Source organism: Sus scrofa, chromosome 1 (assembly GCF_000003025.6).
Source record: "Sus scrofa isolate TJ Tabasco breed Duroc chromosome 1, Sscrofa11.1, whole genome shotgun sequence".
Lineage (NCBI taxonomy): Eukaryota > Metazoa > Chordata > Mammalia > Artiodactyla > Suidae > Sus > Sus scrofa.
In genome coordinates this window covers 177,751,695-178,040,052 of record NC_010443.5, presented here as the reverse complement: position 1 = coordinate 178,040,052, position 288,358 = coordinate 177,751,695, and the positions used below count along the sequence as shown (strand labels likewise).

Below are 288,358 nucleotides of genomic sequence, written 5' to 3'. Positions count from 1 at the left end.
AAATCATGGCAAATTTTTAATTTAGCACTATCTTTTCATTTTTAAATTATAGAATCCTGTAACTGCCTTCATTGCTTATGAAGAAAATATCTATGTCTATCATTTAAAACAACATATTGGTAGTTAAGTCTATTCCCCAGGACTTGTGATTGGAATTTGATGTAGTCCTTGAGAAATGACAGTCCATCGACTAAAACAATAAATCAAAGAATAAAAATCAAAAATCTCCAAAACCTCCAACAGAATTATCTAAGGTATGGGGATTAATATAAAATATGCAAAAATATAAAATAACTTAAAAATTCTTGAAAGGGAAAATAGTATTCATTTAATCATCATTAATGTTTTATGTAATTTCATATAACTAATGTTTATAGAATTCCAGACCAGACTATGTGTCTAGAGACTGCTCTTGGGTCTTTTAGGGAACTGGATAGCCCATTGTACTCCTTTTTATTCATATCCATGCTTTCACTTGATCTGCAGTTCTCAAAATGAACCCTTTGTTCTCCCATAGCAAACTACATAACTCATTGCCACAATCTCTTAAATGACTTTACTACATTCTGAGTATCTTTGTAGGACACAAACAGGATCATGCCATTTCCTGGCTTGAACCATTCAAAACCTTACTCTTGCCTCTCAAGAAATGTTCAAAATCTTAATATGAATTATAGACCCTTTTCTGTTTCAGTCCTGTCTTAGCCATCAAGCCATGTATTATGATAGCTGGCTCTTCAGTCTCTCTGTTCTAAAGTTAATCACTTCCAGTTTCCTGAATATGTAAAGTTATCCCCAGAACAGCTCCAGAATCTTACTGAGTAGAGTGAAGGAAGAGGGGATTGGACTGAGATGGTGCAGCTCTGGGTACAGCTCATTAAGGAGAATATAGCTACTCACTCTCTATATATCATCCAATACCAATTCCAATTCTTTGGAAGAAATAGAATAATTTCGCAAAGCAGTGATGTTAAAAGGATACGTTTGTGGAAGTGATCATTGACTACCCAAAGAAAGCATAGCTTTTCTCTACAAAAATACAAATTATTTCTTATTCTTCAGGCCACAACATATATTCTGGCAAACCCTCAAGGCTGGAGTGGTTGCTCTTGTTTTTGCTTTTTTCATGATACCTTTTATTTTTGCCCACTTGAAAATATTTATCACATTGTATGATAATTAATTTTTCAAAATTTATTTTTAAACAAAATAATATGTGAATATTTTTTGTTCCAATAAATTGAAGTGATGTCTTTACTACAGTAAGATTTTTATGTTTTAAAAGTCATCTATTTCCACTCACTTTAGACAACACTACTAATAGGACATATATATACACAAGGGTAAAGTTTTACTTTTCAACTCAATCTGTTTTTATGTATTTTAAGTATGTTCTCAATAATAATTTTTTTAAAAATAATGATCTATTAAAAGTTTAAAGACTAATAAATAAAGTATAGGATTATATTTCATTACATATCTGATGTTCTAGTAAAGAACGAATAAGTGGCATAGTGATCTAGAATAGAGAACAGGTTTTAAGAAATGAACTATAGTAACTTCTGTTGAAATGAATGTTCTTCTATCCTACATATTTTAAATACTTTAAAATATTTTATCCTTATGTTTTTAGGCCAATAATCATTAATTTTACCTTTTATAGCTGTGGAATTTTGTGGATCCTGGGATTGTTCAATTATCCTTCTCTATACGGATATCTTAATTTCACACTCTCACTTTATTTGACCCAGCTATCTCAGTGAGTCTGTCAGCTCTCTATTCTTGCCACTATGGTATTGGAAATGAACTTGGGAGACTTTCTTTACAAGCAGTCCAGGGCCTTATATCTCTCAAGGAATGCCTTATATCTTGCAGAAGAGGCTTCCTGGTTTCCACCAGGTCTTAGGATATAAGGATCCTGATTTACTTACTAGTTCATTTAAGTAAGATGAACTGAGCCAAGAGTAGCTATTTTTATTCTGCTTATGTGCTAGAAGAAATTATACAATTGAGATCAAAGCCCCTTTGAGGAAGGACCAGGACTGATGAAAATCTGGTTCTACTTTTTCCTTACCCTCTATTTGTAAATAATTTTAGATTTTTAGAAGAGTTGCAAAGATGGTGTTCTGGGTTACTCTTCCCTAGCTTCCTCTAATGTTGCTATCTTACAGTCATGACCTTTTACCTGAGAGTTTTATTTTGATGGACAAATGTTAGTAGAGAATTTAGAGTTTCTAAAATAAGCATCCATTCTTTCATTCAATGACTAATTATTCAATGCTTTGGTAATCCCATTCACTAGATTAAAATAGAGAGTAGCCCAAAGAGATTGCCAGGCCCTCTCCTAGGTGCTGGAAATAGCACAATAAACACAACAGACAAAAATCCCTGCACTCGTGGAGATAACCCTTTAGACTGGAAGACAAACAATAGATAAGACAAATTATACAGTATAATGGATTGTGCTGAGTAGTGTTGGCAAAATTAAACCAGGGAAGAGAAATGGGTCATGCTGGGGAGAAGAGATACAATTTTAAATAATGTGGTGAAAGAAGGCCTCTCTGATGTTAAATTTGAGCTAAGATATGGAAAAATTTCATACTTGAGTCTTGCAAATATCCTGCATTCAAGGATGAAGGAATAACAGGGATGAAGACCCTGAAACAAGAGCCTGGGTAGAAAACTCAAGTAAGGAGTAGTGTTACTGGGGCAAAATGAGGGCATGTCAGCTAGACTCCTGCCTTTGGACTTTGATTCCTGTTATTCCCTCTGCCTGGAACACTCTTCCTCTATATATGCACTTGGATTAAGCCCTGGGCACTCCAACATCCAGAATTAGGGGGAAGAGAAGGGACCAACAGAGATTAAGTAGAGGTAACAATTCAGGTGAGAAGAAATCTAGTAATGTCCTGGAAATTCACTGTGGGAGTGATCAGTTTTGTTGATTGTTATTGTTAGATTAAATAATATGAGGTATTCAATGAATTTAATATTTACAGAGCAATACAGAGTTACTGGTAAGTTTGACAAAGCATGAGACACCTTAGTTCACTTATACACAAACATACACATCTCTTCCAACACATATCATTCAATTTCTCTCCTGGCACACAACAATCACTGCTGATAGTGGTTTTGTAAACATTTACTTCCCTCCCTATTAAAAGGCATTGGATTGATCATTTTTAACTTTCATTCATTTGAGCTCTGGCTTATGAATTTCCAGAATATGGGAAAATGGCTTACTTTTGATTTTAAACAAAAGCAACAGCACAAATACACTAGCAATGTCAATTAGAAAGGCCCATTTCCTTGCCTATTTCTGCAACACCTGGGCTTTAGTGTCTCTTTACACCCAAAAAAGGGGGATAGATTAAATTATTTAGAAATTTCCACTCCTTCTAAACCTGAAAAGAAATCCCTGGACATCAAGTGTCCTGTGGCTCAAGTACTAATGTGAGAGTGGATTGTGCAAAAATTGGAACAGAGAATCCAGAAAGAGCACATGAAAATGCATCAGATAAATTTTGCCTTTAGTCAGCCATGGGCACCAATCCCCATTTACGTGAGCTGTCACAGGAAGTTTACAACTCAATATAAGCATTGGAGCTTAATTTCACCATGAGAGCTCACAAATTTTATGATAGTGCATATTGTTACTACTAAAAATCTCATTAAGAGCTGCAGTTTCCTAATTGAAGTATAGAATAGTGTGCAATGTTAATGAAATGGCAATGACATTCAAATATCATTGTGAAGATTTAGAGCAATAACACATTTGTAAAGAGTCTAAATTTTATGTCACTATGTATGATGGGCCACCCATTTTATCAATATATATTTATTATCTCAATAAAATCAACTTAAATTATTTTGAGAAATAGAAAAATGTATTAGAATATGGATAACCAATGATAATTTACCTTCATGTATGATATAGCTTTAAATGGTTATATCAATTAAATTAATATTTTATATTTATACAGTTTTGTTGAAAACATTGATTTAAAATTATTTAAGTATCTGCCTCAGTTTTTATTAATTTTAGAGACATTAAAAGAGTTATTTCTGGGTATTGACTCTTTATAAGGGAGAGGAGAAATCATACAAAATGTTTTAAAAATCACCAAATTCAGGATTATTCGAATAATCTTTACTACATATTTTATGGCTTCCCTTGGCTTCTGTGATCCTTTTCTAACATTAAATGAATGGGCCCTCAATGTGCAGAAACTTGAAAAAGAAATGAACTACTTGTTCAGCTGATAGCTCATAGTGTGATATCTCTGTCTCCACGAGGTCTCAAATATCTGGTTTTGTGTTTTTTTGGGGGGTGGGGGTGAAGTGGAAAAAAAAATAGTTTTTATTACCTTGCCAGGCAAAGGAGGTCACAGCAGGCTAATGCCATAAAGGCTGCACCCTCCTTTGGGGAAGATTTGCAGGGAGTTTTATAATCTAAAAGGAGAAAAACAGAACTTCAGATAAGAATCAGGGTTGGGGCAAATGTGCACTTTTCTATCTTTTGGGAATCTTATTCTTGGAAGCTGATGTCAGGAGATCTCAGAGCTATCCTGATGGTGGTCTTGTGGGTTATGGCACCTTGACTTTTCCTGGAATAACAATACAGCCACCGGTTAAGCACAGCCTCTGAGCCTCTTATTCTGACTCCACAAAGGTGAGCATGTCACTGTCATGTATGGGGACTCTCACATTTCAGATGATGGAGCAGCTGTTGTCATCTATGAATTCTACAAACACCTGTGTGCACTGTCTTTGCAAATCAGTCCTGTCTAGCACCTTGGTGTCCCAGGCAATCTTGATGGGTGGCACACTGCTTGTGTCCATGATGGCAGTACATTGGAAGTCAGGCAGAGAGCAAATATTGATTGATTGATGTGTGAAACTACACCATTCAATCCTCAGGTCAAAAAATTCTGGACATTTAAACTAATTTCTCCTATTAAAATATCTTAATTGATGACATCGAAGATAAGAGGTGACCCAGGAGCCTATTGTGAAAAACCTGTCATTGCACACAGATCAATAGACATAGTGATCTAGTACTTGTAGAACATAATGATTAATCTAGTATGTACATGATATCAATTTACAATGTATTCTTTAAAATTAATTTTTAGGAAAAACCCATATATTTTAACCTAACATATATTATTGAATATCATCTTAGCTGATATTTTTAAAAATTATTTACTGCATAGTAATTGACAGAAACTCATGATGGTCTTCATAAAAATCACTTCTGTTTCCCAAAGTCATGCCAATGATGGTATGAATATCCCATGCTGCCCTGCACCATACTTCAGAGAGGAGTGTCCACTGCTTAAAGAGACAGCAGGAAATAAGATGCTTTTTTTTTTTTTTTTTTTTTTTTTTTTTTAAGGCTGCACTTGCAGCATATGGAGGTTCCCAGGCTAGGGGTCAAGTTGAAGCTACAGATGCTGGCCTACCACAACCACAGCAACTTGCAGGATCCAAGCCACATTTGCAATCTACACCACAGCTCATGGCAACTCCAGATCCTTAACCCACTGAGCGGGGCCAGGGATCAAACCCACATCCTCATGGATGATAGTTGGGTTCCTTAACCACTGAGTCAAACAGAGAACTCCTAAGATTCCCTTCTTATGACAGTCCAGTTGATAGACATTAACAGTCACAGACCTTTCAAATTTTTGTTTTTCTCACCAATAAACTGCTAGTTATTAGCTTATTCAACAAATAGTACTTTTGCAACTATTACATGCCAGTTATTAATCTACACCGTAAAATGGTTGCAAAGTGACAGTTTTAAACAGGACAGTCTTCCCTAGAGGATGGACATCTTATTTTCCAACTGCAGCAATCATTATTTTCTCCTTTGTGCTTTTACATAATTATATAAATGCACTGTGTTTGTACAAGATTATTATTAGTGTGACAAATTTCTTTCCCAGTTTAAGTTTATGAAGAACTATCTATTAAAATCTATTGTATTTCTTTTTAATTTTCAATCTCTTAAAAAATGTTAATCAATACTGTGACAAGATTCTACACAGAATGTCATTTTTTTAACATTTGGAAAATTACCAGAAATAATTTAATTCTGGTTTGACAAGAAACCAACATATTTTGATATACGTTGTAAGAAATTAATGAATGTAATATCAAAGGCAAAATATTACCCACCATTCTTGCCACTGTCATTCTGAGAAGGAGGTTAAGGTGCATATGCTGCTATCTTTACAATATGTCTTTAGTCTTTAGTCATGTCTTCTAACTATCCTAGGTCATAATGTGTTAGTAGAATAAAGGCATAGTCATTAAGATTAGAATAAAGTTTCTAAAAATGTTAATTTTAATTTTCCTTTTATTTTGGAAACATAAATACCATAATCTTTGGAAGCTTATTAGTCAGATACATGTTGCTATTATCCACATAGCTGACAATAGGGGTTCATACATAAAGTATGGAGAATAATCCTACCTTGATGGTAGTATGGCTTCCCCATACCTTAGTTGCCCTGAGGGAAGAGAAATGGGTCATGCTGGGGAGAAGAGATACAATTTTAAATAATGTGGTGAAAGAAGGCCTCTCTGATGTTAAATTTGAGCTAAGATATGGAAAAATTTCATACTTGAGTCTTGCAAATATCCTGCATTCAAGGATGAAGGAATAACAGGGATGAAGACCCTGAAACAAGAGCCTGGGTAGAAAACTCAAGTAAGGAGTAGTGTTACTGGGGCAAAATGAGGGCATGTCAGCTAGACTCCTGCCTTTGGACTTTGATTCCTGTTATTCCCTCTGCCTGGAACACTCTTCCTCTATATATGCCCTGAGTTGCAAAAGGATTCTTCCATTTAGGCACCACAAAGCCTATTGGAGTTACTATTGTGAAAATTTAGGAAAGAAAAGGTTCTATTTGAAACAGTTTCACAGAAGTAAGGCACTGAGGCAATAATATACTAAAATAAACCCAAGTGGCCAGAAAATGAATGCAGCCTCCTAAATTGAATGTTAATCCAAGAGAATAGATGAGTATTTGGAAGATTTGGGGGCTATTGATAGTTAAGTCCTCAAGTGTTTTAAAATGTATCTAGATATGATATTCAAAATGTATTTTAAGATGGTTCAACATTTCTTTATACATAAATGGAAAATCAAAATATACATTTTTAATCTCCATGAATGACCTATACTTTGGAACTGCTTAGTTAAATATAGAAGGAAGAATTACTTTTAGGTTGTAAGCATAAGAGAATGGCTCAAAGAACATAGCTTTAATTGTTTTTTTTTTTTCATTTTATTATTATTTTTAAAAGTTATTTCCCCAATACAATTTTTTTTTCTACTGTATAGCATGGTGACCCAGTTACATATACATGTACACATTCTATTTTTGCACATTATCATGCTCCATCATAAGTGAGTAGACGTAGTTCCCAGGGCTACACAGTAGGCTATCATTGCTAATCCATTCCAAAGGCAATAGTTTGTATCTATTAACCCCAAGCTCCCCAACCACCCCACTCTCTACCCCTCCCCCTTGCCAAACACAAGTCTATTTTCCAAGTCTCTGATTTTCTTTTCTGTGGAAAGTTCATTTGTGCCATATATTAGATTCCAGATATAAGGTATATCATATGGTATTCGTCTTTCTCTTTTAACTTCACTCAGGATGAGAGTCTCTAGTTCCACTCATGTTGCTGGAAATAGCATTATTTGTTCTTTTCTATGGCTAAGTAGTATTCCATTGTTTTTATATACCACATCTTCCTAATCAAATCATCTGTCGATGGACATTTCTGTTGTTTCTATGTCTTGGCTATTGTGAATAGAGCTGCAATGAACATGCGGGTGCACCTGTCTTTTTAAAGGAAAATTTTGTCCGGATATATGCCCAAGAGTTGGATTGCTGAGTCATATGGTAGTTCTATATATAGATTTCTAAGGTATCTCTATACTGATCTCCATAGTGGTTGTACCAGCTTATATTCCAACTAACAGCTCAGGAGGGTTCCCTTTTCTCCATACCCCTCCAGCATTTGCTCTTTGAGGACTTATTAATGACGGCCATACTGACTGGTGTGAGGTGGTATCTCATGGTAGTTTTGATTTGCGTTGCTCTAATAATCAGGGATGTTGAGCATGTTTTCATGTGCTTGTTGGCCATCTGTACACCTTCCTTGGAAAAATGTCTATTCAGGTCTTTTGCCCATTTTTCCATTGGGTTGTTGGCTTTTCTGCTGTTGTATAAGTTGTTTGCATATTCTAAAGATTAAGCCCTTGTCAGTTGTATCATTGGAAACTATTTTCTCTCATTCTGTAAATTGTCTTTTTGTTTTTTTTATGGTTTCCTTTGCTGTGCAAAAGCTTGTCAGTTGCATTAGGTCCCATTGGCTTTCATTGTTACGGTCATCTTTTTGCAGAGAAAAAAAGTGTATTTTGGAATAAGTTATCCCATTTATTCATACAGCTTCCCTACAGGTTTTTTTTTTTTTCCATTTTAGACATTATGGCATCTAAATTCAGTTTCATACTCACTCTCTTTCTTTCTCTCTCTCTCTCACACACACATATATATATATAAATGTGCATGTATTTCCAGCCTCTTTCATCTTCCAGAGGAGAGTGCCTTTCTCACAGTCTAAGAATTACAATTTATAATTCAAAAACAAATAGTGAAAGTCAAGACCATAGAGGTGGTAGGAGGTTCACAAGGAAATGTCAAGTGAAATTACATAAATCTATATAATGAAGGGTAAGAAGGGAGACATACTCTGGACAGGTCAAAGAGAATTTGGACGAAAATAAAATGGCATATTAGAAGTACTTATTGGAGTTATAACAAGAGTTCCAACAATGCTTTTGGAAAATGGGAATAAAGATTGAAGTTCTTTTTAAATTAACTTTATGGCTCTTGCACTCTCTCTAAAGATGATGAGCTTAAAACTGAATCCTGGCTTCAAAGGGATGACAGAAGTCAAAAACAGGTTTTTGTGAATGTGTGAATGTGTGTGTGGAGAACTTATTGAAACAGCACTCTTAGAATTATTTTACTCATTAATTCTATTTTATGATACCACACATCTGGTATCTGTGGAAGGAGACTGTCTGTCTTTAAAGTCAGATAGTACTCAAATGATATCTAAGTTCATTAACTCTGACATTGGGCATGTTTTACTCATTTTCCTCACCTTGCAATGGATTAATGAGAGAAACCCTCAGACCTCCTGTCAATTTTAAATAAAATAATGGATATGAAATGCTTATTACATTTATGTAATATAAAAAGTAATAATAGCTATTTTTTTATGGCCATTGATGGTATTTTAGGAAAGAAAACAGGAGCACCAAAAAGATAAGGCTAACAGAGAAAAAGCAGAGAAGTATTAGTGAGCAAAAATATCCTAAAAAATATACCAAAAAATGTCTTGTGAATGTCTAAAAAATGCAAGTTGAAACAGGTGCATGATTGGTTGAATAAATTCATAGAAAAAAATTTACAACTCTATTTTTATTGTGTGTTTAAAGTCTATGATGATAATATTTCAAAGGTAACTATGTTCATTGTTTCTCTCTTTCACATCCCAGTTCTTTTCCATTTAAACATCTTTCTCATTCTCTGGCAATAATAATGCTCTACAATTTAATAAATGATTAACGTGGATCAAGTATTCTTTAAAGTATACAGTTAAGAGATATCTAAATAAAAATCAGGGTATCTTTTGTTTCAGATCTGTTGCCAAGTTAATATATTAATTATATTAATCTTCCTTACAACTTTTCGGTAGTTTAATGTAAATTGTTTATTATAAAGTAGTATAACTCATTAAAATATATGGTCTAGCCATGACCTTGTTATGTTTAGTGTTTTGAATGATAAGTTAAAGCTAAATGAATAAATATGTCTCATGTAGATGACTTTATGCCTTGGTATATATGCATTTTCTTCTTTATTTCAGATGAACTTATTAGTTATCTAATAAAAATAAATAAATAAGAATTATATTTAGTAATAAGACTGGAACAATATTTGACTAAGCCTTCTGAAAACAGGGAAAAACAAAGAATGACATATATCTTAAGAGCTTCTTAAAGCATCTAAGGATAGGTAAGACAGCAAAAATTAATTGTGCCAATATCTGAGGTAAACTAGGATTTTAGGAGAGGGAATTCCCATTGTGGCTCAGGTTAAGAACCTGACTAGTATCCATGAGAATGTAGGTTCAATCCCTGGTCATACTCAGTGGGTTAAGGATCCAGGGTTGCCCCGACCTGCAATGTTGGTTGCAGATGCAGCTTCAATCTGGCATTGCTGTGGCTGTGCCATAGGCCTGCAGCTAAGCTTTGATTTGACCCCTAGCCTGGGAACTTCCATGTGCCACAGACAAGGCCCTTAAAAAAAAAAAAAAAAAAAAAAAAAAAAAGAAGAAGAAGGAGAAAAGAAAAGAAAGAAAGAAAGAAGAGTACTGAATTCCTTTAACCTGAGACCGTTTTCAGAACCTAAAAACCATGTGGCTATATTAAAATAGGCAACCCAAAGATGCTTATGCAAGGAGCACAAAAGGCTGCATATTCAGATTAAGAGTGATCTGGCAGCAAACATGCCATATACCCACAACCCAAGTGGTTGTCAGGAAAGTTACCTAGGTGCTAAAAAAATCAGAAGGAAAATGGTGTGCAGTAGTGACCCTTGTCACCCCTCGCAAGGATTTGCTACTAAATTACATTTACCTAAGCTTTCTAAAACCTTAAGCATAAATTTAAATTTTTATAGAGAGGTGATCTTGTTGCTCTGCCCTGAAGGAGTCCATGTCTAAGCTAAAGGAATTTTTTCTTGTATACCTAAATTCTTTTCAACATATACTGCTACAAGGGAAATGAGTTCAAAATAAAAATTATTGTTTTTTAAAATAATTATGGGCGAAATCTGGCCAAACAAGAGATATGACAAATAGCTTAGTAAAATTTTTAGGTGTTTTTGGAAATAAATATCATAACTATAACATAACCATGTCTACCATATTAAAAAAATAAAATGCACATTTATAAAAATTTAAAGTAAGATGGAAGTAGTGAAAATAATCAGATTTTTTTTTTATTTGGCTTTTAGCCCACAATATATGGATGTTCCCAGGCTAGGGATCGAATTGGAGCAGTTGTCACCAGCCTATGCCACAGCCACAGCAATGCCAGAGCTGGACCCGGCATCTGCAACCTACACCACAGCTCACAGCAAAGTCAGATCCTTAACCCACTGGGTGAGGCCAGGGATCAAACATGCAGTCCTCATGGATATTAGTCAGATTCATTCCTCCTGAGCCATGACAGGAACTCAAAAAATAATCAGATTTTAAAGAGAATCTAATCTAACTTCTAGAAATGAAAATGTAGCAAAAGTATGAAATTATGAACTGAAATTAAAATTAAATACCTCTATTTTATATATGAAGACCAGAAAATGCTGAAGAGAGAATTAAGAAACTGGAGGGTTGATCAAAATAATCAAAAATGCAGCACAAAGGGACAAAGAAATGGGAAATATTTTGAGAAGTGAAAAATACAGAGAAAGAGTTGGAGATTTGACATATACCTAATAGGAATTCCAGAAAAGAGGCAAGAACAGAAGAGAATCTGTGGAAAGACACCTAATCACATGTTCATGAAACCCCACTGAATCTCAGGCAAGAAAAAGAAATTCTACCACTAAAAGCACAGAATGAAATTGCAAAAAGATAAGATAAAAAGAAAAATCTTTAAAAGTATATGGAAGGGAAAAAAGACTGTCTTTCAAAAGAGCAGCAGTTGAGTTGTCAGAAGGGAAGCCAGAGGCCAGAAGCCAGTTGAAATACATTTTAACCATAGCATAGTGCATCTCAACTAGATGAAGTATTAGATTTTTAAAAACTACAAAACACATCCAAGAAACCTATTTTGGCAACTATTAAGAATTTGGTTATGAATTTGTGTCTCACTTATAAAAGATAGGCTAACATCCTAAAACAGAGTTGTTGCAGACGTAGTTAGTTAAGATGAGGTCATACTTAAGTAGAGCAGACACCAATGTGACTGGTGTTCTTATAAAATGACTATGTGTAAATACAAAGATAGGAGAACACCACGTTACAACAAAGAGAGATTAGAGCTAAAACAGCTGCAAGCCAGGAAATGCCAAAGATTGGCAGCAAACCACCAGAAACCAGGAAAAGTAAAGAAGGATTTTCCTATAGGTTTCTGAGTGAGCATATCCATGCTGACCCCATGACTTTGGAATACTAGTTTCAGGAACTGAGACAATACATTTCTGTTGTTTTAAGGCAACCTTTTGACAATACTTTATTACAGCTGCCCTAGAAAACTAATGCCGTAAATTAGTCAATTATAGAGATATGCAATAGCTCTGTTATGAGATTTTGTTGTTATTGAATTACTCTTACTTGATTAATGATAGGAAAAACAGTATGGAGGTTGCAAACAATCTAATGAATATCAGTTTAATGGGGAGCATAATTTAGGAAAAGTGACATTATGTAAAAGATTGCACAAAAATTTCCAAAAAATCAACAAATTGAATATATTAGCTAGACTTAAGGAATAATTTATACTACAACTTATATGAATTATATAAGCAGTTCCATATAAGTTGCTTTATAGTACTAAATTTTAGGGCTAATATACTAATTTATGGTAATGTAAAACTGAATATTCATTGTGCCATTTATTTTAAATATATTTACATTATGTTTTCATACTCAAAATATTTTAAATATCATTCCTCTATATTATAAAAACATATAGGCTACAACTTTTACATTTAGAAGAAATATTATTTATAAAAATGACAGTAAGAAATAGGAAACATGAGTAACACTATAATTATTTGAAAAGTTAGATAATCAAAAGTTTTCTCCAAAGAAAGCTTTAGTATAAGGTGGATTTGGAGGGCAAGTTTAGCAGAATATTAAAATACAAAATAATTCAAAACTTATAGAAATTTTCCAGGGGAAATCTCTCAAGTAAATACAAACTTGATACTGACAAAATCAACGAAGACATCATAAGGAAAATTACAGATTCGTTTCAATCTTTTAGATGCAATGAATGTAGGTATAAAAATAAGATGAAGTATTAGCATGCCAAAATTCAGTAATATGTAAAAATGATAATGTATCTGGTTTTTTTCCCACGAAATTTACGTTAGTTCTATAAAATACACTCCTCTTTTACTAGGTGTATCTTTATTAGATTTTGTCAAAAAAATTCACCAGAAAGTGATTGGAAGGAAAGAGGAATAGATGTGTTCCTTCCTGATCCCATAAACACAGAACTTAGTACATGCCTACCCATTCAGTTCTATTGATCCACTTATTTATGATTATACCAATTCCCTGCCATATTGATTAACATTGCTTTAAGTCTCCATATAAATTTGTAAAGGTTTTCCAGCTTTGTTCTTTTTTTGAAGATTGATTCTATATTACACAATGCTTGTATTTCCATGTAAATTTTATTATTTTATTTTATTTATCTATTTATTTATTTTTAGGGCTGTGCCTGCAGCATGTGGAACTTCACAGGCTATGGGTTGAATCAGAGCTGGAGCTGCTGGCCACCACCACAGCAACACAGAATTCAAGTTGCATCTGTGACCTACACCCAGCTTCCAGCAACATTGGATCCCTAACCCACTGAGTGAGGCCAGGGATCGAACCTGGATCCTCATGGACACTATGCCAGGTTCTTAACCTGCTGAGCTACAACAGGAACTCCTTCATATAAGCTTTAGAATCAACTTAATCTCTATTTTAAAAAAAAACTGTTGAAATTTTAATAGAGATGTCCTGATTTCATTGATCGATAGAGCAGAGCTAACAACAATATTAAAAATTTAGATCTATAAACATGGTTATTCCTTCTCTATGTAGGTCTTTGTTTTCTCTCAATAGCATTTTATAGTTTTTACCATAAAGGTTTTCTGTATGTTTAGTTATTCCTATTTATATAATGCTTTTTGATTATGCAAATAAATTTTCATTGCATATTCTAGTTATTTGTTACTACTATACAGAAATGAAATTTATTTCTGTATATTAATTTTGTATTCTACATTCTTACTAATGCCCCTTATGTGAAATGTAGTAGTAGTTTTGTAAATGTGTTAAAGCTTTTCAATGCAAAAAATAACATATCCTCTGATAAAAGTGGTTTTAATTCTTCCATTTTAATTTCTGTGCTTTTTATCCTTGCCTTAGTCCACTAGCTAATATACCTCACAGCAATATTTAATAGAACTGACAACATTAGGCATCCCACCCCTTAAGCATAAAGGGAAAGTATTCAGTAATCTATGATCAAATAAAATATTAGCTGCTTTTTGTTGGTTTTTAGAGATATGCTTTTTTAGCTTGTGGAAATTCAACTCCTCCTTTGCTGAAATTGTTTATGAATAAATATTGAATTTTACTATGATTTTTGTTTATTATTTTAAATGATTTTTGTTCAATTGTTGAGATGATCAATTGGTTTTTCTCCTTCATTTTGTTAATGTGAAAAGTACATTGGGAGTTCCCATTGTGGCACAGGGAAAATCAATCCAACTAGTATCCATGAGGATGTGGGTTCGATCCCAGGCTTTGTTCAGTGAGTCAGGGATTCAGCATTGCCATGAGCCACAGTGTAGGTTGCAGATGCAGCTTGGATCCCACATTGCTGTGCTTGTGGCCTAGGCCAGCAGCTGTATCCCTGATTTGACCCTTAACCTGAGAAATTTCATATGCCATGGATACGGCCACAAAGAGCAAAAATAAGTAAATAAATAGAAAAGCACATTGATTGAGTTTTGATGTTAAAACAATCTTGATCTCTTGGGGTAAACTCCAGTGGTTTTACATATTTTCCTTTATATATTTTGCTGGATTTTACTTGCCAATATTTCGCAAAGGATTTTTTTGAGACCTATACTTCTGAAGGAAATTGGTCTTTAATTTTCTTGTAATGTCTTAGGCTTTACTATCATATGATTCTATGATATATGTAAATATTATGAAGGAGTGCCTCTTTCCCTTCAAAAGACACCTTGCAGGCCACATATTGCAGATTTCATAACAACATGGAAGTGCTCAGTTTGATGCAAAAAGCAGTTAGCTGAAAAAAATGTGGCATACTAGAAAAGAAAGAACATAGATATTCCTGTCAGATAATTCTAAAAACTAGTTGCAGAATCTATTAGCTCTCTGATCTTGGTTGTTGATTCTGAGACACTAACCAATAGATTTCCTGCATGCAAGTACCTTTGTCAGTGCTTGCTTTTTGGAGAACATAATCTGCAATAGGAAATGAACCTAAGTTTTTTTGTTTTTTGTTTTCAGTTTTGGTTTTTTTAAAATTTTTTTTCATTGTTATTTCCCCAACACATTTTTTTTTCTACTGTACAGCATGGTGACCCAGTTATACATACATGTATACATTCTTTTTTCTCTCATTATCATGCTCCATCATAAGTGACTAGACATAGTTCTCAGTGCTACACAGCAGGATCTCTTTGCTAATCCATTCCAAAAGCAACATACCTTAGAGGTAGTGGAAGAAAAGTCTAATAGCTTCCATGATCTATGTGACAGAACACAAAAGTTACTGAAGTACAAGAGTCAGAGACATCTCCAAGTCAATAGGACACTCCAGTCCAGGAGAGAGGTTGGGATAGTTACTACTGGCAGAGCCGAACAGTTTTCAGGGGTGGAGTTAAAACTGAACATTTCTCTGAGAAAGCCCATCTAACATCAATGAGGAAATAATTACTTCAGCTGAGGTTACTACCCAAGCAGACAGAACCGTGAGTCCTGGAATACTTCCCCACCACTGACCTGTGGCTGGTCATCATGGGAGCCCTCTGTCTCTCTAATCCCACTTCAGAGCCCCACCAGTGCAGATCCTAGCTCTTAGTTAGGGGTGCGACGCATCTCAAGGCCAGACCACAACACCTTCTTACTCTAAGCAAAGATGACCTGTGCTACAGTAGAGAATAAAGGATAACCTATGAATCAAGTTCAAGATTGGAAATTTTTAATGAAAACAGAAAATTATTTGCTTGAATCAGAACTCAAAGGTAGTAAGCAGTGCCTCTCACCTCAAGGTGGCTAATGGCCACGGAGGTTGACCGTCCAATGTGGCGCATCTGGTCCTCAGCCTGGATCAGCTTACCTGGGTTCCACGACAGCCTGGGGAACACTGCCAGTTCAGCTGTAGGCAGAAATGATGGACAGCAAGTCCACAATAAGCCTTTCAGGAAGCTGGAACTGAAAGCACAGAACTGTCAGGTTCATCCTGGTTTCTTTATTGTGATGATTATTTTCTTTTTAGGACCTGCCTTTTTGAACTATATGTTGCCCAAACACGTTGATTATAAAAAATTATAATTTAAACTATTTATTTAAATAAACAGTTGAATCTTAGAAAACAACATTTAAATATCATTGAAGGAAATAAACCATATACTAGTTATTTTAGATCAAATGTATTGATGTATTTGAATTTTTATTTTTATTCAAGAAAGAAATGGGTCATCATACATGGCTACATGACTTGATTTCGGATTAGTGTTTTTTATCTGTGATGATTCATACTTTTCCCAGCAGTCCATTTCAACCTGCGATTCCAGGAAAAATTATTAACAAAGATGTTAATTGGCATTTTGTTTAATGAATGAATGAATGTGTAGCATTATGTAGCTAAATAAGGATGAGGCATTCCTGTACTATAGGGTCTATTTGGAGTCATATACATTATTTTGTTTATTAAAGCCTCTGAAAAAAATCCTCAAGTAAAGATTATGAACTTGCTTTAAACTCAAAAGTTACTACACTCATGTGATCATGAAAGTCTTCGGACTTTCTAAAGTCAGTTATACCTAAAAAAACAGATTAGGAAACACAGATCTACTGTTTTTTATTATCTATATTTCACAGCCTTTTACTTTTTAAAAAAGCTGCTATTTCTTTTATCTATTAAATTTATTTTCCATCTCTACTATTCTTTAACCTATAAATTATTTCTTTTCATACAGTATTATTTTGTAAAACACTTTTTATTATATACTTTTCAAAACTACATATGGTTTTTGAGATTATATAGAATAAGTTACAGTTGCTTTTAATTTTTGTGTTCAACAAATTTTACTGCACTATGCCATTGTTCTCTAGCTAGTTGCAGATGCATTATATAAATAATTGTGTTTTGGTGAGGCAAATGGTAATTTATTGGCCTAAATCTAATTTTTTTATGTTACTTAAATAAAAATATGGATAAGATTATGTTTTAATGAAGAAACTTAGAAATATATGTAACATAGCATTTGACCAATAAAGCTGAGGTAGATGATAAACTAGTCCATATGTATAGACTTCCTTCATCAACATCAAAATAATGAATTATTTTCTTTTCTGTTTACATTTGTGTCATCTTGACCAAGCAAATTAGATTAAAGTGATGACTTTAATCTAATTTAACCTGGGGAATTTTCACATGACTCCCCTCTGTTTGCTGCCTGCTTCTCTATTTTCCATAATCCTCTAGTAGGCCAGAAGCTGATGAATAGCTACAGGTCTGGGACCAAAGCCAAATTCCTACCACCTCCTTTGTGTCTTTTCTTGAGTTTGGCTCTCAGGAGCTGTTTTCCTTTCAGAGCCAGTTTCCTTTTCTCTTAACCTATTACTTTCTGCCCTCTCAGAGGCCTACCTATGCTATTCTCTGATGAGTATCTAACTCCAAAGACTAGTGTCTGCTTAACAAGACTTACTTACTTGCTTCTGTTTTTTTCTGCTCCCCATGACTCCTTCCTATGTCCCTGTCATGTCTCCTCCTACCTTGTCCACCCTCTTCTTTCTTTCTTCCTGTAGTCTGAGTGGCAAGATCCACTTACGGAGAGCCGCAGAAATACAAACATGTCTTCACCTCTGAGTTACTTCTCTTAAGGCAAGAGTCAGATATGTGGAATTTACTTTGTGTCACCTCTGCCATTAGGTTTTCCATATCTGATTGGGTTTTCAAAATGTTTAGACAATAGCAATGAAGGTAAAGAAAACTGACCAAAGACAGAGGAATTTTAATGATTTTCAATTTCTGTGATGGTGGAAGTGTTTTGAAAAGGCATACTGGAATGCATTTAAAGTTAATTTTAAAGAAAATTTTGGCCTTTAGAAAATTTTTCAAAAGGTATTTTTTTATTGTGCTGATACGTTTACATCTATGTAATCCCATATGGCCAGTATAGATTTTTAGGAGAAATTTACCTCTTTAGAGGAAAGACGTGGTTTAGTCCTTAAGGTTCTTCACTTTATGTCTGGTAAAGTTCACTTATGGCAACAATATGTACTGGTCCAATTCTTCTTATGTGTGTTTATTTTTCTTTTATAATTAGCAAAATGAGGTACACTGTTATTTCATAGATTGTTTTTCTCTCTGTTGGTTGTTTCTTTTGCTGTGCAGAACCTTGTTAGTTGAATGGAGTCTTTGTTGTTTATTCATGTTTTCATTGACTGTAACTTTGGAATAATATCTATGAAATTGTTGTGAATATCAATGTCATGAAGTTTTTCCTAATGTTTTCTTCATTAATATTTATTTTTTTCAATTTTTTTATTACCCAAATGAATTTATCACATCTGTAGTTGTATAATGATCATAACAATCTGATTTCACAGGATTTCCATCCCACAGCCCAGGCACATCCCCCACCCCCCAAAACTTTCTCCTCCGGAGACCATAAGTTTTTCAATGTCTGTGAGTCAGCATCTGTTCTGCAAAGAAGTTTAGTCTGTCCTTTTTTCAGATTCCACATGTCAGTGAAAGCATTTGATGTTGGTGTCTCGTTGTATGGCTGACTTCACTGAGCATGATAGTTTCTAGGTCCATCCATGTTGCTAAAAATGCTGATATTTCATTCTTTTTGATGGCTGAGTAATATTCCATTGTGTATATGTACCACTTCTTCTGGATCCACTCCTCTGTTGATGGACATTTAGGTTGTTTCCATGTCTTGGCTATTGTGAATAGTGCTGCAGTGAACATTGGAGTACATGTGTCTTTGTGAGTCATGGTTTTCTCTGGATCGATGCCCAGGAGTGGGATTGCTGGATCAAATGGTAGTTCTATGTTTAGTTTTCTGAGGAATCTCCATACTTCTTTCCACAGTGGTTGTACCAATTGACAATCCCACCAACAGTGTACTAGGGTTCCTTTTTGTCCACACCCTCTCCAGCATTTATTGTTTGTAGACTTTTGGATGATGGCCATTCTGGCTGGTGTAAGGTGGTACCTCAGAGTGGTTTTGATTTGCATTTCTCTAATAATGAGCGATGTTGAACATCTTTTCATGTGTTTCTTGGCCATCTGTATGTCTTCTTTGATAAAGGCCATATACGACAAACCCACAGCGAATATCATTCTCAATGGTGAAAAGCTGAAAGAATTCCCACTGAGATCAGGGAAAGACAAGGATGTCCGCTCTCACCACTACTCCTCAACATAGTTCTGGAGGTCCTAGCCACAACAATCAGAGAAGTAAAAGAAATAAAAGGAATCTAAATTGGAAAGGAAGAAGTAAAACTATCGCTATTTGCAGATGACATGATAATATACCTAGAGAATCCTAAAGACTGTACCAGAAAACTGTTAGAGCTCATCCACAAATTTGGCAAAGTCGCAGGATACAAAATTAATGCACAGAAATCGACAGCATTTCTATATACTAACAATGAAAAAGCAGAAAAGGAAATTAGGGAAGCAATCCCGTTTACCATCACATCCAAAAGAATAAAATACCTAGGAGTAAACCTACCTAAAGAAACAACAGACCTATACTCTGAAAACTACAAGCCACTGATGAAAGAAATCAAAGATGACACAAATAGATGGAAAGATATACCATGCTCTTGGATTGGAAGAGTTAATATTTTCAAAATGACTATACTACCTAAGGCCATAAACAGAGTCAATGCAATCCCTATCAAATGACCAAGGACATTCTTCACAGAACTTGAACAAAATATTTTAAAATTTGTTTAGAAGCACAAAAGACCCAGAATACCCAAAGACATCCTGAAAAAGAACAATGGAGCTGGAGGAATCAGGCTCCCGGACTTAAGACTATACTACAAAGCAACAGTCATCAAAACTACATGGTACTGGCACAAAGACAGAAATATTGATCAGTGGAACAGGATAGAATGCCCAGAATTCAACCCACGCACCTACAGCCAACTCATCTATGACAAAGGAGGCAAGACTATACAATGGAGAAAGGACAGCGTGTTCAATAAGTGGTGCTGGGAAAACTGGACAGCCACATGGAAAAGAATGAAATTAGAACACTTCCTAACACCATACACAAAAATAAACTCCAAATGGATTAAAGACCTAAACATAAGGCCAGACACTATAAAACTCCTAGAGGAAAACATAGGCCAAACACTCTCTGACATAAGTGACAGCAACATCTTCTCAGATCCACCTCTCAGAGTATTGACAATGAAAAGAAAAATAAACAAATGGGATCTAATCAAACTTAAAAGTTTCTTCACAGCAAAGGAAACCCTAAACAACACAAAAAGACAAACCACAGAATGGGAGAAAGTCTTTGCAAGTGAATCAATTGACAAGGGATTAATCTCCAAAATTTATAAACACCTTCTGCAGCTCCATACCAAAAAAACAAACAAGCCTATCAAAAAATGGGCAGAATATCTAAACATATAATATATAGAGATTTAGATTTAAGTTTAAATTGTTAATGCATTTTGAGTCAATTTTTATATGTGTAGATATAGGTTGGATTTCATTCTTTTGTGTGTGGATATCCAGTTTTCCCAATACCATTTGTTGAAGAGACTGTATTTTCCATATTTTGTATTCTCAGCACCTTTTTCAAAAATAAGTTGACCATACAGGTTGGATAGATTTCTGGGTTCTCAATTCTGTTCAATTGTTCTATATTTCTATATTTATACCAGTGTCATACTGTTTTTCTTATTATAGCTTTGTAATGTATTTTGAAATCAGGAAGTATGATATCTCCAGCTTTGTTATTATTTCTCAAGATTGTTTTGGCTAGTTGAAGTCTTCTGTTGCTCTATATAAATTTTAGGTTTTTTTTTACATTTCTGTACAATATATCCCTTGGGTTTAGATAGTATTTGCATTGAATCTATAGATTGTTTTAGATAGTAAGAACATCTAACAATATTAATCTTCTAATCCATAAACATGGAATGACTTTTCACTTGTTTGTGTTTTCTAAAATTTCTTTCATCAGTGATTTTTAGTGTTTAGTTCATAGGTTTTCATCTCCTTGGTAAAAAATATCTGTATACCATATATCTGATAAGGGGTTAATATGCAAACAATATAAGGAAATGCTATAACTCAATAGCAAAATAAATAAGTAACAAAATAATTCAACAAATAACCCAATTTAAAATTGGACAAAGAATTGAATAGACATTTCTGCAAAGAAGACCTACACTTGACCAATGGTTACATGAAGAAATGCTCAACATCACTCATCAATGGGGAACAGCAAATCAAAACCACTGTGAGGTATCACCTCACACCTAGTAGGGTAACTAATTATTGAAGAAAAAAAATGCTGGCTAGGATGTTGAGAATTGCAATTCTTGGGGGTGGGGGGATGTGCTTGGGTTATGGGATGGAAATCATGTGAATTATCATTATACAACTACAGATGTGATAAATTAATTTGAGTAATAAAAAAAAAAAAGAGAGAATTGGAACCCTCACATTCTTGGTGGGGATGCAAAATGGTGCAATACCTCTGAAAAGCTGAATGAAGGGTCCTCAAAAAAGTAAAAATAAAATGGCCATTTGATCTAGAAATTCTACTTCTGGACATATATTGAAAGAGTTAAAACCAAGACCTCAAAGAGATACCTTTACTTTCATGTTCATTGCAACATGATTCACAATAACTATGATCTGGAAAAAACTTAAATTTCCATCAAAGGATGAACAAATAAAGAAATGTGGTATATAAACACAATGTGATACTATTCAGCCTTAACAAAGTGGAAATCTTGCCATTTGTGACAACATGGGTGATCTTAAAGGACATTATGTTACATGAAATAAGGCAGTCATAGAAGGACAAATACTGCAAGATCCCACTTTTAAGATTCTACTTATATAAAATATTTAGACACTACAAAATATGTTAAGAGGGTTGATGAATGCAAACATCAATCGAAATTGTATACACCAGTAGTAAAAATTGGAAAATAAAAGTTGAAATAATTTCATTTATAATAGTATCAAAAACCAAAATATTCAGAAATAAAGTCCTGCGTATTAAAACCATCAAAATATTACTGAAAAAATGTGAAGACCCAAATTGAACTAGAACTCTCATACATTGGTATGGGGGGACAGATATAAAATGATACAACCTCTATGGAGAAATATTTAAGTGTTTCATATGCTTTTTTTTTTTAGGGCCGCACCCATGGTATAAGGAAGTTCCCAGGTTAGGGATCCAACTGGAGCTACAGCTGCCGGCTATGCCATAGCCAAAGCAATGCCACATCTGAGCCACAGCTGTGACCTACATCACAGCTCACAGCAATGCCGGATCCTCAATCCACTGAGCGAGGCCAGGGATTGAACCTGCAACCTCATGGTTCCTAGCTGCATTCATTTCTATTGTGTCATGATGAGAACTCCTTAAGTGTCTCATATGAAACTAAAAATTCAGCTACTTTGAAGCACAGAAATTCTACACCTGGATATCTACTCAAAGGAAATAAAATGTTTTCTGCAAAAAGACTCATATAAGAATGTTTTTAGGAGGTCAAATCACAATATTGAAAAACTGGAATCAGCCCACCACAGACATTAATAAGTTAATGGATAAACAAACTGTGATGTAGTCATACAATGAAATTTTATTCACAATAAAAAATGGAATATTGATTTATGCAACATGATGAGCTTCACTAGTCCTGTGTTGAATGAAAAAAAGCTAGATATAAAAGACTTCATATTGTATGATTCCATTTATGTCAACTTAGAGAATAGAAAATACTAATATATAGTAGAAAAAAATCATAGTGGTGGTTGTTTCTGGGTATTGGGAGTGAAGATAGACAAGGCGAAGATAAAAGGGAATTTTGGGGACCGATGTTAACATTGCATATCTTAAAAGTATTTATTATATGGGAATATGCATTTGTCAAACCTCATCAGATTATTTACTATATTAATATATCCCTAATATACTAATTTTATTGTATGCCAATTTTAATTCAAAAGAAAAAGTCTGAAGTAATTTAAGGAAAAATGTACTGACACCTGAAATATATTTAAGTGTATTAAAAAATAAGATGGTTTGATGGATGAATAAATAAATATTTAGTGGACAGATAAATGATAATGCAAAGAAAACAATGATGATAGTATTTATGTGAATTTTAAAAAAATTCTTGTTAAAAAATTTTCATAATAAAATGTTGCCAAAAATGCATCCTGGTTTGAACCAAAATCATATGATTAAACTTAAAACTCTTAAGAGGAAACTCTAAGATATATTTCTATAATAATGAGAAATTTTCTCAACAGTCCATAATAGTGGAAATCATAGAAGGAAATATTGATAAATTCAATTTCATTTAAAAATCTTCTTTGGTGAGAAAATATTGGTAAGGAAAGTAAAACCTCAAGTCAAAAACAAGAAAATATTTTAAGATAATAGTTATCTAGAATTTATAAATAACTCAAACATCAATATGAAGAAAATACCCAAAAAGAAAAACAGATAAAATATGATTGATTATTTAACAGGAGAGAGAAGAAATAGAGTATAAATCTGCAAAAATAAGTTCAAACTCATTATAATGCAGATTAAAATCATAAATAAAAACACTTTATATGAACTAAATTAGTAGGAAGAGAGAAGTCAGTGTGAAGATTAGAAACTTTTGTAAAGAGACCAAGCAAATAGTTTTCTTACGCAGAATATAAGATGCGACCACTATAGAAAAAATTTGATATTATCTTGTGAAATGAACAGGTTATACCTTCAACTTGTATCTAACTTCTAGGAAGTTAGAGATATTCCTGAATATGTGAACAAGAAAATATATTCTAAACAGCATTTTTATAATAGCAAAAACTGAAAACAACCCAAATATACAATGATGGGAAAATGCGCACATAAATTGTGGTTTATAACAATGAAATATGTTAAATGGTTAAAAAATAGAGTTATATCTAACAACTTGGATGAAATTGAAGCAGTTCAATTTAAAAAGGAAGTTGCAATAAAATACATACTGTATTTTAAAATTTTGATAAAGTTCAATCACAAAAGGAACTAAAGAAGTGCCGGAGGCCTGCTCCGGCGGCCAGGGAGCGTATGCTTTTTCCCGATCGGAGAGGGATACAGCGTTGGCGAATGTACAATTACGGAGACAGCCTCTTTGTCCCTTTTTTCAGGGCGTTGGACTGCTCAAACTTTATTGGCAACAGTGGTTGATTACATAGACAGTTTTTTGCTATAGATTACATTACAGTGTTAAAAGTACATTGGTTAACTATTACATGGTATAGCAGCTATGCATCCTGTTTTAAGATCTCTATCTTAACTAAACTTAGTGAGTACTTTGAAGAGGCCATAAAACACAAGAATTTAGCATTTACACACTTTGTAGACTGGTGTTTATTTTCAAAGTGTTATGGCAGGGAGACTGTGAGTAAATATAAACCAACTTAATTAAACTAGCTATCACTAAAAAGTATTTAAAATCAAAGACAAAAATCACAGCTAGGTTTTTAGGCTAGATATAAGACAGATAAGACACAAACACTCTAGTGCTCATCCACTTTAGTTTTTTTTCTAAAACTGAGAAATTGATCATTTTAAACCTTAAATAATTCAGTGTAACACTGATTTTGACAGGAAGTCAAAGTAAGTTTCCTGTTATTAAATATGTTTTCTAGAAATTTAATTTTTGGAGTCAAATACACTTGGGTTTGAATACTTAAATTAAGACTCCCTAACTGTGGGATAAGTGCAAAATACTTAAAACTATTTGGTCCTCATTTTCCTGATTTCCTCATCTACCTCCAAAAGATGTCTGGAGAGATAAGTGAATAACGCCATATAAAGCATTCAACACATAATAGGCACTGAATAATAAGCATCCTTTATGATCAGTATCGCAGGCATTGTCATTACTACCCTGAACGACCACAAAATTGGGACTTTACAGTATGAATACAAACTATAGAAGCGAGTTAAATTTGGGAACTCTGAAGAACACTCATGTACTTTGACTTTGGCTTAAGTATGCAACAATGATCAGATAAGTAACCTGTCCTCAGGGAATGTACATTCTAGTGAGTTAACACTACATGGAAAAACCATCATTTCGTAAAGTTAGTGTTTGAAATAAAAAGTAAACCTTCCTAGTTTCCAAGTATAACACCAGATAATGGAATAATGGAAGGACATTTTTGTAATGGTGGTGGTTGTTATTCACAGATTGCAGAGATGGAGAATCAACTGGGCCAATCAGACTTTTTTAATACTTATTACATTGATGAGAGGAATATAAAAAGATACAGATACTTGGGAAAACAGCTTGGCACTTCCTTATTAAACTGAATATCAATTTAATATATCATCTAGCAAATCTACTCTTTGGTATCTACCTACCCTAGAGGAATGAAAACTTATATATCTAAACAAAGACTTTCAAAGGAATGTTCATAGTAATATTATTCATAATACCCTCAAATTGGAAACAATCCAAATGCCAATCATTTGGAGAATGAAACAATAAAATATGCAATATTCATACAATGATACACATATAACAATAAGAAGGAAGAAGTTACTGATAATTGTTACAACAAGGATGAACCTCAAGGCGTTATGTTAAGTGAAAGAAGTTTATGATATTTTCCAGGTGTGCAAAATTATGAGAACAAATCTGATATCATTTTAACATCCTTTGCATAAATTAAGGCAGGAACCTATCTTCAACTATAATATAAGTCAATGTGTTGTAAGCATGAACTTGGCATTTGGTACTTCTTGGCATTTATTCTTGTTTAGTATTATTAACTTTTTATAGCTAAGCATATATCAGAGCTAGGAAGTAGAGAAAATCAAGTGCTGTAATGAATCTGTGCCTGGCTCCCATTTCTTTTAAAACAGTATTAAATCCTATAAATTAAATGCAATATATAGTATTTAATGTTCAGATAAATATTTAAACAATTATCATCAAATAACATGGCCATCAGAATTTTCCATTTGCTACTTGCTGTATTATTTGTATTTTATATCAATGATACAGTCAGTTAAAAGATTGTTTTTATACTTGAAAACACCTGAAAATATAGTATGCTAATTACATTCTATAGTTAAAAAGTAGACTTATTTTTTCAGCTTTTTTAAAACATATTAAGATGCAAAATATAATCTTTATACCATAAAATTCACCTATTTTAAGTGGGAAAATCAATGACTTTTTAGTAAATGTAAAGAGTTATGACAGCTTCATGATACAGTCTAAAATCTTTCTATCACCCTAAAATATCCCTCATGACCTTTTGCAATCAATGTCCATTCCCACTCTCAATACTGGTACTCCTTAATCTACTTTTCTTTATAGATTCTTTAATAGATTTACGCTTTTTTGACATTTCAAATAAATACAATCATATAATATGAAGTCTTTTTTTTTTTTTTTTTGTCTTTCATCTTTTGTCTTTTTAGGGCTGCACCCACAGCACATGGAGGTTCCCAGGCTAGGGGTCTAATTGGAGCTGTTGCTACCAGCCTACGCCAGAGTCACAGCAATACCAGATCTGAGCAGCATCTGGGAACTACACCACAGCTAATGGTAACGCCAGATCCTTAACCCACTGAGCGAGGCCAGGGATCGAACCCACAACCTCATAGTTCCTAGTCAGATTTGTTTCTGCTGCCCATGATGGGAACTCCCTTTTTTAAATTTTTTTTAGTAATATGAAGTTTTTGTGCCTGACTTCTTTCACTTAACATAACGCCTTGAGGTTCATCCTTGTTGTAACAATTATCAGTAACTTCTTCCTTCTTATTGTTATATGTGTATCATTGTATGAATATTGCATATTTTATTGTTTCATTCTCCAAATGATTGGCATTTGGATTGTTTCCAATTTGAGGGTATTATGAATAATATTACTATGAACATTCCTTTGAAAGTCTTTGTTTAGATATATAAGTTTTCATTCCTCTAGGGTAGGTAGATACCAAAGAGTAGATTTGCTAGATGATATATTAAATTGATATTCAGTTTAATAAGGAAGTGCCAAGCTGTTTTCCCAAGTATCTGTATCTTTTTATATTCCTCTCATCAATGTAATAAGTATTAAAAAAGTCTGATTGGCCCAGTTGATTCTCCATCTCTGCAATCTGTGAATAACAACCACCACCATTACAAAAATGTCCTTCCATTATTCCATTATCTGGTGTTATACTTGGAAACTAGGAAGGTTTACTTTTTATTTCAAACACTAACTTTACGAAATGATGGTTTTTCCATGTAGTGTTAACTCACTAGAATGTACATTCCCTGAGGACAGGTCACTTATCTGATCATTGTTGCATACTTAAGCCAAAGTCAAAGTACATGAAGTACTCAAGAGACAGTTGTGGACTAAAAATGACAGAACTTATTTTATTTAAGCATTTTATTCCTCTTCACATTAGCTTAGTACTGGAGTTTACCTGCAGCATATATTTCCTCTGCACTCGTCAGTTAAACGCATAGTTTTATGGAGTGAGAGATGAACTTAAGTATGAGCCACCAGTGTTCCCAGCTTACCACCATTTGACAATACATGTAAAATAGCATGTTAACTTTTCTCTACAATTTCCATTCTAATGGTCACTTTTCAGAAAAGTGTTGGTAAAGTTTGTTTCATTCTTATAATAATATGTTTTGATGTGCTTTTGCATGCATGCTTTTTCATGGAGTAGTACAATTTTCCCTATTTAACTGTACATTGTATCATATGTTACCAATTTACCATCAGTTTTAAATGTCCCTCCATGTCAACATGTCTTTAGGCATTTTAACATTTCCTTGGCTATGACAATCACTTTATTGTACAGTGAAAATAAAAGAAAACAATCATGCAAAACTTCAATAAAAGGTTTTCATATAGCAAAATTTTAAAAATAATACTTAAGGTGTTAATAAATAGAAATCTCAATCAGCACAGACTAACTTAACTTGTTAAACTCATTTAAAACTTTTTCAGCTACAAAACCAGTTTCCTAGCAATTGTTTTTATTATGCCTACAGTGCTCCTTAATATTACGGCAGCTGTATGATAGAAAAATTCGGAGGCTTTTTTATGCCTCACTGCTTAATAAGTACTAGGATAGGTTATAAAATGACCCTTGGAAACACTGAAGCATTACATTTCAAAACTCACCATGTTGTATAATATATTAAAAGGAATAAAAATTATCCATGAAGGAGATATGTTAAATGAGGGAATAATATCGAAATTATCCATGATTTGCATATGCTTTACTCAAGGTAAGAATATACCTCTTGATTTGCCCACATTGCACAATATTCAGAACAGGATTAAGAGTGATAGATCTGCTCCCACCATATTCTGACTTTAGCTGAACTAAAGGTATATTCTGATATAACAATGGTTATAATTTAGGATTAAGTAAATATTTTAACCAATATCAAAATATCATAGTGTTAAAACAGACACTTCTTAAATGGTCAAATGAACTGTAGGCAAATGGAAATTTGTAGATATTTATGGTAAACTTATAGTGTGGAAATATATACTATTGTAAACATATGCAATGTCTAAATTAAATAACACATGCAATGTCAATTCAATCTCTCTGAACCCATCTAATCAATCAGTAAATCTTGTTTTTCACTCATTAGAAACCAAGTATCAGACTGGTGGGAGCTAAACTGCATAATATATGTTTGCTGCTTTGGAGGAGCAGAGATTTAATTTGAGAGAAGGAGGAAACTATATAGAATGAAAAGGGACCAGGTCCAAGTCCATTCCCACAGGTCCTACCCCAGAGGGACAATTATTCATCCTGCTTTAACTCCTGTGGAAAAATAGCGTGCTTTAACTAATGAAATATGAACAAAAGTGTGTGTGTCACTCTTTGTCTGAAGTTTTAAGAGCCAAATGTAGTTTGCTATTATTCTCTTTCTCTCTGCTTAGAAAACTGTGTATTCTTCAGCTTCAAGCTATTCTATTATTCTGGGCAATGTAGAGCAGACAAATGACATTCTTTTGGTTTTGAAGGCCACTGCAACTTTAGGACCCTTTGTTAATACAGAATAAAACCAGAATAGCATGACAAATATAATAAATGTGAAATGAATAAATAATCATGAAGAGTGCTTTCTAACATTTTTATTGAAGTATAGTTCATTTACAGCATATCTTTATTTTTTTTAAATTCAAAAGAAACATGTTTATGACAATAGGTTTAAGCAACACAGATACACCTGTGTTTCACCCTAAGATAATTATGATTGATTTCTATTTTGTATCTCAAGTTTACTCAAAAGGATTCAGCATTCATCTTTCCAAATATATGTATATTTATACAAATATATATGTAGGTATTTATTTACCTAATGTTATATCATATTTTTATATTGATTTGCAATTTTTCCCTATTCATATGTTTTAAAGGATGTGTCTGAGTTTCCATATGAGCTATTCACTGTTATGGGTCATAGTTTTTGGTCTTCTTATCAAATAAATAAGCCATTTCCTATAGAATGTGGATATGAATTCATATTTACCTAGGCAATTATATATACTAGATCTGTGTTTAAATATATAGGAATAGCAGTTGACTTTGCAGTAAAATGGCACATATTTTATAATCTCCAATGATTAGAATGTCATCATATATTTAATAAAATGACAGGATGGTTTTCTTACAATCTTTGAATGGCACTTTCTTCTTGAATTTTAACTTGATTCTTTCTAAGAAATTTTAAGTGAGACCTGAAAAGAATTTGAAGCATGAAAAATTTCTTACCACTGTTTAGCAAAAGGTATATGGAAGTATTTGAAATTTGAAATAGGTTGGGTTTTAAGAGAAGAATAGAGGGTGGAATAGAAAACAAAAGATAGTTTTTTATACTGACTGTGAATTATACTCTTCTTGTAGCACACATTCAATCAAGACTTTCGGGTAGAGAAAAATCTACCATCAATGCAATGAAAGGTAGAAAAATATGGATTAAAAATAACTTCTCTCCATTTATTTTAGGAAAGTAAGAGTGTTGAAAGAATGGCTGAGTTATTGACACCACTGATTAAGAAATCTGAGTCAAAGTCCAGAAACTGTATTGCACATTGAGTTGGCATGAAAGATAAAGGCCTTTCAAAATGAGCAGGAAACATGAAAATAAAGGGGAAAGCCTAAAATAGCATGAATAAAACACTTTAAAATAGGATGTAATAAGGCATGTTACACTGTTTGCAAGTGGAATGTACAAATGCCAGAATCAATAAAACAATAAAACCAATGTATAGGTCAATATGTGAGTTATTCTAAAAAAAGTTACTGAAAGAGGAGGGGCGGAGACCTAATTAGAAGATGAATTTTCATATATATTTACTTAATTCCTATTAATTTTGTTTTGAAGCAAAATCCTTTACTCATTTTAGCAGTAAGATGATTATTTCAGGGAAAGAAATGTATTTATTCTTATATCTGAGGGATACCATTATTTATTTGTAAAAGTTCAAAATTAATGTCCATAAGGGAGGTAACAACCAAACTGTATTTTTTCCTCTGAGCAAATATTGAGATTAATTTTGTGAAATCTTCTGGAATTACTCTGAATAATAAAAATTCTGGCTTAGAAGTAATTTCCAGAGTTCTCTTGGTGGCTCAGTGGTTAACGAACCCAACTAGTATCCATGAGGATGTGGGTTTGATCCCTGGCCTTGCTCAGTGGGTTAAGGATCCAGTGTTACCCTCTGAGCTGTGGTGTAGGTCATAGATGCATCTTGGATCCTGCGTGGCCATGACTCTGGTGTAGGCTGGTGGCTACTGCTCTGATTCAACCCCTAGACTAGGAACCTCCATATGCCATGGGCATGCCCCTAAAAATACAAAAAAAAAAAAAAAAAAAAAAAAAGAAAAGAAAAGAAATAATTTCCAATTCCAAGGACATGAGCAAACACAAGTAAATTAGCCAATCACATAGCATATACAAAATTAATGGTATTTCTTTTTACAACTACTCCAATTACCAAATAGTTTAAAATCATGCACAGGTGTAAAAAATAAAGAATGCTGGAAAAAGAAGAGCAAATAACTTTTCCCAGGGTTTGCAAACCAAAAGTTCGCTTTTCCCTAGTTCTGTAACAGACTCATTTGTTCAAAACCTGACCCTATCAACCATCTTCAGTGTGTCTTTGGCAAGAAATAGTATGGTTCCAAGACCACTCAAGGAACTAATGCACTATTGACGGCCAAGATACCACCATAGCATTATAAAAAATTGGTGATTTCTGACAAGTGAATATAGTTGAGTAGTCCAGAACAGAAGCTAATGAAGTTGAAGACGTTGAAGGTCAGGCAGGGTTCAAACATGGGTGGGAAAGTTAAAGCTTTTACCGGATGAAAGAAATCTCATTGTTTCAATATCTGGCAAAAATCAAATAAGCATCTCAAAAGCAGATATCTTTAGAATATAATTAGTTCACTCTACAGAAATGGAACATATATGTTATATCTAGTTTTATATTTTCACTCTCAAAGCCTCAATTCTCTTTTATCTGCTGCTTGATATTAGAATTTATATAGGACACAAGCACTCTGGGTCTGCACTGAAGCGTTCCAAGTTCTCCCTTCTTGGCTAGTGGTGTGGATTCCTTAGGACCCATTAGGTTGTCATCACAAATATTTCTCCTCTAAGTCCAGTACGAGTTCTGAGTTTGCAGTGACTTTGAAAGCAAATTGGATTCCAAATGGACTCTGTACAGATATAAACAAAACTTGTGAAATAAACTTTTGCCTCACATGCTTAAAATTTGACAGTAGTCTCTCAACTCTTGCCAAATATACACTACATTTTATCTCTGATGTACTATTTCATCCCTTTTTTTGGATAGTTCTTTTCCAAAACAACCCTTATTAGATGTCTATTTATCCTATAAAATTGTGATTATCCTGATTTCACTAATTTTTTTTATTTTGTAGTTTTTTCTAAGTCTAAAATTTTTGCCTTCTATCAAGTTTGATTTTGATTAATTATTTTGGATTCTGTGTATATCAGTTAACTGAAACCTTTAATGCAAAGGTTATATCACAATTTTTATATTTTTTACATACAATTCTTTATTGCTAGAAAATCACATGGCCTCTGAGCAGCTACTTAGTAAAATTTTCCTAAAGGGGGAGGAAAAACCACCTTATTTCTTGTAGAATAAAGATTCTGAATAATTTAGAGGATCTTTTATTTTAGATAACTCTTTTTTTTTTTTTTTGGCTTTTTAGGGCTGCACCCACAACATATGGAGGTTCCCAGGCTAGGGGTATAATCAGAGATACGGCTGCCAGCCTACACCACAGCCACAGCAACACCAGATCTGAACCTTGTCTGTGGCCTACACCACAGCTCACAGGAACGCCAGATCCTAACCCACTGAGCAGGGCCAGGGATGGAACCTACAACCTCACGGTTTCTAATTGGATTTGTTTCCACTGTGCCACAATGGGAACTCCTTAGTTAGCTCTTTAATTATGTGCCTTGCTTGACTACCACGCTTTGACTACCTTGAAATCTGACCTCTGGCCTTTGTGGCATGACATGAACCACCTTCTCAGATTCCAGTCTGACCTTGACTAACACCAAAACCAGCTGTCTACATGGATTATGTCTGGCCTGCTCTAGCTACTTATCACGCATCACAGTATCTCCTTCCTACAGCCCTCATCCTCCTTGTCTGTGCCAAGAAATTCGCAACACAATTCTTCAATAAGTTTTCAAAATCTGTGATAAGTTTTTGATTACATTGCCTCAACTCCTTTAATATCCTAATACTCTTCAGAGTTCGCAATTTCTACTTGTGGACAAAATTTTCTATCAATTCTCTTTGTCTGTTCCTAACAGATCTGATATACTGATGGCTTTATATGATCCAAGTAGTCAATTTAAATTAAGTATGATCAGAAATCATATAATGTTCAGCAACCAGAACGCTTCATTTAACATTCTTATATTTTCCAAATCATTAATCTGGTCTAAAATTAGGCCCCCGATTCTTCCCACCTGCCTCATAAAGCTTAAATATCCAATCACACTCTGCCAAATATATATAGCACTTCCTACATTAGAGTGTATTGAATCAACTGAATTGATTTATTTATCTTTTTGTAGAATTATACACAGTAATGATTAAGAGTTCAGACTCTGCATTTAAACTACTTGATTTGCTTTTAAATTCTCTGTGTTTCAATTTATCACATGCTAACTTGGAATAACCCTAATAATACTATTTACCAGGTAGGGTTGTTAAACATACTAGAACAAATTTATGTATATATGTATTTATGTGTGTATATATATATATATATATATATATATATATCTCCATCCTCTGAGGAAATAAGAGGTAAAAATTATAAGTTTAGAGACTAGTTAGAATAGATTACTGTAATTAGATTAGATAGGTAATGATTATAAGTGGGAATATTAATGATAGTTGTGAACACAGGCTATATTTTGAAGGTAGACCCAAGATTTTCTAAAGGATCAAATGAGGGGATATGATACAAATGTAAGAATAAAGATGACACCTAGGTTTTGGCCAGAGCATCTGGAAAACAGAATTTTCATTTACTGAAGTGAAAAAGACTGTAACAGTATAGGTGGGGGGGGACATATGGATGTGTTGGCAGAGTATTAGGGGTTTAGTGTTAGCATGTTATATTTAAGATATATTTTTGCCATTCATCTTGTTACCTAGCAGTACAGGAATATCTCTAGGACCAGAATTTTTTTTAGGGGAGAGGGTAAACCATAAAGAATAGTATTGTTAAATTTAGACTTTCTGTGGTTTAATGTTAGCATTATGAGTCCATAGAGATATTCTAAGGGAAATGTTGTACAGAATTATAAACAGAATTTCAATGAAGTCCAGAAGGATTGATTTTTCTTGCCTTGTCTCTATAATATATATTTTTATGAAGTATAGTTAATTTACAATAGTATTTTCAGGTGTATAGCATAGTAGTTTAATATTTTTATAGATTATACTCCATTTAAAATTATAAAATAATGGCTATATTTCCCTGTGCTGTACAACACATCCTTGTTTATTTATTTTATACAGAAGTTTGTATCTCTTAGTCTCATACCCCTATATTTCCCCACTTCCTTTCCCCTCCCCACTGGTAACCATTAGTTTGTTTTCTATTCCTGTGATTCTGTTTCTGTTGTTATGTACATTCATTTATCATATATTTTAGATTCCACATGCAAGTAATAACATACAATATTTGTCCTTCTCTGTCTGACTTATTTCACAGAGCATAAAACACTCTAGGTCTGCCCTCATTATTGCAAGCGGCAGAATTTCATTCTTTGGAAAGCAACCCATGGTCAGTTGGGTGGCTTCCATACCTTGGCTATTGTAAATAACGTTTCTATGAACATTTGGAGGCATGTATCTTTTTTTTTAAATTACTGTTTTCAGGGTTTTCTTTTTTTCCAATATATACCCAGAGGCAGGATTGCTGGATCATATGGCAGCTCTATTTTTAATTTTTTGATAAAACTCAATATTATTTTCCCAGGGGCTGCATCAATTTAAATTTCCACAAATAATCTAAAAGGGTTTCCTTTTCTCCACATCCTTGCCATCAGTGATTATTTGTGGGTTTTTTCGACGAAATGAAAAGACAAAATACTGAATGGGAGAAAATACTCGCAAATGATATGACCAATAAGGGATTAATATCTAAAATATATAAATAGCTCATATAACTCAATATTAAATAAATAACAACTAGCAATATTAAAATTAACAGATTAAAAAAATGTGCAGAGGACCTGAATAGACATTTTCCAAAGAAGACATACAGATGTCTTTTCATTAATCGCTAGAGAAATGCAAATCACAACCATAATGAGATATCATAATGAGATATATAAGATTTCAGGTCTTATATTTAGGTATTTAAAATACTTTGAGTTTAGTTTTGTATATAATGTGAGAAAATGTTCTAATTTAACTCTTTTATATGTAGCAGTTAAAGCTTTCTGAAAAATATTTAAACAGTAGATACCTAAATCAAAATCTCTCTAGAACATTGGCAAGCCCGCTGATTACAAAATCCAGTGAAGGGCCCTGGTGATATCATCTGGAAAACACGTAGACATCACTAACCCTAGACTGCGGCCTTAAACTTAAAACACCCTCTTTCATTACTTTCCTTAGGCCCGAATTTAATCTCAATCTTTAATGTTATATATTCATATGTATCTATTTCCTCTTTCTAATAAGTAGTTGATCCCTTTGAATCATCTTTTTTTTCACATAGATTTTATTTTTAATTATTGAAAAGGGAATGCAAAAACTTTGGATATTTCCTGCACAAGTTAATTCTATGTAGCCAATAAACTGCATGTAATTAATTTTAAATTGACTTTAAACAAGCCGAATATGATTCATTTTTCATGGTAAAATATAATTGAACAATGATTAACAAACATAATGCAAGGGCAAATATCTTTGTACTAGAAGAAAATTTTTTTACTAATGATGAATTTTAAAAGTGGAATCAGTATCTCGAGAGGACGTATATATAGATAGAAATGATGGGAAGATCTTATCTTTATTTAGATTTCATGGACCTTAAATCTAAGTGGTAGACAAAAAAAAAATCAAAACATAGAAAATGATAAAGTCATAATTTAAGTAATGAGAAAACCTAAAATTTATAGTGACAATTTTCTTCAAAATATTTTGTGTTGTCTTTGATCTGATTTAGGAGTTCACTCTGCTAGAAATCAGCAAGCATATGAATTCTGCAGCCAACCTCAAACACCTCAGTAGGCCAAATGATGCAAAAATAATGGAGCACATACAGAGAAGAGCAATTTGAATGGTTAAGGAGACAGATATATTCTCATGAAGAAACAGCATAATAAAGCAAAAACAAACAAACTGAGTGTAACCTGGTGAAAAGTGAGAAGGGAACAGAACAAATTAATTCTAAAACTGGAAGGAATTCCATCTCTCTTATCCAATTTCACCATTTGACAAAAAATGTTAAGCAACCTACCCAAAGACAACTAGCAAGTGAAGGGTACAAGAAGATACTTTAATGTTTTGTTAAGATCCGTAACTAGGCATTATAAGCAATAAACTAAGTTAACATGCATAACTAAAACTAAGAAAGAGGAGGCAGGGTATGGTGGAACAAGTTTATTTTAAATGTATTACAGGTTTAAATTTTATTTGATTAATAGGCCCAAATTTCTTTTTGAAAAAAGTATTTTTAGATTATAAAATTTAAACCATGTAGTTTCAGGGCAGAGGAGAAGCCTGTTATACATAGATATAATAATCACATACTTTTCTATGGAAACAGTAAGATAATCAGCAAAATAAATGATTTCAGATATTGTTTGTACAATTTGTATCACAGTGTACATGCAGATTTTCAGATAAGCTGAAAAATTTGAGGATTGAATTTATAGTTTATATTAAAGCATTTATTTTTTAATCTAGATCATTGTAAGTATTAATTAATTATCTGTGTATGTCATATTTAGAAATAGCCAACAATTACCAAGGACTTCTGTGCCAGGCACTGTATTCATTGTTTATTACTTCTTCTAATCCTGAATGATAACTCAACTCTTAGGTAACATTCCATCTGCTTCTATAGATTAAGAAGCTAAAATAATTTAAGAAGGTAAATTATATAATTTACCAAAGGGTACATAATTAGAAAGGCCATATAATTTTCTATCTACCTATTTATCCATCTATCTATATAGACACAATTATACATATAAAATTCACGTATATACTTATCTTGCATCTACTTCTTATGATAGAATCTGATCAGACAAAACTAACACTGAAAATCTGATGTATAGATTTTAATTACAATTCTTATGTGTGATGAAAGACTAAAAGATGTTACATTTATCCAGGAATGATTCCTGCAAAAAATATTCAGTGAATTCAGTTTACCAACAAGTCCTCATGAAGTAACTGAAAAATTAAGAAAGTATATTCAACTATCAGATTACATACTAATGAGCTGCCTCTACATAGGAACATTTTATGTTTTAAGTTTATCAAAAATAAGAAGGAAGAAAATAGCTATCATAGGGGCATCACATATATAATTTTAAGTTTATCTGGAATCATAACTAATCTTCAAAACTTCATCTTTCAAATAAATCACCAGGAGATATGTTAAAATATAATTAGATAAATATGCATCTTATATAACTTTCAGATTTTTACCAAACAAAAGTTTCACAAGCAGTTCATTTAGAAAGTTTTGGGGAGTTGAATATGAGATGATTGAAAATTATCAACTGGTTCTAAAGGAAGTCCATGACATTTTAAGTTTTGAAACTTATCCTTGGTATTGATATTATAAATAGAAATATGCTCAGAGTTCCCACTGTGGCTTAGCAGGTTAAAGACCCAATGTCTCCATGAGGATGCAGGTTAAGGATCTGGCATTGCTGTAAATAAGATGCGACATAGATCAGAGGTGAGGCTCAGATCCTGTGTTTCTGTGGCTGTGGCATAGGCCTTAGTTGAAGACCTGAAGCTCCAATTTGACCCCTAGCACATGGGAACTGCCGTATGCCACAGGTGCAGCTGTAAAAAAAGAAGGGAAGGAAGGGACGAATGGTGGGAGGGAGGGAGGAAGGAAGCAAGGGAGAAAGAAAAGAAAAAAATATAAATATGCTCAAATGATCTGTACTTAATTTTCAGAAGTTCAGAATCTGACATAACTTCATTGGTCATTTGGAATTTTGGAAATTGTTTACAAATATGCTACTCACTATACATATTTTGAATAGAAATGTAATATATTCCTATACCAATCTGTATATATGGTTAAAGCCAAACTTACTATCAACTTAAAAGTCTAAGGGTAAGAAATAGGAACAAATGAAAATACCATATTATTGTCAATCAGTTTCAAAAGTGATCATTGTGGTTATAACTAATAGCTTTATTTCTGGCTCTTTATTCATCATTTTTTAATAATATAAAAAAATGTGTTCCAATGATTGACCTGAAGCTTCTAGATGTAACACATTCCTTTCTGCAACTCTTTCATTCTTCAGCAGATTGATATATTCTGGGTCTATTTCCCATCTCTTGGCCTAGTTCTGCTCAAGACATAAAACTTGCATCTCTGGGATTCAGATAATCCTTTATTTCTTGAAATGTGGACAGAAACCAAAGTGCCTAGTAATTTGAATATTGGACTCATTCATCCATTCAAAAATATTTATCGAACCTTTTACTCAATGCTATGCACTAAGAAATCAATTGTGAATATAGAGGTAAACAAAGTATGCATGGGAGTTCTCATCATAGCTCAGTAGAAATGAATCTGACTAGCATTCAAGAGGATACAGATTCAATCCCTGGCCTCACTCCATGGGTTAAGGATCCAGTGTTGCTCTGAGCTGTGGTATAGGTCTCAGACATGACTCAGATCCTGCTTTGCTGTGGTTGTGCTGGAGGCCAGCAGCTACAGCTTTGATTTGACTACTAGCCTGGGAACATCCATATGCATGTTTAGTGTGGCCCTAAAAAGAAAAAAAAGAAAGAAATAGTAGTATACATGATTCTTAAATTCTGCTTGCGAGGGACACAAGTGGAAAGGTGGTTAGCCCACTCCAATTTAACAATGTAGACTCGAGTGTGTGGAGAATGTTGATAATAACTATTCTCATTTTTTTAAATATAAATTATTGAGGTAGTTTTCTTTATATCCTACACTTATTGGGCATACCATTATTTTAAAATAACCTAAGCTCTGGCTAGTTTTAATGTAGTATATTCAGTACTCATCCTATTGACAGCACAAATATAAAGGTAAGCTTCACAGCTTAAAGAGATTGATAGCAAAAGTCAGCATGTAATACTTAGGGAAAGAATTCAACTAAATTTATGTAAATATTTGTTTCAGGTGAACCACTATAGGAACAATCTTGAGTCCCTGCCCTGTACTTAAATATTTACCTTTTTCCCCCTGATTATATGTTTATTTCCTTATAATTTCATAAGGCAATATGGAATTATAGTATGTGACTAATTAGTACTATTCAACGTACTATTCAAAGAATTCAACTATTTTTCCTCATAACTTTTATGCAAATTTATAGGTAAATGAAGCAGAATTCTATAATAAAGCTGGAGAGAAATTTATACTAATCATGCACACACAGCTAATGACAATTTAGGTGACTGTAGACAGATTAGAACTAATACTACATGGTAGTCTTGCACTAACTTGGGTGACCTGATGATTGTAAATAGCTAGGTTTTTCCGGCTTAAAAATATCTCCACTTCAGCTTACCAAGTAGTAATGCTCAATTATTGTTATTCTATTATACTTACTACTAGACTTATACAAATTTTAAGGGAAAAATTGTTCTAGTAAGTCATAAAATAAAACATTATCGGCTCTGCATATAAATGCAATAATGTTGATGTCAGGAAATCAGGAAACATAGAAAAGCATGAAGAAGTATATGTGTGTGTGTATGTATAAAAGATATACAGATATATATAATCAATTGGAAAACTATCAACAAAGTATGGCTTATTTAAGGATATGTATATTTGTGTTTTAAGCATATATTGTCTTCATGCATAATGACATATCTAAATATATATTTATTTTTATGTTTAAAAATATCTTTTTAAAATTAAATTAAAGTTGATTTAAAACATTTCTTCAATTTATGTCATACAGCAAATTGACCCAGTCATATATATATATACATACACATCCTTTTTTTTTTTCATGCTATCTTCCATCATGCTCCAACCCAAGAGATTGGACATAGTTCCCTGTGCTGTACAGTAGTACCCTATTGCTCATTCATTCTAAATGTAGCAGTTGGCATCTACAAATCCCAAACTCCCCATACATCCCACTTCCTCCTCTCTGCCCCCCAGCAACCACAAGTATGCTCTTCATTGCTATGATCTGTTTCTTTTGAGGATAGGATCGTATGTGCCATATTTTAGATACTAGATTTATATTTAGTGATATCAAGTGGTATTTGTCTTTCTCTTTCTGACTTCACTTAGTATGAGAATCTCTAGTTGCATTCATGTTGCTGAAAATGGCATTATTTTGTCCTTTTTTAGGGTTGAGTAGAATTTTTTTGTCTTTTTAGGGCTGCACTTACAGCATATGGAGGTTCCCAGGCAAGTCCAATCAGAGCTGTAGCTGCCAGCCTATGCCACAGCCAAAACAACACCAGATCTAAGCCGTGTCTGCACCATAGCTCATAGCAATGCCAGATCCTTAACCCACTGAGCGAGGCCAGGAATCGAACCCACAACCTCATGGTTCCTAGTCAGATTCATTTTTGCTGTGCCACGACGGGAACTCCCCTACACCTTCTTGATTCATTTATCTGTCAATGGCCAGGTATCGAACCTGCAACCTCATGGATGCTAGTCAGGCTCGTTAACAGTTGAGCCACAACGGGAACTACATGATTTTTTTTTTTTTTTTTTTTTTTTTTTTTTGGTCTTTTTGCTTTTTCTTTGGGCTGCTCCCACGGCATATGGAGGTTCCCAGGCTAGGGGTCGAATCGGAGCTGCAGCCACTGGCCTATGCCAGAGCCACAGCAACACGGGATCCAAGCCGCGTCTGCAACCTACACCACAGCTCACGGCAACGCCGGATCCTAAATCCACTGAGCAAGGGCAGGGACCGAACCCGCAACCTCATGGTTCCTAGGCGGATTCGTTAACCACTGCGCCACGATGGAAACTCCTACATGATCTTTTTTTGAGTCTCAAATTTAGTTATATTCTTGTATGAATGTTGTTCTGGCAATACGTAATTTCCTCAATATCACTTTCATCATATGGAGGCAGTTTCAGACCTAATTCAGGTAGATCTAATTTAGTTCTACATAAGGAGCATGTGATCCTTTCTTGAAGGGTTTGACACTTCTGAGATATCCACTACAATCTAGAATAATTACCAAACCTCCGCCTAAGTCAGAACTCTAATGTTTCCTCAACACTGTGTGATCTTGAAAATCTCCATTTCATTCTTAGCTTTCCAGAAGCTGTTCTTGCCCTATATATGTACAGCTTAGGAATTTTCCAAGGAGCCAAAGAATATTTTAATGCAATCTTTGTGCATCTTCTCCGTAATCCTGTTCCTCAAATTCTAGTTGCTTTAGGAATTCCTAACTCTACTCTGTTTACATTCTTCAACAAAATTATCATTCTCTTTTTGGGCTTTATTTTCCTTCCGGTATGTTTGAAAAAATACCTGAAGAGAAACCCAGGATAAATATACTGGTCATGCCCCAAAACACTTGTTTCATGTATTTTGTTTAGATCTTAAGGTTATTTACCACAGCAAACTAAGTATAATAACAGTTATTCTGTCATGTCCAGGAGTTTTCATAAAATGAAACTTAATAAAAGTAACTCTTTTGCATGTTATTTTAAGGAATTTTTTACATTTAATTTTTTTAATTATTAATTTTAAAAAAAGGCCAATTTGGATGACTTTTTCTGACATTTTACATCAGCTGATTCTCAACTTTAGCTGTACATTCGCATGGCCTTGTCTTAATTCATTCGTGAAGCTCTATCAGTGTACCATAGATTGGCTTATAAAGAACAGAAATTTATTTCCCATGTTTTTGGAGGCTGAGAAGACCAGGATCAAAGAATCGGCAGATTCAGTGTCTGGCGATGGTCTATTTTCTGTTTCATAGATGGCTGTCTTCTTGCTGTGTCCTCACATGGCAGAAAAGGTGAGGGAACTTTAAACGGGATCTCTTTATAAGATCAAAAATCCATTCATGAGGGCTCTAGCCTCATGATCTAAGTACCTCCCAAATGTTCCCATCTCCAAATACCATCACATTGTGGATTGGATTTCAACATATGAATGAGCGGGAGCACACAAATATTCTGTCCATAGCACACCAGATTAGTTTTTAAAAACCGGATGCCTAGAGAATAACTTAGACTAATTAAAATCTACTTATAAAGTAGGACTTAAATATAATTAATTTTTAAATCTCTCCAGTTAATTTTAATGTTTACATAATGTTGAGAACCACTCTTATAGATGAAGTGTGTAAATTAGTTTAGCAATCCAAAAAATAACTTTTGAAGCACTGCCTTAGAGTGTCTTTAAGGGGAAGGTGGAAAAAAAGGACATGTAATTGTAAATAATTAGTGTATTGATGAAAAAAAAAAAAAAAAAACTTTTTGTGTGGTTCCCCATTTTGGCAAATACTCTATCAAAAGACCTGAGTCCTGAGGTAGCAAAATGGGTGCCTGACCCAACAGCTGTCATTTTATGAAGAGATATGAAAAGAGAAGGAAGAAGGATAAATCTGAAGCTTAGCAAAGAAGGAAATGTGCAAATAGATATATGAGGTATCCAGTGGAGATTGGGTTTGGGATTAAAAGTGGGTATAGTGGTGGACATAATACACTGCCTTACTGGTGGTGATTTTATAAAAAATAAAAGACTGCTATCTACTAATTATGTGATAAGATATAAAATCTAGTAATATATCAACTATACAGATGTATTTTTTAAATTACTCCTGGTTGTAAGTGAACTTAAACCATCTGTGAAATGACAGTACATGCAGCCTCCCAAAAATGGGCATTCTTTACAGCAATGACAGTGAGGTCATTGCTTCCATCATTCCAATAAAATAGCTAAACTATTCCATGACCCGTATCCAAAACATTTCGAATAAATGTATGAGGGACTTTTCTTCATACATAATTTATTACAGACCTTGGGAGAATAAATGGCCTATAAGAGTATATGTTGATACATAGTCAATGGAAAGTAATTGTGTTCAATTTGATTCAACACAATTTCCAGCTGACTCAGTAATTCAAATGCAAAAATCCCAATTTAGGAAAAGCTGGGGCTTTCACTATACTCCCTGAAGGACTTCAAGTTAAATACCATGGAATAAACAACATGGATTACAGGAGACCGTGTAGAGTCATTTGTTCTACTTTGATAGATAAGATATGAGTAATCTTTCCATAATAAATAATACAAATATGTACATAGGAAATTATTTTCTGAAATGACTTTAAAATCAACGTATAAAAGGATAATTAGGAAAAGTAATGAGAAAAGTATAAACAAGTTTCTTTGAGTTTAAAGACCTATTTTGCAAGTCCTGCAAAACCAGGGTATGAAAAAAATTATATAAATATCTTCACTAAGTTTGATGTGTCAAGATGGAAGTCTGAAATTTTCATTCATTTTTCAAATTGAAACATACTTTCTCAAGTAGAATCAAAGAATATTTTTATGTAAGTCAATGTATATTTTTGGATAAAGGGCCAGTTATGTACTTTACATTTTTCTGGATTTAGGAATGAAAGCCAAAATCTCTGTTCTTTACTTACTCATTCCCCCCAATTCCATAACCAAATTAAATGTAGTTCTTCATTTGACTCATTCAAAATAGATTCTTGAATAAACTTGTTGTTATTCAGGCACTGCTCTGGTAGAGAGGTTAAAAGTTGAGTGCCTCTCCTCAAGATTCTTATTTTGACACTGAGAAAAGAAAAAAAAAAATCACTAATCAATTGCAATAGCAAAATAAATGCTCTAATACAAATACACATACATTACTCTGGGAATAAATAATAGAAAAAAACCCTAAAGGTCAAGGAAATTTAGAGGCTCTGAAATATGTTGGAGTTGAAAGATGCATAAAAAGCAGACAAACGGAAAGATTATGGGAAGAAAAACCAACAGTATATATTCCAGTTATATAGGCACAAGATAGTATGGCCCATTCAAGAAACTGCAAATTGTATATTAGATTAGGGTTTGAGGATCTGTAAAGGGTGAAAACGTTAGCTGAAGAGGTAAACAAGGCTCAAATCTCAAAGAGGTTTATATTCTATATAAGGGAATTTTGTATGTATATGATATAATAGGGAGTCATTGCATAATTTTAAATGGATGCATTAAAATCATGGAATTTGTATTTAGACATATTTACTACAATTCTAGTTTCAACTCTGGCATATAAAAAGCTGAGAAGTCTTCACTTTTATCTTTAAAACACCAAAACTAAACTCAGCAAACTGAAAATCAATGACTTTCTTGTGCATATCAGAGAATCAAGATTGCAAAGTGGCACCCTAAAAACTGGAGAGACAGGAGAAAACAAAACATATCATTGAAATATCCTTACCAGAAGCAAAAGCCACTGGGGCCCATAAACTGCCCAAAAACTTACATGGTAATTTTGAGAATTTCTGGAATCTGAATTCATACTATTGCAGATTTGAGAAACTCCTAAGTGCCACAGTCTTAATGTGCTCGAAAACTTACTTAGGTTTCACCTTCAGTAATTCCACCAGAATTTCACAGAGATCTGCCAAGAAAAATTCTCTCACCCTTATAAGGAAAATGGAAGCAAAGGAATAGTTTTGAAATAGGCAAAAGCTTTCTCCATGATAAAGGACTACTCTTTAGGATAAAGGACTTTGTCAAAGCTGTAAGCTGACCTCCACATAGTTGATAATTCACATAAAACTTTTGACTCCCCCAAAACTTAACTACTAAATAACTTACTATAGACTGGAAGCCTTATCGATAACATAAACAGTCAATTAACACCAATTTCATATGTTATATGTATTTTATGCTGAATTCTTATGATAAAGTACACTAGAGAGAATGTTATTAAGAAAATCATAAGAAAAGAAAATACGTTTATAGACCTGCACTGTATTTATTGATACAGTAAGTTCACATCATCTGCAAGATGAATCATTTGTCAGATACATCAACATTGTCTTATGCAAAAAAACTGTAGATGCTATATGTATGACTAACACTAGATGCCAAAGATTAAAAGATAATGTAAAAACTTCATATTTATTCACAGGTATAACAATCAATGCACTGATAACGAAGGAATAGAATTATTGAAATGGAGGGCAATCATCAGATCTATTAAAATGTAACTTGCTTAATAAATAATGAACTGTAACATGCCTTCACTGATCAAGCTCATTTTTAATTGTTTTTATGAAACATGAATAACCTCTAGGCATCCTTGTAGCCTAAACAATAAAATGTCTGCCTGAGTTGTTTTTTAGGAACCTGAAGTCAGCTGTGTCCAGTTCAAGCTCTGGCTGGTTAAGATTGATTGGGACTACCAATCCTCCAATTAAGCGTGAATGAATTTCTGACTGCTGTCCTTTTGATGTCAGAATGCCAAAAACTCCACCCTCAGAACATCATGCTAACACTGTCATTTTCTGAACATGCCTTTTCTGCTTTATCCCATAAATAGCTTGTGTTCCTCACCTTTGGGGAGGTGATTTGAGCTTTGTTCTTCATTCTCCCCTTTTGGCTATCTTACTATTAAACTCTTTCTCCGCTGCAAACTTCAGTGTGTCAGCATTTAGCATTAGCAGGGCAAATGAACCTTTTTGAGTAACATTATGATGGCTTTTGGAAGCCTAGTATAGTCCATACAATTGATTCAAGGTAGCCTAGCCCATACACTAAATGAATGAATTGTTATAAAATTTTTTGGCTTGCAGTATTATAGTCATATTCAAACTACAATATTGAAATATTTGTTTTATATTCTTTAAAAGAAAACCACTTTCGTATAATGACATGTTGATATACAATTTCTCTAACAAGATAGACAGGCTGTATAGAAATGTAATTTTTAAGTCATTAAATAACAATAAAACTGATGCCTTATTAATTTTATGTTAAATATCACTCACCATGTGACTGATCGCCTCTCCACTTCAATACAACCCTTGCACACAATTTTCTACCCAATGAATACTTAGGTGCTGATGATGACACAAAAGCATCTCATACTATTCTTGTTATAGTAATTAGATTTTCACATGAAGATGCTCACAAAGATACACAACACAGAAGTTTATTAACTCTATGGCATCATGATTACTTACTAGTGACCAAGTAGAAGTGGGTTATCATAAAGTCTTTATCCTTGTCATGTTCACATTGTATAGACTGAGGAGGAGGAAAATGAAGAGGGGCTGACTGCTCTTACTTTCAGGGGTGTCAGAGGTAGAAGATGTAGAGGGGGTGGAAGGGGAGGCAGGAGAGGCAGGAATACTCAGTCTAACTTCATGGAAACATCATAATTTCTGTCTGATCTTTTTTTTGCATTTTAAGTTCCCTAAAAATGAATTCTTTGTCTATGGTCATACCACCCTGAATGTGCCCAATCTCATCTAAGAAATGAATCCTTCCTCTACCATTTACTTCACTCTCAGTGTTACTATTACAGAAGGATTCAGGTTGTAAAAGAAATCAAAAGCAATCTTGAACAACTAGAATCCTTCTGCCAGATTGTTTGATGTCAGTATGTTTTCTGGCACTATTTCTACATCTTCTTCTGTAACATCTGACACTAGTTTGGAAGCACTCAATCCATAAAATTATCTTCTGTTAATTCCACTGGTGTGGTATCGATTTGCTATGAATTTCTCTAGGATACATTTCTCGAAGCCTTTCACTCACCTACCTTTTCTACTTTTTTTTTTTTTTTTTTTTTGCCATACCTCCAAACTCTTTCATAATTCATTTGATTGACTCTGTTGTAAATCCTGTTAAGTCATGCACCACATCTAGACAGTTTTCTTCAGCTGGAATTTATGTTTTGGTCTTGACAGCTTTCATTTTTTTATATAAAACAATGATGACAATTTTAGTGATATAATCCTTCCAGACATTCATGGTGTTCCCTCTGTCAGGGTTCTCTTCCACAGCCTTGACAATCTTTTCCATGGTGTATCCTAAAGAGCCTTAAAGATCCTTATGCTCCCCTGATCCAGAGACTGAATTATAGATGTTGCATTTGGGGGCAAGTAGATCACTTCAATGTCTTTAGTGTACATTCATGGGGTTCTTTGTGGCCAGGGGCATGGTCCAATATCAAAGGAATTTTTAAAGGCAGTCCCCTACCGGCAAGATATTTCCTGACTTTAGGGACAAAGCATCAGTGGAACGAATGCAGGAAAAGTGTTTCTTGTTTCCAGGCCTTCTTGCTGAACATCCAAAAGACTGGCAGCTGGTTTTTATTTTTTCCCTTTAAAGCTTAGGAGTCAGAAGTCTTATAGATAGTGCAATCCTGATCATAAACCCAACTACATTTGCACAAAAGAGTAGATTTAGCTTATCCCTTCCTGCCTTAAATCCTGGAGCTTGCTTCTCTTCCTTACTAATATATATCCTTTGTGCTATTTTTTTCCAGAATAGGTAATTTTTGTCTGCACTAAAAGTTGTTCATGCAGATATTCTTTCTCCTTAAAGATTTTTTTTAATGGCATTTGGGAATTTGTTTTCTGCCTCTTGGTTAGTAGAAGCTACTTCTCCTGTTATCCTGACATTTTTACACCAAACCTCTTTCTAAAACTATCAAACCATCCTTTGCTGGCATTAAATTGTCCAGCTTTATCCTTCCCCTTACATTTCTTTTAACTCATTATATATAGTGAATTTGCTGTTTTCCTGAATCATATTAGAGTCTACAGTTATGCCTTTCTTAAAAGCAATCCTGCACCCACACAAAAGTTGTATTTGCAATCCCAGATAAAAAGGTAACTTTTAAAAAGTACAAGGTAATTCTTTAAAAGTACAAGGTTTTCCAAAACAAAAATAATACATGGTTTTCATGCCTGCTGACATAGCTGTAGTAATGGCTCCATGAATTTCCTTTTGCTTTGCTACATGGTCCTTATGCCAGATTCATTTATCTTGAAATCGTGGGTAAGTGCAACTGAAGCTCTCAGTCAATGGTAGATATCAAGCAATTCAACTTTTTCTTATATGTGTAAGACTTCATGACTTTGCTTCTTGGGAGCACCTCCAGCACTACTAGTGGCACTTTGTATAGGTCCCCTGGTGTTCTGTAAAGTTTACAGTAGTTATTGTACTAAATGCAATGAAAAATATGCAGGAATCATGAGAGAGCACTCTTTACTACTATATACAATTTTCTGGTGAGATGAACTTCTCATGTGGAAAAGATTAATTTTGCATGGTACTTTAAGTGGATACATGCAATATCTGAGTTTGCAGCAAAAGAAGAAGATGACTACAAAATTATTACAGTAGAATAGTATAAATTACAGTTATCCTTAGGCAGTTATGATTTAAAACTGCATCTTTACATTTGTTTATGTTTCTGTCAACTGCAGATAGTGCCAAGTGTGGTGTTAGTGTGCAAATTGTTTAAAAATTTAACTTTTTATAATATTTGGGTATATTTTATGGTATTAAATGGTAAACTAGTAACTATATATACTTCATGTATTCATAACATGACTTTTTCTTAATTTTTTCATTTTTCTAGGCTATATGGTTCAAAGAGTTTTACAAATTGTCATAAATCTCAAAATAATTTTCCAATATATTCATTGAAAAAAACCCATATATAGTGGTACAGCACAATTCAAGCCCATATTATTCAAGGTTAAAATGTATTTCTTCTAGGTATGAGGGAAATTTTCCAACTCTAGTACTATCTGGTCTTTCTTTCTCACCTTCAGGGGCGGGGGAACCTTGAGCTACTTGAGATGTTACAGCCCCAGAACATATGACCACAAAAAGACTGTAATTTAATCAGAAGATAACAGAGTGCTGCCACCCCTTAGCACATTACCACCACAACATTGATGATTCAATACAATAAGGGGATTATAGATGAATGAGCTGCAAAAAGGAAAAAAAGAGGGAAACAAAGGAGGGATGCTAGAGGAAATTGAAGCCACTGATACCTACAGTTATAGCAAAGACTGAATGCAGCCCAACTCTGACAAGATTAATATTAAACTTCATGCTAAATTCCTTTTACCTCAGTTTCTGTCACCCAATGCATCATTTCTGAGTTTCAACAACAACAACAGCAACAGCAAAAATCACAAAGCATATTAAAGGAAAAGAAAAAAATATTGTCTTAAGAGACAAATTAAGCATCAGAACCAACTCAGAAATGAATGATATTTTAGAATTATTGTACAGAGAATTTTAAATAACTATGGTTAATATGTTAATATTCTAATAGAAAAAGTAGAAAGCATTCAAAATAATGAATAATGTCAGATAAGAGATAATAAATAATAAATAATCAAAAGATAATGCTATACTACACATTTTTTTAAAAAAAAACTATAATAGAAAAGAATCATTTGATGGGTATATTAGTAGACTAGACATAAGGGAGGAAAGAATCAATGAGCTCCAAGATAAGTAAATAGAAACTTACTGAACTGATATGCAAAGAGAAAAAAAAAAAAAGAACTGTGGGAAATTTCAATAGGTGAAACATATGCATAATTGCAATGTCAGAAGGAAAAGAAAAAGCAAATGGAAGAGAAGAAATATGTGAATTAGTAATAGTGAGAATATTCTAAAATTAGTTGCAGATCCCAAGCCCCAGTTTCAATAAGCTTAGAGGAAACTTAACAGGATAAATACCCAGAAATCTATATCTAGGAATATCAGAGTTAAATTGCAGTAAACAAAACACAAAAAGAAAATCTAGATGGTAGTCAGAAGACAAAACAGAAACATTTTACCTATAATAGTAATAATTGGATAACAATCACAGTGGAATTCTTGTCCTAACTATGTTAGTAAAAAGAGAGCATAAAATATTTAATATTGAAAGAAAAAATTATCAAACTAGAATTTTATATTCAGTGAAATTATACTTTGAGAGAGAGATAAAAATTTCTTCCAACAAACAAAAACTGAATTTATCACCAGCAAATCTGCCTTAAAATTTTTTTGAAGTATTTTTTTTTTTTTTGTCTTTTTGTTTTTTCTAGGGCCGTTTCCTGTGGCATGTGGAGGTTCCCAGGCTAGGGGTCTAATCAGAGCTGTAGCCACTGGCGTAAATCACAGCCACAGCAACGGGGGATCTGAGCAGTGTCTGAGACCTACACCACAGCTCATGGTAATGCCGGATCCTTAACCCACTGAGCGAGGCCAGGGGTGGAACCCGCAACCTCATGGTTCCTAGTCAGATTCGTTAACCACTGCGCCATGACAGGAACTCCGAAGTATTTTGAACAAAGGAAAATAATATGATTCAGAAATCTGGATGTGCACAAAGAAAAGAAGATTACCAGAGATGAAACTGATAAAGTTAGGCTAAAATATTTTTCTTATTATTACTTGATCTAAAATAAAGGCATTTTCAGTTAATAGCATACCACTTCAAACAAACACACATATATATATATATACACACACACATATACATACACACACACATATATATACACACACACATACACACATATATAATTCAAATATATGTACATAATCTAAATTTTAAAATACATATCAAAAGATATTAATGTATCATAGATATAATCAAAATCTTTGACAATCACTAAAAAGGAGGAAAAAAGATAACAATTCCAAAGATTAGGAAGACATGAAAACAAAGTTAAAATTGCCCTGATTGGCAAAAATATTTTGTTTCTCTTACTTTTCCAGATTCCCACATCCCTGAAATTTTAAACTGGGAATTTTTTTTTTTTTGACCTGGCATTTCTTTATTATTTGGTCAGCTCTTCAATACTTTTAAGATTTTTTTAAATTATTTTGTCCCTCATTTTTAGTTTTCTTCCTTGTGGAGGTTGATCCAGATAATTTAGCTCATCATTTCTGGAGATGATTGTTTCACTACATGTCTATTCTCTGACTGATCTCCTGATTAGGAATTCATTGTCTTTGACTTTACATGCCACCTGAAACTCAAAATGGAATGAAGCCATATCAAAAAATAAGCAAAAGTCTTTTGTCATTTTGTTTTAACGAAACAGTCATCTCTGGCTATAGAAATGTGTATTGGTACCAGAGATGTGCTCAGATAAGGACTCAATTCCCATCTACAGGGATGACTCACTCTTGCCCTTGCTGAGATAACCATAATTTCCTGTCCCTAGACAGAGGTTTCCCATTGTCTACAACTCCATGAAGTTTCCTAAGAAAGTTGTGGAAGATCCCAGGTCACAATCTCTGGGTTTTTCCTTCAACCATGGATCTTATCCTGTTCTCATACAGCTGTTGAACACAGTAATTCTCAAACTGTCTCTAAGAAAGTCTTATCTTTCTTTCCCTAAACTTATAAATTGGTACTTTTATAAAAATATAATAAAAGTTGATTGCAAGAAAAAAACAGATTAAAAGAGACAGGTTCCAATATTTTATTAGATTAAACAAATATAATACCATATGCTAATACTATAAAAAAATTTAAATAGATCATAGATCTAAATATGAAACACAAATGTGGTAAACTCCTAGAAGATAACAAAGAAGAAAATCTTGTGACCTTGAGTTTGATAGTGAGTTTGCAAATGCAATGCCAAAAACACAATCCATGATAGAAATTTGTGGTAAATTAGACTTTATTATAATTAAAATGTGTTTTGCAAAAATCAATGTTAAGAGAATCAAGGCTAAACTATAGACTGGGAGAATATATTTGCAATATGTCTGATAATTGACTTGTAGTTGAAATATACAAAGACCTTTTAAACTAAACAGTAAGCAACAACTGGGTGAAAGGTGAAGCACACAGTATTGATAAGTTAGTAAAACATCACTACATATTTCTATAATAGTGAATGAAAGGCATGTGGCTTTTGTCAAAATCCATAGAAATTTATAGCACAAAGAATAAACCTTAATATATGAAATTTTCATAAAATCATTTAAGAGGCTGGGAGAAAACCTGGAAGTAATGCTCACTTGACAAAACAATCTAACAGTATTTTAAATATATAAAATAACTTCACTGAAAGGGGTGGTACAGAGAAGTACTACACATAAGTACTGCGATCTAGTTATCAAAACAATTTCTCACAAGTTTACTGGACAACATACATGATAAACTATACATATATACTGGAACCGAACAATTATACAGATGGTTGGTGGGTGGTAGAAGCCAGGTTTCTCACAGCTGAGCTGTGTTACCAACCAGGGTAAGGTAGCTGGAGTGATCCATGGATTTGAGTTGGAAATATCGGTATGAACATATGTTTATTTTAAAGTAAATACAAATGGTTACATATAGAAATATTTCTAGATATAATATATCCACGATTTAGTATAAATACATATATATTTTATTTTCTGTCATTGAAAGGACCTACAAAGAAAATCACTTTCTTAGCAATGAACACATGCAGCTCTAAGATTTTTGTATCCAAAACTATTCCCTAGGAAAAGGAAGGGCTCCTTGGAGCAAAGGATAATTCTAAGACTGGGACAGGAAATACGTAAGATGAGCCTGAAGCATCTTGTAGGAAGTACTCGAAAAAAAAAAAATCTAGTAAAAAACCCTGCCTTGACGAGGAATGGGAATGGAGTATGTCAAAGAATAACAGAAGCCAGCTAAAAACTGAAAACAATTTGAAAGCTGAAAGCCAAAGCTGAGACGATTTGACAACAAAATAAAGTAGTATTTCAAACTGAAATTATAATATAGATACCAATGATTTAAATAGTAATTGTGATGGCCAACGATCACTGTGTTAGTAAAAAACAAGAGAAAAATCTCCCACTCAGAGAATGCTGAATAATTTGTATAGATATTCTACACTCAAGGAAGGACAAAAACCCTGACTCCTTATGTATGGGCTAAAAATAGTGACTTCCCTCCAAAGAGTACGATATAGAAAGTGCTGGAGTGGAGAGTAAATTACATTAGAGAAAGCTCACAAAAACCATCTCGACCATTGGAAAAGCATATTAGCTGTCAAATTTATGTTGATTGAATATACCCTTGATTTGATGTGATGAAAATAGCACTTTTCTTCTGTGGTCTTCCTTCCAATGACCTATAGGTCTAGTTTTATCATAAGAAAAATATCAGACAAATTCCAATAATAGAGTCTCCTACAAAATACATTTGATCTGCATAGGTCAATCAACTTGATCTAACTGATGTTACAGGATACTCCAGCTAACAACAGGAGAATAAACATTATTCTCACGTTCACAAAGAATATCCATCAGGACAGAATACATTTTGCATCATAAAAAATGCCTTCACATATTTAAAAAAAATAGAAATCATAAAAGTTGTGTTCTCAGGCCACAATTAAAGTAACACAGGAACCTATCACAGGAAGATATTTGAAAATCCCCAAATATTTGAAGATTAAGCAACACACTTTATATAACACATATGTAAAAGAAAAGTCTCAAAATAGGTTTTAAAATACTTTGATCTAAATAAAAATAAAAATATAGTTAACTATAATTTCTGGGATACAGTGAAAGTAGTGCTTAGAGACATTTATAAATGCATATATTAGAAAAGAAGATCTAAAATCAATAACCTAAGTTTCTAATGCAGAAACTGGAGAAAGGAAAGTAAATTAAACCTAAAGAAAGCAGAAGAAAATGAATAAAATTTTTGCACAAAGTATGGGATTGAAAACATGAAATGATAGCCAAAATCAGTGAAGGAAAAAAATTAGTTTTTGAAAAATCAATAAAATTGATAAATCTCTAGCTAGGCTCTGGTATTGTGATTAAGAGTAAGAAATATATATTTGGTCTTCATCCCTATTTCTGGCACATAGTTCCCCAAACCCTTGGAATTTCCTAAGTATTGAGGGTGATAAAGTTCTCTTTTGTTATGTTAATGGAGTACTTTTGAATACTGAGGATGGGGTTTGGCTGCCAGAAGAACAAACCACAGGGGTAGAAGGCTATAACTTTCAGCCCCACTCTTAACTTCTGGGGAGGGGAGAGGAGGGAGGGGCTAGAAGTCTGGCCAAAAGCACTGCCAGCTGCCACTGAATTAATCAATTCTGCCTGTGTAACAAAGCCTCCAAGAAACTCCAAAAGGATGGGTTTGGAGAGCATCAGGGTGGTGTGAACATGAGGAGATTTGGGGAGAGTGGTACTAGTAGAGAGCTTGGGATTCCAGTACCCTCTCTCCACACCTTGCCCTATGCATCTCTTCCATCTGGCTGTTCCTAGTTATACCTTTCTATAATAAGCTAGTAATCCAATAAGTAAAATGTTCTTGAGTTCTCTGAGCTCTAACAAATGAATCAAGCCTGAAGAGGAGATCATGGGAACCTCTAACTTATATCCAGTTTGTCAGAAGCACAGGTCAAAACTCATTTGTGCCACTAGCATCTGATATCCTCTAACCTTAGCCAGTTGACAAACAAGGTGACATGACAGCAAAAGACGTTTCTTCCCCTCATATCCAACTGGATGAATTTTCTTGCTGAATATGGTCACTTGAACAATACCCTTGGAGTCATTTCTGCCATTTTTACCATGGTGAGTGCACACTGTGGAGAAGTACCTTACATAGTTACCATTGCATCTCCTTTAGAAACCACTCTTACTGAATTAAAAAATGATACTAAAGAACTTCCTAGATAAAGGCCAAGTATTGAAACTGGAAGTTAAGATTGATCCATCATGGGGGAAGGATAAAGATGGTGGAGGAGTAAGACATGGCACTCAACTTCTACAAACACATCAAACAAAAACACATCTACATGTAAAACAACTCACAGAGAACATCTACTGAACACTGGCAGAAGAACTTAAACCTCCAAAAAGGGCAAGAAACTCTTGACGTAACTGAGTAGAACAAAAGAAAAAGAGAGAGAAGGAATAAGGACTGGACTAGCATTCCTGAGAGGGAGCTGTAAAAAAGAAAAGAAACCCAGGAGTTCCTGGCATGGCTCAGTGGTTAATGAATCTAACTAGGAACCATGAGGTTGCGGGTTTGATCCCTGGCCTTTCAGTGGCTTAAGGGTCCAGCGTGGCCATGAGCTATGGTGTAGGCTGGGATCCCACACTGCTGTTGCTCTGGAGTAGGCTGGTGGCTACAGCTACGATTCGACTCCTAGCCTGTGAACCTCCATATGCCACAGGAGCAGCCCAAGAAATGGCAAAAAGACAAAAAAAAAAAGAGAAAACCATATCCTGGGAAGCCACCTAACTGAAGGGGAGATCAGCTGAGATGGACGGACCTCAAAGTCTACAAGAAAAGCACAACAGCTGACCTGAGCAGGGCAAAGCTGAGTGAGAGCCACACAGACCATCTGTACCACTGCCCCAGACACTATAGCCAGAGACACTAAGGTGGTAGCTGGGTACTGAGACTCAGACTCTGGAGGTCAGTCCTGGGGAGAGGCCTAGATTCTGCTGTGTGGGGACAGCCTGAGAGGCTGAGGAGTGGTGTGCCACAGGTGGGGGAGTAGAATGCCACAGCAGAGGGAACCTGGAAGAAGGTCTGGGCCCACAGGAGAAACAAGGTACCATTGTTGGGGAGGGCAAGAGGAGGAGGGGCGGACAACAATAGGAATTTCCTGCATACAAGTGCACATAGTCTCAGAGGATGGAGCACCTTTGATGCAGGCTAAGGGTGGCAAGAAGCCATTGCTCAGGCTACGGGAGACTAGGCACCTCTTGTGCAGACTAATGGCAGTGGGAGGCTACATGGTGCTTCTTGCATGATATACAGGCAGTAGGGATGGATCACTGTGGCCATCTAGGAGGATAGAGGGAGGTGTGCCCTGCCACAACTGGGGGCCTGTGAGTGGGCGCCACCTGCAGCCCAAGTCACCTCAGGGGTCAGCAAAAAAAAAAAAAAAGAGCGCACTGCAACTGAGCACCACACATTGTTGCTCTCAATCCCATGGAAACACACCCATCCTGTTGCTGCCACTGCCAAATGCTCTGGGCAGCACTCAGACACTTTACCACTGTCTCTTCCAAAACCGTGCAACTAGGAACAGCTGGTGAAGCACCTCCTGTATGGGCTAAGTGGGACAGGGTGCTTCTTGCATGGTCTAGAGGTGGCAGGGGCAAACCACGCCAGTTATCTCTGACTCTAGAAGTGGGCATGGCCCACCACCACTAGGGGTCTGTGAACAGGCACCACTTACAGCCCCAAAAACCTCAAGACCACCACAGAGGCCACATTGTGATTGAACACCACCTGGGAGCACACCCACTCTGCTGCTGGGAGCACACCCACTCTGCTGCTACCACTGCCAAATGCTCTGAGCAGCACACCCAAGCTTGATCACTGTCACTTCCCAGGACAGTTTCCCTTGTGTGGGCTAAATGGAACATGGTGCTTCATGTGTGGTCTGCAGGTGGCAGGGGCAAACTGCTGCAGTTATCACTGACTCCAGTGGTGGGCATCACCTGCTACCACTAGGGCTCCCTGAACAGGCACCACTTGTGACTCCAATCACCTCAGAGGTTGGCAATGCAATCAAACACTAACTATTGTTGCTCTCACTAGCCTGGGAACTCACACATCATGTTGCCACTCCCAAATGCCATGGGCACCTTGTAAATCTACCTAAGGCTCATTACTACTTCCCAGGGCCCTGCAACTAAGAGTAGCCTATGCCATCTTCCTTCAGGCCCTTGCTGCTGTTAAGAGCCCATCAACCAGGCACTGACTACTAGCCCTACCCATTGCCTCCTTTTCTCTGGATACACACATGATACCCTGGAGATAACAGCCTGCTCACCCTAAAGAAAGAGATAGCAAATATCCAAACTCACATGCCAAAAATAAATAGTAACACTCCACAAAATACAAAAGAGTGCTCTTACATAGAAGTAGCCCTCCAAGACTACATTTTAGCTTCCCTAAACTCATAGAAAAAGAAAAATATAAGCAAGACAAAGAAGCTCAGAAAACACTCCCAGTTAAAGGAATAGGAGAATTCACCTGAAGCAGAAAACAATGCAACAGACCTCTGCATTCTGATAGACACTATGTTCAAAAGGGAAAATACTGAAGTAATTAAGGCTGAATATCAAGGAATTAAGAGTGGATATGAAGAGTTATGCAGATTCCTTTAGAAAGGAACCAGGAAACATAAGGAGGAACATAGAAAAATCAGAAAATTACATTTGCAGAGATACAAACTGAGCTAAAGTCATTAAAGAGCAGAATGAATAGTGCAGAGGAAAAACTTAGTGACTTGGAAGATAGAATAATGGAAATCACCCAATCAGGACAGCACACAGAAAACCAAATAAAAAAAAAAAACAAGATAAGAGATCTATGGGATAATATAAAGCTGGCCAATCTATGCATAATAGGAATTCTAGAAGGAAAAGAAAAAGAAAAGAGGATTGAAAATATATTTGAAGAAATTATGGCTGAAAACATCCAAATCTAAAGGAAACTGATATCAAGATACAGGAAGAAGAGAGAGCCCCAAAAATGTTGAACCCAATAGGCCCACACCAAGCATGTTATAATAAAAATGGCAAAAGTTAAAGATTTAGAGAGGATTCTAAAGGCAGCAAGAGAAAAACAAAGCTTTCATTATAAGGGAACCCCCATAAGGATATCAGTTGATTTCTCTACAGAAACACTACAGGCCAGAAAAGAGTGGCAAGATATATTCAAAATTCTTAAAGGAAAAAATTTGTAACCTAGAATACTCTATCCAGCAAGAATATTATTTGAAATAGAAGGGGAAATAAAAGGTTTCTCCAACAAACAAAAGCTAAAAGAGTACAGAAATACTAAACTCATTCTAAAAGAAATACTGAAAGGGCTTCTCTAAATAAAAAAAAGGTAAGAAGAAATAGGGTGGAGGAAACCACAACTGGACAGCAATCACTTAAAAAAGCAAGTATACAGATCTAAAAGAGAGAAAACAAAACAAAACAAACAGACAAAAAAACTACTGTAAAAGCAATGATAAACACAAGGGACAGCAAAAGTAAAAACATGGAGATGTTTAAAAAAGACTTCAAAATCATAGAATGTGGGAAAGGAAAGTAAGAAAATATAGATTCTTTTTTTTTAAATTATGTGTTTGGGCCTATATGCCTATCAGCTAAAGCAAGCAGATACATGAAGTTGTTAAAATATTTAAAAAACAGGGCAACCACAAATCAAAACCAAACATTACATTCATAAAACTAAAAAGAAAAGTACTCAAGCATAAAATAAATGGAAACCATCCAACCAAAAGAAGAAAGGAAGAAAGGAGAAACATAGTATCAACTGAAGAACAAGGTTTAAAATGGCAATAAATACATATCTATAAACAATCACCTTGAATGTCATTGGACTGAATGCTCCAATCAAAAGACACAGAGTGGCAGATTGGATTAAAAAAAGCAAAAATCTACAATCTGCTGTTGACTAGGGACTCACCTTAGGGCAAAGGACATGTACAGATTGAAAGTGAGGGGATGGGAAAAGCTATTTCATTCCAATGGACAGGACAGGAAAGCAGGAGTTGCAATACTCATATCAGACAAAATAGACTTGAAATTTAAGGCCATAAAAAAGACAGCAAAGGACACTGTTTAATGGTAAAAGGATCCATTCAAGAAGAGGATATTATAAACAGCAATATATATGGCCCTAATATAGGAGCACACAGATACCTACAATAAATATTCACAGTTGTAAAAGGTGAAATTGATGAGAATACAATAATAATAGCAGGAGATTTTTAACACCCCACTCACATCAATGGACAGGTCCTCTAGACAGAAAATCAATAAGGCAACAGAGATCCTTAATGACACAAAAGAAAAGTTAGACTTCATTTACATTTTCAGGATATTACATCCAAAAAAATCAGAATATACATATTTCTCAAGTGCACATGGAACATTCTCAAGGATTGAGCACATATTGGGGCACAAAGCTAACCTTAACAAATTTAGGAGTATAGAAATTATTTCAAGTATCTTCTTTGACCACAATGGCATGAAACTAGAAATCAGCCACAGGAAAAGAAATGAGAAAAAACTGATTACATGGAGACTAAACAACATGCTGCTAAAAAACCAATGGGTCAATGAGGAAATCAAGAAGGAAATTAAAAAATACCTCTAGACAAATGATAATGAAGACACAACCACTCAAAATCTGTGGGATGTCACAAAAGCAGTGCTTAAAGGGAAATTCAGTGATATAGGCCCTCCTCAAAAAAAAGAAAAATCTCAAATTGACAACTTAACCCACCAACTAAATGAATTAGAAAAAGAAGAACAAACAAAATCTAAGGTCAGCAGAAGGAAGGAAATCATAAAGATCAGAGAGGAAATCAATAAAAGAGAGATTCAAAAAATAGAAAAAAAATGATGAAACCAAGAGCTGGTTCTTTGAAAAGGTAAACAAAATTGTCAAATGTCTGGCCAAGAAAAGGAGAGGAAAAAACCAAATAAACAAAATCATAAATGAAAAAGGAGAAATCACAATGAAACTGTAGAAATTAAAAAAAAAAAAAAGAGAATACTATGAACAACTGTATACCAACAAATCTGACAACCTAGAAGAAATGGACAACTTCCAGAGACTTACAGCCTGCCAAAACAGTATGAGAAAGAAATAGATCAACTGAACAGATCAATCACTAGTAATGAAATTGAATATGTCATAAAAACACTCCCTACAAATAGAAGTCCAGGACCATATATCTTCATAGGCAAATTCAACCAAACATACAAAGAAGAACTTATACTCTTCCTGCTTAAACTTTTTCAAAAAGTTGAAGAAGGAATACTGCCACAGACATTCTGTGATGCCACCATCATCCTAACATCCTAAAATCAAAACCTGACAAAGATACCACCAAAAAAGAAAACTATAGGCCAATATCTTTGATGAATATAGATGTAAAAATTCTCATCAAAATTTTAGCCAACTGAATCCAACAACATATAAAAAATATCATACACAACGACCAGGTGGGATTCGCCCCAGGTTCATAAGATTGGTTCAACATACACGAACCAATCAACGTTATACACCACATTAACCAAAGAAAAGTCAAAAACTACATGATCATCTCAACAGATGCAGGAAAAGCATTTGACAAAGTCCAACATTCATTTGTGATAAAAACCCTTATCAAAGTGGATATAGAAGGAACAGAACATAACAAAAGCCATTTACAACAATCCACAGCAAGTATAATAATCAATGGAGACAAGCTGAAAACCTTCCCACTAAAATCTGGAATAAGACAAGGATGAGCACTCTCACCACTTTCATTCAACATAGCATTGGAAGTCCTGTCCACAGCAATCAGATGAAGAAATGGTACCCAAACTGGAAGAGAAGAGGTAAAATTGTCACTGTATGTAGATGACACGATACTATATATAGAAAACCCTAAGGACTCAACCCAAAACCAACTTGAACTGATCAACAAATTCAGCATATTAGCAGGATATAAGATTAATATTCAGAAATTAGTCACACTTCTGTACACTACCTAGAAATATTAGTAAAGGAATACAAAAATGCAATTCCTTGTAAAATTGCACCCAAAAAATCAAATCCCAAGGAATAAACATGACAAAGAAGATGAAAGACTTATATGCTGAGAACTATAAAATATTAATCAAGCAAGCTACAGATTCAATACTATCCCTGTCAAATTACCCATGACATTTTTCACAGAACTAGAAAAAACAACCCAAAAATTTATATGGAATCACAAAAGCAATCCTATGGAACAAAAACCAAGCAGGAGGCAAAACTCTCCCAGACTTCAGGCAATATTACAAAGCCACAGTCATCCAGACAGTGTGGTACTGGTACTAAAACAGAGGTACAAACCAATGGAACAGAATATAGAGCCCAGAAATAAACTCAGACACCTACTGTCAATTAATCTTTGCCAAAGAGGCAAGAATATAAAATGGGAAAAAGACAGTTTTTTCAGCAAGAGGTGCTGGGAAACCTGGACAGCTGCATATAAATCAATGAAACTGGAACACACCCTCACACCATGCACAAAAATAAACTCAAAATAGCTTAAAACCTTAAATGTAAAATAAACACCATCCAACTCCTGGAAGAGAACATAGGCAAAACATTCTATGACATTAACCTTACAAATGTTCGCTCAGGTTAGTATCCCAAGGCAACAGAAATAAAAGCAAAAATAAACCAATGGGAATTAATCAAATTTACAAGATTTTGCATAGCAAAGGAACCATAAAAAAAAAAAACTTACAGAATGGGAGAAAATTGTTTCCAGTGACGCAAATGACAAGGGCTTAATCTCTAGAATATACAAACAACTTATACAATTCAACAGCAAAAAAGCCAACAACCCAGTGTAAAAATGGGCAAAAGACCTGAATAGACTGTTCTCCAAGGAAGATATACAGATGGCCAACAAGCACATGAAAAAATGCTCAACATCACTGATTATTAGAGAAATGCAAATCAAAACTACTATGAGGTACCACCTTACACCAGTTAGAATGGCCATCATTAATATGTCCACAAATAACAATTGCTAGAGAGGGTGTGGAGAAAAGGGAACCCTCCTGCACTGTTGGTAGGAATATAAATTGGTACAACCACTATGGAGAACAGTATGGAGGTACCTCAGATAACTAAATATAGAACAACCATATGACTCAGCAATCCCACTCTTGGGTGTATACATGGACAAAAGGTTCCTTGAAAAAACGCATGTTCCCACATGTTCATTGCAGCACCATTCACAATAGCTAAGATAACAACCTAAATAAAACAACTTAAATGTCCATCAACAGATGATTGGATTAGGAAGAGGTGGTATATATACACAATGGGATACTACTCAGCCATAAAAAAAAAAAAAAAATACCATTTGCAGCAACATGGGTGGAACTAGAAACTCTCATACTAAGTGAAATAAATCAGAAAAAGAAAGACAAATACCATGTAATATCACTTATATCTGAAATCTAATATAAAGCACCAATGAACCTTTGAACAGAAAAGAAAATCATGGACATGGACAACAGACTTTACCAGGAGGGAGAGGGAGTGGGGTAGACTAGAAATTTGGGGTTAATAGATGCAAACTTTTGCCTTTAGCATGGATAAGCAATGAGTTCCTGCTGTATAGCACTGGGATCTATATCTAGTTATTTATGATGGAACATGATAAAGTAGAAAAAAATGTATCTATGTATGTGTGACTGGGTCACTTTTCTTTACAGGAGAATATTGACAGAACACTGTAAACCATGTATAATGGAAAAAATAAAAATCATTAGCTAAAAAAAAGATTGATCCATCAATCCTAGGTGGAATGATTGTATTGGAGGGAAAAATGTTAATCTTGGCTTGCAACTGGCATTTAAAGTTGTGTGTCTGTGTGTAGAGGGGAGCGGGGATTGGGGGTTGTGATTTAAGCATCCTTGTAGGAAAGTGTGAATCTGGTTCCATCTCTGAGTAGATAGTAACAGAATTTAGCTGAATTGTAGGACAGTCAGCTGGTGTCGCAAGTGTTGCTTGTTGGTGTGGGGAAGCATTCCCAAACCATACATGTTGGAATTTGGGTGTAGAACCCAAACTAGAAGCCAACACAGAAATGTAGAGAGAAGACAAAAATACCAATATAAAAAAATGAAAGAATGGCCATTACTACTGATCCCCTGAACATTAAAAGGATATTAAAGATATGCTATGAATAATTCTGTCCCTACAAATGTGAAAACAGAAATTAAATGGAACAATTCCTTGAAGTATACATATCGCTATGGAAGAAATATGGATGATGAATAAAAGTTTTGAGACTGAACCAGGAAAGATAGAAGTGGATATTTTTGCTTAATTTGTGAGAAATGATGATGTATTTCTGGTAGGATAAGTAGAAATTAACAAGAGAAAGGGTTGAGGAGTTTGGAAGAAGAGAGAACCATCTATTCAATATTTTATACGTTAGCCTTTCTCATCTGCTCACTGCCTTGGTCAGATCACTGACTTTATAATTTCAATTTTAATCAAACTTTACTCTAACTAAATTATCTGTCTTCTTAGATAATTAGCTCTTTACAGTGACTTTACAGTTCTTTGACTTTTTTTACTCTTGGGTAAAAATTTTAATAATACTCATTCCATAGTTTTGATACCCAGAATTTTGTTATTGTTATAGTTGACATATTTTCCTTAGTGTCCCTCTAAAATTATTGCTGTAATACCTAAAGTGTTCCATTTTTACCAACAGGTATCTGTGCATCACTCTCTTTGCTCTGCTAATTTTACATGCCAATGGAAATATGCTACAAATATTTCATTGTACTATGTATTCTTACCCATGCTGCAATTTTTAATTTTCAAACTCAACACAAGTACATTAATCCTCTTGTTCTTGAATTATTAGTGACTAAACGGTAAGTTGAAAAAGACTTATTTATTCCCTATAAGTAAAAATGAAGAGAAGCTGGTCAATATGCTTACATTCAATTCAAGTAAATTTTACCTCCAGTTAATAAAAATTGGGAGTAAAAATGAAAACTTTTTTTCCAGGAAATCATTTTCAACTCACAAATCATTAGCATTTTTAAATGATGCCTTAATTAAATTAAAAGTACATAATTCAATACTAATTTCAAGTTGATATTAATATCCCTTAGAGGTAATGAATTTCAGAAAGGAATACTTTAAGTAGGAAATGCAATTATACTGTCACATATAACACATGATTTGAAAAATAGGACTGAGAGAAGGGGTGTACCAAATTGTAATTCAAAACTAATCATTCTATTTGCTCTACTGTTTCCCTTACAATCCCTCATTCCCTACCTCTTCATCCCCACTGTATAAAGATTAGAATATAAAGTTTTCCTGTACTCTCACTCCTATTTTGTGGACTCAGATTATGATCTTTGGGAAAATGGAAAATTATCTCATAAATGTGATGACAGAAGATACAAAGAATTTAAGACAAATATTGAAAATTAACCTGACCTCATATATATTTCAAGGATCCTTTCGAAAACAAATAAACTTATTTTTAATATACTTTTAATATTTCTGAGGATTACCTTCAGGAGATTGGATACACAAATAAAGGCATTTATAAGATTTGTTCCACTTTCCCAATCTTATGATTTAATAGAGTAAATGGCAAGAGGACTTTCTGAGGTTTCGTTTTTTTTTTTTTTTTTTGTCTTTTCAGGGCTGTACCCACAGCATATGGAGGTTCCCAGGCTAGGAGTCCAGTCAGAGCTGTAGCTGCTGGCTTACTCCACAGCAACACCAGATCTAAGCCGCTTATACCACCACAGCTCACCGCAATGCCAGATCCTTAACCTGCTGAGCAAGGCCAGGGGTTGAACCCTGTATCCTCATAGAAATTAATTGGGTTCGTTACCTCTGAGCCATGATGGGAACTCCAGATCTTCTGTTCGTTTAAAGCAATACATTTCATCACTATTTTATATAATAAGAACCTAACTTTGTGCCATAGAACATGTCTAGATTCAGGGCTTATACATTTACTAACACAGTAATATTTTAATATTAATATTTTGGTAAAACTAGTAACAGAATTATCTTGTTATTGTAATTATACTTGTATTAAAAAATTAGGAAAAATTCTTTAGGTTTTTATATTTCTAAATTGATACAGTTTTAACTCTTCGTATCAAGAACAGTTTGTTGAGATCAAATTCAAAATATTTTTGATTTGTGTTTATCATATTTAATTTAAAGCAGATTTACATATGTTTGTCAACTTGTTGATGCTTCCATCCACTATAGTAATCTTTTGGCCATTCAATATTCAACATGTGTAATATGATACATTCTGAAGAAATATGACTAACTCGTGGATAGCCTTGCAGTTTCTAATTCAAAAACATCCTAACATTCTAGTGTTGGTTAATATAAGATGACTTTTGTGTCATGATATTAATATGAGGATTCTCATTTTTTGATGTATTCCCTTTACATATTAAAATGTACTATCTGTCCAAATGCCTGCTGGGTGATTTGCTATCATCTTAAAATGAAGAAACACACTTATCTCATTTCAAATTTATTATTATTTAGGATCCTTTTTTTGTTTGTTTGTTTTTGTTTTTGTTTTTAGGGCTGTACCTGCAGCATTTGGAAGTTCTTAGGCTAGGGGTCAAATTAGAGCTGCAGCTGCTAGCCATAGCAGTGCACATTCTGAACTGCATCTGCAACTTACACTATAGCTCGGGGCACTGCCAGATCTTTAACCCACTGAGTGAGGCCAGGGATAGAACCCACAACCCCATGGATACTAGTCAGGTTCTTATCCCCTGGAGCCAAAATGGAAACTCCTTTATGATCTTATTTATTTTATAGGTAACATGAATTTCCTAAATTGCAGTTTTACTCATTCCTCTCTTTCACATTATATTAAATCAATCACTAAGTCCTATAGAGTTTTGCTCCAAAATGTCATATTACCCCTTCCTGAAATTTTCTGTAACTTAATTTTCTTATCCCACGTTTTATTTGTACTGTTAACTAAAAATCTCTTTCTGGATGTATTGATTTTCTAACTATGGTGTAAGTCACTGCATCCTGAACTATATTTAATGCTGATGGTAATATAAAGGAAAGATCCATATGTCAGGAAAGTGGTGGCCTGTAGAAGATGGAAGAGGCAAGACACTGATTCTCCCTTAGAATTTCCAAAAAGGAACACAGTCTTTCTAAAACCTTGAATTTTGCCCCAATATATGCCTGTCAGACTTCTGACCTACAGAATTATAAGGTGACAAATTTGTATTGTCAGAGTATTTATTTCCATAAGGTCTTCTTTGAAGATATGAAACATGTGACACACAGATCCCCTCAGTTCAACCAGAGAGCATCTCAGAAACCTTAGGATGTTGTCCCTTAACAGGCAAAACATAGATGAGCTTATCTAAGAAATATCTGTGGAGGAGCTTCTTGTAAAAGGAGCAGTGTAGACAAGTCTAGAAAGATATGTATATTTTAAAACATCTATTTCTTCTCATGGTAAATCCTTTCATGTTTATTTTTCGGATTTCAGGGATAAGCCTATGACAGGGTTTATTAATGTTTGGTCCAAGCATCCCCAGTATCATCTGTCTAAATTTATATATAAAATTAATATTTATTGTGAAAGTGAATATACATTCACTATATTGCACATAAAATTGTGAATATATGTTGACATGTTGTAAGTTCTGAGATCATTTGCACTCCACAGATAAATACTTAGGTTCTGCTGATTCAAATGACAGAATAAGGCAAAAACAGCTCTGTGATGGATATAAACGGTGGAAACCGATTCACTCTAAAATCACAGTCCTCCTGAAGACAGGTGACTTTGAACAATTTAATAAAACTGTTTAGGTCAATGACATTTTGTTTTCATCTGTCCTCCTTGAAAATAAAGGTATATAACCACAAAAACAAACCACCAGAGAGTCAGTTTGTTTGCCAACCCTCTGGTTCTCCAAGAGAAAATGTAGTCAGCAATAAGGATGTCACCATTTTGACCTGGTGCAAGAGACAATCTTCAACCACCTATGTCAGCCTGAAGCACAACCTGGCTATCTGGAAGATTTTCCCCATGAAAGCAGCTTTAAAATGGCTCCACAGAATGGTACACACCCTGGAAAAAATTTTCTTTGGGCTAAATAGTGTTTTAATCTGTTGATAGCATTTTAATTTTCTCTTTCTGAAGAATCTCTGAAGGAGGCCCTGTGGAGAGAGAAACAGGGTCAAAAGGAAATTAAAAGTGAAGATCTTGCTTTCTCACAAGTAGGATAAATCTGTTAATTAAGCCAACCCAGAAAAATGTAAGCAATTTTAATTTACAAACTCCTGAAAGCTTAGTATCAAATAAATTGATTAGCAGTACTCATAATCAAAAGCTCTGGATTAGTAGTTAATTTGTGGCATCAATTAATAGGAACATTTGTCAAATAATTTTTGCCTCCAGAGAATAACAGATTCATTGCCCTGTGTTCCTGCAGATAAGACACTTTGAACTCTGGGATATGCGGCTGATTACCAGGGATATGGCTCTTGATGTGAGTTAGTTTTTTCTTGATTTTTTATTTCAAAAAATATATTTTTGAATATCCAGATTTATTTCTTTTTATAAGCATAATATTAACACTTGATGTGTGAAATTATTTACCAGCTAGAATTTTTTTGTATAATTTATTAAAGTGTTCTGCCAAACTGTTTGTCCTGGATATTTCACTTAACTAATTCACTTAAGGCTGGATAAATATGCTTCCAAATTAATAAAATTACAAATGGCCCAAGGCTTGATTATCTGTGGTTAAACCTCAAATGAACTAGATCCCTCTAATATAGAATTTAGTGTTTGCCTGAAGGTTTTTTCCTCATGGGAATGTAAAAGTTTCATATAAATGCTTAAATTATGTGATACGCTATCCTAATTTATAGAACTTTTAAAATAAATACTGGGTGTGTTACTGAAGGATTGCCTTTCAATATATTCATTAAAGGACATTCCTTAAGGCAAAATTTAAAAGTATTTTTAAAATAAGTTGTAAATAGGTCATTTTCTTAAGTAATTGGACAAACTAACTTTATATTGTGGCATTCAATTATACATTAAGAGAGAAGATGGAGAAAGCCATATTACTTGATCTATAAGGAAAATATAATCAAGTAAATATTTAACTTTTATTTTAAAATTTCAGAATAAAGTTATTCTCTCTTCTCTTTTTTTTTTTTTTTTTTTCTTTTCAAGGCTGCATATGAAGCGAATAGAAATGCTCAGGCTAGGGATCAAATTGGAGCTGCAGCTGCTGGCCTACACCACAGCCATGGCAATACTGGATCCAAGCTGCATCTGAACACTGCATTTTTTTTTTGGGGGGCTTTTTGCTATTTCTAGGGCACTCCTGCAGCATATGGAGGTTCCCAGGCTAGGGGTCGAATCAGAGCTGTAGCCACCAGCCTACGCCAGAGTCACAGCAACGCAGGATCCGAGCCGCTTCTGCAACCTACACCACAGCTCATGGCAATGCCGGATCATTAACCCACTGAGCAAGGCCAGGGACCAAACCCGCAACCTCATGGTTCCTAGTTGGATTCGTTAACCACTGCGCCACAATGGGAACTCCTGAACACTGCATATTGCAGCAATGCCAAATTCTTAACTCTCTGAGAGAGGCCAGGGATTGAACCTGCATCCTCACAGTATACTAGGTTTGGTTCTTAACTCACTGAGCCACAACAGGAACTCTTATGTTTTCTTTTCCAAAAAGAAAATATATCACCTAATATATTTCCAATTATCCAGTTCTTTTCAACAAAGATAATTTGAAGTGGGCCTGGGAGAAGGGTTAGTTATACTTGATTATACTTGGGCCATGAGTTTTCAAAAATTATCCTTATGTATTTACTATAAAGCAACATGAAGAATGATATTTCTATTTAATGCCAATATTTTCCTTTCATTTGGAATAATATTTTAAAATATCATGTCTGAAAATTCTTACTATAGTTTTAGCTTTCTTTATTTCATACATAAAATATCTCATAGTATTGCAAAAATACAATTGCTTTTAAAGGCAGAAGAGAGAAGTTAAAAAAAAATTGAAATATTGTTCAATCATCATCAGTTCATTCTGCCTAAATAGTCTTTGGTCTCATATTCGAAAATGGTGATGGCTCCAAAGGACCAATCAGAAAGTTACAACAGAAAAGGATTGGAAGGCATTGATCATCTAAAGTCATGCTCTGCTAATTTTAAGGAAAATGTATATTAACAGAGACCTCTATATTCTATTCCCACATGTCATACACCATACATGAAATTTCTTAAGTTATATGAAAATGTTTATTAAAATTGGGCTTTGATTTTTAACTCCTGGTCAAACTGGAGTAACAGAGACTGACTTTACACTCATACTTGATATGACTAAAATTAAAAATAAGAAACAGACAAAATATATGAGAGAAGAATATAGTTTTAAAGCCTATGGACATCAAGGAATTAAGGATAGTGATCCCTGAGAGATTGGAAGTAAATGAGGCAAACCTCACAATGCTGCTTGTCTACTTTTTAATGAAAGTGCCCACTAGGGGCAGATAGAAGACCCAGGAAGAGAAAAGAGTTGAGGAACTGAAGCTGAGGGTCCTAAAAAGCCAAAAAAATCTAGGGTTCACAGGGCAGAGTACAGAAGAATGAGCTGCACAGATGGAGGACTGAAGATCTGTAGAGCAGCCTCCAGAGTCTTCAGCTAATATGCATATAAATTTAGGAAAAATATCCAAATAAAGAACCACTCAAAATCATGAAAGAGAAAAATCTCCAGAACACACACAGAGCCAGAAATAAAACTAGTTACCAACAGTCAGATTGGAGAGACTTAAAGGGTGCTGGATAGAGTACTTAGAAGGTAGTACCTCAGTGATAAGGAAAATTGGTCTTTGACTACATGCTGCTCTTATTCTATCTGACAGTGCTGAAAAACAAGATCTGAAAGGATTAAACTGTTTACAAGTAAATAAACTGCATGCCAGAATGAAGCCTAGGAATATTTATTAGAGTAAAAATATAAATAAATAAACAAACAAACAAACAAACAAACAAACAAACCTAGCATCCAACACTTTCATATTGTACAGCATTCAGAAAACATCCAAAATAAGAAAACGCAGCTGATAGTGAGGAGAATAATCAATCAATGGAAACAGACCCACAAATGATGCAAATGATGGAATTAATAGACAAGGACATACTAGAGGCATTATAAATGTATACTAAATGTTTAAGAAGCAAAAGGATTGTTTCCATGTCTTGGCTATTGTGAATAGTGTGGCAATGAACATGTGGGTACATGTGTTTTTTTAAGGAAATTTTTTGTCCAGATATATTCAAGAGTAGGGTTGCTGGGTCATATGGTAGTTCTATGCATAGTTTTCTAAGATACCTCCATACTGTTCTCCATAGTGGTTGTACCAGCTTACATTCTCACCACCAGTGCAGGAGTGTTCCCTTTTCAAATGAGAGAAAAAAGAATGTATACATGTATATGTAACTGGGTCACCATGCTGTACAGTAGAAAAGAAAATTATTAGGGAAATAACAATAACAAAAAATAAAAAAAAAAAAGAAGCAAGAAGAAAGATTAACAAACTAAAAAGAGAAGGAGGGTACAAAAGAGGACCCAAATCCAACTCCAGTGATGAAAACTAGTTATCTGAGAGAAAAAAAAAAAATGTCTTTTGATGGGTTGACAGCAAATAAGATACTGCAGAAAAAAAATAAAAAATGGTTAGTGAATCTCAACACATATGAATAGATACTATCCACAATAAAACAAAGAGAAAAAAACAGAATGAGAAAAAAAAAGTGAACCCAGCTTCTGTGAGCTGTGTGACAATAGCAAGCAATCTAATGCATATGTAATTGGAGTCTCTTAAGAGGGGGGTGAGGCAAAAAAGGTGAGAAGATGAAAAAAGAAAAAATTATGAAAAAAAATTATGGCAGATTTCTCCCCCAAATTTGATAAAAACTGTAAAGTCACTGATAAAGAAGCTAAACAAACCCCAAGTAAAAGAAAGATAAAGGAAACTACATTAAGGTATGCAAAATGCTTACAACTAGAGAAAAAAGATATTTAAATAGAAATTCAAGATAAAATGATATATGCAGAGAAAACAGATAAGAGTGAGAGCAGTGTTTTGGCTGGAAAAAATGCTAGATAGATGATATTAAAACAACATCTTTAAATGATGAAAGAAATCCATCAATTTATAATTTTATAACATGAGGAAATATTTTTTGAAAATGCAGATGAAATAATTACTTTCATATGAATGCTGAAGAAATTCAACACCATCAGACTTGCACTATAAAAAAAGTTAATGGAAGAGCATTAGGTAGAAAAAAATTATATCATGCCAATGGCATAATCAGTAATTTCAGACTTGAAAGTTCCAGTTGTGAATCAGTGGTAAGAAACCTCACTAATATCCATAAGGATGAGGGTTTGATCCCTGGCCTCACTCAGTGGGTTAAGGATCCAGCACTGCAGTGAGCTGTGGTGTAGGTCACAGATGCAGCTTCGATCCCACATTGCTATGCCTGTGGCCTAGGCTGGCAACTGTAGCTCCAGTTCGATGCCTAGCCTGGGAACTTCTATATGCTGCAGGTGCAGCTTTAAAAAGCAAAGGAAAAAATAATAATAGTAATTTCAGACTAGATGAAAAAGCAAGGCCCAAACGTATGTTGCATATAGGAAAGTCATATTAAACAGAGAAATAAATAGATTAGTGTAAAATCAGAAATTGTGAAGGAACTGCAATGCTACTCTGCTTACTAGATTATATACTAGATAGGTGATTGTTAGATAGATAGATAGATAGATAATTAGCAGAAGCTACAGATATCTGAGTCAGAGATGAGAGCTTTATCAAGTCGATCCTTCTTGCCTAGTATTATGAAAGTGACAGCAAAAGAGCCAGGTGAATAACCTTATATGTATGGTGGATTCAAACTACAGGAAGTAGATAATGCAAATATTAATCCAGCAGTTTATACAGGAGAAGGGTTACTATTTTCCCCTTCCCTCCTGATAAAAGAAAGATTTGCTCCCTAATATACACAAAAATTCTCTTCTGGAAGAGAAAAGGGACGATCCTGGGTTCTTACCCTTTGTAATGGAAATAAAAGTCTCTAAATCATCTAAATTTCCAATCCAATTTTATCCCCTTTGAAATAGTAGCACATAGAGAGACATGTCTCTACATCCCTATGGAAGTTACTTTCAATTTGTCCCTTAACCCAGAACTCTGAAATGTAAATATTTGGCTACAGGGGAGTTAAGAGAAAGTGTGAGAGTGTGAGTGTGTGTGTGTGTGTGTGTGTGTGTGTGTGTTTATGTTTTGTAGGTGGATGAGTTTCTTGGTATGTTTTTTAATCTTCATACGTCCATTGTAAAGAATCAAATGGTTGCAGGTTTAATACAAATACCCTGTGAGGAGCAAATATCTCTGGCCAAATGAAAGAAAATATGTTCTATTAGAGTATATCAATTCCCACGGCTCAGAATTTTCTAGGAACACTGAGATATGCAAGGAAATTTTGACTTCCCAAAGCTAAAAGTAAAATAATGGGGAAAAAATATATACCATCTTAACACTAATCAGTGATCAAAACATAGCTACAGTAGCTATTTTAGTATCATGGAAGATAACTTTAGAGCAAAAAATATTATCAAGAATATAGAGTTATTTAATAATGATAAAGGGATGATTTTGTCTAGAGGACATAATATCCTAAATATTTAAACATATTCTTCAAAATGTACAAAGCAAAAACTGAGAGAGCCACAGGGAGAAATAGATGGAATTACAGTTACAGTCAGAGAGTTTAACACCATTTCTTAAGATCCAATTAAAAAAAAAAACCAAAACAGAAAATAAATAATAATATCTGAGACTTGAACCACAATTTTAATGAACCTGGCTTAATTGACATTTATATATTCTTAAGTTTAAAAGAGAAAAGCATTTTGGGGGACTATTGGGAAAGACAATAATTTTGAAGGATTCAATCACACAAAATACAAAATCATACTCTAAACAAAATGTAACTAACAATAAAATCAGTTAATGGAAAGATCTCTGAAAATACTCAACTATTTGGAGACAACACATCTCTAGTCATGAGTCAGAAAGGAACAAATTTAAATTAATATCTATTTTTATTTATTGCTTTTTAGGGCCACATTTGTGGCATATGGACGTTCCCAGGCTAGGGGTTGAATTGGAGCTACAGCTGCCAGCCTACGCTACAGCCACAGCAACGCCAGATCCGAACCACATCTGCAACCCCACATCACAGCTCATGGCAATGCCAGATACTTAACCCACTGACAGAGGCCAGGGATCAAACCTATATCCTCATGGATACTACTTGGGTTCATAGTCCACAGAGCCACAATGGGAACTCCCTAAATTAATCTTAGAAAATATTTTTTACTGAATGAAAATGAAAACAACATAGCACAATTTGCAAGACACAAGAGCAGCAATCTCTAGAGGATAACTCATAGCACTAAATGCTTGTATTAGGGGACACATTCCTTTAAAGAGGTAAATTAGTAAGGTTTGCTCAAGAGGAAACAGATTTTGAATAACCCTAAATTTACTAAAATTGAATCTGTAGTTAAAAGTCTTCACAAAAAGAAAAAGGAAAGCCCAAGTAGCTTGTGTGAAGAATTTTCTTTCGTTGTTAAAGGTGAATTGTCTATGCTCCTAGCAGAGACAAAACCTCTGTTGCTATACTGGATCCCATCATTTTAATATATCAAGGAAATCTTTCCACCAAGATTCCTCTATTTTACCTATATCATAAGTTCTCCTATTTTACTAGATCATTCATAAAAGCACACGGACATACTATCTTATCTCTACTTTAAATGAAAAACCTTTACATCCTTTTCTCCTTGCTACCCCATTGTTTTACTTCCTTTCATGGAAAACTTCCTCGAAAATATTGTCTGTTCTAGTGATGCCCAGTAGAACTTTATGCAATGATGGCAGTCACAGAATTAGATAGCATTTTACTTCTACAGATTGAACACAGGAAAAAAAATGTCTGATAATATCGAGTGTTGGTGACAATGTGGTACAATCTGAATATTTTCAACATGTGGTAGCTATGGAAATCCATAAAATGCTTTGGAGAAATAGAAAATTAATATTTAGCAAATGTGCTATCTTCCTTGGCCTTACTATCACAGTGTAGGTAAGCCCGGCTTTCACCTACAAGTACCTGCATGTTTTTACCAAAGAGTGTTTTCTCTGCTCACACTCACCCCAGGCACACTTGCAGGGCAAGCCAGAAGTCCTAGAGAGTCAATGGCTCCAGGAACAGCCCTCAATCAGTAACAGGGGAGTTAATGTATTATTATTTCAGCTCCCTCACACTTAAGGCAGGGTATCTCTGAGGTTCAACTATATTTTATACTGGTTGTCATAGTTTCTCAGAAGAATTGAGCACCAGTTGCCCACATTCCCACAATGGTAACTTGCTTGAAAATGCACCCTTTATTGACTGTCTTCCCTTCCTTATCTTACTTCCTTCTGGGAACACTCCCCATTCACTTCCTTCTAGCGTCACCTTCCAGATAAATTACTCATAATTTATTCTTTGTCTCAGGGTCTGCTTCTCAGAAACAGAAATTATGGCAGACATTTCCAAGTAAATTTGAAGATGGGCATTTTCAGTAAAACAGCAATTCCACCCCTAGGTATTTACTTTAGAAGATTTATTGCATATGTATATCAGAAGACATCTATAAAAATGTTAGTAGTATTCCTCTTTTTATTAGCAAGTAACTGGAAACAGGGAAATGATAATAAATGAATTATTTCATACAATGGAACACTACCCAGTAGTAAAAATAAATGGATTTTAGCTTTAAGTTGCACCGTGCAAAAATCTCAGAATAAGTGGTCTGCATGAAAAAAAAAGGGGGAGATATTTTGAAGAATGCATGATGTTTTGCTTTTTATAAAGTGAGAAGTATGTAAAATAAAAAAAATTTCAGGGCTAGTAATATATGTAGTAATACTATAAACATTACAAAGCAAAAGAATAAAAAATGCAAAATTTAGTATAATCTGTACCTCTTAAGAAGGGAAGTAAATTGGAATAGTGCATAAAAAGCCTTAAAATTACATAATAGTCTTTCAAATTAAACTGCGTGGTAAGCATATTTCATTAGTCTTTATAAATTACACACATTTTATAAATAGCATTTTGTGTCAATTTAATATTGAGATTAGAAAACTTTAAAAAATGAAACTTTATGATCATGTAAATCAAAATCAATGCAAAATCAATTACATATCTATTTGAAAGCTAAATTTGTATTTGGTTCTTTATTATGCAGAATTAATGAAAATTTAATTTTCTATGGACAATGGTGATTGTTTCTTTTAAGGTATAGAAGGTTCTTACTTTATGTAGTTCCACGTATTCATTTTCCCTTTTGTGGTTTGTGCATATGGTGTCAAATTTTAAAATGCATTTGGATGCTCCGATGTTAGGTGCATATATATTTATGATTTTTTTTTTTTTTTTAGGGCTGCACATGTGGCATATGGAAGTCCCCAGACTAGGGGTCAAATCAGAACTGCAGCTGTGAGCCTACGCCACAGCCACAGCAACTCAAGTTCTAGCTGTGTCTGTGACTCACACCACAGCTCAGGACAACTCCAGATCCTTAACCCTCTGAGCAAGGCCAAGCATTCTTCCTCTTTCTTTGCTTTCTCCCTTCCCGCAAAGCCTGTGGGGGACTGGTTTCAGATTATAACCTGGAAGTTCCCAAAGTTGTAAACCAGCACCCTGAGGTGAAAAGGGTAATTTTAAGTTATTAACATAACAATAATTATAAATTGGAGCAATGAGAGAATAGATTGTTTTAAGATAATTAAAACAAACCAAACCCTCTTTGGAGACAGAGCAAAGCAAACTAAACCTTCTGGACTGATAATGGTTTTGAATGATGCAGTGTCCTCCCTTTTGATGTTCCCTTTAAAAGTTCACAGAGGGCAATGTAAAATACTTGACTTGATATTTTAATGCGGTATACACACAATTTTCAGGTGGTTTCTGCATAATTTTTTTCCTCTGGGGAAATTTATCTAAAAAATATCTTTTCATCCAGAATACTTAAGACATATTGAAGTGCACACTGATGGAGTTCCCATCATGCTTCAGTGGAAACAAATCTGACTGGCATCCATGAGGATGCAGTCTCAATCCCTTGCCTTGCTCAGTGGGTTAAGGATCCAATGTTGCCCTGTGGTGTAGTTCTCAGACGTGGCTGCCTTGGATCTGGTGTTGCTGCAGCAAAGGCCGGCAGCTGCAGGTCCAATTCAACCGCTAGCCTGGGAACTCCAATATGCCACGGATGTGGCCCTAAAAATACAAAAAAATTAAGTAAACAAAGTGCACACTGGCATAACTAATAAGCCACTCGCTACTCATACAAATCTACTGCTTGTGTAGTCAGGATATCAGGTAGTATAAAACTGCTTTATGGGGATTTATCTTACTAAAGATGAAAGTTTATGCAGCATTTCTAAAATTATTTATGAAAAATGAATTTATATGTCACTTTATGTCTGCCAACATTTTCTAGCTCTTACAGCCAAAGTGCAATCCAAATGACCCAGAAATGCCCAGAAAATGTTCATTAAAATTGATTTTTCTGTCCAGCATCATTGCCAGTGAAAATGTATGATATATATATATTTCATCTAGAGGGCCGGTTTTCTTCTCCTCTAATAGAATGTACTTAATAATAAGGTTTTTTTTAATACAAGAATGTCTCTAAAATGGGACGAGCCAAAATAATTCTAATTTTTCACAGAAATCAGGCAGAAAGCTTTTGTACAGATGGAGAGAAATGTTTGGAGTTTCTGCTTGTGAGTTCTAATCTTTCAAAAGCTGTGGAACATATTCCAATGCCCAATAATTACCTGATTTTTCTTGATTTTAAAGACAGTCAAAAGTGAGGATAGTCAGAAATTATCTAATAGCTACATGGAAAACTATGGTACTGGAAGAAAAGAGAATGACTAAATGGCATTCCTCTTATCCTTTTGGAGCTTAAAAATCACAGAGAAGGAAGAACAAAAGAGAAAATGACATAGAGATTAACTCTAATCCATGTAAGTTAATAGTAATAACTGTATTTTTAAAGCTTTGTGCACTGAGAGAAAGGTAAGTTTTACATTCTCACTTTATTTGTAAAGCATTCAGTCAGAAAGGTAAGGATATCATACAATTACTAATTGCAAAATGCACTCAGCAATTTGTTTTTATACATGTGTGAATTCTTAGTAGTTATCCTAGATTTATCTTTCTTTTGATTTCCATTGCTATTGACTTACCCTACACCAAATACAAACGTTACATCATTACTATTCTGAATAATATTTTGCTATATGTAGAGAAAAATGCATATAAAATTAATCCTATTATTGGATTCAACTATTTCTATATTTCATACAAATTCATTCTCCTTAAACATAGAGGAACTTACTGACCAAAAACGTCTGTAGGTGAGGGGATAATCTATTATGGCAGAAAGCTGAGCGGGTACATAAGAATAGGAAGTGTTCATTTAACAAGAGAATTTGACTTATCTGATAATCAGTTTAAAGGAAAATTACTCCTTGAAGCAAGTAGCCACAGAATTATAAAAGAGTAATTCTAACTGATCTATTATGAGATTCAGTTACAGAATCTAATGCAGGATCCTTGGGGGTTTTGTTTGTTTTTACTTACAAACACAATAGTATTTTTCTATTGTGTTTGCTCTAGGACAGCCTGTTTCAAAATTGAAAATAGTAATGTGATGCTATAGTTCCCCAGCATCTTCAGCTTCATTCCACAGGCTGCTTGTTTAGAGTTTTATCCCCTGGCAGTTTGCTTTGGCAAAAATCTTTCAAGATTGTGTGTCAGCTACAGAGCACAATAGGAAAGGCCAACATGGTAGTTTACAGAATTAACAAGAGCAGCTATCTTCCTTGACATATTGCTCTGTTTAATTATAGCTGTTGGGGATTGAGTCAGCTGCTTGAACAACAGGGAAAATCATAGGGTCATTAAGAAGGTCTGTTAATTTTCTGTCATGAGTAGCAGCATATCCATGATCTGTGCAGGCAGTATGGCAGAACACTTTCCAAATTACTGGCCTTACAACCCCTAAGGTACTTTTTAAAAAATCCCTGTGGTGACTAAGAGGATAAGAAAACTGTGGTGATTTGGGATACAAATTTACAGCAAAGATTCATCAGGCAGAAAATTTTTTGTTCCAAAATTGATATGAAAATATTTTTTGAAAGTATTTTTTAAAGAAGAGGAAAAAGATTATTAATCCACTTATCACTTTCTGTTAAAACTATTACTTGTTCCCACATGTAACAAATAAAGGGCACATTATATTCATTCCTTTTCCTTGGAAGACAAAAGTCTTTTCTACATATTAAAATAAATGTTGTCTGCAAAAAATAAAGAGCAAACAACAAAAACAAAAACAAAAACTCTATTCTCTGTCAGGTGGGACCAGAAAACAATAAACAAAGCAGCCATTCTACATCAGGAAAAACACCATAGCTAAAATGATATTTATTTGGTATATTTGTAGACTCCTAAAGAATGGCATAAAAGAGCAACCACTTAATGCAATCTTTAAGAACATCCTGTAGTGTCATCTCACAATTTCAGAACGCTCTAAATACTTCCAAGTTCTAGGTACAAACATGGAAAAGGAACTGGAACTGCAGTTGAAAATTCACAGATAACACATATTGTTCTGAAAGTTCTCAGGTCTTGAAATCCTTGGAATACACAATTCTTAGTATCTTTACATCAGCAAAGATCACTTTTATATAGATTGCCTTTGGAACGCAGAGCTCTCTTCACAGATGCTAAGATTGGATAAATTAACTTTATTAGAATGGAGAATGAAGAAGGGAGGTTTATAAATCAATATGAGAACTTTTTAATCTATGTGTCTTCCAATAGATAAGAAAACACAATCCCTTTAATTAAGCCCTATATTCTTAGGAATGGGTCAAGATTTAAAAAACTGATAGGAGAAAAAGAGAAAATTAAGAACAACATAGCACAACTCTGATGGTCTCATTACATATGAAAGAAAAATCAGAACTGAAAATTGATCTAGGTTCCTCAAGTTTAATTCGCAAATTAAGCAATACAACATTCTCTAATAAATACAATCATACCCAATATGTTAAGTCTTCTTAAAGGATAATATATATTTCATTGAAATACACTGAAACTGAACTGATCATGCATTAAAACAATCTCCAGGAAAACTTCTACATTTCTCTTTTCAAAATGTGTCTAATTTGTTATTTACACCCAATAGTTAAATAATGAATTCCTTCTTACTGAAAAATTCTCCAAATTGAATTTTAATAACATTGTTTCCTTTTTGTTTTTTGTTTTTTTTTATGTAGTCACAATAAAAACTATATACCTTCACAAATGGATTAACCCTCCACAAACTGAAAGTAACAAATAAGTCAAACACATTCATTCTAAACACCAAAAAAGGTGTGGATATTGTGCACAATTATTTGCACATGTGCTGATTTACTTGCTGCAACTCCATGCTGTGAAATTATTAAAACTGCAATTTAGAATACTTTTTAATGAAATCCAGGGTTAAATCAAGATTAGAATGAGGAGAGATGAACTCAGGTGCCCTAAAGGGTTATTGCTTTCGTCTTTCAGGAGATCAGCAAGGAACTGGCTCAAGAAACCTGAGTTACCTCAGTAAAAAATAAGCTGGTACAAATACCAAATTCCAGAAATATCTCTTCTCTAATAAGTCCATTTTCTCAACGACTATGTTCCCAGTCTCCCAGATAGTTCCTTCACTGACATTCCAATAAATATGCAAAGTTTTTGTGGATTCATCCCTTCTTCTGGAGACTTCTCAATGGTTGTCCAGTTCAGCAATGCCTGGTTTAAGTTCACCTCTCTGCATACTTAAGAGGAAATAATCTGTGATTTTACTTTTAAAATTTCCTCTAGCAAACCTTAATTCACCTTTACATTGCATGACTCCAGTTGATCTTTTGTGTGTGACACAGAAATATTGAATATATGCCTCTGATGTACCTGCCCTAAATTATTTAATGTAATGAAATATTAAGGACATACACTTTCTAGTATATTTTCTGAAATTAGCTCCTTTTGCCTGGAAATTTTCATTTCTCAGAATCTTAACCCACAGAACTCACTTTATTAATAACAGAGACATTTATATACATGTATGATATTTAAAACTGCCATTTATTACTGTGGTAGTAAATGATCTGATCCTTAAATTAGTATGTAAAAACTTTTGCAAATAAGTTCCAGAAATCAAAGTGATAATCCATATATTAGTTAAAGATAAATTGTTTTTGCCTGAGAAGCTAGTATTCAGTACAACTTTCATCTCAGTAGAAGCATCTATTTTAGAATATGGATACAAATAAACATTTTATATAAATATGTTAAGAAAACAAAACATAATTTTTAACATCTTTGGCAATTATTAATGCTTTTCCAAGTGTGACTCAAATTCCTTTATATCAAGGGCATAATAGGTTTAACTAATACTTGCTAAAAATAAGATGTCTAGAATTCCTGCTATGGCTTAGTGGGTTAAGGATCCAGTGTTGCTGCAGCTGTGGTGTTATGTTGCAGCTGTGGCTTGTGGCTTGGATTCAATCCCTAGCCTGGGAACTTCCATATGGCATGGGCATGGCCATAAAAAAAATAAGATCTCCATTCACTCCTTCAGAGAATCTATTCTAATTATTGTATGGAATTTGATGCAAATTACAAACTACTATATATATACACATATAATATTATTAGAGATAGTCACTTAAGATTTTCAGACTAAATAGCCTTAAATTTTTGTGATGTCAAATATCTTTTTGTAAGACGGTATAGCATACAGAGTGATTAAAAGAAAGAAGAGATGTAATTTAGAGCTGTGTTCATTGAGACAAAGACCCTGCAACTGAGCAGAATCTTTATGAAAAACAAGTGCTACAAACAAGTGGGGAAAGATATTTTATATATAAAAGGAAGTAAGGAAAATATAAACTCAGTACCTTTGGAAAACAAATACATACATTTTGGTCAGTCACAGTATGTTGAGGAATGAGGAGTAGTCATGGTGTAAGTAACGTTGATTGTGGTGAGATATTAAATAGCCATACAGTATGTTTATGGACATAGAATACAGAGACTGTTCTTCACTCATATTTATACCTTTTCAAGGCACTGAAGTCAATGCCTGGAAAAGTCATCATTGTTAAACAATATATTTGAACTATGCATTTTTTTAAAAAAAATTGTATAACTATAAAAATAATAACTATATATTTAATTTTAAAGAATTTTATATAAGGGAAATAAATTTAAAAAGTAAGACCAGAATATATTGGATGTTAGAAGACCTAGATCAGAGTTGGTCCACAGGCTCTGCCAGAGGTCCCAAATGATGGTATATATTCATTAAAAATAATACCAACAGGGAGTTCCCGTCGTGGTGCAGTGGTTAACGAATCCGACTAGGAACCATGAGGTTGTGGGTTCGGTCCCTGCCCTTGCTCAGTGGGTTAAGAATCCGGCGTTGCCATGAGCTGTGGTGTAGTTTGCAGACTTGGCTCAGATCCCACGTTGCTGTGGCTCTGGCGTAGAATGGCAGCTACAGCTCCGATTAGACCCCTAGCCTGGGAACCTCCATATGCCGTGGGAGCGGCCCAAGAAATGGCAAAAAGCCAAAAAAAAAAAAAAAAGATATCTAAAAATAATACCAACAGATTTTTATTTCCTGATTGAAAGTCAGTATTCAGCAAACACATAAGAAAAAGCCAATTTACCTTTGTTTTTAAAATGTCTGTTTAAAGACAGCCAAGATTTTTGAAGTAATGAGGAATAAAATGGACTAAAATTCCTAATTAGTGAGAATCACAGATCAGTAGCTGCTTTTTCCTTGGAAGTATTTCCTAGTTCTGATGAAGGCAAGTAAATGAAAATCCATGCTTTATTTGGACATAGGAACCACAGACAGGAACCCTCAGAACTGGAGGAATGTTAAATGGCCTTTTAGAGTTGGGGTGACAAAATAGACATGATAAAATAATAGGCTTCAAACTACCATTAGTTTACACCTTAAGACATTTACCAAATTCTTAAACTACAGACCATAGGTCAAAGAGCTAATCTCAAAGCTCTGAAAATTAGAGCAGAGTTTTCTAGTACAGAGATGGCAAAGATTTGAGTTTAGGCTCTATATAATAAAGAGGCACACTGGTGCACATACAATGAGATCAGATGAATGCCCTGATGCTCTATACCATAGGCAATGGGGAATTGAATTTAGTGGGAGACTAGTTCTTAACAAAATTGAACCTAAGTCTCGTTTCAACTCCATACCTGATTGAGTTAATCTGATAAGCTTTCTATCAGCCTCAAAAAAGAGAGAATGAATACTCGCCAGAGAAAAATAACATCATCAATATAATGATTTCCAGTGTTGAATCATAAATTACTAGGCATACCAAAAGACAGTATCATATGATGGAAAACCAAGAGATAAACTGATGGGAACTACACATATGTAAGCTACATATTACAGTCATCATACAGGATTTTTGAAGAAAATAGAAAAGGATCCAGAGAGAAAAGATGGAAAATATTAATTTTATCAAAAAAATTATTTCTAAACAAAAGAATTAAACACTGTATAGTATGAAAAATGCAATTTTGATAGAAAACTCAATAATTGGATTTAGAAACAAATAAGAGTACAAAGCACAATTAATGAACTAAAAATTAAAACAGAAGATCACATATAAACTTACCCACAGAAAGGATCAAAATGGAAAAATGTGAAAAGGATGTAAATACATGTGTGATGTAGATTAAAAATGTTTAGACATATGTGGGCTGGGGAGTCCCAGAAAGAAGGAGGAGGGGAAAGAATTGGATAGAAGTAGTATTTGAAGAGATAATGAAAAAAATTTTCCACAATGGGTAAAATACACTAATCATCAATTTAAAAATCTACATGTACTCAAGGAATAATAAATGCAAAGATGATGACTCAAATAGAAAAAACAGTATAATATAAATATAATAAACACTTCAAAGAAGAGGTTAAGACTATAAGAATTGATTAAAACAAATTAATAAATAAAAACAAAATCTAATACAATCAACTAATATTTGATAAGGGATCCTAGAATACTCAATAGGGAAAATAGTCTCTACAACAAATAATGCTGGAAAAACTGGATATTTACTTACAAAAGAATGAAATTGGACCACTATATGGCACTACTCAAAAAAAATTAAATAAGTGGAATTATATAAAATAAAAAGTTTATGTGCAGCAAAATAAATAATCAGCAAAATGTAGGAGCAGTCTTAGGAATGGGAGAAGATACTTTTAAACCATGTATCTGATAAGGTTTAATATTCAAAATATATAAGGAATGCATAAAACTCAACAGCAAAAAACCCCAAAGAAACCCAATTAAAAAATGGGCAGAGGGCTCGAATAGACATTATTCCAAAGAAGATATACAGATGGCCAATACGTATATGAAAATACAATCAGCATCACTAATCTGCAGGTAAATGCAAATCAAAAATACAACGAGATGTCACTTCCACACCAATTTGAATGGCTATCATCAAAAAGACAAGAGATAACAGATGTCGGTGAGGATGTGGAAATTTTGGTCAACAGGCACAATCTTCTAATAATAAGATGATTAATTTCTGGGTAATTTAATATAGTCAACAGTACTGTATTACCTACTTAAAAGTACAGTACTATAGTCAACAGTACTGTATTACCTACTTAAAAGTTGCTAAGAGAGTGGATCTTAAAGTTTCTTACCACTCCTTCCAAAGTGTAATTATGCCAGGTGATAAATGTTAACTAACCTTTTTGTGGTAATCATTTCACAATATATATGTGTATCAAATCATCACATTATGTACACTAAACTTACAGAGTGTTATTTTTCTATTATATCTCAATAAAGCTAGAGAAAATCCAACTGCATTTTGCTTATATGTAGAAAGACAAACAAGACTGAAAGTAAAAAGATGAAAAAATCTATACCTTGTCAACAACAACCAGAAGAATGTGTGAGCAGCTGCAAAAATATCAGACAAAGGAGATTTTAAATCAAAAATCTTTATAGAGGTAAATGGTCATTTCATAAGGATGAGAGGTTGGTGTAACAGGAATACATAATAATTGCAAATCTGTATACAAAACAAAATGTCTTAAATGTAGATAGCAAAATAGATTATCAGTTTCATAAACTTTGTGTGAGATTTATCACTTTCCTTTCAGTAATGATAAACTAAGTATACAGAGCTCTTGTAAAGACAAGAAATTTGAACAATGCAATTGGCAATTTGATCTAATTTGCACTGAGCCCCCAAATGTAGGATGTAAAGTATACATTCTTTCCAAATAACTAAAATGAGCAAAAGCTGATTTGAAAGTACAAAAAAAAAATACAAAATAAAAAATTGGTTCTGGTTGCTGTAGTTTTCCATTGACTAATCACAGAGAATAATAATTCTTAATAATGCCCTCATGGGTCTTTTATATTCTAGCATACTCTTTCTTACCTCCATTGTGGAAGAACAGTCCAATTTTTTCTTGATCAGGAGCAATCAACCCAGGAAGCAAATAGGAAAGAGCATTTGAGGACAAAGCAAGAAGGCAGTCATCTGCAAGCCAAAGGGAGAGGTCTCAGAAGAAGAAATTAAACCTGCCAATATCTTGAACTTAGACTTCTGGCCTCCAGAATTGCGAGAAAACAAATCTCTAAGTCTCTCAGGCTCTGGAATTTTGTTAAAGTATCCTGGAGAACAAATACAGATTTTGGCATACGCTCCAATGGAAAAAGTAAACAACATTCAAGAATTGATGAGTAATGTAAGCAAAGGGATGTAACTTCTAAGAAAAAAATGTAAAGACATGTTTGAATTATTTTTTAAAAAGGTATCCAAAATGAAGAATAATTTAATTGGCTTATCAACAGACTGGACACATAATTGGTGAGCTTTAAGAATTATCATTAGAAATTTCCAAAAGCAAAATGCAAGGAGAAAAAAATGAATGAAAAAAAAGCAACAGACTGTCAAGAATGATGTCACAATTACAAAATGTACAATGTATACCCACGGTAATGGAACTACCACAAGGAGCACAAAAGAGTAAATGAAGCAGAAGAAATATGTAAGTAATAATGGCTAAGGATATTTCAAAACTAATCACATACACCAAACCTAGATCAGAAAGGTCAGAGAACAATAAGCATAATAAACATCAAAAAAAAAAAAAAAAAGATCCACACCTAAGAATGTCATATAAAAACTGCAGAAAATCAAAGAAAAAGAAAGAATCTTGAAAGAACCCAAATGATTCAGGAAGAACAACAAAAACCTTATTTATAAGGAAAAATAAGTACATACAAGATGTCAAGAGTTGGGGGGTCCCATTGTGGTGCAGTGAAAACAAATCTGACTAGTATCCACGAGGATGCAGGTTCAATCCCCAGCCTCGCTCACTGCGACAGATATCTGGGGATCTGCTGCTGTGAGCTGTGTTGTAGGTCTCAAACGCAGCTCAGATCCTGCATTGCTGTGGCATAAGCCAGCAGCTGTAGCTCCAATTTGCCCCCTAGCTGGGAACTTCCATATGCCGCTAGTGTGGCCCTGGGGACATAGGAGCTAACTAACAGAATTCTTAATGGCCCATACTCAAACAATTTGAGTAACAAAATATATAAATACCCAAAGTGTAAAATAAATATCCACAATCCCATACTGATATAAATGAGTACTGATATAAATAAGTAAATGGAGAGGAGACAAATCTCTTGTGCAGAAGAATCCCAAATAATTTATGTGGATAGTTTTCCCTCAAGGGGGTAGATTTAAACTTCCCACTTCTCATGTGTGAACTGTACACAGTGACTTCCTTTAGAAGCATGTAGTATGAAATGGGGAGAAAAAAGGAGTCATTTCACACAAGAGAAACCCAGCAAACACAACCTTAGTCAGGTGATCAAGGTTAACATGAACAATGGCACAATAAAAAAGGAATTTTCTCTTCCCCAAATCTCATAACCCTGGTGTAATCATGTCATGTAAATCCCAATTGAGGGATCTCCTATAAAATACCTATAAAATATAATATAAAATACCTAACCAGTACCAATGGTCAAGGTCATCCAAAGACAAGGTAAGTCTGAGAAACTGTTACAGCCAGTAGGAGAACAATAAGACTTGACAATGAAATGTAATGATTTCAGTATTCTGGATGAGATATTGGAGTATAAAGATGACATTAGGTTAAAAACAAACACAATCTAAATAAACTATGGACTTATAATAATGTTTTTTTCAGCATGTTAATAATTTTGAAAAAAAAAATAAACACAAATTACCAAAAGAGAAAATTTAAAATATGGCTAAACTTTAGATGTTTCAAATATTTAATTTTAAGAGAATTTTATTTACAACTCTATGTCCACAAATTTGCCAAGTTGGATAAAATCAATAAATTCTTGAAATGATACTTCTGACCAAATCCTGACACAAGAAGACATAGAAATTCTGATTCTACTGAAGAGATTGAGTCAGCTAGTAAAATATAACCTTCAGTGAAAATTCTGAGCTCTTAAAATCTCCGCATGGAAAGATAGGAGAGCAGCCGTGGGAAATAGTTGTGTCAGGCAGATGTTAAAATGTTTCCACTAGAAAGCTTTTTATCTGTTAAGAGGTTATTTAAACAAATAGATTAATACATCATTAATTGCTTATTCGTTTCTTAGTCTTAGTTTCAAAGTACAGATATTCAAAATATTTGTTGCAAAGGAACAAACAAATGTCTACTAAAATAATCACTGGTAGGAGATGCCAAAAACAGAAAATAAGAAGAAAAGATAGGACTAAATTTATTTGCTTAACTCTTCCTATAACATGCAGAAAGCATCCCAGTATGATTTGGTAGGAAAATAATCATAATGGACTGAGCTAATCACTGGCATCCTGTTTCGGGGGAGAGCTCTGTATCTAGGTCACCTCATCATTCTGTAACAGTATATGAACTGCCTATCCTTAGCAAATATGCCTATATCTTGACCATTCAACTACCGCTAGGGAGATTTACATTATAGAACACATTTACTTAGCCTGACCCTTCAGAAAAGAAGGGCTCCTTTCTGTTCATGAAGGCCATTTACATATAAGGTACTAAAACTGATAAATTCTGTAAAAATTCACAGAATATACAAAAAAATAAAAAGTCCACACTTTCGGGAGTTCTCATTGTGGCTCAATGGTAATGAACCTAACTAGTATCCATGAGGACTTGGGTTTGATCCCTGGACTTGCTCAGTGGATTAAGGATCTGGTGTTGCCATAACTGTAGTGTAGTGCTCAGACATGACTTGGAACTGGTGTTGCTGTGGTTGTAGTGCAGGCTAGTAGCTGTAGCTCTGATTCTATCCCTAGCCTGGGAACTTTCATATGTCACAGGAGTGGTCCTAAAAAAAGAAAAGACCAAAAAAATCCACACTTTCAATAAACTCACCATCTTGTGAGGGAAAAGATACAAGGAAATTCTGTAAGACAAGAGCCCATCTAAGGCTGCCTTGTAATTGTTCACTACTTGGAGTTCAGAAAGACTTGTCTTTTCTTCAAATTCTTAATGCAATTAAAATAGTTTTCTGAGATATCTATTGAATATAATAACTCATTTATTAGAAGGATTTTTTTTGATGGCCTTAATTTTTAAATATGACTGCAAAAAAACAGAAGCAAATGAAAATCAGTGTAACTTAACTGCATAATAAAGCAATCACTTGTATTTATTGTGTGACAAGCACCAAGTATATCAAGTACTCTACAGATATTGATTCAGTTAACTTTCACAAAATCACATTAAATGTGTATTACTTATACCACGTTTTCCAGATTAGTAAACCTAGGAAAGGCGAGCTTAAGTAATTTGACCAATTTTGTGTAACAACTGACAGGGTAAGAAGTTGAACCAGGCAATTTGGTTCTAGATCACATATGCTTAAACCACTATTTTAAGCCTATATTTATGTACATGATATTAATGTACAAAAATTTCAAGGATTTTCCTTATAAGAGAGCCATTTATATCTACACTAGTAGGTCTTGGACTACATATTATTAACAACCTTTCTGGCTGCAAAGAATAATGGAAAGAAATGAAAAGTGATGGGCATAAAGAGACCAAGGCAAGCCATTGAGACAATCCTGTCAGAACTAAAGAATACAAGCTGAACATCAGAGTGAAACAAATACTCAGCTTGGGGACATTCACTGAAGGGCCTGTCTTTATAAGGTCTTACTGCACTGTGGTACAGATCCAATTTAATAAAGCCCTAGATCACCTCAAAGAAGCCAAATTGCATGCATCATATTCTATGTCAAGCAGGTGGCAGGCTAAATAATCCATTTCAAGAAAAACTGAATATAAACTGTTTGAGAAGCATTCATTTTAGTAGAAGAGTTCTGAAATGAGATCCTACTGAATGAAATAAAAGAAGATGAGTACATAGGACAAGGTGGCCTCTGTCCTATATACCGAGGCCTTTACCCCAGGTTCTAGAACACAACACCCCTTGCAGAAATGCCAGCACTATTTCTAAACCGTTTTCTTTTAGAAGTTCTGTAGTAAGGGAGTTCTTACTGTGGCACAGCCATTTCAGGTTCTGCCTTGTCTCTGTGGCAGCGCAGTTTCAATCCCTGGCCTGGCACAGTGGATTAAAGATCCAGTGTTGCTACAACTGTGGTGTAGATTGCAGCTACAGCTCAGATTTGATCCCTAGTTTGGGAACTTCCATATGCCGTGGGTGTAGCCAAAATAAACAAATAAACAAACACACAAAAAAGGAAGAATTTTGGTAATAAGCTATTAAAAGAAATATTAGGAGGTTTTTGGCCCTTATCAGTCATTTTCCAAGCACACATTCTTTTCTAATATGATTCAAGGCAACATAGGCCACTCAGCCTGTGCTAACAAGGTTCCCAAATGAAGCTTGACAGTACTGAAAGGTCAGTGTATTTCTTTACACAAAATAACTCAAGATAAATTGAATGGCAAGTTAACTAGAAATAATTGTTATAAATCCAAAGACAAAAAAATGGATTTAAGTTACAAAAATAAGAGCTGAAATTACATGCTTCCTGCTGAAACTGACAGTATTGACAGCCTGAATCTAGCCAGAACACAGATTGGGACTTGAACACACATGCCAGGACTTGAACCCAGCCTAAGCCCGGATTGGGACTTGAAACCAAGGTTTTAAATTAGAGTCATTCACCCTGTGTCTGGACTCACTGAGGTTCAGGTCCTTCATGTCTCTATGCAGAAGGAATTCAGTGAGAGACAAGGTGATGAGTAAGAAATAGGTTTATTAACAGAAGAAAGAGTGGGGGAAAAACTGTAATTGCAATGTATACATGTAAGGATAACCTGACCCCCTTGCTGTACAGTGGGAAAATTTAAAAAAATAAATAAATAAATAAAAATAAAAAAAGAAATAGGTTTATTAAGATAGGACACTTGTGAGAGATACAAGCTATGGGGCAGGCACTGAAACTCTGCCCTGAGGATCCAGTGGGCTACAGTTTCATTATCCAAGGGGAGTGGGGTTGGAAAAGCCCACCCTCTTCCTTTCTGGGAGTAGCAGCTCCTGCTTAGTATATGGTGTATTCAAATCCAAAGAAGTGTGGTCCTCACACACTTGCCCTTGGTAGGAATCTGAATGCAAGCCTTATCCCATTCCCCACCCAGTGACCTGAGGCAATTCTCAAGGCTCCACTAATGAAGGAAGCCTGACTTGTGCTGATGGTTTTCTTGAGCAATTTATTAACTTATAGTGATCTCCCAATGTCCCCTAAACTTCCCTCTTTAAATATGGTCCTTCATCGGGACTTCTGCAACTACCTGTGCCCACTCTATCCTTATCACTGCTTTACTATTATATTGACTCATCTTTATTAAAATTCTTTATAGAAGGTTTAGATAGGAATCACATTAAAAATTTTACAAAGATGGAAGTTTACATCACATTAACAAAATTTAGAAAAAAAGTACTTGAACTTTTCCCTCACCAATTATTTGCTTCACTTTCTCCCACATGGAGCCCTCCTGGAATGCCTTATTTTTTTTAAAATTTTTTTATTACTCAATGAATTTATTACATTTATAGTTGTACAATGATCATCGCAATCCAATTTTATAGGATTTCCATCCCACAACCCCAGCGCATCCCCCCCCCACGAACTGTCTCCTTTGGAAACCATGGATGGACCTAGAAATTATGCTAAGTGAAGTCAGTCACACAATGAGACACCAACATCAAATGCTTTCACTGACGTGGAATCTGAAAAAAAGGACAGAATGAACTTCTTTGCAGAACAGATACTGACTCACAGACTGGGAATGCCTTATTTTTAATTCTTCTATCTGTTTGGTCATTAAGGTTACGGTCTTAACAGTGAGAAGTTTCTGAAGCTTTATTATTTTGCTTTCATGCCACTCACGTTGCTCTGTGACCTACAGCGACAGATGCTTTTCCAATTGGAAATGAAATATTCACTTATTGAATATGTTCACAAAACTTATCTGCTTCATTTCTAAAGGAGCATAATTTCCCTCTAGATTTATCTTAGATCTATTCTTAACCAACCACTTTGTGATTTGTTTTATGAAGGACCTTCACCATTTATTTGCTGATTTATGTTAATCTGTTAAGAGTTTTGTTTTGCTTTGTTTTGAAGTCTGATTAGCTAAATTGTAGAAAATTTTATGTTAAAGTATTACCAGCATTGAGATATTTATATTGTTTGATACACAATTTTGATATTTTATATTCATCAGCTATTTAATTAAAAGAATAACACTAGAAAATGAGTCATCTATTTCATGGCAATTAAAATATTTAAGTGGCATATATTTTAGCAAGTGGGTTTGAAATTCTGTTCAAGGTAAGAACACTAAAAATAAGAGAAAGATTATTACTGGTGATTGTTGGTTGAGACACTGATTGACAAAAGGACTGTGAGGTTTAGAGTCTAATTTTAATTTATTGTATTACAGACCTCATAGTGTTCCAAGGTACATATGCTTTATTTAGAAAATCAGTTTAACTCAAGATAAGGTGTAGCAGCACTAATATATAGATAGAAAGAACTGTAATATTTCAAATACTAGTCTTCTGAATTAGTCCTATCCTGTTTTTACAGTAGTGAGGCATATGAAATAAGAGAAGCAAAAAGTTTAACTGAAAAAGAAGTGCTATTTTTTTTCCTTCCAAGATTTCATTTGCATATTTCTATAGGCCTCAGGGATCTGTGCTGATTTGTAGCTCTGATAGGAATAGGGTAGGATAGTTACACAGGTAGTTGTAGAAGTCCCAGTAGGGGACCATAGGTAGAAAGGGAAAACTAGGAAACTTTGGGAGACCACTGTAAGTTAATCATTGCCCAAGAAATTCAGCAGAAAGAAGCAGGCTTGCTTAACTACAAAACTGTAAGTAAAAGCTCGAGATATGACTCAAGTCATTAAGTGAAAGATAAAATGAGGTCTGCCTTCAAGTTCAACATGATAATTATCCTTAGGACCAAGGACAGGAATTTAAGGGAAAGATGACATTCCAAAGTAGGAGACCCTCATTATACAGAAACCTGAGATGATACAACATATTTTAGCATATGTTTCTAGCCTTCTGCTGATCTGAATAAGAACCATGACAGTCCTAGTTTGGCCTCATAGGGTCAAATACACACTTACCTGATATGAAGAAGGTACTAGTGATATAATACTGAAGTCTACCCAAGAATGAGGAAGGTGGTCTCCCCCCGCCGCCACTTTCCTTGGATTATAAAAATGTAGCCCACCTAATCCTCAGGACAGAGCTTCTTTTCTGCCCACTTGTATCCCTCATAAGCAGCCTATCTTAATAAATCTATTTCTTGCGTATCATTTTGTCTCTAGCTGAATTCCTTTGAATTCCTTTGCTGAGACGCAAAGAACCTGAACCTCAGTCCAGACATCAGGTGAGTGATTCTAATTAAAAGAATGTGGGTTCAAGTCACAAATTAGGTTCTGGTTAGGTTTAAGTCAGAGAGTGTTTGTGGTTTCAGCTTGAGGTGTAAAGGAGTATGTATAAGAAGGTTTAAGGAGACATCAGGAACTTGGTCAGATATATATATTTTTTAACCGTTAGGTTTTTTTAGTTTAATCAGTGTTTCCCCCTCTTCTTTTAGGAAGGGAAGGTGTAATATTTAGGTGTAGGAAAAACTTGTCTTTTATCCTCTGCTATCAGGTAGCCGTTGGCTTATTGTAACTAAAGATTTAATTTGCATAATCTGTTGTCCATTGCTGGCCCATTTCTCTCATGGCCTCTGTGTCCTGCCTATTAGTCTGGTTACATCTTGGTCTCACATATTTTGAATGAATCAATACTACAGTCCCTTATTTTTTCTGTTACTTTTTCCTCCCCCTTATTTACCTGTTGTTTCATCACATCCTAGGACTTAAACCTATTCCATCCACTGGGCCCTTCACCAGTTTCAAAATCTTCTGTCTCCTTTAAAACCCCTTTGCCTCTTACTGCATCATCTCAGGAGGTAGAAAATAGTTTACTGAACTTAGATCACCTTTCAGTCTATATCACTATTGAGCTAAAATTATTGACAGGCTCATGACCATTAGCTTCCTCTATTTCCTGCCTTGATATATAAAATGGACTATTTTAGCACTTACTTTCACTCTTTATCCCACAAATACAAAGAAATAGTTATTTTCCTGTCAATTTTTAACCACTACCAAACTTGCTTCCGAGGAAAGTTTACTCCAATGAACACCCCACTGAGTTTCTTTGCCCTTATTTTAAATATCTCATCTTAGTGCACATGTATACACACACACACACACATCAATACAGCTTTAAGGTTCCTCATAGCCTGATTCAACATTAGACAAGTATATTCCTGACTATAGGTCCCTAATCATCATTTTCTTAGAACATTAACTTTAGAAAACTTGCAACTGTAAAATCTTTTTCTCCCCACTGGAGATGGAAATCTACAAACTAGGAATATCTTTCTTAAGGACCTGCGATCTCCCTTTGAAATGTAATCATCAAGAAAGATGGGGTGGGGGAGTGAGGTGGATTGGGAGCTTGGGGTTAATAGATGCAAACTATTTCCTTTGGAATGAATTAGCAATGCGATCCTGCTGTGTAGCACTGGGAACTATGTCTAGTGACTTATGATGGAGCATGAGAAAAAAGAATGTATACATATATGTGTAACTTGGTCACCATGCTGTACAGTAGGGAAAAAAAAATGTATTGGGGAAATGACAAAAAAAAAAAGACAACATTAGAAAGTAAAAAAAGAAAGAAAGAAGGAAGGAAGGAAGGAAGGAAAGAAAGAAAGAAAGAAAGAAAGAAAGAAAGAAAGAAAGAAAGAAAGAAAGAAAGAAAGAAAGAAAGAAAGGAAAGAAAGTGACTAGACATGGAGCATGAGAAAAAAGAATGTATACATGTATGTGTAACTTGGTCACCATGCTGTACAGTAGAAAAAAAATGTATTGGGGAAATGACGAAAAAAAAAAAAAGACAACATTAGAAAGTAAAAAAAAGAAAGAAAGAAGGAAGGAAGGAAAGAAAGAAAGAATGAAAGAAAGAAAGAAAGAAAGCCTCCCAGTCTCTGTGAGAGGACAGAAGCCTCACTAAGTGACAATTAGCAAAGCAGGTATCTTACTGACATTGATAAATCTTTTTCTTAAAGTCAGTCATTCAGTACTTTTCCATTAGCCCATATCAACCTTTAAAAATTTTTCTGCTTTTTGTTTCTGCAGAGTTCAGTTCTATCTTTTCTCCTCTACTGCAATAGGTTTGAATAAAATCTTATTTGCCTGTAAAACTTGGTCCAGTGCAATTTTAATTTGAAAACACATAGAGAAACACACACTTTCTTAACATCCTAAACATTCCTTTAGTTGCTATCCTTTGTTATACCAACATTCATTGTCCCAACTTTTCTCCTTCCCAGCATTCCTTAACCCACTACATCTGTCATTCCACTGACATGAATGATGACAAGGTCACCAAAAACTTTCTAGTTACCATAGCCATTGGCTATTTTCAGTTTTTATCTTACCTGAAATTGACACTAGCCTCAAATTTAGCACTGCATTTAATGTCTTTTTTTAAAATGTTCTCTTCTCTTAATTCCTTGTCCTTATAAAATTTTCATGTGATTGATCATCTCCCCTTACTTCAGACATGTTGGTGTTTCAAGGTCTTCAATTTTTTTTTAATATTCTATAAATTATCTCTGGGTAATTTTATTTTCATCCCTGTCATTGTCTACCATATCCCTGCTGTGGATTCTCCTCCTGATTAGTCAACTAGATATTTCCTCTGAGTTGTGGACGTTTATATTAAACTTTTCATTGGATATTTCTATTTGGAAATACAAGAAGAAATTTAATTTTAACATGTCTAAAGCCTGATTATCATCTCTCTTACTTCTTTATATAAGTCAATCATCAGAGTGCAGTCTGCCAACATGTAGCTACTTGCCCACAATAGACATCTCAGGGTCCTTCTTGATACCTTTTTATCTTTACTGCTTGAACCCAGTCAGACATCTCACCTAGGCTGACTCTTTAGTATCCCCAGAATAAAAATTATTTCCTCAGTCCATTAAGACATTTGCTCCATTTATTGCCTCATATTTGGATTAGTGCAATAACTACTTAATTGTTATTCTTGTCCCTTGGCCTCTTATCTATCCTTGTTTCAAGTCACTCTCCCCAATGACTTTATAAGACAAAAATTCACCTGTCATTTTCACTGCACTACAGGATAGACTACAATTCCATTACTATAAAATACCAAGCCTCTATACCAAACTTTGTTTTTTTTACTAAGTATAAGGTCTTGGGTTAGGCTAAGCTATTTACTATTTCCATTTTCCATTTTCCTCATAACAGTAATAAGCAACAATAATAATGATGACTTCCTTATAGTAATATTGTTAAAATTGCTTTGCAAAGAATATGTTACATAGCTATTGTCATGGATGGAAATGGAATGAGTTTTGTCCAAGAACTTGTAGATAACTTAAACTTTTTTTTTTCTTTTGTATTTTTAGGGTTGCACCTGCAAGCATATGGAAGGTCCCAGGCGAGGGGTGTAATCGGAGGTACAGCTGCCGGCTTATGCCACAGCAACGCCGGACCCGAGCCATGTCTGCAACCTATACCACAGCTCATGGCAATGCCAGATCCTTAACCCAATGAGCGAGGTCAGGGATTGAACCCACAACCTCATGGTTCCTAGTTGACTTAGTTTCCACTGCGCCACGATGGGAACTCCAACTTAAACTTTTTAAATGTACAAAGAATACAGATAGATCACAGTACCTTTTAGATAAGAATGACTTCTAAACCAGCAAAATTTATAGGAAATGGATGGAATTGTTAACATTTCTTTAAAAATAAGGAATGCATCAGCAGGTGGCTTGATCATAAATCATAAATGGAAGCAAAAAAAAAAAAAAGAGAGAGAGAGGAAGGAAGGGAAATACATACAGAGGAAAGAAGAGAGAGATTTAAAGAAAAAGTTTGTGTAACAGATCCAACACTTCCAACATAGAATATGATAAAGAAAAAATGTATGGCTCACTTGGCTCCAGTGGCAGGAACATTCCCATGATGAAGACAGACATCACTAAGTATCTGACTTTCCCTGTCAAGATTTCTTCTACATTTCCAGTTTACAGATTTTTTTTCTTTCTCATATATTTTGTTGAAAGGGATAAGATGGTTTGGATATTGGGTAAGGAGTATAACTGCCTGATGAAAACTTTATACCTCAGTCTCAGGGGACTTGGTTAAAGGGAATCTACACTTTAGAAATGGATCCATTTAGCCTGATAGCAAGTAATAATTTTAAGTCTACACACTTAGGAATCAAATGTTGAACTATAATGTATTTATCAAAGTCATGTTACCTGTAAAGTTTTATCTAGGCAGCCACAAGGCCTTCCCAAGGTGACCCTTAGTCTCAGTGTAAATGTTTTACTTTATATTTCTAAGTAGACATAAACTCATATTGCTGTTGTTTTAAGTCACCAATTAAGTAGTAAATTATTATATATTCTCTGCTTAAATTGTAAGGGGTTTTTAATTGCCCACCTTCTTTCTTTGCCCTCCTAAATAAAACATTTTATAGTAAGGAAGGGCTTCTGCTCATGATGAACTTTTCTAATAAGGACAAATCTGGAGGCATTATGTATTTTTCTTTGGTCAAAGCCAAAAGATACATGGTCCTATTACATGTTATATAAAATACATGTGATTTTGGATTTTTTTAAAAAAACTTCTTTTGATAATGCTGGCAGTCATTTTTAAGTTACCATTTACTGAACGTTTACTATGTCAATCATAGTTTTAAGTATTTTAAATGGATCAATTTATTGGGAAAAAACACTAAAATTGCATAGGACATCTATAACTGAAATTCGTGGGTTTCAATTTTGAGAATTTAGAGCCTAAATTTATGATAATTTATGGAATATAAAAAATAAATTAAAACTCTTGGAGGAGCAAACAGAGGAAGAATTTAGGGGAATTTCCTGTTGTGTTGAGGAGGAGGGGATAGGAGTGAGAGTAGACGGAACAAAATATTCTGGTAGTGGAGAGAATGACATCTTGAAAATCTTTTTGACAAATTTTGCTAAGATCATGTATTAAATAAAGTTACTTAAGAAACTACCTTTCAGGGTGGTCTTTTTGTTTTTTTAGGTTCCTTCTACATTACCCGTACTACTGAAGAATGGTCTAGTTGCTAGAGTATTACTTCACTAGAAATATTAGTGAGATTAAAATCAAAAGACATAATGGTTAAGAAAATATATCTAGAATCTGATAAAAACTGAATTCCATATTAATAATTGGATTTTCTAGCTGTCTTTCCTTGAGCAAATTATTTAACAGGAGAGGTAGTTCTACAAACTCATGCTTACAAATTCTTTGATACTCTCCTTGATAATAGGATAGCCTTCATGACTCATTTCTAATGACCACAATTCAATACATATAACACTGTGTGACTTTCAAAGCTGGGTCATAAAAGGCAATATGGTATCCTTCAGTCTCTCTCTCCATGGACTTCAGACAGCATAGGACAAGGAACCTCAGACTAAATGGAAAGGCTTGGTGTGTGTCCCAGACAAGAACATTCAGCTGAGATCCCAGCCTACAGCTGGTATCAATTACCAGACAGGAAGAGTCTTTAGAATGACCATCACAACCACCTCATGCCTTCAACTTCATGGGAGACCACTACCGAGAACCACCCAGCTGAGCCTAGTCATGAACCACGTAAATGAACGAATATTTCATTCCACCAAGTCCACCAAGGTGGACAGAAAATTGGAATAATTTATGAGCTGCAATTTTCTCATCTAAAAATATAAGTAATAGTCCCTACTTCAGAAATCTGCTCTGAGAATTAAATAGGATACTGTTTCCTGAGGAGCAATAAGTGGCAACTGGCATAGAAGTTAGAGTGGTAAATGGTAACTTTTGCTCTTAATGATAATTTTGTTTAGAAGCAGCATCTTTATTCAAGCTGCTATAACAAAAGTATCATAACGATAGCATTAAACAATAAACATGCATTTCTCACCGTTCTGGACTCTGGGAAGTCCAAGATCAAGGTGTCAGCAGATTGGATCTCTCATGAGAACTCACTCCCTGGTTCAGAGATGGCTATTTTCCCTAAGTCCTTATACGGTGGAAGGGGAGAGGTAGCTCTCTGAGGGTTTCTTTTATAAAGGCACTAATCACATCAGAAGGGCCCTCATCACCTAATCGTCTACCAAAGCATCACCTCCAAATATTACAACAGTGGAGATTAAGTTTCAACATTTGAAGTGTGAGAGGACACAAACATTCAGCCTATTGGATCCTGCCCCTGCCCTCTCCCAAATTTATGTCCTTCTCACAAAATTCATTCATTCCATCCCAGTAGCCCCCAAAGTCTTAACTCATTCCAGCATTAACCTTAAAATCTAAGTCTAGAGTCTCATCTAAATCAGATATGGAGACTCAAGGTGCTATTATTCATTCTGAAGCAAATTCCTCTCCAGTTGTGAATCTATGAAATCAAACATATATGTTTCAAAATATAATGTGGGGCAGGCTTAAGACATACATTCCATTCCAAAATGTGAAAATAGAAAAGAAAGGAGTTACAAGTCCCTAGTAAGTGTAGAACTTAACAGAGAGTATATTTTATTAAATCCTAAGCCTCAAAAACCATCTTTGGCTCAATGTTCTGCCTTCCAGACCCAGAAGACTCTGGGTGGCTCTGTGTTTGGGCTTCTCCCTTACAGTCCACCCTGGCTGGGGTCACATGCCTGCATCTGAGGGAAAATCCTTCCTTTGAAACCTAGAAGAAGACAGTTTGGAAGGAAATAAATATTCAGTCTATAGCAAAGTTATAATATAACATTTAAAGGAATTTGCATTAGAAGAAGAATTGTCAACCTTTCTGAAAAACCGTGATAAGAATGTGCTCGATTCTCTTAGAGCTAAATTCACCTCCTTGAGACAGGTAGCATGTCTTATTCATAATTTTATGCCTTGTAACAGGATAGCAGTCATTCTTAAAAGATAGTAATTCAATAACTATTAAATTCTGTCATATATTTACACACACACACACCCCATACACACATACATGTGCATATGAATATTTTAGTCCCTGATATTTGAAAGAACAAAATGCTAAGCAAACAAGGTATTAGGTATATAATGGGATTTTACATTATGGCATCATAATGCATAGAGGTTGGATTGAGTTACAATAGGTCCATAGTTTGTCTTTCTTGCTTATACAGGTTTCTAGAACTCATAACCCTACTCTACCTCAAGGTGTAACCATAGAACCAGCCCAAAACTGTCCCTATACTGTTTCTAACAAGATACTGAGTTGTTTTTCAGAGACAGCAGAGTAAAACTGCAAGTCATGTAGCTGAAGTATGCACAGAGGAAATTTTTACCTCAAAACCCAGAACCAAAATTTCTCCTCCCCAAGGCATCAAGACATGATCAGAACCTAAATTCCAAAACACTTTCAGATACAAAGAGTCAATTGTCCAGGAAGATAAGTGCTAAAGACTCCTCTACCAAACCTTACTGTATTAATAGCCAAGTTCCAAACCTCTTCAGTGGAAACCTACCCCACGAGTGTTTCCACATACCAGCACTTCCTCCCCTAACTCATAAGAATTTGACCAAACCCCTGACCAACCCCAGACTGGGGAGAAAGATTGAGCCCTGGCAACTATCTCCTTGCTCACAAGAAAGTGTTTTCTCAAAAATCAGTGCCATGGGATTGGCTTCTGTATACAGTGGCAGCAAGCCCTTTGCTAGGTGAAAACAGCATATGAGAGATGTGGTAGTGAAGCCAGAAAGAGTAGGAATAAATTTCTTATAAGCCCCTTTCATGGCTCCTTTCTCTTTGAATGTGTAATATTGTATTTCTACAGGTTGCTGGCATTTAAATAATCAAGATGCATTAGCTCGTTACTTTACAAAGTATGGCCCAATAGACCTACATCATTGCCATCACCTGGGAGATTATTAGAGATGACCAATTTCAAGAGCTTCTTCCAAATTACTGAAACAAATTCTGTATTTGAAATGATTCTTGAGGTGATTTATACTCACAATGAAATTTGCCAAATCCTGTCCTACAGAATTTTGTACTTAATTTTATTTTCAAAAAAGCAAAAATCACCACCATGTTCTTCTTAAATAAAACACTTAGTATTTTGAAACTTAAGTGTCATTTGCTACAGTAGAGATATAAACTAACAAAGGAATATAAAGGCTCTAAACTTTGGGTAACACATTTGATCCTCATCATGAACATTCTTCTTATCCCTTCTGTACAGTTATCAAGACTTGGACATCAAAAAGATGCAGGGGTAAATCTCTTTTCTTATGACATAAAGAATTCTATTTCTGGTGAGGTTAATAATTTCCCTGTTAAACAAGATTTATAATCTGTAGAAATGGAAGGCAATTACAAATGATCCCTGGCCAGCTATTTATTGTTATTTCTAGTATTTTGTCCTACCAATGATGAGTAGGTAGAGAGCCATGGCCTTGATGAGATTTCAGGCATCCTAAGGGACAGTTTTGAATAGTAATGTTTAATCCAATAATTACATCCAGATGAGACTGTGTTATAGTATTATTAAAGGAATTCTTGAGAAAAGGGAAACAAAATTCCTACTCCTTTTATATTTATTAAAACACTGTGCATCTAAGATTTATCAAGTACCCCTCTAGGCACTAAGGATAAAATAGTGAATAAAACAAGGTTGGGAAACTATGTCTTTGGTGTTCAGTCATCTTTAAATAAGGGTTTGGTCATTTCACAAACTCTATGCCTGCTGGTGTTTTCTTTCTTTTCTATTTTATTTTATTTATTTTTTGGCTGCATCTGCAGTATATGAAAGTTCCTGAGCTAGGGATTGAATCCAAGTCACAGCTGCAGCAATGCCAGGTCCTTAACCCACTGCACCACAGAGGGAACGCCCTAGATTTGAATATGATAGGTGTGTTTCTTTGTATTGGAGAACTATGTCTTTGGTGTTTAGACATCTTTAAATAAGAGTTTGGTTCCATTTCACATGCTACATGCCTACTGGTAATTTCTTTCTTTTTTATTTTATTTATTTATTTATTGGCTGCATTTGTAGTATATAGAAGTTCCTGGGCCAGGGATCAAATCCAAGCCACAGCTGCAGAATTGCCAGGCCCTTAACCTACTGAACCACAGCAGGAACTCCAGAAATTTCATTTTGAAAATTTTCTTCATAGGATGAAGAAATTCCAGTTGACACTTTTACCATTCAGTAATTCCCTATTGTTTTGTTTTTTTTCAAATTTATTTATTTCTTTCCTTATGTTTAAAATACCCTTCCTGATGTACAGATGGTCAACAAGCACATGAAAAAATGCTCAACATCCCTGATTATTTCAAAAATGCAAATCAAAACTACCATTAGATACCACCTCACACCAGTCAGAATGGCCGTCATTAATAAGTCCACAAATAACAAGTGCTGGAGCGGTTGTGGAGAAAAGGGAACCCTCCTGCACTATTGGTGGGAATGTAAGCTGGTACAGTCACTGTGGAGGACAGTATGGAGGTACCTTAGAAATCTATACATAGAACTACCATATGACCCAGCAATCCCACTCTTGGGCATATATCCGAACAAAACTTTCCTTCCAAAAGATAACATGCACCCGCATGTTCATTGCAGCTCTATTCACAATAGCCAAGACGTGGAAACAACCCAAATGTCCACTGACATACGATTGGATTAGGAAGATGTGGTACTTATACACAATGGAATACTACTCAGCCATAAAAAGAATGAAATAATGCCATTTTCAGCAACATGGATGGAACTAGAGACTCTCATCCTAAGTGAAGTAAGTCAGAAAGAGAAAGACAGATACCATATGATATCACTTATATCTGGTATCTAATATACAGCACAAATGAACCTTTCCACAGAAAAGAAAATCATGGGCTTGGAGAATAGACTTGTGGTTTCCCAGGGGGGAAGGGGAGGGAGTGGGATGGATTGGGAGCTTGGGGTTAACGGATGCAAACTATTGCTTTTGGAGTGGATTTACAATAAGATCCGGCTGTGTAGAACTGAGAACTATGTCTAGATACTTATGACGAAGACTGATAATGGGAGAAAAAAGCATATATACATGTATGTGTAACTGGGTCCCCATGCTGTACAGTGGGAAAAAAGAAATTGTGTTGGGAAAATAATAATAAATAAATAAATAAAAATACCCTTCCTTCTGCCTTCAGTTTTAATTTGCCTGGCCTCTTCCCAGTGGGTTACGGATCTGGCATTGCCATGAGCTGTGGTGTAGGTTGCAGAAGCAGCTTAGATCCAGTGTTGCTGTGGCAGTGGTGTAGACCAACAGCTGCAGCTCTAATTCGACCCCTAGCCTGGTAACATCTATATGCCATGGGTATGTCCCTAAAGAAAAAGAGAAAAAGAAAGAAATCATGGTACATTTCCTAAAGCCAATTGTAACAATTTCACAGGTGATAGAAAGCACTCACAAGGTTTCTTAGCTTGTACTAGTGATAGTTTTTTTTCCAAGATTTTTTTATTACTCAATGAATTTATTACACTTATAGTTGTACAATGATCATCACAATCCAATTTTATAGGATTTCCATCTCACACCCCCAGCACATCCCTCTACCCCAAAACTGTCTCCTTTGGAAACCATAGGTTTTTCAAAGTCTGTGAGTCCACATCTGCTCTGCAAAGAAGTTCATTCTGTCCTCTTTTCAGATTCCACATGTAAGTGGTACCTCATTGTCTGACTGACTTCACTTAGCATGATAATTTCTAGGTCTATCCGTGTTGCTAAAAATGCCATTATTTCTTTCCTTTTAATGGCTGAGTAATATTCCATTGCATATATGTACCAAATCTTCTTGATCCACTCCTCTGTTGATGGACATTTAGGTTGTTTCCACGTCTTGGCTATTGTAAATAGTGCTGCAATGAACATTGGAGTCATAGTTTTCTCTGGATAGATGCCCAGGAGTGGGATTGCTAGGCCAAATGGTAGTTCTATTTTCAGTTTTCTGAGGAATCTCCATTCTGTTTTTCACAGTGGTTGTACCAATTTACAATCCCACCAACAGTATAATAGGGTGCCTTTTTTTGAACATCCTCTCCAGCACTTAATGTTTGTAGACTTTTTTGATGATGGTCATTCTGGCTGGTGTAAGGTGGTACCTCATAGTGGTTTTCAATTGCATTTCTCTAATAAGGAGTGATGTTGAATAACTTTTCATTTGTTTTTTGGCCATCCGTATGTCTTCTTTGGAGAACTGTCTGTTTAGATCTTCTTCCCATTTTTTGATGGGGTTGTTGTTTTTTTTTTTTGTACTGAGCATATTCACTACCTTGATAGGTTTTAATCAAGGTAGTAAATATGGTATAGGCAAATACAGGTAAGCATCTGGGGCCCAACAGACTTCCACGCACAGCTGCATAGACTGCTGTCTTAGTTTTGCAGGACACAATTTGCCTCTGGAATGTGAACCATGAAGATTCATGGAAGAAATCTTGGTTTTAGGAGAGCTGGAACCAGATTTTCCAGTGGATGGTTTATGTCACATTGGTTATAGAGTCAAGCCAGATTTTAACTGGTTAAACCAGGTCTAAATCATCAAAGCACATATCCAACCCAAAACAAGCTAGTTCTGAAGACTATCTTCTAGTTTCAAACTTTAAACAACACTTTATAAATCATTGATCTATCTTATTCTTATCTTGGACAAAATTCCACACTGTGGCATTCCTTATAATAAGCCTGTCCAGCTATACGATAACTTGACCTTATACACCATCAACAATTACATTCTATTATAAATGTTTTTATTTAAAGTGGAACAAGTCTGTCCTCAACAGCTAAATATCTTATTTAAGACATTAAAAAAGAAAATTATATCTGAGAGACACTAGTGAGGAAGATATGCCATTCAGGTTAGAAATCCAAAAACTCAAATGGCCTCTTGAACACAGTGAAAAAATACTTATGTGAAGTGATTAGCAAAAAGATCTCCATGACTCAATGGCATAAATAGTTATATCAGAGGAAAGAATATCTCCTTTATGGTGACTGAAATTCACCTCTGCAAGTAATTTTTTATGGCTCCCCAACACAGCGTGCGGATAAGCAAATTGTCATAAAAGTACATTGACTATAGAGTAGAAAGGAAGGAAGTAAAGGAATTAGACAAACATGCATTTAAATCAGCTCAAATCCTGGATTATTTTATTGTAATCTGAGTAGTGATGTTTGCTGAAATGCATCCATTTTGCATTTTGTATTTGGTAATGGAGTCTGACACGTGGGCGGGATCTGGGAGTTGGAAGTAAGAAACCAAGTGTTCCCAAGGTACAGCTAATGTTGCTTTCTTCATTTTGCAGAGAGAACAGAACAGTTTTAAACACTGTTCATCCGAATTAGATTTTTAAATAGGTAGAACTGATTTTTTAGGTGACATCTTTTTTTAAAACCATGATCCTTGGCAACCCTTCTAGTTAATTCACTGCAAGCCTTTTTATGAAGAGCCTATTTCTCTGTGGGGTCTTTTATATAAAATGGCCTAAATCACTGTAACTATGATTTGTGCATTTAAATCTTACTTTACCAGAGGATTGTCTTTCTTGATTTTTTTTAAGTAGACTGAATTGTATAAAGCCATTTTAGTTTCACAGCAAAATTGAGAGGAAAGTACAGAGTTCCCATATATTCCTTTCCCTTTTCCCACACATGCACAGCCTCTCTGTCATCCACATCCCACAGCAGAATGGTAAATTCGTTACAACTGATGAACCTATATTGACACAAAGTAATCACTGAAAGTCCATATTTTTCACCAGGGTTCACTTTTAGGGTGATATATTCCATAGGTCCTGACAAATACATAAGACAAATATCCCCCGTTATAGTGTTACACCAAATAGTTTCACTGCCTCCCACATCCTCTATGTTCTGCTTATTCATATCTTACTTCTCCCATCCCTGAGCAACCACTGATCTTGTTACTGTCCTCATTGTTTTTGCCTTTTCCAGAATGCCATATAGTTAGAATCCTACAGTATATATATAACCTTGCAAATTGGCTTCTTTCACTTGGTAATATGCATTTAAGATTCCTCCATGTCTTTTTATGTGTTGATAGTTCATTTTCTTATTAGTGCTGAATAATATTATCTAATGTACCACAATTTTGGTATCCATTCTACACACTGAAGCACAGTTGAGTTGCTTCCAAGTTTTGGCAGTTATTAATAAAGCTGCTATAAACTTCCATGTAGGGTTTTTGTGTGGACATAAGTTTTCAGATCCTTCGAGTAAAAACCAAAGAGCATAATCATTGCATAATATGGTAAGATATGTTTAGTTTTGGATGAAATGACCAAAATTTCTTACAAAGAGACTATACTACTTTACCTTTCTACCAGCAATGAATAAGATTTCCTATTGCTCCAAACCCTGGTCAACATTTGACGTTGTTTTTGTTCTGAATTTTAGTCATTCTAATAGGTATCTCATTGTTTTCATTTTCAATTCCCTAAGAACATGATGTTGAACATTTTTCATACTCATACACCACCTGTATGTCTTCTTCGATGAAGTATCTTTTCAGGTCTTTTTCTTATTCTTTAATAAGGTTGCTTGTTTCCTTATCATTGAGTTTTAAAAATTCTTGTGATTTTGGATATTTGTCCCTTATTAGAGACGTCCTTTGCAAATATCTTCTCTGGTAATTCATCTCATTTCATGAATTAGGTTTTTCTATGTCTATTTTAGTTGTGACCATCATGACTTATTTTTAATCTGTATTTTACAAAGAGGTATTTTTAACATGAAAAAAACAAACTATATACTTTTTTTCTGAGGATTCATTATACATTAATTTTTTGACTGCTTTAGTTTCCATGACCTTCTTATAAGAAATGTGCCTTCATAATGACAAGTGTTTTAAACTGAGATTATAATACATGATTTAACAAATAGTATTGTGGGCATCATTTGACTTTCCTGGCAGATTTCACATAGATATCTACCGAATATCACTTCAGCAAATTTAGTTAAATTTTTTGAGGATAAAACAAAAAAAAATGCTACTTTAATACTTGAAATACCTAAAAGCTGTATTTAAATATGACAATATGACAGAATAAAAATGACTCTTTTAGTGACAAAGTAAGGAATTAAATATGATCAAACGCATAAGCCTAATGCGCCAAGCAAAATATATCCAATGTTAAAATTTAATGACACCATGCTCTCCTGGATTTTTTTTCACTCAACTTTTTCTTAGTCCTTTTGTGAATTCCTGGTATTGCCCTCAACCTCTTAAAATTGAAGCACCCTGGGGTTTATTCCTGGGTGCTCAACTTTTCTCAAGCTCCACTCACTTTCTTGATGAACTAATTCATAGTCATAATGCAAAATGCCATCTATAGGCCAGTGATTACAGTCATTTTTTTTCCAGCTCATCCTTCACTCCCAGGCCTTGTCTTCATAAATCCAACTGCCTTCAAGGCATCGCCAAGTGGACATTTAGTAGGTGATTAAATCATCTCATATAGAATTGAACTCCTTATCTTTCTGGCCAAAGCTTCTCCCATGGCAATGTTCATTATCTCATTTGAGAGTATCTTCATTCTTTCAGTGTATAGGCAAAAAATATTTGTATTTCTCCTTTATTTCTCTCTTCCTCTCACACCTCACATCCAGTCCATAAGGAATTTCTGCTGGCTCTGACCTTCAGAAACAATGTGAAGGATGAAATAATTCCTCTTCACTTCTATGGCTACATATTCTCTGAGCCATTATCTTTAGCTTCATTTGCCTGCATTACTCAAATAGTTTTCCTACAAATCCTTCTGTTTTGATGCTTCCCTTCATGCTTTCCATGAAACATGACAGCCAGAGTGGTCATTTTCAAATGGAAGTTCTTTTGTCTTACCCCTTTGCTCAAATATAGGAATATTTTCTTTCAGTATAAAAGTCAAAATTCTAGCAATGGTCTTAATGGCTCCAATTACTCTCCAACCTTCTATTTTACTACTCATTATCATGACCATTCTGCTTCATACAAAGGAGATCATGGCTGTCCTTCCCTTTACCATACCAGGAATACTCCAACCTTGGAGGAATCTGATCTGATTGTTTCCTTTGAATAGATTTTCCTTCATTTAGTTACCTTTGTATCTTGCTACCTTTCTTTATGTCTTAGTTCAAATTCTCTGTTTCCAATAAGTATTATCCTAATTATCCTGTTGAAAATTGCAATTTACTTCCTCTCCAGCATTACCAAATGCCCTCTATCCTACTCCACCCTTTCCCTTGTCTGCAGCTTTTGTTGATTATAATGTATTTACCTCCATAATTCCTATTTTGTACTACTAATATTTTTTTAATATATCCCTTCTTCCATTGGAATATAAACTCTACAAGAACAGGAATATTTTTGCCTTTTGTTCACTCTTCCATCACAGAGACCTAATTGAGTACTTGGATTTGTTGCTTAATAAATATTTGTTGAATTACAGATAGAAAGTTTAAAAGTAATTGTATCTTTGGCCTGGATCAGAATTACTTATACAAATGTAAGTTCCTTGAATTGTATTTTGTTAATACATTTCCACCCAAAACCAATGAAATTATTTTAGTGGTGTAAAGAACTAATTACCTACCTGTACTGAACCAATCAGTAGCCCCTCAATTAACTCAGAACTGGTTCTGTGTATAGCAGAGTCTTCATGACAAAAAGATAGTCAAGTAGAAACAAATTAGCTGATAACTCAGCATTAATCTCTATAGCTATAAAATTGTTACCAATAAAATATGGTACAGGCAGGGCAATATAATTTCACTGTAGAAAAACAAGCACTTTTGCATTCAAATATATATGGTAATACATTTCCTAAGCTTTCCAAGAATAATTGTTGAGACAAAGACAAAAGAGAATGAACAAGGATGTGTTATTTTATAAAAAGAGAAGAGTGAGTGCTCATGAATGAGCTCATCTTTCCAAGATGTATCTTATGATTTTTGTCTACAGAGCAAAACTAAAAATGTCTTATTATACAATTGTATGATAATTATAATGTCTTATTATACAATTGTATTTTTTAAAAAAATTGCTATTGTGAAAATCCATTCTAGTATTTTTTCCTTATTAACAGAACCTTAATGTTGTTTATGTATTATACAGCCATATTCCCCAAGTGATGAATTTTGATTAGCTCAAGCTGATCTGGTAAACTTATCCCTTGACAGGGCTAGTAATGTTCATGAAAAACCACTCTGGCCAATTATAAAAGAGAGTAATTCTATTGCAATCTTCTGATAAATTTCTCTCACTCTAAAAGTAGGCCTGGATTTTTTGCAGTAAAAATTTGTTTTAATTTAAATAAAAAATTGAATCAATGCATATATATAAAATTTTCACAATTTATAATGGTAGATTGAATTTTCCATAAGAGAACAAATATGGATTTGATATCACCATGCATAACAAAATTAGAGTATTAACATACCCTAGAAATCATTCCTCTGCCTCTTTCCAGTTGTTATGACACAGAAACTAAATCTCCAACATTATAAATTAGTCTTAATTGGGCTTAAGCTTTATATAGGTAGACATACAATATTTACTAGTTGGTATCTGTCATCTTTTAATTAATACTATGTTTGTGAGATTCATTCACGTTTTGAACATAATAATTTGGCGTATTTTATTCATTTTCATAGTTTCATTTTATTATGTTAACAAAGCACAATTTAATCAGTATGCTTTCAGTGGGTTTTTGGCTATTATGAATAATGCTGCTAACAATACTATGCAAACATGTTTTCTACAAAACATACATGAATAAGTTCTCCATTGACTCTCTCCAAATTTTTCCATTATTTTATCAAAAATCTTCAATCCTGGACTTCCCGTTGTGGTGCAGCAGGAAACGAATCCTATTAGGAATGATGAGGTTGAGGTTCAATACCTCTTGGCCTTGCTCAGTGGGTTAAAGATCCAGAATTGCCATGAGTTGTGGTGTAGGTTGCAGATGCAGCTCACATCCCTCGTTGCTGTGGGCATGGCATAGGCTGGCAGCTGTAGCTCCAATTCAACCCCTAGCCTGGGAACCTGCCACAGGTGTGGCCCTAAAAAGCAAAAAAAAAAAAAAAAAAAAAAAAACCTTTGATCCTGATATTTTTCCATTATGGTAGTTTTGTATAGAATTTAATATAATTATTTTCCAAAAAATTAAGAATGTCAGTCAGCACTTCCTTTTTTTGCCATTGGGGTATCCCTCTTGTGTGGTGTCTAGTATGTCTTTATATATAACAATTAAAATCAATTTATTGTATTTAATGACCTATATATGTAGCATTACATATATATGTAGCATATTTATGCGTGTATATGGGCATCAAATACTTTTCTGATACTGTGGTTTGGCTTCTCACTCAGATTAATTTTAAATATCACGAAGTTGGACTTTTTCCATCTTCTATCATTGCTTCTGTATTGTTTTTCCCATTTGGATATACAAGCTACATGGAACTGATTTTTGCATACAGTGCAAAATAGTGGCCCAAGTAAATATTCCAGTCATTCAGCATATTTCTGAAAAAAATATACATTTTCTACTATAGTACAGTGATCCTTTCGTAATGTGTGAATCTTTTAAGTCACTATACTTGTATGTGTTTGTTTCTGGATTCATTATTCTTACAACTTGTCTGTTGACCTATTCTTCAGTTGATACAACACAAATATTTTAGCTGTATGTTTTTGTTTTGTTTTTGTTTTGGCTTCACCCTCAGCATATGGAAGTTCCAGGGCTAGGGATCAAAACCCATGCCACAGCAGCAACATGAGCCACAGCCACATGGAATCTTTAACTGCTAGGCCACAAGGGAACTCTTATGTTAGCTTTATAATACACTTTATCTTCCTGGGTTTTTTTTTTGTATTAAAGATCATCTTGGATAGGCCAATTCAAATTTCTATATACATTTTGAATTCCTTTTCAAATTGTACCAAAAGAAAAAAAAAACTGGAATTTTTATTAACAGGATCTCTCATGTTTTATAGATTAACATAGATAAATAGGTAGATAGTTGACATCTTTACAGTTTTGATTGTTCCAATATATAAATATAATATATATAACTCCAATATTCTCCAGAGGATATTTTATAATTATTCATGAATCAAAATACTTGCTGCAGATATTTATAGATATTCCTATCAATTAAAATAATTTCTGATTATAGTTTGCTGTGTTTTCATAATGAATAGATATTCTATATTTATTGTAGCTATCATTTGATTTTTCTCATATTCTGTTAATATAATGAACACAAACCTTGTATTTCCAAAATAATTATAATGTATTTTCATTTTTATATATGAAGTTCATTTGCTAATAATTTGTTTAGATTTATCTAGGAGACTGGCATTCATATTTTGGTATCAAGTTTATTCAAATCACATAAAGTCAATCACAAGGATTTTTTTTTCTCTCTCTAGAAACATTTGTTTAACATTGCACTTATGTTTTCTTTAAATTTGGGAGAGCCAGCAGTGAATATTTGAGTTGAGACTAAGTTTACAGGAAAGTTTTTAAGCATAGTTTCAATCTATATAAAAGATAGAAGATTTTTTTCAGTGAATTTATCAATTTTAGTTACATTTATCAATTTTATTGGCACAATGTTGTCCATGGTATTATTTTTAGGGTCAACAGGGCTTTTTTTAAATCTAACATTGTTATTGAAAATTGGTGCCTTTGTTAGCCTGAGTCCTTAGACAAACAAACAATGATAGAATTCTATGTTGAAATAGAATGCCTTGTTTGTCATATTGATATAAGTATACAGACTTAACAGTAATGCACTGACAATAATTTCATTTGAACTTATTTTAAAATCTAAGGATAATATTCTTAGAAACATTTTCTTTCTTCCAGTTACCAATTAAAACACTTATTTTCCCAGCCACTGAGAGTTAGTTTCCTTACAGATGCCAACTCCTGCAGAAGCAAATGATACCTCATTGCATAACAAACAGCAGGACTTCCTTCCCAGAATGCAGACAATTCATCATAAACACAAACCTTCCAAGACATCATCAAGAAGAAATCTGCTATGAGTCTAATGCATCTATCATGAGTCAGTGACTAATGCGGTAACACTCCCTCCTGTAATTTATATTCTAGTCTACTGTAACCTTTAGAATGCTTTGGTCTGTCTCGCTTCCAATTCCTCTATCTTCCCCAACCAGACTAAATTTTTCCTTGTGTTTTTCAGAATTTCTGCTGTGGAAAATTTTTAAATTACCTTTTGTCCCCACCTCTGAATTTTATTTCCATCTTTGGGCCTCAAATGACAATTGGCTTTCAGTAAGATCATTTACTTTGTGCTTCATCAAGTGTAAGCAGTACAATACTCACATCTCTCAAACATCAAGGTCTAGAGTCCAGTGTCATTCTGATTATATTGATATCCCTCTCCTTGTCCCACTGAAACTCTTGGTTGGTTATACAATTACATTCTCCCTTTTATTTCTGTCATTTACTTAGTTCCTTGTCACTTTTCCTCATCATATAAAAATTTCCATCCCAGACTTATATTCTCTACCTCCTCACCAAAATTTTTCTGCCATAATCCTAAATGTGTTCCAATATCACACTGATGATCTATCAAATTCAAATCTCTCATTTTCTTGACCATTTTGTCATCAATGAAATTATACTTTCTTACAGCCTGGCCCCAATCAAAATTCACCCACAAGATCACTAATTAAAATATCCTATTGTCTGGAAATGGTCTTTTATTCTTCAAACTTTCAAGCCATTGCTTAAACCTGTCAAGGTTTTTGTCTTACTCAAGAAAGAATCTTGAGTCCTAAAGAAATCAAGTTCTTTGAGAAATTACACTTGCATAGCTTTCAAATCTTTTCTCTGGGCTTCAGTTCTCATAACTGGAAATCCTAGTTCATCTTCAGGCTTAATTGATTCAAGGACTCAATAATGTTATCAAAGAATTGGGTTTTTACATTCCTTTGTACCACCGTGCTTGGTATGGCTTCATGCTCAGGCTGGTTTCAAGATGGCTGCAACTGTTTGCATTGCATCCTGACACAAAGGGCAGGGAGGTGGAGAGCATCTGTACCTGAACTTTCTCTAAAGAATTCATCATCATTTTTTATGTGTTGTATTGCAATAACCTACAACTAGTTTCTATCTATGTAATGTTGTCTTCTTTGCATCAATAACTGTACATGAAACAACTAATGAAGTTGCAAACATGTAGATATTTTCATCTAACTCACTTGTCTGTAGTATTGCAATGTTTTAAGAATAAACCTACCTAAACAGGCAAAAGATCTGTGCTCTGAAAACTCTAAGACACTGATGAAGGAAACTGAAGATTACACAAACAAATGGAAAGTTATATCATGTTCTTGGATTGGAAGAATCAATATTGTCAAAATAACTATACTACCCAAGGCAATCTACAGATTCATTGCAATCTCTATTAAACAACCAGTGTATTTTTCACAAAATTAGAAGAAAATTTTTTAAAAATTATATGGAAATATAAAAGACCCCAAGTAGCCAAAGCAATCTTAAGAAAGAAAGACAGAGCTGGAGGAACCAGGTTTTCTGGTTGGACTATACTATAAAAGTATAGTCATCAAAATAGTATGGTATGGGCATAAAAACAGAAATACAGATTGGTGGAACAGCATAGAAAACCCAGAAATAAACCTACACAGCTATGGTTAGTTAATCTATGACAAAAGAGGCAAGAATATACAATGGAGAAAAGACATTCTCTTCAATAAGTGGTGCTGGGAAAACTGGAGAGCTACATATGAAAGAATGCAATTAGAACACTGTGTTATATCATACATAAAAATAAACTCAAAATGGATTAAAGACCTAAACAGAAGACTGGATACTATAAAACCATTAGAGGAGAACATAGGCAAAACACTCTTTGACAAAATTCACAGCAATTTCTTTTTTGATCCATCTACTAGAGAAATTAAAAATTTTTAAAAAGAAAAGAAAAAAACAAGTTGGACCTAATTAAAAGTAAAACATTCTATACAGCAAAGGAAATCATAAACAAAACAAAAACATAACCCACAGAATGGGAGAAAATCTTTGCAAATGAAGAAAAACAAACAAGGGCTCAATCTCCAAATATACAAACATCTCATACATCTTTATATAAAAAAAATCTAATCAAAAATGGTCAGAAGATCTGAACAGACATTTCTTCAAAGACAGAGAGATGGACAAAAACTGAATGAAAAGATGCTCAACATCACTCATTATTAGAGAAATGCAAATCAAAACTATAATGAAGCATGTTCTTATACCAGCCAGAATGGCCATTATCAAAAAGTCTACAAGCAATAAATGCTGGAAAGGGTTTGGAGAAAAGAGAACCCTCCTACGCAGTTTGTGGGAATGTAAGCTGGTACAACCACTATGGAAAACAGTATGGAGGTTCATCAGAAAACTAAACATAAAACTACCATATGATCCAACAATCCCACTCCTGGCATATATCTGGACAAAAACATAATTCAAAAAGATATGTGCACCCCAGTGTTCATTGAGCATTGTTTATAATAGCCAAATCTTGGAAGAAACCTAAATACCTGTCAACAGAGTAATGGATAAAGAAGATATGGTACATCTATACAATGGAATTTACTTAGCCGTAAGTAACATGGATGGACTTTGAGATTATAATACTAAAAGGAAAAGGAAGAGAGTCAGAGAGAAATAGATAAAATAATATGATATCACTAATATGTGGGATTATGATAAATATTATGCAAAAGTACTAATAAAATAGGAAAAAGACTCAAAGATTTAAAAATCAAATCTATGGCTACCAAAGAGGAAACATGGAGAGGAGGATAAATTAGGAAGTTGGGAGTTAACATATACACAGTACTATATACAAAGTAGGTGAGTAACAAGGACCTACTGTATAGCACAGGGAAATCTACTCAATATTCTGTAATAACCTTTATGGGAAAAGAATCTGAAAAAGAATGGATATATGCATATGCATAACTGTTTCACTTTGCTGTACCCCTGAAACTAACACAACATTGTAATTAATTAATGTTTTTTATCACACCTTCCAAATTCTTTTTAAAATTTTTTTATTAAAGTACAGTTGATTTACAGTGTTGTATCAATTTCTGCTTACAGCAAAGTGACCCACCCAGACATGATTTTTCATCCTGTTCTACACCAAGAAATTGACTATTGTTCCTTGTGTTGTACAGTAGGACATCATTGCTTGTCCGTTCTAAATGTAATAGTTTGCATCTACCAACCCCAAACTACCAGTCTATCCCACTACCTCCTCCCTCGCCATACATCTTCCAAACTCTTAAAAGGTTGGAAGATACTTTCAAAATAATCCTCCTGCCAAACATTACAATCTCCTCATGAAAAAATTTTCCCCTTGCTTACTATCCTCACAAGACTTGTTTGTTCCTATGTTTGTTTACTTACTTGAAGACAAATTTCTTTCTATTCCATTGCCTTCTTACATGCTAGACTTTAATACTGAAATACTCTTTTCTCCTTCCCTAGGGTATTTTTTTTTCTTTTTATTGATTGATTGATTGATTGATTGATTTTCTGCTGTACAGCGTGGGGACCAAGTTACACATACATGTATACCTACTTTTTCCTCCCATTGTTGTGTCGCAATGTAATTATCTAGACATAGTTCTCAATGCTACCCAGCAGGATTTCATTGTAAATCCATCCCAAGAGCAATAGTTTGCATCTGTTAACCCCAAGTTCCCGATCCTTCCCACTCCCTCCCTCTCCCCCCGGGGCAGCCACAAGTCTATTCTCCAAGTCTATGATTTTCTTTTCTGTGGAAATGTTCACTTGTGCTGCATATTCAAGCAATATTACAAAGCCACAGTCATCCAGACAGTGTGGTACTAGTACCAAAACAGACAGACCAATGGAACAGAATAGAGAACCCAGAAATAAACCCAGACACCTATGGTCAATTAATCTTTGAAAAAGGAGGCAAGAACATAAAATGGAAAAAAGTCTTTTCAGCAAGTATTGCTGGGAGACCTGGACAACTGCCTTCAAATCAATGAAACTAGAACACACCCTCACACCATGCACAAAAATAAACTCAAAATGGCTGAAAGACTTAAATATAAGACAGGACACCATCAAACTCCTAGAAGAAAACATAGGCAAAACACTCTCTGACATCAACATCATGAATATTTTCTCAGGTCATTCTCCCAAGGCAACAGAAATAAGAGCAAAAATAAACCATTGGGACCTAATCAAACTGACAAGCTTTTGCACAGCAAAGGAAACCAAAAAGAAAGCAAAAAGACAACTTACAGAATGGGAGAAAATAGTTTCAAATGATGCAACTGACAAGGGCTTAATATCTAGAATACCCAGGGTATTTTTTTTAACTGGAAACTTTTCACAACAGTTTTCAGGAAATCACTCCAGGATCGGTCAAGTACCTATGTTTCATGTCCTCACTATACACTCAGCCTTTCCTTTCAGGTGCTTATCACAACTATAAGCAAATTATTATTTGTATAATTGCTATCCTAAAAAAATCTATCTCTTTCCATAAATTCTAAGCTTCTTGAGGGCAAATACTATCTATCCTGTTCTGCTGTTTTCAGAAAATTGTAATATGTGGTATATAGTAAAACACACATACGCACACATACCATATGATGAAATTAGAGATAAAATAGTTAAAGATAAATTCTATTTTCTATTGTAATAAAAAGATAATTTCTATTTCTGCCATATACATTTATGTTTACCTCACTTCTCATACTCTTTCTACTTCTGCCACAGATAACTTGGCTTCTATTTCACATAGAAATGAATGGGCAACAGGCAAGATTATTTGTTTTTATACTTCTTTATTAGTTTCCCCTTTGGGGTTAGAAATCAGTTTTTATAGCACCATGTAAAGTTACTGTGCAATTTTCTCCAGTTCTATTTGGCATTCATGTGTAAAAGTAGAAATGATGAAACTTGAGTCAATCAGGAGAAATGATTCCTAAGTGAAATAATGGAAATCCAGAGAGTTAAGGAGAATAGGTTAGTAGAAAAACAGCTTTTGGGTTGATGGTAAATGGAGGCTTTTGTAGATAGGGAAGAAAAACAACACATTAATAGAGTACAGGGAATAATGTACAAATATAACTGGAATGAGGGTGAGACTTATAGGAGTAATGCAATAGCCAGAGAAAAGAATAGCTTTAGAAATAGATTTTAGATATAAAAAATTTTTGGATGATGATAGGATCCATCATTCTACCATGGATGTGTAGGCTAAAGGGGAGTGGTGTTAATTGACCAAATGGCTAAAATATATATATAATTTATTTATAATATATATAACATTATATTAAATATATAAATACATATTGAATATACATATACTTGAAAGTGTGCATGTGTGTGTGTGTGTAATGGACTTAGAACATGAAAAAATGCCAAGTTCTTAAAATAATACTGGAAATTGATCAATTTGACTATTCAGGGGTATTAAAAATTTATTCTCTACTTAGTAAAATATTTTCTTCTATAACCGCTAAAGTCTTTTATTGTATGTAGAAAGGAAAACTCTCTAGAAATTTCTCTTTTACCATTATATATAAAAAAAAAGGGCCTTTAGGGGATTTTAGGGATTTACGCTTCAGAAACTTAACATTGCAATACTCTTCATCTATAAATGACATATTTCGCTAGAACTCACCAAAAGAGTGTGTTAGTTTCTTTGGATTGAGTAGTGCTCCCTTTTACCTCATTGTCATTATATTGGCTCTCTTTTGTTGTGATGTAAGCTGTCACTGTAGCATAAAAGGAAATTGGAAGGTTATTTTGTATATAAAGACATCAGTATGAAAAAGTATACATTCCATGATTATTTAATACTGTGTGGTTGGAAATATCTGCCTCATAACAAACAGATTTCATTTAATTACCACGTAGTCACATACACCAAGGACATCTTAAATCCTCCTTTATGGATGTGCTTCTCAACCATAATGCCAAAATACCAAAAGATTTGTGAATAGAAATTGGGAAAATGGAAGACACATCTTCCACTGCTAGGTCCAAGGTTAATGGGATGTGGGAAAGTGCATCGGGCAGTAGAAGGTCTGTCTCAGCATATAGTCAGGGCTCAATTAGACCCCAGAGTGAAGGAGACTTTCAGAAAGAAACTGAAGACACATGGTGTCTTTAATGATGACAGACTATGAGCTTCAGAGGTCAGAGTGAATAGATTTGGGCTAAGTGGAAATGAAGTTTAATAGAACCAAACAAACCAAATTAGATAATATATGCGTAAACTCAGACTGCCTCCTGGGGAGTTCTCTGGTGGCTCAGCAGGTTAAGGATCCAGCATTGTCACTGATGTGGCTCAGGTCACTGCCGTCACGCAGGTTCAATCAGGAACTTCTACATGCCCCAGCTGTGGCAAAAAAAAAAAAAAAAAAGGCATCTGCCATTGTCCGCCATATCAGTAAATAAATGATGTTGCAGCCATCAAGCTGCCACATTACAACCTTCCTGATGGTGCACCCCGAGGAGACTCAAGATAAAAAACACAGGTTAGTGGTACCAGATAGCTGAGATATGAGGTACATATCAAAGGAATGATTTCAATGAGCTCATCTCCCCATACATAGAAAAGCACTAATTTCAATAACTGGGATTTTTGGTTTTCTTTAATTAACATAATCTTTTGATGTTCCAACTATCTGGCCTTTGTTGCAAAAATTTCTTAATATCCTGGCTCCCACATCACCTCATCCTATCTCCCAGGCTTGAAGTCCAAAGAATGTCTGCCAAATAAAACATAACTATAAACTTTTAGGTTGTGCATTGTTTTTCAGTCAACATATGAAAATGCATGGTGATAAGTGTCTTTGTGATAATGAGTGGTCTAGAAAACTTGAGCTTATGATTGAAACAAAAATATACAGAAATGTAAAAAAAGCCAAAACAAAACAAAAGGCTTCTAAATCTCTAAGATCCCTAAGGTAAAGTTGCTAATTCTATAAAAATGAGAGAAGGTCACAGCTTTCATATATAGCTCAGGTTCACATCACCTCTTGAGAAGGACTACTGTCTTAAAATCCTGTTCTTCAAGTACTCAGGTATAACCTGTGAACTCTAATTAAATGCATTCCTCTTTTAAACTGATGCCAGGTATGAATTTAATAAATAGACCCAAATTTTAAGTCTAATCATGGATATCTCTCTCTCTCACACACACACACAAACACACACACACACACCCACACATGCACACACACACCCCTTCACTCTTACCCATGTACACTCACGTACACTCACATATGCTTTCTAAAGTGGAAGAGCAAAGGTTACACCTGAGAAATGAAGTATGACTAACACTCTACTAAGCTCATGCAATGGGATTTAATTGCTGAGAGAGAGGCCATTGGGTTAGAGAACTAGAGTGCCCAGGTTCAAATCCTGCTTCTGCTACTTAGCAGCTACAAAATTGGTAACCATTTATAACCTCCAATGACTGACTGAGTTTCCTCTTTTGTAAAAGAGTGACGATATTGTCAACATGTTAGTATTGCTTCTAGGCCTAAATGAGATGAACATATAAAACATCTCAAGCAGTGTCTTGCATCTGTTGTTGTTTAGTACAGTAAATATTAGCTCTTTGTTGTCTTGCATACTGGAAAAGATTGAGATCTTCACTCATTGACATTTTCAGTGACAGGGAAGGAGGTTATGTAAAAAATTAGAGATGGCAATTGTCAAGAAATGTATTTAGTCTGTTTTTAGCTTGATTTTTTCATTTATATAAGGAATCAAGATACATGATTTTTTCAGCTCTAAGACTCTATTATTCCAAAGCTAAGTTTTTATCTACAGGCAAAATAAAGAAGTTATACAAGACAAATTACTAGTTTATTATTCAATATTTGAATACATGGATTCTAAAAAACTGAAACAATAGAAGCAAAATACAGACAACAGCTATCTTTTCAAGAATCATGTGAATAATTGTTTCAATGATTATTTTTATTTTTTACAGGAATAATAAATGTCATAGTATTCTATTAAGTTGCAAAACTTAGGAGAAAATACAGAATTTATTAATGCATTTATCAAACATAAGAACACCTCACTCTTATAACCTGCATGTTAAGCAAGTCCTGAGGCATGCCTATGCTGCCACAAATATTTCATCATTAATTGAGGTGAAGTAGGTTAATATTTTCCTAGTATTATTTTGAATTCTTTCTCTCTAAGCTGTGTACAGGCAACTATTAATAAATTTGTTTTCATTTCCTTTATATATATAATAGTTAAGCATTCATTTCTAGTCATCTGTAAGATGAATGTTATTGCCCTTAAGCAATGCCTCTGGCTTGATCTTTTAATGTTTTTTAAAATATAATCTAGACAATATTTTACTTCCCTGGGAAGTATCTTAGGTATTCACTTATTAAAAATTAATAGTAAATATATATATGTGTATATTCACACACATACGTATAACTTTTTTTTGTATATAACTTTAAAACAGCATCATAGCTAAATCTTATCCAGTGAACAGATAACAAGGGACTTTGATAAGCATCTTTTAAAAAGAAATTTCCACTGTACAATACAATGAAGTGAATTAATTATGTGTAAATTTATACTATCCTTTTTGTGGTAAACCAGCTTTTCAGTTCCCCTATAATGGTGCTTCCCAAACTTTTATACTTCATGGCACACAGAGAAACAATTAAGATTGTTTATCCTGGATTGACCTGTAAAAGTTGTCTACATGTGGTTAGGCATTAAAATTCATTTCCTATAATTCCTGCTGTGGCGCAATGGGTTAAGAATACAACTGCAGCAGCTCAGGTCTCTGCAGAGATGTGAATTCAATCACCAGCCTGATGCAGTGGGTTAAAGGATCTGGCGTTGGCGCATAGGTTGCAGCTACAGTTTTGGATTCAATCCCTGGCCCAGGAATCTACATATGCCATGGGTGTGGCCATAAAAATAAAAATAAAATAAAATAAAATAAGATTATCAGCAAAGACTTTAAAAATATTTTTTAAAAGTCATTTCCTTTGAGCATATTAAAAAATTTTAAGAAAATGAAATGTAAAAATTATTGGGATAGTCCAGTTTGAACCACAAATGTAAACATAAAATTTTAATGCATGTTTTATGGTCTAAATGGCTATACTCCATGCTTACCAGTTCTTTAAGTGATTATATCTTCAGATTCTTACTGGTAACTATCGTTAAGAAAATCTGCATGTGTAGTTGATAAAAAAATTATAAACCAAATTTTACCACCCTCCAAAAAATGAAGAAAATTGATATTTAAAGAATCCACATTTTTCTTATGCTTAGTTACAAAAGAAATGTTAAACATTGATAGTGTGATTAGACTTTCAATGCAATTGGAGTATTTCATATGAAGTATTTTAAGATAATAATGATGTCCTAACTTAAAGCATTGACAGGTATTTGTAGAGCAATACACCTAAGTGGTGGCCTTCTCCCTTTATCTCTAGTCTCCCCTCAATCTCATTGACATTCAGTTGGATGGCTCACCATGCTTTCCATATTTTTAGGATCTGGAATACCCCTTCTGGCAGCATTGTAGATGCCTTTCTATGAGGAACAAAACTGTTTATGAAGCTGGTGGGTGAGGGAAGTGTCCAGTTCATAGACTTTCCTTGTCCATGTATCAAAGGCATGGGGACTGGTTTATTGCTTTCTGTATTTGCTGCCTACATAGGTAATGTGTGGGGCAAATTCTGCTTGAGCTTTCCTCTGTGTAGCTTGTGATGAAGTCAAAAGAAACTGTGGTGGCCCTTAAAGAGAGGCAACACTGTAACATATTCGGGGTACCTGCGTCATAGTAGAGATATTTATCTACCTCCTGTCCACTGTGAGTCAATCATGGAAGAGAGTAAAATGTCTTTGAAATAAATGATGAATTTAGTTATACTTTACCCATACAGCATAGGCTTACCCACTTTTTTCTGTCAGAACAGAAAAACCTTAGATAAAAAACTCTGCTGTTCTAAACAATTTTCAACATTCATCAAGTATTTGAGTCCTTACATGCTATATGCTGAGCCCTATGCTAGTTACCAAAGTTAAAATGGTAAACAGCAACAGTCATGAGAGTGATGAATTTGCAAGGTGTTTTTCCAGCTCACTTGTAGTATGTGACCATTAAAATATCATAAAACTGACTGTTGCATAAAGAAATAAACTCTTAGTCTTACTGGATGACAAGAGAACCAACTAAATTAAATAGCACAGAGACAACTAGACAATTCAACGCTTGACATTACATTCATCACGGCACAAATACTTCCTATATCAGAGAGGAAAACCATTTATTTTTTGTTTGGTTAAAACTTTGTATGAGTGGAAAAAATAGTGTATGGCAATTCAATTCTTACACTAATCACCAAGAGTTAACATCAGATTCCACAGATTAAAAATCAAGACTCCAGTGAGACTGCCCTCACTCCAGATGCTGGATGCAAGTTCAGGGGTCCCGAGGCCACCTGCACTTCTAACCAATGGGATATAAATCTTGTAGCTTCCTCCCTTGGGTTCTATAATTCATTTCAACAACTCCAGAACCCAGGAACTCAGGGAACTGCTTTAGTTATCGTTACAGTTTTATTTTAAAGAGTGCAAATCAGAGGAGTTCCCATTGTGGCTCAGTGGGTTAAGAACCCAACTAGTATCCATGAGGATGGGGGTTTGATCCTTGGCCTCGCTCAGTAGGTTAAGAATCTGGTGCTGCCTCAAGCCAGATATATCAGTGTATAGTTACTCTGATAAAGACTAGAGGTCATTTTGAAGATGAGTAAAAGGAACATTTACAGAATGCAGGCATGACGTTATTAAGACCACACCTCAAGTGTAATTGGTTTCCTCTTCACTCAAATGAACCTATATATCTTAAGAGCTGATGTTTTCCTAAACAAACATCTTTCGTCCAAGTGGAAATCAGTAAATCAACTGCAATGGCGACATCTCCCATCTTTGTTCTCAGACTACAGAGGATGAATATTCCCTTTTTGGGGGGGGGCTGCACCCGCAGCATCCAGCCTATGCCACAGCCACAGCAGCATCTGTGATCTACACCACTTCTCACAGCAATGCCAGATGCTTAACACACTGAGCAAGGCTGGGGATTGAACCCACATCCTCATGGATACTAGTCAGGTTCAGGTTCATTACCATTGAACCACTACACGAACTGCAGAGGGTGAATATTCTTTTCCATGTTATTAAAGATCCTTTCAAGGATACTCATACTCCCTTCTCCAGTGTATTTCTCAAGGGTTTGTTGAAGAAAATTTTCTCAGTGTTTTCCAGAAACCATAGTTAGGTGGTAGATAAGAGGGTATTCCTAAAAAATCCAGTGTAACATGCCCCTGAACATATTTTGCAAATCCATGCTTTAACTGGAACTTCATCAATTTTCTCACATCATGATAGCACAAATAGAAAATGATAATATTGTTTGTAATAAATGGCTTGCAGCCAAACTGTCTCACCTTCACTACCATTCTACAGTCTGAAAGTACCAGTATCTTTGTATACCTGGATTCTAATAGGAACAGATTTGTGTTCTACACAAAAACAAAACCAAATAATTCTATAATCTCAAATCCATTCATCATAGACCACCATAAGTCTATATCTGACCAATCAACAAAATAAATAATAAGACTCATTCTTACCACCTAGGTTAACCCAGAGTTGATTACCCCTGTATTAACAAATTCAGTCTCAACTATGACTTGTTCCATCATCATTTGTCAATTAAATTCTAAATCCATTTTTTGTACATATTCTTCAGGGTCAGGATTTAGTTACCAATATCTCAGTTTTTCTCCCCTAGAGTGAGCATACTTTGTAGTTTGTCCCTCAGGAATGCTAGCCTCTGACTCCAATTATAGGTCTGGAGGTAGTGGTGGATGATAGAAGTGGGAAATATAGGAAGCCTCTATCTTCTTGCAAGGTTACTGACTTAGGTGTGGTTGCTACATGATCTTCTCTCAAGGTGGGACTAGCATCCTCGGACAGGTGAGGAAGGGCCAGTTCTGTCACTAATGGGGGCTCAGGGGCATCTGGGAACATGCTGCTATGGTCTCAATTCTTCTAATTGTCACCATTCTTCCTACTGGGCTCCAATGCTTTTTATTCATTTTCCTTTTTTTAACATAAAGAAAAGGAAGAATAAAATTAAACTTGCATGGAAGATGCAAACACTCTTCTAATTTTAGTTCCAGTACCTCTGAAATAACTAACAAGTTTCATTCATGGTAGTTAAAAAACAAACAAACAAACAAAAACAAACCTCTGGAGTTCCCACTGTGGTTCAGTGATAATGAACTTGATTAGTATTCATGAGGACTTGGGTTTGATCCCTGGCCCTGCTCAGTGAGCTAAGGATCCAGCATTGCCATGAGCTGTGGTGTAGATCACAGATGCAGCTTGGATCTGATGTTGCTGTTGCTGTGGCTGTGGCACAGGCCTGCAGCTGCAGCTCCAATTGGACCCCTAGCCTGTGAATTTCCATATGTCATAGGTGCAGCCCTAAAAAAAGAAAAACTAAAAAACAAACAACAACAAAAAGTCCATTGTTTGTGACCCAGAAATAAATTAAAACTCTCTGAGATCAGTAATTTCCTCACATAATTTGCCCAGTGCAGGTAGCAGTGCAAACACTCCCACCACAAAGTTAATGACTTAACTAATTTCAATCTACCAGCAAGATAGAATAGAAAAGAAATATGTACCATAACCCCTGATTAACTGACATGAGGTGGATCAGGTCATCACTGAGTGATTCCCAATACTGTACTATTCAGTGGGCAAAACAGGAGAGTCATGATCAAGAACTTGAGGAATCAGAAAGGTGCTGCCAAAGCTGAAAAATTCCAAATGTTACTATAACTTCCCTGAAACATGCCAGCAAAATGCATCCCAGCAACTTATCTCCCAAATCAGAACACTAGCTACAGATGAGTTGGGGAAATGTCACTGCATTTCTACATTTCACTGCATTAGCTCTTCAACCTCTTCATTATAAGAAAATATTCTGTAGGTATTGTGGAGCTAACCAATATAAATTTTATATCACACCCCCAATAAGGGTCTAGATTGTTTTACTTAGGTATTGTACAGTGAAGAAAAGAATTATGTATTTAGATCTATGTGTGTAGATATACAAGTGTCTTAAAAAGTACTAAAGAATACACACTGAGTTGTTAACACGTTGTGTCTAGAAGAAGGATCTAGAAGGAGACAAACAGGGAATTCATTTTCGTTGTTTTGTTGCTGTTGTTTATTTATTTCTTCTTAAATGGGTGTACCTGTGTCATATAGAAGTACCTGAGCCAGGGGTTGAATTGGAGCTGCAGCTGTTGGCCTATACCACTGCAACACTGGATCTGAGCTGCATCTATGACCTACCCTGTAGTTTGTGGCAATGCCAGATCCTCAAATCACTGAAGGAGGCCAGGGATCAAACCTGTATCCTTAATGATACTATGTCAGGTCCTTAACCCACTGAGCCACAGTGGGAACTCCTCCGGGGAACCTATTTTAAAAAGGAAAAAAAATAGGAGTTCCCATGCTGTGGCTCAGAGGAAACAAACCCGGCTAGCATCCATGAGGATGTGTGTTCCATCTCTGGCCTCGCTCAGTGGGTTAAGGATCCGGCATTGCTGTGAGCTGTGATATATAGCTTGCATACTCCATTTGGATCCCACATTTCTGTGGCTGCTGTGTAGGCCAGCAGCTGCAGCTCTAATTTTACCCCTAGCCTGGGAACTGCCATATGCCATGGGTGTGGCCCTAAAAAGAGGAAACAACAATGACAACAAAACAAAAAACACCAAACAACATAAACTAAATGAATCAATATATGCATTACTATATACACTTATCTATGTGCAAAAGGAAGTAAAAAATATTGAGTTACGTCTCTATGTACTAATTTGAGGACATTCGTGAAAAATATAAGATAAAAAGCAGTATTCAATAATATTTGCAATATAATTTGATTTGAGAAAAAAATCCACAAACAAACTTCCCACACAAGTATATATGGCTTCTGTATGTTTGAACAAGTAAAAAGAAAGACATGGAAAAACCTAAACTAAGCCCTTATTGTTAGTTGAATTACATTTTATTTTTACTCTAATAATATATTATTTTATAATTAAAAAATTAAAATATGGATAATTTGTAAATCAAAAGTTTCTTCGGAGATTCAGTCTCCATGATTGGTTGAATAATGAAATGAAAATTAATAATACTTGAATTTTTTTGCCAGTAGAGTATCAATAGCCTATGTACTTTTACAAGAATGAGTCTTATTTGAGCCACCAAATAGTACAAACAAACTATGAATAATAAGGAACAACTAGAACAAATTGCATCAAGAGAGTTTTGATTAGGTAGTGAATGAACATACTCGGGTTGAAGGAGGTAAATAACTTCTATTTATGCATGAGAAGTATGTGCAGCAAATGACACGATTGGAAAAGAATGAAAATTATTTTGTAGGAAGGAGCAGTGACAAGGGCAATCTTTCCTTTAACTTACTATTTATTGCATTAACATTATAGCTTCATTCTATTCAATGTTACAAATATTGATGGGAATATTTTATTCTGGACTAGTATCATCCTGCTGAGATTTTTGAATAGAGAAATAAGTAAAAATGCTTATAACTAAAATATATCAGATCCTCTATTCTATTATTTAGAGAAGATACAATTGTAATAAGGAAGCCCATTGTATTCTTATCTGCCTTTTCTGGCATGGTTTAGACAAGATGTCAACTTCTTCACCACTCTCCTTCTCACTTCTTTTTTTACAGCTGTTTGAAGTTTAAAGCCTTAGACATGCTGGGAAAAGAGTATATTATGCTGAATATACCATCTCAACAGGAAAACTAGCATGTTCTTTGGATATGGCAGCTGTCCTCAGCTCAATGGCATTCACCTAATGATTCCTATAATATCAGAATCAGAAAGTCAAAGGCAAGCCTGTTTTATAAGATATACTTGGGATACTTTTAACTCTTAGAATAGCAGGCCACATGGCCTTCTCTGGCTTGATTTAAAATCATTAACAAAACATACATCCCTTATTTTATTTTATTATTATTTTTTCATACTTTTTTTTTCTTTCTTTTTTCTTTTTACATCCACAGTAGCAGGATATAGAAATTCTCAGGCTAGGGGTCAACTCAGCTGCAGGCCTACACCACAGCCAAGCAACACTGCATCTGAGCTGCATCTGTGACCTGTGCAACAACTTGAAGCAATGCCAGACCCTCAATCCACTGAGTGAGGCCAGGGATCTAACCCTCATCCTCAGGGACATTATGTCTGATTCTTAACCATCTGAGCCACAATGGGAATTCTTCACACTTTGTTTATGATGCCTGCCTATTAGTAATGTTATGTTTGTAATTACTCAAAATTTTTGAGGTAAATATATAATAACAAAAAAAATCAACACTCATAATTATGATAAATAGAAGCACTACAACAGATTGTGTTTGGGAATAATAAAGACAGGCATATGTCTTACAAATGGTAGGAAAAATACACACACACACCATAGCTTATTATTTTTTAGTAAATAAGAGAAGTGACACATAAGAATAGAAAATAATTCTCTGCATATTTCAAGGCAGAAACCAAAATGTCATTTGTTCCAGCCCAGGATACTCTGAGTTGGTAATCACATTTTTCAGGTGGGAAATAGCTACTTAGGTATGTCAAACATGCTGTGAGGCAAATGTAGATTATTAGATTTTTTCTATAAATGTGGTTAAATTTTAATTTTTCATCCTCTTCTAGTGTTTTGGAGTCATGTGTGCTTAAAGTGTATATTTTAAATATAGATAGATAGGTAGATAGGGAGACAGATACATTTGGAGTCTTCTTCTTACCTAATTCAAATACTTAAATAGATTAGAGAGCTACATTCTTTCACTCTCATATATATTAGCACATTACCTATATGTAAATAAAAGGTTCATAAAAGATGTATTGATATAAATGAGAGCAATTTAAACTAAGGAAGTACTTTTCTCTAGGATTAGAAGTTGCCCCCGATATATGTGCTTATTTGTGAGGTTTGGAGGTAAGAGGTCTCTTTTTTGGAGACTATAAATGAATGTTTGAATTACCTCCTGTCAGGTGGAATTCCTGCCTTGGCAGAAGTGATGGACCAGATAACCTCTAAACCCAATCCCTGCATCAAATTCTGTGATTACAATTTCTATTCAAATGATTACAATTCAAAATCTATTATTATAAACCCAATGGACTAAAAGTTATGTGGGAAATGAATGCATCACAATGTACTATACAGAGAAATGCAGAGTTAGCCACAAAGAAATAGACCTGAATCCTACCCTTAGGACCTTAGTTTTTCTTTCACCAAAATTCTATGAGGCAAGTTTCTTAAGTATTCTAAGGCTTATTTTAACACATGCACACACACACACACACACACACACACACACACACACACACACACACACACTAAGCATACATATTTATAGATAAATTCTAGATTATTCTTGGCAAAGTTGAAGTTTCATGGCTTGGGCAAGAAACTCCAAATTCAGTAGAAGGAATTCATTAATCAGCCAGGACAAATGATTAGAGTGATAAAAAGTATATAAAAATAGGAAATAAGAGTCAAATAATAGATCTAGGGCAACACCAGGACAAAGTAGTTTGATGTCGAGGCACCCTTTTGCTGAAGCGATATCTCCCCTATTATCTGGCCAGGATTGTCACTGTCCTCAGAGGGCAGACCCCAGGGGTCCAGCGAAGACAAGGAAGGAAGGGGAAGTGCATTCCTGAGGTGTGTGACTAGTTCAGCCCCTTTCTAAGTAAAGTACTTCCAACTCTATGAGTACATATTGCCTTTAACCACATTTCAATAATTGCAATACCTTTCTTCCTTGCGCCCAATATTCAATCAGAAATTTTGGTGTAATATGAGATTCGAGTAGTTAAGAACTAGAAAATCCAACAAGGGAAAAACTGAATGACTTATACTTAATTTCCTAATTAAATTGTCAGGTATTTCTTTTGATGTTGACATCTTTTCTAAATAACAGATCAAATACCCTGACATCATGAAGGAATAAGGAGTGAAAATATGTGTGCAGAGACTGATAAAAAGGAGAGAATGCTAAAAAATGTTAACAATTACTGAATCTAGGTAAAGGTTACACAACTGTTAATTATACTATCTTACATATGTTCTATAATTGATAGAATATATATATATCCTACTGAATATATTTCTATATTTTAAAAACAGGAAAATTTAATATTAGGGAATACAGTAAAAGTTAATTTATTATCTCAACTTAAAAAGATAATACATATAACAATATTGCTGTCCTTAAGAGCTCTTAGTCTAGTTATCTTATGTGCTAGAAAAGTATCTCTTTTATAAAATTGTAGATAAAAAAGGAATTGTGAGCTATCAGTCATAAGGCTTTAAATATTTATCAAATGTGTTTGCGTGTATATGTACATTTTTCCAGCCACACCTGTGGTATATGGAAATTCCTAGGCCAGGACTGAATCTGAGCTGCAGCTTCAACCTTTGCTACAGCTATGGCAATGTCAGATCCTTAACCCATTGCACCAGGCGGAGAGTCAAACCTGCACCTCCGTGGTGACCCTAAGCACACACATATGTATGGTTGTGTGCGTGTGTGCTTTTTCGCTGAATCATTTGAAAGTACATATCGAATATCATTACACTACAACCCTTAATACTTCAACATATTTCCTAAGAACAAGGATATCATCCTTACTTGATTAAAATACATATTCTATATAATCAAATCACAAACAAGAAATTTAACATTGACTTATTACCTAATTGGAAATCTATTTCAGATTTCTCAGATTCTCCAAACATATTCTTTTTATGTATTTTTTATGTCAGGATTCAATCAACCTCCAGGCATAACATTTGACTTTAATGTCTCATTTGTTCATTTTGATTGAGAAGGGTCCATGTCCATTTTTTTTTTTTATATCCAAGACAATAATGACCTTGACAACTTTAAAGAGCCCTGGTTGAGGTATCTTGTAGAAAGTTCCATAGCCTGTATTTGATAGATTCCTACTAATTTACTTCAGATTGAATATTCTGGCAAGAATATAGGTGATGTCATATAGGTGATGTCTTATACTTCATATTATATTCTACCAGGAGACAACTAATGTTAGTTTGCCCCATTTTGATGGTGCTAAATCGGATCACTTGCTTTAGGTGGTATGTACCAAAAAGGTAAGGTTCCATTTTGGTTCTACATGTCACTAGTGATACATAGGTGACAGCTGAGATCACATGAATGTACCTGGCCTTAACAGCTTTCATTGAATGACTTAAGAATCTATTGATTATCCTTACCTGTATCTTTGAGTATCAATTATTAAACTAATGGATGTAAAATAGTGATTTTCTAATTCCATCATTCCCTGTGTTTTGTTGGCATTCTGACAAAAAGGATCCCTCTAACTTTAATTTTGAGAATCGTAATGGATTCATGAATTATTTTCTTAAGTGTTAAATATCCATTGCCATCATTTATTCTTTTGGATTCTGTGCTTATACAGATATGCCCAATGGGGGTCCTTCAAGCCAGTGCCTCTGAACCTTGTGATATGCCTCTGCCAGTTTTTAAGCATGCTCCTGCTTTCTCCCACAAGATATATCCTAATAAGAACTCACCTTGTTCTTTCCCTATCTCACACCTAGTATTGGTTATTTCTCCAAGGCATAGTAGGGAATTATATTTAGGAAAATCTAAGCACTAGCTATGGTTGTTGCTATTGTGATGTCTCTGCATTTAAATTTTGAGGTATAAATATTAATATAATCATATTGTTTATTATTGTATGTATTCACAAAGACACATCTAATAAAATAGTTCAGAAAGAGTGACTGGGGGTTGGGAGATGAGCTTTGCTTTTTTGAGCCAATCTGAGACTCTATTTCTTTAATACGTGAATAAAGCCCATTTACATTAATGGGCAGGACTGAAATATTTGCTTGAAACTCCACTATATTGTTCTATACTACTCCGATTCTTTCTCTGTGTGTTTCTCTCTTTTTTACTTTTTTAAAGTGCTTCCAGCTTTATCTTGGTTGTTACGTTTATGTTCTTAGAATGCTTTCAGTTTTTCCCCTTCTTATTTTGGTTTCCGCAATTTCCACTGCCATATTTAAATGATATCCTTTGTCTCCCACCTATTATTTAGTTTTTTTTAATATATTTTTCAGGATATACAATATTTTACATAGTATTTTTATGTCCTTGTTCCCATCTTAGTGTTAGCCTTGGATCTCCAATTGAACGTATTTCTCACTAGTAATCTTTTGCTGTAATTTCCCCAGTCTTGATTTCATTGGACAAAACTCATCCTATAAAATATTCTCTTTTTTTTGTCTTTTCTAGGGCCGCTCCTGTGGCAAATGGAGGTTCCCAGGCGAGGGGTCTAATTAGAGCTGTAGCCACCTGCCTACGCCAGAGCCACAGCAGTGCAGGATCTGAGCCGTGTCTGTGACCTACACCACAGTTCACGGCAATGCCGGATCCTTAACCACTGAGCAAGGCCAGGGATCGAGCCCACAACCTCGTGGTTCCTAGTCGGATTCATTAACCACTGCACCACGACAGGAACTCCCTATAAAATATTCTTCAGGAAGACTTCAAAAATTTAGTGTTCTTTTGAGTTCTTGTAGAATGATTTTTTTCTTTAGTCTCAGGTAAAAGCCCAGCCTCACATACATCAATGTACTTTTAACTCTAGCCACATGTATAATGGACAGTTACACACAAGCTCAGACTCACCCTGCACTGAGAATTTGGTTCCAACGTACAGATTATGTATGTATTTTCATCTTAGCCTCAAGACTTTGCTTGATGTTGCAGTCAGCATATAAGTACAATCAGAAGGCAAAAGAAACAATACCTCCTCCAGCTGAAGCTCAACCAAAGGGCAATGGGAGCAGTGGATAAATATTTCAGATTCCCCTTCCCAGAATACCTCTGATATGTATTCCGAACACTCCTCAAGGCATGTGCTAAATCACGTCCCCGCTGCTCATGGAAGTACCTCAGTAATGCACTTTTAGGCTTTGACTACCTCCTTAATTATTCTCCCAACTCCCTCCCTCCAACTTTATGGAGTCACTTCCCAAATAATTAAAATTGCACTTAAGTACTAATCTCAGGTTCTGTTTTCAGGAAATCTCAAGTTAAGAAAGTTGGTACAAGAAATTATTCTATAAAACACTCTTCCTCATGGGGTTCTAGAAATGTATGTGACATTAAGTACCGCCTTATTTGTGGTGATAATCCCTAGTGTGTTATTAAAGTGATATAAAGCCTCAAAGTGGTAAAGATGTTAAATTGCTTTTTTAAAATTTTTAAAACAAAGAATTAACCAGCCATTGTATTCATCATAAATTCTCAGAGAACACTTCCTTTATCAAATCAATAATGAATGAATTATTATGGCAGAATATTTGAGAAGCTCTGTGGTGGCTGCGTCCTAAAACTCAGATTTGACAGAGTGAGATGATACCTTGGAAATCATCTCCTTAGTTCAATGTGAATCACAGAATTCTGGACAAGAAAAGCAAAGACACTTAAACTATTCATATGTCAGAGTCAGGGTGGATATGATTGCTATCATGAGTAGCAAGGCTGATATGGAAACCAAGGATCCATTAATAAATGTGGTTCATGATGAGTGGACAGTCAACAAGGTAACTTTGTTTTCTTGGAAAAACGAAAACTAATGAATGGATGTGTGCCGTCTATTTTCCAACTCTTGGTCAGTTCTGAGTCAGAGAGTCTGAATTGAAAGAGGAATTGACTTCCCTTGAGAAAGAACCCTGTAAGGAACCACAAGTAAGTATTCTCAATTCTTCTCCAATTGTACTTGCTGTCATTTATCAGACTCACTGTATATACTGGAGAAGGAAGAATACCCGGATCTTGTAAAGGTCCTGCATACAATGTGCAAACTGACTTCAGTGCTAGATTACAGAAAACACTTTGGTGACTGTCAAGTTAGGCTGGCAAAGCATGAAGGACAGTTGATAAATGTACTGTTGCCAACATTTATGTGACAGAGTCCAATGAATCTGTGCCTTTTTTTGTGGTTATTTATCTATGTTCTAGCACAGAATTGGTATATACCTTGCAGGTAACAGAACCCTCACTTTGGTTCCCTGATATATAAGAAAATAAAATTAGAAACAGTCAAATGAAAACGCCTTAAACTGGTCTCTCACCAATTAAAAAAAAAAAGCTATACTATATTAGGGTGGCATTGAAGAAATTAGAACTACATTCAACAGCTTGGATATAAAGTGATGGTTCCCAGTATTTCCCTATTCATGTTACCTGAATAACCTCTGCAAAAAAATCCATGAATCATGATAGACTAAAAGAGACTAATATTAATTAGTATCATGCTAATTAATTAGTTGGCAGCTCTAATAGTGGATATTGCACTGGTAGTTGTCTTTTTACTGAAACAATAAACACAGTCTCTGGCTCTATTAATGTGGGAGAAATTACCTCCATCTGACTCAAGTGAGAGATATCCATCCAAGAGCCCAGATAATTTTTAAATAGTTTGAATGAAGAGCAGTGCCTCATCTACTTAGAATATTAGTGGAAGCAAAAAGGAAAGTTTCTAGATCTGATGTATTTTGGGCAGATGAAACCAGTTTTGGACATCCCACCAAGATGGAAGAATTTTGAAACACACATGTATTCACAGCATTTATCTGTTATATTACCAAGATTCAATAAATAGGCTGAATTCTAAATAAATAAATTAAAAAATAAATAACCCCCCAAAACAAGTTGAAGTTACGAAAAGAGATGTAACACCATAAATACTTAAAGAAAGACAAAACTAACCAATTATTGCTTTTGAATAAGAAGCAGCTGCTCTTTGGCATCTATTAAAATCTCATACTATCATGAAAGCTGGTAGAGCCCACAGGAAGTTGTAACACAGTGTAAATTAAGAAATTTGTCTGCATGTTGAACATGGAGCCTTCTGGTCAATCAATAACTATCATTCATTAAACAATGAAGTACATCACACTGCATGGGAAAGGCAGTGTTATTCATGAAGGATTCCCAAACCGTGTGAACTGTCATTTTACATATCACCTCGTTAGTAAGGAAGTCCATTTATATTATCCGCTTGACTTAAATTAGGCCAGATGTTTGGAGAATAAGATTGGTACATATCCAGAATCCTAAGATAAATCTTCTGAGCCCCAAACAAAAAATAACAACTGTTTGCCAAAGAGTAACATCTGGGGTGTCTCATAGCACAATCCCCATAACAGTGAAAATGGGTACAACGTCCAGTTTTTGTCTGTCATATGTGCTAATTCTGAAAATACATGTGGCCTCATTTGCTACTTCAAATAGAAGTACTGGAGCATCTGTTCAGGTAAATCCCCTATCCAGGGAAGTCAACTGTGCTTCTTGGAACCAGATTGTATGTTCTTTAAATAAATATGATTTCACTTTAGAGAGTATTTTAGTAACAGAATTTGAAGATTTTGCTTGGCTGAGAAATTCTTCTTAAGGATTATGTTCTATGAATCATTCAGTACTTTTTACGGAAATTCTGTTCAAAGTGATATTCTGATTATCTATAAGTGAATGTCTGTTTTTATACCATTTTTCCCTTTGAATGAAGATAACATGGGTGACTTCGACTCTCTTCCACATGTCCTAATTGCTTTTCTTTTTGTTCTATCCTTAAGCTTTAACTTTCAGTTCCCTCCTTTCAATAAAACCATACTTACTCTTGACCTTCCTTTCCCAATAGACAACATCAGAAACTAAATCTGAAGACAAATAAAATATATTGAAGCTATTCAATTAAAATATATTTTCACATTTAATTATTTAGGTCATCATAAATTATATCATGGTACTGTGATTAAAACCATCCATCAGTAGCTCAGCCTCTCAATTATTGAACTTCCACACTCACCACTGGAGATCTTCTTTCTACCCCATCTTAACTGCCCTTTACTAGATCAGGTTACTATTGTATTATTTCAATCTCCTAGGTGCTTCCTAGGACTCTTGAGAAATAATTCTGATTATAGCTCATCTCAGAGTCTACAATTTTGTCTTACAAAGCCCCCAGACACCCTTCAAATTTGGAAAGATTTTATGACCACTTTTGTGAAATACAGGGTCAAAAATGTACAAATAATTAATTAGTAACCATTTATTGGTGGCTTCATTTAAGCCAAGATTTTTATGTGAAGAGCAGAAAAATGAAACTAGAGTACAGTGCCTGCATACAGTAATTTTAACTTTTTTATTATTATCTTTAGGCTTATAATCTGCAGGCAAAAAACTGTTTTCTAAAGTTACTTAGATTCCCACCTACTTTCTTCTACATTCACTTCAATGTTATGTGTCTCCTTGGTAATACATTTAGATACATTTGTCAGTCTGCATTTGACCTTTTGTCTTATGTATGAATTTGTTCTTGTTGTTCTTATTTTTATTTGAATATATTAAAATTATTCTGCAATATACAGTTCTATGGATTTTGACAAATGAATGGAATTCTGTATCACCAGCTAAATCAGACAACAGCTCCATCATAGTCTGTCTTTATGACATACATCTATATTCCCCACTCCTGTTTTTCAGTATTTTAAAGATACTGTCTCACTTTTTTCTTGCTTGTATTATGTATCACGAGACATATTCCCTCATCTGCACCTTAATTCCTCTGTATACATATCTGATTGAAGTTTTTCTTTTCATCACTAGTTTTGAGCAATTTGATTATGACATGCCTTGGTATGGTTTTCTTCATTTTTCTTGTGCTTTGGGTTTTTTGAGGTTCTTAGATGTATGAGTTTATAATTTGCACTATGTTTGGAAATATACTGACCATTATTTCATTTTTTCCTGCCAATCCCTCCTCACCAAAAACCTATAGCTACATATACAGAGAGAACAGTCTACTTAAAGTTGAATTACAAGTTACTAATGTTCTTTTCATTTATTTAAAATTTTTTCTCTCTGTATTTTATTTTGAATAGTTTCTATTTGTTATAGCCTTACTATCCTTAATATCTTTATCTGTAATATTTGATGTAGCAACTATCCTATTCAGAATTGTTATCTCAGAAGTTATACTTTTCATATTTAGAAGTCTAATTTTTGATCTTTTAAAAATATCATCTCTGCCTCTACTTTTCATTATAATTTTGATAATTTTTTCTTGACTTTTCCTGATAATTCAGGCATCTTTGTCAGTTCTGAGTCTTGATTGATTTTCTCCTCCTTTGGGGTCTCTTTTTCTGGCTTTTTGCACACTTGATAATCTTTGACAGATTCCTGACATTTTGTATTTTACTTTGTTCCATGGTGGATAATTTTTTATCCCTAAAATCCTTTCTGAGCTTGGTTCTAAGGTATGGTTATTTGGAAATTATCTGTTCTTTTGTACCTTGTTTTTATGATTTGTTATGTAATTCTAGAGCAGTGTTCAATCTAAGGTTTCTTATCCCCAACTTCTGAATCAAGGCCTTCCTGGATACTTGGTTCAATATTCCATAAAATCATTATTTGTCTAGCTTATCTGATAGGAATACATGGTTCACAGCCTTGCTTGAACATCAGGTACTAGTCTCCTATTTTTTAATTATTACATGGTTATTTCCCTGACCTTAGGTACTTTCCTCATATGTGTGTGCTGGACAGTAATTTGCTGAACACCTTAGATGGACCTTTCACAAGTCTCCTGGATTTTCTTGCTATAATCTCTCCTCTCTATTGCTCTATCCTGTGAGTATTGACTTCCTTAGTCTCTCCTGATATTTAGCTCTGTCCCCTCAACTTAGGGAAGGTACTAGGCTCTACTTCAGTTTCCATTGCCTATGATGTGGCCCAGAAAAGCCACAAAGCAAATCAAGTAAGCTTTGAAAGCTTTCTTTCAAAGCAGTAAGATGGGCAGTAGTAAGGCTCACTTTATTTGTTCCCTTCTCTCTGTTCTTCCTTGCTTGGTGCCCATTATTTCATTCTTTTTCTGTATTATTTTCCTGTTTTATTGTTCTTGTTTCAGGCAGAGTAAACCCAGCCCCCTGTTACTACATCTTGGTCAAAAGAATGTTCTGGTCAGGATTGGCAACAGAAAACAAAAGAAGGACTCATTTTTGGCCATGTGCATAGTGTTCTCAAATTTAGTAGCTTACTATTTGGGTCATTCAACATCTGCTGAGGTGAAATTCTAAGCTACCCCTTATTTTCCCTTGCATAATACTTACAAGAAGTTACGGTTGTTGCAGGAGATTGGCCTCTTGGAGAAAAGAAGTTCTTATGAGGCATTAACCATATCCCCAGTTCAGCATAGGTTTAATGGCTAAGCTGTAAAGGATTAAGAATGGAAAAGCTTGGAAATTCTATTTCTACTTTCACCATGTTTTTGTTTTGTTTTAATGTGGAGGGATTTCCATCAGAATATCACACCTTAACATTCTCCCCAGCTCTGTCTTCTTCTCAAGACTCATGGGGTCATTATTTTATTGATGAGTTTAAGCTCCAGAACTCAAACTTCTTTTGTCCTTTTCTTTTCCTATTAGCTTATCTTTGGAGCATACCCATATGCTTGTATCCTCCATGATGTAAGCTTTACAAGGATGCTCTCTCTGCTCTTATAATTTCCCTGAGTTTTCACTACACTGTATATTATGCAAATCCCAGGAGCAAATCCCCTTAAAGGAAAACCAACTAACCAACCAACATCTCTACCTAATTCTCTATCTATATATTGCCTTATTTCATTGATCTTTTTCCTCAACACACTTTAAACTTTTGTATAAATAGAAAAACAGTGCTCTGGGCAGCAAGGTCTGTGAACAAGGAAACTGGGTGAAAAGAGCAAGGGAAGGGAAACTTAACTCCGTCTTTATTATCCCTTGCCTTCTCCAGTGTCTGTTGCTAGAAGATTTTGAAATCTTCTGAGTCTCTAGGACATAGAGAATAGAAGCAGTCCACATAGAGAGTCAACCAAATTCCAGTCATATTCAAATTGACAAAGTTAATTCTAATGTCTGTTCTGAGACTTTTTTGGTCTTATTTCAGAGAATCTGTGAACATTCAATGAGTACAGTCATTTTTTTACAACAGGCAATAAAGAATTCCTATATCCATTAGTGGTTATCAAGAGAGCACTCTGAAATTTGAGATAAAAATACAGAGGTAGCCAATGTTTGGAAATCCAAACAGAGATGGAGGGTTGTCAGAGAGCAGTTTCCAGGACATTGTACTCATATCAAGGTATAAAAATGTAGCTGCTGGCAAGAATAAGGAAGGGCACTGTGACAGTGCTGTTCACCAACCTTTCATTTCTTCCCTTACCTCTGCTAGCTTCTCTGGCAATTAGACTGAGGTCTGGCCAATAGTTGGTCATAGCTGGTTCTGGCCAATGACCCATAAGGAGAAGTAGTTTGACACTTTCTTGTTAAAGCATGGAAAAACCTGTGGGTGAGTCTCCAGGTTTATCTTTCAACACCTACATGATGGAGATAGCTCTATTTCGCACTCACCCATCTACAAAGTTGTGGTTCTCAATGCTGCTAATTCCCTGGGCATCTAAGTGCTCTGTAGACCTATACATCAGTAAACCCATGTGGAAATCATACCATGTGGTTGAGCAAATTTTGGTAGTGTTAAGCCATTGATATTTTGGATTTGTTTCTTACCACAGCACAAATAAGACTATACTGATTAATATAGTCTGATTAGAGAGACAGAGGGTACAAAACAGGTCACTAGCAAGAGGTAACTTTTGAAAAATCAAGGATAAGCTAATAAAACTTGTGAAACAAGAATTGAATTTAATATTTATCCTAGAATTCTAGATGCAAGTTTCATATAGATTTCTTGTCTGTACTCAATATCACTTAATCAAAATATTAAATTAAGGTTCAAGGGACCAAAACTATGAGGGTAGGACAAATATTGTGTTAGAATAACTTATAATATTATACTAATGATCAGAACATATGTTTTAAAATGTGTGATTGAAAAACAAAGGAACCCAGTTTTATGATGAATTTTGCAATAAGCTTGGTTTGTTTTGCTGAAACATTAATGTGCATAACCTTCTCGAAAATTAAGATTAAATATTTCATCTATTGTAACTCACTTAAGTTAACCTTCTAAACAATTCATGAATATCTCATTCTTGAAGAAATACCTGCATTGCTTCCAGTCCCAACTGTCCCAGAAAACCAGGGTTTCAGCATATTTTCATTTGCTTTTTTAACCTGTGGGTCCAAAGGATCTAACCTTGTCAGTTTTTTTGAGAAAAAATTAGTTGAATACTGGAATCTTAATGAGCTAGCTTTCATTAAAAGTAGCTTAGAACAATTACATTTCTATAACCTTTAAGCTATACTTTAAATTCTCTTTCAGATTTATTTATTACAAAATTAACCATTAATCAGTAGAAAAATTGTGCTATGGGTAAATTGAACTCTTTGTAATAATGAATCTCACAAAGTAGACCGTACTAAGGGATTATTTCACATCTCTTAATTACCTTAAATAATACAGTAGTGATCACATAGGAGAATAAATTACCCTAGAATTAAAATAGCCAAAAGAAGCAAAAATTTCTGAATGCATGTTTCCTATTACTGTAAAGCACTAAAGAAAAAATAATGTCTCAAATATTGAATTCCTCATCCTCACCTTCATGTGGGTATCCCCTCCCTTCCTAACTTCTACTAAATAGTGATGTAAAAGAATATTACTTGAGTTCAGGGAATTGGTCCACCCTATAGCTTCTAGATTTCCTTCTTCCCACTCTGGTTCACTGACAGGAAATCTATGGTTTCTGTTAATATTAAAGCAATACTGTATGTGAAAGGCCTGCTGTACACGTAAATCCTGAGGAGGTAGACCCCCAGGGTCAGAGATATAGATGAAGAGCACCAGTGTTCATTGCCAACATCTTGAAAGGGCAATGGTAACAGGAGCCTGCCTACTACTGTGCTTCCCATTGACAGTATAACCAGGAAGACTGGCAACATTACCAAATACCCATCCCAGATACAAATCATTCTGCGCAATTATAGATAATTACTTTACTCATCCTATAAGTGTTTTATTTTTTCTACACATTACTACTGGGAAATCCTTGCCATGCCACACAGTATAGACTGATTGAAAAAAGTGAGCAAATAGTCTGCATGATAGACACTAATAACTTATTATTTCCCATTTTTTCTTGATTCATTCTTTAGTTTCAAAAAAATTGAAGAGAGATATTTTACTTTTTGAAGATTATATTCTAATTTAGTAAAAGTTTCCATGTAACCTAAAATTTTTGTCTATCAAAAAAAATATTACATTTTATGGTGTGTACTCTTTTAAATTTGTTCTTTAAAAATTTAAATACAAATAAAATCTAAAGTGATTTTATTAAGTGGCGGAAATGAAGTAATCTCAGTTTCTTTGTTTTAAAAATCACTGTACTACCGCAGTTCCCACTGTGGCGCAATGGAAACAAATCCAACTAGTATCTTCGAGGATGCGGGTTTGATCCCTGGCCTTGCTCAGTGGGTCAGAGATCTGGCATTGCCATGAGATATGGTGTAGGTCGCAGATGGGCTCAGATCCTGCATTGCTATGGCTGTGGCATAAGCCGGTAGATGTAGCTCTGATTTGAACACTAGCCTGGGAACTTCCATATGCTGTGGGTGTGGCCATAAAAAATAAAGTCAAATTAAAATAAATTAAATTAAAATCACTGTACTACCAGTTTTTCTAAACTTCAGTACTACTGATGAATTCAGTGAATGGTAGTACTACAGGAGTCGAAGCTATAAACTGTATCAGAATTAAGATGGAATAATTCCAAATCATCTGGAATGTGCTCCAGAGATGAACATAGGTAGCTGAATCTGCATGCAAGGAATCGAAAATACTAATAACTTGAGTTCTCCATATTAACTTTCACATTGGATAAAATGTTTCTTAATGGGTAAGAAGTGAAAGTATAAAAATAAAATATAAAACAATAATAAATACATGGATAATAAAATTGTTTAAGAACTTCCAAAACTAATTTGAGTTTATCTATATGCCACTAACTGCAATAACTGTCTTTATAATTTGAATAAAAATGATTTTTTTTTCAGCGAGGAGTATCTTCTCATACATAATGTTTAGAATTTCCAGCGAATGGGTCATAATAAACAGCAGAGTGGCTAGTAGTTGATTTGAATATTATAAAATTCTCTGCAGACAAGGAACCACCTTTTCAATTGCACCAAGATACATTCATTTGACTGCCTTGTCCTTGGCACAAAATTGACTTTTATAAACTGTGAAAAAAATGCAATGTTGTTATCGGCTGTACAGTAATGAAACTTTTGAAAATGGCAGAAATACCAATGAAATAAGTGCTTTTACATTGAAAGTCACAACCATTCTTTGAATTCTGAAGCTCCATATATTGCATTTTCCTTTTCAGCCAATTTGCTATAATGTAACTGGGAATACTGGACAATTGAATTATCCATGCATGAGTGCCTCATTTGGTTTTGCTGGTTGTAGACTCCGGGAGGGTGTCCAGCTGACAAGCCACAGGGGATAAAATCTAGCTCACACTCTGCTTGCCAAGCTGTGAGCTCTGGCGTATGACTGCATCTGCCCAGAGGAAGTGGCACGTTGCAGTAATTAACACAAAGACATCTATTTTCTTAAGATGCATCATATGGGGCTACATTTACCTGGAGGGTACCATTTCTGCACTGTATAAACATTCCCTTTAGACCACTGAAATATTTGTAACTAAAAGAGTTTAATTTAACCTCCACTTTTCTCCAGATCAATTTCTTAAAGGGAAAATCACCCAGTATTTTGTTAAAAATTCTTTCAACTTTTTTGCTTCCTGTCTAAATCATATACATAGGTAAAGAATCAAATAATATAGGTTTCTTCCCCATCCCACCAATTTTGGAACATCACTTTTAAATCACTATTTTTGACACTTCTAGTGAATAACTTCATATCAATATTTCTTTACAATTTCACATTTCACATTACTCATTGTATGATAGATGAAAACATGCTTTCTAATGCATTAAAATTTTGATAGTTGTTTTTGTTCAGTTCTTTATTTGCCTCTTGAGTATCTGACCTTCTCCCGATTGAGAGACATCTATCCGTCTTAAAGAATATACAGATTTGTTGCAGGAAAAAAAAAAAAAAAAAAGGTGGGGCAATGAGAAAGAATAAGGTAATAATCAGCTTCTTATCTGTCAAGTAGGATTATCCAAAATGACTATCGTCTTGAGATCCATACAATTGTCTTAAAAATTTCTACATTGATTTAACCTCTTCCTTCTCCCATCCTTGCATTTTTCTTTAGCATGTCAATACAGACTTCTCCAAATGAATAGAAGAAATATACCTGCTTATTGTAATAGCTCAACAATAAAGGTACAAGAAGGAGAGGATGACATCTGGAAAATATCCTCATTGGATTCTGGGTGTTAATGGAAGGGGAACAGTGAAAGGGAGGTAGGAAAACAAGGTAGTTAGACAACTACATTTCCTGGAAAGGAGTTACATTAGAAATGCAGTGGAGACAATAAACACAGAATGGACTTTTATCCTTGGCTCCTTTAGTAAAGAGAATGACCTCTCCAAGATATGGACATCCTAATCCTCAAAACCTGTGAAGGTGTTACCTTACTTTGCTGATATGACTAAATTAAACATTTTGAGATGGAGTATGTATCCTGGATTACCTCTGGGGAACCAGTGTAGTTACAATGGTCCTTATATAAGTAGAAGCAGAAAGAAGAGAGCAAGAGATGTAAACTTGTTATTCTGCTGGTTTTGAAAATGCAGCAAGGAGCCAAGAGCCAAATAATGCAGGTGGCCCCATGCCTAAAGAAGTGGTAACAGAACATTCTCCTGAGAGCCTCCACAACAAATGCGAATCTGCTGACACCCTGATTTTAGTAAAGTGAAACCTATTTCAGACATCTGACCTCTAGAATTGTAAGGTAATGATCTTGTGTTGTTTTAAACCACTAAGTGTGTGGTAATGTGTTACTGTAGCAATAGGATAGCAATACAGTTCCCTTTGGAACACTAGCAAAGACTGCATGGCCACCCTCCTGCCACATCACTGTAGCACTGCAGCATCTTACTCAGACAAATGAAGTCTGAAATTAGGTTTTCCGAACACTTTATTTGTGGCACAGATGCTAAATAGGTAAGTAATGGATCTTCCATGAGGACTCTCAGATGAGATATTCCACATCAGAACCTAGGCAAGATGCGCCAGATCACCTGGAAGGATGCACAATGTGGCTGCATGTTACAGGCTTCAGCCAGAGGGACCCAAAGTGGGGTCATATCAACCAGGAAGAGAGCAAAACTCTGAGGAAAAAAAAGCAGATTCTACACTTCAGCAACTATAGAATCAGAACAGCAATCAAACTAGGTGGGGGGCTCAGGAATAAAAAAGAAGAATAGTTTATACATATAAGTTATGATTCAGATGTGCTTATGATAAAAGTACAGCTACTTTGACTAAACTCCATCTCTTTCTATCCATACATCTTCTAATAATTATACTGGCATCCATATTCTCTATTCTAATTACCTATGCTTCTTCAAATAACTTATAGCATTTAATGTTCTGTAAACCACACAATCTTTTGCTCTACTATCTTTAGATAAGAACTTCAACATCTTTCTCATTGTCTTCACTTCATCTCCTAAAATCTTTATTTTCACATCTTCTGCTAGCAGAGTTTTCTATAATTGATTCTAGAAATTAAAACTAATAACATGGGAGTTCCTGTTGTGGCTCAGGGGGTTAGAAATCTGACTAGTATCCATGAGGATGTGGGTTTGATCCCTGGCCTTGCTCAGTTGGTTAAAGGATCTGTTGTTGCTGTGAGCTGTGGTGTAGGTCACAGACATGGCTCAGATCTCGTGTTGCTACAACTGTGGCCTAGGCCAGCAGCTGTAGCTACAATTCAACCCCTAGCGTGGAAATTTCCATATGCCACAAGTATGGCTGTTAAAAAAAAAGAAATAAAATAAAGCAAATAACATTATACAGATAATTTTGAACATATAAGATTTATTGAATACAGTGCCAAGTTAAAATATAATTATATTGCATTTTAATGTGACCCTAATTCTGAACGTTCATATTATCCAACAGATAACACCTGAAGCATCGAATTCAAGCGAATGTCCATTCATCATCATTTGATGCTTTTCAAAATTCTCATCCTGCTACTTCTTTTCAAGGGCTGCATTCACGTGTGGTTTTAGGACTTCTCTTTCTTTCTTCTAGGTTAGATCCAAAGTTCATTTTCACATCTTCCTTTTTGGTTTAATGTCATGTTTTGTTGGAAATAAACTCTCCATTGAATTCCTTAGTAAAAATGCATGCAAGAAACCTAGTGAATTCACCCAATGGAAAATGTCTTTATTGTTTCTTTTCTTTTAATTGTTTCACTTTGGACAGAATTCTAGATAGAAAATAATTTTCTTAAATTTTCTTACTGAAAGTTAAAAACATCAATCCATTGTCCTCTCAGGCTTAATGCTATTGATAGGATATCTGATACTATTCTTTTTCCAGTTTCACTTTTACTTAAATTTTTTATTTGTTTGTTATTGTTTTACTTTACTTATCTTTAGTACTTTTAATATCCTAACAGAAGATTTTAGGTGTTCCCTTAAATTTATTTCCCAAATTTTTCTGTTTTTTCAGTTTCACAAAGTGCACATTTACTGCACAAGGCTCTGAGTTGACTCTTAATTTGAAGACTGATTTCCCTCAGACTCAGAAATTTCTCTTTCTGTAATCTCTTTGACAATTTTATCTTAGTAAGTTTTTCTGCCTTCTCAAAAATTTTGATTAATCTAATACTTTACCTCCTAAACTGATTCCTTATATCTCTTTCCTCTCTTCTGTTTCATCTATTTTTTCCCTACTTAACTCAGTTTTCCTCAATTTCATGCTCAAATTTTCTATTGATTTATGACCTTATTTGTAAAATAAGAATAGTTTACAAGTAAGAATAGTTTACAAATCATAACTATTAGCTTGATGAATTTTCACAAAATAAGAATAGTTTACAAATCATAACTATTAGCTTGATGAATTTTCACAAAATAAATACACCTATGCAACTATCACACTGGTCAAGAAATAGACTCATCTTCCAACGCTGAAGTCCTGGTTTTATCCCCTCCTAATCACTAACCTTTCATATGTAAACAGCACTGAGATTTTTAACAGCAAATATTACTTAGATCTGGGTCATAAATTAATCAATTTGAGACAAAATATGTATTCTTTTACTCAATATAATTTTATTAAATTAAAACATTTCATTACTTTAATGTAGTTTATTAATTCTCTGATAACAAACTACTTGCTTAATACTGTGATCAGCATGTGCATATGAAGAATGTACCCATGGCCAAGGAAAGCATCATCCAAAAAACCTGAGGGAATTTTTGCAAACAGGGCTACAAACAGAGCCTGTCCTTTCTATACACTGCCCAGCGTGTGACTGGCACATCATACATATCAATTGAAAGAGTAGCAAATTTTGTGTCAACAACACTGGAAAGTTAAAATGAGCTTTTTTAGAAAATTTTAAATAAGAGCAAATGCAATTCAAAAAAAAAATAAGTTACTATGAAGATAACCATCAATGAAACTACAGCTATAGACAGAAGTCAAATTCTCTTAACACAAACCATCTGCTAGAATATGAGAAAGAAGTTCTTAATCAACTGTGGAAGGTAAATTGGAATCTCTACTTTGAAGAATAACTTGATATTGTTAAATAGACTTGAAATGTACACAGCCAAGGGCTGAGAGATACTGATCATAGGTATAAATCTTACAGGAACTCTGGGTCCTCTAAGATGTGTCATCAGCAGGACAGAAATACAATTTAGATCAGTGCAGAATTATTCTAATAGAGAAAAATGAGAACAATTCAAAGGTCTAGTTTTGGTAAATAATTTAAAGTTATGATTCAATCCAATAACAAAATAATATATAGAAGCTAGATTTATAATATGTATTCATGTGGATAATTCTTGAAAATATTCTGTTAAATGAAAAATGTGAAAGGAACTACTACAAATTCAGAGTACAATGGCTCTTAAGTCTTTAAAACAAATACATTCAATATATATCATAGATTCATTTATATGAAGTAAAATTTATAAAAAGGACCAAAATATGTATAGTAAATATATGTTAGTGAGCTCCTCTATATAAAAAGGAAGGTAAATGCCTTGGGGAGGAGGGCAGGTAAAAATTAAGTCTTCAACTTTATCTGTAATGTTTTATTTCTATCACACAAAAACAGTTAAAGAAATAATTAAACAAAGGAAACTGGCAAACTGCTATTGTTTTTAAATCATGTTTGGGTTCATAGATATTTGCTGCTTCATATTTGTCTATTTTTCTGAATTTATACTATTAACCTAATGTTTATAATTTAAAATTTAAAAAATATATATTATGGAAAGATACTCTTTGTATTAGTATTATTTATTTTACTATTAATATTTTTAATAATATTAACAGTATAGGACAAACCTCAATATGTAAGAATAAGATGATGGTTTGAACTATGTCATAGTCATGCAAAGGTAAATAGCTTTTAAATGATATTATAAGGAATCACCTAGTGACAATGAAAGGTCTTCACAGTATATCATATAGCTGGCCACCCCTCTAAAACTTAACTGGCACCGAGAGCACTGAGAATTTTTTGTTTGTTTGTTTGTTTGTTTTACTCTTGTTTGTTGTTGACAGCTACTCTGAAAAAAAGGTGTGTGGGAAGCAGGCAATGGAAGGTAGTAGGTATTGAAAGATTGAATCAAAAAGAAGTTATACATTATTTCCCCATATTCCAGGGGTGGAAAATCTCTCGTTGACTTTGTAAAAACAGTGTCCTTCTTATGGCCTGGATAGATTATACTTTTGTGTTTTCTAAAGCTCTTGACAGATGTTCCAGTTCTACTATGAAAGATTTTTAGAGTTATAAGATAGAAAGGAAATGAATACTCTGAAAAGACTAGGATGAAGGGGCATCTATTCAGAATAGTACTTACACATTACTCCATCTTGATGATAGAAAAATAGCTTCTCTATGGCCAGAGGAATGCGAAGATTAATGGAGAAAATCATAAGTTGTCACCCCAAACTCCAGGTTCTCTGCCTGAAACACCCCAGCAGATGTACCAGGGCAGGTGATACACATGTAAATGTGGTTTGATGCTGTTAATGATTTAGAGCCTAGGCTGCTGATCACCTGGTTATAACATGAACTGCTTCAATTTCTAGCCTGTTATTTGAGACTCCACATGTCCCTCATCATGCTGCAATAGGAAAGATCTACTAATTAAATCTCAGGATACTTAAATTCTGGGAAACCAATGTGTACCTCTCCATAAATGATTTTTGAGGGAGGGAAACTGCCTGCTGCAAAACCAGTCCCTTGTTTGGAGAGTCATCTCTTACTCATTTGGAAATTTTTAATCCTACCTTTGCTGAAAATTTGTAGCATATATGCAGTTTATACTTTAAGAATTTTCTTCTCTCCTATTAGTCTGTTGATCAATTCAAATTCAATATCTTAATAAGATTGTGCTTCTGCTATTAGAAATGTGATATGATTCAATGCTGATACTTCAAATACATAATGTTAACTCCTATGGATACAGGTTTATTTAGCATACCAGGGAAGAGAAAGACTTATTCTAACCAAATATAATTTGGGGTACATGATAGGCTTTCAGTAAATTAAGAACTCCATGAAAAAGATAGCATTTGAACTGACTCAGAAAAAATATTAGAGTACCACATATAGGCAACACTGGAATAAAGGCAAAAAAGGAGGGGAAGCATGTTTGTGAAATAAACAGTTCCAATTTTTCTGAATGTAAACAAGGATGGCTTCTTATTTCCCTGTGTATAACCACGGGATTTTTTTTTTATTGTAGACTTCTTCTCCCTTTATTTATTTTTATTTATTTTTTCTCTTTGAGCCACAACACCAGCATATGGAAGTTCCCAAGCCAGGCATCAAATATCCACTGCCTTGGCCTGGGGATCAAACTGGCAATGCCACAGAGACAAACCAGATCATTAACCTGCTGTATCACAATAGGAACATAGGATTTTAAAGTCTTTCTAATAGTTTAAAAATCTTTAGGACATTTAGTGGGCTTGTCTTAAGCATATAGAGCCTTTCTAAATATATATTCATCTAATTGGCAAATAAATCACTTTACATTTATCTAATTGTGTGCTCTATAATTTTCAAAGTCTCCTTAATGATTATTTTGGGGCAATGTTATTCATTTTATACATGAGGACACTGGCATTAAAATATGAGATATGTATGTGTTATTCTCAACATTTAGTTTAATATTTATTGCTGTTATGTAGAATTCTACTGAAGAACTGTGCATCAATACATTTACCCATTCTACTGTTTGTTGGCATGTGCATAGTTTCAACTTTGGGGCAATTACAAACACCCCTGACATCAACACTCTTAGATTTGTATCCTGGTATACAATATTACCTAAGAATGAAATCAAGGGGTTTTAGGGTATTCATATTTTCAACTTTATGAAAAATCACCACAATGTAAAATGTTTAGAAGGAAAATAAAACAAAAACAATCTTACAATTTCAAATCTTAGCCAGGAATTTATGTCAGGGTATCAGTGTGTTGAAAACTTTGATAATTATTTCGAAAGTGACCTTCCTAAGTCACATGACTAGCAGCTGTCAAAGATAGAACTTGGGACTTTTTTAACTCCAAGTCCAGTAGTTAAAGTGAGTCCAATTCCTCCTTAACCAGTAAGTTATTCATATGAATGAAAATCATATCAGGATACAAGGAAAATCAAAATGTACCTATTAATTCAGAGTGGTATTGAGCCAGTTATGATTCATTCGAATCATTTTCTTTTAACCTAAACGCAGATATACTTTGTTTTGGAAAAGTAGCATTTAACTAACAAATTAGCCCCTTTATCTTCCTAGCCATGTTTCCTAGGCTGGTAAGCATATTTAGAACAACAAAACGAATTGCTATATTATAGAAAGAAATCCCCATCACTTATTGACCACTGGGGAAAAAGAAGGCTACCTAGGCATTTGATAATTTTTATTTAAAGCGATAAGGCTTATAAAATCATAGGGCGGAAAAAATAGGGATGTTTTACTTGTGGCGGAATTACCAAATAATAGAGTATGACCGAGAACAAAGCCACATTTCAAATAGGTGAATCAATGAACTACGGATTTTTTTTTTTAATGAGAGTATATCATTTCACTAATACGATTTATAGTTTTTCAAGTAAGATTAAATTTAAGAACCTAGGAAACATGTCACTAGCTTTCACACTTAAAAGGCACCTTGTAGTCCTTACTTACTCTTTGTCTTCTTTTATCTTTGCAGAAGATGGCTTTCCAGAAAGCTGGCTAACATCAGACTCATTACTCCGGAAGGCCTTGTCAGTACCATTTGTTCAAAATTAAGGGAAACTGATGTCTGTAAATATTTCTATAAAAGGAAAGGCAAGGAATTTACTTTCTCTGTACAGCCTTGGATAAATATATTGGAAATATAATCTAATTTTACTGGAGATACATTTCTATAGTCTCTTCTGACCAAACTCTTACCCACTCAAACTGCTATTTTCTGTTTAAATTTTTAAGTGTTTGTTTTTAAATGTCTTAACTGTCTCCATATTATAAGTGCTTGTGACATAGTCACAAAGCTTATTATTAGGGGAGAGATTTACATGTGGATTTCAGTAGGTTTAGGTATTTGACTCAAATTCTGTCTGTTTTCTCAGCAATGTTCTGAATATTTCCAAATTCTCATTAATAGTTTTTCTTCCGTTATTGCTCCCAATTAACCTTTATAGTTTCTTTAATACAAAAACATTGCACTTTCTATCATTTGCATTTTTATCTTACTAATAACCTTTTTCATCTCCATCTTTTGATTTCAAATCTAATTATTTTGAGATTACTATCACGTAAATATTGTAAAACCTCTGTTATCAATAACTTCTTTTCATTAAAAATTACAATTTACCTTATCATTGTTCATTGCTCAACATCCTGTTATATGCAGTGACCCTGATTGGCTTTGTAAACTTGCCTGCTATTTCAGAAGTCTTAGCCCATAATTCTCTAAATATAGCCTCATGGCACTAGGTGAGTTTTGATTTAGTCAAGGAGAAGAGTTTTATGCCCAGCAATATGAACTCAAAATTTAATTTTTTTCACTTAAATGTCTGTAAATATATGTCAGATCAAAGCAGCATTATTCCCATATTTGTAAACATATATACACACGTGCAAGGAAGACTTTTGAAGCATAATAGTAGCCATATCTAGTTATTTTCCAGGAATTATGCTAATCTCATTGAAGTAAAGAGGATTATTTTATTTAGTTTTTGCAAATCTCCATGCCTTATGCTCTATGACTTGCCCCATTTTACAATTATTTGTGTTCTGTATGTAAATGTAAACTTTACATTATTTGTGTTCTGCTCCTCCACTCATTTACTACTCTAAATGTACTTCTACTTCTCTTCTTTCTTCCCATACTCTCCAGTATTCCTCCATTCCCCAACTCAAGTACAAGCACACAATTCCACAAACTATCTACACATGCTCCCACCTCAAGGTCATTGCACGCTTATTCCATTATTTCAAAATTTAAGGATCTGGAACAAAATCCACTTACAAGTGTCTTTTATTGAACTAATATTTGTATCATTCCATAGTTTGAAAAAGATATGCCATTACAACATATTGTTTGGAAATACTATAAATGATATCTCAAAGATATCTCCCTGCAAAAAGCAAGGGTCATTTACCATCACAAAAAAATTACAACAAAGAAGAAACTCAAATTGAATACAGCCATCCCATTAAATAAGATTTTAACCCCTGACAATTATTAGATCTTGACTGATAAAAGCAAGTTTTATTTTCCTATCTAGGAAGTCATCCTCTTAGTGTTATTTTTTAACAAAAATGACAATAAAATTGACATAACAAATCATCATTCTGCATAAGATTTAGCTCTGTGATAAAAAATATGATGTTATACATGCAACAATGATAATTCAAAAAGTCAATCGTATGCTATTTAATTTATTACTGTACATTTTTAGAAATAGTTATTATTTACATAATTCCTAAATTGTTTTTACAGAAAAGCTAGAAGTGAAAAAATCCTTTGTCAAAATCATGGAAGGTTTCCTTTGTACAATATTTAACTACTTTTTTCAAGGATATTTGAAAAAGCAATTTGGGTTAACTGATGGCTACTTTAGAAACAGTTCCATGGTTTTGTTTTGAATTCTTTTTTCCTTTTGCAAATTTCTCCTGTGATTGCACAGTCAATACAGTTTAATTTATTGGTTACTATAATGACTGGTGAAAAACAGAATTTTTTTTTTCCTTCTTGAGGTACAATCTTATAATAGTAGAGGATAAGAAATTATATTCTGTTAAAATCCATACACTATTTCCGATAGAGGTCTTTTCATTTGAACTTAGATAAAATTACTTTATTGTGAAAACACCTCATATTTGTTTCTAATGCTGGCTAAATAATTCAAAACTAACTAAATCATAACTTCCAAACTCAATCAGAAGTGCACTTAAAATATATTAAGAACATCTATATGTTGATAATTTAACAAAAAAACCCAATTATTTCTATGACACATTTTTTTCTTCATGGTAAGTAAGAATTTTAAACACTGAATTGGAACTTTTTAATAATAATATTGTGGACTTATATGAACTATCAAAATGTAATCATCTAATTCAGAATTGTCCTTTAGAAATTTACTCAGAAAAGAATAAATCCTATTCAAACAATATTGTTAAAACTTAAAAATATTTCAGAAGTATTCTTTTGGGTTTATAGGCAAAGCAATAAAATTAACAAGAAACAAAAACCAATCTTCCACTTTAAAAGTAAGAATACAACTTTCATTGTTCTTTTTGTTTCTACTTTCTTCCTATCCTTATTCCATCCATCCCATTTTCTTGGATTCTTCCAGCCTCAGCCTTAAAAGAGTTTACCTTGTGGACTTATATGAACTACATGAAATATAATGACTGAAGAAAATTAATAAACATACAGTAGTTACATGATAGATATGGTTAATAACATGATTAAAAGTAATAATATAATTAGATTTCCAGAAGTCAAAGTCTGCTTGTATACCCTATCCAAGAAGCAGTGTAATACAGTGAATGAATCTTTGCTTTTACCTCTAATTGTTCTAATAACCTTCAGATATGTTTTAAAGCTAAGTTAAAAGACATAAGTCAAAGTACTCTGCAAACTACAAAAGACAATTATCAAAGCAATAAAACAGCAATACAAAGCCAGCACTTAAACTTAGAATTTCATGTAGAAAGCTATCATCTCATCACATGAAATATTTTTGAAAATATCTTCAAAACCTCCACCTTAGGATCTGGTGTTGCTGTGAGCTGTGGTGTAGGTCACAGACAGCTCAGATGTGGCATTGCTGTGGTTGTGGTGTAGGCCAGCATCTACAACTCTGATTTGACCCCTAGCCTGGGAACCTCCATTGCCAAGGATACAGCCCTGAAAAGACAAAGACAAACAAACAATCAAAAAAACCTCTACCTTAAAAGATGAGAAGATTTTGAAGAAAACAAATACAAAATGACATTTAGATGAACAGTACTTCAGGGAGGGAGACTGATTCCAAAAGTTAGAAATAATGAAACAGATGATCCTGGACCAAGTATTCAGCAAAGTTAATGAAACTAGAAAAACAAAGTTGGCATGAACTGTTTGTAATTTATGAACCATTTTAGAAGAATCAATTTAAATCTTTTATTTCTTTCATCAGCGTCTTAAACTTTTCAGAGTACAGGACTTTTTCTCTTTTGGTAGGTTTTTTTGTAGGTATCCTATGTTTTTCTGATGTGATGGTAAATGGGATTGTTTCCCTAATTTCTCTTTCTGATCTTTCATTGTTAGTACATAGAAATGCAATTGATTTCTTTTTTTATTTTATTTTTTTAAGGCCATACATGTGGCATATGGAAGTTCCCAGGCAAGGGGTCAAATCAGAGCTGTAGCTGCTAGCCTATGCCACTGCCACAGCATTGTGGGATCCAAGTCATACTTGTGACCTCACAGCACACAGAAATTCTGGACCCAGATCACAGTAATGCTGGATCCTTAACCTACTGAGTGAGGCCAGGGATCAAACTTGCATCCTCATGGATACTAGTCAGAATCATTTCCACTGTGCCACAATGGGAACTCCAAAATGGAATATATTTCTGCGAACTGATTTTGTATACTGCAGCTTTATCAAATTCATTGATTCACACAGTTTTCTGGTAGTATCTTTAGGATTTTCTCTGTAGTATCATGTCATCTGCAAAGAGTGTTGTTTTGCTACTTCTTTTCTAATTTGGATTCCTTTTATTTATTTATTTATTTTTTTTTACAGCTGCACTTGTGACATATGGAAGTTCCCTGGTTAGGGGTCAAATTGGAGCTGCAGATGTAGGCAGATGCCACACCCAAAGCAACACTGGATCCAAGCTGCCTCTGTGACCTATGGTAATGCTGGATATTTAATCCACTAAGGGAAGCCTGGAATTGAATCCACATTATCTGAGAGACAGCTTCAGGTGCTTAATCCAATAAGCCACAACAGGAATACCAAATTCCTTTTTATTTTTTGTAAGATGCTGATGAAAGAAAGCAAAGATGACAGAAATAGATGGAAAAATATACCATGGAAATGAGAGTAGTCAACATTGCCAAAATAACTATACTACCATGGGGATCTACAGACTCAACATGATCCATATCAAATTACCTATGGCATTTTTCATAAAACTAGAACCAAAAAATATTAAATTTGCATGGAAACATAAAAGACCCTAAATAGCCAAAGCAATCCTGAGGAGAAAAAAAATGGAGCTGGAGGAATCAGGCCCCCTGATGTCAGACTATAGTACAATAGTACAGTCATCAAAACAGTATGACACTGGCACAAAAACAGAAATATAGATCCATGGGACAGGATAGAAAGCTCAGAAAAAAAACCATGCTTTGGTCACTAATTTATGACAAAGGAGGCAAGAATATACAATGGAGAAAGATAGTCTCAATTAATTGGTGCTGGGAAAAGTGGACAGCTACATGTAAAATAATGAAATAAGAAACATAAATATAAGACTGGATACTATGAAACTCTTAGAGGAAAACATAGGTAGAACACTCTTGGACATAAACTATTGCAGTATTTTCTCAGATCCACCTCCTAGAATGATGAAAAAAATAAATAAACAAATGGGACCTAATTTAACTTACATGTTTTTGCACAGCAAAGGAAACCATAAACAAAAATGTAAAGACAATCCACAGAATGGGAGAAAATATTTGCAAATGATGGACTGACAAAGGGCTAATCTCCAAAATATACAAACAATTCCTACAGTTCAATATCAAAACAACAAACAACCCAATCAAAAATGGGCAAGACTTAATAGACATTTCTCCAAAGAACACATATAGATGGGAAAAAAACATGAAAAGATGTTCAACATCATTAATTATTAGAATAAGGCAAATCAAAACTACTATGAGGTACCACCTTACACCAGCCAAAATGACCATCATCAAAAAGTCTACAAACAGTAAGGATTGGAGTGGGTACAGAGAATAGGAAACCATCTTACATGGTTAGTGGGAATGTAAATTCATGCAATTGTTAAACAAAACAGTTTGGAGGGTCCGCAAAAAACTAAAAATAGAACTAACATATGACCCAGCAATCCCATTCCTGGGGCCTCTATCTGGAGAACACCATAATTTGAAAACATACTTACATCCCAAAGTTCATAGCAGAACAATTTACAATTGCCAAAATGTGGAAGCAACTTAAATGTCCATCTACAGGAAAATGAATAAAGAAGATGTGGAAATTCATTCTCAGAATTGATTTTAGTAAAGCTCATTTGTACTCCTTTTTGGGTGTGTAATAAAGTTCCATGGGCTTGTTCACTTTCCTCTATTTCTCACTGACCAATTCCAAAGAAAAAGAACAATTTAACACAGTGAACTGGTCACTGGCTGTTGCTATGTAAATGGCTTCTCACTGGCTGTATCAAGATTCATTTGGTTTGATTCTCCTTTGCATCAAAGTTCTTCTAAAGCTAACTTCACAGCCAAATATTTGGATAAGTGATCAACAGAACATTACCGGAAGTCTTTATGTATCTTGTCTGTGCACTGTCATCTTTTTCCATAAGTGTAAGATGAGGTGTGAATACTAATTCAATAACTAGCACAATCCATTACTGGATCAATTACCACTGTTGTATTGTTATTATCAAGCTCAAGTCCAGAATCATCAGGTGTTTTGGTTCATTTGTTACTAGGTCCTGCTTCCTGATTACTACGTATGGATGCATTACTACAGTGAGAACTGTCGCCATTATCTTCTATTCCACTACCATTTTCAATCTGCTATTTTTTTGCCACACTGATGGCCTGTTCATGGCCTGTATCTTCAGTCCTTCCTAAATGCTATGACTCAATGCTTGCTGATAATTGTGCATGTTGATCCTCACTAATACTTTTTCTTGATGAGCCTCATACTCATCACAACTTGGATAAATTTTACTGATTTTTAGTGCACCACAGTTTGTGTCTGGTCTTAGCGATCTTTTGGAAACTAGCTTTTTCCAACAGGTAGGGCGTTCTTAACTGCCACCTCTGAGAGCTGTGATAATGCAGTGAGCACAAAAACAATTGACACTCCTTTGTAGTCATGGCATTCTTCAACATATCCAAACAAATTGGGCATATTAATTCACTGTGTAGACTTTGAGGTGAAACCACAATTTCCTAGCCATCATTATTGCCTCCTTGGGTGTTCATTGTAATTCATATAAACTGAGTTCCCCTGTTTGCTTAATGGTTGAGTTTCATTTGTCTGCCCAGCTTGAGACATTGTGGCGCCTGCCCCAGCCAGGGCTAGGGTGAGACATGGGAACAAGATGCTGTGGCCACGCAATATCTCATTTCTATAATAATGATATGCTCTATGTATTATCTTTCATTCCATAAAAACTTGTCCTGAAGTGCTCTGTTACTTTAAAATGCTTTGTTACCATTGGAAATATAGTGTTCCTATGTTTCTAAATTATTGGTGTTTATGGGATAGCAGAAGAGACTCTTTACTGCTCATATTAAAAACTTATGACAGGGTTGTTTGGGTTTTTTTTTTTTTTTTTTTTTTGGAGTTGGGAGAGGAATACGAATCATTTATTTATGTTGAGAAAAAAAAAAAAAAAACACATTTTAAAAAATTGTCCATGAAGGAGTTCCTGTCATGGCTCAGTGGTTAATAAACCTATTATCCACAGTCGCAGGTTCAATCACTGGCCTTGCTCAGTGTGTTGAGGATCTGGCATTGCTGTGAGCTGTGGTGTAGTTTGCAGACATGGCTTGGATCCCATGTTGTTGTGGCTGTGGTATAGGCCGGCAGCTATAGCTCCGATTTGACCCCTAGTCTGGGAGTCTCCATTTGTCATGGGCGCAGCCCCAAAAAATACAAAAGAAAAATAAAAAATAAAATAAAATAAAATCATCCATGTGATGTTAAACTGATTTGTAATCACATAGGTGCTCCATTAATATTGTATATGTGAAGAAATACCCATTTGGCTTTTGAATCTACATAGAAAGTGATGATCTACTTGTCCAAGATTAAGCTTTATAGGCTTCAATTAAGAATGAGTTATTGGTGTGTTGGTACATGTGCATCATATGAGATAGAGCAAGGCAGAGTTAATAAAGCATATAGATTGTTACAGTATTTGTAAATTATCATGCCTATTTAATTTTTGCTATAATAAAATGTTATATATCACCTTATAAATTCTCTTCAGTTTAATTCTTAGTATTAGTCTAATTTATAACAGAAATATGTGAACTATATTTTTTTTCTTTTCAGAGATATCTATTTTTAATTTACTCAACACTTATAAGCATCAGCAGAACATCTCCTATGCACATGGCAACATATCAAACAATGGGGATGCAGAGATGAATAAAACAGTATCCATATTAAAAGAGCTAAAAATCAACCAGTGAAAATAAAAATAATGAGATAGTCTAATATGCTAGTGTCATTACTAAACTCTAATTAGGCAGAATACCTATTGAAACACAGAAGATTTTGTGGGAATCAGAAAACTTTCCTGTTGGTGAGAAAACCTAAGTTGAAACTTGATATGCCCATTTTTCTTAACAATTTTTATTCACTTCTCAAATTAAAATGAATTAAAAACCCCATGTTTATTCAGCAGGAAAAGAAATGCAAATTATGCTGGTGAAGACTTGTGACAATTAGGCTACAGAGTGAAGAATGGCTTAATAGATTTATATTTTCTCTAAGAACTCAGGAACAACATTATTTTCTCATTCTCAAATTTCTATGATTTTTCAATAACAAGCCAGAGAAATTAATAATACATGTGAAATGTTGGAGTCAGCTAGAAAGGGAACAAGAAGGATGCAAAAATTAGCATACTTATAGCAAAGAAAGCAAACTATTATAAAAAAGTTTGAGAGTAGAAAAATATTTATTTTGAAGAAGAAAGAATTTAAAAAATGAAGATATGGCTAAATAAGGCTAATAAATATAAAATAAATAATTATTTTAAAAATTCCATTGGTTCAAGTAATTAAAGATATATTTTTTCTTTTTTAAAAAAGTGTTTAAGTATAGTTTATTTACAGTGTTGTGATAAATTCTACTGCACAATAAAGTGATTCAGTTATATGTGTATACATATCCATTCTTTTTCAGATTTTTTTTTTTCCACTTAGACCATAAAGGAATATTGGATAGAGATATCTGTGCTATACAGTGGGTCCCCACTGGCCAATCGTTTCATATATGACAGTGTGCATATGACAATCCCAACCCTCCTAGGTCATCCCCCCCACCCACCTGTCCCCTTTGGTAAATGTTAAGTTTGTTTTCAAAGTCTATGAATCTGTTTCTGTTCTTAAAATAAGTTCATTTGTATCCCTTTTTGTAGATTCCACATATAAATGATATCATATGATGTTTGTTTTTGACTGTCTAAATTCACTCAGTATAATAATCTCTAGATCCCTCCATATTGCCGCAAATGACATTTTTCATTATTTTTATGGCTGAGTAATATTTCACTGTATCTATGTACCAATCTTCTTTATTCATTCCTCTGTTGATGGGAATTTAAGTTGCTTCCATATTTTGACAATTGTAAATGGAGCTGCTATGAATTTGTGGTGCACGTATGTTTTCAAATTATGATTTTCTCCAGATAGAGGCCCAGGAATGGGATTGCTGAATCACATGGTAGTTCTATTTTTAGTTTTTTCAGGAATCTCCATATTGTTTTCCACAGTGGTTGCACCAATTTTCATTCCCACTAACCATGTAAGAGGGTTTCATTTTCTCCACACCCTCTCCAGTATTTATTGTTTGTAGACTTTTTGATGAAGGTCATTCTGGCTGGTGTAAGGTGGTACCTCATGGTAGTTTTGGTTTGCATTATTTTAATAGTTAATGATGTTGAACATCTTTTCATGTTTTTTCCCCATCTATAGGTCTTCTTTGGAGAAATGTCTGTTAAGTCTTTTGCCCATTTGATTGGGTTGTTTGTTGTTCTGATATTGAACTATAGGAACTGTTTGTGTATTTTGGAGATTAGTCCTTTGTAAGTCTCATCATTTGCAAATAAGATTGACTTGTGTGTTATTTTTCATCCCTGTCCTGATTCCAGATATGTTTCCAAGTTTACATCATAATGGTATTTACAAAAATATGTTTGTATTGAGAAATTAATCATAGAGGGTTTTTACCCAGGGGAGAGTCATCCCCCAACATCATTGTAATTAAAGCCTATCTAGTTACTGTAAATATTTACCTGTCACTTTTGAAATACTGGGGCCAGCTTGAGGTTCTAAATGTTTACCCCAGTGTGAAAACAAAAGTGTTTATTCAGTTTTTTACCATTTTATTGAAAATATTTAAAATCTGTCTTTACAGTTCTTTTGGTAACCTTCATCATGATATTTGAAAACCATCAAAAACTCAAGGGAAATTTTGTATTCAGTTCCTTTTCTGGTTTAACATTAAGTTGTGTAGATTATTAATGAAAGTGCATTGAATATAACCCTAATTTTGTGGTATAAAAAAAGAAATGACTATAAGTAAGGAGCTTATCTAAAGAACCACATTTAAGAAAATAACATAGAAAGACATGGCTTGTGAGATAGAATTAAGATAGCAGAATAGAAGGACTGGAGCTCATCTTCTCTCAAAAAACAGCAAAATTACAACCAAATGCTTAGCAACCTTCAACCAAATGGACTGGAGACTTTCACAAATATATTCTACTCCAGAAGAAAAAGGGGAGGACACATCAAGAGGTAGGAGGGATGATTACATGACATAAACAATCCCATACCTCCTGGGTAGGAAGCCCACAGACAGGAAAGTAACTGTATCACAGAGACTTACCTACAGGAGTGAGAGTTCTGAGCCCCACGTCAAATCCCCATGCCTGGGGATCTGGCACTGGGAGAAAGAGCCCCTAGAGCATCTATTATTGAAGGCCAGTGGGGCTTGTGCAGAGGAGCTGCACAAGACTGGGGTAAATGGATTCCCCAACCTCGAAAGGCACACACAGACTTTCATGTGCACTGGGTCCCAGGACAAAACAAAGACTCCATAGGAATCTGGGTCAGACCTGACTGCAGTTCTCAGAGGATCTCTTGGGAAAACAGGGGGTGAATGGGGCTCATTGCGTGGGAAGGACATTGGAGGCAAAGCTCTTGGGAATATTCATCAGTGTGCATTTCTCTAGAGGTGGCCATTTTGGGAAAAGTTGGCCCTACACATCAGCACTAAGAACCCCCAGGCCAAACAACAATCCAGGTGGGATCACAGCCCTGCCCATCAATAAACAGGCTGCCTAAAGACCCCCAGGCATACAGCCACCTCTAATCCACACCCAGAGACAAAGCCCCACCCACCAGAGGGATAGGAATTAGCCTACCTACCAGTGGGCAGGCACATATCCCTCCCATCAGCAAGCCTACAGCAAGACCCCTAACAATTTAAGCCACAAGGGGAGCATACAGCAGAAGTAAGAGAGGCTACTTTTAATTATATTGTTTAGAAAAAGGACACCACACCAAAAGCAAATAAAAATGAAGACAGAGAACTATAACACAGATAAGGGAGAAATAAAAAAACATCAGAAAATCAGCTAATTGGTCAGGAGATTATCAGCCTCCAGGAATAAGACTTTAGACTATTGATGTTAAAGATGATGCAAGACATTGGAAATAAACTGGAGGCAAGATTGATAATTTACAGGAAACACAGAGCAAAGAAATACAACATTTAAAACTTAAGCAACCAGAGGTGCAAAATATAATAAATGAAATAAAAAATTCATTAGAAGCAGCCAACAGCAGAATACAGGAGGCAAAAGAATGAATAAATGAAATGGAGGACAGAGGTGGAAATTACTGATGTGGAACAGAAAAGAGAAGAAAAGATTGAAAAGAAATGAAGAGAGTCTCATAGAACTCTGGGAAAAGGTTAAACACATCAACACCTGTATTATATGGGTGCCAGAAGGAGAAGAGAGAGAGAAGGGGACAGAAAAAATATTCAAAGAGATAAAAGCTGAAAACTTCCCTAACATGGGAAAGGAACCAGTTACTCAAATCCAGAAAGCACAATGAGTATTATATAAAATAAGCCCAAGGAGGAACACCCTGAGACACATATTAATCAAACTGACCAAAATTAAAGATAAAGAGAAAATATTGAAAGCAGCTAGGGAAAAGAAACAAATAACATACAAGGGAATGCCAATGAGGTTATTGGCAGATTTTTCAGCAAAAAGTCTGCAGGCAGAAGGGAATGGCATGATGTATTTCACATGATGAAAGGAAAAAACCAAGATTACGTTACCCAGCAAGGCTCTCATTCATATTAAAGGAGAAGTCAAAAGTTTTACAGATAAGCAAAAGCTAGGAGAATTCAGCAGCAACACTAAAACAGCTTTACAAAAAATACTAAAGGAACTTCTCTAGGCAGAAAAAAAAAAAAAAGGCACAACCAGAAACAAAAATAACACAAATGACAAGGCTCACCAGTAAAAGTATATATACAATAAAGACACGAAGTCATCCATGCACAATTATGCCACCAAAATCAGAAATTGTGAGAAGAGGAGGGTATAAATGCAGGACGCTAAAGATGCACTTGCAATTAAGAGACCAACAACTTAAAACAATCTCATATATATATAGACTCTTACGTCAAGACTTCAAAATAACTGCATATCAAAAAACTATAATTCATACACACACAAATAAGAAACATCAACTCAAATATGACGCTAAAGATAGTCATCACACATGCACCCGCATGTTCATTGCAGCACTATTCACAATAGCCAGGACATGGAAACAATCCAAATGTCCATCGACAGAGGATTGGATTCGGAAGATGTGGTATATATACACGATGGAATACTACTCAGCCATAAAAAAGGATGACATCATGCCATTTGCAGCAACATGGATGGAACTAGAGAATCTCATACTGAATGAAATGAGCCAGAAAGACAAAGACAAATACCATATGATATCACTTATAACTGGAATCTAATATCCAGCACAAATGAACATCTCCTCAGAAAAGAAAATCATGGACTTGGAGAAGAGACTTGTGGTTGCCTGATGGGAGGGGGAGGGAGTGGGAGGGATCGGGAGCTTGGGCTTATCAGTCACAACGTAGAATAGATTTACAAGGAGATCCCGCTGAATAGCATTGAGAACTATGTCTAGATACTCATGTTGCAACAGAAGAAATGGTGGGGGAAAAACTGTAATTGTAATGTATACATGTAAGGATAACCTGACCCCCTTGCTGTACAGTGGGAAAATAAAATTAAAAAAAAAAAAAAAAAAAAGATAGTCATCAAACCACAAGAGGAGAGAACAAGAGAAGAAGGGAAGAAAAAAGAGCAAAAAAAAAAAAAAAAAAATCCAAAGCAACTAATACAAATGGGGGTAAGAACATATATGTCAATAATTACCTTAAATGTTAATGGACTAAATGTCCCAACCAAAAGACACAGGCTGGCTGAATGGAAACAAAAATGAAACCCATATACATACTATCTTCAAGAGACCCACATCACTTCTAGGGACACATACAAATTGAAAGTGAGACGATGGAAGAAAATAGTCCATGCAAATCGGAATCAAAAGAAAGCTGGGAGTTCCCGTCGTGGTGCAGTGGTTAACGAATCTGACTAGGAACCATGAGGTTGCGGGTTCGATCCCTGCCCTTGCTCAGTGGGTTAACGATCCGGCGTTGCCGTGAGCTGTGGTGTAGGTTGCAGATGTGGCTCGGATCCCGCGTTGCTGTGGCTCTGGCGTAGGCTGGTGGCTACAGCTCCGATTCGACCCCTAGCCTGGGAACCTCCATATGCCGTGGGAGCGGCCCAAGAAATAGCAAAAAAGACAAAAAAAAAAAAAAAAAAAAGAAAGCTGGAGTAGCAATACTCATATCAGACAAAATAGACCTTAAATTAAAGAATATTTTAAGAGACAAGGAAGGTCACTACCTTATGATCAAAGGACCAATCCAAGAAGTTGCAGCAATTTTAAATATCTACACACCCAACATAGGTTCACAATATATAAGGCAAGTGTTAACAAGCTTAAAAGGAGAAATCAACAATAACACAATAATAGTGGGGGACGTTAACACCCACTTAAGGCAATGGACAGATCATCCAGACAGAAAATCAATATGAAACACAGGCCCTGAATGAAGCATTAGACTAGATGGACTTAATAGATATTTATAGGACATTCCATCCAAAGCAATAGAATACATATTCTTCTCAAGTGCACATGGAACATTCTTTAAGATTGATATTATCCTGGCTACAAATAAAGCCTCATAATTTTAAGAATATTGAAATCATATCAAGCATCATTTCCAACAATGACACTATACGACTGGAAATCAACAACAACCAAAAAACTACAAAAAACACAAACATGTGGAGACTAAACAACATGCTACTAAACAACCAATGGATCGCTAAAGAAATCAAAGAGGAAATTAAAAAATAATTAGAAGCAAATGACAACAAAGATACGACACTCCAAAACCTATGGGATGCAGCAAAAACCATTCTAAGAGGAAAGTTCATAGCAATACATGCCCATCTCAGGAAACAAGAAAAAGCTCAAATAATCAACCCAACTTTACATCTAAAGCAGCTAGAGAGAGAAGAACAAACAAGACCTCAAGTTAGCAGAAGGAACGAAATCATAAAGATCAGAGCAGAAATCAATGAAATAGAAATGAAGAAAACCATAGAAAAGATCAATGAAAAGAAAAGCTGGTTCTTTGTAAAGATCACCAAAATTGATAAATCCTTAGCCAGACTTATCAAGCAAAAAAGAAGAGGACTCAAATCAATAAAATTAGAAATGAAAGTAACTATGGACATCACAGATATACAAAGGGTCATAAGGGACTACTATATGAAACTATATGCCAATAAAATGGAAAAGATGAATGGACCAATCACAAGTACTGAAATTGAAACTGTGATTGAAAAACTTCCAACAAAAGTCCAGGACCAGATGGCCTCATAGGTGATTTCTATCACACATTTAGAGAAGACCTAACACCTATCCTTCTGAAACTATTCCAATAAATTGCAGAAGAAGGGACACTACCATCACCCTGATACCAAAACCAGACAAAGATGCCACAGGAAAAGAAAATTAAAGGCCAATTTCATTGGTGAACATAGATGCGAAATTCCCCAACAAAATACTAGCAAACCAAATCCAACATTACATTAAAAGAATTGTACATCATGATCAAGTCAGATTTACCCCAGGGATGCAAGGATTCTTCAACATCCACAAATCAATAAGTGTGATATACCACGTTAACCAACAGAAGAATAAAAACAATATGATTCTCTCAAGAGATGGAGAAAAAGACTTTGACAAAATCCGACCCCCATTTCTGATAAAAACCCTTCAGAAAGTAGGCATAGAGGGAACCTACCTCAACATAATAAAGGCCATCTATGAAAAACCCACAGCTAACATCATTCTCAGTGGTAAAAAGCTGAAAGAATTCCTGCTGAGATCAGGAAAGGACAAGGATGTCCTCTCTCACCACTACTATTGAACATAGTTTTGGAAGTCCTAGCCACAGCAATCAGAGAAGTAAAAGAAATAAAAGGAATCCAAATTGGAAAGGAAGAAGTAAAACTATCACTATTTGCAGATGACATGATACCATACCTAGAGAATCCTAAAGGCTCTGCCAGAAAACTGTTAGAGCTCATCCAGGAATTTGGCAAAGTCACAGGATACAAAATTAATACACAGAAATTGATGGCATTTCCATATACTAACAATAAAAGATCCGAAAGAGAAATTAGGGAAGCAATCCCATTTACAATTGCATCAAAAAGAATAAAATACCTAGCAATAAACCTACCTAGAGACAAAAGACCTGTACTCTGAAAACTATAAGACACTGATGAAAGAAATCAAAGATGACACAAAGAGATGAAAAGACATACTCTTGGATAGGAAGAATCAATATTATCAAAATGACTATACTACCCAAGGCAATCTACAGATTCAATGCTATTCTTATCACATTACCAAGGACATTTTTTACAGAACTTGAACAAAATATTTCAAAGTTTGTTTGGACGCACAAAAGACCCAGAATAGCCAAAGACATACTGAAAAACAAAAATGGATCTGGAGGAATCAGGCTCCCTGACTTCAGATTATTCTACAAAACAACAGTCATCAAAACTGTATGGTGCTGGCTCAAAGACAGAAATATAGATCAGTGGACAGGATAGAAAGCCCAGAATCAAACCCTTGTGCCTATAGTCAACTAATCTATGACAAAGGAGTCAAGGATATACCTTGGAGAAAAGACAGTGTATTCAATAATTGGTTCTAGGAAATCTGGACAGCCACATCTAAAAGAATGAAATTAGAACCCTTATAACACCATACTCAAGAACAAACTTGAAGTGGATTAAAGACCTACATATAAGAACAGATACTATAAAACTCTTAGAGAAAACATAGGCCAAACACTCTCCAACATAAATGACAGCAACATCTTCTCAGATCCACACCTTAGAGTAATGACAATAAAAACAAAATTTAAAAAATGGGACTTAATTAAACTTAAAAGTTTCTGCACAGCAAAGGAAACCCTAAACAAAACAAAAAGACAACCCACAAAATAGGAGAAAATTTTTGCAAATGAATCAACTTACAAGGGATTAATCTCCAATAAACATCTCCTATGGCTCAATAGCAAAAAAACAAACAACCCCATCAGAAAATGGGCAGAAGATCTAAACAATTCTCCAAAGAAGACATACAGATGACCTGAAAATATATTTAACATCACTAATTATTAGAGAAATGAAAATCAAAACCACTATGAGACACTACCTTACACTGGCCAGAATGGTTATCATCAAAAAGTCTACAAACAATAAGTGCTAGAGAGGGTGTAGAGAAAAAGGAACCCTAGTACACTGCTGGTGGGATTGTAAATTGGTGCAACCACTGTGGAAAACAATGTGGAGATTCCTCAGAATGCTAAAAATAGAACTACCATTTGATCCAGCCTTCCCACTTCTGAGCATCTATCCAGGGAAAACCATGACTTGAAAAGACACCTGTACTCCAATGTTCATTGCAGCACTATTTGCAACAGCCAAGACATGGAAACAACCTAAATGTCCATCAACAGAGGAGTGGATCAAGAGGAAGTGGTACATATACACAATGGAATATATTACTCAACCATTAAAAGGAATGAAATACCGGCATTTTTAGCAACATGGATGGACCTGGAAATAATCATGCCAAGTGAAGTCAGTCATACAGTGAGACACCAACATCAAATGCTTTCACTTATATGTGTAATCTAAGAAAAGGACACAATGAACTTCTATGCAGAACAGATACTATCTCAGAGTCTTTGAAAAACTTATGGTTTCCAAAGGAGACAGGTTGGGGGTAGGAGATGTACTGAGTGTTTGGGATGGAAATGAATATAAAATTTGGTTGTGATGATGGTTGTATATCTATAAAGATAATAAAATTCATTAAGTAATTAAAAAATAAGGGGCCAAAAAAAAGATGTGGCTTTTGAAGAGCTAATTTCAAAATAAAAATTAATGAAACTATGATTGTATATTTCCCAAATAACTAACAAACTAACTAACTAAATAAATAAAATGGGAAATAGGAAATTATTTCCTTCATCTAGCAAATGTCTGTAAAAAAGCACTATAAAGCACTGTCCATTCCTGAAAAATACTGAGATACAAAACAGTTCTTATCTTTAAAGGTAAGCTTTGTTCTCACTGGAAGGGAACACTTTCCAAAGATACATGCTTTCAATATAAGATAGCATATGATAAAGTTTAGGGAATCAATGCAACATCGTAACAGAGTCTGTGTTCTTCTCTTTGCAACAGTAGCAATGGGCTTGGAGGTAAATTCTGATTATTGAGAGCCATCATTAGTAATCCTAGATGCACTGCTAGCCCAGGAATCTAGGGCTGAAACAGTATATGGAATCAGTATGAGGATATCGCCTCAGTGCTGGTTATTGGCTCAATGGAGCATGTGAGAAAGGCTAACATAATTAAAATGAAGGGAAGGGATGGTGAAGAGGTGTTTATCACTTTCCCTACTGAAGAAGTGAATCAGGCCACTTGCAATCCTATAGCAAGTGGTAGCTTCCCACAATGAGACCAAAAAATAGGCTCAAAAATTTTATAATATAGACAGCAGAGTGACTGATAGAATTTGGGCCTTTGATACTGCTGTTGAGAGCCACTGGATTAATAAACCAAGTCTTCCATACATGTTGTATGAAGCAATACATTATACTGTTGTTTCAGCATTTGACTTCAGTTTTCTTTTACTTGCAGTCAGAGACATCCTAATTAATAAATATGACTGGTTCATTCCCTGCATCATACTTTATGATTATTTTTTCCTCTCTCTGAGTACCGTACAATGACCACAGTAACTTACCTTGCTATAAATAACAGAGAAACAGTATGAATTTATGATAAACTTTTAAAAAAACACCCCCATTGATCCCATTCTACCCACATAAATATGTAAGTATTTAATGGGAAATTAATTCCAAAAGGAAAAAAATATTCAAAATTATTCTATGAGAGTATTCAAGTCTCACTGGAAAAATACATGTGTATATTCAGAAAAAACAAAAGACAACAACAACAAAAAACTGAGGTCCTTTTCCATAATCTGAGGGAATTTTCACTAACTCCGAAGCCAAAGAGAGAAAGAAAAATGCACTTGTAGGCTACATGTGCTATAAAACAGAAAAGAGAAAGTTGAAAATAAACAAAAGAAGCCCTTTTCCCCTGACTCAGTTTCTGTTATATTAGATGTTGAAGGTCTGTATCATACACAACATGAATGAAAGACCCTCTATCCTGGGTCCAAATTTGTTTGAGATAAAATCTGGAAACAGGATGAGACTTGTCAACAGTATGTTGTAATTCTTTAGGAAGTCAACCCATCCAGAAAATAAGTTGCAGTGTTAAGGACAGATGATTGACAGAAATAAAGAAAAATGTATTTACTAAAAAAGAAAAACCATTTCTGATAAAAAAAAAACAAAATCATAAAATGCACAATATGAGGATATAGGTGCTTTTTTGAAAACAATACACCTCAATAAATACCAATAATATGAATAGGGAATAAGAAATATTTCATCCAAATTACAGGCATTATAATTGTAACATCACAAGGAACCATGTCCGTTATTAAGCCTTGACAAGGCACAACAATAAAATGAATAACTATTGGAAAGTATGAGACAAAATCATCTTAATACAATATGATATAATTCTTTCAGCAATACTGAAGGAATCACTTACATTCAGTAATACTGAACCAAATCAGTTTTGGTTTGCAATGAAACCAAAGTTTAATTAGCTAGTCAATTACTGAATATACTCAGAAAAAAACAAACAAAAAAAGAGCAGCTGGACCCTTCACCCACTGAGCCAGTAGGAAACTCTCTTTTTGTTTGTTTTTTGGCTTGGGTTTTTTTTTGGCTGTGCCCACAGCATGTGAAATTGCTTAGAAATATACCAGTAAAAAACAAAAAATATAATATAGTTCTTATTTATTATAATAGTAAAAGATAAATTTGAATAAATAAACAAATCACTTCAAGGATATAAAAGAAAAAAGTAAAATTTTACAAGAGATATTATGGAACATTTGAATAAATGCAAAGATGCTTCTGGATGGTAAGATTAAAATTACAGATCTATAAATTATTATCAGTGTAAATTATATTTAAAATTCATTTGCAAACAACTTGCTCAATGCTTATTATTTTCAGCTTAATAGTTGAAGTATTTATAAAAATTCATAACAAAAGCAACAAAGTAGAAAAGCAAATACTTGTAAAAAAATATTATTGATAAAAATTATCTTTTTACAGCATAAAGTTCACACTAGATGGACTCCAAATGTGTTGGCATTGCTTTACTTCTTATGTTGAGTAATTGTTAGTTATTAGTTATATTATACATTATGTCTTTTATTTATACTATACTATACATTATTTTGTGTGCATGTATATAAGAAGTGAATAAAATTGGTATCTCAGCAAATGGACAAATGACATAGTTAGATAAAACTTAAGAGAAGACAGACATCTGGCAAACATATGCAAAGAGGATCAATCTTACTAGTGATTAAATTCATGTAAATTAAAGCATAAAGATAATCTACTGTCAAACCACTGAATCATCAAAAGAGTAATAATGAAATATGGAGGCTGAGATTTACTGAGAATTGCATTTTTGAGGATGACTGATAGATTACAAAAATTGGCAGCAGCAGGGCAGGTGTGCACCCAGGGGAGCGAGAGCAACAACAGGTAGTATTCCATCATAATGTCCTTCTCTGTAGTGCCCTTTGAGTTGGTTGGGGCTGGAAGTGATTTTTGTTCAAGTATTCCCAGTGGCATTGGGCCACTCCCACCTTTGGAATCAGAGATAACTGCAGCTGTTTGCCCTGCCACCTGCAGACCACACAAGAAGCACAGTGTCCCACTTATCCCACACAGGAGGTGCTGCATCTGCTGCTCCTAGTTGTAAGATCTTGGGAAGGGACAGTGACCAAGTGTCTGGGTGCATTTGGCAGTGGCAGCCGCAGGGCAGGTGTGTTCCCAAGGGAGCGAGAGCAGCAGTGTATGGTGTTTGGTTACAGTGCCCCTTTTTTACTTTTTGGCCAACCCCTGAGGTGACTAGGGTCACAGATGGAGCCCACTCACAGGCCCCCAGTGGTGGAAAGCCATGTCTCCCTCTGGCCTCTGAGATGACTGCCACAGTCTGTCCCTGCCAGTAGATCATGCAAGAGGCACCACGTTACACTTAGCCCCATGATGCCCTTAGACCACACAAGAGGTGCCTGGCCACCAGTGGCCTGCACAAGAAGCACCAGTCTCCCCTAAATGAGCAAAATGATTCTCACCTCCCATAGTCTGTGCCAGAGCCATCCAGCCCTCTGAGAGCCCGTGGGCATGAGCACTCTCTAGTATAGGGAAATTCCTATGGTGATCTACCACTCCCCCTCTTGCCCTCCCCAACAATGGCCCTCTGGTCCTACAGGTATAGACCTTCTCCTGCGTTCCCTCTGCTGGGGTATTCCCCTCCCCAGCCTGTAGTGTACCACTCCCCCACCCAAGGCGCACTGCTCCTTAGCCCCCTAGGCTGTCTCCACACAGGCAACTCCAGTCCTCTCCCAGGAACTGACATCCAGAGCCTAAGTATAAGGGCCCAGCCCCTACCTAGGCATCTCAGGCTGTGGTGTCCAGGCTGGTGGTTCAGCTGCTCTGTGCAGCACTCATTCTGCTTTGCTTTTCTCAGTCTAGCTGCTGTGCTTTTTTTGGTGACTTTGAGGTCCCTTCAACTCAGATGGTCTTTCCGTCAGTTAGGTGGCTTCTCAGGATGAGAGTTCCTTTTCTCCTTCACAGCTCCTTCTAAGGAATGCTAGTCCTATTCTGATTCCTTTTCTCTCTCTCTCTTCTTTTCTTTTGTTCTACCCAGTTATGCCAAGAATTTCTTGCCCATTTTGGAGGATTAACTTCTGCCAGAATTCAGTTGATGTTCTGTTGAGTCATTTTACATGTAGATGTGTTTTTTTGATGTGTTTGTGGGAGAAGGTGAGCATGACCTCTTACTCCTCCACCATCTTGCTCCATTGCTGGAGACAGCCTGCTCACACCAAGGAAAGATACAGCAAATATTGAAACTCCTACACCAAAAATAAATAGTAACCCCCCAAAAAATAGAAAGGGGTACTATTGCATAGAAGTAGCCTTACAAGACTATAGTCTGGCTTTCCCAAACTCACAGAAAAAGAAAAACACAAGCAAGATGAAGAAGTTCAGAAACCATTCCCAGTTAAAGCAATAGGAGAATTCACCTAAAGCAGTTAACAATGAAAGAGACCTCTGCAGTCTGACAGACATTGAGTTCAAAAGGGATATAGTGAAGGAATGAAGAGAGGATATAAACAGTAATGCAGATTCCTTTAGAGAGGAACTAGAAAATATGAGGAGCCAAGAAAAACTAGAAAATTAATTTGCAGAGATTCAAACTGAGCTAAAGGCAATAAAGAGCAGAATGAACAATGCAGAGGAATGAATTAATGACTGGGAAGATAGAACAAACAACTCTCTAGGATGTTTGTCTTTTAAATAGTGAGCAGAAGAGCATAATTAAAGATATTAGCAGACACTCAACCAGAGAAAACCATAGTTAGATAATATTCACATATTTTAACTAACAATTTATTTGACAAAAAAGTCATCAAAGCATCATTAATAGAAGTACCCATTGTTGCTCAGCAGATGAAGGATCCCTCATTGTCTCTTTGATCCCTGGCCTCATTCAGTCAATTAAGGATCTGGAATAGCCATAAGCTACAGTGTAGGTCACAGATGCAGCTCAAATCCAGTGTTGTCATGGCTGTGGCATAAGCCATAGCTGCAGCTCTGTTCAACCCTTAGCCCAGAAAATTCTATATGCCACATGTGCAGGCCTTAAATAAATCATTATTAATAAATCTAAAAACTTTTAAATAATTTAAGCTAAAGTTGAACTTAGAAACACATAAACAAATGAGAGAAATAGGTTGAACACTCATTATCCTAACACCCAATTCTTCTATTCAATAGCTCTTTCTAAAAACAATACATTTTTAATCTTCAGTGAATTTTTGATTACTGTGAAATGACAGTAGTTGAAATTCCTGTAGCATTTATAATGGAAAAGCAATGCTCCAAGAACATGAGCATTCCTCATGTTTCAGACCTTCACAGCATTATTTGGGCAAGCCTAAATATTAGATCCACTTGTCAGAAAGCCATCAATGGCATAATTAAGGGAAAAACAACATTTCCAACTTTATACCACAAAGCCAAATTGAGCTATAAAACTAAGCTACACAAACTTTAATGAGGAGAATGCTTCAGTCTTATTCAATTTGTAGCATTTTTACGGACTCAGTCATATATGTTAGTACACACAATAAAACACAATTGACTCCAACAGTGAGTAACAGAGAGGCCAGGAAGTGGTTGTTTTATGTTAGCACACTATAGGAGAGAAAACAGTGATACAACTTTTAGAATTTCTTCACGCTCTGGCTTGGTGTGATTTCTTACTTCTGAGGTGACTTTTTTATTACTCATTATGAATAAATGGAATAACATAATTATTTACAAGTGTTGGTGATAGAACTCTCTTTGTATGCAAATTCTATTTGTTAAAGCAACAACCTTCAGAGTTGTCTATTTTAAAGATGGTGAAGTGAGCAGAATCAAATTTCTGAACTTAATGACAATGTCAGTGTAGCTTATGAAACCATAACAATGTAAGAAGAGACATCTGGTGTGCACCATGCATGTAATGTATGGTTAGCTTCAGTGATTCTTCCGAGTTCCCCTCATGCTGTAATCTGCATGTGGCAGAGTGCCACTCAAACTAAGTAGAATCATTCGATTGTCCTGAATACAAAATAAAGAATGCAATGCTTGACTGGGCAGGCTAGTTGCACATGAATTTTGATGTAGATGCTCAGTAAAAAATGTTTCTGATAACTTGCAGGAGAAAACATCAGAAAGAATCAATAAAGAAAGGTTTATTTCTGGAGAACACACAACTGTGTTTACGATGCAATCATTTCCAACACAAGCACAGGTTTTATGTTACATTCCATTAGTACACTGGGAGTGATGGCTACAAGGAGCACAGTAACTGCTAGAACCAAAGTAAGATGTGAAGAAGTACATATGTATGTGTATAGAGAGATAAATATGAATTATTTGCATTCATTCTTTGAAATAATATCACTTTATTTATACAGTCCCCAAAGAAGAAAAATGCACATGTCTGGACTTTGAATAAAATGCTATTATTTTTTAAATATTACTTGCCTTTAACATGTAGTTTTTCCTATTTCATATTTTTCCTTCCTAAATTATGCAATCATGGGTAAAGATCTTTGAGACAGTGGTGAACTTGAGTTTTTCTCATCCCCCTCCCTCTCTGATCTACACTTCTCTCCAGAGCAAAGACACTGCTGGGCCTGCCTGTTGACTATGTAATGATAGTCATGGGACTGCCATTAGGAAAACATGCTACAGCACTTTCTTCCCTATAGGTCAGCAGATAACTTATTAGAAAATATTCCACTATTACTGAAATCTGGGGTAAAGATTAGAATGCTGGAAATTATGGAAAGAGTTTGGTTTATAAAACCATCATCCTTTTTGAGTAAAGTTGGCATTGCCTGATATGAATGGGTTTGGCCTTCCAGGCTACCAGGAACCCAATGAAGGGCTGAGATGGGGCTAGGTCCTTGCTGCTTCTGGGGAGCAGTATGACCTCTTCCTGGGACCTTCAGAGGAAAAGAGCACCCTGCACATGGATTCCCCTCTTTTGAATCTTTGACTCATCAACCACAACTGACTCAACAAGAAGTAGTGTTGGCACAATTGATTACTCAAAAAAAAAAAAAAAAAAAAGTTGAGTTCACCTCTCACATGATGTATCTTTGGAAGATAGTAGGAGACTACAGGAAAAAAAAATGAGTTATACAAGTTTTGGCATAATTTGAGTGAGGTAAAACAAGATGGAGAATAACTTGTAGAATTAACCCATTTTTGTCATACACTAACTCCCAAATCCACTATATTTAGCATATTGTAGTTCTTTGAAAGTATCCTACACATTCTCCAGCTCCTATATTAGTGTCAACATTGGTAGATATAAAAAGAAATCTGCTTCTCCTTCCTTTTACTTCTACATTTCAAAGTAATTATTTTGAAAATCTCAGATAAGCATCACTTGCTGACTCCTCTCTAGACAATCAACTCTATGGCTGATAACTTTAGGTGTAATTAAAATGAATTTTCAGAAATGGAATGCTTTTTTTTTTCCATTTAAATTATCAAAAAATCATAATAATTTCCAGTATTGGATTTTAAAAGAAAGCTTGTTCTCTTTTCTTATTTTTGTGGAAGTTTGAAACAATTTTAAGTAAAGATAGGCATGATTCTAATAGTTTCCAAGTCTAAACACAAAAAAGTATGATCTTCATACTTCAACTGAATAATAGAGCTATGAGAATGATAAATTATTATGATATATTGGATATAATAACTCCCCCCAAAAAACTAAATCATGCTGTACACCTGAAACTAATGAAATATTGTAAATCAACTATACCTCATTTAAAAAAGAGAGGTTGAGTAAGATATATATGCCTCTGGCCTCAAAGAACTTAGAGGATCACAGTTAAAAAATAAGAAAAGCTACAGTTACATTAAAGTGGCAACTGCTATCAAGTTGAAAAAAAATAAAACAAGTGCTGTGATGAAATATAATGAGGTATATGGGAGTGAACTTCATTTAACTGAGGTGTTTTGAAGTAAAAGATTGCTCATTAGGGTAATATCCAAAATATCAGTGTAGGGGAATACCATAAGAAATATTTCATAGATTCATGGCAGAAAGAGAAACATACTCATTGATCAAATATATGTAAATCATATTTCAAAGGGAAAAACACCTCTCAGAGGGATGGCAGTATATTTCTACCATCTATGACTAATAATTTATTACCTTGCAACACAAAGCTATTTTATTCAATGAGGTAATTTTTTTCCATTCAAATAGGTTCAATAACAATAAGAAAGATATCTATCCACATATATTTATATATAATTTTATGGTTTTGATTTCAAGAAAAAGTCTAAAGGAGTTCAGAAATACAGAGCTCTCTTAAGCTGTTTTTGGGAGGGTGATTCTGCTCAACTTTATGAAATTGTTTTAACGCTCCTTAAAAGCATTTATTTCCTTCACTTTAGTAATACCATTTCTGAAAATGAATCCCAAGAAAATAATGCATGATGGTAATTATAGTTATGCAATGAATAAAAATCAACACAAATGCCCAAATTAAATATATTATCACACTGTGGATAATTTTCACCTATTAAAATAATTTTGGTCAGTAATATAGGTTGACATTAAAAGACCCTCATGACTTGCCCCTTCCTTCATATACAAGGATGATTTTATTATATATATCAACTATGACTATCTCAATACTGAGAATTAAATTGTTTTTTCACTGCTTTCAAATTATCTATCTGTATCACTTGATTGTTGATAAAATGAACATTTATTGTTTTTATAATGAGGAAGTTGTTCTCACCTATACCCAAAATAATGGATGATATCTAATAGTAGTAAAGACCACTATTCTTCTCTTAGATGTATGCATAATGTTATATAGTTTCATTGCTTTATGTTAATAAAAATATTTGTCAATAGAATGATAATGTAACCCATATGCAATTACCTAAAAGCCTGAAAAATAAGTTAATATAAAATAATTTTCTATATTACCTTTTCCTTTGGTGGTGGGGAGAGGGCTAGTGTTTACTTATCTTTCCAAAATTTTAAATAAAGGTGTTTCCTCCCTTCTCTTTATCTTTGGTCAATTGTTTTTTCTAATTTCCAGAGGCAATATTTTTTTTGTATTATCATTTGTGGGATTTTTGGAATTTTGATTTCTTTTTCAAATGTTTCAACAATTTCCCAAAAAAAAAATTTTGCTAAAGGGCCACAGGTGTTAATCATTCTCTCTGAGAATAATCTTTTTTCCCCACTTTCTTTTTCTCTTGACCCTTAGATACATCATTCAAAGAGACAATCTCACGCCTCAATTTATCCATTTGGGTAAGTCTCTATTCTCAATTTATTATTTTTTAAATTTAAATATTTTTGTTGTTAATTTCTCCCATTTATATCCAGTGCATTTAAGTCTTTAAATGTGAATTTTTCAAAAGTATATAAATTGAAATGTATGCATGTTTTTCTTTTTTCTTGAATTTATTATAAATTATATCATACATATAAAATAACTAAAAAGTATAATTCATTAGACCAACAAAACAAGTATAAAACTGCTCATGAAATAAATGGTCTAAATGCATATATAAAATGTATAGAAGTATAATGACTAATCAATAAATCTGTCATCATTTTGAGTATTTTTGACACAATTACTTCAATTATTGCTCCCTTAATTATAAACATGTAAACAGACAATTTGAACCATGCAGCTAGTAATTTAATTTAATAGACATATATAAAACTATGCATCAGATATTAGACAATATAATCTTGTCCCAAAGCACATGAGAAAATGAAAAATATCAATGATTAAGAAGTAAGTCCTTCTGATCTTGAAATGTAGGGACTTAAAAGATTTAATGCAATTCCCTCAACTGGAAAGTAATTAAATGGAAACCCGGTATACACACAAATTAAGATGATTTTAAAAATTTTGCCATAATGAATACAGATTTACAGTTGTTTTTAAAAACTGGCTCTATTGATACTAATGATTTCCAAAATAAATACACAACAGCAACAAAAAGAAATAAATCTCAACAAATTAAAAAAAATGTGTCATATACACTTTTCTTTGACTACAATGATATAAAAATTAATGCAAATATTTGAGGGCCAAAAAGGATAACCATAGTTTTAGAAATTTAAAAAATAATATTTAAATATCTCATGTATTAAATATTTTGGCATGAATGAAAATTGAAATATTGTATATCAAAAGTAAAAATTCTGAAGAAGTGATAGTTGAAGGAGAAATTATGTCCTTGCATTCTTACTTTAGAAAAGAAAAAGCAAGAAGGATCAAGATGGCAGAGGACTAAGATATCATGTTCACCTTCTCCAAAAACACATGTACATGTAAAATGATTTGCACAGAACATCTACTGAACACTGGCAGAAGAACTTAAACCTCCAAGAAGAGCAAGGAACTCTTGACCTAAAAGAAAAAAAAGAGAGAGAGATAGAGAAAAGGAATAGGATGGGGCAAGCATTCCTGAGAGGGAGCTATAAAAGAGAAAAGGAAGCCACATCCTTGGAAGCCTCCTAACTGACAGGAAGATCACCTAGGATGGAGGGACCTCAAAGTAACCAAGAAAGGTGCAGCACCTGCACTGAGCAGGGCAAAGTAGAGTGAGAGTCACACAAAACATCTGTACCACTGCCCCAGACACCATAGTCTGAGATGCTCGGGCAGGGACTAGGTGCTGAGACTCAGGCTCTGGAGGTCAGTTCTGGGGAGAGGACTAGGGTTGGCTGTGTGGCGACAGCCTGAAGGGCTAAAGAACAGGGTGCCACAGGCAAGAGAGCAGTGTGCTATGGGCTGAAGAGTGGAACATCATGGTAGAGGGAACACAGGAGGTCTGGACCCACAGGAGAAGCAAGACGCCATTGTTGGGGAGGGTGAGAAGAGGAGGGGTAGACTTCCATAGAAATATACCTGTACATGCTCAGGCTCTCAAGGGTTGGTCCCCCCTGGTGCAGGCTACAGGTGGTGAGGAGACACTTTCTTGGGCTATGGAAGACTGGGTGCTTCTTGTGCAGGCTAAGGGTGGCTGGGCATTTCTTGTGTGGGCTGAGTGCAACATGGTGCCTCTTGCATGGCCTACCACCACTGGGGGCCTCTGAATGGGCTCCACCTGTGGCCCCAGTCACCTCAGGGGTCAGCAAAAATAAGAGTCACTGCAACTGATCACCACACATTGTTGATCACATTCCCTTGGGAACACACCCTCCCTGCTGTTGCCACTGCCAAACACTCTGAGTGGCACCCAAATGCTTGATCATTCTCCCTTCCCAAGACCCTACAACTAGGAGCAGCTGGTGCAGCACCTCCTATGTGGGTTAAGTAGGATGTGCTGCTTCTTGCATGGTCTACAGGTGGTGGGGGCAAAACAACATAGTTATCTCTGATTCCAGAGGTTGGCATGGCCCACCATCACTAAGGTCCCATGAACAGGCACCACTTGTGACCCCCATCACCTCAGAGGAGGGCATTGTGATTGAACACTACCTGTTGTTGCTCTCACTCCCCTGGGAACTCACACAGCTTGCTGCTTCCACTGCCAAATGCTCTGTGCACCTCATAAATCTGCCTAAGGCTCATTACCACTTCCCAGGTTGCCTGTGCTGCCTTCCTGCAGGTCCTTGCTGCTGATAAGAGCCCAGCAACTAGGCACTGACTACCAGCCCTACCCATTGCCTCCTTCTCCCTGGAAACACACTCATCACCCTGGAGATAACAGCCTGCTCACACCAAAGAAAGAGACAGTAAATATTCAAACTCACATTGCAAAAATAAATAGTAACCACTCACAAACACAAAGGGGCACACTTGCATAGAAGTAGCCCCCCAAGACTATAATTTGGCTTCCCTAAACTCACAGAAAAAGAAAATATAAAAGAAGCTCAGGAACCATTCCCAGTTAAAAGAATAGGAGAATTCAACTGAAGCAGCAAACAATAAAATAGACCTCTGCAGTCTGACAGACACTGAGTTCAAAAGGAAGATAGTGAAAATATTGAAGTAATTAAGACTGAATATCAAGGTATTAAGAGCAGATATGAACAGTAATGCAGATTCCTTTAGGAAGGAACTAGAAATATAAGAAGGAACTCAGAAAAATTAGAAAATTCATTTGCAGAGATACAAACTGAGCTAAAGGCATTAAAGAGCAGAATGAATAATGCAGAGAAACTAATTAGTGACATGGAAGATACAATAATGGAAATCGCCCAGTCAGAACAGCAGACAGAAAACCAAATGACAAAACACAAAAGCAATATGAGAGATCTATGGGATAATATAAAGCAGGCCAATCTATAATTGATAGGAATTCCAGAAGGAGAATATAAAGGGGATTGAAAATATATTTGAAGAAATTATGGCTGAAGCAGAAATTATTCAATTGAAAATGCTATGATAGGGAAGATTTAAAAATATATTTTTTTTTCTTAAAGACCATTAATAAAGTCCAATAGCTGGTATTATTGATGAATAATTGAGGGCACAAATCAAACTAAAAAAAAGTATCAAAATTAAAAATATGGACTTTCTGCTTCAGCGACAGGATCAGCAGTGGCTCTGCAGTGCCTGGACACAGATTCAATACCTGGCCAGGTTAAATACCTGGGGCTAAAGGATCTGCTCCTGTGTAAGTTGCAGGTGCAGTTTAGCTCTGATCCCTGGCCCAGGAATTCCATATGGCATAGGCTGCCCAAAACAGAAAAAAAAGAAAAGAAACAAAAATGTAGGATGGACAATATTATGAATTACTAAACTCTTTGTTCCAATACATTTAAAAACATGAAAAAATAAATTCCTAGAAAAATATAACTTTTAAAACATTACAAAGAATTAGATATTTTAAATAATTGAAGAGGCACTATTGAAGCAGAAAAGAAAAATTAAAAATATACACTCGTGTTAGTTTGAAGGTGAATTTTAGCAAACTGACAAAAAAGAGATGGTTGTGATCTTACGAAAATTCTTCCAGATAAGAAATAGGAATCCATCTCAAGTCTTTCTAGGCTAAAAATAATCTTGATTGCAAAAGCAAACAAAATTATAAAATAATTTCACTAGTGAAAGATGGAAAATTTTAACAAATCTTAGTCCATCCAAAATTGGATTACTTTGAAAAAACACTGAAACCATTAGGAAAAGTTGTCAATGATTATACGGCAAGCTTAATGAGAAAAAAAAATCATTTTGATAGATTGAGTAAACTTTCGATAAATTTCACCATTCATTCTTAAAAATAAGTAGACAGATAAAAATCTAGAAAACAGTAATAGTAGGTGACATTCTTAATGTGATGAAGAGTAGCTACAAAAACCTACAGCGATTGCTACCTTCAATAAATATCGGAAATTTTTCTTTAAAACCAGGAAAAAATCATTATCTGACATAGATTTCATCAAACATGCATTGGCAGACCTTGTCAAGTAGTAACTTACAAGAATTAAATGAGGCATAAAGTTTGCAGAGGGAGTTACAAAAATGTCACTTTTCACAGATTAAGTCATTATCTTTTTATTTTATTTTTTAATTTATTGCCATACCCATGGCATATGGAAGTTCCCTGGCTAGGGATTGAATCCATGCCACAGCTGCATAAGGCAGGATCCTTTAATACAGTGCACTGAGCCAGGTATTGAACCCACATCTCTGCAGTGACCTAAGCCACTGCAGTTGGATTCTAAACCCACTGTGCCACTGCAGAAATCCCTAGGTCATTTTCTAAATGTAAAACCTCAAGGGAACTATGGATTTCATTAGAAATTTTGGTAATTTTATAAATAATTGAATAAAAGCTCAATATATCTATTATATATTTCTTAACAGCAACAGAGACCTTTAAAATATATTCTATCTAAAATGTCACTGAGATTTTTGTAAGATTCTTGGACTTATTTCTCATAGTAGTCCTCTTTAAGATCCTCTAAAATAAGTGTTTCCAATATTTGATTCTTCCAAACTACAATCCTGATAGAAGATACTATTTAGTTTGTTTGTTTATTTATTTATTTTTGTCTTTTTAGGGTCGCACTGGTGGCATTATGGCGATTCCCAGGCTAGGGGTCAAATCAGAGCTATAGTGGCCAGCCTACACCACAGCAACAGCAACACAGGATCCTAGCCATGTCTGCAACCTACACCACAGCTCATGGCAATGCTGGATCCCTAACCCACTGAGCAAGGCCAGGGATTGAACCCTTGTCTTCATGGATGCTAGTCAGATTCGTTTCCACTGAGCCATGATGGGAATGTCACATCTTAGATTTTTAAGGGGATCCTTATATGATATGTCCCCTTCCAACAGGATAATTTTGTCACTGCTCCCCACCATCAAGCCTGCCTGTGAAAGTCCCTCCCACCTAAATTTCAATTCACCTTTATGGAAATTAAAATCTCAGTAATCTTCTTCCTAAAATGTTAAATAGGATGACAAGGCTTTCTGACAGCCAGTAACTCTAGGCTCACAAAATTCTAATGGTCCCCCTCTAGGAGGCCAACCCTACCACTCGAACATTTTGTGTGAGAACCCATTGCTAAGGAGCCCATTCCAATATTGGACGTTGTTACTTTAATCCACTCCAAGTATCCTAGATTATCAACCTAATTTCAGGGCTCATAGTTACCTTCAATTATATTTAGCCCATACTTCACTATTCTCTTTTGAACCCAGATTTCAGGATTCCCTGTTTTGACAATCTCGTCTTCACAATCAAGATTAAAAATTTTAAAAAGAACTAGAATATTCCATATTGGTGTTCTTGTCTCATGTTACACAGATGGCAGTACAATTTCAGCATCAAGGAGAGTTCACATTTCAATCTTAAAGTGTTCTTAAATGTTCTATAGTCTTCCATGGAGCACATTTAGGGGAGTCTCAGAAAACAATGTTTTAGTGACCTCAAACTCACTCCAACTCAAAGTTTAAATAGCTGTACTGACTGATCCACACCAAAATTCAGTGTGTGGGCATCATATAAAAGCTATCCTATGACACATCTCTTTTGCATGATGATTCAAACTGCTCAATCGGATTCACATTTTGCCTTTGTTTCTTTGTTCTTAGATTTCTAGTGCACTGACCTCACTGCTTTTTCTGCTATTTGCCTTCCCTCCAGCCCTCTGCATAACTGTTTTCTGATTCTGAACACAGCTATTCTTTTGAATGAAGCCTTGTGTCTTTGGTTCAGAAATACACTCTTCTTTTGGACTGCAACTCCATATCTGACTTTAGTCCCTGTAAACCTCCTAATCACATTTGACCCTGAGGTCCATTCAACTTCTTTTTTTTCCTCAGAGACAAATCTCAACTAGGGAAGAACAGTACTGCCAGAGTTCACATAATAACTTTTTAGGAAGAAGAATAGTGGGAAAGAGAATCAACCTTTGAGGTTCACTTCTTGCCTTTCAAAGTAACTTGAGGTTTAACACCTAAAACGCAAAGAGAATAATAAGGGCTTTGAATGAGCCATTTTATAAACCAAGTCAATCTAGAGTGATGCAAAATATGAATTAGAAGAGAGAGTTGGGAAAAAATGAAATCAGAAAGACTAGTCCTCACCAAAGAAATGGTTCTGCTTAGGAACATTGAATGATGAACAAAGAATGAGGAAAATTGTAACTCTTCCAAATCATATTTTAGAGAACTGCTATTGTGAATAATGTGATTCTGTAGACTACACAAACCATTGCCTTGAAAAATACAGATACATTATGCCTGATATTTCCACTAATTAAAATTTTGTGAAAATAACAAGGAAATGCATCTTAAACTGTATGATTAAACCTAATGCAGGGAGTGTTATTTAGTGTATGACCTCCCACTGTACCAAGTGCATCATTTTGTCAAGATAGCGTTACATGAATGTTAACTACTTCACTTTTGGTATCCAAAAGAAAAAAAAAAAAGTAAATAGAGCTGCATCCTTAGAGGAAAAAATGAGAAACAATGTCATGCCAGCTAATGGCAGAAAGAGATTCCTGTCACAGAGAAGGTGGTAAGTCAGCAATTATTGCCTTCGATCATTCACCAAAGTGTACTCAGGTTCTCAAATAATGTTTTAATACAAAGTTTTTCTTTTCACAAAAGAGACAGAAGAAAATCTCTTACTACACATACGCATACAAAAGACAATGTAATTTAGCTTTTTGATCACTGCAATGATGTAAAATCCCTCTACGCAAATATATCTTCATCTAAATGTACATATCCATATATGTATGCATATACATAACTATATGTGTAGGTGTATACAGTTTTATGTGTAATTCTGAGAAGTCTTCTAATTATGTCTCAACCCAGTTAACACATTTGTATAAGGGAATGATCAACAAATATGTCTTTAAAAATCAGTTTTTATAACACCAAGAATGAACCCTAATGTAAATTACATACTTTGAGTGATTATGATGTGTCAATGTAGGTACTTCAACAGTAACAAATATACCAGTCTGGTAGGGGTGTTGATAATGGAGGAGGCAATGGCAGGAAAGGGACATGGAAAATATCTGTACTTCCTCCAGAATTTTACTATGAACCTTAAACTACTCTAAAAAAATTCTCTTAATAAAAAATAAATACACAGAAAGTCAGCATTTCCTAGGACGTCATATATATTAGCTACTCGGCAATCAATAGATCATTTGTTTAATCACTTAATTATTTAAGCATATTGAATGTCTACTCTTATTTGAAGCACTGTATTAGGTATTTTGATTCCACACATCAATAAGAATAGTCGCTTTACTTGATGACCTTATGGTCTCTTCTATAAAGTAGCTCTCTGTTCTGTGAACAACATCAATGTCACAGCTTTGAGAGACTATATACAAAGAAAAAACATAGTATATTGTTTATGAAGTCAGACTGGATCTGAACCCCACCAGAATAATCAACTAATTTTAATAGCACTTTGGGGGAGATTATTTCCTCTCTTTAGACTATTCTCCTAGTAAAATATGACTATAATATTAATATTTCTTTGCCTTGTTAATTACATAATCTCAGTTAAACTCTTAGACTAATACCTGGTGCATTCTAATAAAGAATATTTATTATAACTATAAATAAGAACAATTTTGTTCTGTTTTAGATACATTTACACCCAATCAATAATGAAAAAGTATATATCCTTCTATGGATTAATATCCACATTGTAGTTAAAATTCTTTAATAGTTCTAATAGCATAGTTCTGATAAATATTCCAAGTGTTCATCATATATGTTCAAATTCCTAATTTCATAATTTCATAACCTAATTCTGCTTTGGTGTTTATTACCTAATGCTAAGTAAAATGTGCTCAAGAATATTACACATCCGCATTTGCTTGTTTGTTATACATACAAATGTAAAATATATTCAATTGCCAGCATATGTTAGTGTGAACACCAATCTGTTATGGTAATAATTTCATTGTTGGCTGTATTGCTGAGGCTTGGTCTATAATGTATTTTATTAAGATGAATGTGCTTTAGTTTGTTCAACCAGTCATGGTAAAATATTTAGCTAATGTTTTTATTACATGCCATCTGTGTGGGCAGTAAGGTTGTCTAATAACACATGAAATGTCACTGTTTTGAATAGGCATCTAATTGAGCTTTAATCAGATGGATATTTTACATTAATTAAATGAAAGATTATTAATAAAAATATGTTTTGATATTTAATAACTACATAAAAATGAAACATGATTAGCTCAAAATTCCATGCATTATGCACAAAAATGTAGACATTCTCATGAATACATGCATGCAGAATAGTATGGTAGAATCTTGATGAATTTAAATAGTATTAAAATAAATGTCACCCTGCTATTTAAGAAACAGTAAGCACTGTGTGTTTGGAAATGATTCTCCCTAATATCTGGATCTCTTTGACCCCTCTTTGTACTGTCACAAAGCAGCACTTTTTTTTTCTCCACAGCCAGGAAGAAATTTAAATGTATCCACTCCTACTGTGACAAATAATCAGTTCCATGTATGCAAACCCAGAAGCAGTCCAAACTACTGAAATGATCATAAGAATCATAGAACAAAATCGGGCAGATGTTTTGAAAACAAAACAACTTGCTGAAATTTAGCTTCTCTCAGGAAAATTCAGAAAAATGAATATGCTTTACTCTATATTTGTCTTCCCTTAGCATTTTCCATCTCATCTCTTGGCAAAGCCATTTTTTTCCCCCAATGTGGCTATATTTCACTGTAGGTCCCCATCTCAAGTTTATCAAAGAACAAGTGTGTATGTGCATTCTACCTATCCTATAAAAGGTGTTTCCTTACTTGAGACTACAAAGAAAATGCCCTCCAGAAGAGAAGAAAGTTCTTCCATGCTATTCTATTAACATTTATGTCAGTAAAATTTATTTCTCCCCTCTTTGCCGGTGTTTTCCCTTCAGATGAAAGAGAAATCAAAGTATAGAATTAAGAAATGGTTACAGAGTCAAGCCTAGGACTTTCCTTAGAGTGGAGCCATCTTGCTTTCAGGTAACACTAGATAAAGGCTATTTTGGATTTTCACATTTAGTATATCTAGGCCCTGGTCATGGCTAAAGCCATGGATAAAGGGAGAGATGTTATTTATTCCTCTTAATGTTTAACTGTGAGACCTTTGAGAACCAGAGCTGTTTCTCTATTCTATCTTCAGTGATTGAGACATTACTTGAATACACTATTGTTTAAATACTCAATATTATCTCAAAACATTAATAATGATTTCCCTTTCTACATATTTGTAATGAGGTGATAAAATTAGCAATTAAAGACTAATGTATCATCTGACCACTGTATAAATAAATTAGTTTATGGTATTTTGTTTCTAATAAATAATCCATCTAGCCCAGGAACTTTATAAGATTTAAGAATTTCCAAGCTTCCCAAACTTCATGCCCAAACTGGCTAATTTATGAATTAATTTCAAAGTTTTTGAGTCTATATTTTTAGCTTTCAATAGCACTTCGGATAATGATAGTAGTATTAAGTTTGTCACTGTAGTTTCATTTGACCAAGAATTACTAATTTCAGTGTGAGCTTTCAGTTCTGCTACTCTGTATTGTGTGTGTGTGTGTGTGTGTGTGTATGTGTGTGCATAACCCATTTGACAATGACTTTTATGAACTTAAATGTGTCATCTAACCTCCAATGCTTTTTAAAGTATTTTATACCTGGGAATTTAGCATTTGTACTCTATTTCTCTATTAACATTTAAAAATACAGATGAGGCCAGAGAACATGGTTTACAGAAGATCATTGCCATTGACAGTTTGACATCTAGATGTATGAACTCTTTTTAAATTCCTGTCTCTAAGGAGTACACATGATAAAAAGAACCCCACCAAATAGAAATATTTCATAATCTTTGGCAGAAGAACCATGTCAAAAAGACTTTTTGAAATTCTCAATACATTAATTTTAAAATAAAAAGTTTAGTAAGGTTTATTTTTGCTTCTAACATTCAAGTTGCTTTTTCAAAATATAAAAATATCTATAATCCACTCTTTTTAAGGTATCCCACCAGTCTGGGCACTAAAGAAAAGACTCTCAGTGCGTGTCTGAAGAGTGTCTTCCAGATGTCTGTCACACTGGCAGGCTTTCTGTACTCTGACTGCAGTTTTTGTTCCAATGGGTAATACGCTTTGGCCAACAATTTCACGATTTCACCCTTGAGTTCTTTCAAAACTATCGGGGAAATTCCTTCTTGTCCTGAGGATTTATTTACCTTCTGTTTCCAGATTTGCTTGTGATTTTTTTTTTTTTACTTTTAAAACTATTTTATCCTGTTATTTTTTCTGTCTTTAATATCTATTTATTGTGCAGCACCATTGAAAAATAGAAAATGATGGCAGCAAAATAATAATTTTCTAAGCAATTTATCATAGCAGCATGAAACATTTCAAACTTATAAAATATTACTAGTATGTTTTCAAATTTTGGAATTTTTCGTGGAAATGGAAAATGCAGACTTATTTTCAGAGAAAATAGAATCCTTTTCCCCCCATACAGATGAGTAACCACAGATAAATATACATATATTTAAGAGTTTTCTGTAGAAGGTGTATAGAAGAGATTAGTAAAAAAAATATAATAACGCCCCAATTTTCATTAATTTTTCTACTACTTAGAAATTCTTCTAAACAAAGTACCCAGCAAGCTCACTTGTATATTAAACTTAGATAATCATTCTTAAAATTGAAATTAAAAATAATTTGAATGTTGGATGTTTCAGATCTAGAGTGTTTGGGCCCTAAATAATCTTATTGATACTTCCTTTAGCAATTTCCCTTTAAATTCCTAACTCTATAATTATTCAAATATAGTATTTAATGTAAGATTCTAAACTAATAAAATTATGCTTCACATAAAAGTGTATGAATTAAGTATTTAATGGTATTGACATTTTAATAAAGTTTCAAAACATTGACCTAGAGAGAATTTGTGGTAGGTCAATCATTTTGTAAATGTTTCAAGGAGATTTTTCATTTCAGTATCATTAAAGATATATATTTAATTTCACCAGCCCACTAACTACAAGTTATTTAACATGAGTTCCATTTTACATGAGGAAACTAAGGTTGATGCATGATCAGCATCACACAGCCACAAAGACCCAGAGTCTATGTCTGAACCCAGAATTGAACACCCTTCCCACCATGTTTCATTCCTTTCCTCTATTAATCTCACATTTCCTTTGTGGCCATTTACTACACTAGAGGCCCCTTATCTAGTTATGCATGGAACATGTGGATCAAGAGGCAGCAAATAAGAATTATGTCAGATGAAAATTTTTTTTTTCATGAGCAGTTAGAACAATCACATTTGCCTTTGTATTGGGTAGGTGTGAGCATGGATTAAGGTGAACAGTATAACTATATTGGAAGAAACTAGAAAAGGCCTCTGTCAGAATGTGGTTCTTTAGGAAGGAAAACAAATTGGTAACCTAGATACACATCCAATCTCATCAACCCTTTAACTTTTCAATATCTTTTGGACATTTTATTTCATGCATCATTTTCAATCCTGTGTTTCTGGTTATCAGATTCCCTCCATAGATTAGTGCCAAGCAAAACTGAAAGATTGACGGCTTGCCTCTAGAAAATTTATTTTAGTCATAAGGTTGCCTCGAAATGTTGAACAAGAGGCTACCATACAGATCCTGTTATATTATTCAAGTCATCAGGTGTGAAATTAACATATTTAGGTTAAATCACTCAGTTCTCCTCAGAGGCTTTCTCTCTCATTCACAGAGATTTCTGTAAAGCATGAATGCAATATCACAACTCCCTTACACATTGAAATTGTTTGGCTCTATTGGACCAGTGTAACACATATAAGAACATTATTGCAGAAAAAATGTTAGGAAAGACATCAGAATGTAATTACTAATTTGTGGTGCAATTAAGGAAAATGTTCTGTTTCTGAGTCATTGCTTTTCTGCACCTTGTAGATTCCATTTCAGTGAATCACAAAACCATTCTGCCCACAAAAAAAAAAAAAAAAATTGAATCCGATCCCATTTTCTCCATGCCTTGTCTTCCTACATCTAAACATTAAGTCCAGTAATTTAAATTTCTTTTTATTTTATTTATTTTATTTTTGTCTTTTTAGGGCCACACCTGCAGCACATGGAAGTTCAGAGGCTAGGGATCAAATCAGAGTTGCAGCTGCCAGCCTATACCACAGCCACAGCATTGCCAGATGCAAGCCATACCTGAGACCTACACCACAGATCACAGCAATGCCAGATCCTTAACCCACTGAGCAAGGCCAGGGATCGAACACGTCCTCATGAATTACTAGTCAGGTTTGTTACCGCTGAGCCACAATGGGAGCTCCTAAATTTCTTAACATTACTTAAATCATCATTCTTTCCCAGCTTGTTTCAACTACTACTTTGTTCTTGCTTGGCTTTTTGCCATAGCATACCATTTCATCTTCAAGTACAGTCTGAAATAATCTTCAATTTGACAACATCAAATTTAAAATATCTCCATTGCTTATGAATTTTTAGATAAATTGCAAATTTCTAAACATTTCTCACAAAGTATAGCATGATCTGTTACCATGATCTGGTTCCTAGTACCATATCTCTGAAACTTCTGCTGTTTCTTCCACTTCCCCTCAACCTTTGCCCCACTTAAATTGAGGCTTATAGAACTTGGTATTTCATGAATCTATGACATGCCAAGTCCTCCTGTTAATGAATGACAGAGTGAAGATAATAAAACAAAACACTACCTTTCCTTTTTTTAACTTTTTAATGGAAATATATTTGACATTCAATATTTTGTTAGTTTCATGTACAACACATGTGATTTGATATTTGCATACCTTATGAAATGATTACCACAATAAATCTAGTAACAATCTGTCCCCATAAAGTGTTACTACAATGTTATTGACCATATTCCTTATACTATATATTATATCCCTGTGACTTATTATATAACTGGAAGTTTGTATCTTTTAATCCCCTTCAACTATTTTACGCACCCTCCAGACTTCCTCCTTTATGACAACCACCCATTTGTTAGCTATATCTATGAGTCTATTTTCATTTTGATTTATTTGTCTTTTAGGTTCCAAATATGATTGAGATCTGTGCTACTTCTTTCTCTGTGTGATTTATTTCACTTAGCATGATTGATACCCACTGGAACCATCCATGTTGTCACACATGGCAAGATTTCATTTTTATGTCTGGACAATGGTCCATTGTATAAATATTTCACATCATAATTCATATGTCTATTGATAGGTAGTTAGGTTGCTCCCATATTTTGTTTCTGTGAGTAATGCCACAGTGAACATTGGGAAGCATATTCTTTTTAAATTAGTGTTTTTGTTTTCCTTGAGTAAAAGCCTGGAAGTGAAATTGGTGAATCACATGGCAGTTCTATCATATTTATTTTTCTTTTTTTTTTTTTTAAGGTTGCATCCCTGGCATGTGGAGGTTCCCAGGCTAGAGGTTAAATCAGAGCTACAGCTGCCAGCTTATGCCACAGCCACAGCAAAGCAGGATCCAAGCCACATCTGCAAGCTACACCACAGTTCATGGCAATGCTGGATCCTTAACCCACCCCACTGAGCAAGGCCATGGATCAAACCTGCATATTCATGATACTAATCAGATTCGTTTCTGCTGAGCCATGACTGGAACTCCCTATCTTTAAATTTTTGAGAAAACTCCATACTGTTTTCCATAGTGATAGCACCAATTTATAATACCATCAGTTGTTCATACGTGTTCCCTACTCTTCACTTCCTAGCCAATACTTTGTTGTTGCTATTGTCCTTTAGATAATAGCCATTCTGACAGATGTGAACAGATATCTCAAGGAGGTTTTGTTTTTTATTTCCCTAATAATTAGTTATAGTGAGCATCTTTTCATGTGTGTGTTGGCTATCTGAATATCTTCTTTGGAAAAATGTCCCTTAAGGCCCTGTGCCCATTTTTTAATTGGGTTGGTTTTTTTAATATTATATGAATTCTTGGTATATTTTGGATATTAACACTTCATCAGATATATCATTTGCAGAGATCTTCTGCCATTCAGTTAGGCTGCCTCTCTGTTTTGTTGATCATTTCCTTTGCTATGTGAAAGCTTTTTAATCTGATATAGCCTATTTCCTTTTGTTTCCCTTGCCCAAAAAAATCTCTGCTAAGACCAGTGTTAAAGACCACATGCATATGTTTACTTCCAGTATTTTTATGTTTTCAGGCCATACATTTAAATCTTTAATCCATTTTGAGTTTGTTTTGTTTTGTATATGTTGTGAGAAAGTAGTCCAGTTTGATTCTTTTGCCCATAGCCGTACAGTTATCCCAACACCATTTATTGATGAGACTGTCTTTTCCTCCATCTTTTATTCTTGCTTCTAGTCATATGTTAATTCACCATATAAATGTGGGTTTATTTCTGGGCTTTCAATTCTGTTCCATTGATCCATATGTCTGTTTTTGAACCAGTACCATAGTGTTTTGAGTACTGTAGCTTTGTAGTATAGTTTTAAATCAGGCAATGTGAAACCTCCAGTTTTGTTCTGTCCCAAATTTGTTTTGGCTATTTGGAATCTTAGTTTTTTCCATACCAATTTTAGAATGATTAGTTCTACTTCTGCAAAAAATGATATTGGTATTTTGATAGATATTGAATCTGTAGATTGCCTTGGGTAGGGTGGACATTTTAACAATATTAATTCTTGCAATCCACAAACATCAGCTTTTAAAATCCATTTCTCTCTTGAATTCAAGGGCCAAGATATAGGGAAGCTATGAAGAGGAGTTTTTGAGACACTTTCAAATTTGTAAACATACAAATTTTGGGGTTTTTTTGGTCATAAATAGTATTTCTTCATCAGCAAATGCCTTATTGGAATGGTAAGTAATTCAGAACATTTTTTCTCATATTGGCATATTGAAAAAAAAAGTTGGCTCACATGGTCAGAAGGTGAATGAGGAAGTATAATCTAATATGAAGACTGGGGCCTAATTCCTAAGATATCGGCAGGTACTAGAAGAAAGTATCCTTGTTTGTTTGTTTGAGCTCAGATTCTTCTAGCAGTTGTAATTAGATATAACAGATCACAATGAATCATAAATTCTAGAGTGTGGAGTGTTGTTTCTAATAAAGCACATGGAATAGTTTAGCTCCCTTCCCAAAATTTACTTAATGTGATAGAAACTGACAGGTAACAACCACAGTAAACAGTCATAGGTTAGGAGGGGTGAATGTAATGGAAATAGTAGCTGTAGCTACAGCACCAATGACACCTGATACTCTTCATCATATGACTGCTGTATGTATGTATGTATGTATGTATGTATAAATACATGCACACACAAAAAAATAAATACATTTGTATCTCAAATATTTTTCTCTATGCTTACAATTGCCATTATAAAGATGAGGAGACTACAGGGTCAGAGAGATTAACTAATTTCCCTATGCTAATAGCCACCCATTAAACAGTTAAATATCAAAAGTAGAAGGATTTAAACCCACATTTCCCTGCCCCCAAATCACCTAGTTTCCTCCAGTTAATGAGCCTAGCATTTTACTTCTTACAATATTTCATAAAAATTGTTCTTTCCTACTTATTATATTTTTCTCATTCTAGCTTTTCTTTAATTATTAATTCCCCCAGACTTTGTCCAGAATGATTTCAACCATTTTCACTGCCTGGATTTATTTTAGGCCTTTTTGGGCCCTGATGATCCTCATGCAAGTAGAAAGCTGCCATTTCTCATTAGCCCCTGATGTTTATCACAAAACCAGCTTCAGGGTTGAGCAGTGTACACAGTGATAGCTGAGGTTTGTCCTTGCTTTTTGCATTTGATGGAACATTTATGAACATGAACCATTCACCATTATTTTACTATTCTAAACTACAGGAAGAGTATAATTTAATACAACCAACAAACTAATACATATGAGGTAAAGACACCATTATAACCACACCCACACTTCATCAGTTGTTTCTAATTAGAAAATAAAGGACACTCTTTCATCTTTACAAGGAAAATCAGATTTTTTATAAATGCATTTGCAAGCCTGATGTAATGAGCATGTTACAGTTAATGAGCCTATTTAACCAGGTGTAACAAAATACAGTAAGCTTCAGGAAAGCAAGACAATTGCCTCAGGAAGAATGGTGATGGCAAAATACAGAGAAAAGCATTAAATCTGAGATTACTCCTTTAAATGCATACAGAGCCCAAGTGGTTATCAATCATAAACATCAAAGCAGGTAGATTTGGGTCTACAATAGGGAGCAGTAGAGACTGTAGTGAAGTGAGGAGCGTGTCTTCTTATTGATGTGGCAGTCACAACTCAACAGTAAATGTTGCTAGTATTGTGAGAACTCTAAATTTTGTGGGAGAAACCAGAAATCCATGTTCCTGTTAAGTCTCCAAATTTTTAAGTGCTGGATGTGGAGTCAATTTCTTTTAAAAAAAATAGAGATCAAGTCTGACATTTGTGATCTTTATACCAGAGTAGTGTTTTAAAGGTGTTGAAAGTATAAAATCCAGCCAGTTTCCTTTCAAAAGCCCACAAATATTGACAAGCACAGTAGCCAAGATTTGTATATTGTAAATAAACTTGAAGTCATTACATGTGGAGTCACCTCTGATTTTCCTGTGTGCAACAGGAGTTATAAATAAACTTGTATTGATTGTATGTATGGTAGACATATGGGGTATACTTTTTTTGTTTTTGTTTTTGTTTTTTTAATCACTATACCTATGGCATATGGAAGTTGCCAGGCTAGGGGGCGAATCAGAGCTGCAGGTGCTGGCCTACACCACAGCTGGATTCTTAAATCAATGAGTAAGGCCAGGAATCAAACCTGCATCCTCATGGATACTAGTCAGGTTCATAACTTGCTAAGCCACAACAGGAAATCCCAGGATTTCTTTTCAAATAGAAGAAATATTAAGCATTTCTTAAAGGGAATTTAAACATCAAATAGTTGGAATTTAAGTACTTATATTAAAAGCAGCCACAGCAATATAACTAGCAGAACAAAGGCAAAGGAGAAAAATTTCCAATATAAGAAACTTAGCTATCTATATAATATAAAAAATCTATGCTATATACAAAACTCTTAAAGAATGTACGACTTTAAAGTTTTATACCACATTAAAAATGATCTGAACTTATATATATCAATTGTTCACAATCTCTGTATGTGGCATTTGTTGTGTGCATTTCAATTATTTTTCTTATCTGTATTTACTATTTTTTTCTAACCACAATACAAAGATTTTCAAGTTCTTAAATTGCTTTTTTTCTATTTTCATTCTGTTAGTATGCATTTTAAAGAGAGAAGTAAATGATTGAATTTATACCAAGTGCTTCCAAACTCTGAAATAAATACTTAGAGACAAAAAAAGCAAACCATTTGGAAGAAATATTTCCTTTTAAATAGAATGAATTGTACAAACTGAAAGTTATGTCATATCATGAAAGACACCTCATAAATACTAAGGCAGAATTCTGCCTTCAACATAAAAAGGAACTGAATTAAAGTTATGTATATGCAAGACAATTTATCAGTGCCTTCTCTCAGGTTACCAATGATCACAGTAGAAATGCTAAGAAGAATGATACAGAAAATGTCTGAAGAGCCAGACTCTCAGCCAGAGCTCAGCTGTGGGAAATGTCACAATTAAAGGCTAGGAGGAAAATAACATTGGTTGATTATGATATCAAAGGATGGTTCTTTGTGGGGCAAGGGCAAGAGACAAAACCTGGATTCTAATGCCATATCCCCTGGTTGTTTGTGGGGCAAGGGCAAGAGACAAAACCTGGATTCTAATGCCATTTTGGAGAGCTCTTGGATAGTTGCAGGCCTGTGCTCAAGAGGTAAAGTGGACACCACTACCTCATTCGTTGTGGAATTCTAAGGAGCCCAGTGATTCTAGGACTTATCTGGAAAAATAAAGCTGTTTCATTTTTTTTTTTCCTTTTCTGGAATCTAGATATTTTTATAAAATAGCGAAGAAATCAAGTAGAGTGAGCTCAAAATCTATGGCCTTTAAATACTGGACAGATTTCAAAGCATAGAGCTTCCCATAATACACTGGAAATTGGACCCTCTACACTGAGTGTATCACGAATCTTCAGAAGAGATTTTCAAGTAACTACCAAATCTTTTATGTAATCTGGGGAAATATTATATTATTTTTTGTTTGAATGTTTGCACAAGAGATTTATTGTTGAGCAGTAGACATAGAACTGTAGGGATTAGATGAAATGGGCCTTTAAAGTTAACCACCCCAAAATCTATTGTTCCGAAATCTCTGTTGACAAGATTAGTGCGAATTTAATAGGAAATATTATTTAGTTCAAAAGTATTTATGGTGAAAAATAAATAAGGTAAAGTGAAATACAAACAAAAACCAAAAAATTTTTAAAACTAAAAGCGATGAAAAAATACACTGCCAAAAAAGGAAAATTTTAAGTTTTAATCCAGTTAATGAGAATATTTTAAAGGCAATGAGAGAAATGAAATGTTAATGTTATAGAAGAAAAAAATTAAAAATAAAGAAAATGAACTAAAATATTAGGAAGAATTATCACCAAAAAACTAAGACTAAAAGCATTTTAAGAAGAACTTTAATAAGAATGAAGAATAAAGAAAATTTAATAGTTTATAAATTTTAAACCAGTGCTAGGAGAAAATAGTGTAAGCTTAAATAACGTGACCTTAAACGATAATAAGGAATTTTTAAAATCACAGAATAAATATTAGCTAATATTTACTGTGTTTTCATTTTGTGTCTATTGTTGCAAACCTTATATATAATTTATGTAAGTTCTGTGTGACAAAATCTTAATGATATTAGAACATTTTACCCATCTTTTTTTAGAATTAGCAGTAGCCTCAGACTGTGACCCAAGATAACAAATACATGGCACAGCCATTAAAGCCTGGTCTACCCTCTAGAATATGGACTCTTTTCAGACAGTATGATAAAGAGAGGCAGAGGGAGGGCTTGGCTATAAAGGAAACATTGATAATGTATATAAATCATACAATAGGCAGATCAGGATGGCATTGGTGATTAGCTATTTATATGTGCTTAGGTTTATTATGTGTCACGTAAATCAACTTAGTTTTCAGCGCTAGTAAATTTCAGGACAAAAAAATAACAATGACATTGCAGACACTGTCTTTGTGCCCTATTTTCAAGATAATCTCACTTCATAGCTCATTCTTAGCATACCTCTTCATTTAAATTGCATACTTTCAATAATTGTAATCATTTTGCTTTCCTGCATATACCCTACTCATTTGACAGTTTATCTTGAGACTTTTTCTACCCTCTTAGATGATTCCAACAAGATGTTTCATATTTCCCTTATATCTATATGTGTATATACATGAAATATGTATATTTACAAACCCGCAGAGGGTCACTGTTCAGATTTATGCAACCATTGACTCTACCTGTTCCTTTATTCTAAAACCACTTCAAACTCTGGTTGGTGAGGAGAAATAATTTTTCCTGTTCTGGGGGAGAAAAATGATGCATAAGAGAGTACCATTCTTATATTTAGTTTCATAAGAGATATTTGGAATGAAATTCCATTTAGTAATTTATGACTAGATGTTCCTGAGACATTTCTTTTCACTTTTTGAACTCGAACTACATTTAGATTGTGTTTTCTTCTTTTAACCTATGTTTACTAGATCTGTGTTGAGACCCATGACAATTTTCCCTTACACATATGTTCTCTTTGACATTAGGGTTTTCCAATTCATTTTGTTTTTTCCTCATTATTTCAGTTATGTGAGGGACAAAGCAAAGTATGGGGACAAGACACCTCTTTTTATATTCAATAGGAAATTTTTCTCTATTCACCTAACCTCTTCTCTACTACACACAAATATCTTTTTCTTTCCTCCTGAAGCACAAATCTCTTTGCTCCTCTGTTCATTAATTCATTATCTACTGAATAACACCGTGGGGAGTAACACATTGCTCCCCATGGTGCTTTTCAATAAATAAAGTAACCAGATAACTGGAGCTTGCCAACACCCCAGAGAAGTAAGGAGCTGAGAATTTGCAGAAGCCATAGGATTATTTTTTGAAATAGTTTTTTTTTTTTTTTTTTCATTTGTGCAGTGCTGCAGCTTTGGCTCCCTTATGTTCCATAAGCTTTTAGCTCTAAAGTTTTATTGAGAAACACCACTGGGGACTTCTCAGGGATCCACAATGATCTTTTCAACTGCATGGGCTGTGAAATTGGTGAGGGAGGAATGACAGGAGGGCTGTCAGAAGCCACAGTGTCAGCTGAAAACAAAACCAAAAGACATGTCTGAATCAAAAGAATCATGTGTGTGACTAATAGAACCTCAGAATGATTTTCTAGTGTCATATTCCTAGCATTGCAAGGAGGAAGAGATGTTTACGTTGATGGAGCTCCATTTGCAATTCTTTGGCAAGTGCCTGTCTGGTTTGTTAGTGAGGATTTTAACACTAATCACATCACGCTGCTGATTAAAAAATGACATCATAATATATACAGGCTTAATCAGAATATAATCTGTGGTGTTAAACTTGATATAGAAAATACATACTCACCACATATATACCTCTAGAATGTTACCAGATGTTAAATAAGAATAAAGTAAATAACTTGGTAAGAAATTAAAGAAGCAGCATCTGTATTTGCAAACTCCTCTCATTATGCTCAACATCCACTCACCTTTGCATGTTTTATTTATCATGTTTTATTCATCAAGAGATAAAAGGAAAAACACAGTAGGAGATTTTGAGAATAAGGCTAAAGGAGTTGATGATATACACCTTTGTTTTAAAATAAGACTGCACTCACAACTCACTGAGAGAAAAAGATATTCACCCACTTTTGTTCTGAAAAACAAGAAATTTAAGGCACAGCCATAATTTCCTTTTGCTACTTAGCATCTTACAGCCCTTAAAATCATGTCTTCCTTCCTAAAACTAACAATCTGATGAGTTAAATAAAGGATCTACTTTTCTCATTTTGGCTTTTGGTTAAATTAAATAGCAACCAATACTTATATCTGCATATAAGATCAAATTATTTAAGTCCAGGTAGGTCCTTCTGAAAGCACCATCACCATCACCTTCTACTTCTCACCCCTGTAACCAATGATTTCCCTAGAAAGAGATCTCAGCAATAATAGAAGTCACAAATCAGTATAATTTAGGGAGTTTAGAATACCTTCTGGACGTATAACATAATTGAAACATTGCCCTGAGAACTCTGCCTATGTTTCTGATTAAAGCCCAATGTACTCATGCTAAAAAAAGATTTAATTTATCTCCAGCCCGGCAATTATTTTCCTAAGTTGATGTGGATAGGCAGAATATGGAAAGAAGGGAAATATAGATGTGATTATTCTGTTTAATTAAGTTTAAGGTCACATGAGATTGGACAATATAAAAACATGGGCTTTTTAGAATGTTGAGGTTGAATTGAGCTTTGCTGTGTACCTTGGATAAATTACTTAAATTCTAAGTTTAAATTCCCACAATTTAAATGAAGCTAAATCCATCTGTCTGTATGACTCCTGTTAGAGTTAAGAATAATTGGCTCCAAGTACCTAGCACAGACCTTGGCAACTAGAAATGTTCAACAAACTATATCTAACATTATTGTTATTCTTTTTATCATCCTTTAGAATGTTATTAATTCACCTAATTTTGGCTACCAGTCTGAAATATAAAGATACTTTTTTTTTTAAATATGAGCTTTAAAATGATTTATTATATGTGTATGTATTTTAGTAATAACCAAAACAGTGATTTTTTAATCTTAAAATGCCTACCTCCTTGTCAAATAGCAATTTACAAGAACAGAAGTAAGATATTTCTGCCTTTTCCCCAAGCATTTATTACATTTGTCCTTTTCAACACTTAGCCATAAAAGTGATTTATGTGAGCTGAAAGTTAAAAGCGATAGCTTAATTTCTCAAAATTAAACAATCACTCAAATCTATGCAAATTAAAATGTCCAAATGTGAGGGGAGATGTGAAATGCTAACTGCAAGTTATATTAAAGAGGCTATTATTTTAATAAATTCAAGACTGAGACTACCAGCATTGTTAACAGAAGACATTTAAGAACAGATTCTTCCATACTTTGTTTATCGAATCCTAGATAAAGTGTGGCCCTGACTAGCCTAACATCAGCTCTCCCCACAATACTTCAAATGACAGTCACCAGAATAAGAAAAGACACTATAAAAAAATTAACAAATGTTACAGTCATCTGTATATTCTTGTCTTTTTAAATAATTTGGTTTTCACTGGTTCATCTCCTGTCTGTAATAAACATTTTACATAACAGCACTGTGTTCTTTTCAGTAGCTTATACTGATGCTCCTTTTAGAAAAACAGCCATTTTGATGGCTAATGTAAAATATAAAAAAATCGCATATTGAATATGAACATATGAGCAGCTCAGAGCAGCCTCTTTGTCATGTTCGTCAGGAACTGAGAGGTGCAGCTGAAGTTCCTGGAGCTCAGGGCAGATGGGAATGTGAGGCTCCTCAGTCAGAGGAGTCATTAGTATTCAAATCTGCAGTGGGTATTAAAAAACACTACAATCTAAGATTTGGGCCTCTGGTACCAAAATTAATTCAGGTTTTTGAAAACTGTCATGAAGGAAATGTAGAATTTTTTTTCTTAAATTCCTGAAGAAATTCATGGGGAGAGAAGACCAAAAAAAAAAAAAAAAAAGAAGAAGAAAAAAAGAAAGGAAGAAAGTTTTTAATTATACACATTAAACTTGTTTCTAAGTTTTTAATTATACACGTTAAACTTGTTTCTTTTTCAGAGAAATTTTGCAGTAATTAATCAGTAGATTTTTCAAAATTGCCAATAGCCTGAGCGACAGGGACTGAGGAATGTTAGCAACTCTCATGTGTTTGAGATGAACTATCACATACTGCTTTATACAGGTTTATCTTATTACCAGAAGGTTCTAATTTCCTGAATACAATTTTGCATAGCTTGGCCCAATGCAGCAGTTAACCAGGCTGGTAAATGAGATCATATTTGAGACTACACAAATACACACACACGCACATACACACACACTTTATGGACAATTGTTTTAGTGTGTTTTTTCCTAATTCCTGTCATCTCCCTCAGTGAACGCACATTCAACTAAAATCTAGAAATTTTCCATTTTACCGCAGGCAATGCCTAAGAGCAAAGTTGTTAAGGTTTCTTCAGTGTACATGTAAAAGATGTTCACAAGACATCACCAAAGTGGTCATAAGAGCAAATGGCAAATGTTTGGAATTCTTAATTTGTTTTAAAAAGTAAAAAATAAAAATTATATGGCCAAAATAATTGCAACACAACATTAAAACTTGTATAGGTCAAGTGCTATAGAAAAACTTTTCAAAACGTATAAAAGTCATGCTTTTCACAACCATCATTCCAAGTTAAACCATCATTTGAAAGACTAACTGCCTGAAAGGCACAAGCATGAGAAAGTTTTTCCAGCTTATTAACAAAATAACGTGAGTCCACATTTTCTTACAAAGAAAGAAAATAAGACCTACAGGGAAACATGAGTTGAAGGAGGCAGTTATAATTGACTGTATATAGGTCAACCATTTACACAGGTGAGACACATTTTTAAAATGTTTTTTATATTCTAGTTCTAAAATAATTAAGGTCTATGAATGGATTTCTGCTCACATTTGAGTTAACTGGAACATCTTTCCAAGCTAACATAATTGTGAGATAAAATGCTTTTGTTATTCAGGGAGATATTTGATGGCAGGCAAGGGAAGGGAGGCAGTAAGGAAAGATGGAGGAAAGGAGGGAAGGGAGGAAAAATAAAAATAATGAAAGTTATTTCCAGAAGAAGTATTTTTGATTAAAAAAGAAATATATGTATCAGGGAAAGAAAATGCTAGCTTTAGGTTTTACAAGATGATTAAAGAAGAGAATAAACCTTGAATTTTGAAAAATTGCTCAATAAGATATTAGCATTCATCCCTCTTATGTATGTTAAAAAATAGGTACAAGAAAATAAATCTTATTTTATGACACTCTTAAAAATAAATACCTGATATTTAAAAATATTTGCATCCTTTCTCAATTTTACTTGATTGCTAATAATTAATTTAAAAATCATGTACTTCTCTCCTATATCCCCACAATTTTCTACAGTTTCCATCAAATAAAAACTACAGCTGTGCTTTCTTTGTCAATTATATTAACGATTTGATCCTGACATGTTATTTTTTGTTGGATTTATGTGAGAATGGAAAATGTATAACAGTGTGAAAAAAAAATATTGGGAAAAGAACTCTAAAGAAAAAAATAGAGGAGTTCCTCTCATGGCTCAGCGGAAACGAATCTGACTAGCATCCATGGGGACACAGGTTCGATCCCTGGCCTTGCTCAGTGGGTTAAGAATCGAGCGTTGCTGTGGCTGTGGTATAGGCCAGTAGCTACAGCTCCAATTTGACCCCTAGCCTGGGAACCTCCATGTGCCGCATGTGCAGTCCTAAAAAGCGAAAAAGAAAGGAAGAAAAAGGAAAGAAAAGAAATTATACATAATTTTATTATGTTTTAAACTGTGTAGGGAAAGTGCTTGCTAAAGTAAATACAACTCATGATACTAGCATTTTATTGGAATTTAATTTTTTTCTAAAACCTTAAAGTTTGGTTATAAGATAAATTGTGTTTATAGTCTAATTATAATTGGGTTAAGTCAAGGGACTATCTAATGTTGGGTAGAGTACATTGAGGGTGTTGCATCAGCACTTAGACTAAATGCTCCTTTGGTACTACACTGCCTAGCAAATTTTAACAACATAATACTATTTACAAAGAAAACTAAACAAAAGAACCACATTATTTCCTAATACTGAATTGACCCCAGAATAAATCTCAACCTTTTTTATAAAAATACAAAAGCATCTGACATACAATAATGTAAAATGCACAATTTCTGAATCAAATAAAAGATTACTAGGAATGCAAAAGATGAAGTTATTCCCCAAAGGAAAAAGAAAATAAATTGGTTGACATTGATGAGAATTGTTTCAAATATTAAATTTAGCAGAGATATTTATAAAGTTATTGAACTAAACTCCATATGTTCAAAAAGGTAAAGACATATACAAAAGTCCCATATCAAACTTGTAGAGTTGAAAATTACAGCCTCTGAAATAAAAAATATACTTGATGGAATTAATTACAAGTAGACATTGTTGGATAAGAGATTAGTAACTTTAAGAACAGCAATATAAATGAGAAAAATTAAATGATGAGAGAATTTTTAAAATTAAATTAGCAGTAGTAAATTTAGAAGCTATTTCAATCACCCTAATGCATGAAAGAGAAGCAAAAATATTAAAAAAAATAAAGGTTGAAACATGTCCAAATTTGATGAAAACTATAAAAACCAAGAAGCTCAACAAAAATCAATCATAAAAGACATGAACAGAGATATATCATAGTCAAATTGCTTAAAGCCAGAGACAACAAGAAAATGTGTAAAGCTCCAAGAGACAGACAAATTATTTACAAGGGAATAAAGATATGGATGATAGGAGATTTCTCATCGGAAACAATATAAATGAGAAGACAGAAGAGCCCCATCTTTGAAGTACTATAAAGAAATTCAATTTAGGATCCCATATTCAGAGAAAATATTTTTCAAAAATTTGAGGTAAAAAAAATCTTTTCAGACACACAAAAGTTGAAAGAGTTCATCTGCAAACAAGCATTATAAGAAACAAAGTGTTTCAGAAAGAATGAAATGAGAGCAAATTGAAATTTAGATCTCCACAATGAAATAAAAGCACAGAGAAAAGTTAACTGTGTGAATAAATGTATAGGATATTTTTATTATTAATTAAATATTTTTAAAAATATAATTTATTAACCAAAAAAAAACCATGTCCAATGGAGTTTATAACATGCATATAAGTAAATATAAGAAAGCAGCAATGCCTAAAATCCCCATGAAATAATATTATACACCTTGCCTGCATAGTTCCTGTATTCAAACAGATGCAGAATCATTATTTCCTGAAATAAATCAGAATAAAGATATCCTTGTATAATAAATGTATAATAGCTAAATACTAGTGGTAATAAGCCTATATTAAATGCTTGCTGAAAAATTTATTCTAAAATGACATTTGAAATTGAAAACTGAACATGGAAACTCACCACTGAGAAGTGAATATTAAACCATGTTATTTCCTCCAAATGTTTTTCAGACAAAAATATAAATAGAAGTTGACATAAAGAGTGATAAACATATACATGGTGGTTTTGGGGTTTTTTGGTTTTTTTTAATTTCTTTATATATATATATTTTTTTTTTCTACTGCACAGCATGGTGACCCAGTCATATATACATGTATACATTCTTTTTTCTCACATTATGTGTTCCATCATAATTGACTAGACAGAGTTCCCAGTGCTACACAGCAGGATCCCGTTGCTAATCCATCCCAAAGGGAAAATTCTGCATCTGTTTACCCCCAGCTCCCAGTCCCTCCCATTCCCTCCCCTTCCCCCTTGGCAACCACAAGTCTATTCTCCAAGTGCATGATTTTCTTTGCTGTGGAAAGGTTCATTTGTGCCATATATTAGATTCCATATGTAAGTGCTATCATATGGTATTTGTCTTTCTCTTTCTGACTTACTTCACTCAGAATGAGAGTCTCTAGTTCCATCCATGTTGCTGCAAATGGCATTATTTTGTTCTTTTTTATGGCAGAGTAGTACTCCATTGTGTATATATACCGCATCTTCATAGTGTTTTGATGGGGGAAATTATTCTGTTGGGGAAAATTATTCTACTGTTAATTGTATATAAGCATAAGTCCTAGTGAAGATGGTAAAGATCGCACTGTCATTATTGGGAGATAAAATCATTGTTAGTTATGTGGTGAAAAAGGGTGTTCTGTTAATTGCAGCCAGTCTTTATCATTGAGCAAGAGATTCATGGCCATTTACATAACTAAAGAGGGATTACCCAGAAACCTAGGTTAATGAACCAGATAACAACGGAAGTCATTTAATGGCTTTTAAAATGCAACTTTATCCCTAAGAATCTGATTCCATCATTATCATGAGATGTCTTACTCCATGTCTGATGAAAATGGCAAAAACAATACTTCATCTCCAATTATCTTCAAACAATTGTAAGAAATGTATATTGCATACATATGTACAGATATAATGTAGTTTAGATATATGTATGTTAGAAGTTCTACTAAATATATTTTTTAAAAACAGGAATTCGAGAATTTAAGGTTTATATTTATCCCACTATTTCATTTATCAACTTAGCAAAATAAAACATATGAATAGTAGCATAATTATAAATTTTATCAACTTATAGTTAATAGATATATATTTTATTGGGAAATATTATTCATAAAACAAGCTGTTTATTAATAGAGACTGCACTAGATATTATTGAGATACTATATAATTTGAAAATATATACTTATAACTCTAACAGTAAAGCAAATGATAAATTCTAAGTCATACCTGACCTAAAAAATTTCAGATTTGCTGATACTCTAGGACTATAATTTTGATGATTCTCTAGGATTTTAATTTTCTTTTTATCATAATTTGGATGGTCCATCCTGGGCTTTCATTTTTTAATTCTAGTCTTTGGAAGAATATCTATATGAAAGATTTTTTTTTTCTGGTTGTTCTAAGGATTTTGGTGCATTTTTATATGCATCTTGGAGCATTTCATTTTTTTATGAATGATTCAATTTCTTTCATTATTATAGATCTACATGTTTCCCTTGTTCTTCTTCTGGAAATTTTTGTGGTAATTTATAAATACTAGTAGAAATATAGTCATTTCATCTGTCTTGTTATAACTCAAAAACATAATGCTCTTCATAGTTTTCTGTGCTCTCCACTCTCCTTTCTGTCCCTGTCTCAGGTTTCTACTATACATATAATTAGAGAAAACTCAGTTAAGCCCTTCCATTCAGATATATTTGCCCTTCTCACTGAGTTTTCCATATGGCTTAATCTTTCTTGAGTATATTTTATCTTTTCATCTCCCTATTTTAGATATTTTGAATAACTAATTTTCTCTTGAACAATGTTTAGTATTCTGCACATTCATTTTAATATCTATATCTTCTAGAAATTCTCATTGCCATTTTTCCAAAATTTACCTTTTTTTCTTTTTTTTTTTTTTTTAGGGCCATACCTGAAGCATATAGAAGTTCCCAGGCTAGGGGCAGAACTGTAGCTTCAGCTGCCAGCCACAGCAACTTGGGATCTGAGTGGTGTCTGTGATCTACACCACAGCTCATGGCAATGCCAGAGCCTTAACCCACTGAGCGAAGCCAGGGATTGAACATGCCTCCTCATGGATAGTAGTGGGGTTCATAACCCGCAGAGCCACAACAGGAACTCCCTAAAGTTTACCAGTTTTGTCTTAACAGGCTGTTCTTCTTTTTAAAAGATATATTACTATTATAAATTGTTTATAAACAGATATTAGTATTATAAAATCAGCAATGACATTTCATTCTATCCTGTGATAGAACAGGATATTTTAAGTCTTTTTATTTCTTAATCCAATAACACTTCTCTGGTTGCCCGCAGACTTTAGGACTTCCTTCTTTTCTTAGCTAAAGATAAAACTGAGGAGCCAAATGTAAAATTTACTTGAAGCTCTGCCGTTATCATGTCTACATTATTTATACTGATTCTTGGTGTCAGTTCAATGCGATGACATTAAACCCTCAATAAAATATCCTCTCAATAAAAGCATTTGAGCATGAGGAATTTAGGATTTTACTTACTAGCAACAGCAAATTTTAGATTTGTATAAGTAATTTAAACTCTTCAAAAGTGTCCACCCACTTTGTATCTATAGGCTTGTTTTGGTGGACCAGATGTTTACAAATCAGGTTCTTCATGTCAATTATCATTCCATCAACTATTGAAGTCTAAAATGGCCATCATTTATAAGTTATGATGGCATCATAAGTTAGATAAGTTAGATGACATCATAAGTTTAACCTTTCTTTCTCAGGAAAAATGGCTTTAAAGAATAGAGTCAGTTTGATTTTGTGAAAATTGAACTTGGATTCAAAATAAATGCTTCTTTGTTTAAAGGGCTATCTAAAGTGTCTTTTAGATGGCTGTTATGTGTTCCTAATTATTTTATTTGCTATGACAGGTGACTTTCTTTTTTAGTGACTCATTTCTTTCTTTTATTATAATTCTGGTATTTTTTTCAGGGGAGAGCTTATCTTTAGCATGAGCTATATAATTTTTTTTAAGGAAACCCACGTGCTCTTAGCTGTGAATCTCTTGAAGAGTTTTCCAACATATTTTTCAGGTTTCCAGCAGAATGCAAGATCTGCAACCAGTTGTTATTTAATTTCTCAGTTTAATATTTCTATACTCCATGAACAATGTAAATATGCACTTTATACTTGACGAGGATAGAGACTTTTTTGTGTGTGATTTTGTTTGTTTGTTTGGTTTTTACTTTTTACAGGTGATTTGATTTTCCTTTCCAGTCAAAGCTTGGGGAAGACAATGTACTTTATGATATATCTGAATAAGATTTTAAATTTCTCTTTTCATACATTCAATAGTCTTTGAAAGTTCTTGATTTATGAAAACATCTAATTCTAGCCCCAATTTGAGTGCAAAACTATTGTCTTATACTTAACCTTCGGGCATTTAAACTCTATTTCCATACTCTAAAATCTTATATCCTAATTTTCTCCCCACACCATCCTTTGTTAGTATGGTATTTGTTTATATATAAAGCACTCACATCAAATTCCCTCCTTTTTTTCTGCATGTAAGTGTTTAGTTTTTTATTTTTTTCTTTTGTTTACTGTGTAGCTACAGTCACATTTCTTACACAGGCTAATGAATAAACTGGGCTTTTGTTTATTGTCTTCAGTTTAATGTGAAACTACAATCCATTATATTTTTATTCTATAATATTAGATATTATTGAGCATTTCATGTCAGCTCAGGATATCGCCTTGTCAAGTAGTGATATTATTATTCTACTATGTCATGAATTTTCCATTTATCTCTTCTTGGTTGGAAGAAGGAAAAATTAAAGAATGGAATCTTTAGGAATTTTATTGAAACCAAATCCTTTCTTCTTCTTTTTCTCTTTTTGCTATTATATGCACAAGTCATGTGGACTGATTTTATACGATATAGTTATCAATGTCTACTTCATTCTTTGTAGATATTTTTTAAAGTCTGGATACAAAAAAGACATTCTTTTTAGCTCATCCTTTCTTTAGTATATATGAAGAAACAAATGAATCCTTTGCAAATCAATGATATTGCCAGCTATTATTACAAGGAAAAAAAAAAAGAATAGCAATGTAATAAATAGGATAAATTTTTAAAACTTGATATACCCAAAATATTCTTACAGTCATAGTCTCTGACCTCTATTTTCTCATTTCATTCTTTGATTTCATTTTTGTATTTATTTATAGATGTGGCATTAATAATCTCCCAACCCCCATTTATTCTATGAAATTCCTTCTTCCAAACCTAAATCCCCAATATTTAAATTTATTTTAAATAGCAGTTTATCCTTTTTCTGAGTTGTGTAATTTATAATTTTAGGAATTCAAAACTAAATCAAACGTTTTTATTATATATTAGGAACTATTGTCTCTTGATACTTCTTCAAAAGTTCTTAGGAATCCTGAAAGATAAACTGACTTACGTGGACTTTGCCTGTGCTAGCAAAAACTTACTTTAGGAAATCAGTAAGGTAGTAGGCAAGCCATTTCAACAACATGATCAGTTTTTGGAGTAGGCTAAAGCCAATAACCAGAATTTTCCAGGAGAGATAAGTAAGCCTATCATAAAATTCTAACCCACATTATAGTAATCTATACAACTCTCTATAGTAACATTTCTGAAATTTCAAAAATTGTCAAAAGTTAGGGATTCCCTAAGGCAAGAATCAAGGCTTTAGTCCATCACATTCCAAGTCACGAGATACTTAAAAAGTCCTAGATCACACTTGGGTACTCTTTCAGAACATTCCTGATCCTTCCTTTGTTTCATCACAGCCAGTTTTCTTCTTTGCTCCTTCTAATCATACTCCTGAGTTATACACATTTCAAAACACCCTTTGCCCAGATGTTACTTTGCCTCCTCCAATTCTAACCCTAGAATACCCAAGTCAGGCCAAGAAAACCTGATTCCCTATCCTTTTCAGGACCATGGTGTAGCTATGCTTCACTCATCAGACTTCAATCTCCACTATCATTTACTTTCTAGCGACAGCTGCATTTCCTGACATAGACTGATTGATAGATTAATTTTCTGTGTCTTGTTCTCACTTGATTCTGAAGCCATGACCCCTTTATGTTTCAAGATTTGAAAACTGTCACCTATATCTAGATGTCATCATAATTGCTACATAATAATCATGACAATAATAATAAATAAAATATACTGTCTGCTATGTGCCAATCATTGTCTATGTTCTTTGACTGCCTTATCCCATTTAATCCTCATAAGCCTGTGAGGTGTTTATTGTTATGCTCATTTTTGTTTGTTTGTTTGTTTTTTGCCTCAACCTGCATAATGTGAAAGTTCCTTCAGTTCCTGAGCCAGGGGTCAAACCCTTACCACAGCTGTAACCAGAACCACAGCAGTGACAACACCTGATCCTTAACACATTGAGCCATGAGGGAACTCCCTCTTATGCTCATTTTGTGCAAGAAAGGTGAAATTATGAGAGTAACTAGTTTAAATGAGGTCATACAACTAGTAATACTAGAAAATATGATTTGAATCTAGTTGTTTTGGACTCTAAATCTCAATCATATCACTTAATCTTATTTCTGGTTGGGTTTTCCCCAAAAGTGATTTTTAAAATCCCTAGTAAAAAATCCTGAGTCATCACTTCAAAATCTTGATTCTGACAGTGTGTCGTGCATCAAATATCTCATTTATTAACTAGAGTTACACTTGGTGTTTTTTCAGTTGCGATAACCTGTAGAGGTAAATGAAAGTGCAGGACCAGAATCATTAACTTTATTTGTTTTTAAAGTTATTTTTCTTAACCTTTCTACTGTTTCTGGGGTTCCATTTAGTGGAACTATTATATAAGCTGAATGTCATGTTTAAAAAATTATAGGATCTTTCTACCAAGAATAGTCATTCCTAAATTTTCTATGCCATTCATAAAATTATAAGAAGCCAAAATCTAAAATCGTGTTTTTCATCTTAGAGCTTCATCTAGTTTTTAGTCCTGGGAATTTAGCACATTCCCCAATTTTTCCTCATTTTCTTCTTCTCCTAACTCAACTAGAACCACCTCCTTCCCACTCTTCCCAAACAAAAATATTATTAAGGAGTTTATTTCATCCCCATATCAGTGGAAGCTCTACCAATCTGCAAACTCCCAGATGGCTAAGAGATACTTTCAGATCATTTTAATCAACTGTTTTTCATATCCCCAATGACTTTGAGTTTATAAGAAGACTACCTTTCATGAACTGATTGTGTTAGATAAGAAGGCATTATTAACATCACCATTACTTCTTTCAATTGGTTCTTATAAGTGTGGCTACATTTAGAATAAAATGATTTTTCTTTATATAGTTTATGCATGAAACCAGGCCAAGGAATGATGCTAATATGGCCAAAGGGATGCTAATATAGCAAAAGGGAATGATGCTAATATGGCCAAAATATGAATAACTTTATGAGGCATGAGTTCAGTTGAATCAATCAGCAAGGGTATGGCTGAAGGTAATCAGTAGTATCTATCACTCAATAAGACTCACATTCAAGATTTCATCTCAGACATTATGGTCTATGATTTAAAATATGTAAATGGAATGGTTTAACTCACAGTTTACATGATAAACTGACCAATTCAAGTATATGGCATCTTATAAAAGATCAAAAGCAAAGAACACGATTTCAAATTAATCAAATTTCTAACATAATAGAGATAGTCATGATGTAATAGTGAGAGAATGGCTAGATCAAAAATTATTTAAAATAACAGATACAAGACTATTAAATAGTTTTCAACACTAGTAAATAAGGTAACCATCAAAAAGTTGCAAGAGGAAATTAATGTTATATAACATCAGCATTCAGTAAAGATCACTTAATAAGAAATGTGTGTTACAATTTCATAAAAAATAGTTTTAGCCATAGAGATAAAAAGTATATGTGTTCATAGTCATCTTATAGCTGAAAGAAACCATAATAATAGCAAGGGCAATGAAATAAATGAAAAATTACAATCCACCTGCTGACATTAACCAATCTAAAATGCAATCTTCTGATTAAAGAAATGCTAGAGATTTTATTCCTTTTTCTGTTGCTTGAACTTTTGTTCAGGGAACCAGCCATGTAAAAACTAAAAAATTTGAGTTCCCATTGTGGTTCAGCAAAAATGAATCTGACTAGTATTCATGAGGATGCAGGTTCAATCCCTGGTTTCGCTGAATGGTTTAAGGATCCAGCATTGCCATGAGCTGTGGTGTAGCTCACCAACGCAGCTCAGATCTGGCATTGCTGTGGCTGTGGTGTAGTCCAGCAGCTACAGCTCCATTTTGACACCTAGCCTGAGAACCTCCACGTGCCATGGGCATGGCCTTAAAAAAATAATAATAATAAAAAGAAAAAAGTAAACTAAAAAACTGACAGTAAACCTATCAATGTTGCATCTGGTATAAGAATGGTTTTTGAAGTGGTCTATCAATGTATATGTCGATATTCCTGGAAAGCAACTCAACACCAAATGTAGCAGGCAGGGAATGCCTGACTGGAGCTGTCTAGAGGGAGAGTTTACTGCTGGCAAATCATTATCTGGAATTTTTAGTTCACATAAATTAAGCACTCAATATGGGACAAAAATAAGAGGAGACTTGGTAACATTCATGCTAATAAGTATCATTTTTTGCAATGGCCTTCAAGTACAGTGTCCTAAAATCAGAAATGAAGGTTAAATAATAGCACACTTCAAGTCTCTTCAGTAAAGTTATACTAGACAAATGCCTGCTAGGTATAGGGAACTGGATAGAACTTTGAAACATCACTGTATAGTCTAATTTTAGTTATAATAAAGATGTTTATCTAGCTAAAAATTGGAAAATAAGCAAGGCAAATCACCTATTAGCAAATTCCTGGTTTAGATAATTCTCTTTTCATTACTGAATAATTAAGTGAAAGGAAAGTCTAAGATTTCATTGCTAAAAACTTACTAAAGGGCATGGAGAATGGAATGGTTTCCTAATGTCTCAAAGGAAAATCTTAGCTGAGATAAAACAATTCACTAAAAGAACAACTTTTCAAAAACTCTTTGAAATTCTTAATACAGAGACATGGGATTCATGGAAGATAATCAAAGTCATAGCAAAAGGTAAGCTGAGATTTCAATATGAATATACAGGACAAATAAGTATTTCAAATTAGAAAATGTTTGAGAACATTAAATCCTAACTACAGAATTCACTTTTTAATAAAGCATATTACTAGCACAGAAGTTGAAATGCTTCTTAAGATTCAAGTGAAGGAATAGAGAAATGAAAATGATTTAAAAAAAGAGAGAGAGAATATAGATATAAGGAAAAATAAGAGAAATTCAAATTTTAACCTTTTTTTTCTAAAATAAGAAAACAGAAATAAAAATTATAGAGAAGCAGAAGTAAAAGCTTTTAAAATAGCCAAAGAGACAAAATCTGTGTATTGAAAGAGTATTAGTGATTGCTAGGGGCAAAAAAAGAAAAAGAAAAAAACTGAAAACTTGTGAATTGCAAAGATAAACACAAAATCTTTAAACTTTCAACTACAAGTAAAGCATAATAGCCTTATTTTCACCTATAAGATTGCTTTTTCATAAAAAATAGGAGAAGAAAATTGGGGTATAGGAAGTGCTAATCTAAAACACTCGAGTTAATATACAATCAACCAGTAACAACTATTTCATTTGTTTTAAATATTAAGCATAAATTTGCTTCCAGGTATGATAGAGTAGTTTGTAGCATATCAATGCTCCTCTGAGAGCAACTAAAATTTGGACAAATATACAAATGCATGACTTTATAGACACTGGAGAGATAATGAATTAACCTGAAATAGAGAAAATGAGATTCCTCATAGGGGAGAACTATGAAGAGATAAAGTGATATTCCGAAGTCTTTTCCCCTTTGGGTATTTTCAGATTCTGGCCACTAGGGGTCAAGAATCTAAGTTTTATCTGGGCAGAGGTCATTGTTGGGAAGCAGAGACAGAATACAATTTTAGCTCAGTCTGGGGTCTATAAATGATGCAGGAAAATGAGGAATCAAGACAATGGTCATATTGCAGGTACAGGGCAAGTTCTGGGGTGGGTCACCAAGTGAGGATCCTTGACCTCAAGCAGAAAAGAATTCAAGAGTGAGCTATAGCAAAGTGAAAGCAAGTTTATTTAAAAGGATACATATTCCATGGGCAGAATGCAGTCCTTATAAGTTAAGTGTGCCCTGAAGCGTGGGAGTGGTTAGTTTTATGGGCTGGGGTAATTTCATAGGATGATAAGTGGGAGGATTATTCCAACTGTTTGGGGGAAAGGGCAGAGATTTTCAGAAATTGGACCACTGCCCATTTTCTGGCCTTGTATGGTCCACCTTGGAACAGTCATGGTGCCTGCAGGCATGTCATTTATCATACTAATGTGTCACAATGAGCATATAAAGAGGCTCAAGGTCTCCTTGAAGTAGAAATTTCCACCAACTTGAATATATTTGGTTTTAACCAGTTTGGTTTTATCTTCAACAGCTGTGTCATTCTTTAAGGGTTGGACCCTTCCCCCTTCCCTTCTGTCTCATAGACTTGAGAAGTGACAAAGAGAGGAATAAGAACTTAGCCTAATGAGAAGAGAGGAATGAGAGATGAGCATCACTAAACCTCTTTTCCCCTCAACATTTGCTGAGCAGAGGTACTGTATGTGGGGTGTAAAGTTAAAAACTAAGTAATCTCTGGAAATCAAAGCAGCAACTTTGTCAGTCCTATTAGGCTAAGACAAGGATGAGAATTGAGAATATTCCATGTAAAGAACCCCTGGTAAAACCCGATGGAAGTCCTACAAGCTTTGGTCCATTAATGAAGGCAAGTCAGACAGGATGGTGTAAGTACGTAATGAGCATCAGGGTTGAAGCTGTATTCACAGTGGTCGATGTTTCTAGGGTTGAAATGGATGTGTAGTTCAAATGGAAGTATAAATGTCCAGCCTGGGGTTTATCATATTCATTAGAGTAATGAATAATGATTGAGGTAGTTAGTGTAGAAACATGGGCTTTGATATATTCCCTGATTAACGTCATGGTTTAAGATTTGTAAAAACAAATCTAGACAAACAGGACTTGCTTGTTGGAAGATTAACTATTGAAAGTACATTTGCTTTACATCAAGGTATACATTAACCCCTGACCTATACATTTGACTGTTAGCAAAAGAATGTAAAGAGTGGCAACTCCCAGTCTAGGGGAAAGGAGAACAAAGTAGCCATTAAACTTATAGGGCATATCCATTTTTAAGATCCCTATTGGATAAGGCCTAATATAGGTGACTGGACAAGGCCAATGAGAAAAAGGAATGATGTTCATACCCCACATTTGTACCCCCATCCTTAAGAAATAAAAACCTCTTTGGAACAATTGGAAGGGGAGGATTCTTCCTTCCTCTCCCAGTGTCTGTGTTGGGAGCTACTTGCTTCCCTATAATAAAAACTTTTTCTTGCTTGCCCACTGTGTGTTCGTGAAATTCATCCTTTGGCTCCATAAACAGGAACCCAGATTCTGGTAACATACTTCCAGTAACCATATAATTATCATTTTCTACCTGGGTGAGGCCTTAGTTCATAGATAGAGAGGGAAACCTAGGGAACTTTGGGAGAGTACTGTAAATTAATAATCACTCAAGAAAGACATCTGAACAAAGCAGTCTTTCTTAACTAATAAAAGCACAAAATATTCCTCAGGTCATTCAGTGAAAGATAAAATGAAGGCTGAATTCAAATTCAGCAAGACAATGACCCTTAGGACCAAGTACAGGATTTTAAGGACTGCCCTTCTGTTGATATGAATAAGCACCATGATAGTCCTTGTAAGGAGGAGCTAAAGATGTAAGCCTTACATTTACTCGAAGAAAGAGGATGAGGCAGCCTTTTCCCACTCCCCACTTCCCTTGGATTATAAAAATGTAGTCCACCTAATCCTTGGTTGCCTGCCCACTTGCATCTTTCACAAGTGCCTTATCTTAATAAATCTATTTCTTGCCTATCACTTTGTCTCTTGCTGAATTCTTTCTGCACTGAAGTGCAAGGAACATGAATGACAGTAAGTCCAGACACAGGTGAGAGATTCTAATTTAAAAATTATGGGTTCAAGTCCCAATCTGGGTTCTAGCCATGTTCAAGTCATAAGTATCATCAGTTTTATCTGCAGAACACAAAAGTATGTATCAGATTATCATGTATATCCTTTGAGGGGAAACTAGGATTCTGTTTTATTGTTGAACTATTTTTTTTATTGCTTCCCCTTTGTTCCTAAATTCCTTTGTTCCCTTAAGATCATCAATCACTGAGACCTAGTCAAGGGCAAGCAATACAGCCAAGCTTAAATCACAAAATGGCTTAGGCCTAAAATGACTTCTCTTCTGTCAAGAAAGCCATGTTTGGTTCTCTTTCTCTGGGAACCTGCTATCGTATCTGCTTACAGCATTAGTTTTGTTTTGGTTCTGCAAACAGAGAACTTGGATTATCACAGAAGGTAGTCACAGCGGGATAACTACACCTTAAGAAAAGGGAAATTCCCAGGCTTAAGAAATTACTGGACTAGGTTCTGAACTGACATTAATTCCTTAGAACCCAAAATGTTATTTTGTTTGCCATTCAAGTACACACTACTGGGTTTAGTTTATTAATAAAGTTTTGACTTAGATTCACCTCATGGTAGGCTCAGTGGGTTTCCAATATATATATGTGGTTATTTTCTCAGTTCCAAAATGCACAATTGCCATATACCTGATAGGGATGGAGTAGGCACAAGTAGTTGTAGAAGTCCCAATAAGGGACCAAAGATAGAGAGGGAAACCTAGGGGACTTTAAGAAATCACTGTAAGTTAATAAGTGGTTCAAGAGGGCCATCAGAACAAGGCAGGCTTTCTTGACTAGTGGAGGCTTGAGATACGCCTCAGGTCCTTGGGTAGGGGGTAGGATGAGGCCTGCATTCAGGTTCAGACCAAGGGCAGGAGTTTGAGGACTGCCCTTCTGCTAATTTGAATAAGAACCATGACCAGATACCAAGGAGGAGTTACTACTTGAAGAAAGAGGAAGAGGCACTCTTTTTCTACTCCCATGCTCTTTGGGTGATAAAACTGCAGCCCAGCTAATCCTTGGGGCAGAATCTCCTTGCCTGTCTGCTTGCATATCTCATAAGTGTCCTATGTTAATAAATCTATTTCTTGCCTATCACTTTGTCTCTCTCTGAATTACTTCTGTGCAGAGACATAAAGAACCATAACCTCAGTAAATCCAGACATCAAGTGAGTGATTCTAATTGAAAACTGTGTGTTCAAGTCCCAATCTGGGTTCTGGCTAGGTTCAGGCCATTAGTGCTATTGAGGCAGAATAATAACTCAGGTAATCAGTGTAGGAGCATGGGCCTCAATGCATTCTTTGATATGGCTATTAATTGACATTTGTGGCTTAAGGGTCCTGGGAATAACAGCCCCACAGGCCTTCTTTACTATGGGGAGTATACCTATGCCCAGATGGACATTAATCCCTAACCTCCTGTGACTCAGTTTTCTGGAAGAAAAGAGTAAAGAAACCATAGACTTATGGGACAATTCTACCCCTAAGACCCCTCTTGGAAAAGGACTGATATATAGTTAATTGGGCAAGGCCAATGGGAGAAAACCACATCTTTCTGGACCCCCACATTGGTAACCCTCATGTTTAAGGGATAAATTCCCTATAAGACAATGGACAGAGGGATGCTCTTCCCCCTCCTCCCAGCTGTCCTGAGAGCTGTTTGCTTTCCTGTAATAAAGACTCTGCTTGCTTGCTGCCTATGTATTCATGAAGTTCATTCTCTGGCTGTGTGAACAAGAACCCAGATTCTGGTAACATCGTTCCAGCATCACTATCAGTTTTATACCTATTTAACAACAAAAAAATCCCTAACCCATTCTCTGGCTTGTGAAACAAGAGGTACTATCTTAGAATGTGCCAAGGGAAAATCACTGTAACTGTTTTTCCTACAAGAATAGCAAACCCATACCCAAACTAAGTCTCTAGAAAACTGCCAAAGTCATGGGACACCATTCCACACTTAGAGGAGAAAGGGAGTATGATTCCTACCACAGCCCCATCTACTTTTCTGTTTGACTACTAAGAAGACAGATGGACATTGCAGAATGACAGTGGATTATTATAAACTTAATCATGTTTTGACTCTATTTTACAATTCCTTTGCAAGGCAAAACAACATAGCCCTGATATCTGGTATGACGCTATTAATCAAGCAACATGCACACACACAGATACACACACACATATGATCTGTTAGTAAAGACAATCAGAATAATTTATTCTGACGGAATAATTTGTCATAATTTACTCTGAAGGAATTTTGCACATCTTTTTGATCCACCTCACTGATATCATTATTCTGACTGTATAAGCTAAACAAGATAAGAAGTAAACATTTGCAAAAAAAAAAAAAAAAAAAAAGCACAACCTTAAAGTTGAGAGTTAAGTTTAATTTGGGGTGCAATTAGGACTTAAGACCAGGAGACAGCACTCTCAAGCAGCCCTGAGAAACCTCTCCAAGGCAATGAGGGAGGAGCTAGAAGGTAGAGGAGTTTTTGCAATAAAGGACAGGGAACAGGAGCAAAAGGGGCCTGGGCTCACTGAAATCATTCCTTTGATATGCACTTTCACTATTAGGGCCAGTTTTTACAGCCTTCAGGACTCACCAGCGCTCATCCTTAGAGGTGACTGCATTCACAGATGAACTTGACAAATTTTTATCATTAACTGCAGATGGGGCTGAAATTCCAACCAAGGAGGAAAAGAGGGACTATCAGGATGTGCTAAAGGTGAGTGGGAAGTTCAGGCAGCCATGCACTCATTTTATAAAGTTTGTGCTGACCTCCTGAAGGTTACTACCAGTCACAAGGAGCAGACATCACCATGAAGGATTTTAGTGTTTTTCTAGATATGAGGAGATAAAAGAATTGGGCACATTAAATCTTCTCCTAAAAGTATCTGACTATCTGAAGACCTGTTCTTCCAGGTTTCTCAGAGCACAGGGTGCCTCACTCCTGATTTTCACCCTGAGCTCCACTCAGGTGGTGCTGTGGATTGGCAGCTCATGATTTAATACATGTAGAGGCTGATGCCAAGTGCCAAACTTCAGATACACCCTCACATAGCACATATTCAAGGGGTCAGGGTAGGGACTGAGGTAAGACAAGTGAGGGTCTCCTCTTGGGAACAAAATTTAAAAGGTCACCAAATCGCTCACTACTTGAAGTAAAGACTACTTTAAAGCAATAGTTGAAGACATCAAATTGATTTTTAAAAATCCATAATAAAAAATTAAAATTTTAAATAAAGTAGGATCAGTACTAATGATTTTTCCTTTTGACTAATGCTCTAACATGGTGTGGCATGGCACTGTTACTGATCCTAAACAGTAAAACAGGGCCAACCAAGGTTACTATAGTCAGAGACCTTTATTATAGGAATGTCAGCTTGCACCGATATGAAAGAGACTGGAGGAAAAAATATTTGGAAGGCTGAAACTTGAGGATTATAAAAATATAGTCATTTGCATCAGCATTAAGAAATGAGGTAGGAGAAGAGGCCAGTGCATTTATATACTGGGACTTCTGATTTCCAGTTCCACATGTAAGGAACTTGAAATATGCCACTCCAGTCTAAAAACATGTAAAAATTCAGCAAACTGAAACAACAACAATTATCTTAGATTCCTAAGAGAAATAACATCACAGGCAAATCATTGCCCACAAAGTTGGAGAGATGAATAGACAGATACAGGGGTCTACCAAAGCAAAGTTCAGCAAACTGAAACAACAATTATCTTAGATTCCTAAGAGGAATAACATCACAGGCAAATCATTGCCCACAAAGTTGGAGAGATGAATAGACAGATACAGAGAACAACCTACCAAAGCAAAGACCCCTGTGGGAACTAATGCTAGGGTGGGAAAATCTGAAATGTTATTGACAAATAACAAGGGACCCAGTCAGAAAGGGGCTTCCATTTATTTTTCATTTTTCCTAAAGGAACTAGACCAGTTTTTCACAGTATATATTAGAGAAAAATGTCTTCCTCCTTCTAGTAGGGGGTTGGGGGAGGAATGATTTTGAAATAAGCCAAACTACTCTGCTCTACATACAAAGGCCTGCCCTCAGGGGAAACTAATTAACAAGATCCAAACCTTCTGGGATATTTTCAGAGCTTAACTGACCCCACCGCAGCCCATTTTAGCCTTCAATGTAATAGATAAGAAATAACTAATTCCAGATTAACTATCCTATCCCACATAAACAGAGAGACTTGTGAAGTTCACAGTCCAGAGGCATAGGCCACTAAAAGACTGAGACCTGGAGTTCCCACTGTGGCACAGGCTAAGGATCTGCTATTGTCACTGCAGCAGCTTGGATAACTGGATCTGCTGTGGTGTGGGTTCAATCCCTGGCCCAGGAATTTTCACATGCTGGGGTCACAGCCAAAAGAAAAAAAAAAAGAAAAAAAGAGTGACTGAGACCTAATCATAGGATGCTTCTCATCACACACTTCACCACCACATTACTAAATATCTATTTAAAGTAGTCTATTTTACTTAAAAATCATATCCATTTATCAAGAAAAATATTACAAGCTATCCTAAAAGGAAAAAAAAAAATTTTTGAAGAGACAGAGCAAACATTAAAACCAGACATGGCAGATATGATAGAATTATAAAATAATTTAACACAACTACATCTAATATGCTAAGGCTTTTAATGGATAAAGTAGATAGCATGAAAGAACAGATGGACAATGTAAGTAGAGAGGTGAAAATCCTAAGAATCAAAAATAAATGCTAAAGATTAAAAAAAAAAGTAATAGAAATGAAGAATGTCCTTGATGTTCTCATTAATAGGCTAGACACTGCTGAGGGAAAAAATCTCAGAGCTTAAGCATGTATCAGTGGAAACATCTAAAACTTGAAAGCAAAGATAAAAAGACTTTTTAAAATAGAACAGAATATCCAAGGACTGTGGGAAAGCTTAAAAAAGGTATAATATGTGTGTAATGAGATTGTCAGGAGAAGCAAGAGAGAAACAAACAGAAGAATAATAACTAAGACTTTCCCCAAATTATTGTCAGACATCAAACTACATATCTATAAAATTCAGAGAATGCCAAGAAGGATATAGGTTGGGGGAGCAGAAACTATACCCAGGAATACTATTTTCAAATATAGAAAAATGAAGATAAAATTCTGAAAGAAGCTTGAGGGAAATCTTATAGAGGAGTAAAGATTAGAATTATATCATGCAAGCAAAAGAAAGTAGAGTGAAATATTTAAATTAATATTTATAAATATTAACAAAGTTCTCACTGTGGTGCAGTGGGTTAAGAATCCAACTGCAGCAACTTGGATCCCTGTAGAGGTGCAGGTTCGATTCCCAGCCTGGTGCAATGGGTTAAAGGATCCAGCAGCAACTTGGATTTAATCCCTGGCCTAGGAAATTCCATATGCTGTGGGTGTGGCCATAAAAATAAAAATATACAAATATTAATAAATTAATATTTTTGAGAGAAAAAGCCACCATCCTAGAATTCTGTACCCTGGGAAATGATCCTTTAAAACTGAAGGAGAAATAAAGACTTTCTCAGATAAACAAAAATTGAAGGAATTTATGGTCAATAGACTTGCCTCGCAAGAAATACTAAAAGAAGGTCTTTAAGTAGAAGGAAAATAATATGTTAGTAACTCAAATCTACACAAAGAAGGGAAGACCATCAAAAGGGAATATGAGAAGTTAAATGAAAACTCTTGTTATTTTTAATTGCCCTAACAAACGACAGTTTGTTTAAAATTATAAGAGCAAAAATGTATTCTATTATGTATGTGTTATACATATTATATATTATATTCTATAAATAGTAAGATAATTTGGTTATTATATGGAACTAATACTACCTGTGAAGTACTATAGTGATATTTGAAAGTAACTTGGATTAGTTGTAAGGGTATACTGCAAACCCTAGGGCAACCACTTAATTTTTTTTTTTAAGCGTAACTGATATGCCAAGAAATGAGAGAAAATAAAATCATATAAAATGCTCAAGTGAAGTAAAAAAAAAGTCAGAAAAAGATTGGAAAACAAAAATAGGCACAAAGAACAAAGGTAATAAATAGAAAACAGTAACAAATATGGTAAACATTAAACAAATGTTATCAATAATCACTCTTAAAGACAATGGTCTAAATACATAGATTAAAGACAGAGATCATCAGAGTCAATTCAAAAACAAGACTCAACTCTATGTCATTTCCAAAACCCACTTTAAATATAAAGATACACATAGATTAAAAGTAAATGCATGGAGAAAATATACCATTTTAATACTAATCAAACCAAGTAGGAATAACTATATTAGTATCAAACAGAGCAGACTTCAAAGTAAGGAAAGTGTTCATAGATAATGAATATCATATAATGATGCAGAAGTCAATTCTCTTAAGAAGGCATGATAATTTCTAACATGTATGCACCTAAAAGTGGAACAACAAACACTGTGAGGCAAAAACTAATAGAACTGCAAGGAGAAAGAGATGAATCCACTATCGTAGGTGGAGACTTAAATATCCATCCCTCAGATATGGACAGATCCAGCAGGCAGATCCAGCAGGCAGATAATCAATAAGAACATACCTGAACTTAACAATACCATCAATTAATTGGAAATAATTGATATCTGGGACTATTTCATTCAACAACAATAGAAAACACATTTTTCTTAAGCTCGCACTGAACATTCACCAAGATAGACCACATTCTGGGCCATAAAATACATCTCAACAAATTTAAAAGAATAGAAATCTTTTCATCTTAACAATGTCTCCTCAAAGCCCATAGCAGAATTAAACTGGAAATCAATAAAAAAAGGTAACTGGAAAATACTAAAATATGTGGAAATTAAACAACATGTTTCTAAGTAACACATGAGTCAAAGAAGGAAACTTAAGAGAATTTTTAAAATATCTTGCTTTAAATAAAAATAAAAACAACTTATGAAAATACATACAAAGGAAAGCCATGCTTAAAGGGAAATTTATCACATGTATATCTTACAAAAGAAGAATCTAAAATCAATCATGTAAGCTTCTAATTTAGGATACTAGAAAAAAACAACAAAATGAAATCCAAAGTAATGAGAAGAAAAGAAAAAAAGGAAAAAAAAAGAGCAGAAATCAGTGAAATTGAAAACCCAAAAGCAACAGAGAAAAGTTAAGGAAACCAAACTTGTTACCTTGAAAATATCAATAAAATTGATAAGACCCTATCCAAACTAACAAAAAAAAAAAAAAAAACCACAAATTACTAATATCAGAAAAGAAAGAGGAGACATCACAACAAACCCTATGCATATTAAAAAGATAATAATGGAACACTCTGTACGACTCTATCTACCTAAATTTGATTACCAAAATAAATAGAGTAATTACTTGAAAAATAAGATTTTCCAAAACTCACAAGAAATAGGCAAAATATACAGAGGTTTATCTATATAAGAAATTTAATCGATAATTAATAACTTTCCAAAAAATAAAGTACAAAAACCCAGATGGGTTCAGTGGTAATTTCTACCAAACACTTAAGAAGCAATTCTACCAATACTCTACAATCTCCTTCAGAGAACGGAAGCACAGGAAATATTTCCTTACTCATTTTGAGATAAGCATCATCTTAATACCAAAAACTGACAAAGATTACAATAATAAAAACTGTAGACCAGTATATCTCTTGAACACAGATATAAAATTCTTCAACAAAATATTAGCAAATAGAATTAAACAATGTTTAAAAGAATTATACACCATGACTAAATGGGTTTGTCTTCAGGTGTGCAAGGCTGTTTCAATATTCAAGAATCAATTACTGTAACCCTTCACATGATAATATCAATAGATGCTGAAAAAGCACTTGACCATATGCAATACCCATTCATAACAACAGGGAAAAGTTCTCAGTAAACTAGGAATGGAGGGAACATCTTCCACTTGATAAAGAATATCTACAAAAAACCTACAGCTAATATCATACTTAATGGTGAGAAACTCAAAGTTGTCCCACTAAGTTCAGGAAAAAAACAAAGATACCCCCTCTCACCACTCCTTTTCAACATTTTAGTGGAAGTTCTAGTTATTGCAACAAGACAAGAAAAGGAAATAAAAGATACACTGATTGGGAAAGAAGAAATAAAACCATCTTTTGCAGATGACATGATTGTCTATGTAGAAAATCTAAAAGAATCAACAAAAATCTTCTGGAACTAGTAAGAAATTAGGGCAAGATTGTAGGATACAAGGTTAATATGCAAAAGTCAACTGTTTTCCTAAATAATAGCATTGAACAAATGGAATTTAAATTAAAAACACAATACTGTTTACTTCAGTGCTCCAAACTGAAATACATAGGTATAAATCTCACAAAATATTGACAAGACATAAATGAGGATAACTATAAAACTCTGATGAGGAGTTCCCGTCGTGGCGCAGTGGTTAACGAATCCGACTAGGAACCATGAGGTTGCGGGTTCGGTCCCTGCCCTTGCTCAGTGGGTTAACGATCCGGTGTTGCCGTGAGCTGTGGTGTAGGTTGCAGACGCGGCTCGGATCCCGCGTTGCTGTGGCTCTGGCGTAGGCCGGTGGCTACAGCTCCGATTCGACCCCTAGCCTGGGAACCTCCATATGCCGTGGGAGCGGCCCAAGAAATAGCAACAACAACAAAAAAAAAAAAAAAAAAAAAAAACAAAACTCTGATGAAATTAATTGAGATATCCAAAGTTCATGTATAGGAAGACTCAATATTGTCAAGATGACAGTTCTTTCCAACTTTATTTATACATTCAATGTGATCTCAATCAGAATCCTAGCATGCTATTTTGTGGATATACAAATGGATTCTAAAGTTTAAACAGAGAGGCAAAAGATCCTGAGTAGCCAATGGAATACTGAAAGAGAAGAACAAAGTAGGAAGTGTAACACTAGCCAACTTTTTAGACTTACAGTAAAGCTACAGTAATCAAGAGAGTGGTACTATGAAAAGAATTGACAAGTAAATCAATGAACAAAATAGAGTCTGAATTTAGTCACTGATCTTTGACAAAGGACCAAAGACAACAGAAGGAGCAAAAATAGTCTCTTCAGCAAATGGTGCTGGAACAATTGGGTTTTTTACATGCAAAAAAAAAAAAAAAAAAAAAAAAATTAAATCTAAGCACAGACCTTATATCCTTCACAAAAAATGAACTACACAAGGATCACAGATTTAAATATAAAACGGAAATTTTTAAATTCCTAAATATAACAGGAGAAAATCTAGGTCACCTTGGGTTTCACAATGACTTTTTCAGGTACAACATCAAAGGCACAATCCATGAAGGAAAAAACTAATAAGCTAGTTTTCACTGAAATTTAAAATTTCTGTTCTGCAATAGACATGTCAAGTGAATGGGCAGTCAAGTCACAACCTGGGAGTAAATACCTGCAAAAGGTATATCTAAAAAAGGACTGTTTTCCAAAATACAAAAATAACTCTTCAAACTCAAGAATAAGAAATCAAAGCTGATTTAAAACTGGCCACAAACCTTAACACCTCACTGAAGAAGGCATACAGATGCTAAATAAGCATGTGAAAAGAAGCTCCACATCATATGTCATCAGGGAAATGTAAATTAAAACAATGAGATACTACTACACAACTATTAGAATTGCCAGTGTCCACACACAGACAAGTGCTAGTGAGAATAGGAAGTGATAGCAAATCTCTTTCATTACTAGTGGGAATGCAAACTGGTTTAGCCACTTTGAAAGACGTTTAGTGCTTTCATACAAAACCAAACGTACATTTACCATATGATCCAGCAATCATGTTCCTTAATATTTCCTAAAAGAACTGAAAACATGTGTACATGGGTACTTAAAATAGTTTTATTCATAAGTACCAAACATGGAAGCAACCAAGATGCCCTTTAGCTGGTGAATGGATAAATAAAGTGTGGTACATCCAGATAATGGAACATTACTCCATGCTAAAAAGAAATGATCTATCAAGTTATAAAAAGACACAAATGAATCATATATATATATATATACATATAATATATATATAGCTACATGAAGAAGCCATTTGAAAAGGCTAGGCACTATATGATTCCTAATAGTTGACATTTTAGAAAAGGCAAAACTATGAAGACAGTAAAATGGTCAGTGGTTACAAATGAGGCCCATAAAATTAAATATCTTTTTTTGAAGTTGTATTGCAAATACATTTAAGAATTTTTAACAACTTTTTGAAGATTAGAATACGGCTAATCCTATTAAACTCTCTTTGCTTTTTTGTTTGGTTTCCTAAGCTTTTGCTCAATGAAAGTGCATTAAAAAGACACTGAGTGCTAGCCCACCAATCCTTCTGTCCTGACCCTGAGCCCTTATTTCTGTTTATGCATATTGCAATAATAGAATATTTTTATAGGTATTTTTACTATTCACATGATATGATTTACTTATACCTTCATAAATCCTTCTAATTTCTTCATTTTCAATTAAAGTATTTTTCATTTTTTTTCTTTTGAGATACCCCCCTCTTTTTTTGCTGTTTAGCAAAATGATCTCAACAGTTTCACTTTAATGGTATGGTCTTTTATATCTCTAGACTATTTCATATTTGCATTATATACTACATCAACTCTGTACTTTTTTCTTATAAATTATTTTTCTGAGATTACACATAATATTTCATTAAATAACTGTCTTTTAACCCAGTAATCAATTGGCTATTAATGCTTTCTGGAAAAAAATATTATAATTAGTGTTTTCTTTCTTGAGGACTTTCACAGTAGACTATGAATAACAATTTTAAAACTTTCAAAGTAAGTATTTAGTGTCAGCTATTCTATTAAAAAATAGTCCATCTATTCATTAAAAACAATGTTACTTTCTCCTAAGATGATTTCTAAAAGTAGATGTTATCTTTTGATCATATGTTATCATTGTATAACAAATACTAGTCATAGCCTAAGAAGGCTATTTCCCTTTGTTGCATTTATGATTAAAAAAAGTATTGATTTAATAATGGTTCAAATCTCTGAATGCACTCTTGTGTTTCTGTATTTGGCAATATACTAGGCTAAACTACTTTTCATTAGTTTAAAGAAATCAAGTATATGAAATAATAGAATAACAAGTAATAAGTATCTAATGTGTCTGCTGGATACATCTAACATTAAACATGAGAATAAAAATATGACAGTGAAAGTCATAATTAAAAAGATGCTGAGGCAAACTTGGCCAGCCATTGTCCTTTGCCAAGAATAAATAATGAAACACAATTAATAGAAGAAAGCTTAGGGTGGTCAGGTAGGGAACTTCCTTTACTTTTAATAAGACAATTTAAATACCAATAATTTCAACTGAATTGCTATTACTGGGAAATTATATCAGTACTGACAACCTCCATAAACACATTCTCTCAAGAGAAGTTAGCAAAGTATCACAAGTGTTATTGTCTTCCTTCTTTATTTGGTGTCTCTCTTTTCTACTTTGAACTTATTATACATGGCATAAAAGTCTGTTTCTTGGGAATATATTCCAGTTGATTTGCTCTCCATTTTGACATACAGTTTTAAATCAACTCCTCCAACCTCCACAAGGTCTTTTTAAGTACCTAACAGAATGGACCAACAGATTTGCTTCTTAGATGGAGTTACCAACTCTCATCCACTTGTCTTAAGGTATGTTTCCCAAATACTAGGTGGTTTCCCAGGTCCCTCAAGTGGTCACTATTTTCCCATCAATTCCAGCTTTCTGCTGCACTTTCCTGGCCTACAATGACATACAAACATTTATAGATTATGAGTTTTACCTTAGAAGGTACTAAAACAGTGATTGTAAAAATTTTATTTGTACCAAAATCTTCTGCAGGTTTGCATTTAAACCTTTACTTAATGTACATTTTAATTGAAAAGGGATCAATTTAAGTAGAAATTTGAAGTGTCATTTAAGTAAAGTCAAAATCTGTCTGCAGGAAAGGCTCTTATCCTAAATTGTGTACCTTATCTTTTCTAGAACAGAATATAACAAATTTAATGAGACATAGAAATTGTCATATTCTTAGTAGCTTGTACACTCTCTCTGCTAGAGAGAATAAACCCATATTTGTTAGAAAAGTTCTCAAAAGCACTGAAAATTTGAAATCATTGGGAAAAAAATAGGCTTGTTACTCTCGGAGAGTTAGGGATCCTTGAAAAGAAAAAGGAAGAATATTAAGGCTGAATAAGTGGAGATAGTGAGTGGTCATTATTTCTAGAAAACTATTACAATCATAAAATTATTGGTGCAAGGAATATTTTATGGAAAATAGTGAAGCAGCTACTTATTTCCACAGGCTGGTATAGAACAGGGTAGTGACAGTGGACAACACAGGCATTTTAACCACATGTAATTTTCTAGCAATTACAAGGAGACCTCAAGGTTCTTGAAGATTAGAAGTTTAAATAGATTTCTGAATCTCAAAGTGTGCCAGCTTCCAATTGGTTTACTGACAAATTATCACTGAAATGTTAGATTTCATTAAATGTGTTTACTTCTGTTGTTTTATTATGTAACACTTTCACTGGTGTAGTATACAGTCACTGAAAGAAAAAAATCCTTCACACACATGTTCTAAAAAGAGAGTATTCATAAAACAGCCCTAGCTTCTTATTGATGGGTAGGGCTTGGGATAGGATCTTGGTTGAACCTTGGTTGAATCTTCAGATGCTGTATCACTAAGTGCCAAAATCTCTAGCTTAAACTAATGAGCGCAAAATGAAGTAGGGAGTTGAACTAGGGAGTATAAACATGGCACTGTATAGAATCTTGATAAAAACGAGGAGTCTATCCATTTTATAACCACTTTAAATCTACTTTCAGATTTCAAATCTACTCTTCCCTTTCAGGAATATTTTATTTCTGTTTTCTCTTCATATCTAATTTCTATAAAATATTTATATGTACATATGTTGCACACTTCTCCCTTCTCTTCAACCCATTGCATTTTTTCACTCCCCATTAAAATAAATTTTTACAAGGTGATCACTGACTACCTGTGGTTAAATCCAATGGGATTTTTAAAATCCATACTTTTTTCCATTATTTTATAATTGAGATTGTAACACACAAACCTCAATTCATTTTTTTCTGTCTCCTTCTACTTCTTTTCCTACTTTGCCAATTAATTTTTACTTACCTTATATTTAGATTCGGGATCCTAGTTCATAGGTCCACAAACCATGGCCCACCAATCAAATCCAGTTTTCTTCCTGATTTTGTGAATAAAGTTAATCAAAATTACAGCCATGCTCATTCATTTATGTATTTTTTTCTTTCTTTTTCCTTCTTTCTTGCTTGCTTTTCTTTCTTTTTCTTTCTTTCTTTCTTTCTTCCTTTCTTTCTTCCTTTCTTTCTTCCTTTCTTTCTTTCTTTCTTTCTTTCTTTCTTTCTTTCTTTCTTTCTTTCTTTCTTTCTTTCTTTCTTTCTTTCTTTCTTTCTTTCTTTCTTTCTTTCTCTTTCATCTATCTACCTATCTTTCTTTTTCTTTTTAAGGCCACACCTGCAGCATATGGAAATTCCCAGGCAGAGGATTGAATAGGAGTTACTGCTGCTGGCCTACAACACAGTCAAGGCAACACAGGATCCAAGCTGCATCTGTGACCTGTGCTGCAACACTGTATCCCTAACCCACTGAGCAAGGCCAGGGATAGAACCTGCATCCTCATGGATACTAGTCGGGTTCATAACCCACTGAGCTACAAAGGAAACTCCTCACTTATGTATTTTTCTACACCCAGTTTTGCACAACAGTGGAAAAGTGTATAGTTTTGACAGAGACTATTGAGATTTTGAACCCCCAAATATTTACTGTAGATATGGCCCATCACAGGAAAAAAATTATTGACCCTCCTCAGAGGTAATGGATCTTAGGTCATTTTCTGATCAATTTATGAGCTCACATTGACTCCCCTGCCCTGACTCCAATTTGTACGGATAAATAGGGTTGTTTTCAAATTTATATCTTCAATCTAGACAATATTTCAGAATTTTGAACATTTATATCCAGTTGCATATGCACTAATTCTAATGAAATGCCTCACAAATACCTCAAACTCAGACTCAAAACTGAATTTATAATCTTATACACACACACACAATCATGTCCTCATCAGTTCCCTTTCTTAGTAAAGTCACCACTGTTGAATTGATTCAACTGCTTAAATCAGAAGCCTGCCATCTATACTTCTGCTCTATATACACTCCATACCTAAGATAGCCAGCCAGGTCAAAGTCTAACTAGTTCTACTTTTTAATATCCTCAAAGCTGTCTAATTGTATTCATACCTATTAACATCATCTTCATATAAGCACCCCACATCTCTCACCTGGACCATTACACTAACCTCCTAATTGGTCTCTCTGCATCATCCACTTATATCTCTACTAGTTTATCTTCTTTATATAGAACAAAGTGATTGTTTTTTTCAAAATGTAAACCTACGCATTAACTGCATTCTGTAAGATATCATTGTAGTTAACATATTTGCCATCTTATTTATGGTATGCTGATCCCGTGCATTCCGATTTTTTTTTTTTTTTTGCTTCCACTATGGAGGAATATATATGGCTTATATTACTCAACTATTTGGGCAATCTCTAAAATAATTATGCACTAATAATAAACCTTTTAAGCCACTACCTAAATGATTTAATAATATATCACTTCATACTGAGTTGTAAGTTCATGTGTAGCTTACAACCCACTCGTAGGAGAATTTATAAAGCTGAAATACCACTGCAAACTAATCTAACAGACATTATAAATTCCCAAATTAAAACCTTCTGGATTAACCTTAGCAACCCTACCTTTTCAGGCCTGTATTTTTATAATAAGCTGTTATATATTAAATGTGAATGTAAAGAACTTAAAGATGCTCTGCCCAGGTTTATGTCCACAGTATTGGGGCAGAATTAAAGGAGACTCAATCTCATATTTGTCAGTCCAGCCACCCCCTCATTTCCTCTGGACCCTGGTATATAGCTTTATCTGCCTCAGCATGTTTCCGAACTTCCAAGTCATTTTCAGAAAATGGCAGGTTCTAAATCACATACTGAGATCTGGGTAAATTTCTCCAGTAATGTCACAAAATAGCATGTCTTTTATGTCTACCGTGCAAAGTAAGCATTTCCTTTCTGTCTTTGCCCCATTTATCCTCGTTCTCATAAATCCCCTAAGGATGCCCCTATAATATTTAAATGGCCTGAGTCTCTTTCCATGCCTTCAGCAATCCAGTTACCTGCCTTTCCAACTGCCTGACTTAAAACACATAGATACCTGATGTTTAGAAAGTCTATAGCAGGAAAAGGGCTGAGTTCACTTCAACCTGTCATATCAATGGTGGATTTGAGCCTCAATGTTAGTTTAACTAATTGATTATTCATTTACACATATAATAAGTATGTTGAGTTCTAATGTGTGCCAAACACTTTTCTAAATTTGAAACTAGAGCAATGAAAAGGAAAATAGAAGGGGAAAAAAATCCCAAATTTCATGGTGACATTGTAAAGAGAATGAAGAGACAAAACAAAGACTTGGAGAAAATATTTGAAAAAACATATCTGATAAAAGACCCATACCCAAATATAAAGAACTCTTAAATAAGGAGGCAACAATCCAATGTCTTTCGAAACAGGAATTTATAATTTTAATAAAATCCAATTTATCAGCCTTTTCTTTCATGAACCTTGTTTTTGGTATTGTATATAAAACATCATCAATGAAAACCAAGGTCTCCTAGAAATTTCAAAGCTTTTATTTTATACTATAATCTCTATCTATTGTTCTATAATCTATTTTGAGTTAATTTTTATAAAAAGTGTAAGATCTGTGTGTAGGTTCAATTTTTGCGAATGGATATCCATTTGTACCAACGCTGTCTGTTGAAAAGAATTTATTTTCTCCTTTTCAAGGAAATTTTGCTATCCTTAAACTGACTTTACACTTTTTTGGAGATCAACCGAGTATATTTGTGTAGGCCTATTTCAAGATTTCTCTGTTCTAGTGCATTGATCTATGCATTCATTGTTTTGCCAATATCATATTGTCTTGAATATATATATAGGCCCTGAAATCAGGGAATACGTCTCATGTTTTCTTCAGTACTATATCTTCTGATTTCCATATAAACTTTAAAACCATTGTGATATTATCTATAGCATAACTTGCTGGGAATTTGGAATTGTATTTATATTATAGATGAAATCAGGAAACATTCGATAATATTATCTTCCAATCCATTGGAATTATTTATTTGAATTGCTTTAGATTATTTTTATTAGTATTTTGTGGTTTTCCATCTTCAGGTCCTGCACATATTTTGTTAGATTTACACCTTAAAATTTCTCTTTATTTTGGTGTTATTAGGTGGCATTTTTAAATTTTCATTTCAAATTATAATTATCAATACTGGATACAGGAAACAATTGACTTTTGTATATTATCTTTGATTCTTTCAATATTGCTATACTTAGTAGTTTCAGGAGTGAAGGGTACATACTTTGATATTGCTAGATAAACAGTGAAAAAAGGGTTTTCTCCTTTTTTCCTTTCCAATCTATATTCTTTTATTTAATTTTCTTAGCTTTTCACACTAGCCATGACTTTCCATCAGGTGTTTAAAAGGAGTGGTCAGAGAGGAAATGTTGACTTTGTCTGTTTTTTTTTTTTTTTTTTTAATCTTTTGGCCACACCCACAGCATATGGAAATTCCCAGGCCAGGGATTGAATCCAAGCCATAGCTGCAAACTATGCTGTAGCTGTGGCAATGCCAGATACTTAAACCCACTCGCAGGAATCAAACCTGCCCCTTCATGGCAACTGGAGCCGCTGCAGTCAGATTTTTAACCCACTGTGCCACAGCAGGAACTCCATGCTGACCATGAGCTTTGGGGAAAAATCATCCAGGTTTCTCATCATTAAATATGCTATCACATATAATTTTTGTATATGTTCTTTATCAAGATGAGAAAGTTCCTCTTTTTCCTAGTTTCCTGAGAGTTTCTTTTTTTATCATAAAGTAGTATTAGATTTTATCAAATTATTTTTCATTGTCACTTGACATAAGAATTTGATTTTCTTCTTTAGCCCCTGCATATGGTAAATTACATAGATTGATCTTCAAATGTTGAAATTCAGCCTTACATATGTGAAATTATGCACTTAGTCATGGTATATAATTCTTTCTATACATTGTTGGATTCAACTTGGAAATATTTTGCTGAAGAGTATTACACTTATGGTCATGCATGATATTGCTATAATTTTCCTTTTTGATAATGTCTTTATCTGGTTTTGATATATAAGCTAATCTCATAGAGTAAATTAGGAAGTGGTCCCCCAGATACTATTTTCTGGAATAGATTGTGTAGAACTGATATATTTCTTCTTTAAATCTTTGGCAGGATACACAAAGAAAGCATAAGGACCTAGAACCTTCCTTTTTGGAAGGTTATTAATTATTGATTCAATTTATTTAATAGACACAGGGCAATTTACATTACCTACTTCTCCTATGTCAATTTTAGTATCTGTGTCTTTCAAGGAAGTGGTCAATTAAATATGTTATAAAATTCGTGGGCACAGAGATGTTCCTACTATTTATTCCTTTATTACCCCTTTAAGGTCCTTAGGCTCAGTAATAATGACCCCTCTTCCATTTAGGATATTGGAAATTTGCGTCTCCATTTTTTATCTTGGTTGGTCTAGCTATAGGTTTATCAGTTTTATTGATCTTTTAAGACACCAGTTGACTTTTGTTGATATTCTAATTTCTTGGTTGTAAATTTCATTGATTTTTGTTCAAGTGGTTATTTTCTATATCTGCTTGAATAAATTTAAATTTCTCTTCTTTATGTAGTGTCCTAGAAAGAATGATTTATTTATTAAGAAAGGTTATTTATTTTAGAGCCTTCTCTTTATAATATATTCATCTAATGCCTTAAACTTTCCTCTAAACACTGCTTTCTCTGAATCCTACAAAATTAAATGTTATACTTTTCATATAACTTTAAAAATTTCCCTTGAAATGTCTTCTTTGACCTATAGGTTTTTGAGAAGTGTATTATTAATTTCCAAATATTTGAGAGTTTTCCAGTTATTGTTTTGGATTTCTAGTTTAATCCCATTGTGGTCTAAGTAACCGATAGTACTCCTAATGCCATTTATATTCTTACTAATTTTTTTCTGATTGAGCTATCAGTCACTGAACCTTGGAGTCTCCAACTATAATAGATTTCTAAATCTATAACAGATTTGTCTATTTCTAGTTTTTTAAATTTTGCTTCATATATTTTGAGGTGTGGTTATTATATTTATATACATTACGGGTTGTTATTTCTTTTTTGAAAATTGATCCCTTTATTTAATGCCCCTCTTTATCTGATAATATTCCTTATTCTTGAGTCTACTTTGTCTAAAATTAAAACAGCCACTTCAGCTTTCTTTCGATTAGTGTTAGTATGGTATGTCTTTATTCTTTTTAATTTATCTTTCTTTTTATCCTTCAATTGTGTTTCTTTTAGATAACATTCAGTTCAGTCTTGTCTTTTTTTTTTTATTCTTACAGTCTCTTTCAATTGGTATATTTATACCATTTACATTTAAAGTGATTGTTGATATATGTTTTAATATCTACCATATTCATAGCTGTTTTATATTTGTTCCATTTGTTTTTTCTTTCTTTATCCCTCTATTTTTCTGGCCTCTCTAGTTTTAATTGAGCATTTTATGATTCTCTTTAATCTCCTCTTAGATCATATAAATTATACTTCCTTTTGCTAATAATTAGTAGCTTCCATAGAGTTTACAATATGCATTCAATCTAATCAAAGTCCACCTTCAATTAGCATTATACTACCTCAGCTGCTGCACAAGTGTCTTGTAATAGTTTTAACAGTTTCTCCCTCTCATCACTTGCAACATTGTTTACATTAATTTCACTTATCCATGTGCTATAATCACCCAATAAATTCTCACTTTCAGTATCTTAAACAGTTATCTTTTAGATTTAACAAAAAAAGGAAAAGGAAAGATTTTATTTCAACTTCATTATTTCTTGTCTAATGTATTTCCTCCTCTTTTATAGATTCAAATTTCTGACCTGTAACTTCTGCCTAAATAGCCCCTTTTAACATTCCTTTTGGGGAAATTCTGCTGGACAAGACTTCCCTCTGTGTTTGTTTATCTGAGAAAAAATTTATTTTCCCTTAACATTTGAAAATAATTGCACTAAGTAAGCAAATCAGCACTGGTTTTCTAGACGTGCTTGTCTTTCCTGATTCTGGGATGACAGTCCTAACTGCAAACTTTGTTCTCTTAAGGGCTCAAAAAATACTACTTTTCAGTTGTCCAGTTTTTTCTTGTAGTAAGATGGGAATGATGACTTCCAAGCTCTTTACATTTCAAACCAAAACTAGAATTGGTAATTTTTTGAATTAAATAAAATGTGTCCAAATATTAAGTAGCTCTTTAGTCAGAGACTTTATGGATGTTTCCTACTTGCTTATATACATGCTTTAATGCATTCCCAATTTTCTTCACTGAGCATCTAAAAGCATTAACAATAATGGAGCAAATAGTACATATCCATCAAAATAATATACTATGAAAGTATCTCTGGGAAAGTGTATTTGGAGAAAATTAGAACATAAAAAATAATAGTCTGCATTTTAAAGGCAAGATGTTTTGACTTTTTAACTCTTAAAAAATAAAGTATTTTACACCTTAATTTCTCTCTACTTTGTGATAAAACAAAACAATTACACGTGTCCTTCGACTTTGCTTCCACCATTTACCACATTATTGCCAGGTTAAAGTATTAGTTTTATCGATAGATTTGTTTTTTAACTATTTTTTCCCAAAATATACATCTCAAGTGAAGATAATTGCATAAACCCAATTAACACAGAATGAAAAGTATAGATGTCTTTATCAGAAAGTGGAAATCCTATAAATTACCCCATACATATTATGGGGTCTGACACATATCTTGGCTTCTGACTAACTCCTTTCCTCTCCCATTGCCTTTGGAGATATAATTTTGCAGTCATGGCATTGCCATATGACTACCTGATTCCAGACTTTACTAGCTCTTTGAGACTCTTTTTACAAAATTAATAACTCTACTTACTTTCCACTGGTGATAACATGACCATTGACACTCCCAAATTACTAAGGGCCTCTTTTGAACTAGAGTGAAAAACCATGAACAACTATTTGTTTTGTCATTAGGGGTCATAAGCAGAGTGAGCTTTCTAAGCTTCTTTTTTTTTTTAATTTTATGACCACACCTGTGCATATGGAAGTTCCACAGCAACCGGAGTAACTACAGTGGGATTCTTAAGCCCCTGAACCACAGCAGGAATTACAAAAATATGTGCTATATTTTGTCATGTGGCTAATAATCCAAAAAATTTTGCTCAAAATAAAGTTAGACTTCATGTTATTGAATAGATTATTATTATATCTCCAACACACATCTACAATTTATAAAATAAAGAAAAGACTTTAGATAAATTGAATAAAATGTTTTAGTGAAGCAAGTGAATTTGCTGCATCAAGCACTATTGCTCGCCATTGCCTGAGATAATCAGCAACATGAGATTCTGTGAAAATGAAGATTGTTCAAAATTTCAAACCTTAACAGCAGTTAACAAGGCGTGGTATTAAAGGCATATATGTAACAAGAGACTTTACTGGTTTTATATTTGTCTCAATAACTACTTAAAGGTTAAAATTTTACCACTTTTTTTTCATTTAATAAATATTGATCATTTTGTAAGTAAAAAGTAATATAATATGAGGGTACAATACTTGTCAAAATCAATGTAACTTCTTCCCTCAAATTTTATAATCTAAAGATATATAAAAAGGAAATAAGCAATTAAAATTAGTCTAAGCACTTTTAGAGAAGATGAGCTAATTTTCATGACTTTCATTTGATAATATTCCTAATGATAAAGACTATGTGAAAAAAGTCATAGAAAACCATACGTAAAAATCTTTTCATTTGAAAAATTGAGGATATATGTACTGTATTATACTACACTGAACCATAAAATATATATTAACAAGCCAATATAGATTAAAATGATATGTTATCATCCCACTAGATCTTATTTAATTACATAGAAATGCTTTAAAGTAGCAAGATAAAGCAATTACATGAATACATAATCTAGATATATGAACATAGATTCTATTCTGAATTCTGTTAGCTAATACAAAATGGAAGCCAAAATTAGTTATATAATTTACATTATTGTAAAGGCAAAAATTGACAAATTCTACAGAAAAGGAATGTTATTTTCTAGGGCTAAAGATAATACATTTAATGTTTTTAGAGGACCAAGTGTTTTGGGGGCAAACACTGCATTGAAATTTATATATTTAATGTTTGAACTCTATTTAATGCACTTTGGTAAATAGTGGAAATAAACTTTAAAAATACAAAAATAGGGAGTTCTCATTTTGGCTCAGTGGGTTAAGAACCCAACTGATATACATGAGGATGCTCGTTCAATCCCTTTTTCTCACTCAGTGTCTTAAGTATCTGGCATTGCCATGGTAGGTCACAGACATGGCTCAGATCTGATGATTTTGAGGCTGTGGTGTAGACCTCAGCTGCAGCTCCAATTCAACCCCTTGGCTGGAAACTTCTATGTGCTGCATGTGTGGCCCTAACAAGAGAAAAAAAATTGAAATAATTTTATGTGTTCATAGATATTAAAACATTTATATAATGTAGATATAGATGGTGATGACCTGATGGTAAATATTGGACCATAACTGAGAATGATAGGAATATGGGCTTGTTTGAGGCCTCTCCATGGAAGTGAATTTTACACAGAAAATTTGGAGAAAAACAAAAAAACTGTCATTGAGACAAAATGGTGTAACATATTAAAGAGCTTACTGTGTTTCTAGAAACTAACAAAAAAATGAAATCAAAAGGGAAAGTGACAAGGTGATACAGTCAGAGAAACATAGGAACTTCATTATGCAAGGCAGTATAGGGCATGGCAAGGAGTAATAAAAAAATGAGTGAGTTTAAGCAAAAGTATGCAATCTTATTCATACACTCTGATGAATGAAGAAGGATGATTACAGGGAGATAGTAAGGAGAAGAGTGTGGAAATTCTTGGTGAGAGATGATGGTTGCTGGAAGTTGGGTGGTATCAGTGGGGACTGAAAATAATTGTAAGACTTTTAAAATATGTGTGAGGAAACATCATTGCTTCTGGCTTTAATAACTAGACTGGAGAGAGTTCCACTAATTGAGCTATGAAATCTTGGGGAAGTCTAAGTTTGGATGTGAGAGGAAGGAGACTCAAGAATTTCAATCTAGGTATATTAAGTTTAAAATATTTATGAAAGATCTGAGAGTTCAAGCAGGCAACTGTACCAAGTCTGCAGTTTGGGGGAGATGCCAAAGCTGAAGATATTAAGTTGAAATTATTAGCATGTAATTACCACTTAAAGACGTGAGAATGGATTATGCCTAAGATTTGTCATCCTCTATTCAGAGGCCACATGGAATTGGAAAATAGAAGAGATGGGGAAGAAGCTGTTGGTGAGCTAGGAAGAAAATTAGAGTGAAGGATGTTCCAGAACAGAGTCCTGTTTAAGCACAGAGGAGTGAATAAATATGTCAAACGTTCCTTAATTATTGAATAAGGATCAAAAGCACTCAATGGATTTAGCAACATGGTAACTTTCGAACTTTGTATTCCTCAATGAAAAAAGAAGGATGCTTTAATATCTCTATTAATATCTCATAGAATGGGTTGAAATGGTCATGAAGACAGAGGTTCTTAAGAAGGCATTTGTACATTTTTCTAAAATATCTTTCTCTCTAAAGGGAAGGGGAGGTGACATTAGATGAAGATAAAGAATTAAAGTTTTTGTTTGAAAGTTTTTTAAAACATTTCCACTAGTTATGATAAGGGCTCTATGTAAGCTATTATACAAACCTCACCTTCAAGTATCATTTTAAGGGACAGATTTAATATAAAGAGATTGTAATTGAAATTATACGAGAAATTTATGAAATATTGAGTTGCACTATTTCACTGTAAACCATGTCCATTCCTTGTGTTTTGACTAAATCTGTTATAAAATGAGGGGTGTCTTAATAAGAATATTAATTCATTCTCTCAGCATATATTTACTGGGCATTTACTGTGTGGGAGCACTGTTCTGGATACAGGCAAATATGCCACCAAATAACCAAACCAACAAGATATATATCCCTACTGTTCTCAGAAAGTTGTACCTTTTTAGTATCTGTATAGGCCTGAAGGGAAAGAGCTATATGGTTATCCCAATTAGTCTACTTTCCTAGAGTAGACTAACTCTCATAAATCATTAATACTCATAAATCCTTCAGTATTATAAAAATGTCATAAATCTGCAATATAAAGAGGCTGCAATTGTTATATAATAATTAATAGATCAATGGAACGGAATATTTAGGAAATAAAAAATAAATCATGATCAATGAAGCAGAGTAGGTAGGCCACAAACAAAAAGACAAATAAAACATAAGTATGCCAAATGCTAATAAGCAAATAAAAATATGAAAAATGAAAAAAGGAAAAACAATGTTTGGATGACTTAAATGGAAGAAGCTAGGTAATGTGTTTAGAAATTTGTTTTTAAAATGTTATTTTTATTTTGCCTAATTAGGAAATTACAATTTTATATTCTATTGATCAGATTGGAACCTTACAAGTAGTTGAAAGAGAGCAAAAGCCCTATCTATACTCAAGGAAACGGGAACATCCAATTCAGTGTGTATCAGCACTGAGCTGTAGTCACCTACAGATCAAGATCCATATGCTATAATTACCCAATAAATTCTCAACATTCTTAAGCAGTTGGCTTTTAGATTTAAAAAAAAAAGGAAGAGGAAAGATTTTTATTTCAGCTTCATTTATTCCTTATCTAATGTATATTCTATCTTAATAGATTCAAATTTTCTGACCTGTATCATTTCCCTTCTGCCTAAATAGCCCCTTTTAACATTCCTTTTGGGGAAATTCTGCTGGACAAGACTTCCCTCTGTGTTTGTTTATCTGAGAAAAAATTTATTTTCCCTTAACATTTGAAAATAATTGCACTAAGTAAGCAAATCAGCACTGGTTTTCTAGACGTGCTTGTCTTTCCTGATTCTGGGATGACAGTCCTAACTGCAAACTTTGTTCTCTTAAGGGCTCAAAAAATACTACTTTTCAGTTGTCCAGTTTTTTCTTGTAGTAAGATGGGAATGATGACTTCCAAGCTCTTTACATTTCAAACCAAAACTAGAATTGGTAATTTTTTGAATTAAATAAAATGTGTCCAAATATTAAGTAGCTCTTTAGTCAGAGACTTTATGGATGTTTCCTACTTGCTTATATACATGCTTTAATGCATTCCCAATTTTCTTCACTGAGCATCTAAAAGCATTAACAATAATGGAGCAAATAGTACATATCCATCAAAATAATATACTATGAAAGTATCTCTGGGAAAGTGTATTTGGAGAAAATTAGAACATAAAAAATAATAGTCTGCATTTTAAAGGCAAGATGTTTTGACTTTTTAACTCTTAAAAAATAAAGGACTTAACACCTTAATTTTATTTTGTGATAAAAAGACACTGTTATGCATGTGTCCTTAGAGTTTATTTCCACCATTTACCACATTATTATGAAAGGTGTTGATGGAACAGACAGAGCACCACACATAGGTTGGTGTAAACTCTGCAACTCATTCTTCAAATTTAAGAGTTTTTCAAAATTATTTCTGAAAGTTGTGGACATGTCTTTGTGATAATCTATTACAGTACTCAACGAATATAAACATCCCTGAATTAATATAATAGTAGGATATGTTATGGGGTTACATCAACTAAAAAGCTTCTGCACAGCAAGGAAACAAAACTAAAAGACAACCTACAGAATGAGCGAAGATATTTGCAAATGACATATCCACTAAGAGGTTAATATTCAAAATATATTTAAAATACACACACATTTCAGCAACAGTAACAACAAAACCAGCCTGATTAAAAAAAAAAAAAAAAAAAAGGTGGAGGAACCGAATAGACATTTTTCCAAAAAAGACATACAGATGGCCAACAGGCACAAGAAAGGATGTTCACCATCACGAATTATTGGGGAAATATAAACCAAAACTACAATGAAATAACACCTCACACCTGTTAGAATGGTTATTATCCAAAAGGCAGGAGATAACAAGTATTGGCAGGATGTGGAGCAAAGGGAACATTCATACACTGTTGGTGGGAATATAAATTGGTGCAGCCACAATGGAAGATAATATAGAAGTTCCTCCAAAAATCAAAAATTTGAAAAGATATATTCATCCATATGTTCATCATTGCATTATTTAGAATAGCCAAGATATGAAAACAACCTAAAAATCTATCAACAGATGATATAGTAAACATATATACAATACTACACAGCCATAAAAAGATAAAATCTTCTCATTTGTAACAACCTGGAAAGACCTTGAGAGTATTGTGTTAAATGAAATAAGTCAGAAAAAGACAAGTACTATATGTGATTTCACTCTTCTATGGAACTATGGAATAATAAAAACAAGCAAATTAAAAAAAGGAAAGAAATGAACATACCAAAAAACAAAAAGAAGCATATAGGTAGAGTTTAAAAACATTTTACTTGAACAGATAGAATGACCTAAAAAAAAACAGTCAAATAATAAAATATAATAGTAAAAATGCAAACAAGTAAGCCATAAAATTTACAAATCATTGATTGATTATTGTATACCAGAAACTGTAATGTCATATTTAAACTGGTATGATCATATGCCTAGTGTGCCAGGCTCACTCCTGGGCTTTGTGTGTTGTTCTAACATTAGAGTAATAATACCCACACACACTGTCGAATTTGTGACATCTGAGATGATTAACTACATTTATCATAAACATAAAATTATTTTCTGCCCCTTAGCTTCCACTGCCCGCACTGTGCATTGTATATCTACATAATGCCTCAAGCAGACCTCCCCCACAGGCCAGAATACCTGCTCAACCTTAAAGAGCAACATTATCCCACCATCAACAAGACAACACCTTAAAAGATAAGAGTCCTTCTTGTTCTTGTAAGGGATCATATGACACACCAGGATGATGCTTATATCTGGATTATGTAAACTGTCAATACAAAAAAAACATATAACTCTGTCTTGATTTCTAACTGATGGAATAGTTCTCAGAGCTTTCTGAGATGCTCTTCCTAAGTTATAATCCTCAAATTTGGCTCAAATAAAATTTTCTAATTCTTTCTTAGATCAACTGATTATTTTTTTATTGACAATGTTAATAAGGTTAGAACAATTCTCTTTTCTTAGAGGAAGTAATTGAGGCATTAAGAGAACTTATCCAACATGGTAATGCTGATTTTCAAACACATGGAAAAATAAATCTTTCCTGGGTTTCTCAGTACTCCTATAAAAAGTCCTAGTTTACTGAGACATCAAAATATATATGATATAAAACTAGAGAATGGCTGCCTATACCTCACCTAGAAAGATTTTATTTTTTACATATTATGAGGATTAGATCTGTAGCCATTTGTTTAGTTGATTATGATGATTCAAAAAGGATAGTAAGGAGTTCCCTTCATATCTTAGTGGTTAATGAACCCAACTAGTATCCATGAGGATACGGGTTCTATCCCTGGCCTCACTCAGTGGGTTAAGGATCCAGCTTTTCTGTGAGCTGTGGTGTAGGCTGGCGGCTGTAGCTCCATTCAACCCCTAGCCTGGGAACTTCCATATGCCATGTGCACAGCCCTAAAAAGCAAACAAACAAAAAGATAGTAATATTTCTATTATTTCCCCAAGAAAGCCAAATGGTTACATCCTGGACTAGGTCCTTATGTTAAGCTTTCAAGGTACAGGAACTTGGAAGCACTATCTCCTTAGGTTTTTACATTTCAAAAAGGAATGAAGCTCAGGACCTTGGAGACATCTTAGGTCATAAAAGTCCGAGAGACACTAGAGCTTATCTACAGACCTTGGAGAGATTTATTTACACTCCAGAGTGTTAAACTGAAAACCCAGGATTCTTTCCATCCTATCTCCAAGAAATATAGGGAGAAAGAGGCAGCTTCTAACTCTAAGTAGAGAAAATCCACTTTTCTCCATCCTTTGCCTATGGATTGGCTTTCATTTATGCAGAGAATTGTTCCATCTGCCTTTTATCATGTCACCCTAGAGGTAAAGACTGTAAATTCACAAAATTTACAGAAGCCTCCATGAGAACTCTGTAATCTAACCTAGAAGATGGAGAAAGTAGAATTCTTCAGAGTCATAGCGGAAAAAGTTCTCAGGATGATAACTGCCATAGACCTGAAAGAAAGTAATTCAGATAGAAAGAAATTGAGATTCCAAATAAGAATGTTTCCCAGGGGTGTGGGGAGTCACTGTAATGGGTTGAAATGTGATACCTTTCTCTCCAAAAAGATATATATATATGTTCAAGGCCTAACCCCTGGGATATCAGAATGTGAGCTTATTTGGAAGGAGAGCTGTTGTATATATAATTAGTAGGATAAGGTTATAACAAAGTAGGAAGGGCTCTTAAGCCAATATCACATGTGTTATTGTAAGAAGAGGAGTAGAAACACAGAGACATAAGACACACAGTAAAGGGTCAGGTTTGAAGACTGGAAGTGGATGCATGGGACAAAGGAGGTAGAGACTGAATTGCTACAATAACAAGCCAAGAGATCAGAGATTTCTGGCCGACCACCAAAAGCTATGCAGAGGCCAGGAAGATTCTCCCATACAGCTTTCAGAGGGACCATGGCCCTGTGAACACCCTGATTCCTGAGTTCCAGACCACAGAACTGTGAGATAATCAGTTTCTGCTGTTTCAAGCTACTCAGTGTAATACTTCATGATCACAGTCCTGGGAAACTAATACATTCATCATACGTGATTGGAATAGACAATGTACAAAAATTACACTAGGAACTATTAGAAGTTATGTAAAAAGTCAACAGTGGGTACAAAGAAAACTGAATAAATTGTAAAATAAAGTAATCATTAGCTAAACCAACAAGAATATAATAAAGAATCATAATCACAGCAGATTAAAATGTTTAGCTATGATTAATATTTGAAGGGCATAATAATATAAGCATTCAATATTGATTTAATAGAAGCTTTATATAATCACAGCAGGATAATGGGAAAATAAAGGCAAAAAAGATAGCACTGCCAAAGGTCTAAATTCTCAACTACCATAGCAGGAATTCAATATTTTCTAAAATTGATAAATCAAAAGATACCACTGTATGTATGTTATTCACATATGGAAATAGAAAAATTAGAAAAACTGAGTCAGTATTTCAGATGATGTGAGGAAACAGGGCATGGTGAAAAGATGTCGCAAAGAGACATTAATTCCTTGTCTTTTGTTTCCACTGATTTATAAAACTGTGTTTACATGTTACTTTGATAAAAATTAAAAGATAAATATTCACAGCATATTTAATGAACATAAACATATAGAGAATTAAAAAGAACTCTTGGAAATCAAATATATTATCATACTCATAATAGCAGTTGAAATAAAACTTTGAAAATATCCCAAAAGAGAGAAATTTTTAAATAATAAGAAACATATGTGATTATTTTTATATTGTTTATCACATAAATTCTAGAACAAACTAAACAGATCAAAGGAAAGAGAATGAAAATCTAAAGATATCACAGATGTCAAAACATACAAGACCCAGAGTTCCCATCCTCGCTCTGAGGTTGGCAAATCTGACTAGCATCCATAGGACACAGGTTCGATCCCTGGCCTTGCTCAGTGGGTTAAGCCCTGAGCCATGTTATAGGTGGCAGACGTGGCTTGGATCCTGCATTGCTGTGGCTATGGTGTAGGCCAGCAGCTACAGCTCTGATTTGACCCCTAGCCTGGGAATCTCCATATGCCACATGTGAAAACCTAAAAAGCAAAAACAAACAAACAAAAAAACATGCAAGAACTGTTTTGAGCCATTTTTCTTTTCATATCCATCTCCTATAAGCCTCCACTCACCCACACAAGCCTATCAGCCAAACTCATTGTCTTGATTTTTTGTTTTTAATTTCTGAAACTCTTCATGCTCATTCACCTCTGGACCTTCTCCTATGCCCTTCACTATGCTTGGAAATTTAACTGATTTAGCTAAGGTTTCAGTTTTGACACTACTCTTTGGAAACTTTCAATAGTATCTTCATACTTTCTTCTTGGCACGCTCATATCCTCAATACCCCTGTTCAAGCTCTTATTAAGCTCTCTTGTTCATTCTACTTCTTTACATTCCAACTTTTGATCATAATATTCTCAAAAGCAAGGAATGTGCCCATATTTTATGTCATGACAGGTTCTCTATATTTTTCTTTAGTTAGTAAATGAATATACCAGTTATGGTGCAAACTTCTCTTCAACACTGAGATGATAGACATAAAACAACAACAAAAAAATACTTATACATTGCTGGTCTAATATAGTCAGTCATACTTGGTTTCCAATTCTAGATGTGAGAAGACCACGGATTATATTACATGTCTTCATAACTTTGTCAGATGGCCCAATATCTTGCTTAAAAGTTAATATCCAGTGATGTACTTAATTTTCATAAAATTAGTTTCAGAATCCTAATTTTCTTAATTTCTTACATAGCTATTATCATAACCATATAGCATTCCTGGTAACTACAAACTTATTTTTTCTATAATATGAAGTAATTTATTTAAATTTTTTAAAATCTTTAAAAAAGTTTTTCACTTTAATCATGGTTTGAATCAAAGCAGTAGGTTTTTTTGTGGTATATAAAAGGTAGAACTACAGTATTAATAAAAGTTGATGATATATGTATTCTCTGTCTTGTGTTTATCAATTGTAAGCATGTTAATAGATGCTTTTTACAGAACCACTAAAGGGAATATTTCCAATATCATCCATTAATTTTCAAATCAGTAGTTCATAACCATTTGCCTACATTTGAAAATAATACACATTTTATTTTCTGATTTTTTTTTAATTTAATACATAATTTCTGAGAAAAAAATATTGAGTGATAGTACCACCTATAGATCAATCACATTTAGAGTCTTATTCTTCAACTCATCCAGTAAAATAATCTTAGAATTTTTCTCATAATCTATATCTGGAGCATTTTTGTTAATTATTCAGGAACTGTAACCCCAACCTTAAAAAACAAATATAGAAAATTCATTATTATTTTCCTTTTTAGCAGATAATGATTAATATTTTTGTACATATGAATTTATTTGAACAAAAATATGTAACAAGAAAAATACTGTATTTTTTCACTTTTGTCAAAGCTTTTGCAGTCCAGTAAATCAGATTTAAATTCAGATCAAATTCTTAGATTGTCTGCATGCCACTTGGGAATAGTATCCCTGGGGATTCTGCAGATAGACAGAGAGTTTGATATCATGATAAAGCACTCTGAGGATCTCAGAAAACATTCTTGGATGGAAACAAAAATAGAAAGATAAACAAATAATATCCATTTTGAAAAAAAAAATGAAGGAAGCAGTGCTGGAAATGCATTTACCTCCAAGCATGTAAAATATACCCCAATTATCTAGCATTCTTTAGAATCATTATTTGAACAGTTTAAAAGGAACTCAAAAGTTAGTCTAAAATTCAGGAATTATTCTTAATCAACATTTTAAAAAATTATTACAATCTTAATCTACCTTAACAGTGTGAAAATTTGTTGCTCACAGTTCAAAGTGGTTCCTAACATGGACATAGTATAAAAATCTTTTCAGAAATTGAATATATTTTCAATATTATTTTTAAGATCATTTCAATCAGAAGAGGCAAAAGTTTATTCAATTTGGTCATGAAATTGGTTTTCTATAGATTTATAGGTAATATTGATATACTAGATTTATCTGTTTATATTCTAAATATTTCAGTTTATGTTTTAGGCATATTCAAGTGACACATTTGTTTCCAGGATAAGACACCATTCCATATGTCTTAAGATAGATATAGATATAGATATACTACACATATAAGATATATATATATACATACACACATTACATATATTTAATTTTATTGGAGTATAATTGACTTATAATGTTATGTTAGTTTCAGGTGTACAGCAAAGTGAATCAATTGCAGATATACATATATATTTATAAAATTTTTCATTATTTCCCATACAGCTTATTACAGAGTATTGAATAGATTTCCCTGTGTTATACAATTGTTTTTTTTTTTTTTTTACTTATCTATTTTACACATAGTACTGTATATATGTTAATCCCAACATCCTAATTTATCCCTCCCCCCAACATTTCCCCTTTGGCAGCCCATGAATTTGCTTTCAAAATCTTTGAGACTGTTTCTGTTTTGTAAATAAGTTCTTTTGTATAATTTTTACTAGATTCCATATATGAATGATATCATATGGTATTTGTCTTATCAATTATTATTAATTTTTCCTAAAATATAATCTATACCGCCTGTTTACACATAATACGGTGGGCCACATTTAATATTATGATATTTTCCCAATTTAAATTGAAATATATTAAATAATTTTATAATCTCTCTCTGTTTAGGAAATAAAACAAGCCACTTAAAATCTTACACATTTTTAGTTATCCAAGGCCTATTACAGCTCTCTGTTACTGCCATATTTTATCTTATGGTATTAAAAAAAAAAGCATCTAGAAAAATCCAGATTCTTAAAGGTGCATCTAACCTTTGAGGTTTTATCTGAAAGGGAGTGCAAAATACAGTCTCCTTTAAATGAACCACTTGGGAAAGTAACAAGGATGAACTCTAAATAATAAGAGGTCAAATTCTGTCAAGGAAAAGTATTTGTTATCCTGTGTTTTTAAAACTCTCCTTTTAGAAAAGCCTGATCAAGTGGGGAGCAAGTGACGTGACATGTAAAATGCAGAATGTAAGAGTTCCTGTCAGGGGCACAGTGGTGAACTGTGACTTCATCTGGATCCATGAAGAAAAGGGAACTGGCATCATACCTGTATCCTCTGCCCTGACAGGATGCAACACTTTGAAAATGCTTGAAATGCCCAGTGCAACTTTTATATCAGTGAAGAATGTTAAATTGTTGGAAAACTCAATTTTCTTATTACTGTGGGGCTTTAATTAAATGCCCATTAATTCTCAAGATTTGCTTATTGGGTTATCTCTGAGTTTAAAAAAAACCTCAAATTTAAAACACATTCCACTCATGTTATCTGATGAATCAATCTGTGGTTAGGATAGCATTTCTCATTTTCAAAGTTACTTGTTTGTTTCTACACATTTTGCTTTCCTCAATGTCTATAACGCTGTAATGTTCCCAAAAGTGCTCAGCATTCATATATGTGAGAGCAATGTAATTTTAGGGCTTAAATCCCAATTCCAAACAGTTCCGCCATCTTTTTTGGATATTCAACCTGCCAGTGGGCTATGTTCATGATGACACTCACTACCAGATAGATTTCCAATATCATTTTGCTTGTTAGCCAGTTCTTTTGTTAATATTGACATTAATCCAATTCCTATCAAAACATAAATGTGTTACACAACATTGTAAATCAACCATACTTAGGAAAAAAAAAACATAAATGCCTTTTAGCAAAAGGCAAAATAATTGAGCTGTAATTGTTTGTGTTTATACTGTCAAGGATAATCCCTTATTTAAAAAACTTATCTATTGATCACACACATCACGACCGCAGGTGCTGATTGATCCTAGTTCTTCTCCACTATGAAATGCAAATCATGAATAGCCCACATACCCAGGCCTCACCAACGTGTGAATAAATATAAAGTCCCCTTTCAGTATTATAAAAGTTTGTGTTTTCTCCTCATAATGCTACATCTCAAACTAAACAAAATAGAATGTTCTCATTGTTTACTGGGAGTCTAAAAGGACAGCATCACCTGTTCTCATGATGTAGTAAGTCCTTGTAGCTGCAACTCAGGGTCTTTATTTGCTGCTGCCTCAGCTCGCCCAGCCACTGCTGTAGCCCCTTAAATCATGCTAAAGTGATGGCCTGGTTCCACACGCCTACAGTGTTTCTTAAGAAATAAGTAATGACCTTACTAGGGATATTTTTACTGATATTCCCAAAATGTCCTACTCTCTGTGATACAAAAATAGGGCCAGGTTCCAACTGTACGCAGAAAAAAAAAAAAAAAAGGCTATCTTTTTAATCATAGCTAAAATTGTGAATGTATGCCTTAAAGCACAGAATCTGGGTCCAAACTTTCATGAAAATTTTCATGAAAATAAATTTTTTCTGCCTCTTCTCTCAGTTACTCATCCTCTGCAAGTAACTCTTGAAAGTAAAAATGAACAACAAGAAAAACCACCCATGAATAAAAAATCAACAGCAAAAATCACTCATGTCCTCACTAAGTAAATGAACTCTTTCCATTCAAACACACACAAAAATGTATTTCTCCCATTTTTTCACTTCACCTCACAAACAAATAAAGCAAACTTCCTCAGACATAACTCCAGTACATCTACACCAACAAATATATATTGCCTCTGGTATATAGCTTAACTCCTGGTTAACTGTTTCCTCAACAACTTACTAAATCCAAAGCCCATTAGGGTGATTTGCCTACAATGAGGAAGGACCCTGTCCCCAGTATAAACTGAAGATCTGGAGTTCCCATCCTGGGCTCAGTGGTTAGCGAATCTGACTAGGAATCATGAAGTTGCGGGTTTGATCCCTGGCCTTGCTCAGTGGGTTAAAGATTTGGCATTGCCATGAGCCATGGTGTAGGTCGCAGACATGGCAGACATGGCTGGGATCCCGTGTTGCTGTGGCTCTGGGGTAGGCCAGCAGCTACAGCTCTGATTGGACCCCTAGCCTAGGAACCTCCATATGTCATGAGTGCGGCCCAAGAAAAGACAAAACACCAAAAAAAAAAAAAAAAAAAAAAGCTTAAAACTGAAGATCTACATCTAGAGCCAAAAGAAATACAACTTTTATTTTTCCTATTCTTTCTATTAAAAATAATAGCCTACAGTCTCACACAGAATGTTCCATTGCATGTGGAAATCAAATGCCCTTGTGAAATTTGCAAGTTTCATTGGCCCTGACTACTCCTAGTTTAACCCAAGGAGAAGTTTCCCAAACACATGTTTACCCTTGAATTAGTAAAACACCAGTTCAAATCATGGGTTATAAACTGTTATATTGCAATAAAATATACTTAACAACTTTATTATTTTTTCCCCAGGAGGATTGTACTAAATAAATAAAATAGCATGCATCAAATACTTAAGCATGTGTCAAATACTGTGCTAATGGCTTGACAGTATTATGAAAACTTTTGAGCCTACTGAAAATGAGGATTTGCAGAACCTGAAATGCAGGGAATATTAGAAATTAGAAGTTCTTAACTCATGAGAAGTAGAAAAAACAGGTACAGAGTCACCATAGAAACCAACAGAAAGACAGCATGAATGTGAACTTGTGATTGTCGCCTCTCACTCAATTGCACCAACAGCAAACTTGGCAAATTTGATACAGGTCATGGACTTCTTGTGATTGTTGACTCAATAAATTCTGAAGAAGCCCCCTTCCTTGAAGCACCATCTCACAGAGACTCATCTTGAAACACTGCTTTCACTTTATCCCACAGCTCCCTGATGTGCTGGTCTCTTTTTTAAGTCATTTTTCTCTGTGTGTTCCATTTTAGATAAGTTCTGTCACTGTTTTCAACTTCAATAGCCATTTTTTTCTACAATGCCTAATTTGCCATTAATCATATCCAGTATATGTTTTATCTCACCCGCTGTAGATTTCCACTTCAAAAGTACAATTTGGATAGTGTTTAAATCTTCCATTTTTGTTCTTAACATGTTTAATCATTCCTCAAACTTCTTGAATATATAAAATACAGCCATGCACTTTTAAAGATATTTTCTACTAATGCTACCCTCCCCCACACACTCCTCCCCTTCTCTCCTCTCCTACTGCCCTTACCACTACTCCCCTCCCCTCTACTCCCCTCCTCTTCCTAATCTCCCCTCTACCTCACCCCCTACCTCTCTTTCCCTCTCTCCATACCAATAGGTACACAGAGGAAATACCACATGAGGACTCAGGAAGAAGGTAACAGTCTGCAAGCCACAAAGAGATACTTCACCATATATGCTGGCCCCTGTATCTTGAACTTCTAGCCTCCAGAACTGTGAGGAAGTAAGTTTTCAACATTTAAACCATTCTCTTCATTGTATTTTGTTGTTACAGCAGCACAAATGTATTAATATAAGCAGGTAGATAAATCCCATCCCTATCACTATACCTTGGCTGAAAGCAGAAGTTGTAGTTAAGTATTTCTAGTCATGTACCCAAGACACAAAACTGAGAGGCTGTAGTGATACAGAGAAATTGGAAGTAAAAGTGTGAAGCTTGTATCAGCAAGGTCTAATAACATTAGTACTAGTAACATTCATTAAGTATTGAATCATGTGTTAAGTACAGTGCTAAGTGCTTTAATTTTATTACATCATTTGTTTCTCTTCACAAATCTATAGAGAAGTATAGAACTACTACTCGCAATAACATTAACCCAGACAATAACAAAAAGGGATCTTGAGAGTTTTATGTGCTCCAGTCACATGGAAATATCCTTATGCTTGTTCTTGTCTCTTGTCCTTGACCAGAATTCTGTCTTGAGACATAGAGACTAGTTTCAGTAGACTTCCAATTTTAACAGAGAATTTCAATTTATAAAAAGTCAAGTGAATGTGTCAGAATTAAAATTAACATGTTTAGAATTAGGAACTCAGAAGCAAAATTAAATTAAATACAGCAAAGTAGGTCCTTAGTAAGCTAGAATTCAGATAAATGAAAATTTTGAAACAGAAATAAAGACAGGAAAAAGAATGGGAATTATAGGAAAAGTCATAAGAGACTTGTAGGACATAGTATATGTTCTAGATGCATATGTACATAAAGAGGTGAAAGAGAGTGGATCAAAAGAAATATATGAGGAGAAACTATCTGAAAATATTTCCAAAATTATAGTAAACATCAAGCCACATATTCAAGAAGCTCTGAAATTCCCAAGAAGATAAATAAAAAGAAGGCTATTCTAACATGCACTATGGTAAAACTGATGAAAATCAAAAGCTAAGAGAAAAAATGTTAAAGTGTCAGAAAAACGGATATATTATCTTCAAAGGAGCATCAGTAACAACAAATTTCTCAGTAGAAATTATGATAGCCAAAGGATAATTGAATGGCACTTTGTAATGCAGAAAGAAAATAACTGTAAATCTAAAAAGTCCAAGAGCAATAAAATAATCTTCAAAACTACAGGTGTAATAAATGTTTTCAGACAAACAAATGTGAAAGAATTTTTTTGTCAAAAAAATGCACTTACAAACAAATAAAACCCAATAAAGTGAGTTCTGAGACAGGAAGAAAATTATCCCGAAGGAAACAAAGAAATAATGGAAGGAATGAAGAGCATAAATAATGATAAATGAGTAACTACAATAGACATGTAAATAGTCACATTTATTTACATAATAGAAATCTCCTCCCATGCATAATATTTTGTCTCCACATCTTGTTTTAAATCAAATATAATCTCAAATTTAATGTGTATACAATAGAAACCACAGTCTTCCCTCCAAAACTACTGCTTCATCCATTGTTGTCAGTATCTTGTCAGAAAAAAAAAAAAAAGATATTTTTCCATTTCCTTAGGTAATATAGCTTGGAGACAAGTTTTACTCCTGTACTTTTCCTTTCACATATATATCCAAACTTGCAACAAATTCTATCTTTCTGCTATTGACAGTATCAGATGACATCACCCCCACTATTACCATTCTCTTCCATCTTTTACTTGGATTATCCCAATAGCATCCTAAATAGTACACCTGCTTCTCCTTTCACCCCACACATAGTCTAATCTCAAAACAACAGCTAGAGATGGCTTCTTCCAAACCTAAGTCAGATCTTGTCACTGCTAAAACCCTCCAGTAGTTTCCACTGGATTTGAAGTGGAAGTAAAATTTTTCAAAGGTATACAAGGTTCCCCCAAATATGATTACCATCCTTTTACCTATGTGGTTCTAGATTAAATATGTCTATCTTTTGCTAACTTCTCCAGCCACAATGTTTTCCCGGATTTTTCCCAAAACTTCAGCACTGTACCTGACTCGGAGCATTTGCAACTGCTATTTACTCTGCCTGGAATGCTCTTCCCCTGATATATGCACAGCTACTTGCTTTATCTCCGTCATTTCTTTTAAATGTATTCTCAGATATCTTCTTATAGGTCAGGCTTCCGGACCACACCATTTTTAATAACAACCACACTCAGCACTCCCTGTCTTTCTGCACTATCTTATGTATACCACACTTTATCTGAGAATCTATGTATTTTACTTATTTTGTTCATATTTGTTTACCCCAAATGAAACCCAAGTTCCATTGCAACTCATGTATCGATATCATGGAAATAGAGCCAGAGAAATTTAGACAGCCAAACATATTTGTTCAATGAAAAGAAAGACTCAGTAATACTTGAAAGTAATATATATATAATACATATTTTACAAATGTGGAAAACAAAGTAAATTGTTTTGGTAGGTTCTACAGCAAAAAAGAATGGAAATCAGTAGTAATACCCCAAATAGTACAGATCATAGTCCTTTTTAACCATTGGACCATACCATCTCTCCAAACCTCACATTAAATTTCTAATAAAGACGATTGAATCATTACTTGTTTTCCAACTGAGAAAAATCTGAGCTAATTTACACAGGGAGGTTTTATGACAACAATGTGGTACCCATTTATTGCTTTTAATGCACTTAATCCTACAGAGTTGTTCTCTCAGAATATCTGTTGAAATGAACGTCTACTTATCAGGACCTTTTAAGAATTAAATGGAAAGCTTTCCTGGGATTTCTGAACTTGAGACATATTTAATGAGTCTAAAATGTTAAGGGCTATATCTTGGAAGATGTAATAGCCAGGTCTTCTGAAAGAAATCTAAAGATGAAGAAGAATCAGGGGAATAGAAAGCTCATAGAGAGGGAGTTCTTTGATCATGTTTCCCGTGCACTATTTTTATTACTGAATTTTGTAGAACCTCATAAAAATTTTTTCCCATAATATAACCTAAATACTTTCAGGGTTTTTTAAAAACTATTTATGGAGTTCCCGTCGTGGCGCAGTGGTTAACGAATCCGACTAGGAACCATGAGGTTGCGGGTTCGATCCCTGCCCTTGCTCAGTGGGTTAACGATCCGGCGTTGCCGTGAGCTGTGGTGTGCCGTGAGCTGTGGTGTGGGTTGCAGACACGGCTCGGATCCCGCGTTGCTGTGGCTCTGGCGTAGGCTGGTGGCTACAGCTCCGATTCGACCCCTAGCCTGGGAACCTCCACATGCCGCGGGAGCGGCCCAAGAAATAGCAAAAAGACAAAAAAAATAAATTAAATAAATAAATAAAAACTATTTATTTCCATTGTATAAACGAAAATATAATTTTATATGTAGATGAAAGTCAATTACTAAAATATCATCCAATGAATTGTTTTTATTTTAACAATATGATTTGAGATGGCACGGTAATCAAAATAATCTAAGACAATAAGTTTTGTACATTTGTGATATGCTTTCTAGATAACAGCTAAGGCAGTGGTTAGAAAGAAGCATACTAACGTTTTTCCTTATCATTGGACACAGCTATGGCTGTTTGTTGCTCTGAGAATTTCGAAAAAACATGAATATCAGGGCCAAATTTACTTTGAGACTGCTAGACAATAATCTTACACATTACAAAGGATAGTCCAGTCTTACTTTTGGCCTTTTTAATAAGTAATTTATATAATTGAGTTAATCCATCAATAGTAAAATGAATATTTTATTTTAAATATGTTGCATTGTTACATTTATATTTTCTCAAATAAAAAGATAAAAATGGAATACTTCTTAAAAATTTAAATTATTCAACAATGGTGAAAAGCTTGTTTCCATTCATGGGATTTCTTTCTATTAAAAAAATTATCTGATGTCTTATTAACCCAAGTATGAAATTTTAAAGGTAATTATCATAAAAGGAACTTGTACAGAATTGCCTATTTCTACAATTTGTAGTACACCTTATGATATTAAGGAAAACAGAATATAATTGAAATTTACATGACTATTTCCTGATTTTTAAAACAATTACTCTGTATTCAGAATCATATTTCTTATTGTTTAAAAAAGAATATAGCATTACTAAGAAAAAACTGTTTTCCTAGATATATTTCTTCTTACACATCATTCAGCAAAGTATTATCTGAGTATATATACACAATAAAGAAATGATAACCAAACTGTGGCCAAATAGAATATGACACATCTCATCCATGGTTTATTTCCATCTTTTCTTACTTTACGCTGTTGCCAATCTATATTTTATTTTAAATCTTGTAGAAGTGTATTCCAATGTTCTCAAAGTGAAGAACAATTGAAAGTCATTCTTGTGTGATGTTTCTTTTTCTTTCTTATTTTTTTTACTTTCAAAGATTTATATTTTCCTAGTTTTATACCAATAAATGAATCACTTGTTACCTGAAGATTTAATTAATTTCCACTTGCATCATTTTCCAGATCATTAATAAAGCTAATATTAAGATTGATCCCTCTATCAGGTCCCTTCAACTTGACAGTCTGCTATTTTTCATTATTCTTTGTTTACTATCCTTCAGCATATTGTCAGTCTTACAGACAAGCCTCATAGTGTGGGTAGGAGTTAATTTTTCACACAAGATAATATGAATAATATGAAAGAGCATTAAGTGCCTTATGCAAATTGATTCTCCTAAAGCAAAATTCTACCAATGCTTATATAACTTACTTATATAAATATTTATCATTAATATAAGAGATTACAATCATAATTACTAATCTATTGTATTTTAGTATTTTCTTCTATAATAGATATGTAGAAAAATAAGTTGAATAAGTTGGAAGGTGATTATAAATAGCATCAAGCCATTTAAACCAATTTATGAAAAGTTTTTACTCTTATTATTTTGTATTTATCCCTGAATGCAAAACTGGTTTTTCTTTAAAGTTCCAATTATGAACTAGCCACAACTAGTTCAATATGATTGTTCATTTTATCCAAAATATTTGCCTATCTGCTATGTGTAAAAAGTTGTATCTTTTATTTCAGAGAAAGACTCACAGAGTATTGCTCTAAACATAGGAGAGATCTCTTATTTAGTTTAGAGGAGGGGAAATGCTTGATGATTAATGAACTGTCAGTTTCCTCTTGATACTGCCTTTAAGCAGTGTTCATTAGGTTTGTCAAACAATTTTGTTTAATTCATACAATTTTCCTAACATCCCCTTAACCATTTGTCTTCTCAAATGTAAGTTTTGTTAATATAAACATTTTTTCTCTTTTAGATGATATAATATTTGTACAAAGTTCTTTTTTTTTTTTCCAGGTAAAACTTTCTACTTTAAATTACCAAAAAGAAGAAACACTGGTTTTATATGATTTAACTGTATTTGAATAACAATGGATATAATTTTATGGTAATATTGACTCACAATTATAAAAAAATTACTGAAATCTAAATTAATGATATTAGTCCAGGCATTTACAATTTTTTTTTAAGAAATAGAACATATTTTTAAATAAAATCATACTAATACCTCAAGCTATATAACAGATAAAAGCAGAATATCTGTAAAATAGATTCAAGGGAACGAAGGTCTTGAGGTCTTCATCCATTTCCAGACTTTCATGCTTCTCAAAGTCACATACCCTAAGGCAACTCCTTAAAACTCTAATACAGTGAGAAAATCAATGTAATTCCTTGGGAAAATGGGCATCGAGGTGTATGGATTAAGAGATACACATTCAGAGGTAGATTAATGGCCTATGCTGAGAATTAGTAGAATGATGGCTAAACTTGCACACTTTATCTTAAATACATACACATTTATTTTGAAAATCTGGAAGTATTCTTTAGATATAGAGCTGCTTCCATGGAAAATTCCACTCTATTAGCTGTGATGTAGCAAATGTACTTTTCTAAGAGATCTGAAAATCTTTCATAAAGCCTATTTGTAATTAATTTCATATTGTGGCTTGCATATGACATATGAATAATTTTGTGTTGCATATATTTTCCAACTGAATTTAATGTGCTTGACAGGATAATAGGTTTCATATATCACTGGAATAAACTCTTACTCTAAAATGCTTTGTGCACAAAATTTATTTTCCTCATTTTTCAAGTAGCTTATACTAGAAAATCTTAAGCTAATACACAAAATTTGAACTAATCCACATAAATAAAGTACATAAAAAAGGACATTTTTGACAGAACTTACCAATTATCTTTGGATATTAGAAATACAGCCATCATATATCTTCTTTGAAGAAATGTCTATTCAGTTCTTTTGATTGTTTTTCAATTGGGTTGTTGGTTTTTTTGCTGTTGAGTTGTACAACTTGTTTGTATATTTTAGGGTTAAGCCCTTGTTGTTGCATCTTTTGAAACAATTTTCTCCTGTTCCATAGTTTGTATTTTTCATTATGGTTTCCTTTAGTGTGCAAAAGCTTGTCAATTAAACTAGGTCCCATCAGTTTATTTTTGTTTTTAGTTCTGTTGTCTTGGGAGACTGACCTAAGAAAACATTTGTAAGGTTTATGTCAGAGAATGTTTTGCCTATGTTCTCTTTGTGAAGTTTTATGGTATCTTGTCTTAAGTCTCTAAGCCATTTTGAGTTTAATTTTGTGCATGGTGTGAAAGTGTTTTCCAGTTTCGCTGATTTACATGCAGCTGTCAAGTTTTCTCAGCACCACTTGCTAAAGAGTCCATCTTTTTCCCATTTTATATTCTTGCCTCCTTTGTAAAAGATTAATTGACCATACATGTCTGGATTTACCTCTGGGTTCTCTATTCTGCTCCATCAGTCTGCAGGTCTGTTTTGGTACCAGTACCACACTGTCTTAATTACTGTAGCTTTGTAATATTGTCTGGAGTCTTAGAGAATTATGCCTCCTGTTTGATTTTATTTCTTCAGGACTGTTTTGGCAATTCTGGCTCTTTTATAGTTCCATATAAATGTTTGGATTGTTTGTTTTAGTTTTGTGAAAAATGTCATGGGTAATTTGAGAGGGATTGTATTGAATGTGTGCATTGATTTGGGTAGGATAGCCATTTTAGCAATATTAATTATTCCAATCTAGGACTATAGAATATCTTTCCATTTCTTTGAATCTTCTTTAATTCCTTGATTAATGTTTTACAGTTCTCAGCCTATAAGTCTCTCACCTCCTTGGTCAAGTTTATTCCTAGGTAGTTAATTTTGGGGGGTGTGATTTTAAAAGGTTTTGTATTTTTATATTCCTTTTCTAATATTTCATTGTTAGTATACAGAAATGCAATTGATTTCTAAATGTTAATCTTGTATCCTGCTCTTTTGCTGAATTCATTGATCAGTTACAGTAGTTTTTGAAAAAAAAAAAAAAAAAAGCCCAACATCACTAATTATTAGAGAAATGCAAATCAAAACTACCAAGAGGCATCACCTCACACTGGTCAGAATGGCCATCAATAACCAGTCAACAAATTACAAGTGTTGGAGAGGGTGTGGAGAAAAGGGCACCCCCCCCTTCACTGTTGGTGGGAATGTAAATTGGTACAACCACTACAGAAAACAGTATGAAGGTACCTCAGAAAACTAAATATAAAACTTCCATGTGACCCAGCAATCCCACTCCTGGGCATATATCCAGAGAAAACGTTCATTGAAAAAGACACATGCACTCCTATGTTCATCACAGCACTATTCACAATAGCCAAGACATGGAACCAACCTAAATGTCCACTGATAGATGAATGGGTTAAGAACATGTGGTATACACACACACACACACACACACACACACACACACACACACAATGGAAAACTACTCAGCCATAAAAAGAACAAAATAATGCCATTTTCAGCAACGTGAATGCAACTAGAGACTCTCATACTGAGTGAAGTAAGTCAGAAAGAGAAAGACAAATTCCATATGATATCACATATCTGGAATCTAATATATGGCACAAATGAATCAATCTACAGAAAAGAAAAAAACTCATAGACATGGAGAACATACTTGTAGTTGCCAGGGGGGAGGGGAGGGAGTGGGATGGACTGGGAGTTTGGGGTTAGTAGATGCAAACTATTGCATTTGGAGTAAATAAGCAATGAGGTCTTTCTGTATAGCACAGAGAACTATATCTAGTCAATTGTGATGGAACATGACAGAGGATACTGTGGGGAAAAAAATGCGCATATATATGTATGACTGTTCACTTTTCTGTACAGCAGAAATTGACATATTATAAATCAACTATAATAAAAAGAATTAAAAAATATGGAAAAGAAATTAATTCATCAAAGTAAAATTAAAACAGGAAATATGTTTAGATAATTTGATTATATAAAACAGAGTTCATTTTCATATAAAATTATATAGTTAATAAATAGTGATATATTCAAACCCTGTTTCAAAATATTTCAATAAGTTCTGGATCATATAGCTTTGCAAAATTAGGTTGTTGAAAAGCATATTTCAATTTTTAGTGAATGTTAAATACAGCAAACTTGGCAAAATAAGAATATTCCATTTCAACTCATGTTATGTTGTATTCTTCTTTCCTGGACACTTGCTTTTTATATCTGACAAAGCTTTAAACTTTTGTGTATTGTCTGTATAAATGCACTTATTTAGCTAAAGATTTTAATATTCAAAAAGAAAGGTGAAAATTTTTTTCCTGTTATTTATGGTGGTACCTTGACAGTACAACGAATATTAATTATTTGATTGAAGGTGACTTGACAATAATGTTGTGTGTTATTTTTAAATTTATTATAATCTGTGCCTCTTTGGACACAGAGAAGATAGGTACCTGGCTGCCCTAGGGCCAGTGCTTTAGAGGACACATATCTGGCTCTCCTTCACCCATGACTCTTGCCATGTCCCTTTTTTACAGTACAGTCTTCGAGTGCCAAGGAGATGACATTCCTACCTGAGGTCCTGGTCCCCTTTTTAATCCACTCTGTACCTATCCAGAAACCTGGAATTCCCCCCACCCACCCCCACAAAGGACTGTTGCTAGGGCACTCTGATGACTGCAAAGATTTGCACAGCTCTACATCTGAGGAGGCACCTGTGTCAGGGAGTGGTGTAAAGCCCTTGGAAGGACATGGTAGATGAGGGTATTTCAGAAGCTGTTCTTCTTAATATCACATTTCAGTACAGAATTCTGAGGAGTCCAAGAAGTACAAATTCAAGTCTGAACTTCTAGGCTTTTATGAACATATTTATCTGTGCAAAAGTATGTCACATTGTAAATTGTTGCTTTAATTTGTAACTTTCAAGTATTTATAAATATATTATGGAAAACTATTTTCTGTACTCTGGCCCCATAACATAGGCATCTCAATATTAAACACGAATCTAATTATGATGATGGTTTCTACATAGCAAGTAAAAAAAGAAAAACATTGAGAATAGGTATTCTCCACTGACAATAAGGTTGAATAATTTATTTTCCAAATATTTGGTTTTAGCTTGTTTTTCCATTTTGGGTGAGCAGTCCTTATGGTCTAATGCAATGGCAAAAATGGATCATTGTTCAATCTTCCATTCTGTTTAGGAACAGATGACATTTAAAGGAATAAAACAAAATTATTTCTTAGTTTTTATTTTTTATAGTCATATAGCATATATATCATTGTAAAGAGATAATGTTCAAGAGTTAATATATTTAAGACCCATATCTAAAATATATATATTTTGCTTTTTAGGGCCATACCCACAGCATATGGAGGTTCCCAGGCTAGGGGTCTAACCAAAGCTACAGCTGCCAGCCTACCCCAGAGCCACAGCAATTACAGATCCAAGCCATGTCTGCGACCTACACCACAGCTCATGGCAACACCAGATCCTTAACCATTGAGCGAGGCCAGGGATCAAACCTGCAACCTAATGGTCCCTAGTCAGATTTGTTTCCACTGCACCCTGACAGGAACTCCAAGACCCCAGTATATTTTAAAATAAATTTTTCAAAATTTCTTAGTTTAAAATCTAAATAAAATTATCTATTTTTTTGTTTGTTTTTTTAGGGCCACACCCTTGGCATATGGAAGTTCCCAGGGTAGGGGTCAAATGGGAGCTGCAGCTTCTGGCTTACTCCACAGCCACAGCAATGCCAGATCTGAGCCACATCTGTGGCCTACACCACAGTTCATGGCAATGCCAGATCCTTAACCCACTGAGTGAGGCCAGGATTGGTATCCTTATGGATACCATTTGGGTTCATTACTGCTGAGCCACAATGGGAACTCATAAATAAAATATTGATACAAATGGTAAATGATACTGGGGGAAAAAAATCACACTTTACATGAAGTATTATGTACAAAAATAGAAGATTTATAAAATATTACTTATATGTGCCCCAGCAGATACTGAACTCTTAAGAAAATTTTAAAATATTTTCTTTGAAATTATTCATGAGGTAAATATATTTTATAACATAAGGAACTCTGAATGATGATATAAATACTTCTAGTCTCAAAGATTATAGAATAATAGTATATTGATGATCATGTTTTTTTATGATTATATTTTCATGGGTATTGTCTGGGTGCCAATTTCATGTATGATTGATTTTCAAAATGTATTGAGTGGAATATATTTTTAAGGTTCATTTATTCAAGATAAGGTTCAAATTTTATGAATAATAAAGATAGAACAATCCCCTAAAACACCAGAGTTGATGTGGATTTCTATAGTAGAATCCTTTTTTTTGTTTTTTGTTTTTGTCTTTTTAGGGACCCACCCATGGCATATGGAGGTTCCCAGGCTAGGGGTCTAATCAGAGTTGTTGCCACTGGGCTATGCCACAGTCACAGCAATGCCAGATCCGAGACACATCTGCGACCTACACCACAGCTCACGGCAATGCTGGATCCTTAAACCACTGATCAAGGTGAGGATCAAACCTGCAACCTCATGGTTCCTAGTTGGATTCATTTCTGCTGCACCATGATGGGAACTCCTATAGTAGAATTTTTTTAAGTGACATGATATTTAAATCAGTTCTTTTTACAGATGCAAAATTTTTAAAGTATACTGTATAATATGATTATTCAATTTGATCTCCTTAAGCACCTATCCAAGGGAGAACAATTTCACCCCTGAACTTTTCTGCACTGAATAGGTATAGAAAACCCTCTCCATCTTATTAACTAATTTATTCATGTATATATTCATTTATTCATGTCATTTACTAGACATCATGCTTGGTATTTTTATATAAACATATGTATACACATATAAATGCACATACACTGGATTGTTACATAAAGGAGTCCAGAGTATAAAGATGAAGAGAGTTAAGTCATTGAATTTAATACAGATTATTAAGCCATGTGATAGAAGAAGGTCCCTCCATGAATATCTCTATCTACTAAAAGTTACCAAGTTAACCTCATTTTCACTTCAACATGGACAGTATGATGTCTTTCAGTATATTAAAGTTACTTACAGTTGTATTTGTTCTATATTTAGATTCTGTACTTACACTTAGAAACCACAACGCCAAAACAAATGAATCAATAGAGTAACTTAAAATCACACATTTTAAAAATTAATGACAAGATTATTAAATTAGTTATAATAACACTATACCATATTGCCAGGGGTTTAGTAGATCAACATGAAGATATTTTTCTAAAATCCTGTAAAGATGTGAATTTCAATCCCTGCCATAAAACACATTACTAAATGGGATTAATAGTAGATTAGACATTGCAGAATCAAAGACAAATGAACATGAAGACATAGTAGTCCAAAATGAAATACAGATAGAAAAATATATTGAACGAACATAAATACATAATTTGGGAGTTGTGGGACAAATTTAAATGGCCTCTAAACTGTAATTGGAGTCCCTAAAGGAGAAGATTGGGGCAGGGTGGGGAGTGTGAGAGAGAAAAATAAATGAACATTCTTTTAATATAAGGAAATTTATAAATTTAGAGATTAAAAACTCCAAAGAACCCCAGATAGGGAGAAAACTATATCAAGTCATATCATAATCAAATAATACAAAACAAGTAATTTTGGAAAAATCCTAAAGCAGGAAGAGAGAAAACACACAAAGTATATACAGAAAAACAAAGATAAGAATGACAGCATATTTCTTATGATAAACTCTGCAAGTAGGAAGACAATGAAGCAGAATTTTTAAAATACTAAAACAATCTCCATAAACTTGGAAATCTATATCCAGTAAAAATATCTTTCAAAAACAAAGGTGGACTAAAGACTTCTTGGATACTGAAAAGCTGAAAGAATCTCTAACAGGTCTGCACAAGAAATATTAAAGGAAGTCCTTCTAGCAGAAAGAAAGTTATACCAGATGGTAATATATATCAACATAAATGAAAAGAACTGAAAATGGTAACTACATAGATAAACAGGTAAGTCTTTTCCTCTGATTTAAAAATCTTTAAAAGATGATTTAATATTTAACAAAAATCATAACAATATATTGCAGGGCTTATATGTGGAGTTAAAATGCATGACAACAATGGTATTTATGCCAGGGATTCAAAGATTCTTCAATATCCACAAATCAATCAGTATGATAAACTACATTAAAAAACTGAAGAACAAAAACCATATGATCATCTCAACAGATGCAGAAGAATTTTAAACAAAATTTAATACCAATTTATGATTGAAAACTCTCCAGAAAGTGCACATAGAAGAAACCTACCTCAACATAATAAAGACCATATATAACAAACCTGCAGCTAACAACATTCACAGTGGTGAAAAGTTGAAAGCATTTCCTCTAAGATCAGAAACAAGACTGGGATGTTAACTCTCACCACTTCTATTCAACCTTGTTTTGGAAGTCCTAGTCATGGCAATCAGAGAATAAAAATAAATAAAATGTATCCACACTGGAAAAGAAGTAAAACTGTCACTGTTTGCAGGTGTCATGATACTGTACATAGAAAACCCTAAAGATGCTACCAGAGAACTGTTAAAGCTCCTCAATGAATTTGATATAGTTGAAGGACACAAAATTAACACACAGAAATCTATGGCATTCTTACATACTAACAATGAAAGATCAGTAAGAGATATTAAGGACATAATACCATTTACCATTACGTCCAAAGAATAAAATACCTAGGAATTAACCTACTTAAGGAGGCAAAAGACCTGTACTCTGAAAACTATAAGACACTGATGAAAGAAACCAAAGATACACAAACAGATGGAAAAAATAGACCATGTTCTTAGATCAGAAGAATCAATACTGGGCTTATCAGACACAACTTAGAATAGATTTACAAGGAGATCCTGCTGAGTAGCATTGAGAACTTTGTCTAGATACTCATGTTGCAGCAGAACAAAGGGTGGGGGAAAAATGTAATTGTAATGTATACATGTAAGGATAACTTGATCCCCTTGCTGTACAGTGGGAAAATAAAAATAAATAAATAAATAAAATACTGACAAAATAACTATACTACCCAAGGAAATCTACAAATTCAATTCAATCTCTATCAAATTACCAATGGCATTTTTCACAGAACTAGAACCAAAAATTAAATTTTAAATGGAAACACAAGAGAAACAGAATAGTCAAAGCAAACTTAACAAAGAAAAACAGAGCTGGAGAAATCAGGCTCCCCAGCTTCAGACTATACTACAAAGCTAAAGTCATTAAATAGTATGGTTCTAGCACAAAAACAGAAATATGGAAAAACAGATCAATGGACTGGGATAGAATGTGCAGAAATAAACCCATATACCTACAGTCAACTAATCTATGGCAAAGGAGGCAAGAATATCCAATGGAGAAAAGACAGTCTCTTCAGTAAGTCCTGGAAAAACTGGATAGCTACATGTAAAAGAACGAAATTAGAACATTCTTTAACACCACACATAAAAGTAAACTCAAAATGGATTAAAGATCTAAACGTAAAGCAGGATACCATAAAACTCTTAGAGAAAAACATAGGCAGAACAACCTTTGACATAAATCACAGCAATATCTTCTTATATTTATCTCCTAGAGTAATGAACATAAAAACAAACAAACAAAAAATAAATAAATGGCACCTGAGCAAACTTAAAAGCTTTTTCATAGCAAAGGAAACCATAAACAAAACAAAAAGACAATCTAGAGAATGAGAGAAAGTATTTGCAAAACAATGTGGCTGACAAGGGATTAATCTCCAAAATATACAATTAGCTCCTACAGCTCAATATCAAAAAAACAAACAACCTAATCAGAAAAATGGTCAGAAGATCTAAAGAGTAATTTCTCCAGTGAAGACAGACAGATGGTCAAAACAAAGATGAAAGGATTTTAAATATTACTAACTATTAGAGAAATGGAAATCAAAACTACAATGAGTTATCACTTCACAACAGTCAGAATGGCCATCATTAAAAAGTCTATAAACAATAAATGCTAGAGAGGGTATGGATAAAAATTAATACTTCTATACTATTGGTGGGAATGTAAATGGGTACAATCACTACAGAGAACAGTATGGAGTTTCCTTAAAAAACTAAATATAGAAATACCATATGATCAGCAATCCCATCTCTGAGTATATACGTAGAGAAAACCAATTTAAAAAAAATACATGTACCCCAATGTTCATTGCAACACTATTTACAATAGCTAATACACAGAAGCAATCTAAATGTCCACTGACAGAGGAATGGATAAAGAAGATGTGGTACATATATACTGTGGAGTATTACTCAGCCACAGAAAAGAACAAAATAATGTCATTTGCAGCAACATGGGTAGACCTAAAGATTGTCATACCAAGTGAAGTCAGACAGAGAAAGACAAATAAGATATGTTATCATTTATATATAGAATCTAATTTTTAAATTATACAAATGAATTTATTTACAGAACAGAAGCAAACTCTCAGGTCTCAATGTCAAACTTATGTTTGCCAAGGAGGAAGTGTGGGGGGAAGGGATAAATTGAGAGTTGGGGATTGACATATGCATACTACTACATATAGAGTAGATAAGTAACAAGGATCTACTATATAGCAAGGGAAATTTGCTCATATTCTGTTATAATGTAGGTGGGGAAAGAATCTGAAAAAGAGTGGATATGTATATATATGTACGGTGGATTCACTTTGCTGTACACCTAAAAATAACACAACATTGTAAATCACCTATACTCCCATAAAAATTTTTTAAAAAGATAAAATGTATGACAATAAGAGAAAAAAAGGCTAGGAGAAAAAGAATGAAATTATGTCACTGTAAGGCTTTATAATATATATGAAAAACACCATTTTTTATTTTTGTTCAAAACTTCAGCATGTGCAAGTTCCCCGGCCAGGGATAGAACCCATGCCACAGTAGTGACCCAAGCTGCTGCAGGGGCAATGTCACACCCTTAGCCTGCTGAGACACAGGAGAACTTCTGGAATAATATCATTTGAAGGTAGACTGCAATAAGTTAAAGATACATAGGGTAAACCTTAAAGCAACCACTAAAATAACAAAACAAGCATTATAGCTAATATGCTAACAAAAGAGGTAAACAGAATCATGAAATGTATTCAATTGAACCAGGAAAAAAGGAAGGGAATAAGTAGTAGTAAAAATGAAAAATAGCTAGGGTAAATAGAAAACAAATGGCAAAGTTATAAATTTAAATATAATTATGTTGATAGTTACTTTAAAGGAAAAAAAAATATCAAACCATCACATTTGAAAAGTAGCTACGACCGGATTGGATAAAAAAGATAAGACACAGTTAATGCTGGTGGTGGGGTGGGAGGGATACTTTAAAGATATAATCAAATAAAGGGTAAAAGCCCATATATTCCTGGATCCTCTAAAATGCAAATGTTTAATAAAACTTGCCCTGTTTTAACAAGAAAGAATCTGTATTTCACCCTGGAACACATTCCCAGGGTGAATGTCAAGTACATAACTAGCAAGTAGATAACACTGGTCCTCTACTGATAGTTCCAAGTGTATTCAAATGGATTTATGCATCTTCAGGGTTTGGATACCTAGTAACTAAGCCAATGTTGCATATACTATAAAGGACTGAAACTAGAAATATCATGCCAATTTGAAACTCTTAGGTGCATTCCATCAAATCAAGGCATTCACTTCACTGCTTACTCAGCACAAAAATGGGAGAAAAATATCGCAGTCAGTGAATTAATATTCCTTATCCCCGTCAAATTGATAAGTTAATAGGGAATTGGAATAGAAAGTGAAAATCTGCTATTAAATATAGGGGTAGGAAAAGATGAAGAATTAAAGAACTTGTCTACAACCATTTAGTATTGTATTTTACAACTTAACATTAGAGCAACTCATATAAATAATAATATATATTTACACTATGTAAATTGTTATTCTATTTGGTGAAATTGGGGACCAGGTGTTAGATGGTAATGTAAGAACGTAGTAGAACTCTTTCGTAAAGTACCACATCTTTCCTTTTAAGTGCCAGATCCAATAATTCCTGGGGACCAAGCTACTGTTAAGGATCCCAGAGGCTAGCAATTTTTCAAAATAAAAACTTTGTCTATAAAATTGAACTTCTAGTACTCTAGTTTCTCCCTAATTTATTAAATAAGGCATTTTTTTTCTTTTGAATCCAATTCAGCACGCTCAAATAATGCCAAGTAAAGAAATGCTAACCTATCCACTCCACGAAAACATGACAAAGGTCTTAAAACTGAAAATGTATATAAAATTTGGTCTGTGTGTTTAACACAAATGAAGTAGTTAATAAAGTAAAAGAACACGGTCTTTGGGATGAAAAAAGCATTGGTGATGGTCTTAAGTTCATTCCTCAGTAGCTCTTTAAATAATTTATAAAAATTAAAATTATATTCAGCTAATTTTACATTCCAAATGCAGTCACAACTCTATCACACATCCTATGTGCTCTTTTGCAAAGCAACTTTGCCATTCCACTTTCAAGAGTCAGGTAAAGTGCAATCCCTTTCCTGTGAGAATGGGCTGGCCAAAGTGACTTGTCTATAACCAGTATCATGCAGCAGAAGTGATGATACATGATTATTGAAACTGGGTCATAAAGAGGCTTGCAGCTCTGCCTAGGTTCCATGGAATGCTTGTTCCATGCTTGTGAGAAGTCTGAAGCACATGAAGAAAGCACATGAGATCTGCAGCTGACAGCTCCATAGAGCTTACACTTCAAATTCTCTCAGCCCAGGAGCCAGACATTTGAGGGAAGTCCCTAGATGACTTCAGTTCCCAACAGTTCAAATTTTTACAGCTGTTCAAGTGGGAAGCCATCCACCAAGACCCCAAACATCAAAGAATAAGGACAAGCCCCCATCCATGCTCAGTCTGAATTCTTTTTTCTTTTCTTTCTTTCTCTCTCTCTCTCTTTTTTTTTTTTTTTTTTTTTTTTTTTTTTTTTTTTTTTTTTTTTTTTTGTCTTTTTAGGGCTACACCTGTGGCACATGGAGGTTCCCACGCTAGGGGTTGAATTGGAGCTGTAGCTGCTGGCCTATACCACAGCCACAGCAATGCCAGATCTGAGCCATGTCTGCAAACTACACTGCAGCTCACAGCCATGCTGGATCCTTAATACACTGAGCAAGGCCAGCGATCGAACCTGTGTACTCATGGATGCTAATCAGATTCATTTCTGCTGTGCCATGAAGGGAACTCCCTCATCTGAATTCTTGATCCAGAATATTTGTGAGCAGAATGTAATGGTTGTGGCTTAATGTCATCAAGTTAGGGGTAGTTTTGAGGATTGAAGAATTTAAAATAAGTTATGAATTGATAACTCAATTGTCAGCCTACTAAAAGTTAATTTTTTCTTCTATTTCTCCTTAGCCCAAGAGCTAAGAGAGCCAAATTAGAGTTGTTAATACAGGAAAACTGAAAAGTCCAAAAAAGGAATGATAAAATGACAAAGTGTTCACCTTTGGATAAAGCACTGAACATTTTTTTTTTAAATTACCACTTTAATAGCACTTAAGTCTATTATTTTAAAGTATATAGAGTGAATGAAATAAAATTCAACTTAATATACATTCAATTTTTTGATGTAGTTTTGTTCCTTTTTTAAAAAGAAAAGACTTGTTTTCTTTTGAGTGTTAGCACATAGTAATAATGATGACTTTGTTAGTTACACAGTGAGGGGAGTAAGTCTTGATTCATAGGAACAGTCACAAGCTAAGTTGGGACCCTGAAGTTTTCTCAGCATGATCCTTGTGTAGTGAACTCTTTGGTACAACATACAATTTCATCAAATCATTCCTTTTCACACCAGCTTAACTACTCCTTCACCACACAGCTTTCCCTTAAATGTAATCATTCTGTTACTTTCTATTGTATATACTCCTAAATATATAATGTGCTGAGCTTTCCTAAAAAAAAAAAAAAAAAAAAAAAAATTAGGTATCACCAATTCTGTTCAAGATGGTGCACTAGTTCTAGGACAAACATGTTTTTTTCTGTAAAATAGGACATGATAGCCTGCACTTTACTCCACTCTTATATTTTAGAGCCACAATTAAGTTTGTTCTCCTTAAGAGCATGTTGTAACAGATGTGAAATTACTACTATTTCCTACATTTGAAGATTAACATTTATGTATATTGAAAAGGTTTTAATTTCTTAAACAGGGATACAGTGAAATGATAAAAACATTAAAACTTACATCAAAATGTATAATGATTGTTAATAAGCATTCCCTAGCCTACCTCATCTTGGGGATAAAAATCAAACCACCATAATTTTTTGAAATCACATCTCAAAAAACTGTGGGAACATGAGCCCTCTTAAAATCTTTCCAAATTATCCAAAACAATTAAAAGACTTCCTGGCTAATAGAGTCAGCTCCTGGTGAAAACCTGCCTCCTGGGTTGCAAATGGCCATTTTTTCCTTCTATCCTCACATGGTAAAGATAGAGCAGAAAGAGAGGAACAAGTTCTCATGTCCCTTCTTGTAAGAGTAATAGTCATGAGGTACTAATTACCTTCCAAAGGTCCTCTTAATACAATCCTAATACCTCCTAACACCATCACATTGTGGGGGAGGAGGATTAGGATTTAAACATATGACTTTTAGGGCACACAAACATTCAGTCCATAATATAACCTAAGCAGCTATTAAGAAAGGAGAAAAATTATTAAGTAGAAATAAAAAATAAAGATGAGAGTGAAAAATTTAAAGAAACAAAAAAAGAATAGAGGAAAGCAAAGAAAACAAAACTTTCTTTTTGAAAAGACTAATAAAGTTGATAAATCATTAACAATACTAATGAGGAAGGACAGAGAAAATACTGTTTTATTGCTATCAACATTGAGAGTTACAGAGTTTCCGTTGTGGCTCAGTGGTTAACAAACCAGACTAGCATCCATGAGGACACAGGTTTGATCCCTGGCCTCGCTCAGTGGGTTAAGGATCCAGCATTGCTGTGAACTGTGGTGTAGGTCACAGACGTGACTCAGATCCGGCATTGCTGGATCCACAGCTACAGCTCCTATTCGACCCCTAGCCTGGGAACCTCCATATGCCTTGGAGCAGCCCTAGAAAAAGGTGAAAAGATCAAAAAAAAAAAAAAAAAAGATTGAGAGTTACTACAGTTTCTTTAGACATCAAGTAATAATTTGTTAATATTATGAACAAATTTATGCCAATAAATTCAAAATCTCTGATGACTTGGACAAATTTCTTGAAAGACACAAATTAACTATGATGGTTCAAGAAGAATGAGAAAATCTGAATAAATCTACCAATTAAAAACATTGAATTCATAGTTTAAAGCTTTCCCACAAACAAGGCATGTATGTCTGCTCATACTACTTCTGTTCTTCATTGTTTTAGAGATGCTAGCCAGTATAAACAATAAATAAAACGCATAAAGGAAATGAAAGGCGTAAAAAATGGAAGAGATAGTTAAACTGTCTTTTTCATAGATACATGATTAAAATCCCAAGGAATCTACAAAAAATCCTCCACGTCTAGACATGAATTTGGGAAGGTTACAGTGTACATGATCACTGTGTATTTTTATACTAGTAGAATAATTGAAATATTACGTTTAGGAAAATATAAAATTCAAACAATAATATCAGAAAGATACACCAGAATAAATTTAACAAAAGGCTTGTGCACTCCCAAACTGAAAATACAAAAAAATTTTGCTATGAGAAATTAACACTTAAATGAACGGAAGGTTATAATATGTTCACAGATTTGAAGATAATCATTAATATGTAAATTCTTTGCAAGTAGTTCTATAGTTTCAACAGAATCTCAGTTAAAATACTAATAGGCAGAGTTCCCTTTGGTGGCTCAGTAGTTAAGGAACCTGACTAGGATCCATGAGGATGCAGGTTTGATCCCTGGCCTCCCTCAGTGGGTTGGGGATCTGGCGTTACTGTGGCTGTGATGTAAGCTGGCAGCTGTACCTCCAATTCAGCCTGTAGCCTGGGAACCTCCATAAGCTGCTGGTGTGGCCCTAAAAATAAAAAAAAGAAAAAATATATTAATAGGTATATTTATAGACAAGCTGAAGCTAAAACTTATTTGGCTGTGAAAAGGTCTTAGAATAGCCAAAATAATCTTACAAAATAACAGTACTGTAATGTTTATTCTATTTCAAAATTCAATTATAGCTATAATATTCCAGATAGTGTAACACTGGTATAAGGGTAAATAAATCAGTTGAACAGAACATTAAGTCCCTAAATGAACCTACGCCTATAAAGTAAATAGATTTTTGACAAAGATTCCAAAGAAGTTGGAAAGAAACTGAAAAAAGAAACTCTTTTTTCATCAAATGTTGCTGGACCACCTGCATAAATACAAGGTCATAAATTTCTCATCAAAAGTCATCATAAGAGAAATTTTTTAAAAATAAGTGACAGAAGTATTTAAAGTACATATATATGACAAAATAATATGCATAAAGTACTCCAACAAATAATTTCTTAAAATCAAGGAATTTTGGATGAAAATTTTAAAAAGATATTTCACAAGTAATACATTTCAATGGGAAATAAGAACATGAAAATCTGCTCTACATGTTTAGTCATCAGTGAAATGACATAAAGAATACAACGGCATACCACTTCAGTCCTACTTGAATAGTTAAAATTAAATGTCAACACCAATATTGGCAAGGATGTACAGCAAATAGAGCACCTACACATTGCTGGAGCAATGTAAAATTGTAAAGTTGTGTTGGAAAACTGGTGAATTTTTACTAAACCCAAAATATTGACCCAGGAATTACACTTGTGGGGTTTATCCCTGACCCAAAATAAAACATACTTAAGTGAAATCATTACATACAAAATATAAGCTTTATTATTAAATTGTCATAAAAACATACAAATCAACAAGAATGGATAAACTGATATGGTCAGAGGGGAACATTATTTAGGAAAAAGTGATCTGCTGAATCATGCAACTACAGTCCTGTACCTCAAAATTATGTTAACATTATATTAAACAGGAGAAAACTGACACGCAAAAAACAGATATAGCATGATTACATTTATATGAATATTGAGAACTGGCAAAATCAATATATTTTAATAGAATCAGAAGTATGAATTTTTATAGAGGTTGAGATTAATTCATAGAGGAAAGGAATTTGGGGGTTGATAGAACTATTCTATGTTGTAATATATATCAAATCACTTAAAATTATATAATTAAAATATGAGTTATTATTGTCTACAAATTTTACCAAAAAGAAAATCATCCAAAAGGCCCAGTATTGGTAAAGATAGAGAGTAACTATCCTTCTACATATTTTTGCTAGGTGCATAAAATGGAACAGCCACTCTGGGACACTTTTTGTCAGTATACTAAAACTGAACATACATACCCTATACTTGGCATTTCCACACCTAGTTATTTATCCAAAAAATATGAATTCAGATGTCTACAAAAGAGATATAAAAAATGCTCTACTTTATTTATAATTCAAATAGACATGAAACAAGCAATCTACACAAAGAAGAATATAACATAGTTTCTCAAGTATGGCAATATTAACATTTTAGACCAAATAATTATTTGTTGTGGAACTATCATGTGCAGTGTAGGATGGTTAGTGGCATTTTTAGCCTCCATCCAATAGGCATCCCTAGTAAACATATAGTTATGACTTAAAAACATCTCTAGAAGGATCATACCTGCCCTCTAGGAGGAAAATCATTCCCAGTTGGAATCACTAAAATAAACACGTATGGTGTTTATATATATAAATATATAGGAACAAACTATTAATAAACACACAGCAGGCACAAACATAATATAAAATAGCATGTCAATAAATGTTAGTAGCTGCTCCCTGAGATGGGGTAAGGAGAAGCAGATATGCAGCATTTGCCAATTTCCATGGTTTCTACAGCATTTCAAAATAGCCTTTGACTGCTATTAGATATATGATTTTAGGAAGAATATTCCTAATAAGACTGTCACAAAATATTTGAAAGATAGAATACTTTTAATAGTGAATTCACAGATATTGTTTGACTCTTCAGGATATGGTATAAAATCTTATGAATCCATAAACTTTGGGGTCATCTAATTTTGAGATTTTATAACACTATTTATCCTTAGTACCTATTGTTTTTTTCCCCTGTTTAAGAAACTAAATGGACCCAAACTTTCAGTAATTTATGCTTTTAAATATTCCCTTTATATTTATTTGTAAATTCAACATATTTTATATCTAAGAAGAAATTAATTTATATTTTCATTAAAAAATTATGAAATCATATACACATAGATCTATGTATATAAAAAGAGCTCTTTTGTCCTTGCAAGTAAGTACATGTCATAAGAAAAAAGTCTTATTTACAAGTTAAAAAAATATCAGGAACTAGAGTAATTATTTTTCTTGGGGCTATTGTGCTGGATTTCTGATAATAAGAATGAAAAATCTGACACTAGATTCTACTACTTAGAGATGTATCAACAATAGTTATGAAGAAAGTTAATGAGGCTTTTGACTCTAGAAGAAATTGAAGCACCAGCATGTCACTGTAAATTCTGTAACTTGAATATAATATTTAGATTTTAAGTAAATATCACCTGTGAATTCTTGGCATTTGATTTTTCTTTTTCATCCCTATTTCACTATTTTTTTTTCTCTGTAGACCCAAGATGGATGATGATTATAAGCCTTGTTTAATTACAAAAGTGTCATTCAGCAGTTTTTTGACTTTGAAATGTCCAGGTTGAGTGTTTACATATTATCTTACATAATAATAGAGTCATTAAAGTTACCTATATTAATTTGAGAACTAAGAGGTACTTTATCATTCCAAATTACTCTCTGTAAACTGCATTCACTCAAATCACGTCATTTATAATTTCTTAGAAAATGAAGCAAAGTAAATATTGGGTTCCACACTTTTCCTCATGTTAGTTGGAGAATGTAAATTAATATTAGTAAAATCAAAATTTCCTTGTGGATGACACTTGAACATCTATCTACTCTACATCCTTCACTAAAGTACAAAAATACTTAATTTCAAAAGCATTTCACAAAAGTTCTTTGTACTTTCAATAGTGGTTTAGGCAGTGGTTGTACCTGGTCTCATATTTTGTAATCTTTAAATTCCGCTAACTCCTCACCAGCCTCCCCATTGCAATTAGCCTCTTGGGCACTAAACAGCAATCGAAATGTTTTAAGAAGCAAGGAAATTGACATTGTTCTGGAAGCAATACTTAATATATGTGATATAATATGTGTGATATTTAAAGGTCTCAGTTACATCAAAGCTGTTTGTTTTGAGAGCAAAGAAGCTGCCCCTTTCAAATAAGGGAACATGAATTATTACACTTGGTTATAGATATAACAGTTATGCCAGTGTTGAATAACGAGTGTTCGGTACCTTACTGAAGCTGTAAAGAATAGGTTGATTTCTTTGAAAAACTTAATGCCAAGGGATAAGAAATCTCATTTCATGTAACGTTATGAAATGTAAATATGTATTAATTTGCACTTTTGCCATTGCAGGCCTAACACAATTATTCAGCATTTCTTAAAAGTTTATAAAATTCACAGTATTAAAACTATTTCAAAATATTCCCAAAGAATATTTTCCCAATGAAATACATTGAACTTTCTTAAAATTCAGACCTAAATGCAATTTTCTTTATTCAGTGTCTTTCTGCCTCAGTTCTTCAGAATATGACCATTATCTCCTATAATTATGAACTACTTTATACATTGAGCAAGTTTTACAGCCCAGTAAAAAGCTAATTAATGTTAAGTTCAAATTGGTTCTCTCACACTGACATTGCTGTGAGTAGTTGCCTTGGCTCAAATATAAAGTGCATTTTCCTTTGACCTTATATAACCAAATGCAAGGGTAGCTCATTAAGAGAATTTTAGTATTTCCCTTGCATGGATCTATTACTAATGTTTGGCTTTCAAAAGCAAAAGAGAAAGTGGAGGGGTGTGCAAATTAGTGAAAGTTCTGTCAAGGTCAAATACGCATACAGTTTAATGCCTCTCTTAGTTTGCTCTTGACATTGGACTGGAAATAAGTTTGTAGAAGTCAGAGGTCATAGAAAAAAGTGCAATGCTTTCTTCTCTGTAGTAATCTTTCTAATTTTGGTTTTAGAGCATTCAACCTGAGGTCACTTAACCTTACTAAGAATTTATACAAATCACTATTCTTGCCATGTCTTCTAAAGAAATGTATTTAAGTATGTGTATAAGATGCATCTTATGGTCACTTCAAATCCTCCTGGCCCCACCTCTTCCTTCTGCCAATGTTCTGGTCATCATTTCCTCGCAGACACTGAGCAGATTTGTGAACATGCAATTGACAGTGTCTTGCCTCATGCCAGTATTTCTTCTTTTCTACTCTAGGACGCTTGGGTTATCTAGAAATGTGGGAAGTTAATACTCATGAAACCACTCTTCCTAATAGTAAATGCTTCTATCTTTCTTCCGAGAATAAAGAGTCATGAGCTAATTTCATAAGACCTCTCAAGAGGTTCAGGATAGAGCTCAGGTGGCTCAGGTGCCAACTTAATATTACATCCTTGGATGGTTTTCTTGTTTCCCTGTTTTATTTCTTTACTCCTGCTCCCTGGGATAATTTTCTAAATAAAATATCTATATACCAAACTTGCCCTCAGTCCTGACATTCAGGAACTTCAGACAAGACATAGAGCAATGGGCATGAGAATTTTTATTAAACATAATTATCTCATGTTTTAGGATATGATCAATATTCTGAGAGTGGCTCTACTTTTTTTTTCACCGAATGGTAATTATTTAAGCAAAAGATAAACATACTAACATAGTATTGCTAACTTAAAAAATAGACATGAATATTTAAGAACAAAACAAATATCTGTTTAACATACTAGGTTCTAAAATTTTGCTGATACCTGAATCTAAGAAATTCCACCTGCTGGTTGAATTTGTTGTCATCTCTGAGTCTGTCTCCTCATCTGTAAAATGCAGATATCAAGAGCATGCTAGAAAGTTAGAATAGCAGCATAAAGATAATGAAGTGTAGTAGATCCCTCTTGCTGCATAGAAAACCAATTCCAAAGTAAATGGCTAGAAATATTAACCATTTAATTTGCTTGGGATTCTGCATTCTTGGCAGATCAGCAGAAGAGTTCTGCTACTCTCTCTTCTAGGATCATGCATGAACTTATCATCTGGAAGTTTCACTAGAGCTAAGTATTTCAGGATGTCTACCCTCAAACAGCTGGTTGTTAGCCGGGGTGCCTTGATATCTCTCCTTCTTGCTGCCTCTTTGGAACACCTCTGTAATTTCTTACATTGAGGTAGGCAACATTCCAAGTGGGAGAGACTGGAATCTATTAAAAAAACACCTTGAGGCTGAGGCTGGGAAGTAGCAGAAAAGTCACTTCTGCCACTTTATATTGGTCATAGCAAATCATAGGGATTGGAAGGAAAAGGAATAAACCCCACATCTTAATGTAAAGGAATAAACCCACATCTTAATGAGAGAAGCAACAAATAATATGAGGCTCTTTTTCAAGGTATCCACCACAGGAGCAGTATGTATAAATAGTTAAGAACACTGCCTAGTACATAGTCTCTGACAATTAAAAAATAGCTATTTTTCACTACATATTATTATCTTTTACTACTATGTTAAAATAGAACAATTTATTTTTCTTAAAAACACATGAAATTGGTTATATGAACACAAAGAATAATTCTTTATATTTAATAGATCTTATTTACTAAAAACAACATATTTTCTTATCACATTTAGACCAAATATTAATACATATATAGTAATATATATTATATATTGCATTATATATAAAAATAATATAATACATAACATATAGTATGTATGTTATGTATTATATTTATATAATATAGATTTATATATTGTATTATATATAATACATATAAAACACATAAATATATATAAATACATATATAAATTCATATATATGTATAAGTATATACATATATACAAATACACAATAAAACATTATATATGTGTGTATATGTGTGTGTACATATATACACACACACACACACACACACACATAAAACTAACACTAGTCCCAGCATCAGCAGCACTAGTGTTTAGTAATTACTCATCAAAAGCATCAGTTTTCCTTTTAAAATTTACTCATAAGGAGTCCAGCTTATGTAGTTTTTGAAAAAAATTTCTTATCAGAACATAGCCATCCCAGGATTTCCATATAATTTTCTGCCTCATCAGACTTAGAGCAGCCAAATAGAAGGAGAGCACATCTATTCTGTTTGGGGATTAAAACAAATTACAGACTTGAAGTCCTGTAATGTCCTATTTTACTAGTGTTCCTAAGCTTCCCGTGTGAGTTTGGGCATTAACTTAATTCTAGTAATGAGCACAAGACCAGTACAATGCGTATTCCTCAGAATACATGGCCAAGTATCAAATTCCATTCTTATCATGACTTTCTATTACTTTCTTCAATGTAAGAACGACATTTTCCTTGGATGGCTTTAAATATTATGTGAAATAATCAAGGTATGTGATGGCTTTGGACACATTTTATTATTTATAAAGTGACTTTATAAAAGACTAATGTATTTTTACAATGCAGCAATAATACACTCCATACCTAGCCAGAAATTGCTGACTGCTCACCTTTGACAGGAGACTTTGATAGAACAAGGGATGCTGGTTCACCTATTCCTTCCATGGGCATGTGATTTTGGCATCACTTGGTTTGCCAAATTTCACACTTTGTCTATGTGTGCCCCAGTGCCTGAACCACTTCTTGTTATATAGACCTGATCTACAGCCAAAATAAGCTATTATATCTACTAGCTCCCTTTCCCCTTCCTGACTTTTCCACTTCCACTACATAGGACATTTGCATCATTTTTGAGAGAATGTGTTTTCTCTCGCTGAGCTTACTCAGGAAATAAATGGTCTCTACTAAAAATCAAGGCTTTTAAAGGAAAAGAATCTTTTATGCGATAACTGGAAACAAAATAAAATAGTACTATAGGAATCCATGTTACAGTAGGAGCATATGACTACAGAATGGAAAATAAAAAATAAGAGGATCCTAAATTGGGTAGGAAAAGAAATCAACATGAAAGTGAAGATTATGCTGAAGAAATTAGGAAAAAAATGAGTCTGGCAAACTATGTCGCAAGGGAAAGAAAACAGTGTTTAATAGCACAATGAAGTGTTTGTCAAAGCAGCATTTCAGTTCTGAAACAAGCCAAGAGGAAAGACTACAGATAAATCAAGACAGTTTTTGAGGGACCATTACCACACTCCCAGTGAGCAGCATTTGGAGGCCAAAATTTAACTCGCCCCTGAGTACTTCTGTAATTGGATTTGGAATATTTGCAGTGATAAATAGTCTAGTAAAAATATTGATTGGAAGAACAGTACAATATGGAAAGAACTAGGAATGTCAATGTGACCAAAAACCTGGGGTTTAATTTCCAGTTCCAGCTCTTAATAGCAATGTGACCCTGGGCAAATTATTTCAATTCTATGCACCTCAATTTCCTTATCTGTGAAGTGACATTTTAACTGTCTCATTCTGTTGTGAGTAAAATTATTAAGTCTAATAAATTGTAATAATTAGAAATGCCCTATCTGGGCACTGCTTGGAGGAGAAATACTTATTCTTAAGGGACCATAATACTCATTTAAATCACTACTGTGGTGTCCATCACTATAGATCTCCTCTTCCCTCTTGTTTCTTAAAATTGGGAAAGTTTAAATAAAAGTGATAGAAATGACAGAATCTAATATCATTAACATCATTAGAGTATTTAAATTTGTAGAATGATAATTTTATTATAGAATTTAAGAGAGATTTTAGGAGTGCAAGGCAAGAAACCACTTAAGTCTTTATTTCTTTTATAGTTTAGCCTGTAATACAGCAATTTGCTGTTTTATTTTCTCTGCTTTATGCAGTATTCTTACAAGTGAACATTAAAAATCCTGTTAAATAGTTGCATAATTAATTTTTGAAGGTTATAGTCCCACTTTCTGCTGTAAAACTTTTAGAATCATAGCATCTTAAAATAATTACAAAAAGGCATTTTTTTCCCAAATTCATAAACTAGATGTTAATCTTATGAAGAGTTTCTTAGAGCTTATCATTTCTTTTAATTCATCGATAGAGGATAATCTAAAAGTCCAAAGATTTTCCTCCAAGAAAACGTACTTTTTTTTCTTTATTTACCACTTATTCTCCCGCACTCCCACTTGAGAAAATAAGAAACATTAATTTTAGAACTACTTCCACAATGGTTGTTCATCCATAATGGAATTTTGGTGATTTAGGAAAGTCACATGAAAAGATTATTAGAATATGACATGATCAGATCTATATTTTTGGATTGTAAGTGGTGGCCCGCCCTCAGGATTAATTAGACTAGCATGAAAATGGGTAAAACAAGGCCAGAAAGAAGATGACACAATAATCCAGGAAGGAGCAAGACTAAACCATGAGATCATTCACAGCATATGCAACATACTACTCAGCCTTGTATTTCCCTATACATGTTCAATATACTATTTCTTGCATTAATGTAATAAAAGATTGAACTAGGATTACTTGAGTGGATTGGTAGGAGATTTGAAAAATGGTACAGGGTCTTCCTGTTGTAGCACAACAGAAATTAATCTGACTAGTATCCATGAGGATGCGGATTCTATCCACAGCCTTGCTCAGTGGGTCAGGGATCCAGTGTTGCCATGAGTTGTGGTATAGGTCAAAGATGCTGCTTGGATCTGGTGTTGCTGTGGCTGTGGTGAGAGCCAGCGGCTGTAGCTCTGATTCAACCCCTGTTCTGGGAACTTCCATATGTGGTGGGTGCAGCCCTAAAAAGCAAAAAACAAAACAAAACAAAAAGAAATGACAGAATGCTTTTGCAGCAGCTTCTGAAAAATGGTTGCTAAATGGACTCATGAATGGGACAGAACTATGAAGGTTCAGGAACATATGACAAGGGGAATTAAGTGAATTAAGAGACTAAGATTAAAAAAAGAAATAGGAACAGATTTGGGGAGGGATGATGAACTATCTTTACAGGTCAAATGTGAAGAACTTTCAAGACATTGGACAAAAGTGTCCTGAGTGGAGTTAGCAAAAAAGTTTAGGACTGCAGATATGTCTTACAAAGCTGATTATCTAGTGCTAGTGAGCTAAGCTCCTTAAACGTGATTCAATGCCTTTGCACAATCTCAATTGTTTTGGGATTAACTTCCCTGTTATCATGATTAGTTTCAGACTACCAGTTCCTAGCAGAGAAGTTGGAAGGAAAATGGGAACTTATTCTAAAACAGTATAATGTGGATGGCCTCAAGTCATGTAATTTTCCCTTCTATATTTTCTTCTTGAACAATGTCCAAAGTACAGACATGACTTTCTTTTTCAGCTTAGCACTATCAATATCTCACCCAATATAAAATACTTTATGTTGGCCAAAGCAAATACTCTTTTATTTGTATAATTTTTATGTTTGTCTCTATAAATACTATTCCTATTATCCCTCTTTCCAATAGCTTTCAGTGTTATGGAGGTATATTTAATAAAATTGTAAGATATTTGAACTGTGCATTGTTGTGATTTGATGTACCTATATATGGTGAAAGGTACCTATATATTGTGAAAGGTACCTATATATTGTGAAAGGCACCTATATATTGTGATTTGATGTACCTATATATTGTGAAATGTTTCTTACCATTAACATACTGTCACCTCACATTTTTTTCTTTTTGTTGATGAAAATATTCAATTGTATTCTCTTAGAAAATTTAATTTATATAATATGCTATTATCAACTATAGTCACCATGTTTTACATGAGATCCTCAGACACTGCTCATCTTATAGCTGAAAATATATGCCCTTTTATGAGCCTCTCTCTATTTCTTCCACTCCTCACCCCGGCAATCACTTCTCTACTATCTGTTTCCAAGAGTTTGACCCTGTTTGTTTTTAAGAATCCATATATAAGTGACACCATTCAGTATTTTTCTTTCTCTGTCTGGCATATTCCATATAGTGTAATGCTTCAAGACCCAGTCATGTTGTAAATGGCAGAATTTCCTGCTTTCTCATGGCTGAATAGTATATCATTGTATATATGCCACAACTTTATCCATTAATGGATGTTTAGGTTGTTTCCTTATCTTTGCTATTGTGAATAATGCTGCACTGAACGTGGGACTGCAGTTATCTCTTCCATATCCTCTTCTTATTTCTTTGGATATGGACCCAGAAGTGAGATTAGTAGATCCTCTGGTAGTTCTACTTTTAATTTTTGGAGGAGCCTCTCTATTCTTTTCCATTGTTACTGCACCAATTTATGACAGCTTTTCCAGCTGAGAGGTGCTATCTTAACAGTTGTTTTGATATGTATTATGCTGCTGATTAGTGATTCTGAGCATCTTTTCATGTACCTGTTGGTCATTTATATGTCTTCTTTGGAAAAATGACTATTCATTTTTTAAAATGTATTTACTTATTTTATGTATTTATTTCTTTTGGCTATTAATCCCATGGCAGATATATGATTTGCAAGTATTTTCTCCCATTCTGTAGATTGCTTTTTCTATAAACTCCTTTGTTCTACAGAGCTTTATAATTTGAAGTAGTCTCACTGGTTAGTTTTTGCTTTGGGTGTCAAATCCAAAAAATTGTTTCTAAGACCAATGTCAAGCAACTCATCTCATAGTTTTATTCAAGAATTTTCATGGCTTTAAGTCTTAAATACAAGTCTTTAATTCATTTTAGTTAAATTTTGTATATGGCATAAGATAGAGGTCTAGTCTCATTCTTTTGAATATGGCTGTTCAGTTTGCCAAATACTTTTTTTTTGCACACTTGCAGCATATGCGATTTTCCAGGCCACGGATCAAATCTGAGCCACAGCTGCAACCTACATCACAGCTTTGGCAATGCCAGAGCTTTAACCCAGTGCACTGGATTAGGGATCAAACCCACACTGCCCCAGAGATGACAAATCCTTAACTTATTGTGTCACAGCAGGAGCACCTCCCAATACTACTTATTGAAGAGTCTATCCTTTCCCATTGTGTATCCTTGGTTCCTTTGGTGAAAATGAATTGGCCAGATATAAGTGGATTTATTTCTGCGTTCTTTATTCTGTCTTTTGGTCTGTGTGTGTGTTTTTTATTCCAATAGCATTCTGCTTTGATTAATATAACTTTGTAATATGGTTTGAAATCAGGAAGTTTAATGCTTCCAGCTTTTTAGGATTTTTTTGTCTCCAGCTTTTTAGGATTTTTTTTTTTTGCCACACCCACAGCATATGGAAATTCCATGACCAGGAGCTGAATCTGAACTGCAGCAGCAGCTGCAAACTACTCTGCAGCTGTGGCAATGCGGATACTTAATCCATTGTGCCTCAGGCAGGGATCAAATGCAGACCTCCATACCAACCCAGGCCACTGCAGTTAAATTCTTAACCCACTGCCCCAGGAACTCTGTAGGATTGATTTTTCTATTTCTTTGAAAAAATTCCATTTGAATTTGCATAGGGATTGCACTGAATCTGCAGACTACTTTGGTTAGTATGGACACTTTAATAATATTTCTTTTAATCCCCGTGAGCATGGGTTGTCTTTTTTTTTTTCTTATCTTCTTCAGTTTCTTTCATCAGATTTCAATGTACTGATCTTTTCCTTCCTTGATTAAATTTATTCCATAGTACTTTGTTTTTTATGTAATTATAAATGGGACTATTTCTTAATTTCTCTTTCTTATAGTTTATTGTTAGTGTATAGAAATATGACAGATCGATCCAGCAAGAATATCATTTGAAAGAGAAGGGGAAATAAAAACTTTTCCAACAAACAAAAATTGAAAGGGCTTCTCTAAATCAAAAAAAAAAAAAATAATGAAGAACTAGGATGGAGGAAACCACAGTCAGAGAGCAGACACTCAAATAAGCCAGCATACAGATCTAATCATGAACATGTTTCAAACAAAATAAAATTAAAAATAAAAAAGAGATATTAAAATCATAAAATGTAGGCAAGGGAAGTAAGGAAATAAATAGATTCTTTTTTTAATTTTCTTTTTTTTTAATTTTAATTTTAGTATGGTAATGAAGTGTTTGAACCTACAAGACTATCAGGCTAAAACACACAATTACAGGAAGGAGTTAACACTCAAAAAAACAGGGCAACCACAAGTCAAAACCAAACATTACATTCGCAAAAAATGAAAAGAAAAACACTCAAGCAGAAAAAAATTGGAGACCATCCAACCAAAAAAAAGAAAGGAAGAGTGGAGAACCATAGAATCAACTGGAACATGAGGTTCAAAATGGCAATAAATAATCATCTATCAATTATCACTTTAAATGTCAATGGACTGAATGCTCCAATCAAAAGACACAGAGTGGCTGATTGGATAAAAAAGCAAAAACCTTCAATCTGCTGCCTACAAGAAACTCACTTTAGGACAAAAGACACACATAGATTGAAAGTGAGGGGGTTGTAAAAAATATTTTATGGCAATGGACATGACAGGAAAGCAGGAATTGCAATACTCATATCAGACAAAATAGACTTTTCAACAAAAGACATAAAGACAAAGAAGGACACTACTTAATGATTAAGGGATCCATCCAAGGAGAGGATGTTACTATCATCAACATATATGCCCCAAATATAGGAGCACCCAGATACATACAACAAATATTAATAGACATAAAGGGAGAAATTGATGGGAATACAATCATAGTAGGAGACTTTAATACCCCCCTCACATCAATGGACAGATCCTCTAGACAGAAAACCAATAAAGCAACAGAGATCCTAAAGGAAACAATAGAAAAGTTAGACTTAATTGACATCTTCAGGACACTACATCCCAAAAAATCAGAATACACATTCTTCTCAAGTGCACATGGACCATTCTCAAGAATTGATCACATATTGGGGCACAAAGCTAACCTCAACAAATTTAGGAGCATAGAAATTATCTCAAGTATCTTCTCTGACCACAATGGCATGAAACTAGAAATCAACCACAGGAAAAGAAATGAGAAAAAAACCTACTACATGGAGACTAAACAACATGCTACTAAAAACGCCAATGGGTCAATGAGGAAATCAAGAAGAAAATTAAACAATAGCTAGAGACAAATGATAATGGAGGCACAACTGCTCAAAATCTATGGGACAACACAAAAGCAGTGCTCAGAGGGAAATTCATAGCAATACAGGCCTTCCTCAAAAAAGAAGATCCTAAATTGACAACTTAACCCACCACCTAAATGAATTAGAAAAAGAAGAACAAGCAAAAGCTAAAGTCAGCAGAAGGAAGGAAATCATAAAGACCACAGAGAAAATCAATAAAATAGAGATTCAAAAAACAATAGGGAAAATTAATAAAACCAAGAGCTGGTTCTTTGAAAAGGTAAACAAAATTGACAAACCTCTGGCTAGACTTTCTAAGAAGAGGACATAAAGAACCCAAATAAACAAAATTAGAAACGAAAAAGGACAAATCACAACAGATGCTGCAGAAATCCAAAAAAAAAAATAAAAAAATAAAAAAAATAAGAGAATACTATGAACAACTATATGCCAACAAATTTGACAATCTGGAAGAAATGAACAACTTTCTAGAATCTTACAACCTGCCAAAACTGAATCAGAAGAAACAGACCAACTGAACAGACCAATCACTAGAAATGAAATTGAAGAAGTCATAAAAACACTCCCTACAAATAAAAGTCCAGGACAAGATGGCTTCACAGGTAAATTCTACCAAACATACAAAGAGGATCTGGTGCCCATCCTCCTTAAACTTTTTCAAAAGCTTGAAGAAGATGGAACACCTAATTCTATGATGCCACCATCACCCTGATTCTAAAACCAGAGAAAGATACCACCAAAAAAGAAAACTATCGGCCAATATCTTTGATGAATATAGATGCAAAAATTCTCAACAAAATCTTAGCCAACCGAATCCAAACATATTACAACATGACCAGGTAGGGTTCATCCCAGGTTCACAAGGATGGTTCAACATACACAAATCAATCAGCATCATACACCACATTAACAAAAGAAAAGTCAAAAACCATATGATCATCACAATAGATGCAGAAAAAGCATTTGACAAATTCCAAATTCCATTTATGATAAAAACTCTCACCAAAGCGAGTATTGAGGGAACATTTCTTAACATAAAGCTATTTATGACAAACCCACAGCAAATATAATACTCAATGGGGAAAAACTGAAAGCCTTCTCACTCAAATCTGGAACAAGACAGGGAGGGATGCCCACTCTCACCACTGCTATTCAACATGGTTTTGGAAGTCCTAGCCACAGCAATTAGACAAACCAAAGAAATAAAAGGCATTCAAATAGGAAGAGAGAGATAAAAGTGTCACTGTATGCAGATGACATGATACAATACACAGAAAATCCTAAGTACTCAACTGAAAAACTACTTGAACTAAATAAAAAATTCAGCAAAGTAGCAGGATATAAGATTAACATTCAGAAGTCAGTCTCATTTCTCAATACAAGCAATGAAATATTAGAAAAGGAATACAAAAATACAATACCTTTTAAAACTGCACCTCACAAAATCAAATACCAGGGAATACACCTGACCAAGGAGGTAAAGGACTTATATGCCAAAAACTATAAAACATTAATCAAGGAAATTAAAGATGTAAAGAAATAGAAAGATATTCCAGGTTCATGGATTGGAAAAATTAGTATTGTAAAAATGGCCATACTACCCAAAACAATCTACAGATTCAATGCAATCCCTATCAAATTACCCACGACATTTTTCACAGAACTAGAACAAACAATCCAAAAATTTAGATGGAACCGCAAAGGACCCAGAATTGCCAAAGCAATCCTGAGAAACAAAAACCAAGCAGGGGGCATAACTCTCCCAGACTTCAAACAATATTACAAAGCCACAGTCATCGAAACAGTGTGGTACTGGTATCAAAACAGACAGACCAATGGAACAGAATAGAGAACCCAGAGGTAAATCCAGACATGCATGGTCAATTAATCTTTGACAAGGGAGGCAAGAGCATAAAATGAGAAAAAGACAGTCTATTCCACAAGAATTGCTGGGAAACCTGGACAGCTGCATGCAAACAATGAAACTAGAACACACCCTCACACCATGCACAAAAACAAACTCAAAATGGCTGAAAGACTTAAATATAAGACAAGACACCATCAAACTCCTATAAGAGAACATAGGCAAAACACTCTCTGACATCAACCCCATGAATATTTTCTCAGGTCTCCCAATGCAACAGAAATAAGAGCAAAAATAAACCAATGGGACCTAATCAAACTGACAAGCTTTTGAACAGCAAAGGAAACCAAAACGAAAACAAAAAGACAACTTACAGAATGGGAGAAAATAGTTTCAAATGATGCAACCAACAAGGGCTTAATCTCTAGGATATAGATACAATGCAACAGCAAAAAAGCCAACCACCTAATGGAAAAATGAGCAAAAGACCTGAACAGACTGTTCTCCAAGGAAGATATACAGATGGCCAATAAGCACATGAAAAAAAATGCTTAACATCCCTGATTATTAGAGAAATGCAAATCAAGAGTACCACGAGATACCACCTCATACCAGTCAGAATGGCCATCATTAATAAGTCCACAAATAACAAGTACTGGAGGGGTGGTGGAGAAAAGGGAACCCTCCTGCACTGTTGGTGGGCATGTAAATTGGTACAACCACTGTGGAGATCTGTATGGAGATACCTTAGAAATCTATAATTAGAACTACCATATGATGCCACAAATCCCACTCTTGGGCATATATCCAGACAAAACTTTCCTTAAAAAAGACACATGCACCCGCATGTTCATTGCAGCACTATTCACAATAGCCAAGACATGGAAACAACGCAAATGTCCATCAACAGAAGATTGGACTAGGAAGAAGTGGTACACACACACAATGGAATACTACTCAGCCATAAAAAGAACAAAATAATGCCATTTGCAGCAACATGGATGGAATTAGAGACTCTCATCCTGAGTGAAGTAAGTCAGAAAGAGAAAGATAAATACCATCTGATATCACTTATAACTGGAATCTAATATCCAGCACAAATGAACATTTCCACAGAAAAGAAAATCATGGACTTAGAGAATAGACTTGTGGCTGCCTAGGAGAGGGGGGAAGAGGGAGGGAGTGGGAAGAATCAGGAGCTTGTGGTTAACAGATGCAAACTATTGCTCTTGGAATGGATTTACAATGAGATCCTGCTGAGTAGCATTGAGAACTTTGTCTAGATAATTACATCACAGCACAACAATGGGAGGAAAAAGTATGTATACATGTATGTGTAACTTGGTCCCCATGCTGTACAATGGAAAAAAATTAAAAAATAAATAAAATAAATAAATTTGAATAAGTTAAAAATAAAACAAAGAAATACAACAGATATCCATACATTGATTTTACATCCTGCAACTTTACTGAATTCATTTATTAGCTCTACTAGTTTTTGATGAAATCTTTAGGGTTTTTGTATATAATATTATGACATCTACAAATAAAAGTGATTTTACTTCTTCTTTTCTACTTTTTCCTTTTACCTTCTTTCATTCTTTTTACGTCTTTTTTTTTTTTTTTTTTTGTCTGATGCTACGGCTAGGACTTCCAATACTATAAAGAATATCAGTGGAAGAGTGGATATCTTTTCTTGATCCTGATCTTAGAAGAAAAACTTCCAGTTTTTACTTATTCAGTCTAATAATTTTTAATTGCAAATTTACAATTTAATTGTCTAAAGTCTTTTATCAATGGTCAAGATTTTTACAACTTTGAGCTTGCAACCAACTCTGCTCTATATTCTAGTTAATGATTGTTATGAACTCAAAAGCTCCAATTTTCCCAAGTTTCTAATACTCATACTTTTTCAATTACTTTTTATCATTTAAAATAAATTATACCAGCAATACCTTTCTCATGACTTTCCCTATTTTTTAAGATAACTCTTCTCAGAAAGATAAGAGTGGTTTTATTTTATCTCTGCTTTTGCTAAGTAAAAACTACAGTAGAAACATACTGTGTGGTATGGCGGTATTTAAGACCACTGCCTTGGGAGCCAGACTGCCTGGTTTTAAACTTTGACTCCACCATTTGCTTAGCAATTGTGGTCCTAGAACTTATGTAGTCTTCCTGGGTCTCAGTTTTTTCATTTGTACCTGAGCATACCAACAGCTCCTGTTCCATAAGGTTTTGTGCTATGTACTTTATGTCTACCCACCAGATTTTCCTCCCAATTACCCCTCACTAACTATATGCTGAGAGGTCTACTTAGATGTACCAAAGCATTGAGCTCCCTTGCCTTCTACCATGACACTGGACTGGATATAGAGATGGTGGGGTATGAGGGTTATTTATTCTCTATTACTGCCAAGTTACTGTAGACTGGCTACAACCACCTACCAAAGAGCACAGCATCTGGATGGAAACTCTCCATATAGTTACATGCACTAGGTCCCAGTAACTCCATTCGCTCCTTCAAGCATAGGGCTGGTAAAGACCCCCTGTTGTGTTAGCCCTATGATATCAAAACCCTTTCTTTAAGTAGTTTCAGTTCTCCTTCCATTACTTGTTTTGAATATGCTATTATTTTCCTGTTGGTACACAGAGACCAAGTGAATGGATTAAATGAAGTAATGTATGTCCAGTGCCGGACAAAGTAAATTCTACAAAAAGTGTTAGCTATTATTAATACACCTAGATATTTTAAGTGCTTCTATGACATAATTACAGCTGACAAAGACTGGTAAGTTTTAAATGATTAATCTAAAATGATTAATTTAGTACCATAACCCTATGAGGTACTTTCTTTTATTATAATTTATCAAAGAAGAAACTGAATAACAGACACAAAGTGATTTGCCAAAAAGCATAACTCTGTTGAGTGGCAAAACCAGAACTTAACTTGTCAGTCAGGCTCCAAAATATTTGCTCCAAACACTGCCGATATTGTTTCATCTATGCCCTTTTTGAAGCCAGTCATTCTACCAGGATCCCAGTACTGATTACTGTGAGCCCTTCTCCCCTTCTTTTTTGCAATCAGCAGTCAACCCTAGCAGATTCCCCTGTGATCTCCCTAGGGGCAAGTTTGAGAGGAACTCCCAATAAGCAACTCACAACACTGAGGGTGCAGGATATCCACCCTGAGCTCTCTTTTCCCACTAGAGGAACTACAAGCTCAGGGCAGGCCTCTCAGACCAGCCTCCGGGGAGGGTAAATGCAGTGTGTAGCTGCTTCTCTTACCCTTATAATGCAGTCTGTCTTGGTCTCTGTAGTTCAAGGGGTGCTTCAGCCTCACCCCTGTGTTCTAGGATTTTCAGTGTTGTCTTAACCATGAATAGTTGGTTGTTAGTTGTTCTCCTTGCAAAGAGAGCAAGTTCAGGAATGACCCACGCCACCATCTTGGTGGTGTTCAAATCATGGTTAATCAGTAGTTAAATCCGTTTTAGCTGTGACCTGCCTCTGGGCTAATCAAGGTTGTTCTAATTGTTACTACAAAGTACTTGCCTGACATATAAGTGACCAGCCACCTAAACAATAGGATGTTTGCCTGAGTTGTTTTCAGGAACTTGGAGTCAGCTGTGTCTAATTCAAGTGCCATGAACCAGACAGAGATGACTATAACTGTTACACAATTATAGCACCTTTTCCAATCAACTTTCCCCGTGCTCCCACACCTCAAACCACCCTGATTCTTGATTCTTTACAAAAATACCTTCAGGGAGGTAGATTTGAGACTTATTCATCAATTTTCTTGTTTGGCTGCTTTTGGAATAAACTTTCTATTTGCTATAAACCTCAGTGTCCCAGCATTTTGGCTTGCTGTGCCTTGGGAAAAAAAACTAATTTGTTAACAATGGCACTCTTCTCTGAGCCAATCATTTTGAAGTCTGTTTTCACTCTGAAGTGTCCTTCTTTGTTTTTTTCTCTTTTCTTTTTTGTCCACACCTGCAACTTATGGAAATTCCCAGGCCAGGGATCAGGGATCGAAACCACGCCACTGCAGAGACAATGCCAGATTCTTAACCCACTGCACCACAACAGGAGCTTCTGAAGTGTCTTTAATATGACTATGTTCCTCTCCTCATTAATCTACACACATACACACACACACACACGCACACGCCCACGCACATGCACACGCACACACAAATCTATCTTGTTTCCATCCATCCTCATAATTGAATTTTGTGTTGATATGAAATTTCTTGACCAAATACAAGATTACTTGCCTTCTAAAATATCAGTTCACATGAATGTAAATATGCATGCACAATGCACCAAAGAAGAGAAGCGAAATTAACTTAAATGCTCTTGTTTTAGTGATGCAAATTGAATAAAATTAAAAAATCATATAACCTTCAGAGTTACTAGTACAGAGAAAAGGGATAGTTAATGGAGTTAAACCAAACATCTTAGAGAAAAGTACTAGGGAAAAAAAGTCTCCAAATGTGAAGCACATCTTGCCATTTCAAAATATTAAACACAGTAGCATAATTGTTGACATAATTCCAAAACTCATTTCTAATAACTTACTAGTTTGAAATAAGAATATCTTTTAATTTTTATTGGATTTAGTTTAAATAAGATATAATTATAAAGTAATACTGTATGTTTACAGTATATTTCAGCATATTATTAATTCAAAAATATAATTATTTTACTTCCTATATTGATTTGTACTATGTTGTACTTCTTAACAATGGTGCTTTTTATGTTTTTCTCAGGAGGAAACAACTTGACATTTTGAATATTAAGGAATACTTGCTCTTATCATATAATACTTTACTTATATTATAATTACTTATATTTGCTTTTAATACTTAATACAATAAATATATATCATTATAATCTTTAATGAAATCAGTGTATATCAAAGGCTTACTATGTGTCAGATATTTTGCTAGTTACTGTGATAAGATTAAAAATAAATAAGATTCAAGATCTGCTTCACAAAGCTTAACACCCAGTAGAGGAAACTGGACATAGGAATAAAACATCTCAATAAAGAAAGAATGAGGGAGTTCCCCTCAGGGCTCAGTGGTTAATGAATCTGACTAGGAACCATGAGGTTACAGGTTCGATCCCTAGCCTCGTTCAGTGTGTTAAGGATCTGGCGTTACCGTGAGCTGTGGTGTAGATTGCAGACACGGCTTGGATCTGGCATTGCTGTGGCTCTGGCATAGGCTGACAGCTACAACTCCGATTAGAACCCTAGCCTGGAAACCTCCATATGTTGCCGGTGTGGCCCTAGAAAAGACAAAAAAAAAAGACAAAAAAAAAAAAAAAGGAAAGAAAGAAAGAATGAGACATCTTGAGGGATCCCCTAAAATTAGAAATGAATGGTGTTTGGAAATTATCATGGAAAGTTTGAAGAATTAATCACTTGAGCTGTGTTCTAAAGTTTAAAAAATTTTCAAGAGAAGAGAGCATGAAAGTGAAGAGAGAAGCATATCTAGTGGAGAGACTGCTGAACCTCAAGGACAGTGACAAGGAAATGACCAACATGTTCAGCCTACCCAAGCTCACCTTCCTCAAGGTATAACAAATACCAAGTATGACAGTGCAGGGTAAGCCATGAGCAGTAAGGTGATAACAAACCCATGTGAATTCTTGAATGCTAGCCAAGGAACTGAGATTTCCTTGTTGGAAAACCAAATGTCTCTGCTTTAGAAAATTTCTAATGCCATTGGTATATGTAATAAATACAGGGTAGGTGAAAATATTGTCAGAGAGACCAGTAAGAAAAAAATTACGATAGTCAA

At 34.3% G+C, this 288,358-nt stretch overlaps 1 long non-coding RNA gene and 2 pseudogenes across 1 annotated transcript; all 3 read right to left on the bottom strand.

The window, feature by feature from the left end:
- LOC106510713 lies at window positions 4,591-4,845 on the bottom strand (annotated as a pseudogene).
- On the bottom strand, window positions 142,811-285,988 carry LOC110257017. Its single transcript, XR_002339166.1, has 3 exons — window positions 285,837-285,988; window positions 148,160-148,289; window positions 142,811-143,107 (listed from the first exon to the last, which is right to left on the bottom strand). It is a non-coding gene; the product is annotated as an uncharacterized LOC110257017 (long non-coding RNA).
- Window positions 153,775-154,776, bottom strand: LOC100153763 (annotated as a pseudogene).